The 237,941-nt window shown below is 37.7% G+C and overlaps 7 protein-coding genes and 1 long non-coding RNA gene across 16 annotated transcripts; 3 read left to right on the forward strand and 5 right to left on the reverse strand.

Annotated features, from left to right (window-relative positions):
* Positions 1-431: 431 nt before the first annotated feature.
* LOC140163743 (phospholipase B-like 1) lies at positions 432-27,360 on the reverse strand. Its single transcript, XM_072187060.1, has 10 exons — positions 27,202-27,360; positions 22,259-22,490; positions 20,230-20,413; positions 15,448-15,609; positions 12,315-12,459; positions 11,638-11,853; positions 10,921-11,055; positions 2,265-2,450; positions 1,397-1,500; positions 432-855 (listed from the first exon to the last, which is right to left on the reverse strand). The coding sequence occupies exons 1-10, from the start codon at positions 27,284-27,286 to the stop codon at positions 679-681; spliced, it is 1,626 nt and encodes a 541-aa protein (XP_072043161.1). The 5' UTR covers positions 27,287-27,360; the 3' UTR covers positions 432-678.
* A 7,574-nt stretch (positions 27,361-34,934) lies between these two features.
* Positions 34,935-44,434, forward strand: LOC140163745 (phospholipase B-like 1; the record flags this gene model as incomplete). Its single annotated transcript, XM_072187061.1, has 9 exons — positions 34,935-35,149; positions 36,021-36,243; positions 36,797-36,958; positions 38,504-38,648; positions 39,215-39,415; positions 39,992-40,126; positions 42,557-42,742; positions 43,645-43,748; positions 44,161-44,434. Coding segments are annotated over 9 exons (1,548 nt in total), but the record flags the coding sequence as incomplete, so codon positions are not given.
* Positions 44,435-55,603: 11,169 nt separating this feature from the next.
* LOC140164953 (uncharacterized) lies at positions 55,604-93,776 on the reverse strand. The gene is made up of 10 exons (XM_072188353.1): positions 88,406-93,776; positions 85,437-85,643; positions 84,869-85,279; positions 82,316-82,435; positions 68,395-69,396; positions 64,472-64,609; positions 60,012-60,173; positions 59,349-59,462; positions 57,497-57,676; positions 55,604-57,104 (listed from the first exon to the last, which is right to left on the reverse strand). The coding sequence occupies exons 1-10, from the start codon at positions 92,654-92,656 to the stop codon at positions 56,658-56,660; spliced, it is 7,032 nt and encodes a 2,343-aa protein (XP_072044454.1). The 5' UTR covers positions 92,657-93,776; the 3' UTR covers positions 55,604-56,657.
* Positions 93,775-147,522, reverse strand: LOC140164954 (uncharacterized). 5 transcript variants are annotated; one of them, XM_072188355.1, is made up of 6 exons: positions 147,343-147,522; positions 143,511-143,547; positions 102,894-102,937; positions 96,161-96,260; positions 94,961-95,034; positions 93,775-94,358 (listed from the first exon to the last, which is right to left on the reverse strand). In XM_072188355.1, the coding sequence occupies exons 1-6, from the start codon at positions 147,389-147,391 to the stop codon at positions 93,775-93,777; spliced, it is 888 nt and encodes a 295-aa protein (XP_072044456.1). In that variant the 5' UTR covers positions 147,392-147,522. The 5 variants fall into 5 exon arrangements, with proteins under 5 accessions (XP_072044456.1, XP_072044455.1, XP_072044458.1 ...); XM_072188354.1 differs by having other exon boundaries at positions 96,161-96,263; positions 147,343-147,515; XM_072188357.1 differs by lacking the exon at positions 147,343-147,522 and adding an exon at positions 147,124-147,259.
* A 13,249-nt stretch (positions 147,523-160,771) lies between these two features.
* LOC140164959 (uncharacterized) lies at positions 160,772-161,424 on the reverse strand. Its single transcript, XR_011860610.1, has 2 exons — positions 161,378-161,424; positions 160,772-161,339 (listed from the first exon to the last, which is right to left on the reverse strand). It is a non-coding gene; the product is annotated as an uncharacterized lncRNA (long non-coding RNA).
* On the reverse strand, positions 161,425-222,120 carry LOC140164958 (uncharacterized). The gene is given in 7 exon segments (XM_072188366.1): positions 161,425-162,571; positions 163,164-163,362; positions 165,950-165,975; positions 165,978-166,135; positions 207,615-207,719; positions 209,970-210,092; positions 220,454-222,120. Coding segments are annotated over 7 exon segments (2,040 nt in total). The 5' UTR covers positions 221,622-222,120; the 3' UTR covers positions 161,425-162,310.
* Positions 168,016-174,285, forward strand: LOC140164956 (carbohydrate sulfotransferase 1-like). The gene is made up of 2 exons (XM_072188359.1): positions 168,016-168,519; positions 170,217-174,285. Exons 1-2 carry the CDS (start codon positions 168,423-168,425, stop codon positions 171,407-171,409), a joined length of 1,290 nt encoding a protein of 429 aa, XP_072044460.1. The 5' UTR covers positions 168,016-168,422; the 3' UTR covers positions 171,410-174,285.
* LOC140164957 (uncharacterized) lies at positions 180,324-201,857 on the forward strand. Of its 5 annotated transcripts, none has more exons than XM_072188364.1 (2): positions 180,324-180,762; positions 200,332-201,857. In XM_072188364.1, the coding sequence occupies exons 1-2, from the start codon at positions 180,339-180,341 to the stop codon at positions 201,147-201,149; spliced, it is 1,242 nt and encodes a 413-aa protein (XP_072044465.1). In that variant the 5' UTR covers positions 180,324-180,338; the 3' UTR covers positions 201,150-201,857. The 5 variants fall into 5 exon arrangements, with proteins under 5 accessions (XP_072044465.1, XP_072044466.1, XP_072044463.1 ...); XM_072188365.1 differs by lacking the exon at positions 180,324-180,762 and adding an exon at positions 182,955-183,801; XM_072188362.1 differs by lacking the exon at positions 180,324-180,762 and adding an exon at positions 192,021-192,853.
* Positions 222,121-237,941: the final 15,821 nt, after the last annotated feature.

Below are 237,941 nucleotides of genomic sequence, written 5' to 3' on the forward strand. Positions count from 1 at the left end.
CGAAAGGTTAATTGGCAAATGGCTTCAATTAGGTCTTCATTTTGCAAAAGTTTCTTACTTCTCAGGGGGCATCTTTAAATATTATTATTTTCTTCTAAAATTGCCCCCACCCCCTTCTGACTGCTCTAGATCCGCCAAACAGTGGCGTAGATTTCTTTTTGACTCGGGGGGGGGGGGGGTCTGGAAGTATAGTGAATCCAGCATCTTTTGGAGAAAGAATAAGTTTATGGTACAACAAATTTGCCATTAAGCTTAACTGTTGAAATATGGTGCAAAAGTGGAATAAATTCGCAAGAAGCGCGCAAAAATGTACACTTTTGGGGCTAAAATGGCCAAATATGAGGTTAATTTGGTCAGAAACCCACATACAGGCGTCAACATTGGGGATGATTGTATGGACCAACCCCCCCTGGCAAAATATTGGGGGGTGATTCCCCCCCCCCCCCACCACCCCAATCCGGATCTACGCCTATGGCTCCAAAACACACACATATTGTTAAAAATGTCTTCAAAAATAATATTATAAAAATACCCCTTGGGCAATGTTTTGACTCCTTCAGAGGAAAAATTCACAATTGAAAGGGTCAAAAAAATTTGAAAATACCCCTTCAGCAAAATGCTTAAAGAAAACCCTGATAGGAGGGTTTTCCTGCCCAAACGACGACAACTGATATTGCACTAATTTTGCCAATTGGCAGGTTTCATCAACAAAAAGTCAAAGTCATACTTCTGTGGAGTTCCTACATGAGGTTGTGTGAAGACATCAGTCCATTCAAATGCAGGTAGATTACTGCTCCGAGTAGGTCCACTGATGGCATAGGACATCATTTTGGCTGACATCCCTAGATTGGTCACCTGAAAAAAAGATGAATACAAATATTTTAGTTTCATATCGTCGTTCTCAGCCAGGTCACTTCGCACTTGTCGATACAAGTGACCTATTTATAGCCCGAAAAGAACTATGACAAGTCAGGGGTAAAAGGGGACCATTTTCAATTATACCATTTAAAGTATTTTTGAGGTCGTAGACAGGGTCTTAGCTAGAAATTGAGGGTTGCCTGTCATTTGAATAAAATTGCCTGTTCTAATTTGACCTTTAAAATATTAACCAGACCTCAATAGCCCATTGGGGGTTCAAAGAGTTCAAATATGTGCTGATATGGCCTTGTTCTACAAATTGGGTCTACTAAAAAGGTCAATTAGCTTCTCAAAACATACAATTTATAATATAACACCTGTCAAAGGCATTAATTTTGCCCGTCCCAGGAGCAAACTCCCCGTCTAAAATAACGGCCAGACGGGTGGCTAGCTGAGACCCTGGTTGTAGATTAAAAGTGGTTTGTATGTATAATTTGCATAACTGAATTTATTTTCTATTCTAGGCAATCCTACATACCTTGGTATCATAGCAACCACTGGCACTGGGCGGATCACCTAAATCTCCACGGCAACATATTGAGTTACAAGAATCACCATAAGAATATGGATCATTCTTGTAGTCTGAAATAATATAGAATAAAATATTAGTAAAATCTTATCTGATACACTCCCCGCTTTGGGGCTTGTGCATTAGATGCATCAACATCAGCGCGTGTGCATTATTTTGTCTAATACGTGTTCTTAACCTATAGTATACAAATATTTATTGCTCTAAATTCGGGATTCTGTGGAATTCGGTGGAATCTATTGGTCCCCTCGGTGAACGGGAGACTGTGAGCTTACTATTTTCCAGAGACCGCCAGGGAGTGTAAATGTTTTATATCCTTCATTAATATATTCTTTGTTCATTGATTGGATAAAATATTAGAAACGCAAGGCCTTTATCATAGACATAGGCCTAGGCATAAATGTAGGCTAGGCCTAGTCAAGGCTAGGCTGGCCTTGCTTTGTTTTGATTGAATGTACATTCATACACAAAGCACACACACAGTTGAGTGTCTAAAGCTTACCGTGAAATGTTGTAACCTACAATACCACCGTGAAACGAGTACACATTAATACCCGGAACCGGTAGTGATATCCCGCGTATGTGGAGGGTTGCATCGACAACTAAGAACTGTGACGCGCCTATGAGGTTATATGCGCTCAGAGCATTTATTTCCCTGGTAGATGAATAGTAGCCCATTCCCTCATTAATCAGCTTTTTGACTACTTTGCAAAATAGCAAAACTATTTTTGGTCACATGTTACTCGTTTAACCAATTAATGAACAAGAATATATTAATGAATGATATAAATATTAATATAATTGAGGAATGACTTACTATTAAACCTTAGTATATTCTTGTAGGAATCCATATCAACAACGGTATTCTGATCTCGTCTAAATATCTCTGCTCGTGATGCCAGTTGATAGGAGAGCTGCTGGCCTCGTTTCTTCTTCATCTCGGGAATGGCGCTCATGTTGTATATATCTTCATAGAATGGAATATTGTATGAAGGCCAGTAACCTGTAGAAATTATGGAGGGAGAAAATTAACAAAATCAACTTAAAGCCATATTATAACATTTTCAAACAAAATAGATTAGCATTTCTTTGCCATAAAATGTTAGCTTTTACTGTCATATATATTGTTATGAGTCGTACTTGACTCAAGGCCAAAATCACCTTTTACCCGAAGTCACACGAATGCACAACACAAATACACTGTTTGATTATGCTAACAAAATCTAAGTCTTTAATTGAAAGCATGTTATTATTGGTACAATATACAGGGTGTCCCAAAAAAAAGAGGCCCCACATTGCACCCTCTTTTTCTCCTATTTCTGAAAAGTTGATCAAATATATTTTGGTATATAAAGAAACCTTAAATCGTTAGCTTTAATAAACCAAAACAATTATTTCAATCGGCTCATAACTTTTGAAGATATGTCCTTTTAAAGAAATGTATCCGTTTTTCACTCTGTCCATGGAGGAGGTTTGGCTACTTTAAAGATTGAAAAGTGCATATACCATGCATGAATATAAAACATTCCTCGATGATAACTTTATAAAATAACAACTTTATTTTAGGGAATGGGCTTTACAGGTGAGCTTATGGGTTATGGATTTTGTTAAGTGTCATTAATTTGGGCGAAATTGATGTGGGATGGGACTTCTTTTGCTATACTTGCAATTACTTATGTTTTTCTCGTTTCTTGCTTTCTTTTTATTGACAACATAAGTCATTTCTCTTTTTGGAATAAAAGGTAGCCCTGAAAAGGGCTGTTTAGTTTGTCTTTGGTTCTTTTGAAGTGAGTTTACTGTGCTGCTCTGCTCTACCTGGTTGCCTCCATGACGAATACAGGTTTCAGCCCTAGTTCTCATTGCATTAATTGCGTTGCGTACCATCCTTGTGCGCCAGATACTTGCGAATGCAGCAGAAATACGGGGTTGCGAAGATGTTTGAAGCTATAGCTGGTGATCCTCGCTTATAGTGAATGCTTTCCCAAGCCTAATGCTATTATCTATCCATGTCATTAACCGTGTGTTTCGTTTAAATCTTTGATGTAGCCAAACCTCATCCGTGGACAGAGTGAAAAACGGGTACATTTCTTAAAGAGGGCATATCTTCAAAAATTGTGAGCCGATTGAAAGAATTGTTTTGGTTTATTAAAGCTAACGATTTAAGGTTTCTTTACAGAGGTGGGGCCAAGCTGAAAGCTCATCTGAGTTTAATGGCCTCTCCTCCATATTTCATAACTTTTTTTCCCGATTTATTTGGTATACATCTTGCAATAGAATAATCTAAAATGTTCCGTGTGTAAATTCTGCTATATTTTTCTAAATTATCAATCTGATCATATTGATCACCATATAACATTCTCTATTTTGTATTTACACATATAAAATAAATGAATTTGTGCCTTAAATTAATTCACATTACAGTATATTGATCACATTGATCAGCTGTACCATGCATGTTGAGTATGTTCTTATTTAAATTATTAACTTGACTGCTTTATATTAATTTTGTTACTGTATACAGTTGTAATGATTTATAGGATTTGTAAATCACTATGTAACATTCTTCATAGTTATATAAAATATATCATATGTATAAGACATATCAAATATTGTTACACATAAATTAATTACTAGCATTTTATATACACTGTATTGATCATATTGATCCATTATATCATGCATGCTGAGCATTTTCTTTATCACATTGTTTAATCATTGCTTGAAGTTAAATTGTACTGTATTATTATTTGAAGTTTGTATGCCATTGATGTAACTATATGCCTTGTATATGGAATATGACAATAAAACACATGAATGAATGAATGAATGAACATACCAAAATATATTTGATCAACTTTTCAGAAATAGGAGAAAAAGAGGGCGCAATATGGGGCCTCTTTTTTTTGGGACACCCTGTATGACAACAAATGCACATACACAATAATCAAACATAATCACTCTTTATCTATTTAGTACTTAGCCAGCATTCTTCTTGGTGATTATAAAGTTCTTGTAATGTTCTGGACGACTGATGTAATATATCCTTATTCACTTGTCCTGCGAAAATCAGCGAAGTCCAGTGTACACTTGAGTTTATAAATATCCTGCGTATGAAATCCTCACACAAAAATGGTGTTGCTTTCTCCTTGCCGTTATCTCCTTGCGCTGCTTTCTCTAAACTTTAACTCCTTGCGCTGCTTTCTCCAAACTTGGAGCTATTTCCACCTTTCACACAATATCTTCAGGAAGCAGGACTGCGATGCAGTTGTCCCCACTTATTTCGACAGTTGTGTTGCTCCTTTAACCAGACTTCAGCAAATCGGCAGAAGAATATATATTCCTTCCTTGGAAGAAGTATGTTCTTTGACGTATTATAGATCTTCTCCGACAACACTGGCAGGTAGTAGTGCATTGACTACTTAAATTAATTCTGGTTCGCAATTTCCTTTCTTTGAAGGAATTGGACTGTAAGCATATTAGCTAGCTAGCCAGCCCAGATCAAACTGTCTCAATAATAAAGGCTATTGCAGCCTGTCAGATCTGTATCCAGATGATAATAATTGTAACATTTTCCATAAAGTCCTTCACAATCCGCAGTAGATCTTATGTCTTACTTTGGTCCATTTCCGTACCTTTGAAATAACCATATTTCCAGCTTGTCGGTGAAAATATCCATCCATCTCTATCGCTTAGAGGCTGTTTTAATTAGCACTGTCGGAAACTCATGATCTCCCTGGCCACACTCAGTAATACTCTTTGAGAGCTATAGCTACATCCATTCACATTACAATCATATTGATACAGGTCTGCCTAGAATTATTGCAAACATGATGTTTTGAAGCAAATCTGGGATTTTCCCAATGTTCTAATAATAGACATTAACATTTCACCTTACATCACTTCCTGTGGGTTTTTCCCACTATTATGTCCATTTCACAATCTGTCTCAGGGGATTTTTCCCCTTGACATAAATAGTCTTCATAAATGATGTTGTTATTGCATTCATCTGGGTTTTCCCCGTGATGTCTTTTAAAATAAACAAACTATTGCATGACTAGAAAGGTAACTTCCCCTATTTCATGACATAGGATTATACAGGGTACATCACAATATCCCTTTTATTTTTGAGCGAACAACTACGACCAAAGCGCACATGTCGCCAATGTCGTACTCCTTCGGTCATGTTATAGTACGACCTTTTGTTGTGTATATCACCGTCCCGCACGCCGTGTACGCACTGTGTGTTATGAACATCGTGTATGCGTTCGACTAATAATTCCATCGTAATAATAAAGCGCCGGTTCCGTCGTTTTATTCAAAATCTCGGATTTTGACAAAACTACAGCACCTAGAGTCTTTGATTTTTTTTCAGCAAATGTTATAATATGGCTTTAATTGCAGGTCTCTTATAACATTTACCATCAGTGGTGTGGCGGAAGCACTAAAATTTATTCATAACCTCCGCGTACGTATCACACCATAAGTGCGTCCCAATCAAATTGCTCATTAGATGATATACACACACCGGCGCGGAGGTTATTGATATCCATCAATGACCTCCGTGTGTGATTACGCGGTACAATGACTAACATATTTGCACATGGCGTGATTGCGCACTGCTGTAATTGGTAAGTCCGTTTTAGCCTGTTCAATTTTATGAAGGGCGAAATATAAGTTGTGATAAAAATTGGTATTTGTAATTTCTTACAACTAGTCCAAAGATTTTCCAAGACAAGGAGGTTGCATAGCGTACAATGGGGCTTCATCGCGGTGGAGATGTTATAAGATTTGAACACTCTCGAGACACGCTCTGAGACTCCCTCCACATAGGGAATGACAACAAGTCCTTTCAACTTAACGGAATCGTCTTTCTTAGATCTGTCTTCCTTAGGCTTAGGATTAGCCATCTGGTGTTTCACTTTTTCAATGGTCCAATCTGGGTATCCGCATTTTTGGAGAGCCCCTTTAATGTGAGTTTCCTCCTCAACCTTGTCTTGCTCTTCAGTGACAATTTTGTTCTTTCTATCGAGAACGGTACGAACAACGCCTAATTTCTGGTGAAGAGGGTGGTGTGACCTAAAGTTCAAATATTGGTCAGTATGAGTAGCCTTCCGGTAAACCAATAACTTAACCGATCCATCTTCACGTCGAGCAATCAATGTGTCCAAAAAGGGGATCTTACCATCCACTTCCTTTTCAAAAGTGAATTTGATGGAGTCAGTGTCCTCAACTTGAGTCACGTCTTTGACGATCTGATAAGTGAAAATCAACTGGCAACTCCGTTGCCAAGCAGCAGAAATCATCAGCTGCACACAGATCGTCATTGCAACAATAGCATCGATAAAGAAAACTGTCAGTTTTCGAAACGTCTGCAAGTAAGTGGAAATCTTTGGACTAGTTGTAAGAAATTACAAATACCAGTTTATCATGAAGAGTCCTGATGAATATCTTCAAGAATTGTGATAAACAATGTTTATTTGAACAAATTTCAGAGAATAAAATCTTGAGATTTGGTCGCATGATGAGTTAACAAGAGCACCAATGGCGCTGTGGCTCTGTGCTTTTTTGAATGTGAAAGTAATTGCAGTCGAATGTGCAACAGGTGAAATCATATACATTGTATGTGCCAGATCACACGCCATCATACATCTTGCTGGTTGGTAGCTATATCTTATTTGCAGAGCATAATACATCCATCAATAAGTTTCATATCCACATGAGGTTTTAGTAATTTGACCACAGATGACCCCTGAGTGACCTTGGATGACCCCAAAATGACATTCCAAAAATTTGGCTTGAAATGTTGACTGTACCCACCAAGTTTCATGCCCATGCGAGTTTTAGTAACTTAACCTCAGATGACCCCTGGGTGACCTCGGATGACCCCTGAAATGACCTTCCAAAAATTTGACTCTAAATGTTGACTGTACCCACCAAGTTTCATGCCCATACAACAGTTTTTAGTAATTTGACCTCAGATGACCCCTTGGTGACCTCAGATGACCCCAAAATAACCGTCTGAAAATTTGACTCTAAATGTTAAGTGTACCCACCAAGTTTCATGCCCATACAAGTTTTTAGTAATTTGACCTCAGGTGACCCCTTGGTGACCTTGGATGACCCCGAAATGACCGTCCGATAATTTGACTCTAAATGTTGACTGTACCCACCAAGTTTCATGCCCATACGACAGTTTTAGTAATTTGACCTCAGATGACCCCTTGGTGACCTTGGATGACCCGAAATTACCTTCCGAAACTTTGACTCATAATGTTAAGTGTATCCATCAAGTTTCATGCTCATACGACAGTTTTAGTAATTTGACCTCGGATGACCCCTAAGTGACCTCGGATGACCCCAAAATGACCGTCAGAAAATTTGACTCTAAATGTTAACTGTACCCACCAAGTTTCATGCCCATACGACAGTTTTTAGTAATTTGACCTTAGATGACCCCTGGATGACCTCGAGTGACCTTCACCCACTAACCAATACAAACTTGTTCTGTCTGGGGTCAAGATGCACCCGCCCACCAAGTTTGAAGAATGTGCTACCCCTAGTCTCCGAGAAAAAAGGTTTTTGCATATTATGCATAAATTATGCAAATTAGGTAGGTAATTACCATATTTTTGCGCTGAAAATCGAATCAGGTCGAGATCCTCTGGTCATGCTACCCCCACCACGTTTCATCATCATAGGGCTTAGCATTCTTACGGATCCCCAGAAACAGCTTCACAAGGCGGATTTCTTCAGATTTCCAACCATTTTGTAGAAGCGCCCGCATAAATTATGCAACTTAACAACTAAATGCGCATACTTTTCGCCAAAAACTAATCAGGTGATCAGCAGGTGTGTATCATTCCTGTCACAAGGTTTCGTTACCATGCACCGCTATCAATTTGCGCTGATATTCGCATAAATTATGCAAATTAGCTATGTTAATTTGCATATTTTCACCGCAACATACAATTACGGAGCAAACTTGGATACCCTTCCTCCCACCAAGTAAGCGCCCCAGAGGTCTTACGGTTCCCCAGATACAGCTCCGGACAAACATTCGGACATCCCACCCCCACACACAGACGGAAATAGTGATTACTAAGTCCCATCCTGAACAAAGTTCAGAAATGAAATTTTATCAATTTGCGCTGATTTTTGCATAAATTATGCAAATTAGCTATGTTAATTTGCATTATTTTTCACCGAAAACATACAATTACGGAGCAAACTTAGATACCCTTCCTCCCACCAAGTAGCGCCCACGTACTCGTGAGGTCTTACAGTTTCCCAGATACAGCTCCAGACGGACACACGGACATCCACACCCCCCGACAGACAAAAACACTGGCATAAACCAACCCAATGCTAAATTTTATAACAAATTTTTGAAAACATACAATTACGGAGCAAACTTAGATACCCTTCCTCCCACCAAGTAGGCCCACGTACTGCATGAGGTCTTACAGTTTCCCAGATACAGCTCCAGACGGACACACGGACATCCACACCCCGGACAGACAGAAATACTGAGGCGAGACAAAAAAATGAAATTTTATAACAAATTTTGTGACTTGAGATCATTTGCATTTTTTTGTAAACACCAAAACTGTTCTGTCCTGACATGTCTGTTGTGTCATGTGTGTTGAACCCGGTCCAACCGAACAATCGTAAGTTCTGTTCGGATCTGGATCTGCCTGGTGTGGATGCTGTACTCCGATTAAGCAGGACTAGCCTACATCACATCAGTGTTTATTTCTGATAGATTTCACTTCATGATTTTTTCTTCAATTTCATCACTTACGAAAGTACAAAAGTAGACAATCTAGTAGTCAGTATAACTCGGAGCAGTTCGTGTGAGACCTACATTACATGGAATAGTAGTACATGGCTTCCGAATTTGGAACTTCACATGTTCAACTTGTCATGCCGGTCGAGTCCGCGTTTACAACTAAAATCAAACCACTTCTATATTAAGTCCATCGCTGAATTTTACAAATAACTTAAATAAACATCTTTATATTTAATAAAAAAATATTATGGTATGCTCGTAAATGCTTCGGAATGACATTTACCAGAAGCTCATGAGCTCAGAATGGTAAACAAACTAGCGTATTTTCACCTCGATTATGCACCGTAGCTCTCTGTGGTTGAGTTTGCAAGGTCAGTGGGTCAGTGAACTTAGTCTCCTATGCAGCCAGTTTGGTTACGCTCCTCCACAAAAATGTTTGTGTGGAAGGGCGGAACCAAACTGGCTGCTGTGGAGACTACTGCAAGAATCGATCAATCACACAAAACTGTTTGCTGATTGGTTCAGAAATGGTGATGTCATCAATCAAGAAAAACTAATCGATTTATTGGTTCAAAATAGCCTCATAGAAAAGTACGAAGTTTGTTGAGCATCGCAGCTTATCGGTAAAAACGTGACCTTTAAACAAAAAAATCGGCACAGTGCTTTCGTACTGCACTTGCGCAAGCCAAATAGTCCCCCAGAAAAGTCATTTGTTCAGATTTATTCGGGATTTATTCAAGATTCAGACATGTTCTTGACTATTTTTTGACATTCCTTACCTATCTCTTTATTTAAATTATAAAGAAATAGTGAAGAAAAGTTAAGAAGTAGTCAAATAATTTCTGATCTGAAGGGGATCTGAACTAAATCTTAAGAAATGTACCTCCATTGGTTTCCGTCTGTATTACGCATCTTAAATTATACAGACCAGAATAATCTCTAGCACACACAGGAACCAAGATATAACTCGATTATCGTGACTATTTTGGTCTTTTTACCCAAAATAATACTTTTATCGCCTGAATTTCAATAAAATCTGGAGTGCAATCGATTAGAAAATAACTTAGCCAAACTTAGAAACGAAACTTAAGTCTTCATATCAGTCATTAAATGATCCTTAGCATAAAAACCAACAGCGTATTGTGGCCTGAAAATGAATGCTAGTTAGTTGCATGACAAAGGCACTGATAAGCTCCGCTCAGAGCCAAAAATGTAGTCTCACACAAGAACCTGACCAAATTCCACCCCGGCCATGTCATATGTGACCCGTTCTGACAAAACCAGGAACAAGTCGCATTTTTGACATTTCATGATTTGAATAAAAATGTAAGCATGGGGCAATAAGCTTCAAAATGACACCAAAATTATATATATAGCATCAATTTGCCGAGCTGCTAAACTGAGTGATGGGCTAATTAGTTTGCTGCTTTACACAGGATTGAATAGGGATTATCATAGTTCAACTGTCAATTATTGATTAAACGAACATCTTTTTAATAAGTACTTTCAAGGATTTGAATGTCCACTCAGTCCCAAGGTCAAATACCATGAAATTAAGAATTCCAAAATTTGATTTTTTTTTATGGGAATGTCATCTTTAAAGGGCTATAACTCAAAACCATGCCTGGCAACGTGTTCCGGGTTTTGTTGGAGCTGGTCACATATAGACAGCTAATATCCTCACCTGCTCTTAGTATAGGAGTCTGATCTCCACTCTGCACAAACCCTGGTATCTGTTCTATTACCCATAATGCATTGTCTTCAATCTCTTTACTAATCCTCTTCCTGTCTATAATCATGTATTGATTATTGTAGGTACCTGCAATCAAGGAGATATAATAAACATGGAGAGTCAATACATTATGTAACGCATTGTTCCATTGATGCCGAATTGATTAGAAGACAGGCATTACTGTGTCTCGTCTCAAGTTGAGAGTAACGCCATGTTGGATTTCTCAGTGGCAGATTCGAATCAGTATATTTACGCGAATGTGTCACCCGCGTACTCGTACTGACAAATCGCCCTTCTACACATCTGTATATACCCTGCGGGACTATTTGGGTTTTTTTTTATCAACCAACCGGGGTTATCCCTTGATGGCAGAGATACCTAGCCAATTCCATTTGAAAACCATACTCCCTCTGTGGAACACTTTCCTTAAATCTTTCACAGTAGTATTGCAGTTTTCAAATGGAATAATTTGGTGTCTGATGGGGTATGTGAAATGTATGAAAGAACAAAATAAGCAAGATGAAGGAAGGAAGGAAGGAAGGAAGGAAGGAAAGAAGGAAGAGGGAAGCAAGCAATGAAGGAAGGAAGCAAGGAAGGACGGAAGCAAGGGAAGGGGAGACAGAAGAGAGGAGAGGAGAGGAAAAGAGAGAGGAGAGGAGCGGAGAGGACAGAAAAATGAATTCCCTGAGTTATATTTGGCCAGTGCATCAGCCCATTCTTGGCCGCTATGCGCCATAAAATTGACAACTCTAACTCTTTGCCAAGCCAACAGAGATTCTGGTACCACAAGTTTGAATAGGGTGTTGTTGAACATGATATTGGTAGTTTGTAGCATCACAAGTCCACTGCTTAAGAGGTAGAAGTCATCCATCGATTCCAGCAAACCTAGCAAGATACAGAATACATGTTTTTTTTGTTATTTATTAATAATAACCTTTAAAAACAGGGGTTCTGAATAGGCACCCTGGGCCAAAGTCGATCTGCTGAATTGTGGTTGACCCTTGAACAGGTCTGAAATGTACAGTAAACATAGCAAACCATATATTTGAAATTTGAAGGAATAGTCAAGTCTATGGGTCTATAGATGCGATGACATGTAACATCATACCAAACAATTGGTCAGCAGTTGTCACTGTTCTTTAAAAGTACGGCTGTACACACGCATCCTATTTTGTCGAGAACCACTGCTTTTATAAACTTGAGCCGAATCAGACAAGGGCATAATCGATAGACTAGTTCCTTGACCGGTTGGTAATAAAGATTTGCCTTCAGCTCGGTTGGTATTTTCATGCGGTATATTCTCGTATCGCACTCAAGCCATCCAATATTATATTAATACTACTTACCAGGGTAACTTGGAAAAGACATCTGTTTTGCAGCCACTGCCTTATTCGTCACATTAAAGTTGTAATGTTTATATATACGTATCATTGCACTATAGGTAAACCAGCTGGAATGACCCATGAAGATATCTTCAAAACCAGGAAGAACCTAGTGAGATAAAAAACAGGAAAGAAAAGAAAAAAAGAGCAGTGATTTATAGTGTGCTATACTCAGGTATAAACCCACAAAATTCAACACGCTTACAGGAATTTGCTGACCACTGTGGCCCACGACACACCATATGCGACCGGACATTACAAATCAGCCGTAAAGTCGGCCCGGTCAATTTTGTTTTATTTTGTGTTTAGAAAATATATATCCATAAGCTTTAAAATGGTATATCATTTGACAAATGATATCCAGAAGCGGGTTATGGTTTGTTGAACTCTGCTCCTTTAACAAAATGGTACCTTTTTTTGGTTCTACATGTGTCTCTGTTTCCACATTGCTGGTAATAAAGTCATAATTGGCGGTCATTTCAAATCATCCCAAGTCAACAAGGTTCAGGAATTTCCTCTCATTGTTAATTGTTGGTTATACATACCTAGACAAAATACAATGCAATTGTAACCCACCACTTAAACAGGATTTAGCCAAAGCAAATAAAGACTAGAGCTATTTAATGATTCTATAGAAATAGGTAGAAGATTATTATCCTCTTCAGCAATAGGATTATTGATTGGTTTAAACGCTATCAAATGAGAAACATGTCACGCCCAATTGAAGTACCTATGAATACAATCTTTACGCACATTTTACACTGTATCTCAGAATACAATTTGCTGACTTTACGGCTCATTTGTAGTGTATGCTCACATATGAACATTTAGCAACAATGAGGGACTTGCAGCTAAGAAGTGCACACTCGACAGTCGACACCACAATAAACCATCGCAACCAGAATCAGCTCCCCAAGATTTTGTACGTGTAACCAAGAGAATCAGCAGTTTGTTCATTGTTCAAGTCTGCTCAGACAACAGGGACTGCAAAAATTACACAATTTCTGACCCATTTTTGATGGAAATTTAACCTAATTTCCAGAAAGTTTCCACACCTTTGCAACCCTAGTTTTGCTCTTGCTGTTATTATTAACCCTCCTATTGGTGCTATTGCTGTAAATAACCAATAGGGATTAATGCTGCACCAGGCTATTCCAGTTAAAATCCATACAACTTCTGGAAGAAACAACCTTAAGGTTGGTCTTAACCCTGGAATTATGGAAACTTTCGGGCTTCATAACTGGTAAATTATTGGTCTAAAAAATATAAATGTATACATTTTTAGAATGGAAATGACTTGATGAATTCATCTGTGAGGTCCAATTTGGGCCAAAATGCTCATTTTTGGAGAAAATCACAAAAAACGTAACAAAAAATTGTTTGGCCAAAAATTTTTTATTAATTTTAAAAACTAGATAAAAATATCTGGGGACCGTTTTTTAATTTTTTTTAATTTTGACCAACTTTGAGAAATTTGCACCAAAAATGGTCAAAAAAATGCAAAATTTTCAAAAAAATCACAAAAAGCCTGATTTTCCCCCAAATTTCAAATATTTTTGGTGAAGTTGGTCAAAATTCAAAAAAATAAAAAAACAGTCCCTAGATATTTTTATCTAGTTTTTAAAAATTAATAAAAATTTTTTTTGGCCAAACAATTTTTTTGTTACGTTGCGCAAAAAAATTTGGGCCAAAAAAAACCTGTTTTTTGTGATTTTCTCCCAAAATGATGATTTTAGCCCAAATTGGACCTCACAGATGAATTCATCAAGTCATTTCCATTCTAAAAATGTATACTTTTATATTCTTTAGACTAATAATTTAGCAGTTATGAGGCCCGAAAGTTTCCATAATTCCAGGGTTCAGACCACCCTTAATCCTCCACACTGGGAGTGTGAATTTCAAATGGGGTTCAGTTTCAGTTCAGTTTCAGTTTTATTTCATCCATTCAATTATACATGTAAACATAATACAGAATAATGATTTCTTTTGACAGAGTAGTGCGGAACGTTTTAAATTATATGACAAAAGTATGAGAAGCAGTGGATGAGGATGCCACTAAACACACAGCATGATGTTGTGGCAAAAGTATACAATGCATAAATATGAAACAATTTTATAACCAGTAGGCATATCTAGAATATTAAGTCATTTTAAACAAATTTTACCTGACTTGGTGACTCCATTTTAATTATTTGCTATATATAGTATCATATTTTGTTACCTCATCTCACGTAAGACCACTCTATTTGGAATGAGATAGCTAGAGATGCCTAGCTAAGGCCATCGGTGATCACATGCATTTTCTTCTCCCAAGTTGTCATATTTCAAACTTGCATTGCATTTATTTCCATTAGGTTCCACTGCCTAAACAGAATTGATCATGTCTCACCTCCTTTTTCAACCAAATCAATGGTAATAAGTCTTGTGGTGAGCTATTTATATTTAACCATAAATTGCCTCAGGCAAAAAAAACTAAACACCACATACCATCATTTTATGTACCGTAACTCATTGACCCCATCTGTGTCATATACTGCCAGGCCCGTAGCCAGGCGAGGTGTGGGGTGCAAAAAGTGCCATTTTGAGCGTGAAGTGAAAAAAATAGAGGTTTTATGCCTTTTGGTCCAAAAATGTCCAAATCTGCACCTCCCAGTCCAAAAAGGTCCAAATTTTGACCAAAAAAAAAAGGTCAACTTTTTCAAAATCAGCACCCCCCAAAATAAATCCTGGCTACGGGCCTGTGTACTACCTCAAGCTATAATGACAGCCTGGTGATCTGGTCACTTCACTGAGAGATACTAACCCACCCCAGTAGGGATTTCAAGTTGTGATCAATTCTGCATGTTCAGACAGTGGAACTTAATGCATACTTTAACTGCTCAGTGCCAGAAGTGTATAAGTGCAATAGCTGCCATGTGTAGCTGCCAAGTGTAGATGAGTACAATATACTGTGTGTAAATTGCCAAATGTTCACAGGGCAGCTATTGCACTTACCCACTTCTGATAATGAGCAGTAAACTTTTAGGAGTTGTGAAATATATATGTATTGTGAATTAATTAATCTCAACCAAGGTCTCAGTGAGTGTAGAAAACATACCTTCACTAGTGCTGAGCAATGTCCAGATTTGGCTAAATACAATGCAAATTCATGGTGTGTCATCTTCTCCCAGTCTGGGATGGTAGACGGGTCAAGTGCATGCCCTAGATCTGTGAGATCCCCAACGCCATTTAAGGTTTGCATCGCGAACATATCCAATGGCTGTAAGGAAATGAAACATTGTAAAACAATCAATCAATCAATCAAGCAAGCAAACAATCAATTAAAATCAATCAATCAAATATCATTGAGTATTTTTAATATTCAAAAACCATTCTCATCCAAAGAGTAAGACCTGGTCCACACAAGTGATTTTTTTCCTGTCAATTACAATTGTGTTATAATCGTATTATAATCATAGTATTGTGTGTCCGCTCAAAGTTGTTGGCATACTGCAATTGTGTCCTCATTCGCGAAGGATGAAAATTTCCATCATTGGGCCATTTCGTAGCACGTTTGTGTCATAATTGCTGATGAAAATTACCTGTGTGTATATGTATTTTGTCGATGAACATAATGTTTACTCAATGGACTTTGTAATGCTGTGGCGTGTGAATAACCAGAAGCGATTACAACACGATAAGATGGGCTGACTGTGTGAAGGCTCTCATCATTCATTTATCATAATTGTGTCATAATCAGGAATTTACTACTCGAAGACAACAAATATACAAGCGTAAATTGGGGTCTTAATCATTGAGCAATAGATTAATCAATCTTCAAGTTTTGATCATCACTTCTTAAACACTTGAGAATGTTCTTGCAATCTTATTGGTTCTTACCCGTGTGATATGACACGATATCACACACCTTAGCGCGTGTGTCGACGTGACTCTCGTACGCGCTATTTGAACCAATCGGAGGTGCATAGCAACGACAGGACTGATCGATTCTTTACACCGGCGTGTCCAGGATCTTTTCCTGCGGGGGGCTCAGCCCCTCTTTCAGATTTATGTGGGGCTTGCTGGCTAAAATCGCCAAAAAACGGCTGATTTTACATGATTTTTAACAAAGTGCGGGGGGCTTCAGCACCCAAAGCTCCCCCCCTGGACACGCCACTGCTTTAGGATTTAATTTGATTAAAATTTGGTATGCTAATGATTAATATATTTATTTGAATTGAAGTGTTTAAGAATGAGAATAAAGGTATTGTTTTTAGCCGCTGTCATGCATCTATCGTCTAATATAACAAGCGACATCATTATTTTTAGCTCGGCTTCGCCTTGTTGTTTTACTTAAAATAATGATGTCGCCCGTGTTATATGAGACGATAGGTGCACTCCAGCGGCTAAAAACAATACCTTTATTCTCTAATTCTACAGGAAGATACTTCTGCATGACAAGCCACAATCATCTAATTATAAAACAATTCTATGACATCCAAATAGAAATGTTTTGTATCATTTCACATACAATGCGCTATTCCATTTGAAATCCACTACCCCTGTGGAAGATTTAGCCATGGTCTTCCGCAGAGGGAGCCATATACAGGGGGAGTATGGGTTGCAAAATGATTGACCCTGACCAATGACATTTGAAAAACCCCGGTGGGGTCACTCAACTTGCAATACTGACCGTACGATCGTTACCAAAATCGCGGAAAAAGGGGTCATTTTTTTGGCTTGTCCGTGGACAAAATTGTCTGTGAAATTGGAAAAATAGGGGTGTTTTATCGCACAAATGTCCGCGAAATTTAAAAAAGGGGTTCTTATTATTTTCTCTTGATCCCGTGAAATTCTGTGATGCCCTGTTAATTACTAAAAAAAACATTCATATTTTTTTGGCTTGTCCGTGGACAAAATTGTCTGTGAAATTGGAAAAATAGGGGTGTTTTATCGCACAAATGTCCGCGAAATTGAAAAAAGGGGTTATTATTTTCTCTTGATCCCGTGAAATTCTGTGATGCCCGTTAATTACTAAAAAAACATTCATAAAAGCCTCATCCTTGAAATGTTGAAATTAGGGTCAAAAAATTTTTGCAAATGTGTCCTCGGAATCTAAAAAATAGGGTGTTTCAGAGTACCATTTTGTCCATGTTTTGGAGTTAAAAAGGGGGTAAAATTTCATGATTTGTCCTTGAAATCGACTATGAAAGGGGGTAATTTGTACTTGTGGTAACGGTCCTACGCGTCCCCCCTACCAGGGAGTGACCCCACCGGGTGAAAAACACACTACCCCTGTGGAAGATATTTCCAAAGTCTTCCACAGGGGTAGTATGGATTTCAACTGGAATAGCCCAATAAACATCTCTCCACCTTACACTGGGCTATTCCAGTTGAAATCCATACACCCCTATATAATAAAGGACACAACTTTAATCTTCTACACAGGGAGTGTGAATTTCAAGTGAGTTACCTTAAGGTTAAACGAAGAAACGTATAAAAACGATAAAAGACGTATAAAGTTGTTCTCTAAAACCGCGTTTTCTCAGCAATCAAATATCGCAGTGAGTCAAATGTTGGTGCATGGACGTATCTTAACATTATTTTTGTGTCTTTATACAAATTTTTAGCATCCATTTGAAAATCCTTCGTTTAAATCATTTTTACGCACCGTGTTCACAAGATCAAAAACACGTTCCATGCAGTTTTTTTCAAATATTCGCTCCGTATAAAACTACGCCGAGTGATTGTTTTCTCCTTTTTTTTTTTTTCTACAAATCGACCAAAGAAATAATGTTGCCATGGGGAAGAACCAAAAACAGTACCGATTAAATTTTATTAGCCCGTTTTTGGGAACAATTTTCGAGAATCTTGTACCACAAAACACTGTTATGTTACATTATCGATATCTGGATTGTGGAACATTAATTTTGATTTCTAACTGCCTACATTATTTCTCAAAAGTATGTCGATTCCTTTACCATTTGAATTTCACTCCAAATTTAAGCTACTTTTGCAAAAATCGAGGTTTTTCGCCATCGATACCTCCGACATTTACAGCGGTGATGAGATTGTTTACCATAAGAGCCTGGTATGCACTATTCCATAATAGTCAGTTTGAGATCAATCGATTTCACAGATAACTCAGTAGCTCAATCGGTTAGCGCGCTGGCTCACGTTCGACTATATAATACTATAGTTTTGAGCTGGAAAACTTTGGTACGTGTTCGAGTCCCTATGAGGTCCATTCCATCTAATTTATTTTATTTTTCTATCACTTTTTTCTTTTTTCTTTTTCGTTATTTTCTTTCTGACTGCAGCGATTGATTGTTTTTGCCCGCTTTTTTTTTTTTTCATTATATATTTCAGGAATTTTTAGGCTATACTAGTCTAGGGCTGCGCTGCCTATGAATATATTTTTACAAATGAGATTAACAAAATATTGGTTGTTGGTTTTGTTACTGTTGTTGTAGTTATTGTTGTAGGCCTATATATTGCATAATCAGGGTATAAATAGGCATACTAGGGCTATTATAGCCTATAGAAGCATTGATTTAGGCCTATTTCACGACAGATATCATCCAGGATAATTTTAAAAATTGAAAATTTAGAAAATCCAAAGGAAAATTGCCGAAAACGGCTGCCCACAATCACCCCCCCATATCAGCCCATATGGTCCTATCATGGTCGCCCCTTCCCTATCCCTGCAACATATAGGATGACTCACGAGCCGCAGTTTGTCCGTGTTCTAGTTCAGATTGATACACTATTGTACGCGTGAGTTCATTCTTTTCTGCATGGCTGTTTCCATTATTAACTTCCGCCCCTCTGGAATCAAGCCTTGAAAATCAATTGCATTTAACCTTAATGGGCAATTCCACAAAAATAAAACATGTTCTAGGTGCAAATGGACCTGGCATTTTCTGGTATTTTTTGTTGTTGTTTTGGTTTTTTTGCGAAAGACCTTAAGGGATCTGGAATGAGCGTTTTGAGAGTATTTTTTGTGGGACATGAGAGCATATCAGACGTATCGAATGTCTTTCTGATATCAAATAATTTTCATTTTTTGAAATTCACGGTAAATACAAATTTTATGACAAAATATAAAAAGTTGATATTTTTCACATTTTTGATATATAACAGTCCACCAAGTAAATTTTATAAATTTAATGATATATTCTTAAAGTGCATGTAGCTGGGAGGAAAAGCCGACGATCAATTGAAAATTTTCACCTTTCATATTGAAGATACAGATTTTTTTCCAAAAAGACTTAATTTTTTTTGGTTTTTTGGGGAAAAAAATCCATATCTTCAATACGAAAGGTCAAAATTTTCAATTGATCATCGGCTTTTTATCCCACCTACATACACTTTAAGTATAAATCATCAGATTTATAAAGTTTAATTCGAGTACTGTTAAATATCAAAAATATCGATTTTTAATGATTTGCCATAAAATGTGTATTACATTGCGAATTTCAAAAAATCAAAATTATCTAATATCAGAAGGACATTATTCGTATTCAGAATGCAATTCGATATGTCTGATGTGCTCTAATGTCCCACAATAAATACTGTCCAAACGTTCATACCCCTTCCCTTAAGTACAAAAATCACCAAAATCTGGGTTACTCCTTCATGTAATTATACACAAAATTAGGGTTAGTGTTAGGGTTAGGGTTAGGATTAGCTTACACGAAATAATTACATGAAGGATCAACCAAAATCTGTCCAAAGAAAATTACTTTGCTTACATTTTGGGTCAAAATCAATCCACTTTTGCCACAAAAATGGCCGACTTTACAAAATATTACCAAATTGCAAAATCGGGGTTGGTAGGGCCCATAAAATTATACTTGTCACCTTAGCTTGGAGCCACATAATCCATTTAAAATCTTACTTTATCTTGATATGGCATAGCATTATAACCGTCCAGCAACCCATCAATATGAGCTATAACAAGTGACACCACCTGCCAGTAGGCATCCCTGGGATTCTTGGCAATCATCTTTCTCATCCATTTATCTTGGGAAGCAAAGAAATCACGGACCTTCTGCACAAGGTCCGGTTTTTGGTCGTCGTAAAATGCCATTCATGTTGATAAGCATTTGATATATTCTCCTATTGAAAACAAAAGCAAAAACATTAGTACATATACGAGGCAGTTGAAAGAGCAAATTAAGTTTAACCCACCTAATGTACAACAAGTAAAGAGTTGGATTTAAACAAAATCAACAACAAGTGCCACCCCCCCGTTTGAAAATAATTATGTAGGTCCAAAATCTCTCAGTCTTAATTGGCATTCCCAAATGTATAGTCATAAGACCTTGACCACTGCCTAACATTAATTGGACACAAAATTTCCATTTACACATTTATTGATCTCATCCTGATCATACTCTTGTGGCAAAATACACCTACACCACACCCACTCATAGTGTTGATACAGGGTGAGTCAAAAAAAGTGCAATCGAGAAAAGAATCCATTTTTTATTTAAGAACCGAGTTGAAACTTTTAGGTTTTAAAACATTTTAGGAATGATACATCCATTAGTGACCTTGTGTGAAAAAATTATGGAATTAGCATTTACCGTTTTGTTTTCATGACACATTTTATAGCTATACCCAATTTTAATGTTTGTCCAAGAGGCATCTAAAATTTGAATATCAGCCCACTTTGTGTGAGGAAGATTTGGAACAACTGTCATTCTCTTAACCTTTAAGGCATTGAAATAAAATGGAGCACCCAAAATGTTATTGCCCTTAGTCTTGTTTTTAGGAGAAAAAACATTATTTGTTGTTATTTTTATTTTACCTTTACTTTAAAGATGTTTATTCTCTATCAAAACCTACAAATTTGTAGGCGGGTTTTTCAAATGTTGAAATGAAATGCACGCAAATTGAAGTGGAGTGAATTACAAAATATCAAGTAAGTTGGACATATTGGAATTAAAAAAACAGTCAAGTGAAGTATGAAGGACTTAAAGTCATGTTAGAAAGTTTGTTTGAACAGTTAAAAATTAAAATAAGGCAAAAATCAACCTTAACTAAGTTAAAGTCAGTTTCAGAGCTGGTGCCTTTATCGTGCATTGTGTGCTCTCATTCAAAATACATGGTATCTCGTGGACAAATAATGAAATTAGATATCGCAGGAAAAGGACTCATAAAAATTAAACAATAGTTCTGATTCACTTCATTTTTTCACAGAAGGTGACAATTGAGTGTGGCATTTATAGAAACTTTCAATAATGGGAAAGTTCAACTTGGTTCTTACATAAATATTGATTCTTTGCTCTATTGCACTTTTTTTGACTCACTATGAATAAAGCTAAGTAACAACAAAAACTAAACAAGTAGAAGTCTGAGAAAGTGGTGACATTATATTTTTCGTTTTTTTTCATTTTCAAACATATGTCACTAGCTCACATCTAATTTTGATTAAAAATATTTACATTTAAAAGTATACCCTCCACTTCTCAAATTTTACAATATTCATTTTTTATCCAATCATTGAAAAAATTGGACTTTAGGTGTTATGCAAGTTGTAATATCCAGTTGAAATCCACACTACCCCTGAGGAAGGTTTTGGAAATATCTTCCACAGGGGAGTATGTTTTTCAAATGTAATTGGTCAGAGGTAATCATTTTGAAACCCATACTCCTCCTGTATTATGGCTTTACCTATATCTTCCACAACTGGAGTGAGTATTTCAAATGTAAGTTACTCAATTGTCTATTCTATTCAAAATTGGTACTCCCTCTGTGGCAGACTTTAGCTCAATCTTCCACAGGGGTAGTGTGGATTTTATATGGAATAGCCCAATATGCAAGCTGTTATTCTTTGAAAAGTTAAGCCTTTTAAGTAAAAGTCTCAACTACTCATGAAACAAAACTTGATTAAAATCAACATTTTTAAACTAATTACTTACTTTGCTGTTAGAGCCCCTTCTAAATACCCTGCTGCATACAATATATCTGTATCCTTTGATTTCTTGTTTCCATAACCAGACTTGATGTTGAGTACGCTCCATCCCGTCTCCTCAATGCTATCATTAAAGGTTGCTACGGCCACACCACCAACTTGATCCAACACACCCACCTCTAGATGCGGCTTGTCATTTTGGAAGTAAAACGTGGCTTGGGTTGCGCTTGAATTTGACTCTGTGCAAGAATTAATACATACAAGAAACGATATATTATATTAACAGTACTTTGTCAGTATGTCAATCTGTCCATGTATGTTCACATCAATTTTACGCAAAATCATCAGAGTGGCAAAGTGGCAAGCGGGAGGAAAGTATGAAACCAGCATAAGTCAGTGTGCATGGTGTGTCACATCAGTGCAGTAACACTGACTATCACTAACACTACCAGTATCACTGACACTGGAGTGGAGTCTGTGATAGCTAGGATTATACCTTTTCAATATTACATTCGCATGGACGGTAATTTTTTTGCGAGAATGCGCCACGATTCTGGCGAGTAGATTTCTTGCAATATTTGGCTTATTTACCATCCAATTTATATCCTTTAATGTACCTTCTCTAGCATATCCAGCACGGTCAAAAAAAAGTTTTTTGAGGTTTCTGATCGTCATGGTGAAACACTTTTTAAGTTGAACTTCAAGCCCAAAATCAGCAAAAAAGCGCAGCGTAAAGTTTTCGTGTACAGCAGGGCTTAGACCTGCCTGCATGTCTTCGATCCTATCCTTCAACATACTGACATTTACTGGGTATCCGATAATGTCATAATGTTAAATAAATATACCGAGTTACAGTTACTGGAACTACAGCAGGGCTAAAACTGACAGTATGCAACATGATCTCCTAGATTTCCAGCAGTGTTTTCTTGCCAACCATCCTGAGAAATGCTCGGTGAAAGACAACTGGGACAATTTTAAGGGCACTCTCATCAATCTCATGGAAAAACACATTCCAACTAAGTTATGCAAGAAGAGTCAATCCAACCCATGGATTACAAATGATGTTAGAAGGAAGGCTAAAAAGAAACAGAGACTTTACAACAAATCATAACGCTCAGAAAAATCTCAAGATTGGAGTGAATACAAACTCTATCAAAACCATCTGAAAAAGGAAATGAAACAAAATTACTGGGAATTTCAGACCAAAATCTGCTGTGACTTGGAGGACAAAAACAACAAGTCCTTCTGGAGTTTCATCCATTCAAAGAAACAAGACTCGTTTAACATCACTTCTCTTAAAGATGGAACCAGTGTCATTTTTAGTGCAAAGGGTAAAGCATCTACTTTCAACAGACAGTTTCAGTCAGTCTTCACTACTGAAAATACCACCAACATACCAGATACATGGATCGAATCCATGGGTTCCTACAGTCACCCATGGAAAACAGGGTACTGAAAACCAGTACACCATGTTCATATGGGCCATGAGTTATAGTTTGTTTACATTGCAGTAATTCCCTCAGAATAGTCAATACAGATTCCAAACAGATAAAACTTACCTCAAATCAGTTTTGGTTGCCCTTAATAACTCCAAATTGACATGACACTGAAATTTATTTGCTCAATTTCATACCAAAATCAAGTAAAACATGGTTTTGTTATTGCAAAATAACATAGAAATCACACAGGGTTATATCTGGTTACTGCAGTAGGCCACTTGAGTTAATCAATATTGGTACTTGAATGGCGTGACTCAGTGACTTTATGCTCATTGTAAGACAGATAGTGTTGTAAACTTGATTGCATAACATTACAATTGCCAACTGATATCCTTTGTATTTGAGTTGTCATTTGATGGTATTAGAACTGTCATAATGGATGTAAACATTAAAAAATGTCAACAAAACATGCTGCTGCAGAACTCTATGTCTGTGTGTGTGTGTCTGAGGGCCGATGACCGGGCCGATGACACACATTCGATGGGTGTACATACCAGATATGGGTGAACCCTTAGTATCACCAATGGATCACATCTGTGTGACAAATGCCGGGGTTCTTAAGGGTTCTGGAATGAGCGTTTTGAGCGTTTCAACAGTATTTTTTATGGAAAATGAGAGCACCTCAGATGTATCGAATTGCATTCTGAATACGAAGCATGTCTATCTGATATCAAATAATTTTCATTTTTTGAAAATCACGATATAATACAAATTTTATGACAAATTATAAAAATTTGATATTTTTCAAATTGTTGATATATAACAGTCCTGGAAGTAAGTTTTATAAATCTAATGATATATTCTTAAAGTGTATGTAGCTGGGAGGAAAAGCTGATGATCAATTGAAAATTTTGACCTTTTATATTGAATATATGGAATTGTTTCCCAAAAAGACCTCATTTTTTTGGTGTTTTCAACTGTTTTGGGAAAAAAATCCATATCTTCAATACGAAAGGTCACAATTTTCAATTGATCGTCGGCTTTTCATCCCACCTACATACACATTAAGTATAAATCATCAGATTTATAAAGTTTACTTCGAGTACTGTTAAATATCAAAAATATCAATTTTTAATGATTTGCCATAAAATGTATATTACATTGCGAATTTAAAAAAATCGAAATTATTTGATATCAGAAGGACATTCTTCGTATTCAGAATGCAATTCGCTATGTCTGATGTGTTCCAATGTCCCACAATAAATACTGTCCAAGCGTTCATACCCCTTCCTTAAGCTTCTCCAAGATCTCAAAATCAGGAAAGCGACATACCCAGATATGATCCCTGCCAGGATTATGCTGCAGAGGTGTCCCCAATCTTGACATTAATATTCATATTCCAGCAGTCACTAGATTCTGGTATGTTACCTGCTAACTGGATAACCGCAAACATTGTTCCCATTTACAAAAAAGGAAATAAGAGCATCCCAAGCAACTATCGTCCTGTCTCCATCACTTCGATATGCTGCAAACTGGTTGAACACATAATATACAGGCAGGTTATGGACCACTACGATAAGCACCAGATCCTTGTTGACACTCAGCACGGTTTTCGCCCTCAACGATCATGTGAAACCCAGCTCATCATCACATCACAGGATCTCGCTAAGGCTTTTGATGATCGTCAGCAAGTCGATGCAGTTGTATTAGGTTTTAGCAAAGCATTTGTCCGAGTTCCACACCAATGTTATGGCACTAATCCTTCTCTGCTTCGATGGACTAATTTTTCCTGACCAGGCGCTCTCAACACGTAATCATTGATGGGGAATCATCTGATTTTGTCCAGGTTACATCGGGGGTACCCTAGGGCACGGTACTTGGGCCACTTCTTTTTCTATCTTTCATCAATGACATTCCGTCTGGCATCACCGATGATTGTCTCATGTATAGGCCCATCAACAATACCAACGACTGTGACCTGCTGCAAGAAGATCTCGATCGCCTTCACCAATGGTTGTCAACTTGGCAAATGCAATTCAATACTGAGAAATGCCATGTTTGGCGTTTCACCCTCTGCCGCAATAACATCCACAAGGAGTACAACCTCGGAGGTAGCCAACTGACCACTGTTGCAGAGTCACCATATCTGGGATCGAGACAGTGTGACTCGAGAAACGCCGCCAAGCAGCCAGCCTCATCATGATGTTCAAAATCCACACCAATGTCATAGCCATCAATCCTGCTCTGGTATGTAACACCTTAGTATGTTAGCAACCAATACCAGACAGTACCACCCTCACTGGCGCTGGCACTGCCACTGCTGCAGTGCCGTACTATTACGCCAGACATAGACTTTAAGGTACTAATTTCGAGGAGCATAACAAACACCAAATTGTAGGTATCCCAGGCAAACCTTAGTTAACACATTTGCTAGTCAGCAAAATTCGCCGAGACCGGGGCCCAAACACAATGCATATTTACATAGAAATTTGAATTTTTTTCGAGAATAGGCCGGTGAAGGAAACCTACATAAATATGTTTTCTATACTTCACTTGACCCAAATATATGATTTTTTATGGTGATATTTAAGTCGCACATGGAATTTTAGAGGATTTTGATAGCAGTTCCATTAAAAAAGCTGCTATCGCCATGAGACTAAGATCTAGAAACACCCCTAAATGCCGTTTTGGGGAATTTTGCTAGCAGAATCTTTTTGATGAAAGTCAATCTTTGACAAGAGGTAACTTTGTTACGGAAAGTGCTATGACAAAAATGTTTTCAGTTTTGGCTTTCTTTACTCAATGGCTTTAATTTGATATGTAAAATGATGCAGTTTGATGGCAAATTTGAATTCACCTAGAATACCTACAAATTGGTGTCGTATGACCTTTGACATGCATGCATTCTTTTGTCGAGAGTTGACATGGTCTTTCAATTCGTGCAGAGTGTCCTTGGCAGACTTGACTATGCTTCAGTGGTCATGAAAGGATTCAATAGATAACCTCTGCCCCACTAATCCCCAGCTATTGTCTGAAGTTGCTCCTTGGAAGATATATCATAACAACTCAGTCCTCAAATGATAGTCATATAACGACCAAAAGATAAATGACTGACTATCACTGAGTTCCGCAGTCTACTATTACGCTGACTTTCATATTCGCGAGGAGGACGATTTCGACCTCCTCGTTTGTTTACAAACAGAGAGGTAGACAAAGCCTGTCAAAGGGCCTGTCAAAACTGTTCCGCTTGTCCAAATGAGTACTCAAGTATCAAAAGGATGGTCCACTATAGAGTGATTCACGCAACATGAATAGGGGATTAAAAAACTGTGAAGTAGGACCATGTGCTTCTTTTGTCCTATTTGCCATCAAGATTTCGAATGAAAACAGTTCAGACCCAGAACAGGATCATGTCAGAAATTAATATTTTGTTCTGGGTCTGATTATTCGGACTAGCACTGGCACTGCTGATGGTGATGCAATTTTTATTTTATAACGTAAGCTTACTTACCATGCTTACTGAAGTTTGCTGCATGTGCTTCGATTACGGTCAATATACAGCTAGAACTTAGTAATATAAGTATTAACTTCAACATGTTGAATCTTGTATCTAAAATACAGGGCACAGTATAAAAGGTTCAGAAAAATGTTACTTTGTTTCTCTGGCTTACGAAATCAATTAATCATGTGAGCTGTCATGTGATAAAAAGTTTACCAAAACAACCGGTGGCGCGCAGGCGCCAGGTTTTGTAAACTTTTTATCACATGACAGCTCACATGATTAATTGATTTCGTAAGCCAGAGAAACAAAGTAACATTTTCTGTACCTTTTTGTACTGCTTATATCTAATATTTTAGGTACAAGTTTCAACATGTTGAAGTTAATACTTATATTACTAAGTTCTAGCTGTATATTGACCGTAATCGAAGCACATGCAGCAAACTTTAGTAAGCATGGTAAGTAAGCTTATAATTTTATAAAATAAAAATAAAAATTGCATGATTCAGCAGTGCCAGTGTCATGTCAGACAGTGTGTGACTGCATTCAGGGCTGCGGCAAGTCTATTTTGCATAACAGAATGTGCATAAAACTGCATAAACCTGCATACCAAAATGCCAAAGATTCTCAGGCTAAATGAGTAAAATCATGTAGAGCTCCCAAGAGTGAGGAGTTGCACTGCATTTGTTTATGCCTTGTACTTCCAAAATCATGGTGGTAGACTTTTTTCTTCGATAAGCGTTAGACTTGTTTCAAGTCTTTGGAAGCAAACCAGCCTCATTTCCAATAACATAGTTCAATAGCCTCATACAACAGTAAGTGCTTAAAATGCAAACTCAAGTTGTGGAGTATGAGTTTCTGTATACCCAAGGACGTGAGATCCTGCAGGCAAGGTCTTAAATATGGGCTTGGCCAAATAGGTAGGTGCCAATAATATAAAACAAAACATAATTTCCACTTAAAGAATCATGATCCCGAATGATTTCCCAGCATTCAGTAGAATTTTCACTGTACTGTACAATATCATGTTTAGCATAAAACAAAATATGAACACATTGCAAATTCATGCTAATTTATGTGGGGCATTGTGGGGTATGGTTTAATGTTTATTTATCTTATCTTAGTCTATATCTTATCTTAGTCTATCTGTATACATTAATGTTATATGGTACTCATAAAATGTTGTCAAGTAAACTTTTAATGTCTTAATATCATTTCCAGATTAAAATTAAAATGAGAGGTTAAAACTCCAGAACATTCCAAGCATTGATCTTGAGAAGTAGTACCTCACAGGATTTGTGTTGTTTCCAATTGGTTTTTTTTTGTGGATTAATATTGGCAGTGGAAAGTCGAAATCATGGACACAGAAAAGCTAATCCATGTATATTTCAATTTCTTTTGTTTTATAGTGGATATAACTATTATAAGAAAACATATAGGCCTATAATATTCGGGATAATATTACTCTGTTTCTTCTTCATTAAGTTCATTTTCAGTCTTAGATATCGTATACTAGGCCTAAAGTAATATTGTTATTGGCCTACCAAATTACACAATGCAAATTTGATGAAATAATGCATTTCAGTTTACTAGTATTTGGGGAGGGGTCTCAAGGATTTTATGGGTACCCAAAAAAGTTGCAATTCCGACAAAAGTCAGAACAATTTCTCCTCCATTTCTTTTTAAAAACTCGGACTAGAAAAATGTTTTTATTTTTAATCGGCCCAAATTTACGTAATTTTGGGTTTTTCCCTCAAAAGTGGGGGGGCAAAAAATGGGGGGGCAAAAAGGAGGGGGTGGGGCAAATTCCCCTTGCCCTGCCACTGTAATCTTATAAAAATGTTACAAATTAAATATCAGACTAAATATTTATACCAGGCAGGCGAGCAATACAAAATCATTTTAAACTTCTGCAATTTCATGTCTAATTGACCTCGGTATTGACCAAGTCCAAAATTCCTGACTTGAGACATAATATGACAAGCTGAAATGATAAATATAAACACAGACATCCTTGGAACATGAGGCCTGTTAAAACAATTAATACCACATTATAACACCCACATGAGCTAACACAAACATGCTTTATTCCCCAATACACTTGTACATGGCATAGAATGACCTTTGAGTCTGTTGGGTAAAAAATCCCATACTCTTTAACTTGAGGTCAACTTTTAGCTATATTTATTGAATGGTGTTAATGAACTTTGCCATAGGAGATGAGGTTATTTTGGCAGACACTGTAACTCGAGGAATGAATAACTCCCCAAGTCCTCTGTCCTTTTAGTCTGCAAATCCCATTATGCAGTTATGCACTTTCTGTTATGCAAAATAGACTTGCCGTTCAGGGCTGCCAACTCTCACGCATTGGCCGTGAGTATCACAGGTCACTTTCGCACAGTCTCACGTCAAGGTAGTATAATCTAGGTATCCCAGGCAAACCTTAATTAACACATTTGCTAGTCAGCCAAATTCGCCGAAAATGTCAATGTAAATTTACATAGAAATTTAAAACAACTGGCAAGAAGGAAACCTACATAAATATGTTTTCTATACTTCACTTGACCCAAATATATGATTTTTATGGTGATAAGACAATCGCACATGGAATTTTAGAGGATTTTGATAGCAGTTCCATTAAAAAAAGCTGCTATCATAATGAGACTAAGATCTAGAAACACCCGAAATGCCATTTTGGGGAATTTTGCTAGCTGAATCTTTTTGATGAAAGTCAATCTTTGACAAGATGTAACTTTGCTACGGAAAGTGCTATGAAAAAAGGGTTTTCAGTTTTGGCTTTGTGTACTCAAGGACTTTAATTTGATATATAAAATGATGCAGTTTGATGGCAAATTTGAATTCACCTAGCATACCTATATAATCTCACGACTAGGTAGTAAATCTCACACAAAAAATCCCCCCCCCCCCGCTTTTCACATTCTCGAGTGCCGTGCCTCAAATAATCATGGTGCCTCAAATAATCATGGTTCAAGATGAACATTGGAGTGGGCAAATCCGGTACGCCTCTGTCTCACGCCAAGCAATTCCAAAAAGTTGACAGCCCTGCAGCATTGACTGACTGTCACAGACTAGACTCACTTGCCAGTCATGCCAGTCTACGTCTACGTTGATACTTGGCAGGATCCATTTGGACGTGCGGCCAAGGAACTGTGACTTATGCTCGGGTGCGGTGCAAAGTCCATGGCATTTTGCAGTTGTGCTTCTATCATGACTATACCTGATCTCATGTACATGTAGCAATACCTTGGTATTGCTACATGATTCGGCGAGTATATACACCAATCCGAGAAGCGTTTACTGTATTTGGCCCTCTATTGACGGCAACACAGATGTACCAGAGCGGAGATTTAATTCGTAATTCAATACTCATGATTGTGTATTGAATATCACTGTTGTGTACAATTCCCGGTACAATTCTGTATAGCACACAATAAATAATGGATGGAACCCCCGACCTCGGGACACCGCAGTTTTACATCGGGGACACCGCAGTAATGGCGAAGTCGGATAGGTGTATATCAGCAATAGCGAATAAATGGTCATTTTTTACTCTGTTTAAAACGTCACATGTACACCAAATACGGCCCCCGAAATGGTCTACTTTTAGCATGCCTTAACTCTGAAACAGTTTAGTCAAAGTTAAAAATGCGATCCCCAACCCTTTGCTTACCTTTGGACGAATTTGTTGTAATCTCCGCTAGCTCCGTGTTGAAAAATGTCCGGTACTTGCCCGGTACAAACATAGAAATGGCCGCATTGCTTCAGTCCTGATATGAATATTTCTTCCGTAATCCAATGTTTCCAAGGTGGGCATGACGATGATAGTCTCCTACATACAACCAGATTGTGTCGGCCTGACGCTCGTCGATCCTAATCGCTAAAGTGAGGACAGCGTGAGCTCTTACCTGCATAAGAGGCTGTTGTTGTGCACACGTCACGCATATATTACGGCATGGCAGCAGACAGGTTGCGCTGTCCTCTGACCCTGAGTGTTCGTCACATAGTCAGACCGTGACCTGGGTACACATACAAAGCAGGGGATGCGACTGCGAGCCGCCATTTTGCAACGTGGTATCTACTCTTCAGAAAAATTACTTTTGTTGATGTTTTATATCAAACAATTTTCGATAACGGATTTCTACTAGGATTTCAATTTTTTATTAATGAAGGTGCATGTAGTTTTGAGGAATAACACGGGATGTTTTGAGTTTTATTTCAACTGGTGGTGTAGGAAGGTGAGTGAATTCGTGAATGAGGCCGGGAATGAGATTATCTTGTTTCAACGATCCGATAGTAGGATACGAAACGTAGGCTAAAAATGTCTAATGACGTCATTCATTCGCCATGTTTACATGAAAACATTAGCTGCTGCGAGGTCAGTGTCGTTCAATTTGTTACCTAAATTCCTTTCAGGATATTCTGATTTCATTTATTTATAATGTGTACGAACGTCCACCATACAAACTCAAAAGTATGAATGCAAGGTGTTATTGCTGACAATAGAAACATTGTTGCAACGTCATTAAAAACAGGTATGTACTACAGACGTTCTTTCCCTGAAACGTGATACAGGCTAGTAAGGCAGTCTATATCATGACATGTCTATAGGCCTATATATTACAGCCATCATGAGCATGACAGCCATCATATCGTGCAAGTAAAAAACTGGACCCACTTAGATGAAGGATGTGTCTGCTCCCCGGAATGCCTCCACTGAAGGAGAGGTCAACAGTGATGCAGGGAGCGCATTCCACCAGGTTATGGTTAGTAGAAAGAAAGCATTCTGGTAGAGTTGGATGCGGGCTGGTATTATCTGATATCTGCTAGGGTGGTGGTACTGTCTGGTATTGGTTGCCAACATAGGTATTACATACAGAGCAGGATTGATGGCTATGACATTGGTGTGGATTTTGAACACCATGATGAGGCTGGCTGCTTGGCGGCGTTTCTCGAGGGAGTCCCATTCAAGCTCTTGCAACATGGAAGTCACACTTTCTCGATCCCAGATATGGTGACTCTGCAACAGTGGTCAGTTGGCTACCTCCGATGTTGTACTCCTTGTGGATGTTATTACGGCAGAGGGTGAAGCGCCAAACATGGCATTTCTCAGTATTGAATTGCATTTGCCAAGTTGACAACCATTGGTGAAGGCGATTGAGATCTTGTTGCAGCAGGTCACAGTCGTTGGTATTGTTGATGGGCCTATACATGAGACAATCATCGGTGATGCCAGACGGAATGTCATTGATGAAAGATAGAAAAAGAAGTGGCCCAAGTAGCGTGCCCTGCGGTACACCCGATGTAACCTGGACAAAATCAGATGATTCCCCATCAATGATTACGCGTTGAGAGCGCCTGGTCAGGAAAAATTAGTCCATCGAAGCAGAGAAGGATTAATGCCATAATGGTGTAACGTTGGTGTGGAACTCGGTCAAATGCTCTGCTAAAGTCTTCATACAACTGCATCGACTTGCTGACGAGTGACGATCATCAAGAGCCTTAGCGAGATCCTGTGATGTGATGATGAGCTGGGTTTCACATGAACATTGAGGGCATAAACCGTGCTGAGCGTCAACAAGGATCTGGTGCTTATCGTAGTGGTCCATAACCTGCCTGTATATTATGTGTTCAACCAGTTTGCAGCATATCGAAGTGATGGAGACAGGACGATAGTTGCTTGGGATGCTCTTATTTCCTTTTTTGTAAATGCGAACAATGTTTTTTTATGTTTCTGTGTTTTTTATTTTAACAAGATATCACACAAAAAAGAATTACAAAGCAATCAAAACGAATCACAAAGATCACAAAAAAAAAATAGCACAAATTTAACACCAATGATACAATCCAGCAACAAATGTTGAAAAATCATAGCATACCTTATAGCATACAATGTAGATCATGCAGCCTTCAAAACTTTATAAAACAGATACAGCTAAAATTACAAATCAAATCTCCATTTACGGAAATGGGCAGAAAGCTTGTCTTTACCCTTAGCAATAAAGTATTCTGTTTCCCTATTAAATTTAACATGGGCCCTAAATCCAATAAAAGTTGGCTTTTTATTTTGAAATTTGCAAATATAAATATAATATTTTAAAATCAGGAATAAATGGGTAAGGAATTTATCACCTGGGACACCAAACATTCTATTAAATTTTGAGCAGGAAAAATCAATATCATGTTTGTTGACTATTACAGAAATAAGCTCATTCCAAATTGGTTTAACAACTTATCCAGTTAGCAGGTAACATACCAGAATCTAGTGACTGCTGGAATATGAATATTAATGTCAAGATTGGGGACACCTCCCTGCAGCATAATCCTTCAAAATCCTGGCAGGGATCATATCTGGGTCTGTCGCTTTCCTGATTTTGAGATCTTGGAGAAGCTTAAGAACCCTGGTATTTGTCACAGTGATATGATCCATTGGTGGAACTAAGGGTTCACCCATATCTGGTATGTTGGTGGTATTTTCAGTGGTGAAGACTGACTGAAACTGTCTGTTGAAAGTAGATGCTTTACCCTTTACACTATGACACTGGTTCATAGATGAGTCTTGTTTCTTTGAACGGATGAAACTCCAGAAGGACTTGTTGTTTTTGTCCTCCAAGTCACAGCAGATTTTGTTCTGAAATTCCCAGTAATTTTGTTTCATTTCCTTTTTCAGGTGGTTTTGATAGAGTTTGTATTCACTCCAATCTTGAGATTTTTCTGAGCGCTATGATTTGTTGTAAAGTCTCTGTTTCTTTTTAGCCTTCCTTCTAATTTGTAATCCATGGGTTGGATTGACTCTTCTTGCATAACTTAGTTGGAATGTGTTTTTTTTTTTTTTTTATGAGAGTGCCCTTAAAATTGTCCCAGTTGTCTTGCACCGAGCATTTCTCAGGATGGTTGGCAAGAAAACACTGCTGGAAATCTAGAAGATCATGTTGCATACTGTCGGTGTTAGCCCTGCTGTACATGAAAACTTTACGCTGCGCTTTTTTACTGATTTTGGGCGTGAAGTTCAACTCAAAGAAGACCATTTCATGGTCACTTATACCAGCAGGCACTGAACAGTTATTAATAAAGCCTGGGTGAGATGTGAGGACGAGGTCGAGAATACTTCGAGTGGCCCCTGATATTCTTGTGGGCTCGATAACCATTTGGTCAAGAAAGTTGTCATTGCAGATGTTGAGTAATGAGGAACAGTTTGCTGGCTCAACAGCGTATGGTCTCGTGTACGGCGTTTGTACACAGAGACTGGCTTATGCCATTTTGTGTGTCAATGGGATTTACACACTTAACATTTTTTGCAATTCATTCAATTTATACATGTATAAATGAAATTGGTACTCACATATCTCCAAATCATAGTTATCTAATTCGATGTATCCAATTAAATTAAACTTGGAATTTCTGACACTTAAAAGATAATTTCCAAGCCAGCGACCCCCCTATGTCTGACAAGCGTGATCGGTGATGAAACAATACAAATCACAAGATCTCACAAGATGACCCAACTCGTTTACAGCCGGTTTCTGTCGTCAATGCATCTTCGCAATTCAGCCATGTTGCACTCTGGGGTCAAGACTAATCAATTACTTTGGGTCAGGTCGATAACAACAAGTAAAAATTTGATGTGAACATACATGGACAGATTGACATACTGACAAATACTGTTAATATAATATATCGTTTCTTGTATGCATTAATTCTTGCACAGAGTCAAATTCAAGCTTTAACCCAAGCCACGCTTTTACTTCCAAAATGACAAGCCGCATCTAGAGGTGGGTGTGTTGGATCAAGTTGGTGGTGTGGCCGTAGCAACCTTTAATGATAGCATAGAGGAGACGGGATGGAGCGTCCTCAACATCAAGTCTGGTTATGGAAACAAGAAATCAAAGGATATAGATATATTGTATGCAGCAGGGTACTTAGAAGGGGCTCTAACAGCAAAGTAAGTTATTAGTTTAAAAATGTTGATTTTAATCAAGTTTTGTTTCATGAGTATATACCGTAGTTGATACTTTTACTTTAATACAAGGCTTAAATTTCCAAAGAATACACCTGGACAAATAACAACCTGCATATCAACTAAGGCTCTCACCAATTCCCGGGTACCCGAGTTCCCGCCCGTTCTTGGCCTACCCGGGTCAAAATTCACGGGTGCAAATAAAAACAAATAAATAAATAAATTACTTGTTTATATTCATGGTTGGAAACCAGAGAAATACTGCTACAAAAAACAAAACGAAAATTGCTAATTTATTTGTTCAAAGCTGGATAAAGTTGTACATTTTAATTACTTTTGCTTATATTGAACAGCTAGCAATACATACTGATACTAATACCTGCCTGTTCAATAGAAGCAAAAGTAATTAAAATGTACAACTTTGGTTCATTTTTCAAAACCAATTTGATATTTTACAGTTTCGAGTGTCTTGGGCAACATTCTTCTTCAGAGTGAGCTATGTTCACATATCTTCTCTGACGAATTTCAGCCTGTAGGAGGGGCACTACTCGCGGAGATGATTGGGTCATAGATGTGACTTAGAAAATGGGCCCCCTCATCTCTGTTCATGACTTGCTGGAATTTCTTCTTTATCCAGATGGATTCCATAATTCTTCTCGATCTACGTTATTTAATCTATTCCCATTCTATTTCCAGTAACGTTTAACTTCTAACGAATGTTTGATGACGTAAAATTGATAATAAATTTCTACCAGATATTATTTTATGTCATCAAACATCAAATCAGTGGCTTGGGCCCATTTCTGTTTAGAAAGAGTGATCAGAGTATACTTGTTTTTGCTTTTGTTTTCAATAGGAGAATATACCAAATGGTTGTCAACATGAATGGCACATTTTACGACGACCAAAAACCGGAGGTTGTGCAGAAGATGCATGATTTCTTTGCTTCTCAAGATAAATGGATGAGAAAGATGATTGCCAAGAATCCCAGGGATGCCTACTGGCAGGTGGTGGCGCTTGTTGTTGCTCATATTGATGGGTTGCTGGACGGTTATAATGCTATGCCATATCAAGATAAAGTAAGATTTAAATGGATTATGTAGCTAAGGTGACAAATATAATTTTATGGGCCCGACCAACCCCGATTTTGCGATTTGGTAAAAGTGGATGGACTTTCGCTGAAAAAATGCGAGGGAAGCAATTTTATTCTTCTACAGATTTTGGTGATTATTTTAGGATAATTTTTTTCCAAAAAACCAACATAAAACAGAAAATGCCAGATTGAGTGACCATACTTGAAAGGTCCATTCACCTTATTGTTACACGATGATGCTACAAACTGGCCCAATGATGGAAATTTTCATCCTTTGCAAATGATGACACGATTGTAATATGCCAGTGACATTGAGCAGAAACAGAATACCAACATCATAATATGATTATGACATGATTGTAATCAACAGAAAAAAACCCACTTGTGTGGACCAGGTCTAACTCTTTGGATGAGAATGGTTTTGGAATGAGTTACTGAATGATATTTGATTGACTTGATTAATTGATTGTTTGCTTGATTGATCAATCAATGGATTGATTGATTGATTGATTGTTTTACAATGTTTCATTTCCTTACAGCCATTGGATATGTTTGCAATGCAAACCTTAAATGGCGTTGGGGATCTCATTGATCTGCGGCATGCTCTTGACCCGTCTACCATCCCAGACTGGGAGAAGATGACGCATCATGAATTCGCATTGTATTTAGCCAAATCTGGACATTGCTCAGCACTAGTGAAGGTATGTTTTCTATTATGAGATATTGATTGGGGATAATTAATTCACAATACATTTATTTCACAGCTCCGAAAAGTACGAAACAATTCAATGTAAGTTTGAAATGACAGTGCATTTTTGAAAAGACAGTGAGAGTGAACACTAGTAAGGTCAAAACTAGCCTTCTCTCCAACCATCCAAACAGAGTGGCTTTCTTTTGTGTGATATGTTAACAAAATTAGAGTCATTTGTCTATAACTGGTCTTTACATGTAGCCCTATGGAGAGAGTGCCCGTTGAGGCGCTTATAACCCCATTTTAGGAACAAAATGTGATTTAAAAAAAACGGACACGCATTTAATTTTCTAAAATTTTCAGAGTATGTAGTATGAACATGTAGAAATATAATCAAGTAGTTGCCCCACCTGCTCTTCTCCGAAAAAATAAAAAGTCCTATACCTCAATGATAATGAAACCTAGGTGCGCGCACCCTCCACAAGAACATTATTTGGAGTTTGAGCAACTATATTACTGATACAGGTGGCTGTAAAAACATTTATTAATGTAAGACCAATCAATGGGAATGTTTTTGTGGAGGGTGTCTGCCTTTTGTCTCTTCCCTCGAAAGACACTCATTTAGCAGGCCTGTGAGATCTCCACTTTTTAGCTGAAATCCGCTTTTTGCATTTTTCGGACCAATTTCAATTTCCTCCTTTTTTTCATGCCAAAAATGTATTTTTTCAGCATTTTTCCCAAAATCTTGATTTCTCCAGTTTAATACAATGTATGTTCCTCTGTTTTGTTGTATAAATGTTTGAAAGAGATTAAATTGTTATTGCATGCATTGTAAGTGATTGTGAGGCTATATGAAATACCATGTTGATGGCAGTCATTGCTAAATTGTTCACATGAGTGGTCGTTTTGAATCATTTTACAATCCAAGTCATCCGACGTGTATGTAGAATTCTGTTTTTTCTGAACATAGCTTACAATGTGAAAATGAAAGGAGTATGGCATCTATGGAATGTAACTTTACTGAATGGGGGACAAAGATGGATTCAGAATCAGAAAGACCCTTTGGTTAAAAATCTACAGTGGGATAAATCGCAGACTTAGTCATGACTCGAGACTTGACTTTTCAAAAATCAAATGGCTATGAACAATTTGACACCTTAATGTAATGATTTTTTTTCAGGGTGTACAGATATATTATTCTTTTTGTAATTACTTGCTTACAAGCTTGCATTGTCAATGTCTTGTGGAAAAATTGAGCTATAATCTTGAAATTCTCCTGAATAAGGAACTAACTGCTGATTCTCTTAGTTACCCATACAAGACCTAGGGAAGCTGTTCCTGGCTGTGATGGTTTATTGTGGTATGTATAGGGTGTGCACTTCTTAGCTGCAAGTCCCTCATTGTTGCTAATTGTTTACATGGGGTATCTTGGGCTACAGTGGTCAGCAAATTCCTGTAAAGTGTGCTGAGGCTTGTGGATTTATGCCTGTGCATAGCACACTATAAATCACTGCGCTTTTTTTTTTCTTTTCTTTTCTGTTTTTTATCTCACTAGGTTCTTCCTGGTTTTGAAGATATCTTCATGGGTCATTCCAGCTGGTTTACCTATAGTGCAATGATACGTATATATAAACATTACAACTTTAATGTGGCCAATAAGGCAGTGGCTGCAAAACAGATGTCTTTTTCAAGTTACCCTGGTAAGTAGTATTAATATAATATTGGATGGCTTGAGTGCGATACGAGAATATACCGCATGAAAATACCAACCGAGCTGAAGGCAAATCTTTATTACCAACCGGTCAAAGAACTAGTCTATCGATTATGCCCTTATCTGATTCGGCTCAAGTTTATAAAATGCAGTGGTCCTCAACAAAATAGGATGCATGTGTACAGCCATACTTTCAAAGAACAGTGACAACTGCTGACGGATTGTTTGGTATGATGTCACATGTCATCGCATCTTTATATTTTACTATCCTTCAGATTTCAAATATCTTTACTGTACAATTTTGTAGGGCTCATTGATTTTGCCTTTAAAGCAGGGCTCCCAACTAAATTTGCCGCGCTTGCAGGCCACAGATGGCCAAAATCATTTCAAATATTTGTGTTTGACTATGTTTACTGTACATATCAGAGCATTCAAGGCCCAACCACAACTGGTCAGCAGGCCGGATTTGGCCTGCAGGGCCACCTAGTGAGAACCTCTGCTTTTCAAGGTTATTATCAATAAATAACAAAAATGCCTTTTATTCTATCTTGCTAGGTTTTCTGGAATCACTGGATGACTTCTACCTCCTAAGCAGTGGACTTGTGATGCTACAAACTACCAATAACATGTTCAACAACACCCTATACAAACTTGTGGTACCAGAATCTCTGTTGGCTTGGCAACGAGTTAGAGTTGCCAATTTTATGGCGCATAGCGGCCAAGAATGGGCTGATGCACTGGCCAAATATAACTCAGGTAATTCATTTTTCTGTCCTCTCCTCTCCTCTCCTCTCTCTTTTCCTCTCCTCTCCTCTCTCCTGTCTCCCCTTCCCTTGCTTCCGTCCTTCCTTCATTGCTTGCTTCCTTGCTTCCCTCTCCCTTCTTTCCTTCCTTCCTTCCTTCCTTCATCTTGCTTATTTTGTTCTTTAATACATTTCACATACCCCATCAGACACCAAATTATTCCATTTGAAATCTGCAATACCCCTGTGAAAGATTTAAGGAAAGTGTTCCACAGAGGGAGTATGGTTTTCAAATGGAATTGGCTAGGTATCTCTGCCAACAAGGGATAACCCCGGTTGGTTGATAAAAAACCCAAATAGTCCTGCGGGTTATATACAAATGTGTAGAAGGGCGATTTGTCAGTACGCTGGTGACACATTCGTGTAAACATACTGATTCGAATCTGCCACTGAGAAATCCAACATGGCGTTACTCTCAACTTGAGACGAGACACAGTAATACCTGTCTTCAAATCAATTCGGCATCAATGGAACATTGCGTTACATAATGTATTGACTCTCCATGTTTATTATATCTCCTTGATTGCAGGTACCTACAATAATCAATACATGATTATAGACAGGAAGAGGATTAGTAAAGAGATTGAAGACAATGCATTATGGGTAATAGAACAGATACCAGGGTTTGTGCAGAGTGGAGATCAGACTCCAATACTAAGAGCAGGTGAGGATATAAGCTGTCTATATGTGACCAGCTCCAACAAAACCCGGAACACGTTGCCAGACATGGTTTTGAGTTATAGCCCTTTAAAGATGACATTCCCATAAAAAAAAATCAAATTTTGGAATTCTTAATTTCATGGTATTTGACCTTGGGACTGAGTGGACATTCAAATTCTTGAAAGTACTTGTGCGAGACTTGTGCGAGACTACATTTTTAACTCATCATTCAACCAAATCTCAAGATTTTATTCTCTGAAATTTGTTGAAATAAACAATTTTTATCACAACTTATATTTCACCCTTCATAAAATCGAACAGGCTAAAACGGACTTACCAATTACAGCAGTGCGCAATCACGCCATGTGCAAATATGTTTGTCATTGTACCGCGTAATCACACACGGAGGTCATTGATGGATATCAATAACCTCCGTGCCAGTGAGCGTATATCATCTAATGAGCAATTTGATTGGGACGCATATGGTGTGATACGTATGCGGAGGTTATGAATAAATTTTAGTGCTTCCGCCACACCACTGATGGTAAATGTTATAAGAGACCTGCAAGTGCATGAGTTTGATTTTGTTAAAGCCATAATGTGTGAATTGCTTCACAGCGACGCCCTCAATTTTACTCGGATTTCTACTTTTTGCATAATTATAATGCCCAGTGGTATACTAAAATACCACGTAAAAGACTAAGCCTGAAGTGCTTTAAGGTTAAATGCAATTGATTTTCAAGGCTTGGTTCGAGAGGGGCGTAAGTTAATAATGGAAACAGCCATGCAGAAAAGAATGAACTCACGCGTACAATAGTGTATCAATCTGAACTAGGGCCACGGACAAACCGCGGCTCGTGAGTCATCCTATATGTTGCAGGGATAGGGAAGGGGCGATCATGATAGGACCATGGGCTGATGGGGGGGTGTGATTGTGGGCAGCCGTTTTCGGCAATTTTCCTTTGGATTTTCTGAATTTTCAATTTTTAAAATTATCCTGGATGATATATCTGTCGTGAAATAAATCAATGCTTCTATAGGCTATAATAGGCCTAGTATGCTTATTTATACCCTGATTATGCAATATATAGGCCTACGACAATAACTAGAACAACAAAACCAACAACCAATATTTTGTTAATCTAATTTGTAAAAATATATTCATAGGCCGCGCCTATTAGACTAGTATAGCCTAAAAATTCCTGAATTATATAATGAAAAAAACCGGGCAAAAACAATCAATCGCTGCAGTCAGAAAGAAACAAAACGAACAAGAAAAAAGAACAAAGTGAGAGAAAAATAAAATAAAATAGATGGTAGGGACTCGAACACGTACCAAAGTTTTCCAGCTCAAAACTATAGTATTATAGAGTCGAACGTGACTTCGGCGCGCTAACCGATTGAGCTACTGAGTGACCTGTGAAATCGATTGATCTCAAACTGACTATTATGGAATAGTGCATACCAGGCTCTTATGATAAACAATCTCATCACCGCTGTAAATGTCGGAGGTATCGATGGCGAAAAACCTCGATTTTTGCAAAAGTAGCTTAAATTTGGAGTGAAATTCAAATGGTAAAGGAATCGACATACTTTTGAGAAATAATGTGGGCAGTTAGAAATCAAAATTAACGTTCCACAATCCAGATATCGATAATGTAACATAACAGTGTTTTGTGGTACAAGATTCTGGAAAATTGTTCCCAAAAACGGGCGAATAAAATTTAATCGGTACTGTATTTTGTTCTTCCCCACGGCAACATTATTTCTTTGGTCGATTTGTAGTACAATACAAAAAAGGAGAAAACAATCACTCTGCATGGTTTTATACGGAGCGAATATTTGAAAAAAACTGCATGGAACGTGTTTTTGATCTTGTGAACATGGTGCGTAAAAATGATTTAAACGAAGGATTTTCAAACGGATTCTAAAAATTTGTATAAACACACAAAAATAATGTTAAGATACATCCATGCACCAACATTTGACTCACTGCGATATTGGATTGCTGAGAAAACGCGGTTTTAGAGAACAACTTTATACGTCTTTTATACGTTTTTTATACGTTTCTTCGTGTAACCTTAATAACAGTAAAATTCAACTTTTTGTATTAAAACCAGGTTGACCCAGTTTTATTCAGAGTTCAACGATCGAGTATGTGCTAACATGTACCGTGGATGTCAGCTTGTATATATGTAGGCCTACACATGTCGAGCGTGATGCTCTGTGCAGTTACATGTAATACGATCGGCGAGCGTAGTACACGCATTGTAGGCGTTGGAATGAATCGCAATTTTCTTTGTTATACCTCATTGTTTGGCTCGAAATTAAAAGGAGATAATGTGATCAGTGAAAACAAACATTTAAATAAGAATCTATTCTTTATGCAAATCACACATTATTGCTTTAATTTTCTCCCTCCATAATTATACAGGTTACTGGCCTTCATACAATATTCCATTCTATGAAGATATATACAACATGAGCGCCTACCCTGAGATGAAGAAGAAACGAGGCCAGCAGCTATCCTATCAACTGGCATCGAGAGCCGAGATATTCAGACGAGACCAGAGTACTGTTGTTGATATGGATTCCTACAAGAATATACTAAGGTTTAATAGTAAGTCATTCCTCAATTATATTAATATTTATATCCTTCATTAATATATTCTCGTACATTAATTGGTTAAACGAGTATCATGTGACCAAAAATAGTTTTGCTATTCTGCAAAGCAGTCAAAAAGCTGATTGATGAGGGAACGGGGTACTATTCGAAGTACTATCTCCCCGGGAAATAAATGCTCTGAGCGCATATGACCTCATAGGCGCGTCACAGTTCTTAGTTGTTGATGCAACCCGCCACATATGCAGGATATCACTACCGGTGCTGGGTATTAATGTGTAGCAAACTAGCTAGTCATGTTGTCTCGCGAAGCACACAAGCAGCACAGAAGTGCAGCTAAAATACGTCGGGTTTCATGACATAATCTGAGTTACATCAGGATCAGTTTCTTAATATTGACGGTGAAATAACAGAGAACATGGTTACTCGTTTCACAGTGGTATTGTAGGTTACAACATTTTCACGGTAAGCTTTAGACACTCAACTGTGTACGTGCTTTGTGCATGGATGTGCATTCAATCAAAACAAAGTAAGGCCAACCTAGCCATGACTAGGCCTAGCCTACATTTATGCCTAGGCCTATGTCTATGATAAAGGCCTTGCGTTTCTAATATTTTATCCAATCAATGAGCAAAGAATATATTAATGAAGTATATAAAACATTTACACTCCCTGGCGGTCTCTGGAAAATAGTAAGCTCACAGTCTCCCGTTCACCGAGGGGACCAATAGATTCCACCAGATCCCGAATTTAGAGCAATAAATATTTGTATACTATAAGAATACGTATTAGACAAAATAATGCACGCGCGCTGATGTTGATGCGTCTAATGCACAAGCCCCAAAGCAGGGAGTGTATCAGATAAGATTTTACTAATATTTTACTCTATATTATTTCAGACTACAAGAGTGATCCATATTCTTACGGTGATTCTTGTAACTCAATATGTTGCCGTGGAGATTTAGGTGATCCGCCCAGTGCCAGTGGTTGCTATGATACCAAGGTATGTAAGATTGCCTAGAATAGAAAATAAATTCAGTTATGCAAATTATACATACAAACCACTTTTAATCTACAACCAGCGTTTGAAATAGGGCCGGTCAGCCGGCCATTGGCCTGTAACTTTTTGGCCTAGCCGGTTACTTTTCTGACTGGCATCTAGTTGCCGGCCCGGCTGGCCGGTAACTTTTTAAGGTCAAGCCCGGCTGGTGTGTAACTTTTTGAGGCATATATCGAACACTGTCTACAACCTCAAAAATACTTTAAAAGGTATAATTGAAAATGGTTCCCTTTTACCCCTGACATGTCATAGTTCTTTTCAGGCTATAAATAAGGCGCTTGTGTCTACAAGTGCGAAGTGCCCTAGCTGAGAACAACGATATGAAACTAATATTTGTAAATTTGTCTTTCTTCAGGTGACCAATCTAGGGATGTCAGCCAAAATGATGTCCTATGCCATCAGTGGACCTACTCAGAGCAGTAATCTGCCGGCATTTGAATGGACTGATGTCTTCACACAGCCTCATTTAGGAACTCCACAGAAGTATGACTTTGACTTTTTGCTGATGAAACCGGCCGAATGGAAAAATTAGTGCAATATCAGTTGTCGTCGTTTGGGCAGGAAAACCCTCCTATGTGTTTGTGGCCCCTGAACATGATTAAAACCCAACTTCCAACAGGTTGTAGGTTTTGGTTTAAACATGTTCATGGGCCAATGACACATTTTTTGCCCAACAACGTTGTGTTCACATTTATCCTTGGCGTAAACTTATGCTAACAGTGATAAAAATTCCAAAAATATTTTCTCTACTCCTACCGCATGTCCACACCTAGCCTACAACCAGTTCAAACGAGCATTCACTTCTGGTCATTGTAAACATCGGCTACCACCTCCGGGATTTCTGTGACCTTTTCAACTGTGCGAAATGTAATTTCTTAGCTTCCGACCAAACAAAGGTCAAACTTGCCGTAGTATCGTTCACATTGCAAAATACGCCTGCAGAGATTACACGTAGCTCACTACTCTTGACTTTTGTCAAGCTTACGCTGATCATCGTTTACACTGCCACTACTGGCTGCGCCTACTTCTACTCCTAGCAACTTGCGCCAATCAAGTGAATGTGAACACAGCTATTGAAGCTACATTTGGGTTCTATGCAAACATGATGATGTTATTTTGCTTGTTTAGGCCAAAAAAATAAAATAAAAATAGGTTTGTCTCATGTCCCCCGCTCGCATTGGATTTCTGATCGTGAAAACATTTAAATAAAATTTTCTTTCTTTTTTTTTTCTTTCAATAAATGCTATTGGCAAAACATAATGGGCCCAAACTGGTGAGATTTCAATGGGTTAACCTCCCTGAACACCTGATTATAATAAAATAAAAACGCATACCACATTAGATTTCAATCTCGTATGGGACATGAGACAAACCTTCTCTTTTTTTTGCCCTTACATGTGACACGATCAAGGGGAATGAGTCGGATGTCGCTATTATTGATTTTGAGATATTGGCAAAGAAAGTGCTGAAATTCTTTTGTTTTCTATTGTTTTCAGCGATTGATAAATTGATGTAACTTTGCAAAGAAAAATCACATTTACACGGGGTTTTCTGTTTCTGAAAGCCCTAAATGTCCTCTTTAGAAACATGTGTAAAACTCATTTTCGACCAGGGTCGATATGTGACTCATTCCCCTTGATCATGTCACATATTGTTTTTGTTTGTTTTCCTCTTATCTGTTTTTTTCTTTTATTTTCTGGTGGGTTTTGGCATGAGCCAAACTTCATTTTGTAACTGAAATAGATTTTGATCCACTACTCTTCTTCTTCTTAGCGTGTCCAATCGCAGGGTCCAATGCGCCCCGAGCCAATAGCTGACGCAGCGACGAGCAGAATCGTTGAATTCAGCTACAACCCGCGAAATTAATAGTTGGCACACCTGCACTAAACAATGGAAATGCGTGCCCTATTAAAATTGGGGAGGCGAGGGAAACATGCATGCAATATATGTGAAGTACAGACTCCCCTATATCTCACCTTCCCCACTCCCCATCATTCAATGTTGGAGGGTCTCACGGACCTGTTGACAACATGGCTTGGTCCAACATTGAATTGGGGGAGCGGGGCAGAGATATACCAAAAGACAGGCAAACTGTGCCAACCTTTTTTTCCTGGATTGTAGGTCCTCATGTGTGCAGTGTTGCCCCATCTGTGGACACACCAACAGGTGTTCCATAGTTTGTGGAACCGTTCCACACTCACAGGTAGTATTTTGCCCTTCTGGTAGGTAGCCCCATTTCTGCAAAGCAACCTTGCACCTTCCGACCCCTGATCTTAGTCTGTTGAGACACCGCCACTCAGGCCATGTGGAATCAGCTCCAGGTGGTAGCTGCTCACTGGGTTGCAGTCCCATAGCTGGTGAATTGGGAAATCTCTCTTTCCACAGGGTGAGTCTTTCCGCTTCCTTGGAGACTGTCCCAAGAGGATGAACTTTGCTTAGGAAGCTTCCCCTGGATGTAAAGGGAAAGCTTCTTAGGAAGCTTCCCTGGATGTAAGGAAGCTTCCCCTGGATGTAAGCTTCCCCTGGATCCACTACTTAATCACTGTTAAAGGGGCATTCAGAGATGTTGTATATTTTTTTCTGGGATTTATACCATCAAAATCTCTCTTTATCATACCTGAACTGATAATCCATCTCTACATTACCATGTGTAACCATTGTGTTTGAAAGTTTGTATTTTATGAGAATTTTGAGATCCTCAAAATGGAAAAATGTATACCTCAAGATTACTATAGATGAGTTGACCTCAATGTTTATCAACAAAGGCAAGGGATTGGTATATCGATATGCTTGAGTGAACCCCATGCAACCACTACACTGTTCAATAGCCTTATTGTGATGTGGCGGGAGTTTAAAAAACATGAGCCATGAACAAGATATGATGCGTGCACATACTGCCAGGCAAAAAACAATGGAAATTGTGATGATGTGTGCGCATACTGCCAGGCATTGACGTCAGAAGTCAACTCATCTATACTGCCAACCTAATGCCCAAATCATACCATGTTTTATTTCAAGTTTGGTAGTGCTTTAAAGCGGTTGACAAACTGCCAATGAACTGCCATTGTACTTAAATGTGTGTGTGTATGCCCCCCCCGTGGCACCGCCACTGGTTTTAGCTAGTAAGGTAACATAAGAAGTATAGAAGTATTTAACTTTATTTGGTGAAGGTTAATAATATTTTTTGATGACTTAGAGAGTAGGAACCATGCTAGTTTGTACCAACTCAGGTGTAGGTATATTTTTGTATGTGTCATATTTAAAATGTGTTATATTTTTAAAAATTTGTAACCGCCAATTAACCTTTATTATCAAAGACAGAGATAAAAAGATTTTATCGCGTCTGATGTCACTGTCAATTATGATCCTTGATTGGTTTACACAGGTTAATAGTGAGTAAAAGGAAGGCCGATTTATCTGGTGCCGATCGGAGAAAAGGAAAAGCAGCAAATGGCAAAAAAGTATTTACTTTTACAAGGCAAAAGAAAGTTTCCTACTACAAAGACCTAACTTTTGAGATGGTTTGCATGGTTGAAGGTGCAAAATTAACAATAAGGCGCCCGCTTATACCGCCGCGTTCAGCAAGTCATCATCACAACACTTGTAAACAAACCGTGTTCGAGTTTGATTGACAGATGACGTCAGACGCGATAAAATCTTTTTATCTCTGTCTTTGATAATAGTTTATTTGATAAGCTCTGAGAGGCGTACCGACCAGGGAGGGGGTAAGTTTCCCCCCAGCTTGAAATACTGGGTCAAAATTGAGTTGGCCTCAATTTTCCTTATTTGGACGCATTTTAGTGTTAAATTGCCTGCATTTGTCCAAATAAAGTCATTATAGTAGCAGGGTTTGGAAATTCCCCGGATCAGTGGCCCTGGTACACCCCTGTAAGCGCTACAATGAACAGGTGGGGGACGGGTGTTCACCTTTGAAGCAGGGACAGACTTAGGTTTCAGTTTTCTACTGGCCCTCCGGGCCAGTGAAATGGCAAATCTAGTGGCCCTGCAATAAATTTACTGGCCCAGCTTTTTCAATATGTTCTACTGCAAAAAGAACTTTTTTGTCAGTGCTTTTGGCAAAAAATCTATATCAATTTTTAATCATTTGTCATCATCATATCGCAAATATCAAAAAATCATAATTATTTGATATTCCTCTTTTTCAAAATGCAATTCGATATGTCTGTGCTCTCAGGTCCCACAAAAATATGTGGAAACATCACTATCCGAACCCTTAAAGTCAAGCAAACCTTAACATTTTAATTTGTTTTGTACTGAATGTACTCAATGTAGAGAGTGTAGTCACTAACACAAGTTCAGTCAGTAGTCTCCTGCCTTTTTTAGTTCCAAAAGTTTCAAACTAGGTGGTATTTATGGTATCGATCGCTATATATATAATGATCAGATATTATGCGCTACATAATTATATGATATAATTATGTAGCGCATGGAAGAGCAGTAGTGTATTATAATAGGCCTACTATCGTAAAAAGCGGCTGTATATTTCCAACTTGCTAGCAACGCAAGAATAAGAATATAAATATTATACAAAAAAATCATTGAATAAATATAAAAATTTCAAGTGACAGGCAGAGCAGAAAACTGTGTAAATATGACCATCACCGATATCTTTACTCGTAAGTGTTATATCAGGCTCAAAAATCTAGTGGCCCGCCTGGCCAGCATTGTTGGAAGTTTACTGGCCCGACGCGAAATCCACTGGCCCGGGGCCACCGGGCCACTGCTTAAATCCGTCCCTGCTTTGAAGCATTGAATGAAGTGTTGGACATCGCTTATAATTATAAAATACTCCTGCAAGGACATTGAGCTTGTCAAAAGCAGAAGGATAATTGGTGGTTCATCGACTGGAACTTAGTTCATGTTTTTTGTTCCTCACTCTGGATCTAATCAGGAAAGTGAGCAAATTTTGAAATAACCATAGACACCTTCTGCACCCTGAGCCCTGAAACACAGGAGGATTGTTCAGGGTCTAAAACTACCGATCCGATATATTACAGATAACATCCGTAAAGATCTGATAACCAATACGATAATCGGTTTAGCCCCTAGTTATGATGAAATTGTTTTTGGCTAGTTTGTGGACCGTGTTTACTCCAATGAGATTTAGTTCAAGAAATTTGTCAATTACAATGGAAAACTTGTATATTTTGGCAAAAATTGTGCAATTTTTTTATGGAATCAAATATTTCACAATTCTGAAGAGAGTGAAAATGCCAAATATAATGTATTTGCAGATATATATTAACAGTATTGTGATGTACCAAAGATACCATATTATATTGTTAGTGGTGTAATATATCATACAGCTTCTCTAAGTTTGTATGTCATATGTTTTAGGGACATTGTAACTCAGTCTGAAATGTTATCAACCCCAACAACAGTTTCCCAACATGCAATATTGTGCAGGTAACTAAAATAGAGTGACAATTTCTGTTTTGTTTGATTTTTTTCATTGGACTATTCCTGTTGAAATCTACATGCCCCTATCAAATACATGACCTTAATCTTCCACAGAGGGAGTGTGAATTTCAAATGTGTGTTGGAGATTAAGGTCATGACTTCCGCATGGGGTGTATGGATTTCAACTGGAATAGCAGAAAGAGCTCAGAATCAGATGCAAAAACTGATAACCTTTTGTGTTAAACCCTACTTAAAAAATTTTATGTATATTTTTACAACAGCACATATTTTCTTATTCTTTATATTTGACTATATCTCAAATGGTGTTTACATCTGAACTTGTCAAATGCAGATTTGCCAATACTATAATATAGTGAACATTATGTACCACAAAATGTCAAGTATTTTGTATATCTAATATATATCAGTTTAATAAAACAATACATGACAAAAGATGTTTTCTTTATTACATTTGTTGACCCTTAAAAAAGGTCAGTAAGAAAAAGTATGGGTGTCATGTTATTTGTGTCTGTAGTTTGAAGCAAGAGAAATGAGTGGTCTGTGTGTGGGAGTACTATTCCTGATTCTGGAAAAATACAGCACTAATTTTCTTGGATTAAAAAATATCCCGTTTTGTTGCATGAAAAGTAAAATCTTGGCAATGAAAATTTTAATTTGTGGTAAATATTTGGAAAAAAGGGCCAAAAACATGCATTTTTCGTATGCTGTGACAATCAAGCCCAGACTTTGTACAAAGACTACTGGTAATTCTAAGTTAGGCATTTTAATTTTTGGAAAACACATTTCTAATCACTGGCTGTCATTTATGTATGTGGAGACTTGTTTTAAAAACCTTTTTAATTTCTAATTAGTTTCATAACCAATTATCAAAAATAACATCTATACTAAATATTTTGAATGCTTAGATTGTGCAGTCTTAGAATTTTATGGCGACAGTTGTAAGCAGACATTGCATTTTGGCCCATTGTTCTGCTAATTGTTAAATATCACTTTATTGCCAATTAGAACAAACTAAGGATTAGGCTAGGATTTTATAGCTGTTTCATTTGGCAAAACAAGATTATTAATTAAAAAAAAATATTGCTGTATTTTTCTGGAATCGGGAATAGTTGATGAAGAAGAAAGGTTGCAAAGATTTTCAAAACAAAAGAAAAATGTGCACAAACATGTTTTTACTTTCAGTATTCTTTTATTCAAATAGACATGTTATCATTATCATCAACACATTTCAGGACAAACATGTTATAAATACAACAAAACACACATTACCTCACCTATAACGGTGGCCACCAGCTGTGTCAAAGGTTGACTATGTCGAAAATGAGACTCGCTATATTGAATATGAAATTAAGTTCACTATATTGAAATATGAAATTGGTAAGCTGTAGATTTAGGGTATGGGCAAGTTTAGAGTTTGGGCAGGGTTGTGAAAACACCTGTGTGGGACATGCGTTAGTGCACCACCTATTGACAAAACTGTTTTAACAACAGCAACAGCGGCCGCCATTACCGATCGAGTGAATGTTATGAGAGCTGTTATGGCAGCGTATGTAGCTGCAAAATTGGAGATTTGTATTCATGTGGATGTGAAAAAACATAAGATTTTTGATATTTTACTAAATTCTGTACGTAATCACACAATATTATTTTGCTCTATTGTGGTCAGCAGGAAGCCTATTTTGATTGAGTGTCAGTCGCCAAATGCTAGTGCCGGTAACAGCTGACCAGCGCCGGCCGGCATAGCTATATACAACCCTGAGTTAGGGGTATATTCGATATAGCAAACCTTATTTTCGACATAGCAAACTTTTGACATAGTGAGCTTTACACACAGCGGCCTGTAACCACCTAAACAACCATCTCTCTGCACCTAACTGCCAGTCAGTAAACACTAACAATAATCTACATTTTGGTATAAAACTAAGTATTTTTATTCGGATACAAAAGAAATACAACATACAAAAAAAACAACAAAAAACAATGGAACAAAAAGGGAACATGGACCATTTTTTTTGTAAATGGTTTTATTATGGCATAGGAAATGTGTTTGGGTGACATGCTTTGGATCATGGCATCGTAAGATTTGTCCATAAAATAATGCATTATTCTAGGACTAAAATTATGTCATGTGTATTCAAGGGCCCAGGGTCAAACTACATGTCCATGCCAGGCTAAAAAGCCTATACATGTATGTATAATCATGCTGGCCTATGTGGCAAGAGAAAGAGCGAAATGGATTGAAGATAGGGATCAAGGAAAGATGGCCACATGTTGTGCATGCACTGGAAATTAGGTGACTCGGGATGACAATAACGATAAAGGTCCTAGTGACTGCTGTGCATTTTGGGAATGGGCAAATAGTCCATTTATCATTTTTTTGCCTTGATTATGATCAGTAGTTGGCATGTTGTCCAAAGATACTGTGCTTATGCCCCACATTATAGATGATATTAGAATTTGATTAGTTGCATCAGAAGTTGATTTCACATAGCTTAATTTGACGAATCGCGTACATTGGGCAAAGTTCATGTAAGTTCTAAGGAATTCTAAGTAGGCCTGTTTTTCACAATGTCTCTTGAAGTACTGATGATGATTTCCAACAGGAACCCATTGTAAAGTTACACTGAACAAAGACTACTTTGAGTTTTGATACTGTGAAACCAATCCCTGACTCTGGCGTAGCAGTCAACACTCAAATCTCAGAGTCCAGATTCCAGAAATAGAACAATTGACAAATTCACCAAATTTTCTAATACCAAAAGATAAACCCCAATTAAATTGTTAAGCTAAGCATCTGTAAGAGTTTTTATGTGTGTTACCAGGACTCCAGAACTCTGAAAATGGCAACCCTTTTTTGATTGCATGCATTAAGCCCTATAACATTGTCATTGGCAGTGTTATTATTATGAACAATCAAAAGCTATAAATAAAGTTCAAAGGTCAATCAGGAATTCATCATATTCAGAGCACAAAAATAGATGAATCTGTTAACCATGGAGAGAATGTGAGGAGTACTGCGCCATTTCAGATCAAATCCATGCACCCCGGCATTACCTTAATATTCCACAAAGGGAGTGAGAATTCCAAATGGGGGTTACCTAAATGTGTTACTCCATTTGAAATTTGTATGGAATTCAACTGGAACAGCCCATATGGGTTGTTACCAACAGCATGCAGAAAACAAACAAAAACAATTGTGATCAATAAATTGCATTGCATGTACACATGTTTATTGTTTAAAACTAGTAAGAATTGGCACCAGTCTTTATTTGTCCCTATTCAAAAACACAGCGATCTTCCAACGAAAAAAAATTTTGTAACCAATTCTTACCAAACTGGGAATGATTTCGAGTGAACTTATGCCATTTTCTGCCCCCCCCAAAAAAAAACAAAAAAAAACACCAACAAACCAAGACAAAAACAAAAAATTATTTGTAGTTACTCGATTAAAAATATGGCACAACATCTTTGCACATAAAACATGTTTGTTCCCTACACTTATATTGTCATCATCTATATAACTACACAATGAACTTTTTTAAAAAGTATACAAATATCCTACTCGACAACCTTATTGGGCCATCCCAGTTGAAATTCATGCACCCCCTGTGGAAGACATGACCTTAATCTTCTACACAGGGAGTGTGAACTTCAAATGGGGTTATCCAAAAGAATGTGGGAGATGATTAATTAAGGTCATGTCTTCCATAGGTGGTGTATGGATTTCAACTAAAATAGCCCAAATTTCTCTTTGTTACCACGATCAATTTGTGCGCTTTCTTTGATAAAAAACAGAAGCGTTTCGTCAATCAACTATTTACAGATCTTGTTCAGAGTGATATAAAACTATACAAGTTATGAATTAGATTCAAACGGTTCTGGTTTTCAGCACCTTGTTTCACTATGGACCACAATGGCCTCATCCCAAATGGCACAGTTCAATAACCTCAATTAAACACTCATAGTGTAAAATTTGACCTCAAGTTGCCGAGTATGAGTTTTGTACCAAAATTTGCTAAGGTTATTCAATGAATGTACAAATGTATTGGGGTTAAAGAACTATGCCCTGGTAGGTGAGCATGTTGTGGATCCTAGTGTTTGTAACATCAAAACATACATACTTTATACTTACATACACTAGGAACAGCAAAAGTCCAGAAAACTGTCAGAATTATCATACAACTATTTTGATTGGTTACGAAGAGGCCTGCAGCATGAATTGCACCAATCAGAGATATGATAAGAACAGTCACAAGGGTTGATGGGGCTTTAAGCTTATAATTACTAAGCGATCTAAAAGCTCTATTCTGATTGGTTACTTGGATGATTAAATCATGTGATTAACCAATCGGGGGCTCTGTAAGAAATGCAATAGTGCTTTCTGAGCATTTCTGGACAAAAATGTAGTTTCCTGGACATTCAGCTACATTTTCTAGACAAAAATTTAGTTTCTGGACTTTGCTGTTCCTATAGTAGCGATACAAACGTACACACACATACTGACCCATCAAATGATATTATCAAACATGGCAGTATCCTTAATTTTAAAGAGTCAATATTAATACTTGGAAAAGGGGACAAATTATCAGAGTGGCACTACTTCTAGTCCATATCAACGCGGCGTGTTTTCTAGACAAGATGGTCAACAGTATCATGGTGGCGTTTCATTCTGGCTAATCACAGAAAGCTCATGATTAATCAAGGTTCGAATTATGGACTGATCCAAATTATTCAACATATTACTCAGTAATCCACCTTGCGCTGTTGCGCACATATTTGCATACTCTGTGCACACACTTTGGATTGCTCAGTGCCAGAAGTAGGTAAGAGCAGTAGCTGCCATGTGTAGATGAGTACAATGTACTTTGTGTAAATTACCAAATGTTTACAGGGCAGCTATTGCACTTGTAAACCCACTTCTGGCACTGAGCAGCTAATTTGCAATAAGTTATATAATCCCTCATGCAGCAGAGCTCAAATCTGGCATTTGCCCGCTACCAATAAGCGATATCGCTGTATTTTTTAGTAAAATATAAATATTCTGTAATTAAAAAAACCCCAAAACGCCCAATTTTTTTGATATTTTGTCGGGTTTCAGCTGTTTCAAAATTTGTCACAATCATCCCACAATGCATTAGTACTTAAATGCCGATATCGCTTATTGTGCGCTGTAAATAGGCTATTCCAGTTTAAACCCATACATCCCCTGTGAAAGATTACCTTAATCTTGCATACAGGGGGTATAGATTTCAAATAGAATCACCAATTCAAGTAACCCCATTTGAAATTCACACTCTCTGTGTGGGAGATTAAGCTCATGTCCTCCATAGGGGTGGTATGGATTTCAACCGGAATAATGCAACAGGTCTGGCAAGCTGTAACGTAACATGGCACATGGCCCTTACTTGCCTGCATGTCAAGTTGTTATGTGTTACAAATAGATCTACAATCCCAGACAAAACTGTTGGAATACTTCAACATAGGTACTTCAAATGTGCCCCCCCTTTCTCCGTTCAACGTTCCAAACTGTTGATTTGGTCACCCCCCCCCCCCTAGATACACCCAACATTGATTGATTGATTGATTGATTGATTGATTGGTAGGGGAGGTGGGGTGTAGTAGTTGTAAAGTGCTCAGATTTCAAACCTAAGAAAGCAAAATTTTAGAATGTCAAATATAACGGGAATATTGTTCAACTACTTTTGACCAGGTATGTAGATCAAGGAGTGCCGAGTAGATGTTGCGGTCCTTCGGTAAACATACTTATATACATAATGCCTCTAAACTGAACAGAAAACATTAAAATATGGGACAGAATTTATTCTTCACGGACAGATATGCCTTTACTATGCATACACACAACTGGCATTTTAATGAAGCATTACTTCTTTACAATTTAGTCCGTGTGTGTACCGCTAAGTTTTGAATACAATTTCTTACTGGCCGAAACAAATTTAACATTAAATAGCACATTTTTGTTTTCCAATTTAAAAAAAGGAAGGATCAAACCACTAAGTCTAAATGTTTGCAGCAAGTACAGTCCATAATGTCATTTCCCCATTGTGAGGTAGTGAGTGGTCAAAGGTTTCCTGGTCATGATGGCATTTGGGATATACCAGTTAAAATCCCTACAACCCCCGATGGAAGACATGACCTTAATGTTCCACAGAGGGAGTGCGAATTTCAAATGGAGTTACCTGAATGGGCGACTCCATTTGAAATCTACACATCCTGTGTATGAGATTAATTTCATGTTTTCCATAGGGGGTGTATGGGTTGCAAATGGAATTTCCCATTACTGTGTTGTCTTTCCCATTCATACACTAAGATTCCAAAACATTCCAATCTCACAATGCCAGTTTAAATGCACATTTGATGATTAAACTAGTGCACTTTGGGTATGAAAAATTGTATCCTCAATTCACGAGGGCAAAGTGTAAGACTTCACTGATGTACACACTGGATGCTGAAAAATGTCTTACGCGATGAGAATGTTTAGGCTATGAGACTGCTTGGGCTCCTAAGTGATTACCATATTCACCAAGGTGCATAAAGCACTGTGATTGCAACAAAGTTACATCTGCATATTTGCTGGAGAGAATGATACACTTGATGTGTTGGAGAGTGCCAAGCCACCTATTGACCCCCTGCATCGATCTTTCGTCTAGTCCCATCTTGCTACCAAAATGACTGAGCTTCTCTGTGCAAACACATGCGCAAAAGTGCACTTCTGTTTTTCTTGCACGCGTTAACACAACATGTCAGAATGCCTTAATAACAAAACGCACACTTGCATGTAAAAGCTCATTTTCAGATGACTGTGCAAAGAGCCAAAAGCACCTCGCGAATAACCTTTTCGATACCCGTACACACAAGTAATGCATGTCTTTCATTGCTATGACATGACTATAACTATCCAAAAATACTGTTCCACAGAAGGTTGACATTCTACACTGTAATAATGACAATACTGTTGAGCATTTCCTTTCAGCCTGGTCCAAACATATTTAACAGGACATGTGAGTGCAAGAAAGTCGTGTGTGCTATAGCTGCCTTTCGTCATATAAAATTTGTCGCACTGATAAGATGTCAAGTCTGTGTGTAGTGCGACTTTAGATGCATCCAGCAGCAACTTTAATCAACTGATGAACAATCTTAATACCCAACGCCTCTCAAGATTTGTAAATTTTTGGAATTGTCTGCAAATTTTTGGAATCGTCTGCAAATTTATGGAATTGTCTGCAAATTTTTGGAATCGTCTGCAATTTTTTTCCAAATTTTTGGAATCGTCAGCAAATTTTTTCCAAATTTTTGGAATCGTCTGCAAATGCAATTTCAAAATCTAACATAAGGGAGCCATTGCACATGCGATTTTCTTGCACTCATGCGACACTTTGTAGTTATCACCCCTCACATTACAGGCAAGTTGATACTGGAAGGATCACTGAATGGTCCTGTTCTGTGATAGATATCGATGGCACACACTGCAAAGTGATACATGCTACCCGGTTGAAACTGTGTCAGCGTACACGCCATAGGAAGCGGCAGCGCCTTCACCTCTCCGATCTTCTTCCACAAGCTCGTATTAGGAGGGGCGTCTGTCTCTTGATAGGCGTACAGATTGTAGAAGTCTATAGTTGCGTGTACGTGGGTGTCCATGTTCATGTTCCACGAGAGTACTATACCTTGGTTTACTTTGCTAATACTGAGAGACGGTTTCGGAGGTGGCGCTGCGTTTGAGTTCACGGTGTACGATGAGTTGGACACGGTTGGCAGTGGCGCTGGGTGGCGACGGACAACCATTTGGTTGGACTGGGAGGCGACTGTTGTAGTGGCTGTGGCAGCTTGTCGACTAACCTGCATGTGGCAAAATGAAGGATTCAAAACATGTATCAACTTTAAATTCATATTAGTGTAGGGTGTACGGCAGAAATCAATCAATAACCCAAGTTTACAAAGTCGCATCTAATCAACCCAATTCATAAACATCATACAGGGATTGATATTACATCCCCTTTAGATTCTTTTGATTACATTCTTAAAATATGAATGATGGGAAAGTAACTGGTGCAATCTTCCTTGATCTCAAGAAGGCTTTTGACACAATCGACCAGTCTTCTCAGTAACAAATTAAAACAATGTGGTATTTCTGGCTCATGTTTCAAATGGTTTATATCTGATCTTACAAATGGGTCACATACTGTTTAACATTTCATTTTAAGAGTAAAAAGAAAGAAAAGAACTGTTACCTGGGCCTGGGCAATTTGTTGCTGTACAGTTTGCTGCTGTTGTTGTTGTTGACTATGCTGTACAGCCTGCTGTCGCTGTAGTTGCTGCAAATTCTGCTGTAGCTGATATTTACTGTGTTGGTACTGCTGTAGATGGTTTACCTTTGCTTTGCTTTCTCCTTGAATACGGGCCTGTTCATTCTGTGGTAGGTGAGAGATACAACAAAAATTACCATATTTGTTCCATTCCCCAGGGTGCTTAAGAAAGTCATTTTGGGTGGGCGCTTATTTTTAGCTGCGGGTAGCAGCTCTATAAGTCACCATGTCTCTCCGTTAGTCTGTTAGTCCGTTGGTAACAAACGCTAAAAAATGCTGTTACGTCTACATTGTTTGTCGCATGGCTATGGTACTTGGTGAGGGGGAGGGCCTATACCAGCCCCATACTGGAAAAGAGTTTCGTCCCAAAATTTGGGAAAATGAGGGGAAATTGAGGGAAGTTAAGGAAATTGAAGAGAATTAAGGAAATGGAGATTTTTTTGGGGGAAATTTTTTTTTTTGCATTTTTTTTTTTTTGAAATTTTTTTTCAAATTTTTTTTTTTTCGAATTTTTTTTTCGAAATTTTTGTAAGACACCATAACTGCAAAATTGAATTCCTTGTCCCGCAGCGACCGCTACGGATCCGACGGTACTTGTTTACATTGTTAAATTGTCATCAATCACCATCTGATATAATTGAAGGCCGAATTAAAAGACTAGTTTGCGTCTGACGTTAGGGCAAATGCACGGCGTGACTGGTTGCCGACCTGCGCAGTACGGCATTTTTGGTCTAGTCTTTTTAATTTGGTCTTCAATTGTAGTATTTAGTTACAGTTAGTGCGCCTTCAAAACAATGGTGTCCAGAAATGTCCAGGTTTGTTGGCATCAAATGGTGACCGCCGGCAAATAAAATACGATTTTGAAGTCAGAATTACATCAAGCATTTGCAGGTCACTATTGACAAGTAATATCTATACATCTGCCCACTATGAAATAGCATCATAATTTACTTTTAGCACACATTTACGATATTTTTAAGGCTCAATTTCCCACATGTATGCATGTAGAGTTACTCGATAGGTAAGCTTAAAGGAAGTATTTTGACACTATTGGATGGGCGGTTAATAATATCACATTAATGCGATCAAGCAAAATGAGTCGGATGTCGGGAATATTGATTTTGAGATATAATCAATAATAGTATTCAACTTCCTTTGTATTTTATTGTTCTCAGTAACACTAAAATGGCTATATTTCTGGAACCATAAGTCTAATTATGACGGGATTTTCAGCAAAATAAGCTCTGAAAATGGCTCATATAATGAGATTGAAAACTGAATTTTGATTTTGATCGACATCCGACTCATTTTCCTTGATCGCATCACATTTTGCTTCCTGTAAAATCGTTGGGTGGGCACTTATAGGGGCTTGGGCGGTTAATGGAACATATAGACGAATCCAATGAGCCAAGTCATGGTCAGGATTTAGTCGGCCATTTTTGGGTCCCCGGCGCACCAAGCTGGTGTTGTGACTGCCCCATTAAAAAGCCGCTTAAAATTCAATGTTAGATTCTTTTGTGTTGTAACCTGTCATCATTCTTTTGTCTATGTGTAACACGGGTGATAGAATGCAGTTTAAAATACCCTTCAAGGCCGCATCATTTCACATTTTAGGTGAGATAGCTGGGTCCCCGTTGCGGCTATGGCTGCCATTGAGGTGTAGGAGTGTGTGAAATCGGATTCGTCTATACGGTAATAAAAATTAAATCAAGGGCTAATGGTAATTTGTTCACTATTATTACAATGGTTATTGTTTATGTTGTAACCAAGGGTTTACCTGAATATGCCTTATTTGCATGTGTAATTCCTGTGTCTTATAGGTACTGTGATTTCCCATCTGTAACTGCTTCAAGATTTCTATCCTCCGCCTTTCATAGGGAGCGTCTTCTTCCTGTGTAATCAAGAAATTCAACAAATTATGTCCATCAAGTAAATATGGGGTGTATGTATACTTTGGATATATATCAAAAGACAGTACTATACATGTACATCTCAAATCACAAAATTCCACTAAAAAGCAACCAAATAATTTTCTGAAATCTGTTGGTGTTTAAAATACAGGCATGTACACCACTAATTGCTGAAATAATGAAAAATACAATAGTTGTCTCTAACTGTCTTTAAATGATGTTAGATAAGGTTGATAATTCTAGCCACAAAATGCCTTGCCTTGATCATAAATTAATCAGAGGAGAAACAAAAACTTTCTAAATTTTGTCCATTGAGTAATAAAGTCTGGATAAATTTCCGATTTGTCTCTAAACTGCACTACATGTAGTCTTATACTTTGCAGGACTTTGGCTGTTCCCTAGTAGTAGTCGAAGAGTATACCAATGAACAGTCATCTTGTCATTATCAAATGTGCCCGTCATGTGACTAGTAGATCGCATTAATAGTCAGTGATAAAAGTAAAAAATTCCACACACAATTTTCACCATACCTTAAGCTTCTGTACAGCCTGCTGCACACCCTGAGCCAAAGCCTCAAACTGAGCTATCTGTGCCTGTATGCTGGCAATCTGTTTCTGCACCTCTGTTTGTCCTGGGTTATTGGCGACGGCAGCTTGTGCTGGTGGTGGTGCAGCTATCGCATGCACAGTTCCCTGCAATGATACAATAGTTACATGGTCATAATCTCAATCTGATATTTCAGATTCTGACGATCAACACTGGAATGTGCCATATAGGGATTTGTTCAAAGCCATAATATACGATTTCTGTCAAATTTTGATTTTGTTCTTCTTTCCCATAAATAATATTATAAGAGTTGGTTAATAGTCAGTATAATTGCAATTATGATAATAATCCAAAATTGCATTTTATCCTACAAATCTGGCTGATTCAAATTATGTCCAAGCACCAACCCAACATGTGTAAACATTACAAATATGCAAAAAAAATAACAAAATTTCCAATCAACATTGTATTTTATGGCTTTAAGATAAAGGTTGCAAAATCACTAAATAATTAATCACAAGCTTGGAAAAATGTTTTTGGAATACCCCGGCAAGTTGATACATTGGTAGACCAGTTGTGAACGACAACAGCTGGTCTGACCTGGCCATCTGGCAAGATGATAAAAAGTTGAGGATACGCCTTCTTGTGCATACATGTGAACAACGCGGCAGGATTTTGGGAACATGACAAATTACATCAATACTAATTGCAGGCATGTGAATGGAAAAACCAGAAAATCTTAACATTATGGAAAACTAGAAAGTGTGTGACATTGAACAAAAACATCTCAAAATTGGTGGAAAATAAATACAAATGTGTGGGTTTTGGTCAAGAAAACTTGATTTCAGGTTTAACGCAAATCTCATGCCTGTAATTGAATACTTACTCATATATGCTTAATACCAAACAAATTTATGAAATTTCTTTCAGAGAAAGAACAACACAAGGATGGAATTATACGATGGGGATAATAGGGAAGACAGGCATGCAAAGTATTCTAATAAAGTATGAGGAAAGGTTATCACTAGAACTACATGTTTTAGTAGCAACAGATTAAAGAATGTCAAATTGGTTTCATTCAAGTTACAAAAGGTTGTAGGTAAGAAAATGCCTAAATTTAAAAAGTGACTTGCAATTTTCAAATTAGAAGATGTCACTAGTATTACAACATCACAAAATATCAAGTTTAACTTTGATAATGCCCTCAAAAATGACTCCCAGAGAGCTCCTGTGTTAATTATGTTACAAAACAGCCTATAATTTTGCATTTTTTTTTAAATTTCTAGACAAAACCCTATCACTAAAAATATTGTCAAATAATACAAAACCTTTGACCTTGGATTGCCCACATGTGTATAACATTTAAATAACACATGTCCTCAATGCAACAGACCAGTGCAACAGTGATTTTATAACCACGATTGATGGTATCTACTCAAAACATGATTCCATAATATGCATGCATACAATAGGGTCTGATGAGTCACATGCTATACATATAAGCCACGTGTGATGACTCCATTGAAGATCCATGCTACGATTGTGGGTCTATAAATATGAAATTCCTCTTCTCTTGTATCCGAAATTAAAATGCACCAGTTCTGGTTCTAAAATGATGCAATCTTGATTTTATCTTGCGTTGTTTATTTTGTAAACAAATATTAAATATTGTATATCCTCTAATATATAGTAATAAACGCCCCTCCTCGAAGCTTACCACGCTCTACACACGATCGGTTATTTTTGTTGGTCGTGGCGAAAATGACATTGTACACCCAGAAGTGAACCGGAAGTCATTGATCCCAAGTTCATAGTTTGTCAAGATTTTTTAAACTTAACTAACAACTTTTCAGGAAATTATCGTTGTAGAAAAATGACCCCTAATAAATGCCCCCTTTTCGCAAAATTTCACGCCCCACATCTAGGGTAACATGCCACAAAATAGCTTTCCATAGACTTTACGTGCAAAATAGGGGTCACGTTTTAGGCTATAAGTCGAGTTACGTCTTACTTTGAAATATATATTTGATATCATCTTAATCAGAACAAAATTCTGCATAACATATCTGAAAATGACACCATATTTTAGGTCTACTTTTTGAGAAAAATAGCGCTATATTAAAAGACCTGATTTTCCCGTGTTTACGTCCGACTGCTAACCACGTTTTGACCTTGTGTGTTCATGCGCTCATCATCGTAAACATCACTCAAATTTTCGCGTTTTCTGTTCAAATTAGTAGAGATCACATTCACAAATTCTAGCAAAACACGATTTGCAACACTATAAAATTGTTAATATTGTACCGATTTTGCACAATTTTTATGCAAAGTTGGGACTATAATCGTGATAAACTTTTACCGGAAACCGCTTCACAGTCGGATTTAGTGGTATGCACCCTCTATATTAGAGGATATACTGTATGTATGTGATGATCTTATCCACTCGGGTCAAAGGAGGCAATACGTATTGTGGAATGCGGATAGCAAAGACATTTTTATTGAATCTAACTGAAGATTGAACCACTCATTCTTTTATCCAAAGCCTTCTGTATCTTCAGGGGAATCGCACATTATCATTATCATAAACAACCCATAATTACCTTGATAATGAAATCATAACATAAAAAACGTCCGTTCACTATAAGATGGCACATGACCTTTGGAAAAGTACACGGGTCCCCAAAGGAGACAAAGATCAAATAGGTACACAAAACTTTTGGAAAATGTGTAGTAGCTTTAGTGAATGTCGCCATAACTTGAACATGTCCTTTTCTGTAACAAAATTATTGACATTCAAGTGAAAAAAGAACTGGGTCATGTGCCATCTTACACTGAATATACCATGATTTCACGTTACATCAGACTTCAATTTTACATCGCCTGCCTCCGGCCATATAGGATCAGATCGTGTCAAATATGCAAGATAAGGAAGCAGGAAAGAAAGCATGAAGCAATATGCAAAGCAGAAAGTATATTCAGCGATAGAACTGAAGATTGTGGAAAAGACTATCACCTCCATGTTCTTGAAATAGCTCACATGTTAGCTCAGCAGCTGGAAAGAACGGAATTGCACACAGCTTCAACATGCTTAATGCAAAGTAGTAAAGGCTCAAAATCAGAGCATGAAGCAATTACAAAGCAACAGGTTCGGGAAGGCAATATGATTGATGTAAGTTGCACGTCAGCAGAAGTCAACATGACATTTCAAACTGATTAAATTATGCATTCGGACAAATCAGAATGGGCTATTTCCATTTAAAATCCACACCACCCCTGTGGAAGATTTTGGAAATATCTTCCACAGAGGGAGTATGAGTTTCAAATAGAAAAGACATTTTGGTAACTTCCATTTGAAATACTCCAGTTGTGGAAGATATATAGGTAAAGCCATAATGCAGGGGGAGTATGAGTCTCAAAATGATTAACCCTGACCAATAACATTTGAAAAACATACTACCTCTATGGAAGATATTTCCATAATCTTCCACAGGGTTAGTGTGGATTTTAAATGGAATTGCCCAATATTAACACTTTTGTAATTTCTAGTTAATTAATGTGTGAAATTGGTGTGTAACACACGAATAAAAAGAAAGGAGATTCCACTAACTGTATATTGTTGCAAATGAAAGATTATATAGCATATCTCCCAAATGTTGATAAACAATATGCTCAAGACTCCCCTTGTTTTCCCATAATGGGTTCATCTTCCCAGAAATGTCATTTTGAATTGTATTGACTATGCAGATCTGTGCAGTAACTACTGAAGATAACATGCAAAAGGAGTAAAACGATATGCAAGAGCAGCAAGTAAAGAGCCAAGTGGCAGATACACATAGAACTTGGAATGAAGTTCACGGCTCTACTGACATAAATGATATCTCAAGATGAAGGTCTAAATGGGCTATTCCCGTTAAAATCCATACCCCTATGGAAGACATGACCTTAATCTCCCACACAAGGGGTGTAGATTTCAAATGGAGTCACCCATTCAGGTAACCCCATTTGAAATTTACACTCCCTGTGTGGAAGATTAAGGTCATGTCTTCCACAGGGGGTGTATGAATTTTAACTGGAATAGCCAAGTGGATGAAGATAAAAGCAGCTTGTGGTTAAGAAGCAAACAATTACAAACAGACTACAAAATGTCTGTTTGTATCAAAGATGGATAGAAGATCATGACTATTCATCCATATTACCTGATGAATATTTATCCATTTGACCTCATTATTTAAAATGACCTTGTGAATATTCATAAGACCTGGTAAATATTACAGGAAAGGAAACTGTAAGAAGCAAGCAAGGGACGGCGGCAGATAAAAAGGTGTAGATGCTTCTATAAATGATCAATGCAAGGATTAAGGAACAGAAGGGCAGCAAGCAAACAGAGGTAGAGCAAGGGCAGGCGGACAGACAGGCGGACAGACAGGTGGACAGACAAACTCACAGGTTCAGAAAAACTTGGCCTTCTCTGTTGCACTTGTTGATAAGGGGGTGGCTGCTGCAGCCTTTGTTGTGTATTGTGGGCTGTCATCCTAGGCGGATGTCCGGCAGTGTTGCCTCTGTGATGGATAACATGATTGCCCTAAAAGAACAGTGCATGCAAGATGTGAAAAGAAAAAAGAAACATAACGATACAAATCCTTGTGGTGGACCACATGCAGGACAGTGCATAATAGATACCAACATTTGGATACAAAACAGAGAAAAATTCTCAAGATAAAAAGGTACTTTTTGGATTGTAAATAAAGAGAATGATAAAAACATTACAACTATATAGGTGTACATCAAATAGAAGCAATCATACACTCAAGTGCTTACGACAATTCAAAAAGAAAACAGCATTCACTTTGGACGAGAATGAAGCTATAGTATAAATAATACATTGGTTGCACACCATGGAAGACATAATTACTGCAATATAAGACTAGTTGAACATGCAAGACCAGACTTCCCTCATCTCCCTAGCCCTATCTATCAAGGCCAATCAAAGTAGAATCTATTCACGGTAAGAGCTTTGGTACAGCACCAGGAGGAAATGCTTTCTTTGCCCCTCTGGTGGCACTGAATGTTGTATTCACTCCTTTGCATGGTCATCAAGTTTTGGGTAGGGCCTAAAATTGGCAACATACATGATTGGGAATTGAATCAGTTATACAACAGTTATGTAACTTGAAAAAGTCTTGTCGGATGACGGACAAAAATTTGAGTAAGTCAAATTTTTTTCTTAGTTGTGTGACCAGTTTAAATTTACCTCAACAAGTTATGTAACTTACAGTAATGTTATATAATTCTTCCTTTCATGTTTGTTACCAGTTTGATGGGGCTCTATCCAACATGACGGAACCATACAAGGGTGAATTAGGTCCACTTTTTTTGTCATAGATTTGTATAAAGTTCCATTCCGTTCCAAGAAACATGCACCAAGTCACAAATTGTTCATTTCCTGTATTTAGATTCTTGCCATTTCAATTTCCAACTTATACAGATGGCTTGTAACTGGTCTGTTTGAATTTGGATTATGAGATATAATTAAGTCTTTAAAGAGGAAGCCCTGCCAGAGCAGTTCTTCTGGGGTGAACCAAACCTGCCTGGTAATCAAATTAATCATTGACAAAGTTATCTCTAAATTTGACAGGTTTTAATTGATGTACTAACAGTAAAACATCAATAAGCACCTGTCAAAATGAGAAATTACCTTACTGATTAATGTGATAACCAGGCAGGTTCTGATCACCTCAGAAGAACTGCTCTGGCGGGGCTTCCTCTTTAATATTCCTTTGAATACAGAATTTCTAGAATCGGGTCTATCATTAGACCCTCCAATCAGGCCCTTGTGACTTATTACATGTATTGTAGGAATAGGTGCGACAGAAGAATCAAAGCCTGGTTTTGCTTGTCAACATAAATAATGGAGAGGGCGCTACATAGAAATTCACCTGGAAGAATCCCTGCGTGAGCTGCAAGCAGAGTACGGAAGAAAAACATTTGGTTCAACACTAGGCTCACATGATACTATAAACCTTCTACAGTCATACAAATAAAAGAATTATCTAAAAAGTCCGATTGAAAGTCAATGCAAAAGTTCTTTAGAATGTATACTACCCAATCTAAGCATATATGTGATGCAATCAAGCAAAATCAGTTGAAACTCGCAAATATTAAATTATTAAAACAATAGGCTCACATAGTGATACTATAAACCTTCTACAGTCATACAAATAAAAGAATTATCTAAAAAGTTCGATTGAAAGTCAAGGCAAAAGTTCTTTAAAATGTTTACTACCCGATCTAATGACTACCTATTCTGAAAGGTCTGTTCTTTGAATTTTTACTACCCAATCCAGGCATTTATGCTAAAGAAAAGTGTATACCGTAAAAACTTGATAGTTAGCATGTGTGCTTACTATCGAGCGCTTTTGAAAACATGAAATTGTACCAAGTTCCGGCGCTTTAGCAACTGAGCTAATGGGGTTGAGACAGAAATTTGCAGGTTCATTTGTTTGTATAACTATGTGTATAAATGAGTTGGTCAAAACCTTTATACTTTTGTGGATGGGGCACTTCATGTTTGCATGTTTTAAAAGCGCTCGATAGTAAGCACATATGCTAACTATCAAGTTTTTACGGTATACTATGTAGAACCAATCATTGATGAATGTTTTAAAATTTGGTCTGTTTGTGTAAAAAGCTTACATTTTATTTTGTTGATTTTGTTCTTGCTTTTCAATCTTGCTTTCAAAATTGCGCTGTTAATTCACTGTAGAAGTGATGATGTAACAGGATTAACTACCATTCACTTCTTGCATGGTCATCAAGTTTGAAGGTAGAGCCTTGATCTGGCAGCATGCATGAATGGGAATTGAAATAGTCATATAACATTGACTGTGTAAAGTGATGCAATTCTTTCTTTCATGTCTATTACCAGTTTGAGGCTCTACCCAATATGTCAGAACCATGTAAGGGTGACCAGCAAAAGGTTAAAACAATTTTTGAATATATCGCCCTGCACTACAAGCAGGTTGCACTCATCAACTGTGTATGTCTGCAATCATATATTGAATACAATACCGCTCATTTCAAAGATACAAAATCTTACAGATGCGAGTGATCAGCATGATATGAATATTCTATAGAATAACAATCCAAGTCTTTTGTTCTTTGACATCTATGGTATTGCAGTGCGATTTATTCAAAAATTGTAACCTATTGCTATGGTATTTAATCCTGTTACATCATCACTTCTACAGCGAATAAAATTGCAATGCTCATTTGTGTTAAACCTGCTTCTGTCACCAAATATTTTCCAAAGCACAATAATTCCAGTATCTTTCACATAAAGGACCACTGAGGGACAGAGCGATTAGTTCTCATGAATAATGCACAGAGGTAACTTTAATAATCATCATGAATATGCATTAAAAGTGACAGAATATGCAAGTTATGAATATGCAACAAATACAGCTACATTGAAAAAAAAAACCTCAAGGAATTTGCACAGTTTTGCATAAACAATTGATTGTGTATATTTTCTTCAAAACAAAAGCAAGATACTACTAACAGCATGAAATATTTAGAAATTGAAAGTGCAGACAAAAAGTATTTTTGAATTGGACCGTTAAGGTGGTACTACACCCCTGGCCAATTTTGTGCCTATTTTTGCATTTTTCTCAAACATTATAGCGCAGTGATGATGACAAATAATATATGTATATTATAGGGCAAGGACTACAACTACTGCACTGGAAATTTTATTTCAGCACAGACAACAGTTGTGGAGTTACAGTCAAAAATGAGGGAAAACCAATATTTGATCAATAAATCAACAACTACTTGTCTTGAGTCACTGAAATTCCAGTGTAGTAACTGGATTCCTTGCCCCTATAATATACATAACTTTTTTTACCAGTGTGTTATTTGTTTTTGAGAAAAATGCAAAAATAGTCACAAATTTATCAAGGGGTGTAGTACCACCTTAAGATGATCCTGTCCTAACAGTCTTGGTTCCAAAATGTGGCGCCTTTGTCACCTGAGCAAAATGTCTGGCAACAGCGAGTTGCAAGAGAGCTGTCTCTGACTGGTCAATTTTTAACACCCATTTTTAGCTTTAGTTAATTTTTAATTGGCCAAATTGCAAACCTAGAAGTGGAAATTATACGCATACAATGCCCGGTGATCTTTGAAGTCCAATTTCCAAGCAGAAAACCTGCCTTCTTCAAGAAAAACAAGCAAATTACACCTGCAACACCAAAAACGGGGTGTTAAAAAATTGACCAATCAGCGACATCTCCCCTGAGTCTGTTGCCAGATGGTTTGTTTATTGAGGAAGCTTCCTGGAACCAAGACTACTATCTCGACTCGGGGTCTTACCTGCTGTATATTTGGTGAGGTTCCAGCAGGTGCTGTAAACCTAGTACCGATAACCTGAGCTGTCCTTGCTGTAGATTGCTGTTGCTGCTGCTGTTGTTGTTGTTGTTGCTGCATCTGTATCATCTGCTGTATAGTAGGATTGTTTACAGCTTGAATTTGATACTGAACTTGACCCGCTTGAGTGGTCAGTACTGTGGCCACACCCGACGACATAGGGGTCATTACCACCTGACCAGCCGGAGTCTGGATGATCTGCGCCGCCTGACCCGGCTGAATGACCTGCTGTAGCACCTGCTGCGCTTGACCACCTTGTTGCAACATCGGGGCCACGCCTCGTGCAGGCAAGGTCCCCGTCGGTGTGTTCCCGGGAAGACTTACTATCTGGTGAGTGCCCCCACTGGGTACAGTGACAGTTCTACTCTGCATGGGAGGGACCCTGGCTTGAGACACCACTATATTCGGGGACACCTGCTGGGTGGCAATGCTTCGCTGCGGTTGTTGCTGCTGCTGCTGTTGCATTTGCCGTTGCTGCAATGTCTGCTGCCCTGCAGGAACATGCCCCCTTGGCACATTCTGCAGGATCTGCACCTGCTGTCCTTGTTGCTGAGCAACTTGTGTGAACTCTGCGAGTCGACTGGATGCAGGCTGCTGCGGCTGTCCGGGTTTGTTACCTCGTGCCAATATGTTAGGCACGGGCTGTTGTTTTTGGACAGGCGCGCTAGTCCTTGGTGGTGTACTTCTATTGTGCGCAACCGGCGGACTCTTAGCGGCCAGTTGCTGCGCTACACGGGAAGGTTGTGTGGCAGGCGGAGTTCTTACAGGGACTAGAGGCGGAACTCTGCCCTTGTTGCTATTATTAGCCCTATTGGATTCGTCGTCGTCAGTCAGATCGATAACTGCTACTTCGGAGGGATTGCCAGGTGCAGGAGGGCGCTTGGCTGTAGCAGATGATTTGGCCCGGACGTCGCCTGGTTTGGTAGTGGGTGCAGCTGCAGGTCTCACCTATGTGGAAAAAATACCATAGATAAAATCTGTTAACATTTTACCACAGATGGTCCTACATTATGTAATCACATTGGGCCATTCCGATTGAAATCCATACACCCTATGGAAGACATGACCTTATCACAAGAGGAGTGTATTTCAAATGGGGTGACCTGAATGGGCGATTCCATTTGAAATCTAAACCCCCCTGTGTGGGAGAGAGATTAAGGTCATGTCTTCCACAGGCAGTGAATGAATTTAAAATTGTAACAGCCCATATTTGCACTTTGATGAATATGATTAGTACCAAATAAATCATGATGAAATTGGTCATGAGTCCAAATAATGGAAAGTCTAAATAATCAACAGCAATCAACATAACACTTAATAACAAAATGGCAATAAAATGAAACATCTTCTACCCATATGAAGAATCCAACGAATGTCCCTTTGCTTCATAACGACACATGCATGTTCACACTTTCCTAAAATCTTCCATCTAGATGTACAAATCTGCAAAAATTGATTCCTATTCAAAAATTGCATTGACTTAGTGACATTGACAATTTCAGTTACATTTAGACATTTAGGATAAGGGAAAGGGAATTGATTTAGCGGGTTAAGGCTGAAAAATAACTTTAAAAAGTGAATAAATCATGTGTTAGTGCACTTTTATAAGAACTTAAAACCATGCTCTTTGTGGAAAAACATTGTGGAAAATAAAAAAGCCATAACAACATCAATAACTATTTTCATATTAAAAATATATAAATACCCTTTTATGTGACCACTCTTTTTAAAAGGTTTGTAATTCAGCAAGTTCATTGAAATTCCAAAATCCCCACTGGCTTCCAGCACTGAAGCCATAATATGTGATTTGCTCCACTGCTAACACCCTCAATTTTTCTCAAATTTCTACTTTTTGCACAATTGTAATGCCCAATGGTATACTACTACGGCTGAATGATCTTCTGAAGAAAACAATGGTTTTTCAATGCCACAACGCCATATTTTTATGCTTCCATGTATCTTGTCAACTGGTGTTGTTCCCCCATACAATGTAAAGTTGTCACAATTTCACTTTTTTTTACTTTCAATGTACAAACTACATATTTTGGAATAAACCTATGGAATATACCTTTGGAATAACAAATCATCAGTGAAATTACAGGTTGTTGTTGGACAGGAAAAACCTCTGTGTCATTGGCCCCTGAACATGTTTAAAGCAAAACCTCCTATATAACCTATTGGCAGTTTTGTTTTAAACATGTTCAAGGGCCACAAGTACAAAGGAGGTTTTTCCTGCCCAACGACGATGTCCAACCATAAAATCCTCCAAACCATCATTCCTTCCATCGCAACCACCTTTAGGTATAGAACATTCAATTTTTTGAGGACGATCGCTGATTATTCAACTATATAATTGAATACCACATCACTGTACCAACTTGCGGAGGTTATAGCGCCCTCAATGGTAAACATATTTATAGATTCCACATAAAACCCCTTTTTACAAAACAGGCTACAACCACATAAAAAACACTTTGGTAAAATTGCACAATCATGTAAAAACATACAGGTAAGTCATTCCATAATTCACCAATCAGTGTCCGTCTTTTTTTGTAAATAATCACAAAAGGTGTAACCATAAAATGCGCTATTCCAGTTGAAATCCATGATACACCCCCTATGGTAGATATTACCTTAAATTTCTTCTCACAGAGAGTATCAATTGTGAATTACCTAAATGGGCGACTTTACTTGAAATCTGCACTCCCTGTGCAGGAGTTTAATTAATGGCATGTCTTCCAAATGGGCTGTCAATGGATTTCAGCTGGAATAAACCACACCTCCAATTGATCCATCATCACCATGGCAACAGAGATGAAGCAAACATGGTGGCAAGTAAATTACCTTTTGGGTACTCCTTAAAAACATTGCCATGCACATTGCTAAGGATAACTTTATGGTAGAAACAAGATTCACAGTATATGAGAGTTAATTTTATAAAAAAACCCTGAGCACTACCTGCCGATCTAACATTGCTTCTGATTGGTCACTTACATGATATTTTCACTTTAATCACCAATCAGAATGGAGCTTTGCAAATAATTCACCCCAATTTTTTTTTTTGTGTGGTGAAATTATTCTAACCATGTTACCTGATTGGTCCAATCGACAATAAAACTTCTTTTTGGTCAATCGGCAGGTAGTTCTCATGGGGTTAAAGGGATAACATGCAGACTTTTTCCAGGGCTGTCAACTTTTTGGAATAACTATATAGGTGCGATACATTGTCAAACAGGGGTGTATCGGGGTGGAAAATTTTAAAACTGTACCCCTGATTTTTGTCGACAGGGTGTAAGAAAATCTAAAAAAGTGGTGGGGCCAGAGTATGATTTTTTTCCTTAAACTACACTAACAATGCGCAAGATTTACTACCTTGGCGTGAAAGTGTGAGAAAGTGCCCAGACAGTACGCAGAATGCGCGAGAGTTGACAGCCTGCTTTTTCCTAGTTTGTTTCTTTAACTACATTTACAATCAACCAACACATGCATTTCAATATTACTGATATGAATACCTGAGTGGAAGAAGGGCCCAACTCCATCAAAACTGTTTTTGAGATATTAAGAAAAAACTTAATATTTGGAAAAGTTTTATAGACAGAACGTTTTCATCTTCAGGGGACCTTTAATACATGAACATACAATACTACATATATTCGAAATTACATATGATGTTTCCATGGCAACGGTACAGGTCTTAATACGAGCTGGAGTTGGGCCCTTCTTCCACTAATATACTGCAAGTTCCAGTTCCGTGAGCAGATGTGTCACAGAAATTTGATAATTATCCATTAATTGCACAAGTAGAAGCATGTAATATGTTAGCAAAAAAGTTTATTGTAGTGAAAAGCAGATTTCATGGGTGAACAAAATTTCTCTTATATTCCAATATTTGTGGAAGAAGGGCCCATCTCCATGGAGTTGGGCCTTTCTTCCATAAAAACCATGATTAAGTGTACATGGAAGACTATTTGGAGAGTGGATTTTGACTCATCTTTCACACACAAGGAAGAACAGTCTGTTGGCAATAAAATGCTGGGTCAGACTCATTTTTGTAAAAAATTGGAGTTGGGCCCTTCTTCCACTCAGGTATTCATATAATTAGAACAACTTGAATAAAAAACACCACAGACAACACAAATACACCGACATGTACATGCACAGGCCTAGAAATGTGTGACAGTGCGCGGGAATCCCCCTGGATTCTCGCAAATAAAGGATTGGTGTGACTTGCAAATTTACCCCAGCAGCCTAAAACGATAATAACAAACAATACCCTCCATCCCTCATGGATAATCAAAATATAAAAATGGCACCCTTCAAGATTGTGTTCCACCAATAAACATGCAAAACTTTCTCCGACATGTGGTTTTATAAGCAGAGAGCAGACTGTGCTTAAAAGACGCATTTGAAGCAGTGTGATTCAAGCAGGACATCGTGGAATGCAAACCCTGGATCCAAACAGACCTGACATTAAAAATATATATATGATGCTGAAGAGTGCACATGTGTGGCAAGCTGCTTGGGCGTGTAGAGCCTTTCTGGATGTGTTCCACCGGAAACTTTCGCTGGCATGTGGCTCATTATTGAAGACTTGTGTACACAGACAAACAGGTGCACAAAGGACACCTCTGAAGAGTGCGCAGAAGAGTGATTCAAGCAGAGTGATGACATCATAGAATCCAAACAGAATGACACATAAATGAGAAACATAAATATTGGGTTATTCCAGTCAAAATCCATACACCCTATGGAAGATTACGACCCTAATCTCCCAACACAGGGGTAGTGAAATTCGCACTCCCGGTGTGGAAGATTAAGATCATGTCTTCCAAAGGAAGTGTATGGATTTCAACTGGAATAGCACATTGCAGAAGGCATCTGACATGGTTGCATGTAGCAAGCTAAGATGTAGCACCTACAAATTTATGCACCTTCACAGAACATCAATGGCAGTTGTAGAATGTTCAAGCAATAAAAAAGCTAAAATCAAGAAAGTGATTATGCTGCGCAAGAAGTGTCAATACAATATTGTAATTTAAAGAACAAGACAGCGACTGAACCATATATACGCGCACCAAATTGCCCATCATGCTTTATGTGTGAAAAAAATTACACCACCAACACAGACACAATTTCCTTACTCCAGATTGCGCCACCTCATCAGGCATCTTCCTTGGTGGTCTCTTTGCTTCTGACGGTGTATTACCCGACTTGTGTCTCCCCTTGGATGCCACTGAAGACTCTCCAGGACTCGCTTCCATGGCTACATCAACAGTTCTTGCCCCAGATGGAGCCACTTTGGGTGCTATCTTCCTTGGTGGTCTCTTTGCTTTTGATGGTGTATTACCAGATTTGTGGCTCCCCTTGGATGCCACTGAAGGCCCTCCAGGACTCGCTTTCATAGCTACATCAACAGTTCTTATCCCAGATGGGGCCACTTCAGCTGTCTTTCTTGGGGGTCTCTTTGTTTCCGACAGTATGTTACATGACTTGCTGCATGACATGGATTCAACTGAAGAACCTGCAGGACTCTCTTCCATGGATCTTACCCCGGATGGAGTTACTTCAGCTACTGTCTTCCTGGGTGGTCTCTTTGCTTCTGATGCTTTGCATCTCCCCTTGGATGCCACTGAAGACCCTCCAGGACTCACTTCCATGGCTACATCAACAGTTCTTACCCCAGATGGGGCCACTTCAACTACCGACTCTTTTGAAGGTCTCTTCGTTTCCAACGGTATGTTACACGACTTGCTAATTGGTATGGATTCTACTGAAGAATCTACAGGACTCTCTTTCATGGATACATCAAAAGATCTTACCCCAGATGGAGTTACTTCAGCTACCGTCTTCATTGGTGGTCTCATTGCTTCGGATGGTGTATTACCCGACTTGCGGCTCCCCTTGGATGCCACTCCAGGACTCGCTTCCATAGCTACATCAACATTTCTTATCCCAGATGGAGCCACTTCAGCTACTGACTTTCTTGGGGGTCTCTTCATTTCCGACGGTATGTTACATGACTTGCTGCATGACATGGATTCCACTGGAGAACCTGCAGTTTTCTCTTCCATGGATACATCGAAAGATCTTACCCCAGATGGAGTTTCTTCAGCTACCGTCTTCCTTGGTAGTCTCTTTGCTTCCGATGGTGTATTACCCGAGCAGCTCTCCTTGGATGCCACTGATGACCCTCCAGGACTCGCTTCCATGGCTACATCAACAGTTTTTACCCCAGATGGAGCCACTTCAACTACCGACTCTCTTGGTGGTCTCTTCGTTTCCGACGGTATATTACATGACTTGCTCCTTGGCATGGATTCAACTGAAGAACCTCCAAGACTCTCTTCCATGGACACACCAAGAGTCCTTACCCCAGATGGTGTCATTTCAGCTACTGTCTTCCTTGGTGGTCTCTTTGCTTCTGATGGTGTGTTACCTGACTTGCTTACTGGCATTGATTCCACCAATAATCTAACAGGACTTTCTTCCATGGACACATTGAGAGTTCTTAACCCAGATGGAGCAACTTCATCTAACATCTTTCTTGGTGGCCTTATTACTTCTGGTGGTGTGTTACTAGATTTCCTGTCTGACGTTGATTCCACTGAAGATCCTCTAGGACTCTCTTTCATGGACACATCAAGAGTCCTTACATCAGATGGAGCCACTTCATCTAACATCTTTCTTGGTGGCCTTATTGCTTCTGATGGTGTGTTATGCAACTTGCTGCCAGACATCGATTCCACAGGAGAACCTCCAGGACCCTCTCCCACAGGTACATTGATAGTTCTTACTTCAGACGGAGCCACTTCAGCTCCCTCAGACGGAGCCACTTCGGCTACCGACTTTCTTATTGCCCTCTTTGCTTCTGACAATATGTTACATGGCTCGTTTCTTGTTGTGGATTCCACTGTGGAGCACCCAGGACTCTCTTCCATATACACATCTACAGAGTTTACCCCAGATGAATCCACTTCAACTACCGACTTTCTTACTGCCCTCTTTGCTTCTGACGATATGTTACATGACTTGCTGCTTGTAGTGGATTCCACTTTGGAGCATCCTGGACTCTCTTCCATAGATATCTCAGTACAGTCATTGGCAAGTGCTTCAGAAGTATCAATGGCAGTTTCAAGATCTGAGCACATCACTTTATCATTGGTTTCATTCAAATTGCCACTCTTGACATCAGCAGTTCTGGAGTCCAAAGCCTCCCTTCCTGTAGTATCTGTACTAGTTGCATTTGCAGTGCTTCTTTTGACAATTTCTGATACCTCGCCTGCCTTATCAGTGGCGGAATACACTGTACAGAGCGACTCACTGTGGGAAGATATTTCTGCGATTGCTCTCTCGTTCTCGACACCTACAGACGATGCATCAGATTGGTCTGATTCACCACCAATATCATCAACACTGGACTCATTTGAAACCACATTGGTAGTTATATTGAGTTCACTAGCCGTCTTCATACCTACATCCATTGCACTAGACAATAGAGTCAATGATGTCATCCCATTATCTTTCTTTGTGTTGGCTATCGGCTCAAGAGACCTTTCAGGGGTCAACTGTTCCAAGTTCAATTCAATCAAAGAATCGTTCTCGGAAACTTCGGACCTGGGACTGTCACTCCTCGCGGCAAGTAGTTGATCTTCAGACCGTCTGAAGACTGTCACTCCTCATGGCAAGTAGTTGATCTTCAGACCCGGGACTGTCACTCCTCGCGGCAAGTAGTTGATCTTCAGACCCGGGACTGTCACTCCTCCTGGCAAGTAGTTGATCTTCGGACCTGGGACTGTCACTCCTCGCGGCAAGTAGTTGATCTTCAGACCGGGACTGTCACGCCTAGTTGATCTTCAGACCGGGACGCGGCAAGTAGTTGATCTTCAGACCCAGGACTGTCACTCCTCGTGGCAAGTAGTTGATCTTCAGACCCGGGACTGTCACTCCTCGCGGCAAGTAGTTGATCTTCAGACCTGGGACTGTCACTCCTCGCGGCAAGTAGTTGATATTCAGACCTGGGACTGTCACTCCTCGCGGCAAGTAGTTGATCTTCGGACCTGGGACTGTCACTCCTCGTGGCAAGTAGTTGATCTTCGGACCGGGACTGTCACTCCTCGTGGCAAGTAGTTGATCTTCGGACCCGGGACTGTCACTCCTCGTGGCAAGTAGTTGATCTTCGGACCCGGAACTGTCACTCCTCGCGGCAAGTAGTTGATCTTCGGACCCGGGACTGTCACTCCTCGCGGTAAGTAGTTGCTCTTCAACTACCACAGCTGTCAAACAGATTGGTACTACTCTGTTTATTTGCTTTTGTACTTTTTCTTCACATTTATCAGTGCTGTCTAGTCCTTCAATTGGAGTGTCTATAGGTTCATCCCGATGTGTTACTTCCAAAGCAACATCGTGTATTAATTCGACGTCACGTCCACGCGCCATCTTAGCATTTAACTTCGTTTTCGCTTCCATAAATGGCATGCACAGTTTACACTTCACTTTTGACGACAACTTTCCTTGGTTCCGTGTAGATTTTTTCGGTTTAATCGCAGCGGGCAACTGATTCACAGTGTTTAATTTCTCTGCGATAATGAGTTTCTTCTTGAAACCAGCGGTGGATTTCGACATTGGGAGTTTATTATGCTTTGTTGCGGTAGATTTGTTAGAAGTAGCACTTGCCTGCATGGAACAACGGTATAAACGATTAAAGACAAAGACAATCAGATTGCATTGGAGATGCTCTTGATGGTTTTAAAAATATTTAAAAAAATTTTTGGTGCTTATTAGATTTGAAGTGAAAAAAACCCTATATTTTAAGTGCTAATGAACAGTGCATTTTAAAAGACTCAGTTTTAGGTTGTTATTGATAGTCTGAATGAGAGTACAATTTAAAATCTTTGGAGGCAAGTGTCCACCAAATTGCAGTGGCCCATTCAAAAGGGGGTTAGGGCAACTTTCAGTTGTCCACAAGTGAAGGGAAATCGCACACAGCCGAGGGAATGAGGTTTACGCATCATCTTTTAATCGATTGGCATTCAGCTGGGAGTGATTTGATCCTGGCACCCTCGACGGTGTGAAATCATGCACATATACATGTATCTGCCATTATTCACATCTAAACAAATATTCAATAAAATCGCAAAAGCGACATCTAATTACAGGTCTGTGATCCAATGGACAGTCTCATCCCCCACTTTTATCCATGTAAACTGAGATTTTTGTTTCAGAAGAAAGTTTACATTTTCTCATTACCCCAATGAAATTTAACACACAAGAGATGTTTCGTGTATGTGTGATGTGTGGTTACCACACCGGAAGTGTACGTATATACTTTTCTATAGGGTAATGTTATACACGTTTCTACTTCTCAATTAAAACCATTGCAGCCATGCAATTTTGAAACATATTGTTTTAATTGCTGGCCTTAATCTAAGAGAGAAAACTCAAAATACAATTTATGTGAATGCATGATTGCATTCAATATGATCAAATGAAAGATGCATAATGTATATAACATGCCATTAAGGAATCATTCCAGTTGGCCTTGAATTAATGGGTGAATGTTATCTGACAATATATAAGGCAAAAAAAAAAAAGATTTGTCTCAAAGCTCGCGTGCGCATTTGTAAATTCGTTAGATTTGGAAAAAGAGAAATGCAGAATTTTTTTTATTTCAAATTTTTTTTTTTTTTTTATAGTTTTTCCGGAAAAATTCGGCGAAAATCAGATTTATTTCTCCAAATACCATGAAAAAAGTCTGGGAAAAAAAAAAAAAAAATCGCATTTCGCATTTGTTTTCAAACCACTCGTGAGCTTTGAGACAAACCATTATTTTTTTTTTGCCTAATGTATGACAATCCTCATTAATTTAAAAGCTTTTAAAGGGAATTATAATCATTTTTTTTAAATTAAAGATTTTTTTGCCCAACAGCTCCACCACATGATCTGCAAGCATTACTCCCTATTCCAGAAAAATACAGCACTATTTTTTGGGATTAAAAAAATATTATCCTGTTCAGTTTGCTTTGACTGTCCCTTTGATTAAAATAAAATTCTATTCTCAATGCAGATGACCCTTCAGGTGCAACCACAGATCCATCTGTGGTGCAACTAATTTATCCCTGACAATACAAAAGTACAGGTATGGGAAAAAGGTCACTTTGCCAATTATAGTTCTAAAATCTGTCAAATAAAATAATGATGATATGTATTTACTGGAGAATCTGTCAGGGTCATAAAAAAGTTTAGACTGTGCACAAGTCTTGATTATGTTTTCAGTGGCGTAGCATCATAGGGGCACAAGGGTGGCATCCCAATCAATTTGAAAATTTAGAAAATCCCATTAGAAAATTGCCGCTTGTGTCCACCGGCTTGTGCCCACCGGCTTGTGCCCACCAATCCGGCCCGGGTGCCCCTACATCTTGGTCAGTGACGTACCCCTAATAGGATGACACAAGCTATACCACTGTATGTATTTGTTAATCATTCGGGTCACAAAATAATTTTAGACTGTGCACAAGTCTCAGATTACGGATAAGTGAATCAATCAATTATCTTCGGGTTTTGGATTTTAAAATTAATTTATTGGTCTGCTGATTTCGAATGTACACTTATTGAAGAAAATATGGAGAATATCATTTATCTGACAGATTGGGAATTGTATGCAACTTCCAGCCTCCAACTTCCAAATCTAAAAATATTGACAACTTTTACATCAAATTTAATATATAAAAGGAAATAAAAATAATTCTGTACATTTCTCAACAGAAGACAAGGTCATCTCTTTGAAATAATATATTTAATGTTAATAATCAGTTTAAATACTTCAACAATGGATCACTGGGCCTGTTTCCTTACCAACAAAAGAACAATTCCTTTGATAGTGCACAATACAATACCTCTTACTCAATAAAAAGCTTCTCCCGGGCATGAGGTCATTACTTCAACAATAGACTGAACACAACTTTGAAGGTTTCACACCCAATGAAATAAAAAAAAAAATATAAAGGCAGTGTTGCCTGTCTTGTCAACACTGTGCTGCAGACCCATTCATTAATTGTGCATGTTTTGAAAAATTCAATTACGCACCGAGACCAAGAATTTTTTTTTTTTAATCCACACAAAAGGAAAAAGGAAAAACACAAAAAAATGGAAATTTTACTTATGGGCAATCAAAATCAGTAGGTAACATGTACCTGCACAAACACCCAACATTTAATAAAATGATATACATCAACAAAGGACAATATTACATTTTGAATACCCTGGATCACCTACAGAATTCTAATTCTATTTCATTTATTAAAGCAATATTTTAACATTTGATGAGGACGCCCTCAATGTTTTTCAAAATTCTGATTTTCATGCCATCTTAATGTACTTCAGTAAACTAACATTTCCTGTAAAAAATCGAGGCTTTAGGTGCTGTATTAATGACAACATCAGAGATTTTTAATAAAATGGTGTGATCGAAATATTGGTCAAATGTGTGTGCGCTGTTCATAACACTGCGTACATGTCGTACAGGATGGCCATAACACATAAAAAGGATTGAACTCAGTCACAACTGACAGAGTGACATGCATTAGCAACAAAAGAGCTGGAATAAATTGTGATTTTCTTTGTTTCACCTTATTTGTTCGGCTCAAAATTAAAGGGACATATCTGATTTCTTATTGAAATGTTCAATATTGCTTAGTTTAAAGGGCTGAGTGATTTTGGTTTAAATGTCCATCTAGCATGCTGCAGAGGGCTAAAGGGTCAAATTCCATGCTGGCGCATTTCAAAAATTGTTACGGTACGCTATTTGCACTAAACTACAGCTTACTACAGTACATTGGGAGCGTTATTAATATTCAATATAAATATATTGTACAATGGCTTCAATTTCATTTATTAATATGGGAGTGGTATACTGGCTCAATTCTATGCCAGCTAGCACACTTCCAACATTGTTAAAATGTGGTACACTAAACTACGGCTTATCACAGCTCATTGGGAGGGTACTTTGATTTCCTTGTCTTCTTATCGTACAACGCCCTGCCTTATCATATGAGATGATAAATATTATACTGATTAAAAGGGATATGGCCTGGTTTGCTGTCTAGAATGCAGAATGCTACTGGTCCAATTCCATGCCAACTGGCACACTTCCAAAATATTATTTAAATGAGGTATGCTGTTTACACTAAAAATCTGCTTATTACAGCACATTGGGAGGGTTTTCCTAGTCTTTTTATCAACCAAAGCCAAGATAAGACGATAAATATTATATTGTAAAATGGCTTCAATTTCATTTATTAAAGGAGCGTGTGATCTATTGGTTCGGATGTGTCTAGCATGCACAGGGCCAGTGTTCGAAATATGCCTCAAAAAGTTACAGCCCAGCCGGGCTTGACCCTAAAAAGTTACTGGCCAGCCAGGCCGGCAACTAGATGCCAGTCAGAAAAGTTACCGGCCAGGCCAAAAAGTTACAGGCCAATGGCAGGCTCTATTTCGAACGCTGCACAGGGCTACTGCTTCAACTTTCATGCCAGCTGGCACATTTCTAAAATTGTTAAAATGAGGTATGATGTTCACACTAAACTACTGCTTATTACAGCACATTGGAAGGGTACTTTGATTTGCTCATCTTCATCGTCCAAAACCAAGCTAAGGCGAAAAATATTGTACTGTAAAATGGCTTCAATTTTATTTATTAAAGGAGCATATGGTCTATTGGTGTAGATGTGTCTAGCATGCAGAGGGCTGCTGGTACAACTTTCATGCCAGCTGGAACATTTCCAAAATGCTTAAAATGAGGTATGCTGTTTATGCTAAACTACGTCTTAATACAGCACATTGACCAAAGCCATGCTTGGACGATAAAAACGGCTTGGGATCATAAATCATCCTGCATGCCTTGGCATGTCACGGCTGACAGGTTTACCAGTTGCCATATTCCTGGCATTTTTAAACATGTCTTACCAAGTCCGCCAACCTAAGCTTCTTTTATGACAGAAATTCATGGTAACACAATTTAATAATACTATTAGTAGCAAAATGAGAAGTTAATCAAATGAGAAATTAATTAATTAATTAATTGGGAAATGATAAATGCTGGTATTCATGTAGAGATTATGGCGCATGATTAATTCAAAGCCTTGCAATGCGCTCTTCCAGTTGAAGTCCATACACCCCCTATGGAATACATGACCTTAATCTTTCACACAGGGAGTGTGAATTTCAAGTGGGATGACCTGAATGGGTGAAATCTACACTCCCTGTGTGGGAAATTAAGGTTGTGTCTTCCATACAGGGGGGTATATGGATTTCAGCTGGAATAGCCTTGCAATTTGGTAGTATGACTTGCATTTTCTAAATACCTACAAAGGATTAACTAGGTAGTGTTTTTCATCCAGTGCAATCAGTGACGTTAACGGTGGTGTCTTTAAACGTTCACTTGTGTACGATAGCGCCGAGTTAAAACTCGGATTGAAATTAAATTTGCCCTGATGTCGCCGACTACACTTAGAAAGGCTGGACACTACGATCTGCGCTGATGAAGGGTGATCAGTGGCATGTACAGGTTTTTAAACATGGGGGAGGGGGCACAGGTCTTGATTCTCCAATCTGCTCAAAAATTTTACCTACTAGGTGCATTTATCCTGACTGACAAATCCCCTTTGCACATGCCACTGATGATGATATAACATTGCCCTGTCAATGTTTTATGCAAACAATTCAAAACATTTCATACGCTAAAAATCAAACTTGTTTGCAACCATAATAGCATGCAGGCATGGTCGGATGCAAATTTTAATAAAAATGACTAAACTCATGGAATGTGTTAGTGGCAAATTGTGTGCAAGTAACATGGATGTGTATCTCTTACAGAAGCGTGAGCCCCACACGTAGCAGATGTCGACGTCGCCACAGAATAGCGCTGGGGCGACTGAAGATTTAGTGGCTGTTGCTGATGCTCGTACCGCTGCTGTCCAAATGGATTATTAAGCTGTGTGTGTTATTAAACATCAAAGTCATCAATTATCTATAATAACATGCTACATTATATGCACGACAAACTCTTTCCCCGATTTCTTGACTGGGAATTGGACCCACAACCTGGCTTTTGTTGTTATTTGTCTACTAAAAACATATTATTAACCCACATCGCTGAATAATGTATTGACAACTAAGTTGAGAAAAAATCATATATTGGGCTATTCCAGTTGAAATCCACACTACCCCTGTGGAAGATTTTGGAAATATCTTCCACAGGGGGAGTATGTTTTTCAAATGTAATTGGTCAGAGTTAATCAATTTGAAACCCATACTCCCCCTGTATTATGGCTTTCATATATCTTCCACAACTGGAGTGAGTGTTTCAGATGGAAGTTACCCAATTGTCTATTGTATTCAAAACTCATACTCCCTCTGTGGCAGACTTTAGCTAAACCTTATACAGGGGTAGTGTGGATTTTAAATGGAATAGCCCAATGAATGAACACACACATGCTTGTTATCTAAACTATTAAATGAAATTATGTTTCACACGTCTAAGACTTATGAAAACAAAACGATTAAGGGGAAAATATCAAAAACTCTCAAGATATTACAAATTGTTCATGCTCAAACCATGCTCAGCTGAATATACATTATGAAAAACGGTAAGATTTGAAATTTACAAAAGGCAAAACTTGTGGAAATAAACATCGGGTAATCATGCTTAACTAGCAACAACATTTGGTACTGGTACATCGCCCACATAAAAAAAAAAAAAAAAAAAGTGACTTCCATATTTGACCAAATTTGACTGTTCAACGCATAAATGAATGAAGCTTGCACTTTTAATTTGACAAAACAAGATAACAAGTTCAAGGTCATATTCGATCAATATACTACTGTAAGCATGGTATGAAGAACTTTGATATCTGTTATGGTTTTTTTAATGAGTTATTTTTTGCTTATCAGACACATTTCTATCTAGCCTAAATGAACCATTTATTGCTAAATTTCCCTGAATGCACCCGCTACCAGCAGACTCTTCCGATCTTCCACAAAATTGCAGAACAATGTTATTATCAGTATTTTCCATTTTACTCCCATTAATGATAAAGGAATATAGGTTTGTGGACTTTGTAAGGCCGTCGGAATCGGATAGATTGGCAAGATTTGATAAGAGATACACAAACACTATCACTAGGATCCACAACATGCTCATCTATCAGGGGCACAGTCCTTTACCCCCAATACGTTTGTTTGTACATTTATTGAATTAGAGAATAAGCGATAGGAATTTTTATTTTGCCTATCCTCTACAGTGTGATAGAGCGACAGGCAGGTCCAATATTTTGAGTAGTGGATGCGGCGCAGCCGGTATCCACTACGATAAAAATATTGGACCTGCCTGTCGCCTATCATAGGTAGAGGATAGGCAAAATAAAAATTCCTATCGCTTATTCTCATTCTTAGTCAGTTAAATATTATTTTAATAACTGTAAACAATTTTTTTAAAGCAAAAACTAAGTTATCGTCATAAAAACTCCCTCATTATAAAATGAACGAAACTTGTTTACAACTTCACGTATTCTGTTGCGAGTACTGCTAGCGGCGTCGCGTATTCCGCACTAGTCACGCATTACAGCGCAATACATACGCGCGCACCTCTACAGGCGCGTAAGGCATTATCAAGACGCATGATGACGTGGGGTCGTCACGGCCTGATAAACGGCACCGAAATCTTGCGATTGTCCAATCAAAAATGTGTCTACGAACTAGACCACTCCCACTGACTAAGAATGACCTTTAAAAATTTGGGTACAAAAACTCATACTCTGCAACTTGAGGTCAAATTTGCACTATGATTGTTTAATTGAGGTTATTGGACCATGCCATTGGGATGAGGCCATTGTGGGCAATCTTGAATGTGCATGACCAGGTTGTCAGTGGTTAGGCCAAATATGTAACGTTTGTCCATAAATGTGTAATGTGCTACTTCCATATCAATGTTTGAATCAAAGATGGGTTGGGCTATTCCAGATGAAATCCATATACCCCCTACCGAAAACATGACCTTGTTCTTCAACACAAGGAGTGTGAATTTCAAATGAGGTTACCTGAATGGGCGACTTCATTTGAAATCTACACCCTGTGTGGAAGGTTATGGTCTTGTCTTCCATAGTTCCATAGGGGTAGTATGGATTTCAATAGAATAGAATAGAATAGAATAGAATAGAATAGAATAAAATAGAATAGAATATGGAATAGCCCACTGCCAAGACTTTCATGAGTTGGGCTCTCATGATTCACTTGAAATCCTTTTAAAATCAGTTCTTGTAATGTTACAAAAATCCTGGTTTAGTAAATGTACAATGTAAAAACAATAAGACATTGTTCTGCAACTTTGTTGGAATGGAAGAGAAGACATCACAGATTCCCTTCTCACCTGCTTATTCGGGGTCACTGGAGCTTTTGTCCCACTGGCAGCAGTATTGGTGGCACCACCAGCAGGAGCATTTACTGCAGGCTGTGGCGCCCTCATTGGTGACGAGGTAGCTTGTGGTGGAGCTTGCCTTGGTGCCGTCACATTTGGCCTACTGACATCTGACGCAACAGGTGTTCCTTGACGCGGCACTGCTACTGTTTGCGCTCTAACAACGTGTGTGTTAGACGACGGCTGCGGCACGTGTGTTCGTATCTGCGGTGGAGTCGGTTGCACAGACTGTACCATGGCGACGGATTGTTTTGCTGGGCTGATAGCAGCGGGAGCAGTGGTTCCAGCTAACAGCTGCTGGGCTTGCAGGACATCTTGACGGTCATACTGAGTACCAGTGGCAATAATAACTTTGTTGGGGACCTACAAATAGTAAAAATGGTCAATGGTGTTACAAAGATGAGGTTTACCTTCTAGAAACACTATTTTTTTTCTTTTCCTTAATAAATATTTCTTATTTTATTACTTTCATGTGTTGCTAGGATGCTAATAATCCTATATAATACCATCCGTCGCCTACCTCCTTTCTCCTGGCCCTCAAGATATCATTTTGTTCCGTAAGCTCGTGCACTTTGATCTGTAAACGGGTGGATTCAATCTGCCACTTCTGTCGGCTGCTCTCCGATGCTGCCAGCTGCTCTTTGAGAGCCTTTGCCTCGGCGGCCAGAGCCGTGTAGTTCTTCAGATGCTTCTTCATCTTCATCTCGATCATTTTAGCAAACAATTCCTGGGTTTCAAGAATATCATGGATCAATCAATATCATAAACACCAAGGTAGGGGAAAAGGAAATAAGGACACCACAAACTTACCGACACAACAACATTTTGTGATACGATCCAGAGAAATGAGTCCGATGTCATTAATACTGATTTTGAGATATTGGCAAACAAAGTGTTAAAATTCTTTTGTTTTATTTTAGTTTTAGCGATTGATAAGTTGACTAAGTTCGCAAAGGAAAGTCTTTTATCAACATGGGGTTTTCAGTTTCTGAAGCTCTAAATGTCCTCTTTAGAAACATATGAAATTATGAATAGCTTATTTCCAAACCGTGTTAAGTCCACAAACACATGTAGGTATTATAATTTCAGTTGGATGGACCATTACAAAGCAAACAGTAACAATACTGTGCGAGGCCTTTGATTACCAAATGAGAACAAAAGTCTGCATATTGTTTAATAGCATTGTTGTCGTAAATAATGGCTTGTTGATGGTACAACTCACTGTTGTCAAACTTGTCAAAGTATAAATTGTGATTGTATCACACAAGTAAATGAGAAACTTGTGGTTGTGGACTTAATTAACGCGGCTGTGTACTCTAGACATTGTTTCTTTCGCGAAATTGAGGTTTTTTTATGTTTGTACTTTGTTATGTTTTTTATAAATACAAGGAATGAAAATCCAGATTTATAAACTCCAACTGCAATATTTTAAGGATTTTATTTCACTATTCCACTCGTGTTTGAAATTTAAGAGGAAAGAAAATCTTTGTTGTACCAGCATGGTACACGCGCGCAATAACGCATCGCGTTGCGTATCGCGCAATTTGGTAACGCACAGATACGCTACGCATACGCGACGCTTATCTGCATGCGTGGCGCATCTTATGGAAACACTACGGAAGCACTGATTTCACAAAACCTAGCGGTCAAATGGCTCCGCTTTTAGCTAATAAAATGTGATTTTTTTTCAAGTTCTTTCCCCCGATTTAAACATCAAGATATGAATAGATTTCGCTCAAACTTCTCAAGGGGCTGTGGATTTACCCGATGTTCACGTAATGTAAGGTAGAAAAACGAGAACTGCCGCATTCTCCTGTAAGCTTCGATCAAAGTGCAAAATGTGACCACTTTAAACTTCAACGGCCTTTATTTCAATGTTCATTTTCTCGGTAAAATGACGATTTAGGTACATGATAACTCAATAAATACAGCATCTATAGGTAAGCAATTATGCTCATCATAAAAAGCATGATTGACTTAAGAAACGGTTTTCTCATTTTTTTATATTTTGGTCTATTTCCAATTTTAGGCATCATTTTGTGCAAATAGGCGGTTGTGAATTTTAAAAAGTTCATTTTGATGCCTTATATGGTCAATATCTCCAAAAATAAGGCCAATATCAAAAAACTAAAAAAACCGTTTTTGGAATGGTGCCTCAAGATTCAGAAAAAAGCAAAACAAAAATTTTTGGAAAGAGTGTATTTTCGTTATGATGTACCGAACAAAAATTGCCAAAAATTCACTTTTTTGAGATTTTCTTCATAATTGTTGTTTTTACACCAAAACTGTACTTATATTGAGATTCATTGATGTCTTGCCTTTATAAAAATGTATACTTTTACATGTCTTGCGTGAATAATTACAAAGTTATGGCACTTTTACTACATGCGTATCTGAGAGTACACAGCTGCCTTAACCAGGTTTGGAAATAAGCTCTTCATATGTAAACTCATTTTCGACCAGGGTTAACATGCGACTCTTTCCCCTTAATGATGTCACATTTTTATTGTGGCAACACAATTTTTAAACAAAGAAATTGGACTATTTCACTATGTCTGTGACGATTTGGGAAATATCTTTGGGCAACTCCCATTTGAATTTCATACAGCCTTTGAGTGAGATTCAACATGAATCTTCCAGAGGGAGGGTGAGTTTCAAATAGAATTGGTTAATGTTTGTTAATTCCATTTGAAATCCATACTCCACCTGTGGAACCTATTTCCAAAATCTTCCATCGGCGGAGAGTGGGTTTAAAATGGATTAACCATTTAATGGCGAGAGGCGGTAGCACAAATTTTATTGGATACGAGAGAAACACAAAAACTTTCAGTCAAACATGCTCCGGCTGAAATTTGTTGATCCCTTCAATCCCCTTTCTCATAAATACTGATTGGTCCCGTACAGCTACACAAAACTGAATGGAGCTTCATATCTTTATCCCTTTTTTTCCCTTTTGCCAATATTTTTCTTATCAAAAACACATGACAATTTTAATGACAAACTCTTCACTTTAAAGTCATTCAAAAAAACCAAAAAACTTTTACTCCTTTGTGGGGGCCACTGATCGTGCCTTCTGGCCTCATATCTCCAATACTCGATCCTTTTCAGCAATATAAAGTAGTGATATAAATTAAGTGTGTGCGCAAACTCACAGATATCATTATGTAATATTATTATCACCACCTACCTTTGACATAAGCTAATACAATGAAAAAGCGGGTCAGTGTTATTTCTAAAGAATGGGTATGCACTCGTGAAATGCCAATTTTCGATTTTGTTGAATTCTGTTTTCCCTAAACGCAGCTATTCAATTCTCTCCAACTTCAAGGCAAATAGAAATGATGGCCATTGAAGTCAAATAGATTACATAAATGTATTGTTCTAAAAAAAACACAGGTTTTCTATGACAACCTAGCTGAAATACAGCAAGATATGTAAGATAGGAAATGTTAACCTGTATTTTAGAAAGGGTATCTCGAGCTAACCTACCTGCTTGCTCAAATTGGGACTCAACACTTCTTTCTGTTCCTGCAGTTTAGCCGCATCATCCAGCTTAGCCTTCTTGCTGACCTTCCCGTCCGATAATTGAGGTGAAGCACTTCTTTTCCCTGCTGCCTTCCCACTCTCTGTACTAGACCTGCTTTTTAACTTCTTCTTTTTGGTCTTTGGTTTCGTAGAGGTCGACGAGCTGCTGTTGGCATTGTTATCGTCGTCGCTGCTGAGTTCAATGATATCAAAGTTGCTTTCCGCACCGCTGTCATTAGTGCCAGATGGCGTTGCGCTTCTGACGCTGCTGTCATTGGTGTCAGATGGTGTTGCACTTCTAGAAGTTTTCGACTGCTCTCCTGATTCTGCGCTAGGTGTGACCTTCTTAGCAGGAGGTGGTGTTGGGATTCGTGTTGCTTCTGCCTGCTCTTCAGAAACTAAAGCTGGTTTAACAGACGCAACACTGTTTGATAACTTTTCTGTCGCCTGCTTGCTCTCTGTCAGTTTTTTCAACAAAATGTTCGCTGGAGCAACCACCTCGGGTACTGACTTGCCAGGTAAACTCTTTTCAGTAACTTCTGCCACTGGAGGTTTCATTATGGATTCACCAGCCGGCGATGTCAATGACGACTTTGCAGTTGATTCTTCCAACTTCTTCTCCGGCACTTTGGCCACCACGTCTTCTTTAGATGCAACCTTAGTAGCCGTTTCCAAGGTAGACTCAGGCCTCTGACTAGTTGCAGGCATGGAAACAGGTATGGGAGCGGATTCTACAGATACACTGTTCTCTGATGGTAGTTGCTCCTTGGAATCCATGTCTGGGATGATGGGGGCTCCAACATCTTTTGTCACCTCTTTATTTACAACATCATCGTCTTTGGTACTGGGAATAGTAGCATTTTTGACAGAGTCGGAGCTTTCTTTATTATTAGCTACCGATAAATGTTTATCTGACGAGTTTGGAATGTTTACCTCCGTCTCTGTGACATTAGTTTTAGTTTCAGTTGTTGATTCATCAGATTGTAGTGGTTCCTGTTCCTTTCCAGGAGGAATGATGCTCTGTTCTTGTAAATTGGACCCTTGTGGCAAAACATCCTTTACATTACATGGAGAAGCAATATTAGATTCTGTCAAATGTTTCGTTTGTGTTGCTTCCCCACCTTTTTGAGAAGATACATCTGGTATTGCTGGTATAATTGGCAAGACCTGTAATGCAATTTTGGCATGTTCTGAGGAAATGCTGTCAGAGGTTGACAAATGTACAGTCTTATCAGATTCAGTTGTCTTTGAGGTATCAACTGTTGAAGACTCTAACGACACATGTGCATGTTGTGCTGATTGCTTATCTGAAAGTGGAGGTTCCTGCAAGTTGCTTGAAACACTGCTATCAGTCGCTGGCTTCTCTGCAACTTTTGCAATATCCATGGGAAGCTCTTTGTCACTGATCTCAGAAGACTTCTTGTTGTTGTCTTTACTCTGCACCTCATCATCTGCCAGTAGGTAATCGTCTATCTCCGAATCACCGTCAACTTCCATCGGTTCTTCAGCGGAGTCATTTGTGCTTGAATTCAACAAGAGAGCATCATCCGAGCTGTAGCCTTCTTTGCTTTTCCTTGCTGGAGATTGGCGTGATATGACAGCTTTGGCAATAGGTGGTGGCAGTGGCTTGAGTGTCTGGTTGCTGGTATCGATAGCATCTGCCGGTGAAGATTCTTCGTGCGATTTCTCTGCTGTGGAACAATCTTCAGCAGACTTCTTCTCAACCTCGCCTACTGAACCTTCCTGACTATTAACAACCGGTGAAAGTTTGCTGGCAACCTTTGCAGCATCTGATGGTTTATCAACAGTCGTATTGTCGGGTGATTGTGTTTTAGCAGCTTCAAACTGGTCAACCACTAGAGGTTTCTCCATTGTCTTTGTAATGACTTCTGTGGAGTCATCTGTGCTTGAGGTCTTTGGACTTGAGGTCTTTTCTGCAGATTCTGTATCTAGCGGCAGTGTAGCCTGGGTAAAAGACTTACTTGTATCATCCAAAGGTGTACTTGAAGAACTGACATCTTCCTTGTCCACATCACTCTGAACAGCATCTGGACTTGAGGAAGCAGGAGTATCAACAGAAACGTTCTCGTTCACAGGTTTTATACTGTCCATGGCATTCACTTTAGAATCATTCTCTGCTTCTGCCATTGGTTCTGAACTAGCTTGAACATTATCCAACGCGACTGGCACTTCATCAAGAGCATTAGTTGATGGCTTCTCTGGATCTTTTGATGGAGGTTCATCAACTTTTTTACTTGGTTCTTCTTCTGCACCAATCTTGGTTCTTTCTTCTTCACTTTTATCTGTATCTTCAACGTTTTTGTCACTTGTACTCTGTGTTGTTGCACCGACTTCTTTGTCAACAACTGGAGCTTCATCTGCACCTAATGTACTTTTAGACACTGACCCAGCAGCTTCACCGTCTCCCATTTTAGTACTGGTATCACTCGTGGATGTCAACACCACCTTCTCCAATGACGATTTGGGAAGAACTGATTTAGCACCAACAATAAACTTAACAGTTGTGTTTAATTTACTAGTCCGAGTATCAGTAACCATCTTTTCTACGGCTTCTTCCTTTGTTGCGCTCCTCGTGTCTGCCGAGTCCGTCTCGTTGCTGGACTTATTTGCAACATCAACAGATATGGTCTCCGACTTGGTCACAGCTGCAATGCTTGTGCTTTCCATCTTTGTCTCCGTTTTTGTTCCTTTATCCTCTGGTAGATCCTTTGGTTCTAACTTCTTCGAAATCTGTGGTATATTGAGGACAACGGTGTTCTTGTTCTCTTGCTTCATTATCGATGCCTCTGACTTGACTTCGCTCTTTGTGGCCTTCTCATCATCTACATTCCCTACTGTTAACTTATCATTAGACACTTCAAATTTCGTCATTTCAGGGAGCAGTTGTTTCACCTTGCTCAATTTCTCATCGCTAATCACTTCAGCCTTCAAATTCTCTTTCATGTCAGGAAGTTCCTTCTTTCCATCAGCACCGCTTTTGTCATCAGCTTGGGCTACAACGCCAGGTTGCAAATTATTTTGGGTCATTTCCTTCACCACCATCTTTACGTCAACAGGTGGCGCAACATCGCCGGTCTGCGATGTGTTTTTAGCTTCCATTTTGGCAGACACTTTACCAAGTATGTTCTTTAACTTATCCGAATTGAATAAAGATAAATTGAACGTCTTCAATCCTTTTGACTTGTCCTTGATACCCTCCAAAATATTGGAAACCTTTGGGTCAATGTCTTTTGATTGTCCAACAGGCATTCGTATTTCGGGTCTCTTAGGCGGCTCGGATGAAGGTGCCGTTTTCCTTGCAGTGGGTATTGCCTGTGCATTTGGCGTTCGTTGAACATTAGGTCCGGGTTTTTTGGACGGATACAACTGCTTGATTGGGACTGTTCTTGCAGACTGTGATGGATCCGATGCTTCCGTTTTTTGCTGATCAGGACGCGCATCTGTGTTACCTCCAGGTGGATGAGCAGTTGAAGTGGTGGGTGTCTGAGGAATCACCACTGCACTTGCTTTTCCCGAATTGCTTGATGGTGGTGCAGACTTCCTGGCTGTGTCCTTTCGTGGTGCTGTTGGTGCCGACTGTGTTGAGGAACTGTCCTTTGCTTCCAACAGACTTGCTGTTGATTTGGATTCTGTTCTACTGGCACTGGTATCATCTGGCTGTTGGGTTGGTGGTTTAAGAGGGTCGTTTGAAGATGTTACGGCCGTCTTCCTTGCAGTAACTTTCTGTGTTGGCTTCTGTCCAAACGGTTTGAAGGCTGTGTCAGTTGACGACACTGGTCCATTCGTAGCTGGTGCGTTCAACTGAGCGTGTTCCTTCTCCTTGCCAGAAGTTCCATCGGTGCTCTTTTGCGTGGACTGTTCTTGCTGCTGTCGCTCCCCATCTTTACCTTTGTTCTCCACTCCGTCGCTGTTTTCAGATCTTACAGGTGGGGTAGATGCGGAACTGGTTCGATTGGAAGACCTAGGAGCACTCTTCCTTGCCATACCATGCTTCCCACTATTTGATTGCGTGCCATCTTTAGCAGTGTCTGAAGATGTTGTTTGGACTTGGTTTGCAGATGCCGGCATTGTCTTCTTGGCATTACTGGGTGTCAACCTTCTGGACAGATTTGGCAGCGACTTCCTTGCTGATTGCGTGCTCTCTTTGGTAATGTTCGATGATATTGTTTGGAGTTCGCTTGCAGATCCCGGCATTGTCTTCCTGGCATTAGTTGGTGTCGCCTTTCTGGCAAGATTCGACAGAGACTTCCTTGCTGATGTGCGTTTGGCAGGAGAGGCAGGAAAGACAGTTGTAGCGATATCACCACTGCTTTTATTTTCTTTAGCCTCGCTTGTGCCTGTGGTCTCGTCGGGTTCATTGTTTTGGACTGCTTGGTTGCTTGTAGCAAGTTTTTCCAACGCACACTTGGCCTCTTTCTCAGCCTTAGCGGCTTCCTCTTCTGCCTTTCGCAGCCTCTCGATTCTTAGTGCATTGTCCAAGGCGCTAACTAAGCCACCTGGAAATTTTGATTTTGAAGACCTTGTCTGCCTCGCATCGTCAGAGTCGCTGCCCGTCGTTTCTGACAAAACTTTCCACTCCACATCAGAGTCAGGTCCCCCTGAGCCCTGTTCATCCGATGAAGGCTTTGTTTTCCCTGGGGAATATGTTGATTTTCTAGCATTAGTCTTTAATTTAACAGATGAATTAGCTTGTTTCTCTTTATCATTATTGATTACAGAGTTACTTGTAGGTTTTCTAATTTGTGGGGAAGCATTACTGTTGACAGAATTGTTCACAAGTGCTTTAGGTATAGCCTTGACCTGACTTGGTTTAGGACTATTTGTGGCACCTTTATCTGCTGTGGTCTTTGCTTGAGATTGGTTTACAGCCTTGACCTGACTTGGTTTAGGACTATTTCTACCACCTTTATCTACTGTGGTCTTTGCTTGAGATTGGTTTACAGCCTTGACCTGACTTGGTTTAGGACTGTTTGTGGCAGCTTTATCTGCTGTGGTCTTTGCTTGAGATTGGTTTACAGCCTTGACCTGACTTGGTTTAGGACTATTTCTACCAGCTTTATCTACTGTAGACTTTGCTTGAGATGGGTTTACAGCCTTGACCTGACTTGGTTTAGGACTGTTTGTGGCACCTTTATCTGCTGTGGTCTTTGCTTGAGATTGGTTTACAGCCTTGACCTGACTTGGTTTAGGACTATTTCTACCAGGTTTATCTACTGTAGACTTTGCTTGAGATTGGTTTACAGCCTTGACCTGACTTGGTTTAAGACTGTTTTGGTCAACTTTATCTACTGCAGGTTTTTCTTGAGATGAATTCACATGGCTATTTGTTTTCGATTTGTCTGTATTGTCTGGAGGAGGAGGGGGGCTACTTTTGGTGGTCTTCCTCGACCTCGAGATGGAGGTGGTCCCTGAGATTGGCTTCGATTAGTTTCCTCGTTTATCACAAGTTTCCTATTTGGCTCTGAACTTTTACACCGCATTCCTCCTCTTGTTGAATCCTCAGCCCAACTATTACCCCAGTCATCATGTCCAAAGTCATCCCTTGCCCTATCAAATTTAGGTGGTCTCCCTCTTCCACGATGGTAATATCCAGAGGAAGACTCCGCTTCTCTTTCTCTCCACCCGTCCACACCATTTCTAAACTCAGGAGGACCCCTGTTGTATCGGTAATCGTCCCCGTGGGACACACGAGGGCGCTTGTATGCCCCTTGGTTGAAATCGGGACCGGATGGCCTTTTGTGGCCATGATACTGGTGTGCTTGGGATTGCTGAGCGGTGGACTTTTTGGCTACTTGGCGGCGTTCAAATGGTGGTGGAGCATAGTAGTTATCCCGGTAGTCTCGTTCTCTTGGACTGTAAAACCTGTCATTGTATCTGCTCATTTCTTCTCTTTGTCCTGCAATTCAAAAGTGTAAATAAAATAGCAGTAGTTTAGAGTTGATTTTTGATCATTTCATAGTCCAACTTGCACACCATAAAACTATTTACCAATTCGCCAGCGAAGTGGTTACGTAACTCCCTGGTAACTGGATCACGCACCTTTTGGAACTGGTAGTACACGCCACAGACTTTGTGTTGCGATCATTTTGATCATGGTGCAGAACTCAAAAGCGTGATCCAGTTGACAGAGTGATAATCGGATTACACGTAACACTTCGCTGGCGAATAGTCCAGACTTTTAACAGAGCAATCTAGTTGCAACAAACCCAAGTATTACAAACAACCACACAATTTATGAACTTTGTATCTTCAACTCCAAATGTGTATAACAGGAAGAATGCCCTGTTTGCTGACAAATTTTTTGGCTCTGAAAAGAGCTGTGCGCAATAGAGATGTTATACAATCATAAAGATGGATTCCTGCATCCTAAATGGTAGTTCTGCGATGAATAGTGCAATGGAAAAAATATATAAACGGTCCTTTTCAGAGCCACCAGTTTGTCAGTACAAAAGAGCAGTCTTCTGCTATCATAGAGATAACAAAATAAGTTTGACCTACTTGTTCGTGACCTTAAAGTTGGGATTCCTTCGATAATGTATGATGATTCTTCTACCTTCTGCAGCGTTAAATTACTGTTACAGAAAGAAAAGAATATATTTTGTGATTGATTATTGCAACAAAATCAAGTTGATTGTTGTTGATTTGAGATGAAACTATTGTAAACTTGCAATATGTCTGTATCTCTGTTCTCCCAAATCAAAAAGCATCAAATTTTATCATTACCATACTCTGGATGATTTGAGTATAAGCTACAATTGTTAAATTCTACAAGCAAGGAGGTTGGATCAGGATTTGAGTTTTAAAAAAATTGAGGTGTGTGATAAAAAGCATACCTCAAACTTGTGAGGAGTGCTATTTGTGAATGATGAGTGTGATTGTCATCCGAGTGCGAGTGTAAGCTTAAAGATTAAGGAGTGTGATAAATCGCACTCCTTATGATCATTTAAGGCGTGTGGAGGAGTGTGATGGCACTCGCACTCCTTAAAACTCAAGGCCTGTTGGTTTGAGTTATAATTGGAGTTGCTTTTTTCTGTACTTAAAAACTGACCTTTCAATTGAGTGCAATTGCGTTTTTTCCAAAAAAGAACTAAAGGTTCTGAGGTTTTTATTCAAAGCTGGATAAAGCTGTACATTTAAACACTTTTGCTTCTATTGAACAGCTAGCAAGGCATGTTAATTCAATATGTCCCTGACTGTTCAATAGACGCAACAGTATTTAAATTGTACATCTTTATCCAGCTTTGAATAAAGACCTCAGAACTTTTCGGTTTTTTTTTTTAATAGCAGTTTTTTCTCTGGTTCCAACCGTAAATAAAAAGAAAATTAAAAAAAAAAAAAAAAATCTTGCATTTTTTTCCGGAAAATTGTGATTTTTCGTGATTTTTTGAAAACCATGGTGCATTTTTTGGCTTCCCAAATCGTGTTTTTCTCCGATGCTTACTATAGTACGCTTAAATTACTACTTGCATGTATAACATCATCAGTTCCATTTTATCCTTTTGTTACTGTATAACTGCTATCATTTTCCAACTTCTTATTTAATTTAACACAAATCCACTCTTAATGCCATATCACTATAACAACGGTACATGTACATGTATACCGTTCAATAACGGTACATGTATACCGTTCAATGGGTCTATTAAATCTTAATGCTATAATTAAAGAAACATGCGAGTCTTGGCTCCATTAACCTACACTTTGCGGGCGCGGTCTTCTATGGTTATGACTGATTCGCTGGTGTCTATCTTTCTTCCCAAATCAACCTGGACTGGTGTGGTCAAATGTTCTTGTGCACCTGCTGTAAGGAAAACAATAAAGAAAGAAATGGTATTAAACCAAAAAAAGCCACGTCCCTTGCATGCATTTGATTATATGGTGTGTGTTTGCTCATGCAAAATTCAGAGATGTAATTGAGGTGTTAGTAAATTTCTTGAAAATCGAACTATAAGCGAAACGAGAGTTGCTAAGTAACCGCTACCTGAACCATAAACACATGCATGATCAGACCCCGGGGATCAGACAATGAATGTTCAATTTCCCCATAGCTTCCCACGTTGTACGTACGTCAATCGAATTTGGCGTTGTTGATTTGTTTGCTCTCCAAGTTACAGCATCGTTCACTTTGTGTTGAACATTGTATGTGGGCCTCACTGTAATAATATAAAGATCACTATGATATCATTTCAAGAGGTCACTTTCCCGCTTAAGCTAAACAGCCTACGTGGAGGAATTTTACGCATGAGCAATCACATCAATGACATACATGTAGTAATGAATACCCTCTATTCTCAGTATTCATAATTCGTTGCGCCACAAATCTTAATGCATCATGGGTATTTGTCGACATCCAAACCCGGAAGTGCCCGTGTTGCTACGATAAACTGATCGGAATTGTCAAATTTTTAGCGAGATATTTCTTCTATTTCTTTTTTTTTTCATTTTCAACGATTGTCAATACGTGCGACGATTAAAACAGAATTGCGTTTAAGCGAAGCTAATTGATACTGTTCATTGCCGTTACAATTGGAATTAGTAATCTGATAATTGCTTTGGCATGATTGCCAGACTCGAAACTATTTTAAACATATATTATTTTTCAGTCAATGACTAGGCTGATAAAGAATGGAAGTAGTTTGCTTGGAATCACTGGGGGAAGCCTGTGAAACCAAGATGTACCACTGCCATCACATGTACTACAGCAATCGCACAGGGACAAACGGAAGTTGTCGACGGAAGTGACCCTTTCAGGCTTATATCACTTACTTTATTAGGCTACAGATGGGGCAATTTATTTTCGAATACCAAGAATTGACCAGATGGGGGTGCACTTGTGCGCGGAATCAAACATTTATGTTCTGAGGAATAGGCTACAGGGTATCACCTCCCTAAAAAATGTCTTCATCTTTTTATTATGAAATATCCTCATCTAATTCTGGGAATGTACAAGTAAAAAAAAAAAAATTTTTAAAGAAAAAAATCCTGAATTTTTTCATACGGGCCAATTTCCGAAATTCATGGAAAAATTATAGGCTCTATCTGAAAATTTTTTTTAAAAAATTGTGTTTTTAATATGAAAAGTGATGATAATTTATACATACAAACTCAATGCATTCTGCCACATTATCACTTTGTATATTAAAAACACAAACAATTTTATTATTATTATTTTTAAATTCAAGTCAACCATGAATGATCCCAGCATTTAGGGACACTCCATAACCGAAAAAAAAGAAATAACTCAAAAAGATATAAAATTTTTTTTACAATTCCTGAAATTTTTTGAAAAATTTGTGGTGGGAAAGTGGGACTATACTCGCATCAGTACTGTATTCAGCTTCAGAATTTGGGATCAAATCATCTTCGAAAACGTTGCCTGGCTCAAACAGGCTCAAAATATAAACACAGAATTCTCAGAAGTCCATTATGATCCCGAATTCCTGATTATATTCCCGTTTAAGAAGCAAGCAAGTAGACAAAGTTCGGTGAACCCGGAACCGGAAGATGGTGGATCAGCCAATCTAGCGAAAAATTTCGAACTGAAGCGGCGGTTTTTACTAAATATTTTCCTATTGTTATAGCTAATTTTATGATGCCAAACAAATTATTCATGAAAACCATATGTTAATAATAATAAAAAGGATCTAAAACTATTATTCTCTGCATGAGCACGATTATACAGGAGTATGTGCGAGCAAAGAGTGGCAAGGTCATTTAATTAATTGCGGGCTAGTACTGTGTAATCTATTCTAGAAGTGAAATTCCAAGGTCAAAGCGCACTTCAACAAGCCTGTTAGGCCGAGCATCCCTGGGCCGAGTTTTTTCACTGAGCATAAATGAACGTGTCGTTGCGGGATGTTCTGAAGTCTGTATTGAGTGGAGGAGAAAACCCAGAGAAAACCTTTGAATTACAAATGACAAGTTGGCCCAGGTTGGGATTATATTACTGTCAGAACAGCCTGCCGAACATGACAAATTTTGTAATTACATGTACAACATTAAATCCCCATAGATCTCCACATCAAACAGATAACAAATGGGGTTTCTTTCCGCTAAATATGGACAGAAAACCCGGACTGACAATTATGACTAATTATCATTTTTTGGTAAAAAAATCAAAAAAATTAAAATTTGATGGAAAATGCATACATGTTTCTTCTGGCTTTATCCTTGAAACACATTAATTAATAATAATTTTTTTTGTAGGAAGTAATTTGCCATGTGTCTGGAATGAGAAAGAAATATCAAACTCCAAGTTATAATGTAATTTAATCAATAAATTAAATTGCCAAGGCAGGTGCCACAAAATATTGTTTACTGTAAATCACTCAAAAACACATGGATTATACAATATAATTAACCCTGCCATTATTAATTCAGCAATGATATAAATTACAATTTAATAGCAATGATTTGAATTTTGCAATGATTTAATTCTTTAAAGTATGAAATGATGAGAAATCTGCACTAGAAACCACAGTTGTGTTTGACCAAACACGAATATCTATGCCCGTGACCACACCTAACCCCCTTCCCCTATTCACAAAACGAAAACTTATACCCCTTGGTATAAGCTTTAAATGATATAAGTATCATTATCATAGCACCTAAAATAAAAAACCGCCCAATTGGGCGCCAAATGCAAAAGTTAGTGACCATCATGTGAAAGCCCTTGTTATAAACTTTAATTGATATAAGTATCATCCTCATAGCACCTAAAATAAAAAACCGCCCAATTGGGCACCAAATCCAAAAGTTGGTGACCACCATGTGGAAGCCCTTGTTATAAACTTTAATTGATATAAGTATTATCCTCATAGCACCTTAATAAAAAAGCGCCCAATTGGGCGCCAAATCCAAAAGTTGGTGACCATTATGTGGATGAAAGCCCTTTTTATAAGCTTTAATTGATATAAGTATCATCCTCATAGCACTTAAAATAAAAAAGCGCCCAATTGGGCGCCAAATCTAAAAAAACTGGTGACCACCCCCTTACAAACCGTGACAACCCTTAACCCTCCTAACACCCATTAACCAACCACACGCCATGTCCCAAAATGACAGCTTTTTTGAGGTGGTCCAAGGCACCAATATCAAAATGCCTACACATTCCCTTTTAAGGGAATTTTTGTCAAGTGATCAATTTCCTTGACGTACGACTCGGACCGTTATCATTGCAAACACAGGTAGCTAACAAAACGCTACCTATTGCGCTACACTGTGTTAATAGGTTGTACCTAGTTTGCTTTTTAAAGCCTTTGAACTTTGACCTCTGGGGTTGCGGCTACCACAGAATACATCTAGGGTCATGGGCCATCATTGTACCAAGTATGAACCCTGAGGGCGCTGTAGTTCTTGAGCTAGAGCTGTTTGAAATTTTACACATATTGCTCCCTGTAGCCCATGACCTTTGACCTCTGGGGTCGATGTTAATGCAAGAAATATCTAAGGGTCATGGGCTATCATTGTACCAAGCATGAACCCTGAGGGCGCTATAGTTCTTGAGCTAAAGCGGTTTTAAAAATTTACACATATTGCCACCTGTAGCATGTGACCTTTGACCTCTGGGGTCATGGCTACCATAAGTTACTTCTAGGGGTCATGGGCCATCATTATACTAAGTATGAACCATGAGGGCGCTATAGTTCTTGAGCTAGAGGTGCTTCAATTTTTATACATATTGCCCCCTGTAGCACATGACCTTTGACCTCTGGGGTGGAGGGTACCTTAGGATGTTTCTAGGGGTCATGGGCCATCATTATACCAAGTATGGGCCCCGAGGCTACTTTAGTTCTTGAGCTAGAGGAGTGCAAAGGACTGGTCTTGAGAAGGAGGAGGAGAAGGAGAAGGAGGAGAAGCCGAAGACTAAACACAACAAATACAATATCTATGCCACCGTTCCACGGGCATAGATAAAAATGTGTCTTTCCCTGATCTCCTGATTGATATTTCGATGGCCTAGTATGAATATATATCCAGCCTTTCATCAACGCCCCTTGGACCACATTCTCAAATCACAACACAAGTCAGCATTATTATTTGCAGTTTTTTGACACAAACTTGCCCTCCCATACATGTAATTTGTGCAATTTTCCTGCATCTTATCCCCACTAGCTACAACATGCCCGGGGGAGGCACTCACACATGCGTGCCCAAAAAAAAAAGGAAAAGGGGGTGTTTTTTTTAGGCAAGGCAAGTTACGCGAGTGACACATTTAGGGTCTAAAAAACATTGATTTTCAAGAATAAGAGTAGTTTTCTGAAACTGAACAACTTGTTTAGGGTACCTTTTCAAATTTTTGGTAAATTACGAGTCCAAAAAGGTACATTTTTTCATTTTTACTAGCCAAAAAATAGCTAGGGGGTAAATTTTATATTAAATTACCTTATTAAGGCCTAAATTTGCTGGTAGGGTAAAACTCGTTTAGGGGGTGTTTAAAGAAAATTTGGTCACGCATGCATACACTATCATACTTGAGTGGCCCCCCTGGGCAACTTCCTTTAGGTATGTGGGGGTGTGTGGACATGCACTGCTATTACTTCCAAGGACTCCAACACAAGGACTTAGAGACAGGTCAGGGCGATGTGACTTCATAAGGGCAATGTCGGGGATTATAGGACACAATCGATGGGGAGAGATGAGGTCCGACCAGGTCCGACCGAAGTCTCCTACACAGGTTACGCTCCCTGTGGAGGGGCGGAACCAAACTGGCTGATGTGGAGACTAAGCCAGTTTGCGTCGGTCTGATACTCGTCTTTGACCATGCGCAGATCTGGCTGGTCAGGAAGATATTTAATATCTCGAATTTATAATATGCCTACCAGTTCCATCTATAACAGATTTGCTAGAGAATATTTGTTACCATGTTTAATAAATTCGTATTAATCGTATAATAAAATGTGGCCAAATGTATATTTGTGTACATAGTGTGTGGATCCACTCTTCTACGGACTTGGCTACTAAGCATGTCGGGAAGGATATGGCGGTATGCTGACCTGGGTCAATATGTTCTGGGCAGATGAGGTCCGACCAATTGCCTACGACCTTGTGTGCGATCATGTGTAACAGGCAATTCCCGATAATAATAGAGGTTCCCTGGACAGGTCCTTGGAAACACAGAGGTTTTATACCCTACTTTACCCATTATAGCTCATGCTCTGGAATTAATTGTTAACCATTTTACACTTGATTGGTATTACATGTACCACTTTTTTCTTTTTATGGCATTAAATATTTGGCCTTGTTGCCATCCTTTGTCCTTGCTCAATAGCTTTAAAATAAGGTATCCTTTATTTATATTCAAAACATGGAGGTCATTTCAAGGTCACCAGAGGTCAAAGGTCAAATTTTGTTATAAGATGGATTGTTATGACACTTATGACACTTGGTGCATTGCATTCTTCAGGAACAGACCATTTTGTCCAAGGTCATCTGGGTAATTGCAAAGTCAAGGCTGTTCTTTGTGGTCTTTTAAGACAGCAGCATATATCTAGTTTGAGTTTGAAAACAAGTTGCCACTTACTTCATACTTACTATTAAAGAAAATCTCATCTGGCAATCACAACATTATGCCTTATATGTTTTTAAAAACATGAATCACATGGTTTTATTTAAAACAAGCCCATATTGACCATAAAAACAAATAAAAACAAGCCATCTCACCACGTAATATTCAAATTTCCCTGGCATCGAAATTACCGTGGCAATGACGCCCCAGTAACACAATGAAGGCTGGCGACAATTGAGCACAAATAACCAGGACGTCACTGCCACCAGATATCATACACATGAGCGCTAGAAATTCTGTGTCATTTTTTGACACCAAGAACACTTTTGATGTTCATTGACGTATGTAAAGCATGACATTCAACACAAAAAATTGGGAAGGCTATTTAGCATGCACACAGTTCTGTGGGCCATGTAAATTGGTTATTTATAAATACAATATTAAATCCTTTTCTAGCACGTGTCATGCCGGTGTTTTTATTCGTTTTTATATGGTCAATATGAGTTTGTTTTAAATAAAAACATGTGATTTGTGCTTGAAATTTTTTTTTTCATATCAGGCATAATGTTGTGATTGCCAGAGATTTCTTTTAATCTATTTGTTTGTGTCCATGACTTCACATGAATATGTTGGCTTGTAAATACAACCATGCACAACCCTCCCCCACTAAGGGTATGAGTGAGTCCCGGGAATTCCGAGTCCCGCCCGATAATCCTATTATCCGGGCAGGAAATTCCCTGTCCGGGTACCCAAATTTAAAAAAAAAAAAAAAAAAAAATGGTTTTTTTATAATTTTTTGTTGTTGCAATTTGGTGCCAGTTACCCCATACCCGCTCGAAAAATGCGCTGGTACCGGGCACAAAATTACCCAAAATCAGACCCCTATCCCCCACACACAAACACAAAAACATTTCAAGTGCCTACCTTTATCGGACTGTGCACGAGTACTGCATCTTGTCACCCGTCTCCTGAAAAAACAAGAAAGAGCGAGAACAAAACAAAAAAACATTAGGCCTATATTTATAATTTAAAGAAAACATGAACTGGATTTTAAACAAAATTATGAGAGAAAGTAGAGTATTTGTGTAAAGACATAGTTTAAATAACAAAAATGAGAATAATAGCACAGGTAGATTTTATACCTTTTTGAAAATAGTTACACATTTTGTGCAAATATTAATATTATCATCTTAACTTTCTTGCAAAAAGTGGTATAATTATGTTTTCCCCACTAATTCAAACACTATCATGCACCAATTGCACCCTGCACTGCACAGGGACCAGTTTCAGTGCCTGCATTTGAATCTAATTCATTCATATATCTAGTATAGTCTACAAATACATGTACAAGCCCACACACAAACCAGGTTGTCCTACATGATGTTTGCAACGGGGTTTTGCGAGAGCAACTTGGAAAACCGATTGTACCTTTCATCCTTTCCTGTATTGTTCTGAGCTATCAGATCTGGGTACCAAGTACTTCCAGATTCAAAAACCTTTTTAAAATGCTACAATTATATAAATGTGGTGTGATATGTTATCTTTTATCACCAGGTCTGATTTTAAATCATGCAAAAGTTCATGTACAGTCCTTGGCGTAGAGAGTGCACTTTTCACCCATTTTGAGAGCACATGAACCATGACATAATACAATTTTTTTAAATGAACAATAATGAATGGGCAAACAATTGGTGCAGGAGGTACCAGCACATTTGACAACTTGCAATAAACACGTCTAACAAGCTTTAATATTTTTTATTCAAAACATAGATATGTTGGCCATGAATTGGCCATTAATGTAAAGGTGGAAATTTTTGTGTGATTATTTTTTTGTGTTTTCCCTTGTTTTTAAATTCACGAGTCAAAAGTTTCCTCACATTTGATCTTAACACAAAATGAATATATTTGTGCATTGTTATTTTCGCGGTAGCAGCTTGTAACGCAAAAAGCGCGAAAATAAATGTAGCGCGAAAATTTCCACTTTTACAGCATATCTGAACTAGCTACCCCCTGTAGTTCACCTGTTTATAATAAGCAAATCGCTATGCAGTCTAGTGCAAGAATATTCATTGTAGCTGCGTTTTTGTTCTTAAAAGAAGAATTATGTTTGAATTTTTTTTACTTTTAAAATATTTATTTTCTTGTTTTTTAACTTTTTAATCCTTCAATTTAAATTCAATTGCTTCCAAGACTTAGAAAATAGCTTATTGGCCTATAATTTCATAATCCACGGCCATTTCTAACTCAATTTCGCCCAAAATGTCACTTTACAACGTTCTTGCACTGTCCCAACCAAATTGGGTATTTGTGAATGAATAGGATTTTATTATTATTTTATTCAAGAATTGTATTCAGCAATTCAACATAATTATTATTATACATTAATAAAATTACATAAAACATACACTTTAATCATAATTTTAAAAAAAACATGTCTTTTATAAATTAATTTGTTATAAATGGCTCTATTTGCACTGAAACAAATCTGTGCTTGCAGACAAGACTTGGTTCAAGTCTAATTCTAATACTAGTTTAAACCAGCTGGCACTGGAACAAACCAGTCTGATCCAGAAATATGTAATGATGTCACTCGGTGCCCCAAATGCAATGCAAATCGGGAATAGATATCCCTAAATATCTTCTGGATTACTGTATTTTACAAGGAAAATTTTTGTGGTACATATATTTTCATGCTTTTTTAGCAACATTTTTAAGGCATGAAAAATTTGTGTTTTAGTGTCTAAATATGTATAAATTCCCCAGATAAATCAATATAACACTTGATGCTACAAACTTCCCACTGAAGAAAAAAAATTGTGTGAATTGCCACTAATTCAGGCCTGTAAATGTGCAAATTTTCGCGAAAATAAAAACATGCAAACAAAAAGTAATGGTCCGTTATGCATAGGTCTATGTACAAAAATGCAAATCAATAACGAACAAGCAAATTAGTTCAAAATCAACAAATCACAAAAAATTGCATGTGTGAAAATTACCACATTTACAGTACTGTGTATTGGCAAATTTTCACGGGGTATAATTTTCACACTTTTCATGGTTGAACAGGCAGCCGTGAATTTTTAACCCCATGAAAATACTTATTACACATACTTACTTAAAGGAGGATTTCGTGATCCTAGCATACTCTTTTTATGACATTTTTCAGTAGATATCCACAAAAAAAGCTTAATTCCAAAATTTCAGTTGATTCCGATTTTGCGTTTGCGAGTTATGCATGATTATGTGTATTACACTGCTCCATAGACAATACATTGTAATTTCGTTCTGGTGCACCAGAACGAAATTCAAATTTCACGATATCTTTGCTAAACTAATTAATCTGCAAGAAATATTTTGTACATAAACATTATGTAGCCAGAGGTTTCCAGTGATATAAAAATCTCAACTTTTTTGAGAAAAGTGGGGGATGAGGCTGTGGATCACGAAATGCCCCTTTAATGTGAATATATTTGGAAACGCGAAATAAACACCCTCTAAACTGTCCGGAATTGGCAAAATCTCGAAAAATACACCCAGATGGAAAAAAAAAATTAAAGGGGAGCTGCCCACCGCTAGGAGCCAATATTGCATTGCCTCTCTACTAGTATGCAATGTAGAAATATGCGAACATAAATGTTCAAAGTGATGCACCTTATCACTAATTGATAAATTGTATCAAATTACAAAATGGCAGCTGCTATGGTTCATTAGCCTCATGAATATTCATGAGTTTATTAAAATAAATATTCATGAGTTAAAAAAAGAATAAGTTAAAAAAAGAATAATTAGCTATATATGGGTGGGATATCAGCTTGCACAGCTGGACTCGCATGCAAGCATGTACATGCTTGTCTGAATACTAAAAGCGATCCCAACTGTTCTCTGCATGCTGCGTGACACACCTTGCTATTTATTGTGACGTGACCAAGCTGCCAGGCCTGACTCGGCTGTGCCTGAAAAACCCAGAATATGCATGTGTTTGGAACATGTGGACCTCAAACCTTATTTTGAGATACAGCCTTTAACTTTATAGTCACATCATTGAAATTGAATATTTCAAGTGATTTTGGATATGGTAACCCCATCAAAGCACAAAAACTTTTAAGAAGTTATTTAGCAAATCAATGGATGCACATGCAGTGTCAGTGAGTGGAGGAAATGTACTTGCATGGTACAAAATAAAATAGGGTTCATTTTTAAGTTGCTTATCTTTTTTAATTTAGACCCGGGATTTAGACATAGTTAAAGAGTGAAATATTTCCATGCTACTGCTGGTTTTCCAGGGCAATTCTCATAATTTAGAGAATGAATACATTTAATAGTGAACAAGCAAATAATGCACAAAAATGTACCCAAAAATCAAACTGATGTTACATCCTTTTTGACCTGTTGCAAATTGGATTTAGAATGCTCTCTGATATTTCACACAAAGCAAAAAATACATACTATTTTCAAAACCCATCTTGGCAAACCTTTGTTGTTTCAATTTTGCAATTTTATAGTATCAAATTTGAAGCAAATTTGATAACAGTTTTGGTCAGGCCTGTAGCTAGAATTTTGTCGGGGGTCCAAATTCAGACCTTTCAGGAAAAATCTTCATTGTGGCCAAAAGTAGACCTTTATCCCCGCTGCAATTTTTTGGATCCTATTTTTTAACAATTTTCACATGAAGTTCATGATTTAGGGTGTAGGCCTAATTAGTAAAATTGTTGACATTTTTGGCTCAATTTTATTTTTACAGAGTCCTTTGGCAGATTTTTTTTTTGGGGGGGGGACTTTTATCTCAGATCATGCTGTTATTAATGTAAACACATCATGACAATCAATGTAATGATGTTTAACATGATCATAGCCGATACATAATGGTACACCATAATCATTATAGCTCGTATGTGTATCAGTCGGCGACCAAATGAATACTGTCTAGATACAGAATGCTCGTTTATCAATGCCTTGGGTGTGTCACAGATTTCCAAGGGGGTGTTAATTAATACAAAGATAAAAACACTGCTAAAGTTTGTTCGGCTTATAATTGGCGGAAAAAAAACCCCAAGACTTGTAAACATCATGTATTGATATAGAATGGTATGCACAGTTGGGCACAGCACTTCCGCTACTTGCGTGACTGGCGCAGGCTTATGTGATTTACGCGAGCGTAAGTTGGGACTTTATTGATGCGCTTTGACTTTGACAAAAAACCCAAACAAATAATTTTTGCAAATTATAAGCCTAATTAACTTCCGCCTGGCAGCGTGTATCATTCCCACACCTACGCAACATTAACTAAGTTTTTCTTTTCAACGTCATCACGCTCCATCCTTGATTGACCTTTGACCTCTTCACTACCCTGGGAAACCAAGTAACATAAAATTCCGAGTTGCCAAATTTTTAGCCCAATTGGAGATTTTGACAATTTCCTCTCCCATAGAAAGCAATGGTTTTAAGAAACAAATTGGGCAACTTTTCGATTATTTGACCAGCGATTTGAGCTGACATTTTTTGTCCTTTATTTTTTTAAAAACTTTTCAAGAAACAAAGCTAAACACAAAAGACAGTGAACAGGAAGACCGAGATGAGGACAAACAAAACACCTGACATTTTTTGGCAACCTTGCTGTTGCATACCTGCAGTTCACGCTTGCATTACACTCTTTTGTCAAGTTCTGTCCATTTTCAATTGATCAAATTTTGAATAAAAGCATTGATTTATGATTAGTTTAAATTGATTTATGACAAGTTTAAATTTTAAAACAAGAATTTCATATTGGAATTTTCAATATAGTTTTGTGGGTCTAGATGGTATTACTGGATCTTAATAATTGTATCATTAGCAAAGAAAACAACATAAAATACTGTATAAGTGGTAATTTTTGCTTTTATATTTTTCATACTTTGTCGATTAAACTATTTTTGCTTATTTTTAAATTCACGATTTTGAGATTTTGTAAATAGAGCTCTCTAGATATATTAAAAATAGTCGCACATTTTTTATTTTCAAAAAGTGTGAAAATTAGTGTTCTGCGAAAATGTCCACTTTTACATTACATATTATGAAATAGATATTGACAAAAGCGCTAATGGCACAAGTTATGGTTAACAAAAATGTTGATGGCTGTCATGGTCTTCTAAATCTAATTCCAACTCAGTTGTCAAACACATACTTCGTCTTAAAAGCATAATTTTTCTGCGGCACAAAATTTTCACAAAATCATAAATTTTGTGGCACGTAATTTTCACAATACTTATACATTTTCGAAAAGGCATTATACTGTAAAAGTAGAAATTTTCGCGAGGTTTTTATTTTCGCGAGTTTTGCGAGTGGACATAAAAACGCAAAAATAAAAACTAGCGAAAATAACCTTTTGCATTAGGTTTCTATTGTATCAATATCAAAACTGCGAAATTTAATTCTCGCGCAATTGACAAAATCTCGAAAATATTGACTTTTACAGTAGCAGAAAGAAATATTTTCAAGTTTGAAAATTTCACAAAATCCATGTCACTGACGAAATTTGCCGAATTTTCATGCATGAGAAAATTTCATACTTTCCCGTCCATACTATCTACCCCCCATGTGTCAATATATATATATAGCTTACCAAGTTGAAAATCATTACAGTTGATAGTTTTACAGACATATTTGCATCCATCCAACCCACACATTTAACATTGCATGATGTGATACTCCATGCTCCAACCAATAACAGCTGGCTCAGCAGTGGCTATTATCATACAAAGTGTATCATTATGTAATTTGCACCTGACAATCATTCAACCATATCACAGCATAACAATATATTGATTCCCCATTGGCCAGTTCTTGCCACCTAATTAGCATAATAACCTATCCTCACAATGGGTTCTCAACCACAAGCAGTGGAAATTTCCATCATGCAGTCAATGAACTCAGCTTTATAGGATGGAGAGAGTTTATTGATTTATCCTGGTCACTGCCCACTGGATGCCTAGCAACAGCCAAGTAAAATTAGGTACGTTTTGTGCACACACCAGGCTACACAGATTTTTTTTAAATAAAAAGTAAACCACGGCAATAACATCTGATGTAAACAATTTTCAATCCTCAAATAATCTATAATATTCAAATAATGTAAAAGCTATTATAGAAAAAAATATATATAATACTTCCCGCCACAAAAAGTTAAATTGTTCACTGTCTGATCTGGGGTCTGATCGGCCTACAAACAGGATGAACAGTAATATGTGCCTTCCTGTCTTGGATATATTATTTTACTTGAAAAATACCGCCATGAACTATGCTCTAAATACAATCGGGCAAATAACCACACACCACCTCACTGCCCATATTTATCAATAATTAGTTTTTGAGCCACAGTATATGAACAAATAGGACTATGACCCTAAAATAGATATTTTTATATCATAGAACAAGAGGCCTCAGATTGGGTGATTTTAAATGCCAAAGAGATCGGGTTTCCTGCTTGGATTTTGACCTCAACCCTGCTGTGGGCCTCTCATATTTTCCAACACTAGTATATAACCTCAGCACAACCTCGTGTTTATGTGTAGTGAATGTGTATTCGCTACACACACCAGCGCACTTGCACTGAAGGGATAATGGGAAGTGGATAATAACTAGACTTGAGTCCAGTCTGTAGTATGTTTAGGAGCATTTGTCTCCTTTTCCCCCCAGGAAGGAATTTCTGGAAAAATTTCCTAAATGGGACTATACAACTTGAATGGAAATTTCCTTTGTCCTTGATCTGCAACAGTTAAAACCTTCAAAGTGGAATAAAATGCAGCCACATGTGAATACATCATAATTATCTACCCAGCTATGAACTATTAAACCAGGCCACACCCAGTTCTTCATTGTTATCACAACTGTAGTTGCAAGACAGAATCAGTCTGAGATCAATTACAGCAATGTCTATGGTAAAGTTGCTAACCTGTTGACTTTAGAGCATTGGCCTAGTAGCACAAAGGTCCAAGGTTCACATCATGGATAACAAACTGTGATTACAAGATTCAGATCCTCAATTATGTAGCATTTTCACCCTGATATGGCAGTGACATCAACACGTTGAAGCAACAATTTCACTTTCGCAGTATGCGGCGTGTACGCCAGCGCTTTAAAGCCATATTATAATTTTCTTTTAATTCAGGTTTTTACACGATTGTAATGTACTTTAGTCAATAAAGATACTCTGCAAACATCAAGACTTTAGTTTAGTAAAAATCCGCGATTTTGAATAAAACGATGGAACCGGCATTTTATTATTACGATGGAAATATTAGTCAAACACGTATGCACAGTACGTACATGGCGTGTGGGATACATACACACACACCCCGAGGATTGTACCGTATTACAACTGCGGGAGTAACATGCATGGGCGCTAGTAGTAAATTCCAATTTTCTATGCTTTACCTCACTTGTTCCACATGAGCATGACTGAGCATGAACATGAGCAAGGTTCATTGACCCCTGACCTTTAATAGATGCAATTGCCCTGGCAGCAAGGCCAAGTCCACCAGGGCTGCAAAAAAAATGCTGATTTCCTGGGAATTAAAATATTTTAAAGCCTACAAAAACTGTATAAATTTCTCTCCAAGATATCATGCACCATTTCTCTTCAAGTACACTCAATTAGGGACCGTTCACAAACACTTGTAAGGGGGGGGCCTGGTGCAAAAGGGGGGCTGAAAATTTTGACCCTCCTAAGGGGGGGCCCTGAAACAAATGACCACAAATTTTCCTGGAAAAATTAAGTTTATATGCTTTTCTATGGGGTTGACCCATAATTTTCATGTCAAAAAAGGGGGGGCCCTGAAATTTTCGAGGTCTGTAAGGGGGGGCCCGAAAAAATTTTGCGATGAAATTTTTTTGCATCAGGCCCCCCTTACAAGTATTTGTGAACGGTTCCTTACATGTAGCTGAAATGAAATTGCTATCAAAATGTGCCATCATTAAGATATTGTACATGTATACTTCATAGTGAACTTCTTCCAAAATGACCTTTGGCATTTTTTTTTCACTGGAATTTCTGTCTGAAGGCTCATAAAATCCAATTTCCATGTTTTGTGGTACATGTCTTTAGGTCAAGTCTAAATATAACATGTAAGAATCCTAGCAAGAATAAGAGTATTTGGTATTTTTAAATTAAACTTATTGGAGGTGTAGATTGGTACATGATTGGTAGAAATCTGACTATTGGTACTTGCTGAAAGTGGATATAATTTTTTTTTAAATACCAATATTATTTAATAGATTATCTTTCAACAAGCCTGTCAGAGGCTCCATCAGTACTCAGTATTCCATGGCCTTACACTTTGCTGAAATATATGGGGGAAAAAAAAAAAAAATCTCCAGGGCATAGCCATGCACACATTATTGTGTGCAGTAATTATGAGCCCTAGGGCAGGGTTAACTATATTTTTAGGGAGGGGGTCGAGAAATTTTTGGCAATCCAAAATAAGGAAATGGGGCAAGACATTTTAGCAGGTCAAGGGGTGGGGATTTAGGCACACATTTATGGGGCACATTTGAATAAAACGCGCTAAAGCAGATTACGAATACAATAAGGAAACATTAAAATACGCAAAATTTGATGTGCAAAGGTGGTAGTGGGGGGAGTAGAAGGGGTGGGGCAAGCAATTTTGGCAGGCCAATTGAAATGTTACCTCCCCTGGGGCTTAGGGACGCACTCATTAGATTCTCGGGGGGTAGGAAGTTGGGGTCGGGGAAAGTAATTTTGGCGGCAAGTTTTTGGGTTTTTTCGCTGGCATGCAAGGTTTTTAAATCTCATGCATTTATACACAGTTAGGTGGGGGAAGTTTTGGGTTTTTTTAGTGTTGGTGGGGAAAGTTTTTTTTTTTGCTCATGTAGTGGGTGAAGTTTTTTTTTTCCAAAAACTTCCTACCCCCACCCTGAGAATCTAATGGTGCATCCCTTATACATATTTTTTAATGCATATTGCTTCCTAAAAAAACATATTGTATCCAGGGGTAGCCCCGGGATTGTATCTCAAACCATATCCAGACATGCCATACATTGCAGCCATACCAGTAGCTCTGTAGGTGATCCGTTTAGGAAACCCTCATGCATGGCCTCGCTCAAAAGAATACAATGTAAGTTAATAACTGGGCCCCTGGATCCTTGCCCAACCATATGCTTGTTGGCATATTTGCCAGTAGGTATTTATCTTGGCCTTGTGCCAAGCAGATACAAGTTTGTTGAGATCGTCACTGAACATTTTGAAACTATATGAACTCCATATTGGTTCTATGATTTTGATATTTGGTCAGGGGAGTGACATGCACAAAGCACAAAAAGGGCAGGGGGGGCTATTATCCACCAGTTGGTTAATTATTCCAGGGAATCAAGACCTAGCCCCTGGCCCCCTGGCTACTAAATTTTATTGGGTCAGGGCTTGATTTTAGAGGGTTTTGATGTACTGTCTGCCAATATTTGCACATACAGATATTTTCGCGGTTCAAGTATCACTGACAATTTCGTGAGGCATTAAATTCACGGTTGTTGGCTACTTATATTTAATGAAATACGTAAGAAATTTCTTTATTTTAACATATTTGCAGGTTATTATTTTCGCGTGCACATTAATCCGCAAAATTTGCAAAAATAAAACCACTGCGAAAATTTCAGCCTATACAGTACAAATGCATACACTGTGATTTTCAGCCGTGCAGGTTTGCCAATCTACATGAAGTCATGTACAAGTCCATGTAAAATTGCATGATTGTCACTTCGGTATAAAACAGTTCTTATAACCCTAAACGCTACATGACCATACAAAACCATACAGCACAAAGCGACTGCATGACCTAGACCATGCTAGCTATTGGACCGTGAGGGCCACAAACTGTGGCTAGACTATGCATCCTACATGATCCATTGCATGATCATGCCAAACAATATAAAGGCACGAACTGTTGGCCGGGCGAATGTCATACGCATGGTTTGCTAGTACCATTCTGCTGGTCGGCACCTGAGGGGTCGGTGGGTCAATTCCTGGGTGGGGAAAACAACTTAATTCTCTTCATCTTCTTCCTTCCTTCTTTTCTTCCACGTGAGGCAAAAAGCAGAAAGGAGCTGGGGTTAAAGTTCATGTAAGTAGTCAAGTACATTGCGGTATGTATCAGTTTTTTGTTGACTCTGTTTACATGTACAGAGTGCACTAGTGCTGTAGTAATGTACTGAGGCTGATTCAGGATTCCAGGAGCTAAGGGGCTGATTGAGGAGGGTACTGGATATGGACTTATTGAGGGTGCACCCACCACTTTTTATATGGCATTTGTCAAATTTGGACTCAGCGCATGTCCCTCCTGTCCCATGCGACGCCACTGGGTGGGGCTGTGCAATAATTATGAGCCATGGGGGGAGGGTAAAATTGGAGGGGGGGGGGCAAGCAATTTTGGCAAGTCGAAAGGTGTGGGGGAAAGTGATTTTTGGCACACATTCATGGGGCCTTCTTAATTAAATGTTTTAAAAAGGCTTAGGAAAACAGTACAGAAACACTTTTTATGCAAATTTTCCTGCTTGCTGCACTCATAACATATATCTAGACCAATTAAGGTTTGCATATTAAGATCCCAAACAAAAATTTGGGATGTTCAAGGGGGGGAAGGTTTTTTGGCAGGTCGAGAGGGGCGCAAGCGATTTTAGGCAGGCAGAGAGGGGGGGGCCAAGCGATTTTTGGCGGACTGCTCGAAAATTTTACCTCGGGGCTCATAATTATTGCACAGCCCGTTAGGGCAACACGTGAGGAACCCTAAATGATGAGGAAGGGGGTGGTATATTAGTTTCTTTTCTTTTTTATGCAGTAATACTCATACTGAAATTCTGTAGGCTTCAAAAACGTTGCTTGTCATCTGCATAAATCTGTATTTCGTACAGGGCCTCATTTTCATCATTGGATAATCCCACCTCCTGGATTAGAGCCCCCAGGCATGGATAGCGGACCGTTTACAAACACTTGTTAGGGGGGCCTGATGCAAAAAGGGGGGCCTGAAAATGTATGACCCTCCTTAGGGGGGGCCTGAAAAAATGACTACAAATTTTCCTGGGAAAATTGAGTTTATATGCTTTTCTATGGGTTGACCCATAATTTTCATGTCAAAAAGGGGGGCCCTGAAATTTTTGAGCATCAGGCCCCCCCTTACAAGTGTTTGTGAACGGTCCCTAGGGATACTGCACTTTCAGTATTCCAAATTTCCATGGAGACTTTAGTGTATAACAGATGTTAAACAGGTCTTCAAAGATGATTGATGATGTTTTACACAATTTGAACTTTTATAAATCACTGGGTACTGGCACTGGGAAAGTTAAGGCAGGACAAAAGTGGTCACCATGTCTACAAAAAATTTCAATAAAATCAATTGGCCTACATATTATGAACAGGAAACTTTATTTCATTCTTTGAATGCAAATGCAGTAGCTGCTGAATCAGAGAATACTGTGTGTGCCAATATTTTCGCGTACAGATATTTTCGCGGTTTCAAGCATCTCTGACAATTTTGCGAGATGTTAAATTCACGGTTGTTGGCAACTTATATAATAAAATAAATTTCATTTTAACATATTGGTGGGTTATTATTTTCGTGAGCACATATTAATCCGTGAAATTCGCGAAAAATAAAACCACCGCGAAAATTTCCTCGTATACAGTATTTTTAAATTTTTTTATTTTTTGACACAAATCTGAAAATAAGTAGTGTTCACATTGATCATCATGGAAACTCCCTTATTAAAAAAAAATGAACTAAAACTTGCTTGAACAACTTTATGTTGCACATGTGATCGCATGCATGTGCATATTACTCACTAGGCCTGTATGCTTACTATGTGTGCCACAAATTAGCGCGTTCTGCAACGAGCAACGATGACATGGCCATTGTCGTCTATTGTTTCAAAAACGACACACAGGAACCAATCAAATTTACACTTACAAGCTCAACCACACCCAATGACTAAGAATACCGTATTGTTTGTAATAAACGCCCCGGGGGCGTTGCAATTTTCCAAAAGGGGGGCGTTTATTGGAAGTGAATTGTCAGTGAAAAATGCTTAAAATTGGGTTCAATTTCCCGATGGTGCTCCTGTTAAAAGAAGGGATTTACTACTATACATGATGGCGGCGCCCACGGAAAATGATATTTTCGTGGGAAATACAACAAAATTACACCTGTAACTAAGTGCATGGAACTAAGTGAAATTCTACCATAATTAGGCAATGAAATGGATGGGAGTTGAGTCATATTTTTTTTGTCCATGCAATTTAGTGATCGTGACTGACATGACTGATGCAAGTTTTAAGCTTACCTACACGATATGGCATGGAAATGTTTGCATACATGTCAATTTTTCACAGAAAAATTGGAGGGGGGCGTTTATTAGAGGGGGAGCGTTTATTACAAACAATACGGTAGTTATTAATATAGACCATTTCTGAAAGTCCCGGCATCCTTCACGAATTTAACCCACAATACGTCATCATCAATTTGCGAATGGTTACTGCACGGTTCAACATGCACGATAATCATGTATGCATCAACGGAGGGCGGAGGCACTTTGCGACAGATTCTGGTACTGAAAGGTGAATTTGTTGTTAATACTAATACCGATGACTAATGAGTATAGTCCCACCCCGCTTTTGGGTGAACATTTTTCAAAATTGGGGTGGGACTATACTCGAATTTAAAAGTTTTTTATTTTTTCATTTTTCATTGAATTTGGATGCATTTTGATATAGAGTATGACATGAAAACAAAGTATCAATTTTCATATTAAAAACACAAAACACCGTGCAAAATTCAATTTTTTTTTTTTTTTTTTTTTAAATTTTTTTAAAATCAACCATGAATGATCCTAGCATTTAGGTCTAGGTCCAGGGACACTCCAAAGCCGTAAAAAAAATAAATAACTTCGAAAATTTGGGGGCGGGACTTTACTTGAAGGTGGGACTATACTCGCGTCAGTACGGTAATAGGAGGCCTGTGGCCTAGATCGGGTCCGCGACCATATAGTTGTGGTTGGCCCTTGAACAGCTCTGAAATATAGACCACTCTACTTCACTTGACATCATTGTTATTCAACAAAGGCGTGGGACTGGTCTATCGATATGCTTAAACGAACTGCTACACTGTTCAATGGCTTTCTTGTACTATGTGATGGGCGATTTACGATGCGTACGCACATTGCAGGGCAAAGAACAATGGAAATTGCCATAACTTGTGCGCATACTGCCGGACAATGACGTAGACAATAGCAAAACATGTATTTGGTCATCAAACATGGATGTTTGAAATGGGTTTGGCCTCTGTGGCCTGGAGCAAATAATTGAGAACCCATCTACATTATATCAATCTGCTCAATACTGTCTGCAAATTTCCTATAGGCCTCGCCGCTGTTTTCTCATATTTAAAATAGTACAGGAAATGTTGCCATGTAAACCATATGGTGGCCCGAAAGATTGTTATCATATAAACTGGCACTGCTCTTGAATTTTATATCACAAGCCTTTCTTGGTGTATACATAGCAGATGGCAGGTTTTAACATACATAGGTTGGGTTCAAATCTTTTGCATTGAATGACAATTATTTTTGTACATATATAGGGGTGCACCATTTGATTTAAACAACAACTTTGCCCACTAGTTTGAAAAGAAAAGTTCACCCCACTGATGAGAAAAAAAACATTACCCCCACCCAACTCTGGATGAAGCTGTATACATTAAAATTTAAAATAAAAATGTGTTTAGGAAATATGGGAGCCTCAAAAAAAAACCTGTTAAGGGTCCATTTTGAATTATTCATTATTTTTCTGCCTTTCATTATATGACCAACACGCATGTAAAATTTGCCGCGCACTCACTTATCTGTATTTTTTGGAAAATCACAATAATGAATTCAAGTTAGGGTCAGAGGGCGGGTGACGGGGAAACTCAAAATCGACTTTCACTGGCCTATAAATATGACAGCTCTCTATTTTAGCTTGTCAATGTCATGCTTATTGTGGATTTGGATCTGTTTGAACAATAACGCTTTCATGGAAAACAGAATAAAATTTGCTTTAGATTTGTGTTGATGCATACTATTTGCATAAAATTGTGTGTTTAATAACACTTGTATTTTGCAGCTGTTCTGGCCTGTACTTCTGCTATTTTTTTTATCTCTTGCACCATAGGTATTTGAGGAAACAAATACCTATGCTTGCATATCATATAATGTTTTATGTTAATTAACCCAAAGCCCCTGATTTAGGGATGCACCATTAGATTCTCAGGGGGGAGGCATGGGAGTTTGGCCCGGGGGTCACTCCCATTGTGGCCTGTACACCATCCGCGATAATGAAAACGCGTAAAAGGGTTTTTTCAGGTGGGTAGGCACGATCTGGCAACGTGACTGTTTAGGGTGTCAAAAACATGAAATATTGGGAAAAAGGGTAGCAAAATTACAATTGCTAATACGCGGAAATGAAATTTAGGGTATGAAATTTGATACAAGGAAGAAAATCTGTGTTTAGGGTGTCGTTTTAGCCAAGGGTTAAATCCTTGTTTAGGGTGCTTTTCAAAAGTTGATTATCGCGGATGGTGTACAGGCCACAATGGGAGTGACCCCGGGAGTTTGGGTCCCGGGTTTGGGTAAGGCAGAATTATTTTTTTCACCGCCGAATTTTAATGTATACCTTTATACAGAGTTACGTGAGGGAAAATTTTGTTTTTTACTCATCAGTGAGGCAATTTTTTTTTGTCTCACTAGTGGGCGAAGCAGGCTGCGACAAATCGCCTGTCCGATAGCCCGGGGCAATCACATTTTTTGTCGGGCAATTAAAACTCTGAAGAGCTGTGCCCGATAAACCAATTAAAGCTTGATGATTTAAAATGGAGTATTTCTGTCCAACTTGGCGTGTTCACAGAAGTAAAAAAACGTCAAAACAAAGTAGAAAACTTCTTGAAATGGAACTCAAATTTCGCTAGGCACTCGTATCCCACACCAGACTTGCAGACATATACATGTATATATGCTAATGAACATCATGCCGTTACGTGACGTATTGGAAGTTTGGCCAATTATAGAACCTGTTTCGTGCAAATATCATGACGTCAGCTGGCCATGTATTTGCATATGATTGAGATTGAGATGTACTAGTGGTTGGCGAAATACGTAAATCGCTGTGACTTTACTGACAAAATTTCACATAAAATACACATTATTTTCCACATGTAAGAAACAAACAGTGAAATAATTGAATGAAATGTTCATTTTTTATGCATTTCATGAATACTCATTTATTTATCAACTTAACTGAGAAAAGTATTGGATTTCCGTAAGAATGAAACTGCCAAATTCGCACACTTACGGTACTATGCACTGCACTGCATGATGAGTACGGTATGTGACTTTGTCGACAATTGTTGCCGGGAATATGGGTTAATTTCGGGCAACCAATTTTTGGATATTGCCTGCCCGATCGGGCAAGCTAAAAAATAAAATTTGTCGCGGCCTGGGGCGAAGTTTATTTTTCTTCAAAAAACTCCCATGCCCCCCTGGAAATCAAATGGTGCGCCCCTTATGCAGCCTTGTTGTGCGATAAGAAAAAAATCTTAAGCAATAATTATACTTCATGTAAAATGTCATATTTTGTCTGTAATGCATGGTTTTTGACTTTTCACTAGCAGACTACACAGGCCTAGGAAGTTCAGGGACATGTAGGCCTACATGTTAGCAGTTAGCACATCTATACCAACAAAACTCCTTTTTGATGATTGATGATTTTTAATAATACTCGTTGAATGGGCCTTTAAGTAACACTAAGGGCGTGTTCACATTACACAATGTGGGTTCGTACCTAGGTAGTGAAGTGGTGTCGATCCACATCGAATCCACATTGAGTTCGCGTTCACACTACCAAGCTAATCTACATCAAAAGTGGGTTATGACGTAAGTGGAGCGAATCCACATACCCGGATGTTAGAACGACCCGGAAGTAAAGCGCCGTTACCACGCAGCATAGATACCAAATTTCGTAAAGCCATCACCCCAGAGAAGCGATTAGCGGTAACATAGCGGCGGTTATCGACCAACGCCGAATACAGAACCATAGGCCATTTATTTGGGATTGCCCGTAACACGGCCTGTCTGATCGTAAAACAAGTAATTTATGTAAGCTTATGTTGAGCATGCTGTGGACTGAAATATATTTTAGCATCTAAATGTCATGAAGTCAATTTCCAGTGAATACAGTTCGTTTTGTTCCATTGATGTTCACCATTTCGCCCGCACGACCACAGCCACTTCGGTATATGTGGAGTCGATCTAGATCGACTCCACATTATCGCGTTCACATTACGAAATTTAACCCACCTCCTAGGGTTGAAACTACCTCAACCAGGTAGTTTCGATCCACATTGTTGATGTAGGGTCGAATCCACTTACTTTGTGTTCACACTACATGGGGAAGTGGTTTCGATGTAGGGTTGACTCCACATCCCTACATCAAAAGTGCCTGATGTGATCATGCCCTAACAGCGACATTGTACATGTGAAAGAATATACTACACTACTTGTTTGCTTTAATTTCCCTGATGTACAAGTCTCACAAAGGTTAGTTAGACACATCAATTTACAACAAATGAATGCATTGACACCAAAGATACATGCACACGTTTGCTTAAATATATGCTGAGTATGGACCACGTCAAAAAACAAAATATGTTAAAAATGTATTAAGTTTAATTTCAAGACTTGCAAAGTAAGGCAGGCTAGCATTTGTTTTTTTGTTTGTTTTGTTTTTCACCCAGGCTCCAGCCTGGGTTATATTACATTCAGTCACCTTGCCCTTATGGCCTGGGCACTCCCTTTTAAAGGGTTTTTTATTTTATTTATTTATTTACCCTCCATCCATCCATCTGGAACTAGTGATGTGCTTGGATGTGTCACAAAAGCAGATGACATATGCAGTGTCACGTGCATCAATTTCAGTGCACGTGTACCCACACATGATATGAGGTTTTATACCCACACACAGTTTAACCTTTATTTGCTTGCAAGTTGAATCAAATGTATAATGTGGTGTTGCTAAATACATTTTATGTATTCCCCATTCGCAAATTAGGTACAACATATCAAGCTGATAGATCTTGTGTATCCAAGCATGATATACCACTCCCAGGTTTAACAATACATTTGCACACGTGACAACGATCCAGGTCATTTAAATGATAAGAGCGTTCGAGTGTGATTAATAACGTTCACACAAGCTACTTCCTTATCGTTGACATGTATTTGTCTCCATCTAAACGATTAGATTATCAGTTATAATTGTTATCTGAATGTAAACGGTACCAAGTTCCAGACTTATTTATTTAACCCACTGTCCGGGTAAAAGTTGTATGGATCTGAAATACCATAATTATGTATCATACCCGGAAATTTTTGCGAGGTTTCAATTTTCGTGTTTTTTGCGGTTAATTTCAGAACCACAAATTTTAACGTATGCGAAAATAACGCATAACGTATGCGAAACCATAGGCTTTCAATGTGTAATTTTTGGTAATCGCAAATATAAGACGCTGAGTGCAGACCTGCTCCGTACACGGTACAGTTCAGATTGCGAAAAATTAATACTGTGAAAATATCACATTTTGGTGGTAATTTTCGCGAAGGTTTTATTTTTGCAAAAAGTGGTTAGGTAGCGCATCCAACCAATCTTATGACTTGTTGTCATATAATTTCATATTTACATTTGATTAAATTGATTTTATATTGATTTGGATCACCACACACTTTAAATCAATTAATTTGAATGTCATGATCATTGAATTTTGCCGTACAAGTTTTTGGGTGGGTGTTAGATCTATTTTTCCAAATTGGTCAGTACAACACTCGCTACCCAACAGAAATGATAATCCTCTTACGAGTTCAGGTAAGACAAAAATGTCCATCAAAGTATGACCTTTTCGCAAAGAAATAACTATCAGCAACTGTTTGCATATGGACACAGCACAGATAGCATTCACATGGGAATTAGTATCCAAATTTGATAATAAAACCCATAAATTTTGGCCAATATTATCCTCGACTACATTATCGATTCTACATGCAGCTCGAACCCAATCAGTCACCACCAGGCCTATGGAAACAAATAAAATCTATCAGCCGCCGCGTTGATCTCTGTGCCCAAAATATATTTAAGATTTTTTTTTGAACATGTACATTACATTGTACAAATTCCTTCTGAAGATCTGTAGCCATATATGGATTAAGATGGCCAACCAGTGTGCGTCATGAATATAATGGCAGAAATGTGGGGTGGGGTACAGTTATATTAAGGGATGCCAGGGGGGGCACGGTTCACGCCTAGGGGGTGTAGGGGGAGAGGAGCCCAGCTCGGTCGGGTGGGGAGTAGAGGTACACCAGGGGAAGCGATGCCAACTCAAAGAAACGTTTACTATATAATATAGTTTTTATACAAACTGATTTTTAAAAATCTTTCTTTAATTCTTTCCTTGTGTGCCCAAATCTAAACCCATGCCTGATCGCATCCACATCTGATTGCTTGAACCACACTCCCACAGCATTCTGCATGCAATGTGTTTTTGTGATTAAAAAACTTTGGTTATTTCCGAATCTCTCTCCCTTTCAGCATTAGTATCTATGCTTTCAGGCTTCAGTTAGGATAGACTGTGAGCAAGTCTTGTTATTCAAATATCCAAAGAGCCACTTCTTTCTCGGGTCAGACATGTATCATAGGTCCAATTTGTATGTAGATCTGTCATGTCACGTGTACACTGTTGGCAATAAAAACAGGAGAAACCCACAGAAAATGATTCCATGTTTTCAGCTGCTTTCACCACCGCCAAAAGTTTTGAAAGGAGATTATAAAACGAGCTCCGATGTATGTTCCAATGTATTTTATCTGTGCAAATTACTAACATGGTCAAAAACATGTTTTGCTCAAAAATGTGGTTTTTGGTCCACAATTTGATTATCAAAAATGTGATTCTTTTTGTAAAAATGTGACTTTTTAGTAAAACATTTAATTTTTGGTCAAAAATGTAATTTTTAGTCAAGAATGTACTTTTTGCTCACAAAATGTGATTTTGGTCAAAACTATGACTTTCGGTCACAAATGACTTACTGTAAAAGTAGAAATTTTCGCGAGGTTTTTATTTTCGCGAATTTCGCTAGTGGACATAAAATCGCGAAAATAAAAACTCGCGAAAATAACCTTTTGCATTAGGTTTCTATCGTATCAATATCAAAACCATGAAATTTAATTCTCGCAAGCCAATTGATAAAATCTTCAAAATCGCGAAAATATCTTCTCGCTGAAAATATTGACTTTTACAGTATTAAAAAATGAGTTTTGGTCAAAAAAATGCAGCTACTGTCCAAGTGGTGAATTAATCGGACACCTTACATCAAGTTACATGTATGTACAAAGGTATAGGATGCAAGATTCTGAAAATAGACTAATGAAGTTGATCAGTTGTTGAGTTTAAGATACAGAGTGGATTAACAGAATATCAGGCAAAATATGCAAATAAGGTCATTAATATTCAGAAATATGCAGCAAATAACATGACACACAACTATACAGCACATGAGGCCATCATACCCAAGTTTTGATATGAAGTTGATCGGCTGTGGAGTTTAAGCTGCACAGTGGATCAATGACTTTGCTTCCGCCCAGACGGATCGGCACAAAACTAATTTATGTTAAATAAAACATTTGTACTACCTATATGACTCAGCGCTCAGCCGTGTAAACGATTATAAAGGGTCAACTTCAGTTTTGATTTATATCTTTTACAGCTCATGTCCTTTCCAATTGACTCATCATGTTCATCATTCTTAAAACTGACAGACATTATATCCACTGATGCTTCCACTAATTACTAATTAATAAATGCAGTTATTTTCAGTTTTTCACATAGTTTTTTTTTATTTTTTTTATGATTTTCATGTTTTCAGAAATGTTGCAAGTTGCAAATATAATAAATTGCATATTTTTGTGTGATCGTGTTACCTTCACATTGCCATGTCGATTCACAAAAAAAAAAACTCTCACAAAAATGCAGTGTATACTTTTTTTAGTTCAAGTAGGCCTAACCATTAGTCTGATAAAATTGTCTGAAATCCTTATTAAAGTAAGAGAGAGAGAGAGAGAGAGAGAGAGAACACAAAAAGAAAGAAAATTCAAATATGTCTACAAAAATCTCTATCCACTGTAAAAGTGGAAATTTCTTCGACAATAAATTTTCTGCACTTTGATATTTTCATGGTAGCGTGTATGTAAGAAATGTGTAAAAATAATTACAGCGCAAAAATTTAGATTTTCACAATGTAACCCAACAAACAAATAAAATGTTTTAATAACATTCAAAAACATTTTAAAAAACATGTTGCAAAACGTTCTAATATAATATTTTTTGCAAAAATGTTTGCAAACAAATATTTTACAATAAACATTTTGACAACATATTTAAAATGTTTTTGTAGTTTATTTTCATAAAACATCTTAAAATTATAAATTATAAATTATAACATTTTTAAAACAAAATATTTTTATGTTTGCTGGGAACCTACCAACACCTGTTTATATCCACAGATCCTGTAACACATACTCACATGGACTCAGCTTGACTGCACAACCATTCTTAGTATAGAGTCGAGACTTGTACCAAGTCTAGTGTCTGATGAAGTCATTGCTGTGTGATGCGTGATAAAGGGTGAGCTGGCAATTTATACAGTGTGCAGTGCACATGTAGTGTTCAGTAGCAAAGCCCACTTGCCAAGACAGTCGACCTGGTGCACACTCTAATGCAGTTTAACAGTTTCCTGGGCCTTGATGATCACATGACTTTAAACAGACGCTTGTTATTTGTTATTGCTCTTTGCTACATGCATTGGCACAGTGCCAAGAGCTCACAGAATGGCTCCACCCACTTGATTGTGCAACTGCAAGTGGCAACTTGCTACTACATATAGATAACTGCACTGCAGAAGGATTGGATGATAGCCACATGCCCACATCTGGCCGTTTATAGGAGGCCAGGGGTCAAATTGCAATTTAATTATCTATGTGCAGTTTATTATGTTTTTAATGTGAAGAAGAATATATAGTTTTAATAGGCAGTACATAATTACGAACATGTATGCATGACTTTATAGATAGTGAAGGGTACCTCACTATCTATGTTATTTAAACAGGACGTTCATTCATGTCCTTGGAAAAAATCATTAATTTTATGCTTGGTGAAAGCTTCTTCCGGGAAGCTACTATATAATAATGTTTCAAATGCATCTCTCTTGCCGAGTTATTTTTCAAATTGGCTCATTTTTCTACATTAATGTGAGAGTAGAGCTTGCTTGCAGGTTGCAGACTATGTGTAATTACCGAACGTACGATACACCAATTCATGAAGCTGACGTTTCAACACAACAGCCAGGAGCACCTATCAGGCTACAGGAATCACAGATTTTTCCACTCTGTCTTTAATACCTATCCTTGAATTATTTTTAGCATTCTTTTTTTTCTCTTCAATTTATATCTTTTTACTAGTTTGATCTAGTATATGGGTCAAAGGTCAGATCTATGCATTGTTTACCACCCGTCCAGGCTGCCAGTACCAGTACCAGTACCCAAGCAAGCAAAAGATGGTTTACATAAAATGTGAAAATGTCGGGTCATATAAAGGGTATAAAAACATTTCAAACATTTTTGAAAACTTTATGGAAAACATTCTAACATAATGTTATCAAATGTTGACAAAATATTTTCCAAAAAATTATGTTTGCTAAAAAATATTTTACAAAAACATTTCGACAATATTTTTAAAATATGTTTGCCAAAAAGGGACATATCTTACAGTAACATTTTGACAACATTTTTTAAATGCTGTTGCAGTGTTTGTTTAAATGTTATTAAAACATTTTGACCAAAACCAAAACACATTTACAACATATTAATAATGTTTTAAAAACATTTTTGTGTTTGCTGGGTATACTCAGTAAATTTGTAAAATGAAAATCATATTTTGAGCATTTGCTGCACAAAACAGAAGATGATACCTGAATACTGATTCTCAAGCCCAAGGATTGAGGACGTTGTTCGCACATGAAAGCTGCCGACTTATATTCAACACTGGTTCATCTATGCAGCGAGGACTGTGTCATGCATGTACTGCAGTATAAATTATTCAGGTAAAACATGTACAACAGCCTATGTACATCTCTGTTCACTATAGCACTGAGTATACCATGTATGCCTCTTTTTTTTGTGGATTCAAATGCCCTTTCTGTTCTGTAGATTACCAGGTTTTTACTCAAATTTTTACATTACTGCATTAATTTTAACCGAAATTATTTATAAATGGAGCTCCAACAAATTTTAGTGCATAGTAAGTCGTATCATAGCTAGGGGGTGCTTTTTTTACCTTTGGTAATCAGATGCCATTATAAAATAATTGGGGTCTTTAAAAAGATGCTAAAAATGGGGTCTTTTCGGAGTAGATGCTAAAAATGGGGGCCTTTTGAGGGAAGATCCTAAAAAGTAGTTTTTTTTGGGGGAGCATATGATTAATTTCAGGTCTTTTGGGTGCAGATGTGATATTATGATGTAACAGTGCGACTTTTTCCACAGAAAGGGTATCGGAAGCAAAAATGCCTTTTGGGTGAAAACAAAATATGGGGTCGGGGGAAAGAGGGAGGATCTTTGGTGATAAAACGGGGGAAAGATGTGGGTCTCTGGTAGTGCACATAATGTATGTATTATCCATGTATATCCTAATATTGAGGGCAAATTACACACTTGTTTTCCATGCTATTACAAAGTTGTAATTCGTGATATACACAAAGGAACTGTATCATAGCCAAATGCATTGCTTTTCCTGATAATACTAGGTTAATTTGTATCCAACAGCTGCAAAAATTCCACATTCATTCATTCATTCATTCATATTTATTTGGCAAAAAGTCAAATTCTACCTGACCAACATGGGGCACTTACTAGGGAACAGGCACTAATTAGGGCCGCACATTTAGTTACTGCAGGTTTGAAAAGTGAAAAATTCTATATTCTCAATTGCAACAACTATTTGGTGAGTGCATACAATTCAGTCATCATTCAAATAGCAGAAGACATGTAAAACATATTAAAAAATAACTTATTTTTGTCAGACATTTAACTTAAGCCCACTATATTGGACTGTGGAGCACTAAACATTTTTGTAACATCCTATTTCACGAATGAACAAAATTGCAAAATTTAAAACTACAAATCTTGTCAGATGCCAGGCACCCTGCACAATATTGGATGTACGTACATACATGCATTGTATTTACTTCAATTTAGACAATTTTGAAAGTTGATATGGCTAAGGAAAATATTAAAATTGAGTGACTGAAATAGAATGGACATCTTTAGGCCGGCTTTGTATCAACCAAATATCATAGATCATAGACTGTAGATCTTCCAACACAGATGAACTTCCAGGACTAACAAAAAGCTTGCTGTTTATTTTATGGTGATATCCTTGCGCTCTTTCAGTAGACATTGTTTTTCCCTGAGGAAAAAAGGACTGCCTGTCAGTACATATTGATTGAGTCGGCTTTTAGTATATCGACGTGGATAATGTTATTACATGCAAGCCCGGCATGCAACTTATTCTCAAGACTTATAGCAGTGGATCATGGCCCACCAAAACAGTACTTGCAAGTAATCCCCCCCCAAATAGGAATTTAATAAAGGAAAATAAAAACATGGATGGGAATATATTATATGGCGCACGTCATGAAAAATATTGGACAAAAATTGTAAAAATATTTTCTTATGTATACTAGTTTTGTACAGGAAGTAGTAATTTCCTTAATGAAGAAATTTTGCTAATGTTCTCAAATTCAAAATTTAATTGCATTTGGCCTGTGATAAACCTTAAGTACATATTGGCAATTAACATGATTATAAATAGGAAAGGGTCAAAATGCCCCAATATTCCTGTGGTTATGCATCATGACTAACTGATGCACAGAGGTAACAGTTAAATTGGCTTCTCAGGCATGGCCCTGAACCATAGCTGTTATCATGGTAATGAGTGCAGTGCTGAAAGGGGTGTGGCTATGCTAATTTAATATGGGAAAGGAAGGTAATTGTACTGCAGCAGGGTTGCCAGTTCATTTTAGCTGCAGTCAGGAAAGACCCTTTGCAAAAACAAACATGTATACGTGGCAGTACTGTTGCTGTATTGACATTGCTTGTGAAGGGCTGTCTGTGGCATGTAAATGTACCCTTTAAAATTAATGGGGACAATAAATGGTGTCAACTGAGGGTCTGTTTAAATTGAATCATGATAGTACATACAATAACCCTTTAAGTGCTGAAAAAGAGACCTCAGTAGTCAGACACCCCCATCATTTTTTTTATTCCTTTTGGTATATTGTGTTTATACATGAAAATATTTGTGTCCACATTAATTTCATAAAGTTCTGTAAATACCTAATAAATTTCTGTCATGCACCCAAAAATATGGGCATGCCTTTAACCACTAAGCTGCTGTACTATACATTTCCCTGCCGTACAGTATAAAACAAAGCTAATATAGTTGGTATTTTTCATTTTGGTCTTCTGTGACCTTTGACCCCTGGGCTTTGACCTTTGTTGTTGACATTATTGGTCAGTTCAAAGCTTATCACATTATTTTTCAAACAAAAATATTGTCCAACATACATGTAGACCACTAAAATGCACATTAAACATGTTATGAATTTGTGTCGGACTATTGTTTGTTTTGTTGGAAGTGAATAATCATTATCGAGTCCTTTCAAGGTTGTTTTTAGTTTAGGTTTTGGTCACATGATTTCCCATTGTTCTGGCCAAGATCTCGCTAGGTATATGGGGGTAGTAGGAACTGTAATCATTTTAATAATACCGGTACCTTAAGTTCTTCTACATGTAAATCTTTTTGTAATCGTTCCCAGACAGTCATAAATGATTTTTATTCCTACTGATTTTACTCTCACATTTTACGACTCCAAATAATGTTATATGCATTGATTTACTATCAGAACACTCCTCTCTATGCCATATATAAATTCTCCTAGCCACATTTCCCTATAAATAATTGTAATTATAAAATTTTAGAAAAAGTAAATTAAGTTTTGGCAGAGGTGGGGCTCGAACTCACGCCACACCGCTATCATGGATTCTGAATGAGCCTAGCGCCTTAGACCGCTCGGCCACCTGAGTTGTTGGTATCCATCTTGGAACTTATTTTAACATATAAATTGCAACTTCAACATAGGCTTACCACGTGACAAGCAAAGACAGAAAATGTACCATATTTTGTTGATAACTGCATGTTCTACATACAGAAATCCGACAATAAATGAGCCTATACATGCACAAAACATTATATATCGATTTTGACTCGCACGTGCGCTACTCGTATATGTGGGTCAGTATATGGAGCCTACCATTTTTCTTGTAGCTTCTTGTATACACGTCAATATTTTTATCATTTATATACAAAAAATACACATTAGACCCCTAATTTTATTTCAGGAAATAAAAGATTAGTTTACCATAAAAACGAAACAGTAATCTTTGGTGGGGTCTAATGTAATTTTTACATGGAATTTTCAACGTTTTTTCTATCGTCATTCTCAGTCAATTAAAAAAATATTTTGGCGTATATAAAATTGAAATAAAATTCTCTGCCTCTCAAACGACATCGAATGTGCCACAATTGGGTATCACAAATCGTTGCAGTTAATTCATATTTTCTTTATACAGAGGATGCTTCAGTTTCGACACAAAAACATTTAATTGAAAACCCTCTCACTCGGATATTTTAAAGAGGTAACCACACTTCCCTAGAATATGAAATAAATTAGCATTAAAAATTTTCTTATTTTAACAGCATTCTAGAAACGCTTGGCATTTGGCGAAAAGAGGAGTACTCTCAGAAATACATTTTAACCCTCTTGAAATTCTTTATGGGATTACTACATAGTGGATTTTTTTAAACCCTAGTATTAATGCAGTATTAGCTCCAAAATAATAATGCAAAGCATTGGAATATATTATTGATTGGTATGGTATAAATATGGATTAAAGTACATGTACAAAAGAGGTGTACAATCTATGCTGAATTGACCACTCTCAGTTGATTTACATTTCAATGGATAGCACAATACTGCCTCCCACCTACATTATGACCTGCATGACCATCTATTTTCCCCATGCATGGAAATAGTAGATAGTGATGTAACAATTTTTTAATGTTTTACCCTGCAGTATAAGTACCACTACCAGGCTGCACTCATCACCTGTCATGTCTGTGTACAATCAGATTGAATACAATACCGCTCTTTTCAAAGACACTAATCTTACAGCAGGCTCTGCCTCTAGATTTTAAAGGCGAGTGGTCAACCAAAAAAATTACAAGTTTGTATAATGAAGAGCTTTGTTGCAAAACCCCTTACATCCACTTTTGACTTTTTGAGAAAAACAGCTTTTTTTAATTGTGCAAGTATTTACTTGTTCGATTTGATTCAATTTGGGATTGGATAAAGTGTTGATGAATAGAAACTAAAAGAATAGGTTTGGGACAATTTTCAAGGCTTCCTATTTATTTTATTATTTATTTTATATCGCACCTTTTGTGGATGTAAGGGGTTTTGCAACAAAATAAATTTACCCCTTTTCTAGAAACCACCTTTGCAATCAAATTTGAGCCCATTTGTTTGCGCTACATTATGTAACTTGACTAATGCTTTGAAAATCAAAAGAAAAATTGAAATATCTCATTTACTTTTTTAATTATGAATTTTAATTAAATTCGGAAAATGACATTTTTGGGTATTTCGAAGCTACACCTTTTGTTAATTAAAATGATTTTTTTCCAAACATAGTGACCCAAAAACAGTTTCTTTTGGTTTTAATAGGTAAAGAACATTCCAGGCTACCATTATACATCAAAAAATTTAAAACGAAACAATTCTATATTCATTTTAAGTTCAGATTTCCGCAAATTCCCTGAGATTTCCGAAACGGGAAATATGCGATAACTCCGGAAGGGAAGGTAGTATGAAGGTCAAACAACCACCAAAATGGGTATTTTTACCCACACTATAATATTATGCCAATAACTCAATTTGGCCAAAAGTGGATGTAAGGGGTTTTGAAACAAAGCTCTTCATATATAAAAGGTTCAGATTTGTAACTTGTGTTCACAGCATAATCTATTGAAGATATAAAAATGCATTCGTTTTGTACGCATTTTATATCTTTTTAAAATAGATTTTGAAGTGAACACAAGTTACAAATCTGCCCAATTTGAATACAAACTTGTAATTTTTTACCATTTTTTAAAAATCAACCATGAATGATTGCTGTAGTTCAAGGGACTTTCCAAATCTGCAGATTTTTTTTTTTTTTTTTTACATTTTGCATTTTTTGGCAGGAATTCTCGTTTTTTCTCGGATTTGGAAGAATCAAGGTGCATTTGGCTTTTAAAAATGTGTTTTTTGCCAGGCCTTACATATAGGTCTCTGCATATTATTGCAAAAAGATAATTATCAGGTTTAACTTGCATTATGCAGTTTGTAATTAAAGGTGGCCCCACAATAATAAGGTTTTTAAATACATAGAATATGCAAATAAGATCATAAATAATCATAAATGTGCAAAAACTATTCATTCTCTATCGCAACATTTGACTATCATCGGCGAATGCATTTCAAAGTGGATTAATGTAATTTCAAGTACAATATGGTCATTTTCACGGTAAAGGGTGTAACTTTGGATTTTTAACATTTTGATCCGTAGTTTTCTAATAAAGCCACAGAATTCCATGATTTTTGGCCACATAAGTCATCTAGTTAGCAGCTACCTTGGGTAGCATAATCATCTTCGGGAGTTACTGCGTTCAGTTTTAGCAGGCTTAAATGTACCTAATATTGCCATTTTGAAAAACTGTAAAAACAGTAACATTTTTGTAAAACCCTGTGTTTTCTTCAGTTAGTTCATGGATAATTTTTCTTATCCTGAAAGTACGGTCATATGTTCAGTAAACACTGCCACATTAGATTTAATTGTGAACAGCCCTGTATTTTTGAGAACCGGACTTGATATTTGTCGTTTCGAGGCTTCATTTTCCGTTAACAATTGTTAACAAACTTTGTGGGTATAGCTTTGATTCATAATTCTTGGTTATTTCTTCACTTCTTCTTGATTCATAACAGTTGATATCTTAACTTGAAATGGGTAACAAAAATTAGTTGATTTGCAAGCTTTTAAAATTTTTATAAAATCTTGACTTCAAAGAGCCGATTTTCCGTTAACTTTTTGAAGCCTCGAAACAAACTGTTCAGCAAGCTTGGGCAAATATAAATAAAAGAGCTCATCCAATCTATTTATCAAAATGTAGCAAAGTAGATCCTCAAGTCACTTGTTTTTAAATCATGGAGATATATATCACCGTTTGAAAATGGGACCCAATACAAACTTTCCGTTAACAATTGAAGCCTCCGAAACAAATGAAGCCTCCGAAACAACAGTAAACTTAATTATCATCTATGCATATCTAAATTGGTATGTTCCATATTGATATCTGCATTGTAATTGTTGCATGATATGTGCAGAACGTCATAAATTTAAAAAAAAATTGATATTATGGTTAATGCTTGAAAAATATACTGATATCCAAGAAAGCCCGTTTCGGAGGCTTCACATGCAAATAACACCATACTTAACAAATGGGTGAAAAAATTATCATGTTATAAATCTGCAATATCTGCCGCATAGAATCATTGATTCAATACACACAAGAAAATAACAGCTTAGATGATCCCAACAGTGTTGTTTTCAAAAAACTACTTCTGCCATGTTTAACCATTGTAAACATGAAGCCTCGAAACAAAAAAAAATGACTTGCTGTGATAATTTAATTTTTGTCACAACTGAAATTCAATACTTAGAAGCAAAGCATGAAAATTGGTAATTGTGATATTTTTTACCTATTTTTTCATGTCAACTTGTAGTAGTTAGCCAAATATTTTACTTTTATGATCACCTGTGTTGTTAACTGAAGCCTCCGAAACACAAATCGCTTGAATTGCCAATTCTAAAAATAACTCCAATTTCTGTGAAACTTGGCTGGGAGGTTCCTTTCATCAAGTAGTATTTGTACATGAAGTTAGACATTTAAATTATTTTAGGAACCCAATTAAAACTTAAAAAATATGTTTAAGGTTGGGAAATTTCCATTGCAAATGACCCTTGATGTTAAAAATTTTCAAAATTGCAATTACAAACATAGCAAAACATGGTATAAAATTTAACTTATATCTGTTGACTTACTTTGGAATGGGATTTCACATGTATTCCAGCTTTCATGTCATAATTTTCTGAGCTTATGTAAAATACATTTTTCTTAGATTTTAACCAAAATGTTATGGAAATGTCAAATTTTTATCAGAAATCAAAAGGTTTAAGCCTTGAAACACTATTTTACTGGAATTTAAGTTGCTTCTATGCATGATTACAGTAAACAGAAACATATTTAAGTGGTTTGAAATTTTGACCCTAAAAATCAAAAGTTACACCCTTTACCGTGAAAATGACCATATGCAAATGAGGTAATTAGTATTCATAAATACACTGTTGGTAACCCACACTTTAGAAAGGGTGGGTTTGAAGGGTCCACAAAATGCTTGAAAGGGTGGGTTTGAAAAATTTCTGGTTAAACTGCGTGTCCAAATAAAAAGCGTGGTCTCTGATAAAAAAAAATGGGTGGGTTTAGAAATCAACAATTGCAATCTCAAAGCTTACTGTAATTTCCAATTGAATGACACTAAATGAAACACAAAAAAAATATTGAAATCCCATTCTGTTTGGGCATCTAAAACTTTGTAATTCTCTTTGGATGCAAATCTGCATCTCCTGGACCACCATAACCACTTATCTATGATCAGTAACCACGCGTAGAAAGGGTGGAAAATAAAAAGGGTGGGTTTGAAATAAAAAGGGTGGGTTTGTATCACCACTGCCAACTATGAAATATGCAGATAACAGCACAAGATGTTGTCATACTTTTATCACCCTACCTAGTTTCAAGTTCATCACTTATTTCATGTAAGCTACAGAACCAATTTATAGAATTTCAGATCCAATATGCAAATAATCTCCTTAATATTCAAAAATATGTAAATGAAATGTGTTTATGCAAATTCCAAGGTCTTTGAGAATATATATCATTAGTAGCATTGTAATGCATGGAACATGTATGGTATGCCAATTTTCGTTAAGAGATTCCTCTATGTTACCGTTTTGTTCCTACATGTAATGAAGGTCCCCTGCATTTAGGTCAGTTTTTCATGGAAATAATTATGGGGAGGGTGGTATTTATTAGGAATACAGTAGATTTCCTCATAACACAAGTTTGGAGTTCAATTTGCTTTTTGCTTGAAAATGACACCTCACACATTGATGTTGCATGTGGGAGTGGGATAGAGATTATGTGATGCATACTTAAGTCCTTATCATTATTTTTAATACTTTTTCCTACATATTTTCTGTTTCCAACAATAGAGAGTTCCCGTGTTTTGGGTTACCCGCCATCTTGGAGGGAAACCTAAATGCCGATTACAATTTTCAGAATACCAACACTCGCGCAATAATTAGCAAATGTTATTTTGTAGAATGTAGCACCAATAGGGTCATTGACCAAATCAAAGGAATGAGGAATACGGCGGTGCGAATCACGTTATAAACACTATTGTAGTCTGTTCCGCTTGAAAACACGGGAACTCTCTATTGTCGTATGTTTCAATATCAGTTAACATCAGGAAGGTAAGTGGGTAAGAGAGCGACATCATGGTGCATGTATATGGGGGCTCGGCATGGTGCATGTATAGGGGTTCGTCCGGGATTGAGCCACATACAAACACAGGTTTAAAATGTATCAGGTTAAAGTGTACATGTAGTTCCTTTTTAAGCTGTAATGCTTTACTTTCATTGACCATTTCCTTAAAAAATAAAAAAAAATAAAGGAAAGATTTGCATCACTGTAATCTCACTTTCACGAGACTTAATTACATCACTGAGTCACACATTTCATAATTTAAAACATAATGCCATCCCCACTATGTTTGTATCAATGTGCACATTATCAATTACATAGGATTATGCGATAAAATGGCCGTTTGCAATTTTACGAATTTGAATAGTATCAGTAGAAATGCATGAGAGTTTTTGATACTGGAAAGAGCATGCATAAGGTGTATGTCCAATTGCATATTATGCAATGTATTAGCTGCATATTTTTGCACTTTCTTTCCACTAAGTTGCAAAATATATCAACTATATATGGGCAATTCCAAGCAAAAGTGGACATGACTCAAAAAAATGAAATTGCCAATATATATTTCTTTTAACTTTTATATTATTCCAAACAGATGTAAGGTTCAAGTTATAAACTTTTTTCGGCATTTTTCTAACATTTTGGTTGTTTTTTTCAAGTTTCTTTGGAGAGTGTATTTTAAGTGAAAAACTCCTGTTCAACTTAGATATTTTCCAAGTGGGCCTATTTTATTAAACATGGGCACTTTTCTTTTAAATTTGATACATTTTATATCTCTGAAATATGGTCTTCAAGAAACATCCAACACATTTTAAATAATCCCCACTAATTTTTTTTCTTTCATTCCGTTTTCATAGCACTAAATATGGCGTAGTACGAGTTACCGAAAAGATGCATTTTTTATGTATTTTCAAAATGTTGGCAATGTAATTGATGCCACTTATTATTTTCCTTCTACTAGTAGTGCCTTGAGTAAAAATAAGAAATTAATATACAAAACACTATCCATCACATAATAATGACCCATTAAAAACTGTAGCACGAGTTACCAGTAGCACGAGTTACCGATGTAGCATGAGTTACCATAGCCCACTTCCCCCTGTACCAGCAAAGGAAATGCAAAACCTACCACTTGGCAGCAATAGAGGATCTCCCAACTACATGAATATGCATTTATATGTGACCATGGTATTGGTAACTAATTTTTTTCTTTCATTGTGTTTTCATAGCACTAAATATGGCGTAGCACGAGTTACCGAAAGATGCATTTTTTTATATATTTTCAAAATGTTGGCAATTTAATTGATGCCACTTATTATTTTCCTTCTACTAGTAGTGCCTTGAGTAAAAATAAGAAATTAATATACAAAACACTATCCATCACATAATAATGACCCATTAAAAACTGTAGCACGAGTTACCAGTAGCACGAGTTACCGATGTAGCACGAAGTTACCATAGCCCACTTCCCCTGTACCAGCAAAGGTAATGCAGAATCTACCACTTGGCAGCAATAGAGGATCTTCCAACTACATGAATATGCATAAATGTGACCATGATATTGGTAACAGCTTTCTAGCAGCAGTGTAGCCAGTGTGTGGGGGGGAGGGGCAGCCTGCCCCATGACAAACTAGAATTATGCAGTTCATAATTAAGGTGCCCATACACACACACACACAAGTGTGTAAATAACAAAGGTTTGTAAATAAAAAATAATATCCAAATAAGCTCATTAATATTCATAAATATGCAAATAACATGACACAAAATTATACAGCACATCAGGCCACCATATCCAACCAAACCAAGTTTGAAGTTGATTGGTTATTGTGTTTATAATGCTGCAAAGTGGATTAATGAAAATGTAGGCAAAATTTGTAAGCTCATTAATATTCATAAATATGCAAATAACATAACACAAAACTACACAGCACATCAAGCCACCATTATTCTATCACCATACCGGTACCAAGTTTGTAGTTATTGTGTTGGAGCTGTAGGCCTACAGTGGATTAATGAATTTGCTTCCGCCCGGACAGCCAAACAAAAAGAAAGAAACAAACAAACAACCAGGCAACCACACATGTGTGGGGGCCAAAAATTAAAGAGAAAAGTGACCTCCTGTCGCAGGAAAATTAAAGTAAAAATATGGAAGGCAAAGATAGAGATAAGATTCAAGGAACCAGTTTCCACCCCGATCATGTGCCAAAATAGTGTAAATTTATTTATACCAAATTTTTGCATACACCAATTAAGTCCTTTTTTTTAAGCTCAAAGACTTTACATTGTACAGTCTCTCTAAAAAAACATGTTATTTAGCATATATCCCACTATCAATACCTGGTCAAAATGATGCAACCAAAATTTTTAGCCCTCCACCCCCTAGGATCTAGCCTACATTGTAAGAACCAATCAATTAATATGGGCCTCATGGAAGAACAGAGGATACCTTAAAACATCCACTGAATGAGTAACCCAGGCAAAAGAAGAAATAAAACAAACAAAATAGATACTGGAAATCCTGAGATTAACAGCCACAGTGACATTGTTGATACTGAGATTTGTATAGTTCTGAGATTTGTACTGGAAATTGGTTTGTTGTTGAGTGTAATGAGGCTCATTTTCCAGCTTAATGAAGTGATTGAAATCGGGCAAACTGTAGAGTATTTGCACCAAGCAGGAAATGGTCTCAACCAAAAGATGACCAAACATTCTTTAACTCAGAAAGCAATTTTTTAAAAACTTACAGAGCAAATAACCATGAACATTACAAGTTTTGTGATGGAATTTAGAGTCAAATAACATGAAAGTAAAAGTTTTATCAATTGTTGACTGTTCAATTTAACTGTTTAAATTTAAGCCCTAGAATAAAATATCCAAACAGGATCAAGCAAGGCGTATGTAAGGCTGGGATGTTTGTATATAATGTGTGTGGTACATTGTATGCTGGTACATACACTGAATAGTGTTATTTGTACATAGATGGGTTATTTGGGGGGTTATTTGTACATAGATTGAGTTATTTGATCATTACACCAGTTGTTGAGGAAAAAAAAAAAAAAAAAAATTGACATTTAGATGAACAATACCATTTTATATATGGCGGACAAACTGTAGCACGAGTTACCGTAGTACACGAGTTACCATGTTTTTGCCAGTCAATGTAAAACTATGAGGGGCACAACTTTTTAAGGTATACCAAAACAAACCTTATTATAGCAATTACTTATCATATAATCAATAAGGCTTTAGTGTTTTTTGTTTTAGCACACCATCAAAATAAAAATGAGTGATTTTTAAGCATGTCCTCTGCTCGTAGCACGAGTTACCGATTTTTACAGCTGTCCCATACATACAAAAGTTGATATCCTGAATTAGTAATACTATGAGGATCTAGCCTTGAATGTTGGGTATTAAAATACAAAAAATTCAGATTCCAATCAAATCAATTTAAAAGCTGGAGCACAAAGTATGCAAAAGGACGCCATAAAGTGTAGCACGAGTTACCGTGGAATTGCCCATATATATAGGAACATTTTAACACTCATTATCAGTTGGGGAGCAGATGACTGTGAGCATCTTCCGCTTACTACTGCAAGGGGGGGTGGGTATTTTTATTTCCCAAAATATTTTTCTTTCCCCCTCCCCTTACAGCCCTTTTAAAAACCCAAAATTACAAAAATGCCAACTTTTTGCAGCAATTTTATGCAAAATTGGTTGATTTACCTTTGCCCCCTGAAATTCATTCCCCATGCCCCCCAAAAAAAACAATTCCTGGTGCCACCACTAATCTTGGACCATTAATGTAATTTGTAAATTGTTGTGGCTATCTGAATATACCGCAGTAACCATGTGCGCTGTCATCCATGTCTTAAATCTGGTGTATTGTACAGGCTATATTCTTTCATTGTTTAGAAAGGCGAAATACATTCTGATCTGATACATTAGGATCCTGTCCACTTGCTATGAATTGCAAAGGCATCAAGCATTCCATATCCTTGGAGAGATGATCCATGAGCATCCACTGGCACATATGGGTCCTGTGACAAAAGTTGTCTCAAACAGTTTCACTTCATGGTAGTTATTGGTATAAGTGTATTTCTCCAAAGGTGTTCTACATACATGTATACATCTTACTAAGCCAAATCTTAAGCTTTGCATCTTTTCACATTCCCAGGACTGATTCCCATCATGGATCCAAAGTACCGTATTCAAAATCGGAAACATGGTTGATGGTACTCTATAAACTTCAATTGTTGGCTGAGGATTGAAATTCTTCATACTTTGTCTTAGCAGCACTGATGATGATGACACCATGATCTGCTGCAGCAGATCTGGAGAGCTGCAACTGCACCTGTGGTATTGAAGACTCCAACAGGGCAATGCCACAGCAAAGTCCAGGTCATTCAACAATCTTCTTGATTTCGATGGGTCATCTCATGACTCCCGTTTCTACTCTGGAGGACTTCTTCAAAAGGAAATCTACATTTTTGTACTATGACGATAAACAGGAAAGAAGCTAGTTGGAATGGGTCTGGGTGTTTTCATCTATATACCATAACAGCACTACTTGGTTAAGTTGTAAAATACTTAGATCACACTAACCAGGGCTTCAGGGATGTTGTAATGAAAACAAACCACGATGATCCTCCTCAGGATGTGTGTCTGCTCTGCAGTCTTGCTGATCCTAATTAGCAAGGGATCAACATAAGGTCGAAATCTATTCATCAGGATCTTGTGCATCATTTCAGATCCCCAGGACTGGATCCCATCGTGGATCCAAAGTACCGTATTCAAAATCCGAAACATGGTTGATGGTACTCCATACAATTGTTGGCTGAGGATTAAAATTTACTTCATACTCTGTCTTAGCAGCACTGATGATAACGACACCTTGATCTGCTGCAGCGACTGCACCTGTAGTATGGAAGACTCCAACAGGGCAATGCCACCAGCACAGTCCAGGTTATCCCACAATCTTCTTGATTTGGATGGGTCATGACTCCCGTTTCTACTTTGGAGGACTTCTTCAAAAGGTAATCTACTATGACGATAAACAGGAAAGAAGCTAGAACACCAGTAGTTAATTGGAATTGGTCTGGGGGTTTTTATCTATCATAACAGCACTACTTGGTTGTTGTAAAACACTTAGATGACACTAACTGGGGCTTCAGGGATGTTGTAATGAAAACAAACCACGATGATCCTCCTCAGGATGTGTGTCAGCTCCGCACAGTCTTGCTGATCCTAATTAGCAAGGGATCAACATAAGGTCGAAATCTATTCATCAGGATCTTGTAATTTTTGTGGCAATAGATATGAGTGAAATGACCAGGTAGTTTCTCATGAGAGAAAGATCACCTTTCCTTTGTAGAGGGATGATTTGTGATCCGTTGTTGAGGTGGTAACAGTGTTCTGTAGTATGTGTACACTTGCATACAGAAATCGTGGATGATATCAATCATGTAATGACTTTACCCTGCAGGGTTTCAGCTGGAACAAAACAGTCAACCCTGCTGCCTTGTTGGTGGTCTTCATGGCTTCTATGGCTTCAGTGGTCTCTTCCCATGTTGGAGGGTCTTCAGTCTTAAGTTGAGTTCATAAACTTTAAGTAAGCTGGGCTTGTCCTAGAAGGATCAGTGTTGATTGAAGGGCACTCAACAGCTGCCACAGCTGGTGGAGAGAATCCTGGTGAAACTGACCCACTATCATTCACTATCAAGGGGTGAGCTGTAATACAGTTTCCTTGAGCAGTCCCTAATCACTTGCAGGAATGGACCCATCTCTACTCTTAACCATCCTCTTCTGCCTTACATTCTTTCCAGAGAGATTGTGAATGTTTTCCAGATGGTTGTGTAGAATTTAACAACTCTCATCAGCTAGTTAGAGATCATGTCCAAAGATTTAAAAAAAGCTAGTTAGAGATCCTCCATCTACTTGACAGCAAATTCATAGTACCTGCTTTGATTCAATCAGGCTGGTCTTCCTTCACTGTGTTCCTCCATCTTTCTCTATAATGAGTCTTGGAGATGGATCATGGAGGTATTTCTTCTTGGCGTCATCTTTTCAGTCTGATGGTCTCGTCTGAAACATTAACTTAGCAATCCACATGGCACATGCTTTTAAATGAAAGTAATATCTCTGTCACTGTTTTATCGCGTTTTCAAAGGTGTCATCATACCTGTCAGAGATGCGTCAATGTGTCATCCATGTCTTGGCTTGGAATCAGTTTGACAATTCCAACTGGAACAGGTCCTTGAACTTGGATCTTTTGCATGGTTTACCTTTGCTAGTTTGCACACTGATGAAATGGAGGACACTGAGAATACACTGGTCGGAATCCAATTTTACTATATTGATAGAATTGACCCACTTGCTGTTTATTAAGGGCTCATATTGAAATTCCCTTACACAGGAAGGTGTGCGCCATCCTGCAGCTTTCCTGTGCTAGCCTTCTTTGTTAAAATCCTGGGCAGGGTGTATCACTGATGCATATAATCCATCCGCTTTTATGACCGATCTTTCCTGAGGCGCGCTTAGCGAGGGGAATCCTGGCTTCTTTCTGTGTGAAAATATGGTAGGGTACTTCAATATGAGCCCTAAGATGTGTGATTCCAGTTTAATTAATTGGTGCTTTGATCCAGCTGGATAAGACCGGGTCCACTCCACACACAGCTTCTCTGCTGGGGGAATCTCATCTGTGCAGGGCTAAGGCACATTTTGACCAATTGGTCACCACTGTTGTTGGAAGTATCACAGAAGCAATATTTGCTTCCAATGACCCCAGGGTGATTAGAGACGATTGTCCATTCATATTTGAATTTAGATGAGATGGATGTTGTGTCTCTCAGTGTCATCCCCGATATCTTCATGGCAGAAATCGCCATGGTAGGTTGAATCCACCGCCACGCATGGCCATTTTGTTCCGCCCTGTTTAATAGTTTTGAGACGCATAATGGGCAGAAGGACATCTGACTAAGGCTACTGACAATAGCCTGGTGACTGACCTCGCTGTGTGTGAGTGAGCATACGCCATAGGTCATCTGCTTTTAGACTACCTCCACGATTGGCCTATACACTGTGCTATAATAGTTCGGCACATATAAAATCAGAATTTTTGTCAGGTTTTGAGTTCAAGACGCAAGCTTCTTTCTCAAGACGCAAGCTAACGACTATCATTTCCGTTCAACACATATGTTCAAGTGCAAGGAACCAAATCTGGTTTCCTTAGACTAAATCAATTACGGGAGATATTCATCATTTTCTACCCCGGTATCCAAAGATTTTACTCTGAATATCAAATCGTGCATAGCACATTCACGTGTATCGTTCCCGGGTATTGATTTTAGTATCTCTGCTGTACCAAGTAATTATTAGCCAGGCGATGTCGGTGTGTGTCTCTCTTCTCTACTTTGTTTAAATTGACAATGTATAGGCGATTGCAAGGATGAGTATAGTCTCTGTATAAAGTTGTTTAAAACACTCTGCCGGATGCATTCACTGTCGTGATGCTTAGTTGGGAGTCATGGAAGGTTGCGGTTGCAATGCTTAAATCCTCTCAGAGACAGCTTTCACACTCTGCAGGTACACATACACTCCTTCAGTCCTTCTTGCTAAGTGCTCTTTTGTGGCAGAGCTTTAGCCCAAAAGCTAATTCTTGCATCTAATCATTTCTCCTGTTGGATTGGAAGTGATGAGCCTGTGTTGTTGAATTCCTGATATCAATAACTGCAACAGTGCAGCCCTTGAACTCCCCTGTTAGTAGAGGGCGCATATGTTATATGAATAATAATGATATGCGAGATGAAGGCAGACATCAGTCTGTGATGTCATCCTGGGCTCCCACTAGCCTGTCATGGAGTCAGTCATACACTGCTGCTCAGCTTAATGTCCATGATACGTCTTAGATCTACCAATTATTTCAACACTTTTTTCAGGAATATATCACACTGACTTTTGTAAAATCTGCTCTTTGGTCACATTTTTTGCTAAATATTACCAATGTAGAGGTGCGAGGTTGGCAAAATATACCTTGTTTCAATCCTTATGCCCAGGAGAATAAGAGCAAACCAAGATAGCATTTAAGACGGTGTATGCACATTTTTATTTTGACCTCTGTACAAAGGTTTTTGACGTTGACTTGACCCCAGGTGTTGTCAGTGCTATGTTTCTACCATCGTGCTGATTTTTTAAGACATAAAAAGTGGCCATTTCCTGCTCTACTTTGAGGCTATCAAATTGAAGTTCCAGTCCTTGGCTATCTACATGTATGGTCACAGTATGTATGTATTTGTATTGCTGATTTATTTATGGAATTTTAGGTTTACTGAAAGGCACTCCAAAAATCCAAATTGGTTCCTTCCACTGTATGGTTGTATTACCGTTGCAATGATCACTTATGATGGAGTAAGTCCTACAAATTATATAAGCACACTTTGACTCTGCTCATTTGTAGCACAAGAAAATCTGATGGCTCTGAAAAGAGTCCTTCTGAAACAGCCTAGATGCTCAATTAGCCACTCAGAATACAGCTTCAGTGGTAAAAAATGGTCAGTGTGGATAATATGCAAAAATGGTACAATTCTGCGTGTCCAGAACACCTGTTTCCACAAGTTGTTGGCAAGGTCCTTAACATGCCCTCATTAATTTGCCTCCACTGTGTAATTTTTCACACTTTGCAAACTCTGCTTGTTTTTAAATTTGCGATTTTGAGTTATTCTTACACAAACCTATACAGAGAAGAAAATATTTGTGCATTTTCATATTTTCAAGGTCCTGTAGCTGTGAATGGAGTGAGAGTATGAAATATTTATGTTCCTCTAAAATTTCCATTTTACAGACTTAATCATGTAATAATTGCTTGCTTGATTGCATCATCAAAGTTCTTCATGTTCATTGGCTCCATCATACATCTTACAATCACTTCATGCAAACCGGGCTCCTTTCCGTCCATTTTGCTGGTTCCCTGCTACTCATCATTCTCCCATTAAAGACGCAGTATTGAATTCAAGTCGGCAGCTTATTGGCCAAAAACAAAATGCGGCTTTGAACAGCAGGTTAAATTTGAATATTGTAATCAGCACAATTGCATGTAGTGTGCTAAGAATACAAAGCCCTAGAGCCAAGTGCTAAGATCATTTGTGGTTGACTTTAAAAAATTGAAAAAAAAATTACAATTTTGTCTCCTCAAAGGGCAAAGTTTTAATTTGTGTTCACTTCATACTTTATTTAAATGGTAGAAATGCACACAAAACCAATGCATATTTACCATTTTAATTGAGTATGAAGTGAACACAAATTATGACTTTGCCCTTTATGAATACAAAATTGTAATTTTTGAGTAATTTTGTTCCATTTTTTTAAAACCACCACAGATGATCTTACCATTTGGCTCTTTGTCACTCCAGGAACTCTCCAAATCTGCTGGGGGGGGCCCCAAAAGCAAAAGAGGGGATTTGTGGGGTGTTTTAGGGGTTATAACAGATTTTACATTGTTCAGCCACCAAAATGGCAGGTGCTAATTAGTGGAGGGTGCCAATAAGTCTCATATTGCACTACATGTAGGTCAAAGGTCAAAAAGTGACCAAATAGGATTAACATTTATAGTGTTCCTGTGGTTGTTATCATCATGCACCAAAGAACTGGCTCAAGATTCCAAGGAAAGAGATTCACTTACCTGGTATTGAGTATATTTTGGGGCTGACGATTTCCGTCTGGAAATAAATGAGATAAGAAAAACAGGAGATAATAATTTATAAATTTCGTATTTTAAGCGCCACCACCACAAGATTACATTTTTTCCCTGTCATGTTGAACCACGGTAGATGCTGGTATGAATGTTTACGAGTACTTACAATGGTAAGAATATTTTCATGAGGTGAAATATGGACTGCTCCATTCAAGAAGGCTTTGGAACTGTTCATATATTGCCAAATGAAAATATTCTTTCCATTGAATGAATAACAACATTCTTTATTTTGTCGGTCGCAACACATAGTGGCGTAGAGTGATTTTCTAAATTTTCCATTTCACATAGTGGCGTATAGGTTTAGAGCTAGCTATATCATAATAATCTTTATTCCTTGTTAACTTTTTAAAGATACAGTTTAAAAGTTTGAACCTTAAACTTCCAATTTCAAATGGAATCGAGCTACTGAGAGATAACAGTGGAGGAGTATCGACTCCGTTACTGGTAGCATATCTTTGAAAAACGTTTTGCTCGGAGACATATTTTGTCCTTCACATATGCCACTATGTGTTGCGACCGACGATTTATTTATATACAGGTAACTCATGTAAATTCCACTTACCGTATTTGTTCCATTAATCGCCAGGGTATAATATAACCAGTATCACATTGCATTTTGCTACACAATCTAGGCAAATTGCTATGCAAATCACACAAACATATGTTATTGCTATGTTGCTATACAAATAAAACTTTGTCACGATTTTGCTATGCAAAATTCTGACACTAAATTGTTATTAATTGCCCATCCCATGCCCCTATAAGCGCCCACCCAGTGACTTTACAACAAACAAAATGTGTTATTAGTTTATTAACTGCCTTTAGATGCAAATCTGAATCATGGTCTGAAACATATGACACACTGATGATGATGGATGAATGCCCTTTTCACGTACTGTCAGCTTAATGTAAAAAATAAGCGCCCACTCAAAATGACTTTGTTAAGCACACTGGGCGGTTATTAATGGAACGATTATATGGTAAAATTCCACTTAATTTATAAATCAATATGAAGACAAAATAAAAAATATATATTTATGAACACCTACAATTGGCGAGTCGAGGTGGTCACCGTGCGCGCTACACGCTCGCGTTTGTCAGTGTTGCCATGGTAGCATCGCATGAGTGCAATGGAAAAGGAACTATTGCACTTGTGCGGAGTGCAAAAGTCCTTTTCTAAAAATAGTAATCGACTCAAAGTTGTAACCGGAAAAATACTGATATTTACAAAATAATCTAAGGTGTTTTTTTCGCAGCTGGATAGAGTTGTACATTTTAATTACTTTTGCTTCTATTGTCTAGCAATGCCACCCACCCCGTGGCATAAATATTAATTTATTTTAGGTCCCACTCGTTTCTCATGAATTCTTCTTTCTGTCAACACTTGCATTTGATCTAGCACTTGCATGCTTTCATTGATTTTGACACATATTTTACATTAGCCAGTGTCCTTGTGGTGTAAAACTTACAAATTTGGGGTTAAAGGTCAATTATTTCCAGCCGGTAACTGAATACCTTCAACATGTCTACAAACAAGTAACAACATAGCACAATGATGCCACTTGCAGTGCATACATGCATTGATACTAGTCAGTGTCTGTGGGGTGTTCACAGATTTGGGGTCAAAGGTCATTAGGTTGCACAAAATATTTTTTCAGTTTTTGAGTGCTCATAAAAATATCTTCAGGTTTCCAGCTTCATGACTGACTGCAAATTTGGGGTCAAAGGTCATTAGGTTGCACAAAATATTTTTTCAGTTTTTGAGTGCTCATAAAAATATCTTCAGGTTTGCAGCTTCATGACTGACTGCCTAAAATGATAGACCCGACTCAAAATTGTTTTTAAACAGTAATTCTGTAAATTAGTTCCAGTTCCATACCTGAGGTATGATAATAAGGGACGGCGGGGACGCACCATTAGACTTCAAGGAAGTTTTGAAAAAAAAACTTTCCCCACTACATGAGCATGAAATAAAAAAAAACAACTTGGCGGCGAAAAAAAACAAAAAACTTTGCCGCGAAAACATTTTTTTCCCTGACCCCAACTTCCTACCCCCCCCCTTGATGTTTAATGGTGCGTCCCTACTAAGGCCAATAAAAAGTGTGTTTGCCCTTCACGACCAACCCCAAAAAGACAAAAATCACAGGTTGTTTTTTGGGCACACCCCGTCAGTCAGAAACACTGTCCATCCAAACCCCATCAGTCAGAAAATTTAATTGAAAAAGAATTTCAACCCTAACCTTAACTTCAATTATATTTTCTGACTGACAGTGGTTCGGATGATGGCGTTTCGGACTAACGTAATCAAAATGTTGGCCCACATTTTCTCTCCCAAAAGTGTATAATAACACATCCAGGAATTTTCAAGGGGGGGGGAGCGCCGCCCGCCGCCACCGGCTCGGCGCCCACACAAATCTGCAAAAATACACAAAGTCAGGCACCGCTCTGCAAAAATATTTACACAAAGTCAGGCACCGTTCTGCAAAAATTAGGGGGGGCACTATGTTCAAATTCATTCGTATGCAGCACCCTGCCTGGTCCTGGAATAATGCATGATGTCCCATCATGCATTGCATGTAGCATGTAAACAAGCATGCCCTTTTTTGTGAATTATGTGACCCACCGTCACCCACACATGATTTTGTGAATTTACGCAAGTTGGGACTTTATTGGCAGTACGCTGTTACAGCTAAAAAATATATACGGTATTCGCCGTTGAACCTTACTTAATTTTATTACTTCCGTGGTCTGTGCGTACACAAGCGTAAACACAGAAGTGATAAACAATCATGCCGACTCACTGATTGGCTTTAATTATCAACGGTCTTGACAACAAGATGGTTGACACACTAGTCGTCAGCGCGTTCAAGGGGAGGCGACTTCGGACCATGTACCCGGACCACGGAAGTAATACATGTAATAAAATAATTGACCCGTCCTGATTTGACAATACTGCACTATAGTCGACTATACTACATTACAAACATTGTACGGTAAGCCTACCGTATAGTCAGTCTGACAGTACACGAGTACAGTAACAGTAAAATTTGGCCCTTGACTGAGTGGACATGTGGAAATAAATTTTAATGGCCTAATATCATCACATTCACATACAATGATACGTGTGCCCAACAATCACATGTCATGGACAATGGAGTCGGACGGTCGGTCATTCATTTGTACGTTTTACGTTTAGAATGGTTGTGCTTGTGGTAAACACAACACAAGCATCGTGACCGTTTCGGTTTGCACACATGGTTTTCATGGTGATCGATCAACGTATATTCATAAGTGATTTATGTACTTGCCTGCCTAGCTTTGAATAATTATACTCTTCGACGTTCCAAAAACAAAAATGGCTTCAATTTTCAACTCAAGTTGCGAAGCCGAAGCCTCGACCGTAACTTAGCGTAAGCTTACTTCCGAAAATGATAGCGATCGGTCGGTTGTCCAGCAATCGGCAACATACTGAGTGAGTCTGAGAGGTAAACACCGGTCTCACGATACAAAGAATAAATCTCTAAGTTTACATTTTACTTACATGTACTTTTATCATTCATATCATCTCAACATGTCGGCATTTACGTGGTACACAAAACCGGACAACAAGAAATCCTTCGGGCATGTTTGGGAATCGAACCAAAATCCCGGCCATCAAATCCCATTCCCAGTTGTCAAGAAAATCGACGGCTGTCAATCATGGTTAAAAAATCTTTAATTTTGGCTGTGAGCCATTTAATTTGCATACAAAAATACTTACCGACGAAAACATGCCGACTGGCTTCTTCGTCTATTTTTGATGTAATCATACATAAAAATATGCATATATCATCCAGTTGTCACACCAGCAGCACGGGAAACCATTGCCGACGACTTTGCATGCGTGTTTTAAAACAAAATACGCGATAAAATCACGTAAAAAACACGTCGGCCACACGCGAACGCATTCGATAAAAACCTAAGCTCCGCCCTATTTTTGCACACGGTCCTTGTAATAATTAATTAGGAGGCGGGTTTCGGGCCGAAAAATACCTTTGGAATTTAGGACAAAGGAATTTATCCCGGGAATGTATTCAGGAAGCAGATCGATATCGGTATTCGAAAGCGTTGAGGCGTAGATAAGATGATAGTAGGTCGGTATTATTTATACCGAATTTCCCAAACAGCAAAATATAAAATAGCATGGCAGGGTCAGGGATGTTTTTTAGCAGAAAAACCCCAAACCGTACATGCGCGTATGGGCAGGTGAATAAAGGTTTGTGTCATTTTGAGCGTGGCTGAATTTTAATGTCTCCCGCAGGCTTTTTAAATGAAAATATTAGCAGCAATTGAATTAGGGACACGTTCCAATGACTCATTTATTTTTTAAGGGCGGAGCGGCGGACGCGGTGCAGTGCAATGCACATTGGCAATCATTTTTATAATCCCGAGAATTTAAAATAAAATAGACGTCACTCGTCAGGCAGTTTTGACACTGAAAAAAAAACCAAAACCAATTTTACTTTTCTTTTTTTTTTTTTTTTTTTTTTTTTTTAGTAATTTATGACACTGCACTTTATTACGGTATTGCACTAGCTACCCTTAAGCCGGGCCCTTGAGGGGGTCGGGTGGGGAAACATTTCCAAACGGTGTGCATCCCGGGGTGTGCATAAAATATTGATTGCCTTGGACCTCCCCTATCGGCCTGCCAAAAATTACCCCCCCCCCTTTTTGACCTGCCAAAATTTGCTTTCCACCACTTTTTGGCTTGCAAAAATTCCTACCCCCCCATTTATCCTCCCGGGCTCATAATTATTGCACATGCGCTATTTGGGGGTCAGTGGGGTGGTCAATTTAGGAGGGGGATTTTTTGGCAGACCAATTGGGGGGGGGGGGCACTGTGTTTCGGCAGGTCGAAAAGGGGGACAAGTAGGGCCTATAGGGCCTAGGCCTAATTTTTGGCAAGTCGAAGGGTATTTTGAAAATTGACCACCCGGGGTGAGAACACGCACGTAGGCCTACCTGTGAAGGCGTTAAAGGGTACCGGTACCGGTAGGCCCTATAGGGGCCTAAGGCCTATTAGGCCTAAGCCATTTGCAAACCAATTTCAAACTTCACCCAATATTTTTATCAATAATAAATAGATATGAGGCCTAGACCTAATAAATGAATTTTCAAAATGGGCAAAAGCACGAATTAATTTTTTTTATCATGATAAAAAAATTAATTAGTGCATGCAAAAATCAAAATAACAAAAAAAAAAAGAATAATAACAAAATCAATCAATCAATCATCATAAATATTGCATAATGCAATTTGCAAGATTTGTAAGGCTGTAGACAATGTACGGGGCGGTAACATACTATGATCAATCATGAAGACATGTGGAAGACTTGTTCAAGTCTATAACTTCATATTGATTTTAGCAACATATACACATCGAAGCTCATCGATGTCGCGACCACGGCACACCAATTCATAATTTTAATATCTTAATTGTGGGGCCCTCCTATTCAATAAAAATATTTCACTCCGCCTTCTTCGGAATGGGGGGGTCCAAATATATCGCGGGGCCCGGATATGGGGGGTCACAAGCAGGCCATAATTGTTTGGGATGATGAAGGGTTTTTTTAAGCTACAATTATGAACGTGGCTAATTAGGCCCCTAAGGGCTTGTGCAATAATTATGAGTCCCGCGGGGTAACATTTCCAAATTTAAGGGCGTGCCAAAATTGCTTGCCTCCCACCTCCTGGTATAAGTTTGGTCACATTGATCTTGACAATTAATCTTGAAAATTCTTTATCATGTTTGAAAATCAAGCAATCCTAGTATTTGATCTCAGATGACCTTGGAAAAATAATGGCGAAATCCAACAACTTACTTGCTGACCTCGAAATTGCCCTTACATTTTGTTTTACTTTAATAGCACTAAACATGCTAAAACTTCATGAAATGTCCAAAACATCACACTTACCAGTAAACTGATCCAATGACCTTGAATTTAGTCAAGCAAATGTTACGTTGCTCAATGACGATTGATGACCCTGATGATCCGGGGAATGACCTTCACTAGTTAAGCACATTTGGTACAATTGTGCACTTTCTGATACAAAGCATCATAATTTGCATACATGCTGTACATGGTCCAAAGTTTATTTTTAAGATGTGGAGGCAATTGGATTTGACCCCTAGTGACCGCCAGAGGTCACGAAAGGTCATGCAGGGGTAAAAAATTAAAATGTCTCAAATCATCGGTTGAATTGTCACTAGGGGTCATGCCTCCACATGTAACATGATACCGGTACGTGACCAGATCCGGGTCAAAGGTCACGCAAGGGTCACAGGGTCAAAAAGGTGATTTCAATTTTAAAATGCTACTCTTTCCACAAATTTCATGGCTCAGAGTTGGGACTTGCACACATGCATTGACCTTCGATGGTACACAAAAGTTGCTCTCCGATTTGGGATCAAAGTTCATTTAGAGGTCACTTCCGGTCATTTACGAAATACCTTTAAAATGCTACTTCTCGCACAATGAATTAAGCAGTACAGAGTTGGTACTTACGCACATGCATTGACCTTAACAGGTGCATAAAAGTTTTTCTCTGTTTTAGGGTCAAAGGTCATTAACATAGTATGCTGATGCCACATGCACAGAAATAATCCTTATGACATCCTGAACATATTAAAAATATTTCTGACCCCAAAGGTCAAAGTTTAGGGGTCAAAGGTCAGTTTTTAAAAATAGGTCCAATCGAGCTCAAATTCAACAGGAACGATCCTAACGATATTCTAAACATGTAAAAACTATTTATGACCCAGTTATCATCTAATTTGGGGGGTCATTAAGGGGTCACTTCCGGTCATTCCCAAAATATCTTAAAATGCTATTTCTCGCAGAGTTGCGACTTGCATGTACATTGACCTTAGCTGGTGCACAAGAAGTTAAATTCCTAACAGGGGTCAAAGGTCATTTAGGGGTCATTTCTTCTTAACGGCTACCTCTAGGTTCAGATCTATAACTAGATCTAGTTGTTGTTTATAACAACATCTAGATCTATAACTAGATCTAGTTGTTGTTTATAACATCTGGACCCAGATTTGTCATCTGGACATTGGCATAGGCGTAGATCCGGGGGGATAAAACCCCCTCCCCAATATTTTGCCAGGGGGAGTGGTCCATACAATCATTCCCCAATGTTGACGCCTATATGTGGGCTTTTTACCAAATTAACCTCACATTTGGCCATTAGCCCCCAAAATGCCAATTTTTGCGCGCTTCGCGCGAATTTATTCTACTTTTACACCATATTTAATCAGTTTAGCTTCAATAGGGCAAACTTTTCGCGCGCTTCGCGCGCATTTGACCCGATATACTTATTCTGTCGCCAAAAGTGCTGGATTCAATATACTTTTTTTTCCAACCCCATCCCCCATGTCAAAAAGAACGCCACTGGACACTGGACATTTTGGTCTTTACGTAAAAAATCACCTTTAGGCCTTAGGCCTACATAGCAAAATTCACATTCATTTTGGACTAAAACTGTATATAAAATTTTTTGCTCGCTTCACGCGCAAATGTCTTAGTAAAATCGAAATATGCTCATCTCCGCCGCCACTGTCGATCTTATAGTAGCCCCCCCAGTGTCATCGCCCGATATCTTCATGGCATAAATCGCCATGGTAGGTTGAATCCACAGCCACGCTTGACCATTTTGTTCCGACCTTTGAGACGCATAATGATTCGAGGGACCTGACTAAGGCTACTGACAATAGCCGGGTAATTGATTTCTCTAGTGTGTGAGTAACCTTGAACGGTAAACTGCATATCCGTCTTTACATGCATGCAGTCGACCGGCCTCTTTTATAGGCCATTGAGGTCAATGGTCATCGACTTTTATTTTAAATAATGTTTTTCGTAGCCTCCACGCAAAATTATGGTGCTAAAAAACGTAAAAATGGTAAAAATGTGAACTTAGGCTTCAAAAAACCTAAACACAAATTGTTGAAAATAGAACTTTATTTTTTTTGTTGCTTAAAGGTCATATATATTGCTAGTAATGCCAGGACAACATCATATCATTGGCAAGCTACGAGGGGCGGTCAATAGGTTCGTAGAACAAGGTACTTGAAAGAGTACTAGCCAAATTCTTTCTATCTCAATCTGGAACATGGTCATTGCAAACCTAAATGCACCCGTCACAAATTTTCTTGAAACCTTCTATATCAACAAAATGGAAGTCTTCCCATTGCTCCATGAGCCACTCTTCAGTGAAGGCATTGATCACCAGTGAACCTGATATTATGAAGATAGGGCTTAAAATTCTTCAACAGGTTTCACTAACTGGAGGCCATGCCTGGACCACAATATGGTTGCTTTAGTTAACTGACCCCTCTGTCGTGAATGGCAGCTTGACAAACTGAGAATAGGACACACAATCCAAAAAACATTCCCATTCCTACCGCCAACCTTCTTCACTTGATGGCTTGCCTCAATTTTGCTATCAAAATTGTATGATATATGCCTATGATTGTAATTTCATTTGGCAAATGAACTGTCATCAAGACTCTCCCCGAATTTCAGAAAACAGCGATGAAAACCTTCCACTGTGGTGACCGAGTGATGATCTTCTCATGGGTGGGAGATCCAGGTGCTTCCACTGAATGGACTCATAATTCTTGTGGTTAATGTATGTCTTATCACCTTTAACCTAATATAGATGAAACTTGTCTCGGTCCTCATTCTAAATGTATAGAAGATGTGGATCTGATTATGTCAACTGCTATCAATTTTGTGCATAAAGATTCTGGGACCCCATCTAGAAGACACCCTGGAATACCGAAATGTTAATGGATTTATGTTGAAAACACTTTTAACAGAGTTGTCATATTTTGTGGCTATCTCATCTTCCTTGTTTGGCTCTTTATTCATTATCAATGCCACTGTACTAGCACGTATATCAGTGGTGACGTTAGCAAGTCTTTAAGACCTTGGATGATCTTCAAGGACGCTCATTCCATTCTTGAACTATAATAACCATATCGTTGCTGTAGAATAAGGACATCATTACCATTTACAGTATCTGTACATTGTTAAATTTCATTTGAGTTTTCATCACCGCCGGGAGAAATTTCCATGATGACCCTGTATTCACTTCTGGTAGCACCTGTGAATTCATGGAGGTAGGCTTCCTCTGAAGAGCGTCCTGCCCATATACAGTGATGCAAAAATCTAATATTTGTGCAGTAAATGTTTTAAAGGAACAAGCTTTCAAATGAGACCAAATTCAATACCGTGCGACAAAGTAGCATACCCAGTTCTACAAACTTTTTGACCATCCCTCGTACTTTATGAGGACAATGAAAATGACTCCTTTTTTGAGAAAATAAGACGTTTGAAATTAATATTCCGCAAAAACCAACTTAAGCGGTGAGTTCCTTCGAACGAGACAGATTTGACATAGAAAAAGTTGACGTCATGAAATGAGATGTACCTGCTTTGAGAGAAGGGACTGTAAACGCTCTCAATGCACAGAATGTAGGCCTATACTGTTGTTGTTCTCAGAAAAAACTCTGAATCAAGTATTACAAATTTAATGGTTTTTAAACATATGGATAAAATCAGCCGCTTCTTTTTTATATATTAGTAAATTGTGATATTACAATTCATATGTATATCAACAACATGAGAAATATTTGGACTAAAAAATTAAAAAATATTTTGAGCATAGAATTTGAGCGTGATCGATTTGAGATTCAGGAATACTAGTCTCAGTGATCAATATTGTATTTATTATGCAAATAAAAAATTTCAATGAGACGGTAGCTAACCGTTGTTGACATTTGAAGGTCGCGCATTTATACATGAATCATAGATCATCTAGATGATCTATGCATGAATGAACATAAAAAGAGCTCTATAGCTCATGTATTATCGTGATTATAGGGGAAGGGCGGGTAATCCCACTCTTGATATTGGTATGGTTTCTATCTTAAGTTGTTTTAATGTTTAGTAATAGGCTTAAATGAAAAGATGTTCGGGATTACCCCACTCTCCCCTATAGTGTCCGCTTCATTTACTTGCGTCATCAGCCCGTTGCCTTGAAAATTAATTTCGCTTCGAACGGGGGAAGGACTCGTACGAGCCCGAACTTTTACCAACACAATTTCTCTTTTTTCAGGAGAAATACGCATAAAAAATTGCAACGAGTGTCAACTTGTAATGTAATAATTATTCTCTTAATTCGAATGGAGTTAAACTTGTTTTTGCAATAGATATGCCCTTTAACCAAAGGCACTAAAAAATTGTCCCGACCTCAACTACCCAGTACCCCTCCCCTTGATATCTAATGGTGCGCCCCTAAAAACGAATTAATACAGCCGTCACTTAACACGCGAAATTTAGGCCATAACATAATCAGAGGCTGAGACGAATATACCTATCGTCTCAGATCAGAGGCGCCGATATATTCTAGTGCACGATTTTTCTATATTTTCGGCGGATTTGGGCACAGATATTGAAGTTCTAGGACATTCATAGTTAATTTGGAAAAAAAAGTTACTAATGATTACAAATTTACAATTTTTTATCTTTAGTGTGCACAAGTATAATTTGTGTCTCCTTCATTGGCTACCAGTTCGCGAACGTATCAAGTTTAAACTACTGGTCTACGTGTTCAAATGCATCCATTCACAATCTCCATCATATCTTCAAGAACTGATCTCGGTTAAAACATCTGCTTATGCCACACGTTCGTCAAAGGACAAAACACTTCTATCTCAACCAAAAACCAAGACACGTACCGGTGATCATTCATTTGAATCATGTGCACCCCGGTTATGGAACACTCTACCTCGTGACATCAGGGAAGCTGGTACACTCCAGCTTTTCAAAGCAAATCTGAAAACATACCTATTCAAGTAGTTTTTATCATGCTCTTATCCAATTGTCTTGACATATATTATGCTTTGTATTGTTTGTATTAGTTTCATGTAGCTGTATATATTCTTTTGTAAAGCGCTCCGTTCTTTGTGGGGCGCTCAATAAATGCCTATTATGTTATGTTTACCTCATTCCTCAATCATAATAGTAAAAATCCCGGTAAAATGCACTGGGTTTTTCTACTATATGATAGGGGATTGATACAAACACAAATTATAGTTTAGCACACTAAAGATAACAAATTGTAAATTTGTAATCATTTTTTTTAAATTTTAGGTCCATGGGTTGTTTTCCCACTGACAAAATAGAAAAATCACCAAAACTATTGTAACCAATTTTATATTTTTGCAATTAGAACAAGATTCTGGGTTGGGGTAAACATGGTTAAGGTAACTTGGGCTAACGGCTAAGGTTAAAGGCCCATCCAGTGATTTGCTCATTCGGACAATCATATTTGAATATCATCAAAATCGTAAATATTACCAAAACTGCCCGACACTTTGAAGAGGACAGCCCAAGCCAAAATTGTTCAATATCCTTCAGGCATGGCAAAAACACTTTCGAACCTTTGTTCCAAAGATTTGGTCGCAAGACAATAGTATACTAATGTCTGGCGACCAAATCTTTGGAACAACTGGTCTCTAACTGAACTTTATAGCAATATTTCCTGAATCCCCGGCCTGAAGCACTTACCAGTTTCCTGTCAAAAGACTTTGTAAAAACTTTGTAAAATATTTTTATAAAGTACGTGTAGTAAACTGATTTTTTTTAAAAAGCCTACTGATCCCACTAATTCCCTTTCAGGACAAATATTCCATTTAATAGGACAAAGTTTTTACCGAGCCAGGGAGGCAAATTTTCTAATAGTCCCGCTACCAATAGCTACCAATATGACATTATTGCGACAAATCAGTGCGCGCGACGTGCAATAAATTTTAATGCTAAATTAAACTGCGCCAAAATGAGGACAATTGCCGGGGACAATTGTGGCCTACTTGAACAGGGCCAAAGGAAAAATCATTGCCCCCTCTCCCACAGCGGCGTAGTTTATAGTCACTGAAAATCCGGGTCAAAAATAATTATTTCCGCGCTCTTGAGTCCTTCGCACTTAAGTTGTAAGTCACATTCAGTGATCACAGCGAAAGTGTAAAAGAAAATTGTTTTTAAATTGCTTGAAAATGAAGGATAAGTCATTCAAATTGTCATTTAGAACTTTTGAAATGCAAAATTTGGCAAGAAACGAAGAAAACAGGGGTATTCAATTAGTTGAAGCCCCTATTCAAAATAATACATGTGTAGCCATAAATAATTCTGTAATAAATTACAGATTCATGTAAAATGCTTTATTTTGCATTATTAAAACCGGGGGGGGGGGGTACCGCAAACATGGGTAGCAATCAATGACCCCTTTTTCAAAGCCTATTTTTCTCAATTTTTTCGGAAAACAGCCCAATTTTTCCTTAATCTAGCCAAAATTTAAAAACTAAGACAATTTTGGTTAAATTCGGCCGAAAATTTTGACTTTTGGCATATCAATGGGTCCAAATTTTTTGAAAAATTTAGGCCTATATTTATGGGTCCACTTCCAAAATCTCAGCGGCACGTCCCTACCAAAACCAAACTTGAGTCCCCCCCCCCCCCCCGGTATTAAATACACAGCTTTCGGCTAAACCACTAGCAGGCTATGTTAGCACATCTATGACAATGACAAAGGTACCAAAATCGGAATTTTGATGATTTTTACGATCGTCTGGATGAGCAAATCACTGCATGGGTCGGGGAATGGGCATTTAAAAACATTGTTTGTTTGGTATGTCATTCATTTTGAAAAGAAAACAAAAGAACCGTAGCCTGATGTTTGCATGCGCACTTATTTTAAAATGTTCAAACCAACAAAATGTGATTCATCCGTGATCGTGACTCAGGAAATCCGGGACAGGAATTCATGTCAATAAAAATAACATCTTAAGCCTGCAGGCCCTGCATGCTATTTGGCCTACTCTTGACGGAGATCATTCCTGTATTTTGAAGAGGCTCTGTCACTCACATTTTGTATATAAATAAAAGCAAACGAAAACAAAACAAACAAACAAACAACAACAATACCAATTAACAACGTCCGCATTTTCAACAGTGCAAATTATATAATGCTGCTATTTAGACTCCGGCAAACTTGGGGCAAGTCTAAACTGAAGTAATTTAGACTTGATACAAGTCTTGGAATCTGATTTGATTGTTTTGAGCCAGTGCTGTGAACGAAATCATAGAGCTATGTAGGATGTATGTACTAGGCATAATAATTATATGATCGAGCGCGAGGTTTTAGTTTTAGCTAGTTTTAGACCCTATGTTAGAAGTAGGGCCCTATAATTTATAGCAAAGAGGTATTGAGTATCTTTTGGAAATGAAATGACGCAATGAATTGATTTTTTTTGGGGGGGGGGGAACATATTTAGGCCTAAGGAAGGCGATGATAAAATGCATCTTTTTAGATTATTTGATTTGATTTGATTTGTTCGGGTTGTGACAACCCTGGATAACCCAAGAAAGCCTCTATTGAAGCTTATTTCCATTGGGGTCCATTTGAACACCGGGACGGGTTGGGAACAGTCAGGGGTTAACACCCTACTCTTTTCGAAACTGACTGCGAGATACATGTACAGGTATGGCTCTCTGCACACGGGACCGACGGCTTAACGTCCCCTCCGAAGGACGGAGTACTTTCATGATTCATTTACCCAATTCTAAATGAACCATGGGGAGAGCGGAAGTCTAAACTTAATCTACAGATGTTGCCAATTAATTTCAGACTTTTTTTTTCCAAGTCAATATCCCAGCAAATCGCCACCGCCGGGAATCGAACCCGGGACCTCATGCATCAAAGGCAAGTACCCTAACCATTGCGCCACGCTCTCCCTAGAGCCTTCAGGCTTCCTGGGCATGGGCGGCGAGTGTGTCTGTAAGTTCCACTGGGACATTTGTGCTTGAATTGCGCAATTTTTTTCCAATTTCAGAATAATAGCTCAAAATGAGATGAGTTCTATGGGCCAGTGGACGAAAACACGGTACCGTAGGTCTACCTTTTTCCAGCTAAAAGGAACATAGGGGCCTACACATGGCAGGTCCCCATGTAAAAAAAAAAGTACGGGGTGTGTCCCGCCCCCCCCCCCTCACCTTTGAAGGCCTCGAATTTGTCTTTTGGTCAAACATATCCCATTCCCAACAACTTGTGAAGGACGAAAATACCCTTCCTCAATTTCCTGTGTTTCTCCAGAGCTTTTCATACTTTGGCTGATCGACCGAGCCCCTCCCCTCTTTGCACACGTCACTATATTAAAGTGTTGCCAGTCAAAATGGCAATAGTTTTTATGCCGCCCGGATTTACCGTTCTTTACTTTTTCGCGGGCCCTTTTTCTCACGGCCTTGTCTTTGATTTTTTTACGGGCCCGGGCACATCGGCGCCTGATTGGCACTTGTTTTTTGCAACGCATTGTAAGCACTTCCAGCAGGGCTGTTGATTCATGCGCTGAAATTGAATCAGTTTCCAGGCGCACTGTCATGTCATGACTGTACAATACTGATATTAGTAATACAAAGGGTGGCGCTGTTCAAGTTTGTATTATTATCTCGGGGGTAGGGTCGGATGCGATATCGCCAGTTTTTTGACGTCGCCATTGGATTAACACATAGGCCTAATCATGAAATCTCCACAAACAATTCTAAATGTGTTATGTGTATTATTCACAAAGTTCTCCCACAAATCCAATAAAAGGTGATGTTAACATACATACGGTTACCTCAATGACTTTCGTGCTGTAACAGTGTAACTATAAGCACTCATTCCCAACTTGGATTGAAGCGCTGATACCGTATTTGAAAGTTACTTTTTGATTCTTAATTCACTAATGCCCCTGTCAGACTTCCCTGCCGCTGCGGCATGCGCAAGCGGCAAGACGTATCAACTTACCAATGACGAGCCTTGATTGTGTCTGCAATGCGCGTGCGCCACGCCGCTCAGCGGCATGGTAGTATGAAACTTTTATTGGATTTGTTATGAGACTGTATGAGAACTTCGTGAATTATTTTAATGGGCAAGCCTGATTATTCTATTTGCGGATGTGTTGTGTGTTGCTAAAACAAAATTATGCCTTCTAAAACCGGTGGGGTTCTACAAAATACTGTATTAAAGACCCATTCAGTGATCCCAGCGCAAGTGTAAAAAAAACTAAAATTGTTTATAAATTGCTTAAAAAGGATAAGTCATTCAAATTGTCATTTGGTATTTTTGAAATGACAAATTTGGCAAAAAACAAAGAAAACAGCAGTACTGACGAAGTTGAAGCCCTATTCAAATACAATAGCTAATTTAGATACTGTCAGTATCTAAATTCGTGTAATTAATGTCTTATTTTGTCTTAAATACACGGCTTTCGGCTGAACCACTCGCAGGCTATGTTAGCATATCTATGACAAAATGTACCAAAATCTGAATTTCGATGATTTTTACGATCATGCGGATGAGCAAATCACTGAATGGGCCTTTAAGTATGTTGTTTTTCAATTTGTAACTATAAACCGTCTATTTTAAACGGGCTGTCAGCCTTGTTTCGTCAGCCTCGCACGTCACGTGTCGCTATACCGCCCGTAGGCCCCTACCTGTATTATCTGTTCCAGCTCCAGCAGAATAGTCGACTGCAAATCCGTCGGATAACGCTTTTTCAATGGGAAATGAACTTTGCTGCTTGGATGATGTCACGACGAGGTTAGCATTTATTCCGTATTGAAAAGCGTGTTCCGACGGATCTGCACTCGACCGGCCTCCCAGTGACGCCTGGAATTGTCAAAAATTCCCGAATTCTATTTTATATTTTCTGTCAATAACTAGAGCCCTAATAATGGCAAATTTGGGCATTTACTTCTTCCAATTCCCTGGTTTGTATAGTAAACATCTTATCAAGGTTGTGGGATAGGCTTTTACGACGAAAATTCATAACAATTAGTGGGTTTTTAGCTGTTGTCAAGGGGCAGTATTCATTGAACAGCTCTTTTTTTCAGAGCCAACAAACCTTTAGGCGAGATGTGCTTGTTTTCTGTTGGCAAGGGGCAGTATTCAGTGAACGGCTCTTTTCAGAGCCACCAAAACCTTTATATTAGCAGATAGGCGAGATCTGCTTGTTCTCTGTTGACAAGGGGCAGTCTTCAGTGAACGGCTCTTTTCAGAGCCACCAAAACCTTTATATTAGCAGATAGGCGAGATCTGCTTGTTCTCTGTTGACAAGGGGCAGTCTTCAGTGAACGGCTCTTTTCAGAGCCACCAAAACCTTTATATTAGCAGATAGGCGAGATCTGCTTGTTCTCTGTTGACAAGGGACAATCTTCAGTGAACGGCTCTTTTCAGAGTCATCAGTAGGCTAGGGGCGGTCTACATGTCTCATTCTTAGGTACTTTGTCCTGAAGAAGTCAGAGCTACTCCTGGCGAAAGCTTGACAGTTCTAAACTTGTCCGACGGCGAACCTGCTAAAAACCCACAAATTATCTTATCAAGGCTTTATCTGCATTACATGGTATTATTGAAAAGTGATATGGGTAAGCATTTTATCAAGAAGGCCTTACCTGCATGTAGGCCTATATACGTATGATAGTGATTATGAGGCATCTTATCAAGGCCTTATCTGCATGGTATTGAATATGATAGTGATATTTGTTTATAAATAATAAATTTCGGATGTATATAGCGCCTTTTTCCAGCTAGATCTTGAAGGATTCAAAGCGCTGTAATTTCGCTGCCATGGTGAATCATCACAATCAGATCGTATCATCTATGCCAGTTGCAGCCGAACCTCAGGCGCAGACCTATCCGCACTTAGATTGTAACATCCACCAATTATCTGTGCAGCTCCCCAAATTCCATTGGGTGAAGGAAGTTTTTGATAAGCAAACAACTAATCACCGATTTTTTGAAAGCAGGAGGAAACCGGAGATCCCGGAGAAAACCTGCGAGAGCGAGCATGGAATCGGGATAAACCAAGTGCACATGAGTCCTTGGGCCGCGCCGGGGCTTGAACCCGGGACCTCAGTGGTGCAAAGCGAGGGAACTACCGCTGCGCTAACTCGCCCTCCCATTTATTATTATTATATTTGTTTGAAGGATAATACAAACCCTCGATATGCTCGTGTGTGATACCCTGAAATAAAGCTCAAGACTCCATTTACTAATAAGTCACATGGTACTCTCACTATATTTTTAAACATGAATAAATATTGTTATTTATATAATTAATTATTATTAATTTCAGTATACACTTTTGCACTGTTTATCAAGATCAAGAAACATTCAGCTAGATTAAAATTCAATGAGTTACTTAGAAAGGCTATATAACATATTAAATGATGTTGCCTTTTATATCCTTCCGTAAAAGCCTCCAGGATAGGATGGGTCGGTCGGCTGGCATGATTTTTCCAGGATTGGTCGGCCAGCTAGCATGATTAAATGTCGATTGTTACTTTCAAAGATACCAAAAGCACCTTTCACTTTCTGAGTCATGTAGGTTGTATGTACGCCACGTATAGTAAAAATCCGGGAATAGCCCCGCACGGTTCACTCCACAATCGCTGCCAGATTGACGGACATTGCTTTATGTGGTTTGCCTTAAATTTCCAGCTTCCCCTCAGCCACACCTGGGATACTTTAACTTAACAATTTGCTATAATATTGATATATTTTTTGATGTCACAAATTGATAATGTACCCTTGCTTTCAAGCCCTGCGGGGCTATGATATATTGTCTTTATCATGGAAGTAGTCCGCGGCCTCAGCCCTACCGGACTTGGCGGCCTTTATGTTAGGGTGCAACGTTCGGTAGCGGAGCTGACCGGGTTTGTCCCATACCACCATAGCCACGAGATGCGTCGCCGTACTGGGTTTGTCATTCGTAAGTCGATTTGTACCGAAATTCCAGTCCCACAATACTATATGAGTATTGCATAACAAAGGAGATGGATTAACCCCAAATCTTTATCTATTCAATACGCCTATACGCTGGCGAAGTGAAGTAATAATCGGATTAACTACCATAGCAATAGGTTCAAACAACTTTTGATTATACCACGCTGCACTAGTACGTTCACGCGGTACATCTGCATTGAACCATATGCTGATCACTCGCACCTGTAAGATAAGCATCTTTGAATAGAGCGGCATTGTATGACTGTAGACATACACAGGTGATGAGTGCAACCTGCTTGTAGTGCAGCGCGATATATTCAAAATTGTTTTCACCTATTGCTATGGTAGTTATCCGATTTATTACGTCACTTCGCCAGCGTAAATAAATAAATTTTGGATTTATAAAGCGCCTTTCTCCAGATCTTAGAGGACTCAAAGCGCTGTAACTTCGCTGCAATGCTAGGTTGCTGCCGAACGGCGCACACCTATCCGCATTTAGATTGTAACATCCACCAATTACCTGTGCAGCTCCCCAAATTCCATTGGGTGAAGGAAGTTTTAGATAACCAAACAACTAATCACCGATTTTTGCGATACAGGAGGAAACCGGAGATCCCGGAGAAAACCTGCGAGAGCGAGCATGGAAACGGGATAAACCAAGTGCACATGAGTCCTTGGGCCGCGCCGGGGCTTGAACCCGGGACCTCAGTGGTGCAAAGCGAGGGAACTACCGCTGCGTTAACTCGCCCTCGTATAGGGTATTGTAGGAAGGAATTTCGGTACAAACTGACTTCGATACAACCATCCATGTAGTTTTAAACCAATACAATATACTATGATCAGTCATCAGTGTCATTATCCTAAGATTGGAACGTTTCGTCATACCCAGCCTTCACGTCATCAGACTTTGACCTAACCATTTCTGTAACCGATTCCGATCTTATCATTCCTTTTAAAAAGTTTGCATCAGGCACAACAGTTGCCAATGACATTAGTCCAACTTGAGTGACCATCTTTGGTATAATACTGCCAGTTTTGCGTCCACTTAGATAGGCATCTACTGATAAATGTTCCGTGGTTCCATTCTGTGCGCCACCACCTGGAAGACCTTCAAGGTACACCTGTGATAGAGGATAACAGAAAGAACTTTATATAATATGTATAACAATTGGAATCCAGAATTTCATCTGAGATAAAATAATAATGTTACCGGCCTCCTTCCACGTTGACTCGATCTATATTAATAGTCTCATTAATTCCATTTTTAATCAGGTTGATCTCCTTTCTCTCGCCCAACATACTCTCTCCTAAGCCTTCTGTAACCATGGTAATGTCATCCCTCCCTTCTCCTCTTCTCCCCTCCCGTCATTATCTCACACGTTACATCTCTTCTCCTCTATTATCGATCTCCTCTCCTCTCCTCTCCTCTCCTCTCCTCTCCTCTCCTCTCCTCTCCTCTCCTCTCCCTTCGCCTCCCCAAATCCTCCCCCAAATCCTCCCTCCCTCTCCTCTCTTCCTCCTCTCCTCTCCTCTCTTTCCTCTCCTCTCCTCTCCTCTCCTCTCCTCTCCTCTCCTCCTCATAATCCTCTCCTCTCATAATTATCCTATCATATCCTCTCCTGTCTCCACATTTCGTGCCTTCTGTCTTGACGTCCCCTCTCCCCTCCCGAGGATTATACCTAAGAATATCCAAATATCAGAATCAGTACGTACGGATGAGATTTCTCTTCTTTTGGCTGATCTTCGACCTGAGCCTCTCCTTACAAGTTTATTGACATTCGAGCTTGACAATGACCGACTGATTTTGCCCGGTCGATGTACGCCGTACGCGTCTCTATCAGAACGCTTGTGTTTGGAGCTTGAATCCAAGTAACGTACGCATCCAAGATGTCCACGGCGATCTGCAAGCTGGCTGTGTGTAAAGCAACAGAAATACCACTCATAAATACATTGGTAGAGCTAGCTTTATTTGTTGGACACTCCACTTGTTGGACAAGGTAAACCCTAACCCTACACAACGACAACGCCTGGGAAAATAATTATATTGTACAAGCAGGGAAACTAAATCAATACCCGGGATCAATACACGTGTATCTGCTATGCACGATTTGATATTCAGACAATAAATCTTTGGATACCGGGGTAGAAAATGATGAATATCTCCCGTAATTTTTGGTTTCTAAAGAAGCTAATTGTAAGTTTTGCACTTGACTATATGTGTTGAAAGAACATGATAGTCGTTAGCCAGCGTATTGACAAACAACCGTGCGTTTTGAAATCAAAAACTGACAAAAATTCAGATTTTATATGTGCAGGACAAAACAAATGACAGCTGCCCTCATTCGAAACACTCGGGTCACGGAACATAACACGGTACTATAGTGCAGTGTAGGCCATTGGTGGAGGCAAATGAGATGACGTACCAGGCTCCAGTCACCAGGCTATTGTTAATAGCCTTACTCGGATGTTCCTCGGCCCATTATGCGTTTCAAAACTATTAAACATGTTAAACAGCTCGGAATAAAATGGCCATGCGTGGCTGTTGAAGAACTGGATTCGATCTACCATCATGGCGATTTCTGACATGAAGATATCGGGGCGATGACACTGTGCCCTATTGAAAGTCATGAGTAATTTGGTGTTTTGTTGTTGATTGGCTGTCGGACAAGCGGAATATCGAACAAGTGGATGATTGCAATAATATTTATGTCATACAATAAGGGACCGTTCACAAACACTTGTTAGGGGGGTCTGATGCAAAAAATATATCGCAAAAATATTTCGGCCCCTTTTGAGAACTCAAAAATGTCAGGGCCCCCTTTTTTGACATGAAAATTATGGGTCAACCCCATAGAAAAGATATAAACTCAATTTTCCCAGGAAAATTTAAATTTGTTGTCATTTTTTTCAGGCCCCCCTAGTCCCCCCTTTTACATCAGTCCCCCTCCCCCCTAACAAGTGTTTGTGAACGGTCCCTCAGGTGAAGTGCTTTCGAATTTCCCGGGTCAATTTTCGTTTGACCTAATTCATTGTAAACTGTACCTGTAACATTTATCGGCATGGAAGTTCATCTATGTTGGAACTTATAAACTTTATAATATACTGCGCCAATAAAGTATCCTTACACTTGGAAAAATAATCACAATTTCGAAACTGAACAATATTGGGGTAAATTTGTTTTTTTAATAGATGCACTATCTAATCCTGCACATTATGACACCACATTGAATCCAATGTGACCTCAAGAAGTAAAGTTACCAGCAATTGAATAGACCAAGGTCCAGTTTTAAAATTGACAAACTTGCCTATACAAGGCGCAAAAAGATTCCAACAAGCGAAACAAAGAGACAACACAGTTTCTTCAATGAAGCGTTATTTAAAAAAGTTTTTATATCAGTTTTTGCTTCTCTGTACTTTTCATAACTTTTATTTTATTTGTCAGTTCTTTTGTTTCAGTTTTCTTTTGTTCCTTTTGTTTTAAATTAAAGCCAAACGCATAAATTAGCCATTCACCACTCTCAAACCAGATGTAGTCTGTGGAGTTTTGAATAGGCCAGTTTGTCACTTTTAAAACTGGACCTTCGTCTAATCAAATGCTTGTAACTTTGCTTCTTGAAGACACATTAGATTCAATGTAGTGTCATAATGTGCAGGATTAGATAGTGCATCTATTAAAAAAACAAATTTACCCCAAAATTGTTCAGTTTGGAAATTGTGATTATTTTTCCAAGTGTAAGGATACTTTATTGGCGCAGTATATAACTTTAAAGTTAAAAACACATAAAGTTGCTCGTCTGAAATTTTCAATATTGTTATGATTGTGTTACCTGTGTTTAAAGTACTTCATTCTGCCTCTTTTCCTTGGAAATGGGTTTATTTATTAAATAAAGGAGAAACCTTTCACAAAATTTTGGACATTTCAAAAAAATCTAAGATTCTGAAAATGAAAAAAAAAACCAAAACCAATTCTCGAGTGCAAAAGCTTTCTCCTGCTGGGTTAGAAATTTCTCTTGTGTAGAACGTTTTTTTCTTACGGGACAGAAATTTGATAAATAAGTCCATGCGTGAATTTTTATATGTGAGTACACCACGAATGAGCCGTAAATGTCCTCAATTGTATTCTGAGTTACAGTGTAAAATGGGCATGAAGGTCATATTCATAGGTATTTCAATTTGGTGCTACGTGTATCTCATTAAATGAGGTACACGTAGCACCAAATTGAGGTACCTATGAATACGACCTTCATGCCCATTTTACACTGTAACTCAGAATACAATTGAGGACATTTACGGCTCATTCGTGGTGTACGGTCACATATGGTGACCTATTTATCAAATTTCTAACCCGCAAGAAAAAAAATTGTTGCGTGCAAGTTAAAATTCTTACCCAGGAGGAAACAATGTAAGCACTCAAAGTAATTTTTTGATCATTTTCAGAATGTTAGAACTTTTTTGAAATGTTCAAAATTCTGTGAAAGGTTGAATTTATCCTTACATACCTCGGTGTTCTACCCAAGAAATCTTTTTAGCACATAGGTCCACCTTCAGGAATTTGGCAAAAGTTTTCAAAGCCGTTATGTGACCTTCCTCAGCTGCGTAGTGAACAGGAGTCCTCCCGAAGTAGTCTAATTCATCTACACATGAAAGCTCTCGGTTCAAAGCCCATTGGATGATAGGACATCTACCTATATTAAAATAAAAAAGAGTGAAATGTGGAATTAATTAAGTTAGAGAGATCATAATAATACGACTTTGGTCAAATTAGAGTAGGCAATACAATCCTTCCTGTATCCAGTGATGTATCGGTCGAGTCTATTCTTTATCATATTTGTCAGATTCGGCTTGGACTCGAAAGGTCTCGGCTTGGCTCGGCTCTGATTCAGACAAAAAAAACGGAGACCGGACTTGAACCCAAGTCTATTCCAATTGGCCCAAATTCATTTATTAAACATGGACTCTGACCAAGTGTGTCCGGTGAGTCCGGGTTCGAAGCTGGCAACGGGGTACAGTGACATCGTCCCGATATCTTCATGGTAGAAATCGCCATGTTAGGTTGAATCCACAGCCACCCATGGCCATTTTATTCGGACCTTATGAGATGCCATAATTAGCGAAGTGACCTGACTAAGGCTACTGACAATAACCGGGGTAATTGATTTCTCGCTGTGTGAGTAAGCTTGTATACGACATTGCGGTCAATGGTTACGGTATACTGCCTCCACTGAGTAGTGAGTGCAGCAGACTATACCCTGCTGCGCGCTGTAGTCCATACAGGACCAACGCAATATAACATTATAGAGTTTTGGTTAGATTTTGAGTTCAAAGCGCACGGCCAATTTTCAAAGCGCACGCTAACGACTATCATATCTGTTCAACACGTATTTTCAAGTGTATGAGACCACATCTGGTTTCTTGAGAAAAATCATTTGCGGGAGATATTCATCATTTTCTAACCCAGTATCCGAAGATTTTCGTCTGATATCAAAATCGTGCATAGCAATTCACGTGTATGTATTCATTTTAGTGTCTCTGCTGCGCCAAATAATTATTAGCCAGGCGATGTCGGTGTGCGGGGGTTTGTTGGACTCGGACTTGGCACCACGGACTAGTGACACAAAAGGACTCCTAACCTGGCTTGGAATCGGATACGTGTACTCTGTGGCTGGTAATATCTGTTTGAAAGAAACTAAAATTATATTTTGCTTATGTTAAAAAAAGGATTTTCCCCGGGATTTTCCCAGAAGAAAATGAATATATTGTTACAAAAAAGCGCAAGACGTTTCTTTATTCGTAGTAATTTTGCGCTTGGCCCATTTTTATTAATTAGATTTCCATGGCATCGAAAAAAAACCCCAACAACTTGGGATGAAATCTGAAATCGTAAAAAGTAATGCGAAAAGTCGGACCGGATTTTAAACTTTTACTAGTGTTGCTAGCATGAAAGTTTTTCTGTGCGGGTGGGTGGTAGTGGTAGACAATAATTATGTTTTAGGATTTTAAACTTTCGATCTAAACACAAGATTGGACGTGCTCACTCCAAACAATTACAAAGGTTTATCTCTCGGATCGCTTTATATAAGACCCGGGATATAAGATCGGGAAGGTTCTTCCATGGTTTAAAGGAGGATTTCGTGATCCTAGCATCCTCTTTTTATGACATTTGTCAGTAGATATCCACGAAAAAGCTTATTTCCAAAATTTCAGTTGATTCCGATTTTGCGTTTGCGAGTTATGCATGATTATGTGTATTACACTGCTCCATAGACAATGTGTTGTAATTTCGTTCTGGTGCACCAGAACGAAATTCAAATTTGGCGATATTTTTGCTAAACGAATTAATCTGCAAGAAATATTTGGTACATAAACATTATGTAGCCAGAGGTATCCAGTGGTGTAAAAATCTCAACTTTTTTTGGGAAAAGTGGGGGGATGAGGCTGTGGATCACGAAATGCCCCTTTAAGCGAACCAAGATATATATAAGAAAGGATTTCATTTGATCATTCGAGTAGCTAGTCTGTGAAACAGAAACTGTCTGTGAAACAGTGCCGCGGGTTTTATCTGAACTTTGACAGGAACGCGGATTGTCTCATATCCCTACTCGTATAGCATATTAATATTAATTATGTCCGTAGTAAAACGGATATTATAATTTGAGTTCAAATTGGAACGTGAAACAGTTTACAGGTATAGCTACAGCTATTGTATTTAATTTTAGTTTCAAACTACGTGATGTACCTAATTCTTATACCTGATAAATGCGTCGTTGTGTTCATATAAAAGTTAATCAACATCAAACATTATGGACTGACCATGCTGACAACATTACATTTTATGACAACTGGGATGGCACTATGCAGGAAACGGCGGGGAAGCACAGACTGTTCTTCATGTATTCAAGTTACACCTTCCAAGTTATTAATGTAGTACTTTAAAGCCATGCTGAAAATCGTTTCTTACTGCTGAATTTGGATATGGCGCGAAGTGATTGGTCATTAAGTAAAAAGTTTCTTCTGGTCATCTTAGCATTATCTTCGTGGTCATTTATATTAATCTACTATTTTGCAGAAGGTATGTATACCGTTAACCTATTTAACAACGGGTATAGCCATGATAATGCTATATCGTATAGTATTTCAAAAATGATTCAGTTCCTGTCATGTCTTGTATTATGCGACCATAAAGCACTACTAGCTACTACGTGTTAGCAAGTCGGTCCATTCAGTAAAACAAAACTTGCTAGACGTTGTAGCTCTCAGAGACATCCGTTTCCTACTTCTTGCGTTAAGTTCCAATAATATCAAGACCTGCATGATAGTGCCAGGACTTGTTTTGGTCGTAGTGTTTACTTTATAACTTCACATTGGTTATGTTGGTATTGATTGTTTTGTTTTTTCAATCTGAAAAGGTTTAATGAAATCCGACGAAGTGACTTGTGACGAACGTGTAAATAAAACAACATAAATATTTCATAATTTGAATGTTTCATACTAAGGTTGCACAAATTATATTTGAGAGCATTAACCATGTTAAGGGGGGTTAAGGGATCTAGAATGAGCGTTTATGGCGTTTCAACAGTATTTTTGTGGGACATGAGAGCACCTCAGACGTATCGAATTGCATTCTGAATACGAAGCATGTCTTTCTGATATCAAATAATTTTCATTTTTGAAATTCACGATATAATACAAATTTTATGACAAATTTTTCAAATTTTTGATAACAGTCCTCGAAATAAATTTTATAAATCTAATGATATATTCTTAAAGTGTATGTAGCTGGGAGGAAAGCCGACGATCAATTGAACATTTTGACCTTTTATATTGAAGATATGGATTTTTTCCCAAAAAGACCTATTTTTTTGGGTGTTTTTGAAAAAAAATCCATATCTTCAATACGAAAGGTCAAAATTTTCAATTGATCGTCGGCTTTTCATCCCACCTACATACACTTTAAGTATAAATCATCAGATTTATAAAGTTTACTTCAAGTACTGTTAAAATATCAAAATATCAATTTTAATGATTCAATGCCATAAAATGTGTATTACATTGCGAATTTCAAAAATCAAAATTATTTGATATCAGAAGGACATTCTTCGTATTCAGAATGCAATGCGATATGTCTGATGTGCTCTAATGTCCCACAATAAATACTGTCCAAACGTTCATACCCCTTCCCTTAATAACATGATTGAAACTGAAGGCATGCCTTTCAATTTGTGAACTTATCAATTAGGCTCAGGAAGTTACAAAGTAATTTTAATTACAATTTCATTGTTGTGCCTGCTGTTGTGTTATTATGCAATAATACGAAAGATGCCAACACAGCAAAACTAACTTACTTGACTTTAACATTTTCAATGGATGCACAAAGGTCGCCAGAAAACACTTCTAAACATGTTGGCTTATATATAAAGGTTATAAGAACGTTTCCAGAACAGTTTCAACAAACGTTTGCAGCTAATGTAATTTAAATGTTTACAAAACGTTTGTTTTCATCAAATTTGCAAAATTATTTAAAACACTTAATCATATGTTTATGAAAACGTTTTGACGGAGTTTTTTAATACAAAATATTTCCAAATGTTTTATTATGAAATTTTCATATTATAATATAAAAAGCGGTCATAAAAACATTTAGATAACCCAACATTTGAATATTGTTAAGACTTGTTGACAAATTGGGAAAACTTTTGTAATGCAACATACATGCTTTTGCTTGTAATATACTAAATCTGACTTTAATATATATATTTTCCTCTACAGATTTTCAAATGTCAACAGTTTTCACCCACCGCCAGAATCACGACGGTGCAACTAACGAATATGTGACTCCACTGTATGATAGTGTGGCTAGTGAGACATACGCACAAGGACTCCCAGCCTCATATCAAACACAAATGAAAATTGAAAGACTCCAGAAAATATTTGATGGGAATCCTAATAATACTAACCCACGCCTATTAGACAAAGTACAAGTAATAATTGTGTCACAAAAACGCTCTGGCTCATCTTTCGTGGGCGAACTTTTCAATCAAAGCTTAGACTTTACTTATTTCTTCGAGCCTCTCTCGTCCCTAACTACGAGGATGGTGAAGCGTTGGACAACTGGTAAGTTTGATGATCACGCCAAGCAGATACTTAATGGAACTTTACATGGAAATTTTACTAATATGCCTATCGGATGGTGGTCCGAGGATATACCACGTCATACTTGTTGGGGAATGACTCTCTCCCAAATTCCTAGTCTCTGTGGGGCCAATGTACTAGATTCCCAAAACTCGATCTTAGTCGATCTTAAGGACAATATGGCAGTGCTCGGTGCTTCCACTAGGAGTAGAAAGGGCGTGGCCATTAAAGCGATTCGGATACAAAACATAAAATTGTTGGAAGACTTTGTGACGGATCCATCACTGAATGTCAAAATCATCCATCTTGTACGTGATCCAAGAGGAGTTATGCAATCCAGAACAAAACTGGCAGAGGTTAATGCAGATCTTCGTCGTCGTAAAGGACCAAGAGCGGATGAAATTACAGATTTGTGCCAGCATATGGAAAGAAACTTACAGTACCTAAATAAAGACTGGTTAAAGGGTAGATATAAGATTATTCGTTATGAAGATATTGCTGAGCAGCCTCTCAAAGTTGCCTCAGAAATATATAAATTTGTTGGACTCAAACTGCCAATGCGTGTTAAAACTTGGTTGCACGCACACTGTCACACTGAGCGAACGTCGGATGGGCATGCATTTTCACATTCTAGGAATTCAAAAGAAACCGCACATGCTTGGAGGAAAAATATAGGCTACTACAAAATGATACATATTCAAACACGCTGTAGAAAAGCAATGGATATGCTTGGATATGCACCAATTCTGAGCTACTTTGATTTAGGCAACTTTAAAATTAAAACAACAAAAAACTTATCACAGTTCTTATCCAACAATACTCCCGGATGACTTTTAGAAACTTTGCTAACACCCAGCACAAATAAATATAGAAAAACACCAGAAAATGTTTGAATGGAATTCCTAGCAATACTGTGCAAGTAATCATTGTTTCGCAAAAACAAACGCACTGGTTTATTCGTGGGCGAACTTTATACATCGAAATTGAGACATTGCCTATTTCTTTGAGTCACTCTTATCCCTTACTACGAGGATGTTAAACATTGTTATAAAGCGTTGGACTACGGGTAATTTTGATTCTATGCATGTTATGCCAAACAAGATACTTAAAATTTTCAGAGGAAATTCTATTAACATGCCTATATTCGTGATATTAAAGGATGGTGGTCCGAGGATTACCACGTTTATATACTTGTTGGGGAATGACTCTCTCCCCAATTTCTAGTCTCTGCAGACCCGCTGTAGATTCTCAAAACTCTCTCGGTCTCAAAGAACAGAATGGCAGTCATTGCACTACTCGGTGCTTCCACTTGGAGTAGAATGGCCGTAGCCATTAAAAATATTAAAGCAATTTGGGTACAAAAAACATGCTTCAACTAGGAGTAAACAGGGCGTGGCCATTAAAGCGATTCGGATACAAAACATCCAATTGTTGAAAGACTTTGTGACGGATCCATCTCTGAATGTCAAAATCCTTCATCTTGTCCGTGATCCAACATGTCCAAGAGGAGTTATGCAATCCAGAATAAAACTGGCAGAGATTAATGCAGATCTTCGTCGTCGTAAAGGGCCAAGAGCGGATGAAATTACAGATTTGTGCCAGTATTATGGAGAGAAACTTACAGTATCTAAATAAAGAATGGTTAAAGGGTAGATACCGGGTGTCCCAAAAAAAAGTTACATGTTCATTTGTGAAAATAATCTAAGTTAATGTTAACAAATATAAATATCCTTTTCTTGACATAATCTATGTACCCTCTACTAGTACCCCTGTGAATGTCAAGTTCACAACCTACGTACTTAGTCCGCATTTCACGTATTCCTGAGCAAGCTCTTTACGTGACATAACGCAACACGAGGTTCATTATACCACCGTCACAGCCACCGTGCATTTGGCGGGCCACATGAGTAGACACAGCCATAGCATGGCAGATGCAGTATTTTAATCTGGTAAACAAAGAATAAAACTTGTTCTGTTTTATTTCAAGAGTCTAGTCAGAAATGTAAAAACAAACAGCAGCGATTTCAAGTCAATAATATCCAGACCAGGTCTAAATGCAAAAGATTGTTATTCATTTCACTATGTTGAAGACAGGAAATACAGCGTCCAGAAATGCTTTCACCAAAAACGTGTTCTTCTCTAATGACCATCTTCCTTTATTAGTTATCACCAAGAGTCAAGAAGCTATTAAACTGATTTATTTTCAGTGCACACTATTATAATTTTTCAATATGTTTCTTTTATGCAATAAGTTCAACAACGAAAAATAAGAGAAACATAAAAAGAAATAAAGAAAAAATCTGAAAACAAAGGTGTGCGTATGTTCAACTTTCATTGTGCGATATTTGACACTTGACACCCCTTTCATGTTTCGCTCATAAGTTAAGTTGCTTTTAAGGTACGGAACTAAAACTTACCAAACAGTTATGAATAAATAATATCTGAAAAAATGACATTATGATTATTTTGTTGTACCATCACAAAATGCGGTTCATTGTCTACATGTAACCTTTTTATGGGACACCTTGTATAAGGTTATTCGTTATGAAGATATTGCTGAGCAGTCTCTCAAAGTTGCCTCAGAAATATATAAATTTGTTGGACTCAAACTGCCAAAGCGTGTTAAAACTTGGTTGCACGCACACTGTCACACTGAGCAAACGTCGGATGGGTATGCATTTTCACATTCTAGGAATTCAAAAGAAGCCGCGCATGCTTGGAGGAAAAAGATAGGCTACTACAAAATGATACATATTCAAACACGCTGTAGAAAGGCAATGGGTATGCTTGGATATGCACCAATTCTGAGCTACTTTGATTTAGGCAACTTTAAAATTAAAACAACAAAAAACTTATCACAGTCCTTATCCAAAATGAGTTGATACCCAGCAAACACATAACGTTTTGACATCATCCACAAAAGGTTAAAAAAGGTTGCCAGAAAACATTTAAATGTCGGGTTATATACAGGGCATATAAAGGGTATAAAACGTTTTCATAACATTCAAAAACATTTTTTGATAACCTATGGCAAATATTCTGATATAATGTTATTTAAGTGTTGACAAAATATTTGGCAAAAAATGTTTGCCAAACATATTTTACAATAACATTTTGAAAACATTCTTGTAGTGTATTTTCAAACAAAACGTTTTCATGACCTTTATTATAACATGATAACCCGACATTTAATGGTATTAAAACGTTTTTATCTAAACCAAAACCCAAAATATAACCTGTTTAAAACGTTTTGAAAACGTTTTTGTGTTTGCTGGGTACTCCCGGATGACTTCTATAAACTGTGCTAACACCCAACACAAAATGAATATTGGAAAAACACCAGAAATGCTTGAATGGAATATGCCTAACAATACTGTACAAGTAATTATTGTTTCGAAAAAACAAACGCTCTGGTTCATTCGTGTGCGAATTTTCAAACAAAAAATTGAGACTTAAGGGATGGGGTATGAACGTTGGGACAGTATTTATTGTGGGACATTAGAGCACATCAGACATATCGATTTGCATTCTGAATACGAAGAATGTCCTTCTGATATCAAATAATTTTGATTTTTTGAAATTCGCAATGTAATATACATTTTATGGCAAATGATTAAAAATTGATATTTTTGATATTTAACAGTACTCGAAGTAAACTTTATAAATCTGATAATATGTACTTAAAGTGTATGTAGGTGGGATAAAAAGCCGACGATCAATTGAAAATTTTGACCTTTCGTATTGAAGATATGGATTTTTTCCCAAAACACAAAAAATAGGTCTTTTGGGGAAAAAAATCCATATCTTCAATATAAAAGGTCAACATTTTCAATTGATCGTCGGCTTTTCCTCCCAGCTACATACACTTTAAGAATAGGCCTATATCATTAGATTTAGAAGACATTCTTCGTATTCAGAATGCAATTCGATATGTCTAATGTGCTCTCATGTCCTACAATAAATACTGTCCAAACGCTCATTCCAGATCCCTTAAGCTTATTCGTTACGAAGTTATTTTACTAACATGCTTATACTACTGCCTATTGAATTAGAGGGTGGTGCGAGGATGTACTACGTTGTTATGGCTCTTTCCATAGTCTCTCGATCTTAATGGAAGTGTACAGCAATCACAACATTATAAGTTATATGTTAGAAAAATAATTATCAAGAACGATTCGCATGATTTTATTTTAAACAAACTCATATTGACCATAAAAACTAATAAAAACAGCGTCTCTCAACACGTTATATTCAAAATTCCCGCGCCGAAATTGTCTAGAGCAATGGCGTCATGGTTGTTTGTGCTCATTTGTCGTCAGCCTATTGTCATTGTTCTAGTTCGGCGCGGGAATTTTGAATATCGCGTGTTGTGATAAAAAAAAATGGGAGAGAACAATGCAGATCTTTGGCGTCGTAAAGGGCCCAGAGCGGATGAAATTACAGATTTGTTACAGAAGAAACCGAAAAAATGTGGGCTATTGCAGTTGACATGGTTGAAATGCATACATCCCCTATAGAAGACATTACCTTAATCTCCCAGACAGGGTGTGTAGATTTCAAATGGAATCACCCATTCAGGTAAGCCCATTTGAAATTCACACTCCCTGTGTGGAATATTAAGGCCATTTCTCCCATGGATTTTAACTGGAATAGCCCAATATCTTCAGAGTGCATTCCGTTCGCGTTCCCGTGCTCCAAACTAATAGAGTAGTGCAAATTATTGTCTCAAATTTTACAGGTCCTATGTCACATGGGGAGAAATGGCAGCTCGCACAAAAACAGACAGATTGCTATAAATTGTGAAAAATTGATGTAAATTGCCTAAAATTATGCTAAATTGTAATTGATCACTGCAAATCTTGCTAAATTGCAACCGATCACTACAAATCGTGCTCAATTTTGATAAATCACAGGAAATTGCGGTACATTTTACAAAGATTGTTTCAAATTTTGATCAATTTTCTAAGGTCGGCAATAATCACGACAAAGTCTGTTGAAACACTGCTGAATTCTGCAAAATGGTGATAAATGAGCAGAAGTGCTGCTAAATACGTGTAATTTACCATTTTCATTCATGTGACATGGGGCCTTTTGACTGAAGGTTTGTCTTAGAATGTTAGAACAAAATATCTTTTGCCACCTACAAGGAGTGAAAAGGGCACGGTGGCTCAGTGGTTACGGTCTTGGACTCATAATCCGAGAGCTTGCTCGACGTGCGTGGGTTCGATTCCCCGTCCCACCACCGTGTTGCGCCCTTGGGCAAGGCGCTTTCCCTCACTTGCCTCACCCCACCCAGGTGCAATGGGAAGCTGTTAGGGGTAGTCACAGTCGTTGTACTGATGGACCCTGCGCCACTTGTAGGCTGCAAACGTGGTTCCGACATATTCTAATGACGGCGGAATAAATGTAAAGCGCTTTGAGGCTGTTTACGGCATAAAGCGCTATATAAATATCTACTTTTTTTTTTAATGTTACGCACTTCAAGTGCAATATCTGAGCCTATGATTTCAGGTTCAGAACAGCGCTATCTTATGTAAGAGTATTTACAACGAAACTTGTTAATATATTTTTATGACTTCTGAATAATTGTGTTTCTTAATGTTAATGTGCCGAGTAATTATTATTGTATATTTTTGCTTTAGTTGCATAGTTTTCAATGCCTTTTCACATCCATTTTAGGGGTGTGTGTGGAAGGAGTTTGCCCAGGGTTGGGTGTGTGTGGGTGGGGAAGGAATGGGGGCGTGTGTGGGGTGTGGGGTGTGGGTGTGGGTGTGGGGGGGTGGGGGGTGTGTGTGTGTGTGTGGGGAGGGGTGATGCAGCGTGTAGAATCAGAGTGAAAGATGGTTGGCGAAACGATTAAGAGAAATAGATTCTGAGAGCATGGAGAGCACGGGAAAAATAAGAGTTTCATTTTATTCTTGTTAATTTAGGAATGTAACTGTGTGTGGGGTGTGTGGTGGTGTTTTTTGGGGAGGGGCGGGGTGTGTGTGTGTGGGCTATGTGTAATTGACAGTTAAAAGTTGATTTGTTTATTTTTTAAATTTATTTTGGCCTCGTATTGTCATGTGCAACTTGATATACGAGTATGTGCTTTTCTAGTTAATTTCAGGTAAAATGAATGCCATGTATTATATAATCCCATTTTGGCCATTTGTAATTTGATGACAATCATGTATGTAATGTATGTCTTATTATTATAAATAAGTATTTTATATTTTAATCATGGTAATATTTTATGCAATTTGGCCACGATTTGAAATAAAATTAACTTGAACTAATTGAACTTGCAACCGAGAATGTTATTAAATGTTATTAAATAATTTATGTATATAATATATCCATCTATTATAATTGAACAAAAATAAATCCAAGTCTGGTTCTAAAGATGATTATTTTTTTAAATAAGGATTCATTCCTTTTAATGTGTGTGCAAGAGATCTAATGTTACTATATAAGTATATTATAATTACTAACAAAAATAACTTCATATATTATGCATATTATCTCGGTATATAAGACACGTACGAGAATAATTTGAATAATTTTCAATACGTGCATATATTTTGTTTGTTTATTTATTCAAGCGGTTCCTCCGTGTGGAGATACACTAATGTCCTGATGGGACCAGGTTCAAATAAACTTTAAAAATGCTCAAGCCAGACGAAAAAGCATACGCACAATTATGCTGGAAAGAGAAGTAAGAAACAGGTTTGAAGATAAAGAACAGGGAAAAGAAAGCCACTCGATATAATATCCAATAAAAAGTGAACAATTTTACTGTCAGTATCTGGGTCAAAAGAAATCCTTAACCATCTTTAAGGCCACACGGGTGTCGAATTTGTACATTGTCATGAACATATTTGGAATCAGCATGAAACGTGCATTAAAATGAGTACAAACAAGCCTAGAATTGTTTCAGAGGTGGTTCTTGAGATAGCTCTTGATATTTTGAGAAAATATCTCAAAACTTGGTCTTTTTATGTTGAACTGAATCCTATAGAGTACCGAAGTATGACGTCATAAAAATTTCTTTTTTTTTTTCATTTCAGCATTTTCATGACCATATTTCAGTAGAACACGATGAAAAACATCCACAGTCCAAATTTGGTGGGAATCGGATCAAGAGGGCCCGAGATATGGCCGCATGAATACCTAATTAGCCCCATTGAAATCAGTGTAGAAATTGGCCTGGTTCATAACTGTTTGGAACCAGGCCAATTTACACTGATTTCATTTCATTTCTTATATTTTCATTTTCTATATATATATTTGTATCCTGAAACCCCTTTGAAAACAATACAATACATAAGAAATACTTTACGTGCATAATCATGATAATAGTATATGACAAAATTCAATTTGTGTTATTTTGTTCCCTTTTATTACTCGCAACTTCTGAACCAAATGTCCGATTTGTGCATGTTTCAAATAAAAAGCAAATAAAAGCCCAAATTCTATAGACTATGATTTTAGAAAAGACCTAAAACGATAAAATTACCATTATTTCACAAAAATCCTGAATGTTTTTGAAACCCTTGAAATACTTTACGTGCATAATCATGATAATCATGATAATACAAAGTATAGGACAAAATTCAATTTGTGTTATTTTGTTCCCTTTTATTACTCGCAACTTCTGAACCAAATGTCCGATTTGTGCATGTTTCAAATAAAAAGCAAATAAAAGCCCAAATTCTATAGACTATGATTTTAGAAAAGACCTAAAACGATAAAATTACCATTATTTCACAAAAAACCTGAATGTTTTTGAAACCCTTGAAATACTTTACGTGCATAATCATGATAATCATGATAATAGTATAGGACAAAATTCAATTTGTGTTATTTTGTTCCCTTTTATTACTCGCAACTTCTGAACCAAATGTCCGATTTGTGCATGTTTCAAATAAAAAGCAAATAAAAGCCCAAATTCTATAGACTATGATTTTAGAAAAGACCTAAAACGATAAAATTACCATTATTTCACAAAAATCCTGAATGTTTTTGAAACCCTTGAAATATACTTTACGTGCATAATCATGATAATCATGATAATACAAAGTATAGGACAAAAATCAATTTGTGTTATTTTGTTCCTTTTATTACTCGCAACTTCTGAACCAAATGTCCGATTTGTGCATGTTTCAAATAAAAAGCAAATAAAAGCCCAAATTCTATAGACTATGATTTTAGAAAAGACCTAAAACGATAAAATTACCATTATTTCACAAAAAACCTGAATGTTTTTGAAACCCTTGAAATACTTTACGTGCATAATCATGATAATCATGATAATAGTATAGGACAAAATTCAATTTGTGTTATTTTGTTCCCTTTATTACTCGCAACTTCTGAACCAAATGTCCGATTTGTGCATGTTTCAAATAAAAAGCAAATAAAAGCCCAAATTCTATAGACTATGATTTTAGAAAAGACCTAAAACGATAAAATTACCATTATTTCACAAAAAACCTGAATGTTTTTGAAACCCTTGAAATACTTTACGTGCATAATCATGATAATCATGATAATAGTATAGGACAAAATTCAATTTGTGTTATTTTGTTCCCTTTTATTACTCGCAACTTCTGAACCAAATGTCCGATTTGTGTGTTTCAAATAAAAAGCAAATAAAAGCCCAAATTCTATAGAATTTTAGAAAAGACCTAAAACGATAAATTACCATTATTTCACAAAAATCCTGAATGTTTTTGAAACCCTTGAAATACTTTACGTGCATAATCATGATAATCATGATAATAGTATAGGACAAAATTCAATTTGTGTTATTTTGTTCCCTTTTATTACTCGCAACTTCGGAACCAAATGTCCGATTTGTGTGTTTCAAATAAAAAGCAAATAAAAGCCCAAATTCTATAGACTATGATTTTAGAAAAGACCTAAAACGATAAAATTACCATTATTTCACAAAAATCCCGAATGTTTTTGAAACCCCGGAATTTGTTTGTCATGTTTCGTGCTATACACATGATACACACACACCCGGGGGGGGTTGCACTCGAATATGAAAGTGACGTACCTGTGCCCACGCGCGTACGAAACTAGGGGTCTATCAGTGTAGAATTTTTCAGAAAAAAGGGGGTCATTCGGTGTTTTTGGCAATGTCAAAAATGGGGTGATTTTGTATGGGAGCGCCCAAAATTTCACATCATTAACGATCAAAAATAGCTTTTTACCCAATTTTACAGTACAAAATAGACAAAACTCACTTTTTTTTTTCAAAATGCACGCGAAGCGCCAAAATTTCAATTTTGAGGACTAATTGTTCAAAAAAGGGGTCATTCAGTGTAGGCTACTGAAAAAAAACCGGGAGTCATTGGGTGTAGGATTTGCCAAAACTAACGGGGTAATTTCATGGGCAATTGACGTATGTCAATATAATTATGGGAGTGCCTCCCCCGGTACACACCACCAACGATTTTTTTTTTCGATATCCCTTCAAGAATTGTAACATTTTTTTGAGATACATTTTAATAACTTCAGATATCAGCGGTGTCTTGTTCAGACGCGAGGTACTTTTGTATTCAACTCGAGTAAAGGCCATGATAAGGTCGAATGCGCCCGGCGGTGATATGAGCTGATATGCTCGTGATAAAGGTCGAGATATTAAACCTCGGGAAAAAGGCAGAGGTATAAATAACTCGACTGGTACACGTACATGCACACAAAGCTAAAGCTACGAAATCACACGACACAAACTTGTTTTACGTTGTAAGCTGTTATAACAAAATATTGAAAATGAAAACTAAAAAGAACGCCGAGGAACCCAGCTCTGCGCGCAGTAAAAACTGGTCCGACGATGAGACAATGAAGTTGATCAGTATTTGGAGGGAACCAGAGGTTCAAGAGAAAATAGAATGTACGTCGCCAAGAAAAAAGCTTATCTGGGACAAGATAGCAGCCCGCCTGCATGATTCTGGGTTTAAAGCTCGAACGGGGACACACGTGTACTATAAAATCAAGGACCTCAAGAAAAAGTACAAGAAGATGGCAGATATGGTGGCCAGGAGTGGTGAAGAGGTCGTTGACTTGGAAGCATTCCCCTGGTTCTACGAAATTCAAACTTTGCAGATGGGGACACACAGAACTGCCATCGACCCTGCTCCACCGAGTCATCCGGTCGGCGAAAGTGCACTGTTGGACGACGATGAAGAAGATGAAGGTATGACAATTGTTGAGTAGCGTAGCCAGGACTTTTTCAGAGAAGGGGGAGGAGGGGGAAGGGCAGTGGCGGCGCCACCGGGGGGGGCTTTCCCCAGTCAGAACTCTTGCCCTGGCCCCCTGTTTCCTCCAGTAAAAACCCAAAAGTATACGGCAATTCTTTTTGCGGCAGTTTTGCGCCCCTGAAATTCACTTTGCCCCCCCGGAAAAATTCCTGGCGCCGCGCCGCCACTGGGGAAGGGGAGCAAAGGCAACTTCCCAGGTGGAATTTGACGAAAATGGTCAAAAATCACGGGCAAAACAAAAAGGAAAGGCACATGCCTAAACAAATATCAGGAAGCCAGCATCCCGGTGTGTGGGGTGTGTGTGTGTGGGGGGCTCACGGGGAAGCTGCTCTTTGCCCCATGGATACGCTACCGTTTAATACTAATAAGTTTTAAAATCATCATAAATCACCCAAATTTGTAAACATTTGTAATATTTTTTTACTCGCAGCGAGGTTACTAGCGGCTTTTCCGACAAAACCATTCCGATATTTTTTGCCAAAAACCAACTTACAGTTACAACATAAAGCCAACTTACAGTTACAACATAATGAGCAAATTAAATACGCGTATCCCCAAAATGCAAAAGCTGGGTCGGTCGGGCCTGTACAGTGTGGTGCAGTGGCTTAGGAAGATTTTCAACATGGGGGGGCTGAGAATATGAACATTTGTTGATGACCTATTCTGGGGGTGCCCGAGGGGGGGGGTCCCCCCTCTGAGTCAGAAAATTTTGCAAAAAATAAAACACCCATTGGGTTTGTGATGACATTTTTTCACTTCACCTGGAATTATTGGGGGGTGAAGGGTATTCGAGCCCCGCACCAAAATTATTGAGGGGCTGAGCCCCCGACCCTCCGGTTATGCATGTATTACAACAAGGCCAAAATCTTCGCGTATTATCTATCATAGTTCTGGAGTAAATTTTGCATATATGCAGAGAACCCAAAATCCTGGGACCAAAATGTGAAAAAATGGAAATTGTCAACACAAATTCAAACAGCAAAAACTCCTCAAGGATGTATGGGAGAGAGGTGTTTTATATGTCTTTATGATAAGTTAATACCAATACTAACTTGATTATATAAAAATTATGTAGTTTGTGTTTTGCGAAATTGAAATACCAGCCAATATGTTACCCCTCCCCTAATATACTAATCATTATATAATACATTCACCAGGCAGCCGTAACAGCCGCGCCGTCGAAAAATTTCAAAAAGCTTCAAATTTGGAGATGTCATCAGATATATCAGATAAATATATTCATCATACCCCACACATCCTGGGATGGGCACACCTACCCTCCGGCCCACCCCACCCTCCGACCCACCCCACCCCCTCACACATATTAAATAACTCACGTTCCACATATTGATTTTATTTTTATATCATTGTTTATGTAAACTTGTACATGCGTGGTGGTGGTGGTGGTGGTGGTGATATGGGGGGGGGTGATGGTGGTGTAACGTGTGTGTTTCTTATAATATAATATAATATAATATAATATAATATAATATAATATAGTATAATATAATATAATTCAATATAATGTAATTTAATACAATGTAATGTAATGTAATGTAATATAATGCAATGCAATATAATGTAATTTTAATGTAATGTAATATAATGTATGTAGTGTCATACAATGTAATGTAATAATATTATATAAATATTATATCATATTATATCATATCATATCACATAATCACATTATATTATATTATATTATATTATATTATATTATATTATATTATTATATTATATATATTATTATTATTACTACATCGTCATCATCATCATCATTCCATTTTTTGTTATAATATTAGTACATTGTTTTTATTTTGCTTATCTGTTTATTTTATATATTTAACCTTTAATATTTATTTATAATATTACTACGTAATGACCTTACCAGTATCCTACTTGTGGTAAATAACTGGTACTTGTGTTTTTTACAACCATTGCATTAATTAACGTACCATGCATTTTATATGTTAAGCATTTTTACACAGAAATCGTTATTGCGTCAATAGCCATATCGGAAAAACTGCGCTTGGCATTGATTCTAATCGAGGCGAGGTCACACAGCGATCTCATTCTATTACGATCTTATACCTCATTATGTACGCTAGAAAATGTAGAGACTCGATTCCCACATGCCCAGTCCCAACAGTGAGCTTGACACTCAATCAATTAACTAATGGAGCTCACGACTAGTGAGAGTGTGAATTGCTTTGGGGGTAGCGAATCATGTGATCCGCGATTGATCGCCGGGTCAATCTATATTGTGCTGGCAGTTGAGCTAAGCGGAAATTTCGCCATTATGATGGGAGAAAGGCAGCTGTCTCATTGCACACACGCTATATGAACAAAGAGAGTGTGGTATTAAAACAGTGGATATATATCATTTGGTGAATATATATATACACGATCTTTTACAGTTCGATCTCCGCTCTACAGTATACAAACACTATGTCTGCGGCAAGCAGCGCAAATTCTGAAAAATGGTCTGCACAGCAAATAACGCCCGATATGATACGAGTGAAACACGGTGGAGGTGCTTGTCGCAAAGGCAATTACACAGTACGAGAAAAAGAATGCTTTTTTAGATATTATGGAGGATTACAAGCATATCATCGAAGCACGTGGAAATTCAGCAGAATCGAGATGGCAAAAAGAGCAAGCGTGGGAATCCATTGCGATTAGATATAATGCGTGTAGTGGAATTGAAAATATGAGAGACAGAACACAGCTTGCTATACTATGGAAAAATCTAAAAGCAAGATGTAAACATGAAATGGCGACTGCTGTAGCACCGGACTCAATAGCGCCCCCTGCAGATCCTATAGGACAGAAAGTGGCGAGTTTGGTGCAAAGAGGGAAAAGTCAGAGTGAAGAAGTTGAAGCCAGTAAAGGTTTTGGAATTCTAAGAGGTGTTGGAATCAAAATTGAATTAGAGAGTAACGGATATGAAAATGAAGACAATCAAAGAGAAGGTAAGACTAGATTTCAAAATCTATTGTTAAATTTGTGTGGTTTTGTTTGTCTTTCTGTTGTTGTTTTTGTTTTGTTGTTTTTGTTGTTTTGGTTCTATACTGTAATGTGTTTGTTTATAAGCTTTTATAATACTGCATGGGGTTGAGAGGGGTACTGTTTTGGTTAGTTTTTAAGCAATGAGATTTTGTGGCTGAACTTATAACTAGTTTTATTGTGAACTTTTCGCAACAGACGTTTAATTAATCCTCAACATACAGTTGTATACAACTGCATATCAAACATGTCAAATAAAAAAGATTAGTGTTTGTAGTACGAGTCACTTTAAAATGATCTTTAAATCGTCCAAGTAGCATTTGTAGTAATAAACATGATACACTCATGGTTTCTTTTGCGCAATTATTATTTTGTTCTCTATAAAACCGGAAAACCGATCGATCAGGACCTTTAATTGGATTAAAAGTTATCTTAAAAAAGACTTAAATTACGCACTTTTGACAATTCCACAGGAACAGTGTCTTTTAAAAATCAAATTAATCGTTCGGCATGAAAATTATTTATACACTGAAAGACAATACGCGTTGGGACATAAACAACAAAACAGATCTGCAGTAGGCTATATTTCTTTGATAACGCAATTTAAATGTAATAAGAAATATGCTACATACCATTCATGTAGTTTATGTACCACTTTGTATTGTTTTCACATACAATTATAATTTTCTTGCCAAACAATTGAATGATCAAAAATTGGATTATAAAGAGGTGTTGATTAGTGTGTTCGTTAATGCGGTTCGCTCATAGGAGGGAGGGAATGGCCCCCTGCTCATGAAAAGTTGACCATATTTTGGATTTGAGGAGCTTGAACTGTGTATAGTTAATTATTTGCAACATTTTGGTGAAAGAGGTATGTCTTGAAGAAATATTTTATTCTCTATCTCTCTCTTGGGATATAGAGGAGGAAAGGAAGTACATTTGTTTTCTTCTTTTGCCTGGATACTCATTCAGTGGATGTTTTTAAGGTACCTTCTGTCATGTCTGTTCTTCCATGTGGACAAGGGAAGACAATAGAGGAACATATTTCTACGATGATGTAGCAAAGAAAGAAGACTAAGAGGGGAAAGACTCATCAGAAGAGGGCGAGGGGGAGAAGAAGAGGAGGGGAGGGGTTAGAAGAGGATGGGATGAGGAGAAGGAGAAGAGGACGAGGGAAGAAGAGGGGATAAGAAAGAAGAAGAATAGTCAAGTTGTTGTGGAAGCGGTTTTGTATTATATTTTACATTTTCTTTTTATGTTAATTACGTAGTGTTTTCAGCCCCCTTTTCTCATTGAGTTAACATCGGGGATTACGAAATCGGTTAGCCAATTTCAAGTTCCTACCCCAGTGGGCACAACTGACGTTGAAATCATGTTGAAATCACGTTGAAATTTCGACGTCGAAATCAATTTCGACGTTGAAATCGGGTTGAAATCACGTTGTATTTGCAAATAGACCTCAACCTGATGGACTTCAACCTGATTTAAACCTAGAGGTTAGTTGAAATCAGGTTGAATTTCAACGTTGTATCAACGTTGAAATTTCAACCTGATTTCAACTAACGTCTAGGTTGAAAGGTTGAAATCAGGTTAGGTTGAAACTTCGACGTTGTATCAACGTTGATTCAACGTCGAAATCCTAACCTGTGCCCACTGGGTACCCGTGTATGCTTATCAAAATACATCATATTTTATGTTCATCTTTGTTCAGATTTGTTATTTCAAATGATGAAAATAAACCTTTGCTACCAATCAAACCTTCCGTTGAAGTAACCGGTTATTTATGTTGGATACTGTGACATTATAGGCATGGTGGTGGTGGTGGTGTGTTTGTGTGTGGTGGTGGTGGGGGGGGAGGCACGGAGGTACTATAATATTTCATAATTATATTTTTATAAGATTTTTATTTTATTTTAAATTTTAACATCAATTATGTATAAACATGATAAAGTGCTAAATCGACAATAGCTTTAGTACCGGGTACGTTGAACATGCTCTTTACAAGGTGACCAGGCAAATGCGTATACTTGGAAAGTAAGCAAACGTTACCGTGGTTACCGACCAGTAAAAAGTATGACGAACTCTCTCTTTGAGAATACAGAATGATAGACGAATATTCACTTTAAAAAAAATTAATACATGTATCATATTTAGTCGCAAAAACAGAGAGACAAGTTGTTAGGCCGACTAAAATAAAAACATGTTTCTCCTTCGGATTTTCAATAAAAAAGAGAATAGGGGGCTTTTTACTTTTTATCGAAAAAATAGGTGTAAATACCCATATGGCATTACATTTTAATAGTGCATACAGTAATTTACCTGAAACAAGGAGGAGGCCTTTTTTTATCAAAAGTTGTAACTGAATTTATAAAAATAAAAATAAAATTGAAGCGGCCTCCAAAAAGGAAGCAGGGAGGGGGGGGGGGGAGCGAGAAACATGTTATATTTTTTACTCGTCCTTAAGGAGGCCTAAGTCTAGGAAAAACATGCATATTAAGGTTAACAACTATTTTAAACTTGCGATTTGGTAGCTTTCACAGCATCTTGGTAGTGAACTTTGGCAAAAATTGCATTGATCATTTCATAGCGAGCGTGTAGAAGAATTCAATTATCACAGATATACTTTGGCAGGTCCTGTGGTTCTTGAGTTATGTTGTTACAGTAAGGAGGGCTGAAACAACAACACTTTTGTAAAAGGTATATAACAATAAATCAAGCAAGTTTTCAAAGTGTATGATTTGTAGAATGAACTTTTGCAAAACATCAAAGTGTTATTTTTCAATTGATTTAGAATAATGAAAATCGATTTTTTTTTTACTGCTTCGACCAACAATACTTAGTCTACCCTTAGACTTATAGCTATTTTCCAAATTTTTTTTTTTTCATTTAACAAATAGTCAAATATAAACACCTGCTTTGTATATACCAATGAACACTAATCAAGAACTATGGGATACAAGGATTGAATCCGAATCCAAATTCCAACTCGCTTTAAAATAATATTCTATACAATTTTTGACTTCCCTTATCTGATAATGATCAAACAACGCATGTAAATGAATTCCCCGACTTTGACTCGTGAATCACCAGCTTTGTTACTACAACCATAGTCACGATTCAATTCGCAATTCAACTACAAGTGAATGACGTGCTGACCTCGCATACAGACACGTAATTAGTTAACACTATGCAAAGCAATAGTGGCGTCATAGCGGCCGTTCTGGAAGACGCAGGGCCGTAACGGCGGGCGTGGTTAGACTTGGCGTCCCGGTAGTGGCGGCTGATCTCGGCGGCGTTAATAGAAGACTGAAGTCGGGTTCAGAGAGTTCTTGTATCATTGTCGCTGTTTTTTCCTTTATCTTGTTGTACAGTATGAGAGCATGGTTGGCAATTTTTACCGAGTCCGCGGTGCTGGGAAGGACGGCCGACATACTTTCACGGATTTCACTTAGCATTACATTTCCGTTGAGACATTTGAGATCATCAATTTTCAGTCTTTTCAGTTTCTTAAGTTGTGCAGAGTATACAGCTTCTGCTGCCTGTGACACAGAGAGGTATGGATAGTCCTTGCGATTGTCCTTAGAAGGACAGTTTGGTTTCTTGGTTTTGGTTGAAGTTTTTGGTTTAGCAGCTATCAAATGTGGAAACCGCTTACACGCGCAATTGTAGCATAGTGTTAAGTCCCCTTGTCTCAGCCCGACGTCCTTTTTTGCTATTTTACAGTCCTCACAAGATTGCATGATGACCATGGCAGCGAATTAATAATCAGCAACAGCAAAGATCATGCAGATGAATATATAAATATAGATGTAGAATATAATTATAATATAAATATTATAATATAAATTAACACAGCATAAACTATAACACAGTCGGTTGATCGATTGATCGATTGGTATACAATCGGCGTCAAGATGGACCGCGAAATACGCCAGACCACAGACGCGAACGAGATAGTAGGCGTACACGATGCAATTTCTGCGGTCTGAGTAATCATGAAACAAATGACTGTAATCATAGAAGGCCCGTTCAGTGTCACTCATGTCACAAATATGGACATAAATCATACTACTGTCGCGAGAACTACAACCAACGACAATGTCATGAATATGGATCGCACTGGGACTAGGATATAGCAAGCACCGTAGAATGCAAGAACGCTTTCTCTATATTAACTGATGAACTTGAATGTGAAAATGACAAAAATGATGATTTATGTATACATGTATGTATTGATAATATGTTTGGAAGTAATAAGGAGGTAAAACAAGTGAAAAAACGTCGTCATCGAAGGGGAGGTAAGAAAGGTACATGTAGTACTAAAGTTAATAATAACATTGTTAAAATTGGTTTTAATAACGTTAATAGACTTCATCCAAAAATTCACGAGGTCGAAAAATTAGTTAAAGATGAACAAATTGATGTTTTTGGCATTGCGGAATCTTTCATTAGGGAATCTGAGGTTGTAAATGTCCAGGGCTTCAGATGGGTGGGTAAGAACAGACACAATAAAGGTGGAGGAGGTATAGGCCTTTTAATTTCGGATTCAGTATGTATTATTGATGATGATGTTTTTAATTCATCCTCTGATGTGTATGAAAGATTATGGGTAAAAGTATGTTTCGATAAAGATAAACCAATGTACATAGCTGTAGCTTATTTTCCTGTTGAGGGTGTTGACGCTGACACGACCGATGAATTATATGGTCAACTACTTTCAGAGGTAATGCGAATTGAAGATCAAGAAGACGATCCATGTATATTAATTATGGGCGACTTGAATGCCAGAATTGGTCCGGAAATTCCTTTTGGTGACCCAGTATTAAATAGTAATGGTAAAAGACTTCTTAATTTTCGTGATGACTCGAATCTAGAAATTTTAAATTGCTCCAAGAAATGCCAAGGTAAAATAACTTGGTTTAGAGGTAATCTTAAGAGTACTATTGATTATATGCTATGTTCTGATAATTTCGAGGAAAGGGTTTGTAAAATGATTGTTGATGAAGACCGTAATTATGGTTTAGGTAGTGATCATAATGTTCTTTTGCTGACATTAAACATTAAAAAGGGTAACAATAAAAGGTCTAACAATGACAACAAGATTATTTGGAATATCCAAAAGACACAGACTATACAGCTTATCAAAATAATTTGCGGTTTAATTTCTGTGAATGGGATATTGATTCCTTAGACGATCCTGATGTCATATGGGATTCATGGAAAACCAAAGTTTTGGCGGCTGCGTCTGAGGGATTAGGGACTAAAGAGATTAAAGGAAATGCAATTCATGGTTTGATAATGACATTGATTCGGCGATAAAAGATCGTAGAAACGCAGCAAGGGAGCACAGGAAGTGGGTAAAAAGTGATCAACATGATCAATGTAACAATAGGGAAGAAGGTAATAATTTATGGAAATCCTATCAAGACAAACGTCTCCATGTTAAAAATCTTGTAAAGAGTAAAATCACTCAAATGCGTGTCAATAGGTCTGTCGATATTGCAAAGAAAGGTGGACCTGCTTGTAAAGACTTTTGGAAGATTCTTAAGAGTAATGATAATAGTAAAAGTAAGTCTGCTGTTCACTGTATAAAAGCGCCTCAATCGGGTGAAATAATTTATGATAAATTAAAAATGAATCAAACTATTCTCCAATATTGGCGCACTTTAGGCAAGATGTACATGAATATTAATGAAGATGGAAACAACGAGAGTACAAATAGAGTAAATATGGTAAATACAATGGTTAATTCCATTAGATGTAATTCAAATGTTAATGTAAATGATGATACTTGCTTGCACGATGTTGATATTAATATGAATATTGTTTTAGAGGCACTGAGCATTGCAAAGAATAACAAATCTCCAGGTTTAGATGGAATTACAAATGAACTTCTTAAAAATGGTGCAGATTATATGCATAGAAGTATATTAGTAATGTTTAAGAAGTTTATCGATCTTGAAAAAACTCCTAAAGAATGGAATCGCGGGATAATCGTTCCTATTTTCAAGAAGGGTGATCGTAAAGATTTGAATAATTATAGGGTATTTCACTCACTTCGTGCGTTTCAAAAGTTTTCAATAGAATTATTGCGATGAGCATTTCAAAATTTTTAGAGAATTCAAATACGCTTTCGGAAGTTCAAGGAGGATTCCGCCCTGACCATAGATGTGATGATCACATATTCGCACTTAAAAGCATTGCCGCATGTCGTTCGGCGGAGGGGAAGAAAACATTCATGGCATTCTTAGATTTCCGTAAAGCATTTGATACGGTGTGGAGGGAGGGTCTTCTTTTGGCAGCCTGGAACTCGGGGTTAAGGGGACGAATGTGGAGATTAATTGATGCGCTTTATGACAATGTTCAAGCTCAAGTTAAATTTGGTAATATTAAAACTGATTTTTCGAAGTCTCTGAAGGTGTTAAACAAGGCTGTGTATTGTCACCTGTATTATTCTGTATTTTCATACATGAATTTACTAAATTGCTGAAAAAACATGAAATTGGTGTAAGGATTTATAAAGTATGTGTCGGTAGCCTTTTGGGCCGACGATGTAGTGTTATTAGCCGACAATGAACACGAGTTGAACAGAATGTTAAGTTTAGCAGCAGCATTTGCTGATGAATGGAAACTAAGCTTTAATTATGACAAATCTAATGTATTAATAATAGGCCAACGTACTGATGCAAATAAGTTGTGGAGATTAGGCGATAAATTCATATCAGAAGTAGACTCTTATAAGTATCTAGGTGTTACCATATCTCGTAATCTCTCAGATCATGGTCACGTTCAAGAGGTAACAAAAAAAGGTAATAGAATTATTGCATATATCAAGTCTGTAATAGGTAATTTCGACAATTTTAATCGTGTTTATTATGGTGATATATTATGGAGAACAATAGCGCTCCCATCAATTAATTATGCTAGTGCAGTGTGGATTCCCAGTAGTCAATCCGATATTAATAAGCTTGAAAATCTTCAGCTTCAGATGGCGCGTCACATTCTCAAAGCCCCCCGCAATACACCACGTGCAGCGCTCTATGGAGATTTGGGATGGGTCCCTATTTCCACGATTCAGAATTCTTTCAGAGTAAAATATTTTGCTCGTGTTATTGATTTGGAATCCCATCGCTGGCCAAAATTGCTTTTGAACACGATGATGAGCTTAAACATCGAGCCTAACAAGCTGCGTTACAAATTCTTAAATAGTGTCCAAAATATCTTAAACGAATGTGATTTAGATGACGTCATCGCCTGCGCAAAGGTTGGAAAACCTCCTCGTAATCCACATTGGGTGAATTCGATTAAAGATAGTATTTATAACATCTCTAATAACAAATGGGAAGAGGACGCTCAAACTAAATCTTCACTCGTTGATTACTTAGCAATTAAAGACGCTCCATATATGGAGACATATCTTTTAGATGCAACTGACTTTCATGGCGCCTCGTTGAAATTCAAAATTCGCTCTAACACTCTCCCGTTAGACAGTAAAATTTGTAAATGGACACCAGACAATGATGGTATTTGTAAATTATGTAATATTGATCGCGAGGATGTAAAACACTTCCTTTTCACATGTCACTCACTTAACACAATCAGGGCTGATGAATACAGTAAACTCGAGAAAGAGCTAATTAATTTAAATGGTATAGATATTTGGGAATTATTCATCTCTGGTAACTTAGACGTAAAGTATAATATGACCCTTGGAAGTGTAAAATTGTTTGATAATTTAAGTAAGGCAGAAGATTTCTATCACACATTTGATAAATTCTGCAAATCCTTCGTGAAAAGAGCATGGAAGGCAAGATCCGAATTGAGTTTGAACGCTACTGATATTTAATGTATTTATTTATATGTGATGAATTCTGCGTTGCTAGCTAAACTGTATAATTGAATATTTTTATATTTTGTTTTATTTTCATGCTTACAACCCATTTCAAGTCAACTTGGGTTGAGACAGGCAATTTCTTTCTTTTGTTATTATATATCTTATAATTTTGCATGTATATTCAGTTGTGTTTAAAATTCGTTTTTATATGTATATTGTTTCTGAACGCACCGCTGGTTAGGCGTGTGCCACTGATATAAAAGTGTATGTTCCAATAAATAAATAAATAAAAAAAAATAAATTCGGTGACCCAAGGAAAAGCAAATTACGTGTTTGTTCAGCATAATGCACTGCTTACCATGCTTTACACACAGCCATAGTTGTGCCGTGTTTCGAATGTAACTGAATCACGTAGTGAAAATGTCTGCGTGTGCGTGAATGTACTGTATTTCAATGCCATTCTCAACATTAGTTCGCTGCAGTCATACCTTTCCAGGTCTTGGAATTGACTTAAAGTCGGTCTCTTTGTTAGATATTAAAAGTGAAGAGTATTGCACTACAAGCACGTGTTTCAAATACGGGAGAATGGTTGTTCGACTAACTGGATCAGGTGGAATTCGTCGTTATCTTTGACCACCATTTTCTGATCTTGGTGAGCATGTACAAGGTTGTTTTTTGCCAAACGCTCATTTAGAGTACCTGCATGCCGGAGTACCTGAAAGTTTTCTCGCAACTGTGTGACGTCATTGGAAGACACCATATTTCTGAACATTTGCATTCAAACAGACTCTTTGATCCAGGACTTACAATCATGTCACGTGGGCAAACTTGGGGTGAAGATGAGGTCCTCAGTCTCATCGAAATATTCTGGGGAGAGAACATACAGTCGATGGTGGACAATACCTCAAGGAACCGAGATGTCTACAAGATTGTCACAGATCTTATGGAAAGAAGGGGTCATTGTCGGAATGCCTATGAAATTAGGACCAAAGTGAACAATCTGAAACAGTGGTATAAAAGAATCAACAAACCGGGGTCCAGTCAGAGAAATGAACGTCACAAGCGGACACGTATATTTAAATGTATGCAAGAGAGACTGACGGATGAAGTGGAAGAGCTGGAGGAGGAGATGAACCAGGAGGAGATGGAAGAAGCAGACGTGGGAGAAGGGGATAAGAGCAATGGTAGGTTGAAGTCGGTTGGTGGAAGGGGGTTACCTGAACCCAGCCATGCCAACAATACATTGCCATATGCGTATGATGAGTCCACAAACCGCACCATTGCAGCAGACGACGCGTCGTCTGCTACGACGTGGGGACGATCGTGCGTACCCGCTGAAACGGTTACCCTTTATAGCATTTAATAGTTAAAGTGAGAACAATTATATATTTTCTGAACATTTGGGGGTGGGGGTTGGTGCAAATTCGTTATCAAATCATGAATAAGGAACTGTGAATATTAGGCTAAACATGTTTAAAGGGGCATTTCGTGATCCACAGCCTCATCCCCCACTTTTCCCAAAAAAGTTGAGATTTTTACACTACTGGATACCTCTGGCTACATAATGTTTATGTACCAAATATTTCTTGCAGATTAATTCGTTTAGCAAAAATATCGCCAATTTGAATATCGTTCTGGTGCACCAGAACGAAATTACAACACATTGTCTATGGAGCAGTGTAATACACATAAGGGGCTGTGCAATAATTATCAGCCCCCGGGGTAAAATTTCTGAACGGCTCGCCAAAAATCGCTTGATTGCTTGCCCCCCCCTCTCGGCCCGCCAAAAATTCTTTGCCCCCCCCTTGAACATGCCAAATTTTTGGGATCCCAAATTCCAAACTTTAAATGGTCTAGATGTATGTTGCGAGCGTAGCGAGCAGGAAAATTTGCATATTTAAGGGCTGGGGTATGAACGTTTGGACAGTATTTATTTTGGGACATTAGAGCACATCAGACATATCGAATTGCATTCTGAATATGAAGAATGTCATTCTGATATCAAATAATTTTGATTTTTTGAAATTCGCAATTTAATACACATTTTATGGCAAATCATTAAAAATTGATATTTTTGATATTTAACAGTACTTGAAGTAAACTTTATAAATCTGGTGATTTATACTTAAAGTGTATATAGGTGGGATGAAAAGCCGACGATCAATTGAAAATTTTGACCTTTCGTATTGAAGATATGGATTTTTTTCCCAAAACACCAAAAAAAATTAGTTCTTTTTTGGAAAAAAATCAATATCTTCAATATGAAAGGTCAAAATTTTCAATTGACCGTCGGCTTTTTCCTCCCTGCTACATACACTTTAAGAATATATCATTAGATTTATATAATTTACTTCGAGGACTGTTATATATCAAAATTTGAAAAATATCAAATTTTTATAATTTGCCATAAAATTTGTATTATATTGTGATTTTAAAAAATGAAAATTATTTGATATCAGAAAGACATGCTTCGTATTCAGAATGCAATTCGATAGGTCTGAGGTGCTCTCATGTCCCACAAAAATACTGTCGAAACGCAATAAACGCTCATTTTGGATCCCTTAAGCGTTTCCGTACTGTTTTCCTAAGCCTTTTAGAGCGTTTTATTAAAAGGCGCCCCGTAAATGCGTGCCAAAAATCGCTTGCCCCCCCTCTCGGCTTGCCAAAATTTCTTGCCCCCCTTTCGGCTCGCCAAAATTTCTTGCCCCCCCAATTTTACCCTCCCCAGGGCTCATAATTATTGCACAGCCCCTAATCATGCATAACTCGCAAACGCAAAATCAGAATCAACTGAAATTTTGGAATAAGCTTTTTTTAATGGATATCTGCTGAAAAATGTCATAAAAGAGGATGGCTAGGATCACGAAATCCTCCTTTAATTTAGTTGAAATTAACATCTTTGGGGCATTTTGGGAACGTTTTGAGGCTGGTTTAGAAAATCTATAATACAAATTTGCTAAACATGTTCAATACAGTGTATTAGCCTTATAAGACTTTCATTAAAGATGCTATGTATGTGTATTCAGGTCTGCGCTATACATTTGTGTACAAAACATCGACCCCATTCGACGAGAAGTTGTATATCTTCAAATGTTTAACTTTCATCATACCTTTTTTCCAAGTTTTATGACTTCATATATCTTGGTCTTTTTTCAACTTTCATGACTACCTATGTTGGTCTGTGCAATTGAAGCAACTTTATAGCTGAGGAAATTGCTTTTAAATAGCTGCTATTTTTATACAATAACGTATAATTTTTGCCATAGGGAAATCGCGGTGTCACACTGGTGTTGACCATTTAAAAGACTCAACAATCCTGCCTCTAGTACTTCCATGCTCAAACCAAGTGTCTGCATTCTTTAGTTAGAAGGTACTGCATTTTACTGTCGAAAAAGACTAAAACCTATTGCCTCCAAGTTAACTAAAACCGCACTGTCTGTCTCAAGTCTGTCTGCAGTGCTTTGTTATGTACTTGTATAGATACTGCGGGGGAGGTACAAACCTGATGAGCAGTAGAAAGGTTATTTTCCAAGGGTATTCCAAATTAAGCGATTGTTGGGCACTGCAGTTGAGTGAAATGTGTAATATATATATAAATAAATAAATAAATAAAAAAACCAATTCCATAGAACCATTACACTAGTGTACTAAAGTGTACTTCCTCTATTCGCTCGAAGGCTCAGCTTCAGGTGAACCATTAAACGTCGTTTAAAGAATTCATCCTAAATGTACATGTACAATAATTTGGCCAAAAATAAGTGCATATAGAAACAATTATTTTTGAAAGACAATAGTTCATTGCTTTTACAATATATTTTGAATGATAAGAATTTGCTACGTAGTGCCCTTTACAGTTATTATTGTACCTGCCTCTTATTGTTTTAATATGCCTATAATAATTTTCCCAGTGACGAACAAATCGCACGAGTAGGTTCAGAAAAGTATTAGATTAATAAATGATTAAATTGTAATATGAAGCACCCGTTACCATTGTTACTAGACATTGTAGTGGAGTAACATGTTTTGAAATCTTATTGGTAGAGTACTGCAATGCATTGAATAGAAATTGGTATTTTTTTAACAAATCAAGTAAAATACTTAAAAATAATCCATTTAAACTATCATAATACCACAAGAATGGGTATACGTCAGCTATGTTTAGTACTGGGGAAGCTTTTCTCCCCCAATATAGAGGTATTCCCAGCAAACACAAAAATGTTTTTAAGATACGTTATAAACGTGTTACAGCCGCGTTTTGGTTTTGGTTAAATCAAAATAACACATTTTTTTTAAATGTCGGGTCATATAAAGGTTATGAAAACATTGCTAAAACGTTTTATAAACACTATAGCAATATTTAAAAAAAAAAAAAGTCAAAATGTTATTGCAAAATATTTATAACAAACAGTTGTGCAAGTTTTCAGAAATGTTTTCTGAAAGATAAGTACATATGGCCACGCGTTTTGAACTCGCCACCCAAATATGGTGGTGGTGTTACGTATTTTCAAATTATGATCTGTTCAATTCAACATACCTCGGCTAAACAAAAAGATTATGTCATGGTTTTGGTCTCATTTGAAAGCTAAATAATACCACTAAATAACCTGTAAATATGAAGAATATAGCTTCTCAACTAACGAAGCTGTGGTTGATTGAATTGCGAGCAGTCAGGGTGGTGGAGGGGGGGGGAAGCGGAGGGGGTGGAAGCGGTACACACAAACTCTATGGGAACACGACGTTTCACGTGTGTAACTTGAATAAATTCACTGCTACAGGGGCTATAAACTTGGTTTTGGTCTTAATTTACAGCTAAACAATTCTGCTAATTGTTTTTAATCATTTTGAACTCTTTATGATTGGTTTAGTCTATAAAATTCTAACTTTTACGTACAAAACCAACCGTTTTCATATTAAACACTGTAGTAAGTAATGCGGATGTCGTCAAAATGTAAAAGTTGCTGTAAAATTTTATTACTTATCCTATCATAGTCAAAGTATACATTTTCTGATAGGAAATTTGATGAGGAATCTAAATATGGACTTACTTTTTCTGTATGGGTTAGGGGTAAAATGCTGCAGTTCAAAATATGATAAATTGTAAAAAATTCTAACATACTTTTGGACACCCTGTATTCCGAGATTACCAAACAGCTGTGATTTTTTTTTCTTCCAAAGTCTGTAGGCTCCCCCTATCCTCTAACTAAATAGATGTTGTTTACTTTCAGTTTATTACTGCAAGTTAGTAATAAGCAATGCATTAAGTAACCCTTTTTGTATCCGGAATTTTTTTATTCCACCCTGTATAATTTCAAGGTCACCCTGTATAATGAGTTGAAATATGTATTGTTACATTCCTTATGCCTTCAGCTTTCCAAAAATGTATACTTTTGCTAGTTTAGGGTTGGTAATTGTGGAGATATTTTAATTTGAAACTCGATTGGTGTAAAAATTCATATATTTGTGATGTAACGCTATGGGTGGCGAGTTCAAAACACATGGCCATATGTAATCCGGCATTTGAACCTTACACATTATAATGCGGACGGAAAATGCTGACCATGTAAATAGAAACAATTCGCTTATAAATTAAGATAGAAAACAGACAATAAAATGCGTACGAACATTTTTAATCATTCATGGTTGATTTAAAAACACATTTGGAAAAAAGTTACCTAAAAATTACAATTTTGTATCCAAAAGGGGCAGATTTGTAACTTGTGTTCACTTCATTATCTATTAAAGATCTAAAAATGCATTGGTTTTGTACACATTTCTATATCTTGAATAGATCTGAAGTGAACACAGGTTACAAATCAGCCCCTTTTGGATATAAATTGTAATTTTTTGGTAACTTTTTTCGATTTTTTAAAATCAACCATGAATGTTTTCAGCACTTGGCTATCTAGGTCGAGGTACTCTATAAATAAATAAATAAATAAATAAATAAATAAATAAATAAATAAATAAATAAATAAATAAATAAATAAATAAATAAAAAATAAATAAATAAAAAATAAAAAATAGAAAAAAAAAAAAAAAAAAAAATCGAGGCCCTGTCTAAACACTTGATACGTCATAAATTTTGGAAGCTCACGGACATGATGGGAATATGTTATTTTTTTTAAAGTAGGCCTAAAATGGAGGGAATCGTCTGATTTTACCTAAATGAACTTCAAAATTAAAATTAAAATTTTAAACATGTGTGAAAACATTAAGCAAACGTAAACAGTTTTTACGCATTCTACTTTCTAAAGTAATTTGATGTCTTGAAATAATTAATGTCTATTTTATTTTCAAAAGAAGATGACATATAAAACTGAAACAATGTAGTGACTAGAAATCAGAATGTGCTATATTGATAATTTAAATAGGTTGTAACGAAATTATTTTCACATAGTGTATAGCTAACCACACATGAGTGAAGTGAATAACCTCTATCAGAGGTTATCCACTTCACTCATGCGTGACTTCTAACAAAAGGCGCTGGTTCCCGTAGTATTCCTCATTCAAACCAATTCAATGCACGACCTCGGAGTTACCTGCATGACTTTGGCGGGTTAGTTTGAAACAGTCATGGTTGCACATGCAGGTACTTCTTTTGAAAGTCCTAAACAAGGTATAGCAGTCGTTGATAGGATATGCAGCTTATAGAACACGGATACCCTAGAAGTAGAATCCAACAGTTTATATCATTTCGATCGACGATCGATCTTTTTGATGTTACAAATGTGCAAGCATACGCGACAAGCGGAAAGATGAGATTCCCCGGTGAGATTCCCATTGTTTTTTGAGTGGGTCTTAATTGGCTCCAAACAAAAGGATATGATGTCTTGTTGTGAATATCAGTTATCAATGATGCATGGACTGTGCAGAAATAAACCGATATGATCAACACGGACGTCTATGATCATTGACCAGTCTCGCTACTTTATACTCCGTCTATCTCAGTTGTACATTTCGGGAGCTTCTTGAAACCTCGGATTTTAGGCCTAAGTTGCCTTGATTTTTGGATAGTAGTTAGAAAAACGTTGCACCATGACACACAGCCATGATAAGAAAACTTGTGAACTTTGTGGACTCGAAATGCATAGGAATAGTATGTGGAAACATATGAGAATACGCCATCCTGGACATACACCCAGGCCTAAGCCCCGGGGCCTAAGCCTAAATCACAGACACATTCTCACCATCAGCCACGGACTCATCCCACATGTGCGGAGCCTGGGTGCAAGTTGGAATTTAGAAACCTCTCCCAACTACGATCTCACCTCTCTGTAGCTCATGACATCCCCATGGAAGTGGATTCGTTGTATTTTAAAGACATGGCGGAGTTTATCAGCTGGAAAGAGGAGTTTGAAGAAACCACCAGTTGCAAGTTCATTCTGGCTACAGGAGTACGTTTAAACGCAGTCGGCGGCTCTGTTAGTTTTCACTGCAATCAATCAGGACCTTTTATTCCCAAAGGATCTAATAAACGTACACGTTTGACAAAGAAAATTGATGGAAAATGCACTGCAGGGATTTGTGTGAAATATGACGGGAATGGACTTGCTGTGACAGTCTACAGAACTCACTATGGACATAAGCTGCGCTCAGGGACTCTGCAACATTGCCCACTCAGTAAGGAGCCATTTGAGATCAGCCCACTGAAGGAGCCATTTGAGATCAGCCCGCTGAAGGAACCATTTGAGATCAGCCCGCTGAAGGAACCATTTGAGATCAGCCCGCTGAAGGAACCACTCGAGATCAGCCCGCTGAAGGAACCTTTTGAGATCAATCCGCTGAAGGCACGACTGGTGATCAGTCCGCTGAAGTTACCTTTGGTAATCAGCCCGCCGAAGAAAACTTTGGTGATCAGCCCGTTGAAGGAACGTGTCGTCTTTTCACCTATTCGCACGAGTTTTCTGCGTAAGAGAAATTTGTTCAGTTCAATACGTTCTATTTCAGTAGACCCACAAGGTAAATATACTACCCAAAGATCCCTGCACTACCCATATTAGTACGACGTGCTAGTCCAGGGTGCTAGTGCCATCCGACGACAGTGATTTTCTATTGGAAGTCAAGGACATGGATTTGCCTCTCAAGAGAAACTCTCACCATAATTATGCTTGGCTCATAAACACGGCCATCAGTTGGTCTGGAATGCCAAAGCTATATAGCTGTTTAATTGATCAGTCAAATGAACATCAATACAGTTTACTGTCTGTCCCATCCCCCATCGGAAAGATGAGGTCCCCTTTATTATGCAGGGTATCATCAAAAATAACGCGAAAATCATGAAGATGTGCAATATATTTCATTCGTGCATCTCGACACCCACTGTACAAAGCACTGCACAGTAACTTTCGCGATTCTTCTTTTAAAATGACCGCCTGTGTCACTGTCGCAGAAGATGATAGGATGCACTACTGTACATGCTGTACAGACATACGTATACCACGACTTTGCCAAAAATACAAGCGCATTCAGATACGCATCTAGACACCAGGCGGTGTCAGCCGATTCGGAAAGAGGTGAATTTGTCCATAACAATGGACGTATAGATAGATGCATCCATGACCAGTGATGACATAATCATAATATAACAAATATTATTAACCAAAAACCGTAAATACCATGTCTCTAACTAATTTGTTCTTTTTTTTTATTCTCCTTTATGCAGACGGATCTGTAGATTTGCCAAGTAACATTGACACAGACCAAAGTACCGCATCACCATCTACTGCAAGACAAGACACCGAGGACAACTCAGAAACCAGCAGATCAGCGGTAGATCTAACACAACAAACAAGCGATTCCCGAAAAAGGAAGAGGACTACTCCTGACCGTCTTATCATAGATTCATCTGTTGATACATCCCACAAGGACGATAATTTAGGCACAAATTCTTCAGGCTCAGAACCCACAGATGACCCGGAATATTACCCTAAAGGCGTTGTAGTTGTTCAACCAACTGCGGTGGAAGATGAGCTCGAATCAGCACCGCTAGCAATACGTGAAGAACCAGTGGTGTCACGAAACGAGGCAGCACCCACGTCGAATCAGCGTGTGCTTTTCGCAATCAATCGCAACCCAAAGAAAACCCCTATTCCTATCTTGCCTAAGATCACCGCTGTTCATTCCGGGTACATTCCTACTGCCGTTAACGTTGCCCATGTGAGCCAGCCGCGTCACTCATCAACTCCGTACGACCGCCCCCAGAATCGCCAGAGACACACACGTGCACCGCCGCCGCCTCCACCACCACCTCAGCAAAGTGGCGGGTTCGACCCTACCGTTCTTCAGGAGCAGCAGCAACAAGAAGAACATGAAGCCAAAATGGAACTCTTTCGTCTGCAAATTGAACTTGCCACTGCTCAATTGAGGATGGCAGAGGATGAACATCGTATACGGTTTGCTAAATTACAGGTCGAGCTACAGACGGCACAGATGGAGCATGACGCAAAAGCCGCGCAACTCTCTACAGCATCGTCGTCGTAATAACGGATTCTACAGTGAAAATTTCGGCATGATTGCCAACCCATCTATTTGTCTGTCAACCTTAATTATTCCATATATCCCATGATGCGCAGTTCTTGGAGGTTGTCTTGAATGTTATACTCTCGACGTCCTCGCCACGGGTTTAAAAACACGAGGGCTAGGCATGGCAATATGTAGAAAGAGTGGCATTCGAGTGTAGACTGCGACTGTGGCGATAGTGTTATTGCCGGAAGTAACCACCTAGAAAAGTGCATGATGGGATGGAAACAGATTAATGCTGGTTTCATACTATCATGCCGCTTGCCGCTGAGCAGACAAACTGACACAATTAAGACTTGTGATTGGCTGATACGTTGTGCAGCATAAAAGTATGACAGGGGCGCAACGGAGTATCACCATGTCGTCTTATGTTATATTCTTACTATTTTCAAATACTGAAAGTGGGTTCGTGTAAAGTAACTTGAAGACGTTTTATTGTACTACCTATTCTATGATTGCAACGTGTGATATTGTAAGTGCAATGAATTCTTGGGATCAAAACAGCGGTTGCCTCGTACTTCAAACAACAGTTTATGATTATGCAACACGTATAAAATTCACAATTACATACGTGTTTTATAGCAATAATAATACATTGTGAGTTAATATTCTCTAAAAAAATGCTTCAGTTAGTGGCGAAACTACATGTATCTGCTGAAAGAAAGGACACACTTGACATGTCAAACATGATGGGCCAAGTATTAAAACGCCGATGTACACGTTTGAGCCAAAAATTAATGGTCTCATCCGAGATCCCAATGGACCAGTATATTAACAACCATGAAGTCAAAATTTGAATCGAAGCTTTTGGATACAAAAACTCACTCCAGAACATGAGACCAGTTATGGAGCTATAGTATCGTAACTGCAGGTCATTGAACGGCGCCACTAAAGAATGGGCTACTCAAACAGGCAGCCACGTCTGTCAGGACACAGTTTGCACCTAACGTATTCAAAGGTTATTCTATGAATGTACAAATATTGGGGTTAAAAAACTATGTCCTGATAGATGAGGCTGGCTGTTTGAGTAGCACATTCTTTAGTGGCGCCGTTCAATGACCTGCAGTTACGATACTGATAGCTCCATATCTGGTCTCATGTTATGGAGTGAGTTTTTGTACCCAATGCATTAAAAGGTCATTCTTTGAATGTAAAAACATTGAGGGTTAACGAACTGTGTCCTGACAGATGAGCATGTTTCTAGTGCGAGTTGTTTTCAATCATTCATTGGCTCCCGATAAACCAGCGATGACCTTTAAAAGGTCTCATTCGCCATCGCGCCACTTTGCTAAATTGCTCAAGTGTAATTTAGCAACATATTATTGGAAAATATTACACCGATGTAAAGAGCATAAACGTCCAAGTACATGTGACTTGACGTGACTTCAGTCAATATAAAACATGGTGGCACTCTCCTGTTCTCCCAAGTAAAATGCATTATATTGCTACATGTATAATCATGATAATCAAAGACAGAATTAAAAAGACTAGTTTGCGTCCGATGTCATCTGTCAACAAACTCGGGCACGGTTTGTTTATGAGTTTCGTGATGACAAGAGTTTCTGAACATACATACAAACCGTCTTAAAAGTTCGGTCTTTCCTGAACGCACCATGTCAACAATGCTTAGAAAAATTGCTGTTTGCCTTGTAAAAAGTACCGTAATTTTCGCCATTTTCTGCGATTCCTTTTCTCCGATCGGCACCAGATGATTCAACCTTCCTTTTGCGCGCTACTAACCAATCAAGAGTCGTGGGGAGTTTGAATGACAGGGACCTCAGACGCAAACTAGTCGTTTTTAATTCTGTCTCAGATTATTACAGATACAGCCTTTTACTTCTGAGCAGACGGATTCAAAAATAGCTGTCCCAATAAAAAATGTAGCATCGATTAGGTTACTTGCATGTACCTTGTTGTAGATACTGCATTTCTTATTAAAGAGGAAGCCCCGGCATAGCAGATCTTCTGATGTGAACCAAACCTCCCTGGTTATCAAATTAATCAGTGACAAGTTTATCTCTGAAGTTGACAGGTGCTAATTGATGTTTTAATGTTATTGCGTCAATTAGCACCTGTCAAATTCAGAGATAACATTGACACTTATTAAATTGATAACCAGGCAGGTTTGTTCACCCCAGAAGAACTACTTTGGTGGGGCTTCGGAAGTAGACTGATTAACATTTTCGGTAAATTCCATACGCCTTTGGAACTGAGATGTCATCGCGCAGATGCGAACATCGTTACTGCGAACTTCACGGCTTTGAATTGTGCAAATGACGATGTTCGCTAAATGATGTGCACACCAGCGTGACGTCAAATGACGACGTCTACCCGGCTTATGGGATTCACTGAAAAGGTCAATTGACTTCTACATGTAGGTATAAAAAAAGCTCTCTAAGTAAAAGACCGCATAATGCTAAGTTTTGTATTTTACAAGTACTACGTTTTCACTTATATATGACACGTATAAGGGCAGGCAGACTCTTCTCATTCTTCTTTGCAGGCCTATCAGGTATCACTTTCTGTCATGTCGACTGCACAGTGCCAGAAGTGGGTAAGTGCGATAACTGACGTGTGTAGCTGCCATGTGCAGATGAGTGTAACACACTTCATGTGTATAAATTACCAAATTTAACTAAAATTATAATGGTACATGGTGCAGTCATGTCTACAGTAGAATTCATCTCGACCTTTGCAGGACTTAACCCCATTAAAAGCTATTAAACCAAGATAACACTCATTGAAACAGCTCAACTGATTAAATCGGATCTTCTCTGGCTGTGCACATGTGACTGTTTTCATGTGCGATATCGCAATAAAGTTAGCGTATTATAGCTTCAGTTGGGTAACCGATTATAAAGGAAACGAAAGGAAACAATGGTATGTGTACTTTTGTTCACGAAATGAGACAAAGACCTGCTTTTTGTTAACCAGCATTCTTCAAAATGAGCAACATAATGATTGTTGACTTAACACGGTTTGGAAATAATTTCTTCATATTTTTGGTGTTATCTGTCGTTTACATATCCTTCCTAAAACACAAAAGTGCGACCCTCTCCAAACATCTAAATTAGCTAAAAATTTAGGACATGTTACAAAACTTTATTTTCTAGAACCTATTTAGAATAATTTAAATGTAGCTTTTACCGTTTTTTGTGGCATCCTTCAGAAGTGAGCGGTCCGATACCAATATTTTCGGTCAAATCTCCATTCAATTAACACGGGGAGTTGGCTAGCTATGCCTTGCCCTCACTCATATTTTACAAAAGTACGACCATTTCTGAACATCTAACCTAGCTGTAATTTTAGGTCATGTTAGAGAAATATATTTGCTAGAAGTTTTGGAGAATAAATAAAATATTGGCTGGTTATTTTTCACACAGTGATGTTAACTAGGCAAGTGTCCATTCTCCCAACATACATCATTTGTACAGGTCACGCTTCAATGGTGAGAGCACTGTGTATTGTGTATAGGAAAACGGACAGTAACTGCAGTATGAATGTATTGTATCATGAACTTTTCCTGTTATATATTGGGTACTTGCAATGTGAATATCCCCCTGTAATTTAACTTGCCACGTGGTCTCATGTTTTTCGCTGCAATACGTTAGACAGGATTAGATTTTCACACGTGGACGTGATCGCCTGACGTCAATTTAACGTCACTTCAACCGCTGTAGTAACCAATCGCCACTCTAAATTACGTCAAATTGACGTTACGTGTTCACGTACCGTGCTTACGTGCGAAAATCTTGTCCTGTCTACATTATACTTATAACTCATTTAGTGCTTACCACCTTGCTGATGATATTAAAGGTCAAGTGTGAAAGTCAATAGAGTTCATTAACACAATTAACCGTTACCATAAATTTCACATTATATGTTGCCCGCACGAGTAAACGTTTTGCCGATGTTACGTACATGTACACACGAAAGTGTAATGGTGAAATGAGGTAGTGGTTGATTGAGCAATGACCGTAGTTAATGATCGACACTTTCACTGGCTGATAAAGGGGAAGTCGGGCCAAGTGTACAGTAGACTGTTGACACGTGGTGAACAAACGCGGTACGTAAACTCGCGATGTCACGTGCTCTAGCTGTAACCAATCGGCCCTCTTGACATCGCGCGTTCACGTTTGTTGACCCGGTGCTGTCTAATGACTCGTTAATATGAGGACTAGTATAAAAACATGCGCAAAAGAAGACGTTTACGATGGCGGTTTTTATACCGATGATTGATCATTTTGATGTTCTTTGGGTCAAGGCAAACTAGTTTAAACCCGCACTTAAACTTTTAAATATTGAAAAGCGGATGGTGACAAAATACACGCAACCATGTTCACGTATAAATTTGCAATTATTAAAGCACAGAATTGATCATATTTAAAAACTTTCACTTTTAACAAGAACAGACATTATAGGTTTCGGAATCGGTGGTGTAGCAGAAACAAGACATCAACAATATTTGGTTTTGTCATACCCCCATGTTGAAAAACTTCTGAAGCCACTGATTAATGTCTGAAACTTGATAATTTATTAGCTGATTGCAAAGATGATTTTTAGTCACATCTTCTTTAAATTTCATCAGTAACTTTTTGAGATATTTTAGGACTATAGACGTTTCAACTTTCGTTTTACCATGTTTAGGCTACATAAATGTCGCTAATGTGTTTGGGAGAAATAATACTGTAGATGTTTGAGATATGCATTGTACAAATTTGTTTTCTTGTAAATAACTTCTATTAATAATTTATTTGTTGTAAGAATTCAAAGTGGTTTAACTTTGAGTCAACTATTTTTCAAATGAGAATTCTGGGATACGCTTCGTAACTTTTTAGGTTATAACGAGGATGCAAAAGAGTGTGGCATAACGTCACTGGGCGGGAAAAACCTCATTTTGGCCCTTGAACATGAATAAAGCTTTGTAGGTGTAGACTTTATATTGAAGAGTTTGCTTCATCCATGTTCAAGGGCCGAAGTATATGTTGGAAAAAAACTCATATATAGGCCTACTTTTGGCCTTTGAACATGGATAAAGCCTTTATAGGTGACTTTATATTGAAGGGTTTGCTTCATCCATATTCAATGTACATATATGAGTTTTTTCTCACCCAGTGACGATAAGTGGTATGAAGAACGACTCATTTTGGACATTTTGGAGTGGTATAAAATTTCACTCGAAAAGGTAATCATGGTAATGTGATAGCTAACATGCTCACTCTCAAAAAAAAAGTGATATTTCACCACAAGATGGTTTCGTTTCAGACTGATTTTCACTCAAGAAAGAGTTGTTCCTTATATCATCTCTCAAGATCGCGAAGGATATAGGGTTACGAGAAGCTGTAACTATCAGATTCAACCAATCGTGGGAAGTTTTTCCAACAAATCCAGGCTGCCGGTCAATCATCTTCCAGTCATGCATAACGTGATATGCCTGATCGCCCGGTAACCTGAATTTGTTCGAAAAACGTCCCACGATGGGTTGAATCTGCTGTTACTAAGGTGCGGAGAGTATTTTGAATTTGTAGCCTATTGTAAAATTTATGCATTCTTTTCCTCAGTACCACTATGCCAACCTTTCGATATGTGTATTAGAATATGTAAATATACCGAATAAAAATATATGAAACAAATCAAGGAAATAATTGAATGATTGCAATTGCCCAATTTCTTATGTTTGGCAAGGGTGTTGTGGGTAAATTCCGAGAAAACCTTGATTTCTGCAATTGGAAGCTTTCCAACTTGATTAATTTTAGGTTGTGCAAATATGTTATATTTTAACTTTCCAAAGAACATTTGAGCCAAGAATGACAGCTTTACATGTGATTTTTGATACCATGCAACATTAATGTTGAAGTTTTAAAAGATTTAAACTTTGCATTACAATTCAAAAAACATTTATGTGCCGTGTGAGAATTTTTTTAAGCCAGCTGGAATTCTTTATGCAATAATTCTTTATGCAACATTTATATCAACATTAACGAAAAAAGATATTTAAAAGTACCAAGCATCATCTTACATATAAGCTTTCATTTTCAATATCGTGCAGGTTTTCAAATTTGAACAAAACCTAATTAAATGTTTTGCAAGAAACAGATTGTTTAAAAAGAAAGAAAAGGATTTCACCGAACAAAATATGAAGCCCATTGACCGCTAGTGCGCATTGTGTTGAATGTTCTTTATTTCAAACTTGGAATGAAGTGAATTGACTCATGCGTTATGTAATCGCTCATTTCGTCGCAGTCAGTTAACCGAATCCAGTAAAATTAGCATATAGGATGCAAAATAAGATGGGCTACACGCTGATTTTTTAATTTTTGGATTCTGATGTCTAGTTCTCGACTTACGTCCAAATTTATTCGCCCGGTAATTTTTTTATGGGACACCCTGTATATGATATATAGCCCTGCATGGATGGGTACGTACCTTTAGCTGCTGCTAGATGCATGGGAGTAGCACCATCCCTCTTTCGTTGTACATTGAGTGAACATGACGCACGTCGGACCAACCAGTGGGTACAATTCAAATGCCCTAATACAAAGTGTGACAAAAACAATGTCTTGTTATTATAATGAAAAAGGGTCTGTTTTCACGAAATGAACGTGAAGTCGCAAGTTGGTGGCCTCGAGACCTTAGAAATTGGCGAGTTGTTATTCTTTGATTTTAATCAAAGAACAACAACTCGTGTCTTTAAAAAGACACCTGTATAGTCAGTGGTATGTCCTTAATGAATGGGACATAATGTGCTCTAGTCTGTATTCAGGCCCTGCATGAAATTATCGATTGGCTCCAAACAAAGGATTTGAGCCGGTGTCCTTCACCGTAGTTATGGCGGAGTGCAGTCCATTCAATCAAATGTTGTCATCAACCTATTTGATCGTAGTGCAGGGTTATGTGTGTGAGACGATCTGTCACGGTAGATTGCAATCATGCTTTTGTTGAATGCATTTGAGTAGTCCGCCATATTTACGGGATGATACGTCACATGCAAGGCCTCTATTCTGTTACCATTCACAAAGGACATACCACTGTCAATACAGGTGTGTCTTCAAGCAAAGACAATCAACTTTATAACAGTTGGAACATCCCGAAACTCCCAACTTACGACTTACGCTCATTTCGTGGGAGCAGGTCACATATGTTTTCATAAAGGGCCGGTTTGAAGTGTTCTTGGATTCATCACTATGAGAGAACCACGACCCCGGTTAGTTGAATGTCACTAAGGTAATTCGCTGTCGTAGTGCACGTTACAATATGGCAGTTGCCAGGTCAACTGGATCACGCTTTCTTTGTTACGAACCACTGATCGAAATGATCACAACACAAAGCCTATGGCATATCAAAATTCGGAACAGGTGTATGAGCCTAGGCTTGGAGCAGTAACCAATGGTTACTAACGTGCACAACGACAGCGAATAACGTACAGTCACCACAATAAATAAGGCAGCCGGCCATGAATCATGAGCAATAGTGATGGTCGATTTCGAAAATCAAGAAGACCATAATGACTGCATTATATACCATCCAAACATCTTATAACATTTGAGGTAAATTGCTTCAGCGGTTTGCATTATGCTATTATAATTAGAAGCAAAAATCGCAGTGATCCATAATATAATTAGTACAGTGCTGTTCTTGACATGGCACCATTTTGCTTCAACCATTTGGCTTATACACTCATAGAAATGACTTGTTCGCCTTGTTGGCGCAATTCAAAAGGAGTAAGTTTGGACAACTCAAAATAGTGTAAAAGTTGCCAAAACAAAATTCATTTTAGTTATCCGAACTTAAAAAATGCTGAAAAAGCTCAAAAGTTCTGTCAACTAATCAACTTTGTTGGCATTACTTAAAAAGTTGATGTAAGTCGTTGCGTCAACTTTTTAAGTAATGCCAACTCTGAATTCAAGTTCAGGGAACTTAGAAAAATAAACAAGGTTCAAAGAACCAATTAGTTGAGTTATTGTAACTCAACATGTAAGTTGATGTAACTCGTTCATATTAAGTTACTGGTACTTATTGTTTTGAGTTATTCCAATTTGGTACTTTGTTATCCCGGGTTTGTTATACTTAATTCACATAACTGGATCATTTTCTGCACAATGAGCAGTATTTAAATATTTATTTTTGTAATCAGTGCAAAATTTTGTATACTATAGCACACCTCTAGAAAATTATGCTAACCTAGGCTAGTTTCATTTTCTGAGTTGTAACAACTCAATAAAGTAAGTGCAAATGAGTGCGACCAACATAATAATATCGAGTCAGCTTTACTCAAAATTGTACGTGTTGGCATTACTTGGAAAGTTGACGCAACGACTTACATCAACTTACTGAGTAATGCCAACGAACAATTTCTATGAGTGTACCATCTTAACGAAACTAACATTTCACTGAGGTTATGAGCAAAATTATGAGCTTTCTTCCGACGCCAAAATCTGAATTTTGATTGAGATGGTGGATGAGACTGCCAATCGGGTCATTAACCAAATGTTAACATCCCCAGTGAGTAAGTATAGAAGCATGCATGGAACCTTTTTTTCTAAGAGTGTGGAACTAGTATAAGTACAGCCCTTCAAAAAGTGGCGCAAGATGATGAAATACATGGTTGTTCAAAAATTCAGTTTATTAAGGAATTATTTGCACGGGAATTTGAACCATGGACCTATATATGGATGTTAACTTTACAAGTTGAATGAATACCGTGTTGTTTATCTATTAGAATTTCAACCCACATTTGGACGCACGGACATTGTAAGTGTCGCCTTTGATCCAAAATCATACCTGCTTCTGCCGCCAAATGAAGTGGTGTCATGCCAGCGTCGTCTGCTACTGTTGGGTCCAGCATGGCTTGGTCGATTAGTACTTCTAAACATCCTACACTTCCTGCTTCAGCTGCTAAACATACTATAATGAGGAAAAAACAAAAAGAGAGAAAATCATTCGTATCTTATGTTCTTGATGAATCTTGGTAGTGGTTGACCGATTTTGGTTCGATACTGCTTACGTATTTATTATTTCATGTAGGCTAATCTTAACCCACTGTGATCTTCACCTTAATCCTATAACCCTAATCCTAAATCTAATCTTAACCCGTATCTAACCCTCACCCTACTTACATAAAGGAATTGTCCAACTCGGTACGATTATACCGCGGTAACACAAACAATTATAAATCTTTAACTGAAATTCATTTGGGTGTCCTCCGCCGCCCGCACATCATTTTCAGGCCGCTACTATAAATTGTTATTTTTTCCCCTGTCTTTTTGTTGTTGTTGATATTTCATTTTTTTGGACAAACGCCAGCTGAACTGTAGTCCATCCCGTACACAAACTCTAACCATGATACCTAACCCTTGCCGTAAATTATACAACCCCAACCAACCCAGCCAAACTAACCTCTACATTATAAAAGCAGAACCCTTAATACACTTAACCGCAAAATAAAATCGGACCTATCATTATAAATATGTTGCTACTGTTTCAATTACTTTATTCAGCCTTATTTCATTGAAAATTTTATTTTTATTGCTAATGGAATAAAGGAAAACCTTTCAAAGAATTTTGGAAGTTTAAAAAAATCTTTCAGGTTTGAATTTTTACTTGAGTGCAGCAGCTATTTTCTTGCGTGTTTGAATTTTAGTCTTGCGTGCAAGAAATTTTTCTTGCGTGATAGAAATTTGACAAATAGGTCATCATAATACGAAACTAATGCTTCGACCTATTTTAAAAATTTCAAACACACTAGAAAAACGTTCTTTCACGCAAGAGAAATATTCGAACTTGCAAGAAAAAAGCTCTTGCACACGAGAAAAAACTTCAAGATGCAAGAAATGTTTTCGGCATTTTCAAAATTGTTTGAACGGTTCTTCCTTATTTTATTAGTAATAACAATAGCAATTTGGGTGAAATCATGCTGAATAAATTAACATAACACATGCATAATAATTAATTAACACTAAAAATGATTATGTCCGATTTTCATGTGCATGAAATCATTTCCCAAAAAATTTATATTCCGCCCCTGTTTGGGGGCTAGGATATAGGGGCAAGGATCGTAGGTTTGTGTAAAGTTAGTTGGGTTGGGTTGGCTTTGTGTGGGTTCGGGTTTGTATATAGGCATGATAGGTTAGGACCAAAATGTAAACAAAACAGTTTCTGGAACATTTTTGGTTTCGGGTTCGATATTGATTCTAAACCAAAAACAAAGTCGATTATGCTTACAGAAAGTTTGTTATTGGCATACCACGTTTTGATGCATTTGCAAGATTTTGTACGGCAAGTGCTTAGTTTAGGGTTAGGCTAAATATTGAGGTTCATATCTCTCTTAAGAGTTTGACTTTCAATTTATAATACGTTGTGGTGTGTGTGAGTGCACAATCGGGAAAAAGATTGAATATTCAATCTGTCTTTTCGATTGTGCACTCACCGCAGACTTTAAGATTGAGAAATCATTATTTCCATTTAAGAGATATATTGACCTTTTAAAGAAATAATTGTCGATCAAGAAAAAAAAAAGCATAACTCTAACCCTAACCTAACCTAAGCTCTAGCCCTAACCATAACCCTAAACCTAACCCTAAAATGTCCTGACCGATTTTCGAACTAATTAACCATTCGGACTAACGTGTGCTCCGGGGCCGCTCCCCAACCCTGATCGTATAATAACACCTTACCCCTTGGTCATAATCATGATAATGGAACAAACCATGTACCAACGTTTATCATAAGGATTTTGATATTTTGGTTTGGTCCTAAAGAACGTATTAATTTTTGTATAGCATATTATTTTGTTCCTCAGAAATCAAAGTTACGGACTTCCGGATAAGAATAACGAGTTAAATAATGTCACAGGATTGGATATGCCCTTTGGTCTGTTACTATTAGTAAATAGTGCACTGATTGGAACTATAACAATTTAATTCTAAATGTCAATGGACGATGGAGTTAGTTTATGGGCTTAGCCAAAGTCAATATCGGGCGCCATATACAGAAAAGAAGTTCATGACTTTTATAACAATCAAGTTCTGAGGGTATAGAAAAGAAGTCTTTAGACTAAAGACTTCTTTTCTATACTAAAGTTTAGTGAAAACTGAAATTTACCTTTCCTTGTTGGGGTTACTTTTAAAGAGAGTGATTTGGGCTATTCTAGAAAATTGATGCACACCCCCTAGAGAGGAGTTTGGATTTCCGGACTTTTTGTCCAGTCAAGTCGTGATTGTTGGAAATCCAGACTCTAAAGTGTCCAAAGGCGAGAAAAATATAAAATTGGAATTCTCAATTTGAGAGGCTCATTTTGACAATTTCGTGATTTGTCATTCATTTGATTGGATTTTCAAACTTTTCTCAATAATATTGGGAACTGGAATTCCAGTCGTTTTCAAAAAATAAAACTTGGACATCTAGACATTTCTTTTATTGAAAAGTTTAATACTCATCTGATTTCTGGAATAGCCCAATACAGATTCCGTATTTTTTATAAACACCAAACCTTGATGAGAGGCTGGTGTAACAAAGTTATGGAATTTACAAAAGAAAAAAAATCCTAAGTTTTGTTGTAGGTGTGGTATAGATATGTCTCAAATGAAAGCCAACGGTTAGGAGTTGCGTTTTCCTTGTTTTATTTTCAAAACTAGATAGGCCTACTATCTACTGTTTCATTTGCACCAACATGTTGCAATGGATGGTGAATATCAACTTTCTGAAACTGGAAAGTGAACAAATTAAGGGATCGTTCAATATTTACGCGGGGGGTTGACAAAAAATCGTTCGCCCCTCTCGACTGCTCATAATTTTCGGATTCCTCCTTTCCCCTTTATCTCCATTTAAAACTTAACTGTCCCATCTTGGTTCCAGTAAAAATTCAGACCCCCTCAAGACCCTCGTCTGGTTACAATTGTAGCGTTGAGGGGTAACAAAACAGAAGCAGAAGCAGAAGAACCAAAAAAAAATCGGATTCCCCTTAAAACTCCCACTCCCCCTGCGTGAATATTGAACAGTCCCTAAAATTGGTATTTTTAGGCCATGCTGTTTATCACTCGACTTTTCCGAAATGAAATGACTCGACTAAAAATCGGTAAATTTCCTCCATAAAGATTATACAGTGACTAACTTGACTCGATTCAAACATAGACCCTTCCAGGGTCTATGATTCAAAATATAGCTCAAAATATAATAATTCGACTTGTTACAACTCTGCTGTTTATCAACTGAGAATGGTGTTCCGGTAAACATGGTAAAACCGTTAATTTGAACATTTAAATGTGCTTAGCCTATGTAAACACTGTTTCGGGCACTGTTTTTGCAGTGAATATGGAACCAATTGGTTAAATTTAGCTCCACATTTTCGTAATTGGCACGCTAATGCCTCGATGTCCGAAGAAAGGAATCTAATTAAAGTAGTTTGTGACCTAGTTTGGTGTGGTGGAATTGGAGTGACGACTAATTTCTTCGCTTTAGGCTGCACAGAAGCCCCAATTAAAATATCGACGGGAATGCTATATAGACCTACTTTTCAAAAGTGTGCAAGTTTCGAAGCACCGTCGTTGTCATCATTATCATCGTTGGCGTCGTCGTCGACGACAACGACGACGTCATCGTCGTCATCATCATCATCATCACCATTATTATCAACAACAGCATCATCTTCATCATCGTCTTCATCATCATTACAAGTTTACAAGTTTTATTTGTCTCTATGCCACCAAAACATTTGGTATAAGAGAGTTACAATAAGCATGATAAGATACAATTATCATAACGTACAATATCATACAATATAACAAAAGTGTGCAAACACAATACAATGACATCTTTCAGAATATGAGTCAATTAAACTTTTTCATAATACAATATGACAAAACTTTGCAAGTTGGTAACTCATTACCTCTCTGGCTGTTTAAAAGAGTGTTCATTTTAAGAGTGTTTGGTTTGAAGTTGTAAGGGTTTAGGAACAGCCTCCTCTCTTCAGCCAGAGACGGACATTGAAAAAGATAGTGGAACTCGTCCCCAAGTTGAGCCTTTGTGCACAAGGAGCATATTCTATCATTGTGCCGTTCAATGCCCTGGTAACGCCCTGTAACGATCGGTATTTTACAGTGTTATTACATCTAAATCTACAGAGTCTGATCATTATCATTATCATCATTTTCAACAACAGCATCATCGTCATCATCCTCATTGTCATCACCATCATCATCGTCAACTCATCGTCATCGTCGTCATAATCATCAACATCGTCATCATCATCATTATCAACAACAGCATCGTCGTCCCAGATCGATGGGCCACACGGCCCAGCCCCCCCATTGCCTAATGTAAGTTCTCTATTTTGGGCTAAAATTGTCTGAAATTGTAATTTGTTTAGCCATGAAATTAGTTATCCATGAAAAAGTATTAACTCAGTTTGCTATTTTCTCTCTTGGGCCACTGTATATTGCAAAATCTGAACTTATTTCCTTTGTTTTTTTGTTTTTCTTTGATATTTTTACTTTAAAAGTACCCTTTTTTCAATAGGGCGTACCCTATTTTTGTTTTGTGGATTTGGGCCCCCGCCCCATATAGGCTTGCCCCCCTGGAAAAAAATCCCAGTTACGCCAATGTTTCAATCATTCGGCCTACCATCTTGTTTACGTTATTAAATAAACATGAAAATAAAGTTGACTTCCCTGACCTGGTTATCCTCGCAAAAATAACTTTGTTATATCGCATGATGCACTATTACATTTCCACAATCACAACTAAATAACATCATTGTCGTCGTCAACATAATCACTACAACATCCATTTACAGAAAAGGTTTAAATGTCGGGTTATATAAAGGGTAAAAACGTTTAAACATTCATAAAACATTTTGAAACGTAATGCAAAACATCCTAACAGAATGTTATTTAATTGTTGACAAAATATTTTTCAAAAATATCTGCCCAAAATATTTTACAATAACGTTTTAAAAACATAACTTTTATATACCCCGATATTTAAATATTATTAAAACGTTTTGACTAAACGTTTGAAGAAACACACGTTTTACAGAAAACGGTTTAAATATTATTAAACGTTTTTGACTAAACGTTTTAAGAACATTTTTGTGTTTGCTGGGTAGGCCTAAACATGAAAATAAAGTTGACTTCCCTGACCTGGTTATCCTCACAAAAATAACTTTGTTATATCGTATCACTATAGGTTCCCCAACATGCTCATATATCAGGGCACAATTCTTTAACCTCAATACATTTGTACATTCATTAAATGACCTTTATAAATTTGGGTAAAAAAACTCATACTCTGCAAGTTCAGGTCAAATTTTACACTATGATTGTTTAATTGAGGTTATTGTATTATGCCATTGGGATGAGGTCATTATGGTCCATAGTGTATCTAAAGCGACCTATTGCATTTCCATCATCACAACTAAATAACATCATTGTCATCGTCAACATCACTTTCCCCACATGTAGTTAAGTTAGTTTCACCTTCACCCATTTTCCTTTAAAAAGCTTTTCATTTTCACTTAGTTACACACACAACAGAACTGGAAAAGGAAGCCGCCATGAATGCCTAAAGCCATTTGACATGTTTAGGCATTACATTAAGCTTTTAAGTAAAAACAACTATTTAAAAATCGATTTTCAGTTCAGGCATGGAAAACAAATGTATTTTAAATCACGAAATTTATGTACATGGCCTATAGGCAGAGACTCGTCTCTTGCTGAATTTCGAAGATTGCATAATGCATAATTATTGTTATTATTTCATATGGACATTCATGAGGGAAAACATTAGTTAAATAACAAAAAACCTAACTACATGGAAAGATAAACATAATGTTGTTGTTTTTATCTATATAAACCGAAACAAAATTTCATTTTGGTGATTTTTTTATCATGTTTATGGTGTCAAGCATATCTATAGGCATTAACACTAACAGCTGACATTGGGAGATAACGCCCCGCCTTTTTCAGATGAGTGACGGGGGAGAGCGGATTTCATTTTTTTTGGTCCTGCGGAGATTTGAACTCGGGACCTCTTGCACCAAAGGCAAATACCTTAACCAGTGCGCCACACTCCTCCCCCGGGCTCCTCCCTGATACTTGAATTCATAAATGTTACAAAAGACACCGGGAAAAAGTCCTTCGTGTTGAATTACATTTTGAATTGTTATTCATTTACAATAAATGTTCAAGTATGAAGTTTGAGAAAACGTTGTTCATCTAATTCTTACTAAATTAAAGGCACATTCAGTGATTTGCTCACCAGTCCGGATGATTGTAAAAATCATCAAAATTCAGTTCAGGCATGGAAAACAAATGTATTTCAAATCACGAAATTTATGTACATCGCCTATAGGCCTAGGTGGAGACTCGTCTCTTGCTGAATTTCGAAGATTACATAATTATTATTATTATTTCATATGGACATTGTGAGGGAAAACATTAGACAAATAACAAAAAACCTTACCACATGGAAAGATAAACATAATGTTGTTGTTTTTATCTATAAACCGAAACAAAATTTCATTTTGGTGATTTTTTTTTTTATGTCAAACATGTCCTTTTCCAGATGAGTCAATGGGAGAGCGGATTTCATTTTTGGTCCTGCAAAGATTTGAACTCGGGACCTCTCGCACCAAAGGCAAATGCCACGATCCTCCTTGAATTTTGAATTCATAAATGTTACAAAAAAGACACAGGCAAAAAGTCTTTGGTGTTTAAGTAGGCCTACATTTTGTTCAAGTATGAAGTTTGAGAAAATGTTCTTCATCTAAATTCTTACTAAATTAAAGGCCCATTCAGTGATGATTTGCTCACCAGTCCGGATGATTGTAAATATCATCAAAATTCTGATTTTGGTATATACCTTTGTCATTGTCATATAACATAGCCTGCTAATGGAATGGTTCAGCCGAAAGCTGTGTATTTAAGACAAAATAAGGCATTTACATGAATCTGTAAGCTGCTGTAATTTATATAGGCTACTGTCAGTATATACATTTATAGCTACATGTATTTGAATGGAACTTCAACTTCGCCAATACTGCTGTTTTCTTCATTTTTGGCCAAATATTTCATTTCAAAATACCAAATGACAATTTGAATGAATATTCTTCACTTTTAAGCAATTTATAAATAATTTTAATTTTTTAACATTTGCGCTGAGATCACTGAATGGGTCTTTAAAAGATGAACACTGTGTTATTTTTTTTATTAAGTTGAGATACCTGCACACAGCGATTGTTGGTATAATGGTAATTGATGTCTAAAGCAATTTTAACATCAATCGCCATCTTGAGACGCAATGCATCTAAATTGGTTTTCAAGCACAGATGGGCTATGTAAACATGTTAACGCAAACATTGTGACTATCTATCGGAGGAATTCCCATGTCTATACCATGCATGTCTACTTTACCATCAACTGTTCTGTTTGATTTAGTACGTTCTTAAGGGCTCAAATAGCGACGTTTTCACGTATTTTTTTGTGGGACCTGAGAGCACATCAGACATATCGAATTGCATTTTGAATACCGGTATACGAGGAATGTCCTGATGATATCAAATTTTTTTTTTTTTTCGAAGTCCTCGAAGAAATTGTATATTTAGTCTAAATAATGTACATAAAGTGTATGTAGCTGGGATGAAAAGCCGTCCATGATATGAAAAAAATGCAGGTCTTTTTTTTGGGAAAATGTATATATTCAATATGAAAGGTTAAAAATTTCAATTGATGTTCTTCTTTTCATCCCAGCTACATATTAAGTACATATCATTAGATTTATGAGTTTACTTCGAAGACTGTTAAATACTAGTATCAAAAATATCAAATTTTAATAATTTGCCATAAAATTTGTATAATATCGCGAATTTCTAAAATTCAAAATTATTTGATATCAGAAGGACATTTCTCGTATTCAGAATGCAATTCGATATGTCTGATGTGCTTTTGCAAACGTTGCTATCCGATATATTTATTTTATATCTAGCCATGTGAATTGATACACTGTAAAAATAATGTTTTCTTATTTCTTTCTTTTTTGTGACTACAAAAGCAGCATCTGATTAAGTCCGATATAATTCTAACAAAATGAACATTGATCAATGTGATTTGCTCAGTACACTGTAAAAATATTTTACTCAACACTGAGTAAAAAGGTCACAGCTCAACAGTTGAGTAAAAAATTACTCAACATTGAGAAATATTTTACTCATTTGTTGAGTTCTGACCTATATATGAGCTCAATGTTGAGTAATTTTTTACTCAACTGTTGAGCTGTGACCTTTTTACTCAGTGTTGAGTAAAATATTTTTTACAGTGTACTGAGCAAATTACATTGATCAATGTTCATTTTGTTTGAATTAGGCCTATATCAGACTTAATCAGACGCTGCTTTTCTAGTCACAAAAAAGAAAGAAATAATTCCGGTAAAAAAAATCAAACTTTCATAATTATTGGACACAAAAAGTACGTTATCCAATTAATTCACCAGCATGAACAATAATATATTTGATCTCATAATTTATAGTTGATCATAAATTTGTAATCTTTGACAGTATTAAATTTTATAAAATGCGTTGAAGCTTCTTCAATTAAGTATGCAGTGCTAGTGGCATGTATTAAAATTACAAAAATTAAAACAACAGTGCTAATACATACATGTAGCGGTGTTTATACACTAGGACCCACAACATGCTCATCTATCAGGGCACATTTCTTTAACCCCAATACATTTGTACATTCATTGAATGACCTTTGAAAATTTGGGTATAAAAACCCATACTCTCTGACTTGAGGATAAATTTTGCCCTATCATTGTTTAAATGAGGTTATTGAACTATGCCATTGGGATGAGGCCATTGTGGTCCATAGTGATAGTATACGTCACCACCATTGGGCTATTCCAGTTGAAATACATATGCCTACACCCCCTGTGGAAGACATGACACACGGGGTGAAGATTTGAAATGGAGTCATCCATTCAGGTAACCCCATTTGAAATCTACACCCCCTATGTGGGAGATTAAAGTCATGTCTTCCATAGGGGGTGTAAGGATTTCAACTGGAATAGCACTTTTTAAAAACGTACGTGCTTTATGACAGATTAACCTTGTTTGTGAGAATCCTATACAAACTTGTATACGCATACTTTCCTTCATTTCATACAAAAAATAAGGTCACAGGGTTCAGTCTATATTAAGAAATGTGATAGACTGAACTTCTTTAATTTCTTTTTAAAAATACTTGGCCCGAAGGTCATTACAATTTAATTTGACCAAAATATTCTGTGATTTGACCACATCCATGGGAGGGAGGTTACACCAAGAGCTCTTGGTTACCCCACTCTGGACTACCAGAGAATATATCTTACCCTTCCCAGAATCCTTTGCAACATGATACATCACCTAATTACATCAAATGACACTTTCACTTTGTACATGTTCCCTGTGTTTTCATGTTGAGAATAGACTGGCGAAACATGGGTCGATAGTCAAGAAATAAACATATACTGCGCCAATAAAGTATCCTTACACTTGGAAAAATAATCACAATTTCAAACCTGAACAATATTGGGGTAAATTTGTTTTTTTTAATAGATGCACTATTTAATTCTGCACATTATGACACCACATTGAATCCAATGTGACAAGCAATTGAATAGACGAAGGTTCAGTTTTAAAAGTGACAAACTGGCCTATACAAGGCCCAAAAAGATTCCAACAAGCGCAACAAAGAGACAACACAGTTTCTTCAATGAAGCGTTATTTAAAGCAGTTTTTATTTCAGTTTTTACTTTTCATAACTTTCATTTTATTTGTCAGTTCTTTTGTTTCAGCTTTCTTTTGTTCCTTTTGTTTTAAATTAAAGCCAAACGCATAAATTAGAAATTCACCACTCTCAATCCAGATGTCTAGTCTGTGGAGTTTTGAATAGGCCAGTTTGTCACTTTTAAAACTGGACCTTCGTCTAATCAAATGCTTGTAACTTTGCTTTCTGAAGTCACGCTGGATTCAATGTGGTGTCATAATGTGCAGGATTAGATAGTGCATCTATTAAAAAAACAAATTTACCCCAATATTGTTCAGGTTTAATATTGTGATTATTTTTCCAAGTGTAAGGATACTTTATTGGCGCAGTATATTTTGCAAGATCTGGATGTGCTCCATCTTGAGGTACTTTTTGTCACTATCGACCCATGATGCACTAGAGAGCAAATCAGTCTGGAAGAAATGCATTGTGGGAAGTGTAAGATATCTTCTCTGCAGGACTACCTACCTGCATTTGCCCCGTCATTGCCTGTCGCTCCCACATCATCCACCTCCATCAATCTCTTCAGACATTGCACTGCCCCTCCGGCCGCCGCCACCAAGAACGGGGTTCGACCATGTTTATCCCTCCAATACACTCTTTTTACTGGTGTCTTTTGAAGCAACAAGTCCAGACAACCCGTGTGATTGAGATAAGCTGCAAGGTGAATTGGTCTTTTTCCTGTGGAGTCCGAAATCAACAAAGAGTCCTGTAACTGTTGAAGATCCTCGAGGCATTTTAGGACCAAATGAACCACCTGTGAGTTCCCTCTCGTCACCGCCTGTAGCAGAAGAGGTGAAGCTGCAAGATTGGGTTCACTCCACGCAACATCCTCTTCGTGTTGATTACAGTCAAATACGTGACCATTCTTGCCATGTCGTCGAGATATCCTTTTAAAATGTCTCTGCTTCTTTTTCTCCGCAGCCTCTCTGCTTTGAAACAGTTGTTCAAGTATAGCTTGAAGGCATGCAACGTGAGAAGTACGAACTGCGTTTGATAAAGCTGAATTTATTTCTGTGTGAAAACATTCGACACAAGCATCAGCTATTGGCATGCCAAAAGAAGTTGAAGAACCGGTATCAGTATCATCATCATCCTCATCTTCATCACCATCCTTTATAGCTTTACCATTTTCATCTTTGGTCGTTTCTCCTCTGTAGATTTGCTCCTCCGGTTTTGCATCTTCCGTCGGTACAATTATCTCTTTTGTCATTTTTGATGAGTCTAAATTATTATTTTCGCTCTTTTGTTTGTCTAATTCAGCATTTTCCGACTCTTTAAATGTCCCTTTTGAGTTCAAACTATCATCTGTTCTATTCTGTTCAACATCACTACATGTATCACTTGTTGTTCCATCCTCCTTCACAATATCCTCCCTTCCATCAATTCCTGTCAATTCTACAAGTTTCTTTGTTTCCGTAGTCAGAACATCTTTGCTTTTAAATACAGCATCCCTATCATCAAAAGTCAGCAATTCTTTTTTCAAAATTGCCTCCTCATTTTCAAGAAACAAATCCAGTTCTTTTAAAATGCAAAATATCATTTGAGTTTCTTCATCACTCATCAATACAGGTGAAGACGGCTCTATCGTCGGTGTTATCGTCGGTGAAGTTTTATGTCGTTGTCGTCTTTCCATATCAAAGTTGGCTTCATTAGGCACAGGTTATGCTTAGGTGCAATAATCCATTCGTGTTGGCATTCTCGTCACGGTTAATGAAGCAATGGAAATACACAAATGCTTTGGTGTTGTGACTAATAAAGCAAAGCAAGGTTAACTAGCTGTCGACCCTATCAATAATTTATAGGGTTTTAGACAAACATAAAATGAAGTTATTCTGGAGACTGCATTTTGATATCACTCCATATATTTTAACGTACACCAGTGGTGTAAAGATGTGTGGTATTGCCGGGTGACTTACACGTTTTACACACAACTTGAGTCCATATACAAACACGTTTAAGAAAACACCACTCTACGGTCACAGGCTGTCACAGCATCAACATCATAAATATGTTGCACTATTGGTATATTGCACATGTGCTTCACATATGTGGAAGATTTATAGTAATCATGTATTTAACCATAGTAAAACATGGCACGGTCATTAAAAAACCAATGTGTAGTAGGCTTATGTGCTACGGTGCTACGTCGCCTCGGTGATGAAGAAACATTATACCGTCACTCAAGTTAAATATCAAGTGTAACTCATATAGCTGTGTGCAGAAGCTTGCAGATTACACTGTATGTTATCATCAGTAGACATGACTTTTAATATTAAATGATACCTCCGGCAATATGTCCAATGTTTTATCTTATGGAAGATTAATCATCTAGTTTCAGCTCCATAATTGTCGAAAATAATATCTCGTAATATAATGTAACCAGGAAATAGGCCTAGTAGAAAATCACATTAAAATCGTAGTTATTCCTTCATTAACACCAGCACCAGCTACCAACATGTAATCCCATATCCAATTGTAGCAATAATCTCGCCTGGCCTTTATTACACACGTCACTTGCAATGTATGTTATGTGTTCTCAATTAAGCATAGTATTATTAAAATATTTCCGGCTTTAATAATACCAAGAATCCCGGCCAATGTCTTTAAAAATGAAAATACCACAGGTCCTCACGTGGTGTGTATGTAGACAGCATGCAACAGTAGCCTACCCGAATTCTGCAGGTATAAGCTTATCGTACATATTCTGTTACTCCAGTCAACTGAATCACGGCTAAAGTTTATTTTTGTGCTGTTTATTTTGGTTGCTGAGAGTCCACGAGTGTAATTCCCACGAGCAGGTGCTGTTTCCACTGATGCACTTTTTATATAACCAGTGATAACCATTAAACTGTAACTCGCTTACACTTAATAATTTTTAGTATCGACTGAATATGAATGCATTCAGTTAAAGAGGCTTTTAAATTCAATCACACATACACGTGATGTTGCAGAATTCTGTGCCGTGACCTTGGTCGCGATATATATCAATGTTTTTATATCTAAGCCACGCGTAAGCGAAATAGAATATTATATTTTACTAAAGGCGCTGTCTGTCTGAACGAAAGATCTAAATGATTTATAGCCATAAGCAAAACTCCAGTAACATATACATGTAAGCTGATGTATTCTATAATTCTTCAACAAGAGGTAAAACGTCTTTTTCTTGTAGAAACAAAATTCGAGTCCTTGTGGGGTTATGTTATGATATGGCACCGGCGTAATATATTCACTCAATAAAATTATACCATCCTCATTCGAAATTATGCACATCTATGCTAATACCGTTGAAGATGATTTTTATTTTTAAGAGCAGTCGGAGAGCCTCATTAAGTCTGCGATGATGTATACCAAGTCTCCATCAGTATGTCCGTATTAACCCATTAACTGCTGCAGTAATTAAGTCAAACATTCACAAGGTATAATATATCATGTCACTCCAAACTGCGAAAAATAGAAGACGATTTTGATATATTATTTCAGTAAACTTCGGTAAAAATGTCATCAAATGCATGTAGAACAAAATCGGTTCTAGAATTGGCGAATATGTCTGGTGAAAATACAATGTTATTCGGAGACCTATATAGTCACATGATGAAAGAACATAAGTAGGTCCTGTATGCCTTGTTAGCATGCCTCTGCCTCCAGCGGAATCGGAATAACTATGGATTCTAGAAATACGTCCGACGGTGGGTTTCCGTCAATCCTCGTATTTGACAAATAAGCGTCACAGTTGATAGCAATTCCAGCGATAGCAGTATAGGTCAATCTTTCTGTCGTTCATTTCGTAGTACAACTTTGGATTTGTAAGTAATTATTAGTTTCTGATTGACACTGTATATCAAAAAAATACAAAACAAGTATTTAACGCTTCAATAACTTCAAAACAAAACATTTAACTAAAATGAACTTTGTAACTCGTTTACTTTTATTTTATATATTTTGACAGTGCATAACAAAATACAAAACACAATTAAATCACGGTTCAATGACGTCTAAACAAAATATTTATCTAAAATTAACTTTGTAAGCTTGTTATTTTTACTTTAAAATGTTTTGTATCAAAATACCGAACGCAATTAGATAACGTTTCAATGGTGTCTAAATATTTATTTATTTTTTATACGATATGGCATAACTGGGCATTAACAGCAGAGACAAAAATAAAAAAATTTGTTTGGTCTCTGCTGTTAATGTCCAGTTATGTCATGTCGTAAAAAATAATAAAGTATTTAACTTAAGTTAACTTTGGTGACTCTTTTGCTTTTATTTTACACTTACAGTATTTTGACAATATTCGATCCATATTATTCTTGTTTTTAAACTGATGAACAAATCTACCACGGGATCTACCATAGCGATTTGACAATCAGATATAAGTTATCAAGATATAACAGAAGTATTCAGAGTCACTTCGTAACCCTGGTAAATATGAACCAAACGTGGTTAATCATTGTTAATCATTAACTATAAGTTTTATTTAAACGGTTTACTTTACTCTTCAATTATCGTGACAATGCTAACAAACGTTAAATATTTTGTAAATCTAATGGTGCGAATAGTAATACAATAATTGACGACGAGCTCTCTATTACTTTGGAGTTGGGCACATTTTTATAAACAATTTCATAACTTGGAAAGAGGGAAAGGAAGAAAAGAAGGAACGAACGAAAGAAAGAAAGCGAGCAACAGAAAGAGAGAAAGACAGAAAGAAAGACAGAAAGACACGGACAGAAAGAAAGACAGACAGAAAAAAAGAAATAAAGAAAGAAGGAAAGAAAGAAAGACAGACAGACAGAAAGAAAGAAAGAAAGACAGAAAGAGAGAAAGACAGAAAGAAAGACACGGATATAAAGAAAGACAGACAGAAACACAGACATGCAGACAGACAGACAGAAAGAAAGAAAGAAAGAAAGAAAGAAAGAAAGAAAGAAAGAAAGAAAGAAAGAAAGAAAGAAAGAAAGAAAGAAAGAGAAACGCAGAAAGAAAGAAAGAAAGATAAAGAAAGAAAGAAAGAAAGAAAGAAAAAAGAAAGAAAGGAGAGAAAGAATGAAATAAAGAAAAGAAAGAAAGAATGAAAGAAAGAAAGGAAGGAAGGAAGAAAGAAAGAAAACAAGAAAGAAAACAAGAAAGAAAGAAAGAAAGAAAGAAAGACAGATAACAAGAAAGAAAGAGAGACAGAAAGAAAGAGAGAAATAGAAAGAAAGAAAGACAGACAGACAGAAAGAAAGAAAGACAGACAGAAAGAGAGAAAGACAGAAAGAAAGACAGAAAAAGTCACGGACAGAAAGAAAGACAGACAGACAGAAATAAAGAAAGAAAGAAAGAAAGAAAGAAAGAAAGAAAGAAAGAAAGAAAGGGAGAGAGAAAGAAAGATAGAAAGAGAGAAAGAAAGAAAGAAAGAGAGAAATAGAAAGAAAGAAAGAAAGAAAGAGAAAGAAAGAAAGAAAGAAATAGAAATAAAGAAATAAAACCATACCAGTATCACCTTAATCTGTTAATTAGATTTTATTCGTAAATGAAACCACATCAAACACAACGTCAATTATTTTCAATGTAACTTAATATCATTATTGTTTATATACAACCTGGGGAGTATAATAGGTCGTCAGTCAAATGGGCTATTCCATTTGAAATCCACACTACCCTGTGGAAGATTTAGCTAAAGTCTTCCACAGAGGGGGTATGAGTTTTGAATAGAATAGACAATTGGGGAACTTCCATTTATAATACTCACTCCAGTTGTGGAAGATATCACTGATAATACAGGGGAGTAAGAGTTTCAAAATGATTACTTCTGACCAATTACATTTGAAAAACATACTCCCCCTGTGGAAGATATTTCTAAAATCATCCACAGGGGTAGTATGGATTTCTGGAATAGCCCATTTGACATTTCAATATTTCATTCTTGAAATTGAATATAAAGAAAAGAATTATATAAAATCGTCATGGGGTGTGTGTGGGTGGGAGTGTGTGGTATTTGTATATGTGCCGGGTATTTATGCTATATTACCTCGTTTTCTAAAAACCATGCGCGCTCATAATTTGATGGAACCATCTTGGACTATCAATCACAATACTTCCTTCCTTTAAATCATCTCAGGTAAATAATGTTTATCAATGACGTCGTATCATGGAGGTAGTAGATATATCGCATGCTGATTGCTGATGGAGACATTTTAGATAATTAATTGAACATCTTGGTTAAACAAAATATGAGGTTTCGTTTAATTTCATTCTTTAGATATTATTAAAACTTACACCATTCGAAAATATAATATTCTATTTATAGAGCCCAATTTCAGATTTTTTTACTGTGCCACAGTTTTCAAACAGTGAGTTCACAATAATTAATCATTGCCGGGGTGCTTGACATGAAAAGCCGCTTTCAGTTAAACTACTATTATTAATTTGAATGCAGAACTACTAAACTACTTGAAGCGTGCTTTAGGTTAACCATAAAACTTTAATACCGTCACGGATCGTCAGTTTTTGTTAAACATTTACCTGGTGTATATTCATAACATAACAATAGGTTTGCAAGGCAGACCCGGGTAAGGTAAATCTACTTTGGTGACGTTGGTTGTCAAGTTTACCTGTGCATGCATTATGTGTGTAGGGGTGCACGCGTGCCAGCATTCTTGTGGGGTATCGGCTGCATACCACATACCCCTTGCGGGGAACTTTTGCACTGTGAGGTATTAACCTTGTACTCCACAGTGTAAAAGTACCTCAACGGACCCCATATGGCATATGAAAGCCATGATTTTTAGAGATACCCAACAGGGGGATGTATGTGGGCCTTGTGTGAAAATAAGCACAAAAATTGTTCCCACAAGGAAATTTCGTGCGTGCTTGCTTTACATGTATAGGCCTACCCTACAAGAATACTATACTAGGACCCCACAAGGAAGTTTCAGGACCCCACAAGGAGGTTTCCACAAGGGTATCTGGTACGAACACCGTCGCACTAACACACAGTAGGGCCTACCCCATATTCATGTAGGCCTACCCCACATGTATCCTGGGTTAAGTGTTTGTCGGGTGTGCTTGCGGAAGTCTTCTCTCCGTCTAAGCTCTAATAATATCATTTTTCGTATTTTCTGTTCCAGTTTATGCCAGATAGTGACGACACCTCATGCATATTATTTGTCTTGGGTATATAGCGTGTTGACCGGAAAAGCATGCATGTTTGTGCTGATTTTAATACTTTAATACCAATCAGTTTATATTGATATTTTTGAAAGTGAAATCATATAACTTATTTCAATACATCCATAAGTCCACAAAAATTAATAAGATGTCACGATAGCCGGAACAGATAACATGGATAATACTGCTTTAACTACTTGTGTAGTCATCGTCTGATGAACTCATCTTACGTAGATACAGCTCTTGTTAATGAGGTCATCTTGGTAAGCTCCATTGAAGAAGTCAGACTTAGGTTAGATATCACTCAATAATCATGTCATCTTATGCAACCATTGATGAAGTCATCTTAGATGTATCCAGCAAATACAAAAATGTTTTTTAAAACGTTATGTGTTTTGGTTTTGGTCAGACCGTTTTAATAATTTTTAAATGTCGGTTATTTAAAGGTCATGAAAACGTTTTTATAAGTTTTATATGAAAATCGACTATTTTAAAAATGTTATTGTAAAATATTCCTTGGCAAGCATTTTTGCACAATAATTTGTCAACACTTAAATAACATTGTTAAAATGTTTTCACAGATGCTTTTGAATGTTATTAAATATGTTAAAACGTATTATGCCTTTTACATAGCCGACATGTATACGTTTTCTGTAAAAGGCTTTGTGTTTACTGGATAGCACTCATTGATAAAGTCATCTTATGTAGATAGCACTCATTGATGAAGTCCTCTTAGGTATATAGCAATCATTGATGAAGTCATCTTAGGTAGATAACACTCAATGATGAAGTCATCTTATGTAGATAGCACTCATTGATGAAGTCATCTTAGGTAGATAGCACTCATTGATGAAGTCATCTTAGGTAGATAGCAATCATTGATGAAGTCATCTTAGGTAGATAGCACTCACTGATGAAGTCATCTTAGGTAGATAGCACTCATTGATGAAGTCATCTTATGTAGATAGCACTCACTGATGAAGTAATCTTATGTAGATAGCACTCATTAACAAAGTCATCTTAGGTAGATAGCACTCATTGATGAAGTCATCTTAGGTAGATATCACTGAAGTCATCTTAGGTAGATACCCATTGATGAAGTCATCTTAGGTAGATAGCACTCATTGATGAAGTCACCTTAGGTAGATAGTACTCACTGATGAAGTCATCTTAGGTAGATAGCACTCATTGATGAAGTCTTTATCTTAGGTAGATAGCACTCACTGATGAAGTCATCTTAGGTAGATAGCACTCCTTGATGAAGTCACCTTAGGTAGATAGCAATCATTGATTAAGTCATCTTAGGTAGATAGCAACCATTGATGATGTCATCTTATGTAGATAGCACTCATTGATGAAGTCATCTTAGGTAGATAGCATTCATTGATGAAGTCATCTTAGGTAGATAGCAATCATTGATGAAGTCATCTTAGGTAGATAGCAACCATTGATGATGTCATCTTATGTAGATAGCACTCATTGATGAAGTCATCTTAGGTAGATAGCATTCATTGATGAAGTCATCTTAGGTAGATAGCACCCATTGATGAAGTCATCTTAGGTAGATAGCACTTATTGATGAAGTCACCTTAGGTAGATAGCATTCATTGATGAAGTCATCTTAGGTAGATAGCACTCATTGATGAAGTCATCTTAGGTAGATAGCACTCCTTGATGAAGTCACCTTAGGTAGATAACACTCAATGAAGACATCTTAGGTAGATATCACTCATTGATGAAGTCATCTTAGGTAGATATCACCCATTGATGAAGTCATCTTAGGTAGATAGCACCCATTGATGTAGTCATCTTAGGTAGATAGCAATCATTGATGAGGTCATCTTATGTAGATAGCACTCATTGATGAAGTCATATTAGGTAGATAGCAATCATTCATGAAGTCATCTTAGGTAGATAGCAATCATTGATGAAGTCATCTTAGGTAGATAGCAACCATTGATGAAGTCATCTTAGGTAGATAGCACCCATTGATGTAGTCATCTTAGGTAGATAGCAATCATTGATGAGGTCATCTTATGTAGATAGCACTCATTGATGAAGTCATATTAGGTAGATAGCAATCATTCATGAAGTCATCTTAGGTAGATAGCAATCATTGATGAAGTCATCTTAGGTAGATAGCAACCATTGATGAAGTCATCTTAGGTAGATAGCAATCATTGATGAAGTCATCTTAGGTAGATAGCAACCATTGATGAAGTCATCTTAGGTAGATAGCAACCATTGATGAAGTCATCTTAGGTAGATAGCACTCCTTGATGAAGTCACCTTAGGTAGATAACACTCAATGAAGACATCTTAGGTAGATATCACTCATTGATGAAGTCATCTTAGGTAGATATCACCCATTGATGAAGTCATCTTAGGTAGATAGCACCCATTGATGTAGTCATCTTAGGTAGATAGCAATCATTGATGAGGTCATCTTATGTAGATAGCACTCATTGATGAAGTCATATTAGGTAGATAGCAATCATTCATGAAGTCATCTTAGGTAGATAGCAATCATTGATGAAGTCATCTTAGGTAGATAGCAACCATTGATGAAGTCATCTTAGGTAGATAGCAATCATTGATGAAGTCATCTTAGGTAGATAGCAACCATTGATGAAGTCATCTTAGGTAGTTAGCAATCATTGATGAAGTCATCTTATGTAGATAGCACTCATTGATGAAGTCATCTTAGGTAGATAGCACCCATTGATGAAGTCATCTTAGGTAGATAGCACCCATTGACGAAGTCACCTTAGGTAGATAGCACTCATTGATAAAGTCCTTAGGTAGATAGCACTCGTTGATAAAGTCATCTTAGGTAGATAGCACCCATTGATGAAGTCATCTTAGGTAGATAGCACCCATTGATAAAGTCATCTTAGGTAGATAACACTCAATGAAGACATCTTAGGTAGATATCACTCATTGATGAAGTCATCTTAGGTAGATATCACCCATTGATGAAGTCATCTTAGGTAGATAGCACCCATTGATGTAGTCATCTTAGGTAGATAGCAATCATTGATGAGGTCATCTTATGTAGATAGCACTCATTGATGAAGTCATATTAGGTAGATAGCAATCATTCATGAAGTCATCTTAGGTAGATAGCAATCATTGATGAAGTCATCTTAGGTAGATAGCAACCATTGATGAAGTCATCTTAGGTAGATAGCAATCATTGATGAAGTCATCTTAGGTAGATAGCAACCATTGATGAAGTCATCTTAGGTAGTTAGCAACCATTGATGAAGTCATCTTAGGTAGATAGCACTCATTGATAAAGTCATCTTAGGTAGATAGCACTCGTTGATAAAGTCATCTTAGGTAGATAGCACCCATTGATGAAGTCATCTTAGGTAGATAGCACCCATTGATAAAGTCACCTTAGGTAGATAACACTCAATGAAGACATCTTAGGTAGATATCACTCATTGATGAAGTCATCTTAGGTAGATATCACCCATTGATGAAGTCATCTTAGGTAGATAGCACCCATTGATGTAGTCATCTTAGGTAGATAGCAATCATTGATGAGGTCATCTTATGTAGATAGCACTCATTGATGAAGTCATATTAGGTAGATAGCAATCATTCATGAAGTCATCTTAGGTAGATAGCAATCATTGATGAAGTCATCTTAGGTAGATAGCAACCATTGATGAAGTCATCTTAGGTAGATAGCAATCATTGATGAAGTCATCTTAGGTAGATAGCAACCATTGATGAAGTCATCTTAGGTAGTTAGCAATCATTGATGAAGTCATCTTATGTAGATAGCACTCATTGATGAAGTCATCTTAGGTAGATAGCACCCATTGATGAAGTCATCTTAGGTAGATAGCACCCATTGACGAAGTCACCTTAGGTAGATAGCACTCATTGATAAAGTCATCTTAGGTAGATAGCACTCGTTGATAAAGTCATCTTAGGTAGATAGCACCCATTGATGAAGTCATCTTAGGTAGATAGCACTCATTGATGAAGTCATCTTAGGTAGATAGCACTCCTTGATGAAGTCACCTTAGGTAGATAACACTCAATGAAGACATCTTAGGTAGATATCACTCATTGATGAAGTCATCTTAGGTAGATATCACCCATTGATGAAGTCATCTTAGGTAGATAGCACCCATTGATGTAGTCATCTTAGGTAGATAGCAATCATTGATGAGGTCATCTTATGTAGATAGCACTCATTGATGAAGTCATATTAGGTAGATAGCAATCATTCATGAAGTCATCTTAGGTAGATAGCAATCATTGATGAAGTCATCTTAGGTAGATAGCAACCATTGATGAAGTCATCTTAGGTAGATAGCAATCATTGATGAAGTCATCTTAGGTAGATAGCAACCATTGATGAAGTCATCTTAGGTAGTTAGCAATCATTGATGAAGTCATCTTATGTAGATAGCACTCATTGATGAAGTCATCTTAGGTAGATAGCACCCATTGATGAAGTCATCTTAGGTAGATAGCACCCATTGACGAAGTCACCTTAGGTAGATAGCACTCATTGATAAAGTCATCTTAGGTAGATAGCACTCGTTGATAAAGTCATCTTAGGTAGATAGCACCCATTGATGAAGTCATCTTAGGTAGATAGCACCCATTGATAAAGTCATCTTAGGTAGATAACACTCAATGAAGACATCTTAGGTAGATATCACTCATTGATGAAGTCATCTTAGGTAGATATTACCCATTGATGAAGTCATCTTAGGTAGATAGCACCCATTGATGTAGTCATCTTAGGTAGATAGCAATCATTGATGAGGTCATCTTATGTAGATAGCACTCATTGATGAAGTCATATTAGGTAGATAGCAATCATTCATGAAGTCATCTTAGGTAGATAGCAATCATTGATGAAGTCATCTTAGGTAGATAGCAACCATTGATGAAGTCATCTTAGGTAGATAGCAATCATTGATGAAGTCATCTTAGGTAGATAGCAACCATTGATGAAGTCATCTTAGGTAGTTAGCAACCATTGATGAAGTCATCTTAGGTAGATAGCACTCATTGATAAAGTCATCTTAGGTAGATAGCACTCGTTGATAAAGTCATCTTAGGTAGATAGCACCCATTGATGAAGTCATCTTAGGTAGATAGCACCCATTGATAAAGTCACCTTAGGTAGATAACACTCAATGAAGACATCTTAGGTAGATATCACTCATTGATGAAGTCATCTTAGGTAGATATCACCCATTGATGAAGTCATCTTAGGTAGATAGCACCCATTGATGTAGTCATCTTAGGTAGATAGCAATCATTGATGAGGTCATCTTATGTAGATAGCACTCATTGATGAAGTCATATTATGTAGATAGCAATCATTCATGAAGTCATCTTAGGTAGATAGCAATCATTGATGAAGTCATCTTAGGTAGATAGCAACCATTGATGAAGTCATCTTAGGTAGATAGCAATCATTGATGAAGTCATCTTAGGTAGATAGCAACCATTGATGAAGTCATCTTAGGTAGTTAGCAATCATTGATGAAGTCATCTTATGTAGATAGCACTCATTGATGAAGTCATCTTAGGTAGATAGCACCCATTGATGAAGTCATCTTAGGTAGATAGCACCCATTGACGAAGTCACCTTAGGTAGATAGCACTCATTGATAAAGTCATCTTAGGTAGATAGCACTCGTTGATAAAGTCATCTTAGGTAGATAGCACCCATTGATGAAGTCATCTTAGGTAGATAGCACCCATTGATAAAGTCATCTTAGGTAGATGATTTCACCAACGAGTGCCATCTATACCCAAGATTGCTTCCATCAATATGTGCTATCTACCTGAGATGACTTCATTGATGAAGTCATCTTAGGTAGATAGCAATCATTGATGAAGTCATCTAAGGTAGATAGCACTTATTGATGAAGTCATCTTAGGTAGATAGCACTCATTGATGAAGTCATCTTAGGTAGATAGCACTCGTTGATGAAGTCACCTTAGGTAGATAGCACTTATTGATGAAGTCACCTTAGGTAGATAGTAGATAGCACCCATTGATGAAGTCATCTTAGGTAGATAGCACCCATTGATAAAGTCATCTTAGGTAGATGATTTCACCAACGAGTGCCATCTATACCCAAGATTGCTTCCATCAATATGTGCTATCTACCCAAGATGACTTCATTGATGAAGTCATCTTATATAGATGGCACCCATTGATCAAGTTATCTTAGGTAAACAGCACTCATTAATGAAGTCATCTTATTCATACGGTAAATGGACTACAGGGGTAAAAGCTCCGAATTTCGGAGATCGCCCACATTTGCATAGTATTTTTGTGCATTCTGAATACGAGGAATCTTAAGGGATCTAAAATGAGCGTTTATTGCGTTTCGACAGTATTTTTTGTGGGACATGAGAGCACCTCAGACCTATCGAATTGCATTCTGAATACGAAACATGTCTTTCTGATATCAAATAATTTTCATTTTTTGAAAATTACAATATAATACAAATTTTATGACAAATTATAAAAATTCAAATTTTTGATATATAACAGTCCTCGAAGTAAATTATATAAATCTATTCTTAAAGTGTATGTAGCAGGAAGGAAAAGCCGACGGTCAATTGAAAATTTTGACCTTTCATATTGAAGATATGGATTTTTTTCCCAAAAAGACCTAATTTTTTTGGGTGTTTTGGGGAAAAAAATCCCTATCTTCAATACGAAAGGTCAAAATTTTCAATTGATCGTCGGCTTTTCATCCCACCTACATACACTTTAAGTATAAATCATCAGATTTATAAAGTACTGGTTAATATCAAAAATATCAATTTTAATGATTTGCCATAAAATGTGTATTAAATTGCGAATTTCAAAAAATCAAAATTATTTGATATCAGAATGACATGATGTGCTCTAATGTCCCAAAATAAATACTGTCCAAACGTTCATACCCCAGCCCTTAAAGTCAAATAATTTTGCTAAATTCGTCATTATACAATTTTTTTAAATTAAAATTTATATTTGACATTTAACAGTCCCCGAAGTAAACTATAAATCTAATGATAATTATCTAATTCAAGTGTATGTAAACTGGCCTCAAAAAGAAACTAATAATTTTTCTTAAAATCTTGTCCATAAAAATGAACAGGGTTACTTCAATACTCTATTCTAAACATGTCAGTAACAAAACAGCTGTCCAACTGACATAACAAGATGCACTGACACGGAACAGCTTCCTGGACCACATTCACAGGCGAATTATTGGCACCCAGCAAAAGAAATCCGTGAGAATACGTACAAGATCTTTACACAGGTGATTATTTCCAAAGAGTACAGCTCAACTGATCATACTTTTCCTACATTCGACCTTTCATGATTTTTGAGTTGACAGTCATGAAAATAACTATAGATACTTGACAGACCATTAGTAGCCCAGTTCTGAACCTTTACATTGATCATTCATAACAATAGGTATCTGATGGATCAGTGAAGATAAGGGATTATAATATATCCGTAACCTTGATATATAGTATGTCTCGAGGAAAAAGTGCAATGGACATGTTTTCATTTTATGTTTCAAATATCCCGCGCACACCACCTCAATGCATTCGGCAAAATATTTCCCTAAGTTCAGGTGTGCCATTTGCGCATGCGCGAAAGTAGTTTGATTGACAGATTTCACCTCTGACCTCGATCAGCTGTTTTTGCGACAGTCATAACACTGACAGAAGTATCCAGTTGCGAAAATCGAATTATTTGCCTCATTTTAGCGACGTGCTTGGACTAACTAGTTTGCAATAGGCTAGTAGGCCTATTAGTAATATTAGTATTCAATTCACTGAATATTTAGAGAAGCAAATGACATGATGGATAAGGACAGTTTAAGGCCACGGACATCGAATATACCACGAAAACTAGCTCGTTCACGTAGCGTTTTCGTTGTCCCACTGGCCTACTACACGTAGATTGCCTGGCGATCGGAGTGTTATCGTCAGAGCACCTCGGACTACACGAAAACTATGGCAAGCCACATCATTCATAAATGCGAGTTTTGCCCGCTATACTGGTCGAGGAGCCCGCCATACTGGTCGAGGAGCACGCTATACTGGTCGAGGAGCACGTTATACTGGTCGAGCAGCACGCTATACTGGTCGAGCAGCACGCTATACTGGTCGAGCAGCACGCTATACTGGTCGAGTTTCACCACGCCGAACGGCGAGTTTCACAACGCCGAACGGCGAGTTTAGACCACGCCGAACGGCGAGTTTTCACCACGCCGAACGGCGAGTTTTTCTGACGTCGATCTAAAATATTCACGTAGTATAATAATAATAGGCCTACACGTAGTATAATAATCATGTTTAAAAACAATTTTGCAATATGAAGGCAATATCGTGTTTTACAACCCACTGTTTTTGGCTCCAAAGTTGGACTCACTAGCTTACTGAAAATTGGTCCCTCTATGAAAAATGACAGCCCTTATACATGTATATATATCAGGTGTTGCCCTTTGAAAATGTGACTGAAGTTCTGTTTAATGTGTAAAAATGGAAAATAAATTGGAAATATCATAAATGAAATTAAAGGAAAATTGTGCTGTGTTTTAGGCCTATAAATTAACGTAAAAATGTTCCCGCTCTTTTCTAGTTACCGGTATTCCTCTTATCATTCTTGACCAGATAGCTCGTGATTTTTATTTATGTGGCCCTTTAAGTATTTCTTTATTTTGGTTTTAAGTGTAGGCCTATATAACATCATATAATATCATCATATACATTTCACTTTTTTATGATTTTTCATTATTTTATTTTTAATTCTTAATTCTTAATTGTGGGCATCCTCTCTGATATGGTCTAAATGTTTATTACACAATAAAAAGTGCTTGTCAGGAATGTGCTTTGAATTATTGAAGGAAAACAAATTTTTTGGGAAAACTGGATTTTTCTTTTTTGAAAAGAAAAATAGACTCTTTTAATTTGTGGATTAAAACAAAATAGGCGTAATAGGCCTACATATAGGCCTATTAATATGGGTCGGCCCTGCACATTAGGATCGGTCGGTGGAGTAGGCCCTACAAGTAGCCTACAACCAAACATTTTTTTGTGGTCTTTGAATGCGGCTTTTCTTGTAATGCTGCAGTACTATCCGGGGAAATAAAGTAGGAAAATATATGAGACTAAAACGCATTGAGACTAAAACCATGGGCGGCACATCCCCGTAAACATGTGAGTACCCGAGGGGGGGGGGGGTGTTTAAAGGGCAAAAGAGTGCGCACGAAAAATGAACAAATTTCAGAGAATACCGGTTGACACTTAACCCGATCTTCAATAAATAACATTAATAAATAACCTGACTGATTGAATTTGCAACTAACATTGAATTAGGGGTTCATTCATAGGATTTCGGGCATGATCGCTTAAACACTCGTATAAATCAACGATCATGCCCGAAATCCTATGAATGAACCCCGTTCATACAACATTCTGAACATTGTTCAAGTAGCAATACAAATAATACAATCGCGTGTAGGCCTACGCAAAACTAGCAAATCGTGGATCGCGTTACAATTGGGTCAAACTCTGCGTGACGCAGCTTGTTTAAATGCCCTGTGGCTGTGTATAGGCTTAACGGCTTATAAGTCCAATCAGAAACGAGAGCAAGAGAACCACGCTTTTAAAACTTCCGGGCACATTGATTCGTTTTATAAGAGATATAGGCCTACCGAAAAAAACTACATAAAAGACCCACCCCCGAAAAAAGTTTACCAAAATTGTTTTTAAACATTATTATAATCCTACATGTAGTATTTTTTCGTGAACTATATAAGTATTTTAGATCGACGTCAGAAAACTGGTGAAAACTCGCCGTTCGGCGTGGTGAAAACTCGCCGTTCGGCGTGGTGAAAACTCGCCGTTCGGCGTGGTGAAACTCGCCGTTCGGCGTGGTGAAACTCGACCAGTATAGCGTGCTGCTCGACCAGTATAGCGTGCTCCTCGACCAGTATAGCGGGCTCCTCGACCAGTATAGCGGGCTCCTCGACCAGTATAGCGGGCTCCTCGACCAGTATAGCGGGCAAAACTCGCATTTATGAATGATGTGGCTTGCCATAGAAAACATGACGAGATTTGTCCCATTCACCACTGCATCACACAGATCTGTTGTTCATGCACTGTCATGACTGTACATTCATGATCATTGCAATACCGTTCTCCTGGCTGAGTATGTTGGGTGTGTTGTTTGTACCTCGACTCTGCAAGGTGAGTTTCTTTTTATAACTCATTAATTTTTTTAATGCACAAGTAAAACTAAACGACACAACATTAATTTTAACTGGCAGTGAGGATTCGCTATAGTATAGACGAATCCAACGAGCCAAGTCATGGTCAGGATTTGGTCGGCCATTAGGCCAAGTAAAATAAAAAACATGTTTCACGTCCGGGTTTTCGAAAAAAAGGAGGAAGAGGGGTCTTTTATTTTCTATTTTTTATCACAAAATTGGTGTAAATAGCCATACTTAGAGCTCAGTGTTTTAGCGTATACAATAATGCCTGGAAAAAGGAGGAGAGTTACACCCCCTCAAATGATCACAAAACCTTCCTAACGTGTTTCTTGTATCTTAACAAGGCTATAGAAAGCATCCTAACTTCCTAGACATATATTTTGCAAAGTTATAACCGAATTTCAAAAAATAAAAATATATTTGAAGAAACCTCAAAAAAGGAAGCGGGAGGGGACGTGAAACATGTTTATTTTTTTATTTGGCCTTATTAGGGTCCCTGCATGCACCAAACAGGTGTTGTGAGTGCC

Source organism: Amphiura filiformis, chromosome 11, assembly GCF_039555335.1.
Source record: "Amphiura filiformis chromosome 11, Afil_fr2py, whole genome shotgun sequence".
Classification (NCBI taxonomy): Eukaryota; Metazoa; Echinodermata; class Ophiuroidea; order Amphilepidida; family Amphiuridae; genus Amphiura; species Amphiura filiformis.

Excerpts from the sequence above, each read along its gene's own strand:
- LOC140164957 (XM_072188360.1), top strand. The coding sequence starts at position 198,962 with ATGGAAGTGGATTCGTTGTATTTTAAAGACATGGCGGAGTTTATCAGC. Across the intron at positions 199,629-200,331 it reads TATTTCAGTAGACCCACAAG|ACGGATCTGTAGATTTGCCA; the intron begins GTAAATATACTA and ends TCCTTTATGCAG.
- LOC140164954 (XM_072188354.1), bottom strand. The coding sequence starts at position 147,391 with ATGATTACATCAAAAATAGACGAAGAAGCCAGTCGGCATGTTTTCGTC. Across the intron at positions 102,938-143,510 it reads CAAAATATACTCAATACCAG|GAGACGGGTGACAAGATGCA; the intron begins GTAAGTGAATCT and ends TTGTTTTTTCAG. Across the intron at positions 95,035-96,160 it reads GAAGACCGCGCCCGCAAAGT|TAATTTAACGCTGCAGAAGG; the intron begins GTAGGTTAATGG and ends TTTCTGTAACAG.
- LOC140164956 (XM_072188359.1), top strand. The coding sequence starts at position 168,423 with ATGGCGCGAAGTGATTGGTCATTAAGTAAAAAGTTTCTTCTGGTCATC. Across the intron at positions 168,520-170,216 it reads AATCTACTATTTTGCAGAAG|ATTTTCAAATGTCAACAGTT; the intron begins GTATGTATACCG and ends TTTCCTCTACAG.
- LOC140163743 (XM_072187060.1), bottom strand. The coding sequence starts at position 27,286 with ATGTTGAAGTTAATACTTATATTACTAAGTTCTAGCTGTATATTGACC. Across the intron at positions 12,460-15,447 it reads ATTGCTCAGCACTAGTGAAG|GTTCTTCCTGGTTTTGAAGA; the intron begins GTATGTTTTCTA and ends TTATCTCACTAG. Across the intron at positions 2,451-10,920 it reads GACTCCTATACTAAGAGCAG|GTTACTGGCCTTCATACAAT; the intron begins GTGAGGATATTA and ends TAATTTCTACAG.
- LOC140164953 (XM_072188353.1), bottom strand. The coding sequence starts at position 92,656 with ATGCCGGGATCTGCAAGCGAACTCCAAACAATATCATCGAACATTACC. Across the intron at positions 64,610-68,394 it reads CCTCACCAAATATACAGCAG|GGCAATCATGTTATCCATCA; the intron begins GTAAGACCCCGA and ends CTGTTCTTTTAG. Across the intron at positions 59,463-60,011 it reads AGGCTGTACAGAAGCTTAAG|GAAGAAGACGCTCCCTATGA; the intron begins GTATGGTGAAAA and ends TTGATTACACAG.